This window comes from Lissotriton helveticus, chromosome 4_2, assembly GCF_964261635.1.
Source record: "Lissotriton helveticus chromosome 4_2, aLisHel1.1, whole genome shotgun sequence".
NCBI lineage: Eukaryota > Metazoa > Chordata > Amphibia > Caudata > Salamandridae > Lissotriton > Lissotriton helveticus.
This window is the reverse complement of record NC_136064.1, coordinates 54147452-54435809: the sequence shown is the minus strand read 5'-3', so window position 1 is coordinate 54435809 and position 288358 is coordinate 54147452. Positions and strand designations below refer to the sequence as shown.

Here is a 288358-nt window from a genome sequence, read left to right as displayed (position 1 = left end):
CAATTAGTGAACCGTCTCAATTGCCATGGTCTGTTTGTACCTATGTCTATAGTAAGTGTTTTCATAGTTTGTGGACAAGCCGCGCAGCTACCACAAGGATGGTGTCCAGTAACTGCGGGTAAGTCCCATAGAGTACCAACCGCTCGGGGAATCGAGGTTTTAGGGCTCGTATGAACCAACTGGTCTCTCAAGTTCTGGCCTCTCTTGAAGGCAAACAAAGGGGGAGGTATTGAATCAGTGCCCGTATTAAGGATCTTCCAGTGTTTGGTGACAATGTTTTTGATTTTACTGGAAAGTGTGCTATATGTATTCACACAGGTGATCCTCTCTTGTTGTTTTTTCGGGGGTAATAGTTCTAACAGGCTTTCCCTGTTGTTGTTAGAAGCCCGTTTTCTCGCATGTCTGATGAGATGTTTGGGGTATTTCTTGTCCCGTAGATTACTTTCAAGGGTTTGAGAGTGTTCTCGAAAAGCTGTTTTGGTGGAACAATTCCTCTGGATACGGAGGAATTGCCCAAAAGGTAAATTATCCCTCAATGATTTGGGATGGAAACTCTCATAGTTGAGCAAGGAATTCCTTGCCATTGGTTTCCGATATAATTCGGAATGTAGGCCCCCTCCTGATGCAGAAATTAACAAGTCCAGAAAAGGTAACTGATGTTTGTGAAACTCAATGGTGAATTTGAGGAATTGATTCCTTTCATTCAACCAAGTATGGAAGAGACGAAGATCGTCTACCGTTCCCCGCCATACGACAAAAATGTAATCAATATATCTTTTCCATACTTGCAGACACTGTAGATGTGGATTAGTGTCTGCGAGTACGTGTGTTTGTTCGAAGGTATGGACATACAGGTTAGCGAGACTGGGCGGAAAAACACTTCCCATGCTCGTCCCGCTAACCTGCAAGTAGATTGTTTCCTCATACTCGAAAAAATTCTCAGTCATGGCAATAGTTGCCAAAGTCATGATGAAACTAACCGGAGTAATTGAATTGAGATCTCTGTTAGTCAGGAGTCCTTCAATAGCTTCTAGTGTCTCTGCTTGTGGGATTGATGTGTACAGACTCTCTACATCAAAGGATACTAGAAGGTCAAGTTATACATTGAACTCAATGTCTGGCAAGATCCTTAGGACATCGTTGGTGTCCTTAAGGAAAGTTGGCATTTCCCGCACAATGGGCTGCAAGAAAACATCTACAAATATAGACAGTGGTTCCAACAGTGAACCAATACCCGATATGATGGGTCTACCGGGTGGGGGGCGTTGTGTTTTGTGTACTTTTGGCAACGTGTAAAAGTACGGCATCTTAGGATTGACAGTGCATAGGTATTGGGATTCCTTTTGCGTTATCCATCCTTCTGCTAGACCCTCCTCGACAATATGGCCAATGACCACAGTTAGCCTCTCAGTGGGGTCACAATCCAGTTTACGGTACGCCCTTGTGTTGTTCAATTGGCGCATACATTCCTCACGGTATGTGTCTACATCCATAAGGACAATTGCCCCGCCCTTGTCCGCTGGTTTGATTATCACTGACGTCAGATTGGCCAGTGTCGTTACAGCCTCCTGTTCCACTTTGGAAAGGTTCACGAAGCAGTTTTGAGGTTGAAGGTACAACTGTCTCAGATCATGGTCCACTGCCTCTTCAAATGTCTGTACCTTGGATGGTAACCCGACTAAACTGGGGTTGAAGGTAGAGGGTCTCTTGAGACCAGTGTTCTTTGTATCTGCTCCCTGTGTAGTAGTAGTTTTGTTAGCAAACAGGTAGTGGAGCCTGATTTTCCTAAAGAATTTACCCATTTCAGTTTGTATGAGAAACGGGTCACCCTTATTAGTTTTGACATATCCCAGTCCTTTATTAAGGACCAGTTCTTCAGTGTGTGATAAGGCGTGTTTGCTCAAATTTATCACAAGGCTGATGTTCCCGCCTGTTCCCGCGGGATCTTCTTGCCGTCCCTCAATTCCATAGTTGCTGGAGCAAGGTTCCAACGCACTTGGCCTTGTGGTTGGCTTCTCCGCCGGCCTCTCGGACGTCCAAAGCCCTGTCCTAAAAAAGGCTGCTGATTAAAGTCTGGATATGATTGTTGTGGTCCAAAGGGACCTGGCGGGGGAAATGTAGGTGGGCCCCATGGTGATGGTTGCCACCATGATGGAAAAGGGGGTTGGCTGTAATAGGGATTGTAACCTCTTTTGTTCCTCCTATTATTACCTCGTCCTCTCGCACCCCCTTTGTAACTACCCTGGTTAGAAGAATCGGAATTTCCCCCGCCAGGTCCCTTTGGACCACAACAATCATATCCAGACTTTAATCACCAGCCTTTTTTAGGACAGGGCTTTGGACGTCCGAGAGGCCGGCGGAGAAGCCAACCACAAGGCCAAGTGCGTTGGAACCTTGCTCCAGCAACTATGGAATTGAGGGACGGCAAGAAGATCCTGCGGGAACAGGCGGGAACATCAGCCTTGTGATAAATTTGAGCAAACACGCCTTATCACACACTGAAGAACTGGTCCTTAATAAAGGACTGGGATATGTCAAAACTAATAAGGGTGACCCGCTTCTCATACAAACTGAAATGGGTAAATTCTTTAGGAAAATCAGGCTCCACTACCTGTTTGCTAACAAAACTACTACTACACAGGGAGCAGATACAAAGAACACTGGTCTCAAGAGACCCTCTACCTTCAACCCCAGTTTAGTCGGGTTACCATCCAAGGTACAGACATTTGAAGAGACATCTGAGACAGTTGTACCTTCAACCTCAAAACTACTTCGTGAACCTTTCCAAAGTGGAACAGGAGGCTGTAACGACACTGGCCAATCTGACGTCAGTGATAATCAAACCAGCGGACAAGGGCGGGGCAATTGTCCTTATGGATGTAGACACATACCGTGAGGAATGTATGCGCCAATTGAACAACACAAGGGCGTACCGTAAACTGGATTGTGACCCCACTGAGAGGCTAACTGTGGTCATTGGCCATATTGTCGAGGAGGGTCTAGCAGAAGGATGGATAACACAAAAGGAATCCCAATACCTATGCACTGTCAATCCTAAAATGCCGTACTTTTACACGTTGCCAAAAGTACACAAAACACAACGCCCCCCACCCGGTAGACCCATCATATCGGGTATTGGTTCACTGTTGGAACCACTGTCTACATTTGTAGATGTTTTCTTGCAGCCCATTGTGCGGGAAATGCCAACTTTCCTTAAGGACACCAACGATGTCCTAAGGATCTTGCCAGACATTGAGTTCAATGTAGAACTTGACATTCTAGTATCCTTTGATGTAGAGAGTCTGTACACATCAATCCCACAAGCAGAGACACTAGAAGCTATTGAAGGACTCCTGACTAACAGAGATCTCAATTCAATTACTCCGGTTAGTTTCATCATGACTTTGGCAACTATTGCCATGACTGAGAATTTTTTCGAGTATGAGGAAACAATCTACTTGCAGGTTAGCGGGACGAGCATGGGAAGTGTTTTTGCTCCCAGTCTTGCTAACCTGTATGTCCATACCTTCGAACAAACACACGTACTCGCAGACACTAATCCACATCTACAGTGTCTGCGAGTATGGAAAAGATATATTGATGACATTTTTGTCATATGGCGGGGAACGGTAGACGATCTTCGTCTCTTCCATACTTGGTTGAATGAAAGGAATCAATTCCTCAAATTCACCATTGAGTTTCACAAACATCAGTTACCTTTTCTGGACTTGTTAATTTCTGCATCAGGAGGGGGCCTACATTCCGAATTATATCAGAAACCAATGGCAAGGAATTCCTTGCTCAACTATGAGAGTTTCCATCCCAAATCATTGAGGGATAATTTACCTTTTGGGCAATTCCTCCGTATCCAGAGGAATTGTTCCACCAAAACAGCTTTTCGAGAACACTCTCAAACCCTTGAAAGTAATCTACGGGACAAGAAATACCCCAAACATCTCATCAGACATGCGAGAAAACGGGCTTCTAACAACAACAGGGAAAGCCTGTTAGAACTATTACCCCCGAAAAAACAACAAGAGAGGATCACCTGTGTGAATACATATAGCACACTTTCCAATAAAATCAAAAACATTGTCACCAAACACTGGAAGATCCTTAATACGGGCACTGATTCAATACCTCCCCCTTTGTTTGCCTTCAAGAGAGGCCGGAACTTGAGAGACCAGTTGGTTCATACGAGCCCCAAAACCTCGATTCCCCGAGCGGTTGGTACTCTATGGGACTTACCCGCAGTTACTGGACACCATCCTTGTGGTAGCTGCGCGGCTTGTCCACAAACTATGAAAACACTTACTATAGACATAGGTACAAACAGACCATGGCAATTGAGACGGTTCACTAATTGTAACAGTTCGAACCTAATCTACCTGATAACATGCCCCTGCAAATTGAACTACGTGGGGATGACCACGAGAAAAATTAAAACTAGAATTTCTGAGCACAAAAGTTCAATTCGTTGTGGTAAACAAGCAACGAAATTGACGAATCACTTCCTACAAGTGGGTCACCAGCCCTCAGACATTTCTTGGACTGTATTGGACCAACCGTGGATTCCTCCTTCTGTAATTGACATCTCAAAATTTCTGTTCAAATGCGAACAGAAATGGGTTTACAGACTTCGGAGTGATGAATGTGGGTTAAATGACGAAATTCCTTGGATGTCGTTGTAAACACTGGGCATCCTCCCATGAACCACATTTTTTCATGAATTAAAGTGTTCTAGACCTGACATAGCATCTGTATAACTAGTGGCATGTTGGCTATGATTGTCAATGTCTTAGTAAACACTATTAGGCATATATCTCCTACTTGTCATTTCTATATTAGGCAACCTTGCCTGAAGTACATATATATATAAAAACATGTTGCCCTAATTCATTGGTTAATGTTGGTTCCGATCCGCCACTACATGATTTAACATTCACATAGCTAATGGCATGTTTGTTTTAACTGGTTGGGTAACGCCATGTAGCGTATTCACGCATACACTTCCAACAAAACGACATTGTGTATAGTGTGATTAATAATTTATCGAGTGGAGTGCCCGTTGTTTCGAGACAGGGGGTGAGAGCTTTAGATCACACGCTCCCGGCAATTTGCTCTGCATCATATCAAAGTAAGATTGAGCCAGGATCTAAGACCGTTTCTTTACGATGGTGATTGCTCTAATATAACATTTTGAGCAATATACAATTACACAATTTTTACCCCTTATGAGGATTAATTTACCATCGTTGCAGATTCGAATCACCCGTCGGGGATTCGAACCTGCTACCTAGCCTGTAAATGATCCCGGAAAACTACATTTCCCTGTTGCAACAGCGCGTCCTCGCGCTGTTTGTGACGTCATCGCGCGTTGTGCACGTCTGCACACGCCCCATGCCTGGCGCGGTAGCAGGCTTTAGACATATTCTCCCCCCGGTACACCGAGTCGGCTCCTCCCCAAGATTGAGCTTAGAGGGACGACCGGTGTACCGACGGAGAGGGGAGCTGCTTTTAGCTTTATGTTACTTCACGATACCAGTGTGTGTGCAGCAGCTGGGGCAACAGATGGGTGCCTGTTTAAGATGATAGCTTGCTAAACATGCTGGGGTCACTAACGAGTGGATGTTGAAGCTGATAGCTCCATAAACATACTCTCTGGAATAAGAGATGCACGCGGCCAGGTCGTGGTTTTTTGGCATGCGAGGTTTGGCGCTAGTTGTGGCGCATGCTGAGACTGGTTTGCTTAGGAATACATACAGGTGTAGCTTACATCGTTTTTCGTGTTATTTTCTTCATAGTGCGGTGCATCCACTACCTGAGCTCGCGCCAGGTGAGGTGGGGCTTCTCCTTCTCATCGAGTGGGTGAGTGAATTCAAATGTGTATACTCACGATTTGGTGAGTGGTGACTGACTTAGACGGTCCAATTGTCGGTCAATAACTTTATTTGACTGGCATCACATCACATTGTATGCATAATACTGCATGTTATCCTTAATGCTTTACATTGTACCCATATATATTTTACTTTCTTACATATACACTTTTCTTCTTATATTTAGGATGAGAAGATGATTGTACAGTAACCCACACTATCCAGGTGATATGGTTTATTTTTTTATCTTTTTGATCTTATTCAGCAGTAGCACTATGGTCCTGAGGAAGCAGCAGGAGATCTCGAGACTCTATTAGACTGCAGAAACATGTCGACCTTACATCTCTATTAAGTGGTTATTTGTTATGCCACTAATCTGCACTGTTTTTATTGATTTAGGAGTGTGACGGTGGTTATTAAAATTGTTGTCCCTGATCACGACCTAATTTTAGAACCCTTTTTCTTATTCTTTTCACAACACACTTTATTCTATGCACTGCTTTTCAGTACTCCACTAGACACGCCATTTCTCACATCTACATAATTGCTGTGGTTTTTCCTGGTACATGGTTTGTTAACAGCCAGTGCAGGTTTTTTCACCTTCAACAGCAATAGTTATATGTGTCAAAAGAGATCCCAGATGATGAAGGGCGGTCTCGATGGTGGACTGATGGGAACTCGTTTTTGTTAAACTTTTCCCTAGTATATTTGGGTACTCTGTGTGTGTAGACTCACTGTTGACTTATGTTGGTGTCATTTCTGTTCAGGGGATTCAACAGGAAGGGTCTTTAATATACCCCTGGGACCTTCTCATTGTGATTAGTACTGTTGGACATTCCACCTTATGTGGTCCAGTTGAAGTCAAATGTGCGCTTGCCACGTATACCTCAGTACCATATCTCTCTTGATGGTGAGCGAGCGCTTTTAGCGATCATTTATGACCTGATCAACAAGGATGTCATTGAAGAAACTAGGGGAAATGTGTGTAATAGTCCTGTGTTACCCATCCTAAAACGAACCGATCCATCTCAACCTCCTGTATATCGTTTCGTAATTGATTTGAGAGAAGTGAATAAAATTGTGGTCCCACAGTTTCCTGTGGTGCCTGACATCACGGCTTTGTTGACCCTGATTCCAGCTTCTGCCTCCTGGTTCACAGTGATCGACCTAAAGAATGCTTTCTTTAGTATTCCGATCGCTGAGGAAAGCAGGGATCTATTCGGATTCTCATTAGGTGGTCGTAGTTTTAGATTTAAACGCGCACCACAGGGCTACTGTGAGAGTCCATCGATCTACAGTCAAGCTCTTAAGAGTCAACTTGATGCATTTGGGTTACCGACGGGTGCGGCTTTGATTCAGTATGTTGACGACCTATTGGTAGCTGCTGATACTGAGGTCATTTGCAAAACTGCTACAGTATCGTTGTTGCATCATTTATGTGACTTACATCACAACGTGTCACCTTCTAAGTTGCAATATTGTTGTCAAGAAGTAACCTACTTAGGTCACTTACTGTCAAAAGAAGGGAGAAGGTTGACCCCAGAAAGAATTGCAGCGATTGCTCGAATGACTGTGCCAAAAACTCAGAGAGATGTACGTGCCTTTCTAGGTATTACGTCATACTGCAGACAGTGGATTCCAAATTTTTCATTGTTGGCGAAGCCATTGTTAGCTCTCACGTGCAAGGATGTTTTGACTCCTTTGCCCTGGACTGAGGAGTGTCAGAAAAGTTTTTCGGATTTACGTGATGCGTTGTGTTCGGCTCCTGTGTTATGCACTCCTGATTACAGTAAGCCGTTTACACTATACGTTCACGAGAGGGATGGTGGTGCGTTGAGTGTTTTGACGCAACAATTTGGTGACAAACAACGTCCATGTGCGTATTTTTCCTCGACCTTAGACCCAGTAGCTAGAGCTTTGCCGAGTTGTTTAAAAGCAACGGCGGCAGCTGCGGTGTCTATTTGACAGTCCGCAGGTCTGGTCATGGACAATATGCTTACGGTGATGGTTCCGCATGCAGTTGACACTCTTTTGAACCGAACAAAAACTCAACACCTGACAAGCGCAAGGTTGTCTGGGTATGAGCTGACACTTTTGGCAAGTCATATACGGATAAAGCGTTGTAATGTGTTGAACCCAGCAACATTGTTGCCGATCAACATGGAATCAGATGATGTAGCACCACATGATTGTTACTTGAGAACTGAAGAAGAGACGAAGGGTCGCATTGACCTGAAAAACACTCCATTGATAGATCCCGATGGTACTTTGTATGTTGATGGCTCGTGCTTCAAGTTGCCGAATGGTGATGTGACGACTGCGTATGCTGTAGTGACGTTGAGTACGGTTGTGGAAACTGCGAGATTGAGTCAGAATTCGGCCCAAGCAGCTGAATTGATCGCGTTGACGAGAGCGTGTGTGTTGTCTAGAGGAAAGCGGGTGAATGTGTTTACCGATAGTCAGTATGCATTTGGCGTAGCGCACAGTTTTGGTCGATTGTGGAGAGAACGAGGGTTTCTCACGTCGCATGGCACGAAGATACAGCATGGACAACTTGTGAATGACCTTTTGGATGCACTTACATTGCCTAAACAGGTGGCAATAATCAAATGCAGTGCGCATCGGAAAGTGACAGATGATGTTGGCCGCGGTAATGCGTTTGCGGATGAGATTGCTAAGGAGACAGCTAGAGATCTGACAAATCGAATGTACGTTACGAATTCAGTAAGATGGCCAGCGGAGACTGGTATGTGTGAAGACACAGTTGAGAGTGTGAAAGAGATACAGAATGAGGCTACCGAGATGGAAAAGACTCAGTGGAAAGAAAGCACGGGGAAGTTAGATGAGAATGGATGTTGGGTTGATTGGTCAGAAAGGCAGAGATGGATGTTACCGGATGCATATGTGCTTGCCGTTGTTACCATGGCTCATGGCACGTCACATATTAGCGCAAAAGGCATATGTAAGTTGTTGTCCCCAGTATGGAAGAATGAGGGGATTACTAAGTGTGCGGAGAGAGTGGTTAAGAATTGCATGGTATGTTTGATGTATAATCCTGGCAAGGGCACCCCCACTCCACCTGGTCACTTTGCTCCTCCTACATGTCCCTTTGAAATTATTCAGTTAGACTTCATCCATATGGAGAGATGCAATAATCTGAAGTATGTTTTGGTTGTAGTTTGTGCGTTCTCCAGATGAATTGAGGCTTACCCTCTCAAGGATAATACTGCCCTGTCCACGGCAAAAGTTTTGCTCAAAGAGTATTTCCCGAGGTATGGAATGCCGCGGATTGTATGGTCAGACAACGGAAGTGAGTTTGTGGGAAGTGTGATGAAGAATGTGTGTAGTGGTTTGGGAATAGTTCAAAAATACCACAGTGCCAATCATCCTCAGTCTGCGGGTTTGGTGGAAGGATATAATCGTACCCTGAAACTAAAGCTTGCCAAAATCCAGGCAACGACTGGTTTAGCATGGCCTGATGCCTTGCCTCTAGCTCTCTTATCGACCAGGGCGACTGTGCACTCTCGAGTAGGGCTTAGCCCATATGAGATTGTGTTCGGCCGTCCTGCAAACATTTGGGGAGTTCCGAGGCCTAAGGAGTTTAACAGACTTGAGTATCCAATGTTGATTGACTATCTTTATGATCTGACTGCTAAATTGAGTTTGATTCATCAACAGGTTTTTGAGACTTTACCGGCACGAACAGAGGGTCCTGGTCATCGGCTCCAACCAGGTGACTGGGTGGTCACCCGTAATTTTGGACGAAAACGGAATCTTGAGCCAAGATTCGTGGGACCCTACCAGGTTTTGCTGACGACGAGGACTGCAGTTCAACTGGAAGGAAGAAAGCACTGGGTGCATGCCACCCACACCAAGAAGGTTCCGCTTCCTTTGCCAGCAGATACATGGAGAAAGAAAGGAATCGCCTCGTCTGAAACCAGTACTCTCCCGTACTATGTGCCATTTGGTGATGCCCAGCTTATAAGGAACGATTTAGTCCAATCCGACAGACCTGTTGAAGGATCTAAAACCACACCTTTGTCATCGGCATTGGAGAGTTCAAATTCTGAACTATTACCTGATCAATCGAACACTGTTTTGCCATCTGAACCGTTATTTGAAGAGCAGACTCGACCTGGCAGACGTCGATATTTTCTTCGATCGCGCGATAGAGACTAATAAAATTGTTTTTATTTTATTTTTGAGTTCACATCAGCCCTTACTGTTGCTACGAATATTGTGGAGATTTATATTATATATGTACCTTTCTTTTTTCGTGCAGCTAGAAGAGTTACATTAAACTGAATGCTTTATTGATTAGAACCTTATCATCCGGGTTGACCGTAGGGCCGTGCGGGTACTTCCTTCTGTTTAGCAGGTATCTGACACTAGGTTGATTACTTTTTGTCGATTTCTGGGAACTCCTGGGAATTGATAATTGCTACTCAGAACGAAGTGCGTCAAGAACGTCACGGACGGTTTTTAGAGGATGGAGTTTTCTAAGCTGTCGGAAATGGAGAAAATGTCGGTGCAAAGATCAAAATTGCGTAAGATGTTTCGAACCAAATGTTTTTTGTTTCAGGTTTTTATGGTGTTCCTAACTGTTTCTATGCTACTGGTGGGTGGAGTATACCTTGGAATTCAATCATTGTTGCCTCCTACTTTACCTACTCCTCCTTCCCACAATCTGAATTCTGTTCCCACTATTTCTCCACATTCCTTTCATCTTCTGCCCCAACATGAACAGGTTAGACGTGCGGAATTTATGAACAATTCCTTTGTTCAACTCCTGCATCAGCATCAGTTGGTGATGAATACTACCAATTGTTGGGTGTGTGGGTTAATGCCACATACTATGGATAGGGGTATTCCGTATTTTGTCCTTCCTTATAGCTCCCAGGGGTCAGCTCGAGCATTCCAAACTATGTTCCGTAGTGCACCAGATTCCTACCCCCATCGAGAGCCTCGCTCTGTAGACCTTGGTCCTGGCCCGTACCACAAGTCTTTGGCGATAGCAATTGCTGATTTAAATAGAGATATTTTTGATGTATCGCTTATCTCAGAGGAAGAGGTGCGAGCTTACAAGGATCTGAGTGAGGTTGAGTATAGTATATCAGTGAGTGATAGGCAGCTTAGAAGCTCGTCTCCGATATGGATCGTACCATATCTTGGTCATTTCTGTCTGCAAGGTCTTGGTCGAAATCCGAGAGCTCAGCTTGGGAAGAGTGCTTGTACTGACACGTATGTCTTACCGATGCTCTCTTCCCCTGTCTTCCTGACTGCCAAGGGTACTTATTTTGTGTGTTACGATCGTGCTTATACATGGTTGCCCCGTGATTTCTCGGGCACATGTTATATCGCGAATCTTCTACCACCGACTTTTACAGTTGCCTCAGATTATCACAAAACCAGAGATGTGAGAGGTGTTATTAGTAAAGAGGACACTGCTGGTCAAGAGGCAGGAGATTTCTTTAAGGGTTTCCTGCCGTTTTGGGGTCCTATGGTTAATAGTAGGAATTTGAGGCAGTTAACTCGTGTGGTAGAATCGATTGCTAATATCACTGCAAGCACCCTTGGTAACCTGACAGCGGAGCTTCAAGCGGATAGACTCATGACATTACAGAACCGTATGGTTCTAGATGTTGTTCTTGCAGATAGAGGTGGTGTGTGTAAGGTAATCCATTCGAGTTGCTGCATTTTCATACCTGATAATGCTCCGACTGTTTATCAAGCCCTCTCGAAGTTGCATAAAATCTCAGAGTCCATACACGTGGACGAGGGAGATTGGACGCTACTATGATGGTTTTGGGGTTTGATGTCGACTTGGGGTTGGAAGATTCTGATGATTATAGGGGTCGTTGTGACGTTTCTGTTCACGTGTTGTCTTTGTGTACAGTGTGGTCCTGCCTTATGTGGCCTTTGTGCTGCAACGTGTATAAGAAGGCCACCTGTCACCAAGGAAGCATTGATGGATAGAATAATGTTCCAGCAACACCTGAATGATCTGATGAATATCGAAATTGATTTCGACTAGTGCTTGCCTACATAAGGGCAAAAGGAGCGTCTGAGGTTCCGTGAGAATCGTTACGATGTTTTGGGCGTGACCGAATATGGACAAGTTTGGTATCTATGAACCGTAAATGACGAATTTAGTAGGTGTACGCGTTTTCGCTACGCTACTTAGAAGGGTTCATCTTATTTACCGTTCTCTACATCTGAACCCTCGGGTTCCATTTTAGATACAGCATCCATTTTGTTTCTTGCCCTCACGTAGTCAGCGAACAGGCAAATGTCCGCCTCATGACCCTGTGATTCCCAAGCTTTGCGGAGGATGTATATTCCTTTTTGTGCGTCTTTTATGACTGGGGGATGACACGGCAGAGGCAGATGGCTCCGCTCGAGGGTAATCTTCCCACGTTGGCCTATTGTTTCAGCCTTGCATGCGCTCGGCTCGAATCCTTTGATCCTGGGATTGCGCTTCCGATATTACCCCCACACTCTTTCTTCTTCTGTTGTCTGACTTCCTTACACCTGTTCTTGTCTCTTACTCTCGTCCTTTTACAACTAGAGTGGAATGTGCCTAGCAGCATGATAATGTGCTTTTACCGTTGGGAACCGACAAATGTACTGTAATTATGTTCCGGGTTTCTGAAAACATCAATACAATTCTTTTTAGCGTTTATTATGGGAACTAAGTTGTAACCTTTTGTCTGTATGTTGTGCAATGTCGAAAACGTGTATAAAAGGAGCGATCCACATTTGCAATTTGAAGCAGACTCTCAGAACCTACACTATGTTGTACTTCTTGCGATTTCTGTATCCCTGCAGTAATAAACGCTGATCTTTGACGCCGAAGGAAGTGTCCCGTGTCTCTGTCACTTGTACGCCAGAGCAGGTAACCCACAAAGGTTTCAGGTGTTGTTCCCTGGCACCGCTGGGCCTTAAAGAACCCAGTCCTTCAGTAGGTGTTCCAGGGGTAGGGGGTCCTGTAGATATAGACAGGGCTCTTATAATAGATGTTTTTTAAGCCCTGGTGTAGGAGAAATTGCCCAGTTCATTCTCCCCATTGCATATCCTCAGCCACATAGGTTAATATGGCAAAAGTTATTAACTAATAATTCCTACCAGAAAAACCAAAGAAATATAATTCAAGAATGGTGATGATAAATCCAATAATATACTATTGTTGAATTTTTCCTAACATGTACTGACAAAAAGTTATAAGACTTTCTTGTCTGTAAACCACAATTCTGCCTTCCAATAATCTGCCTGGATTGGTCAGAGTTAAGTGGATTAGCCAGTCTGGTTTGATAAGGTGATAAGTTGCTCTTGGGATGAAAAGGCATTCTGGGAAGAGAGGGTTATTCTACATAGGAATGCCAGGGCGAGGGGGAGGGGGAGGGGTCATAAACAATGATCTACAAATGGAGGAGAATACAGGCTGGGTAAACCATTTTCATGTACGCCCCTACCCTTTGAACCCAGCCAGATGGTAGGCTTAAGTAAGGAATGTGTAGATGCCAGGAGGAGGGAGTCTATGGAGTTGAGCCATCCTGAAGGCTGGTTTAGCCAGCTCTTGCATCTCTGCTGGGACTTCAGCCATATTGAATTTTGGAGAAATAGTGTATTCTGGGAGACCATTGTGCCACACTTTGGAGGAAATGGTCATGCTCTGGCATGTTGTCCTGCACCTCATTGGACATGAGTGCCCTCCTGTGTGACCCCAGCGAACACTGAATAAGGATCTGAGAGGGGCAGTACCTCTCAGATCTGCTGCTTGAAACTAAAGGAAGAAGAGGGTCTATGCTGAAAGTTTGATTTGCACCAACCAGGCCCTGCACACTGACTGACTGTGCCTGCAGCACAACCTGGAACTACAGCCCTTTGGATCAAACCTGTTTCAAAAAGACTCAAGAGTGGACTCCCTGCAAGGTACAGGTTAAAGGTTCTTGCCTGTACCATCACCACCAAGACCCCCCCACCAGAAGTGCTACCAGTGGATTTGTAACAGTTTCGTCCAAGTGGATTGTGGGAATTGAATTCCCAAACTTTTAAGAACTATCTTGGAGCTTCCTGACCCTTCGAGTATGTTTTGGACACTTTGGAACCCTCAAAGGAACTTCAGGAAGAAGTTTTAGAAGTTTGAAGAATTTTGGAGCAACTTTGCAAAAATTCTCAAAAAGTGGATAACTAGACCTGGACAGTCCAGCCAGCAACCCTCAAGCACGAGCCAGCTTGCCCTTTAGATTCACCCCAGTAAAAAGCTCCAGAGGTCCAACTTCCAGAGTTGACCAGGAGCTGGTCGAAACCCAACCCGGCGAACCCTCACCGAATCTGGCCTGGTGAAGAGCATCGAGGGAACCTAGGAGAATAAGCTCTGTAAAGTTCTGAAGTCTGAACGTAGAAAAGGTGACCCGGACCAAGCACAAGAGTCAAGCCACCAACCTTTAACCATGAGCTTGCCCGGATCTCTTGTTTGTCATGCTGGAATGCTACGGAGATCTGACTTCTATAAGTTTGACCGGGAGTTCGCTGCAAGGCACGCCGGTGAACTCTCACCGAATCCGGAGTGGCTGAGAGTTTTGAGGGCCCCCGGGAAGAAAAGCTCCAGGAAACTTTCTAAGTCAGATGATAAAAAACTTTGACCGAAGCCTACTGCAAGGTGTAGCTGCACAGGGCTCCATTGCGATCAGCCTAAAACTTTGACTTTGTCCCGGTCTAGTACGACCAGATGTTCCAATAGGCGTTATAGGTTTCTATGCGCTATATAGTACTAAATCTTTAAAAATTCATATTTCTGGCTCCCTACATTGGATGTTTTTTGTTTTGGTGTACTTTAAAAGATAAAGGGCTATATGTTGGTAGCTAAATACCGGTTGGTAATGGCCGAAATTCGGTAAATTTGCCGTTACCAGATGGTATTTAGGTATTTGAGATGTAGAAGGCCAAAAGTAAGGATTCGGTAATTATGAATCGGTAAATAACGATTCATCATTACCCAATTCTAAATTACCGAATCGGTATTTATCAAATTTTTATTTACAAAATCGGTAAATAAGAAACGGTAAAAATGAGAATAGAGAAGTAGGTATCTTCGAAAATACCGAATTTAATGAAATTCTGTATTTAAGAGTCGGTAATTACCATGGATTGAAAGCAGGTGGTAACCAGGTGCAGGCCATAAAATAGGCCCCAAAATACAACAGTGTGATCAGAATGGCGGCTTTCTATGTGATAGCAAGGCGGCTACGGCTACAGGCAGCAGGAGAGAGGAACTAGAGACAGGAGGAGCAAGTCTACAGACAGCGGTTCACACTCTTCCAACTTACTGAGGCAGAGATCCATGAAAGGTACAGGCTACACCCCCACACCATCCTGGACTTGATAAGGGACCTGCACCCACTCCTGGAGTACCCAACACCAAGGGCACACGCCATACCACCACATGTGCAGGTGCTCTGTAGCCTACACCTGCTTGCATCTGGCAGTTAGCAGGGGGGGATAGCTGCGATAGGTGGGGTGTCCCAGAGTTGCCGGTCCCGTTTCTTCAGGAAGTTCCTGGAGGCCATGATGCAGAGAATGCATCATTACATCAGCTTCCCTGACACACATGTGGAATTGCTGAAGACCAAGACTGACTTTTAGCAAATGGCACAGTTCCCACATGTCATCAGCTGCATTGATGGCACACACATCCCAATCTGCCCACCTGCAGCCACTGAGTACATCTACAGGAACAGAAAGTCCACCCATTCCATTAATGTGCAGGTAATCTGTGATGCTGCCAACATAATCACAGACATCGTTGCCAAATTCCCAGGAAGCACAGACGACTCCTACATCTTCCAGAACAGTGGGATCTACACACGCCTGGCAGCGGGGGAATTCGGAGAAGGATACCTGCTAGGTAAAACACTGTGACACACCCTGATAGATATTACACATGTAGGTGTTGTTGTGCATGTGAGTAATGGCCCTCTCTTTTCCACATAGAGACGGCGCATATGCCGTCCGCTCATTCATCCTCACTCCCTACCTGAACCCATCAACCCCGAGTGAGAGACGTTACAACAAGGCACAAAAATCTACACACAACTTCGTGGAGCGCACCTTTGGGCTGTTAAAAAGCAGGTTCTGCTGCCTCCACAAAAGCGGAGGCGCACGTCAGTACTCACCCTTCATCTGCTGTAAAATCATTGCAACTTGCACAATGCTGCACAACCTTACCACTAGGAAAGGAACAGCAGTAGAATTAACAGATATTGAGGATAATGATGATGAATTTGCACAGTCTGAGCCCAACACAGCAGGAGTGGTACCAGCAACAGATGGGAGACAGAGACGGGCAGAGATCACACACAACTATTTCTAAGTAAGTAAGGAGACACAGCCAGGCATTGCATGTACATGACATAGTTTAATAACTGGGCACTATGACAATGAACAAATGGCACACCATGCCAGTCCAAATGGTGACAACCTCAATAGGTAGTAATGGGTTACTTCACCTTAAATATGTACATAAATGTGTGGGCAGCATTAACGTCTGCACCCACGCACAACAGTGCTGGATGCCTGCAGCAGGCTTTCCTCACTGTCTGCTGAGCCAAGGCCTGCAGCATGCCACTTGCTGCTCCTCCGGGTGTCTGGGACAGGGGGGGTAATGCTGCTCCAGTTGGTGGTCTCATCACTCTCCCCCACAACTAGTGCACCAGAGTTGGCTGACTGGGTGGTCAGCAGCACTTCCAGTGCGGATGTCACCTTCCCCATCCCCCTGGTGACATCAGTGCAGCAGTGCACAAGCCCCTCCTGCATTGCCAAGGAGCACCTGCAGAGCAGGGAAGTGGCATTTGCCAGGTGGTTTACTTCCCTGGTGTACTGTTCCATATACTGCCTCTCCCTGTGCCTTCTTGCCCTGTCCTCGTCCAGTTTGTCACACAGCACCAACACAGACTGGGACATGTGCCGCATGCCCTCAGCCATTTCCTTGATGCCTTCCGCCATAGAGCTGATGCCCCTGTCAATGTTAGCCATGTTCTGTTTTAGGTGCCGCATTGGTCTCTGAACTGACCGAATCGCCTTTCCCTGCAGGCGCTGCACCTTGACCATACTGGCCTCCAGCCCTCTGAAGACCCCATCACCCTGCTGAGTTGTGCTGTGCTCCCGGGCCCTACGGCATCTTGCACCTGTGTGCGCACCCTCGGAGGTGGACTGCAGCCCAGCATTTGTTTCCTCCAGTGGACGAGTTGGTGTGTCACCCCCCCTTGAGTCCTCAGAGGACAACTCCATGACATGGAGAGTGGCAACAGCATGCCTCCTGGGCCTTACCACTACAGGTGATGTTGCAGCTGGTGAGGCTGAGAGTTCTTGTGAGGCTTGCTGTGGTGGTGAGTCAATCAGCAGTGTCGAAGCTGGCTCTGCGGTTGTGGCTGTCTCTGTTGGTGCAGCTGCCTGTGGTGTTGGTGCCGGTGGTGGTGGAGTGCTGTGACCTGCATTTGTGCTGGCATCCTTAGTTCTTCCCTTACGGGGTGCCCTTCCCTCCTTCTCCTGCGCAGTCGTGCGTGATGACTCTCCTGTGGACAGATATGGACATTAGCTCATTGGTCCTGCAGCCCTGCATTTCAATATTAAAATACATTCCTGTCACACTATCTCAATGTCCTCTGCTGCTTCTGACTGATGTGTGTGGCATGCCTTGTTGTTTAGTGTGATGACTGTCATAATGGGTGTTTCTCCCATAATGCATTGCTGTTTATACTAACACCTGTACTGGAGTGTGAGTCACACAGCCACATTGGGGAATGGGGATAGGGAAGGGGGGATCGCTGTGCATGCTTCTTACCTTGTTTTGTGGCAGCTCTGGCTGAGCTGCCTGCATCCCCGATTCCAGACACACTCTCGGGCTCCAGGGGTGATTCAACGAGCTGCTCCAGGTCAGTGAGGGCAGGTGCCCTGCTCTTTCCTCCCCCTGTGAGACTGGCTTTTTACTCTGTGCAGCCAGCTTCCTCTTTGTTATGATCCGAAGGTCATATCACCTTTTCTTGAGGTCATCCATGTCCCGTGGGCTCACCCCAATGGCATTCACCTTTGCCTGGATTGCCAGCCAGATCTTTCTTTTTACAGCTTCTGCTACCTGCAGGGACTGCTTTCCGAAAAGCTGTGTGTGGTGTTTCACCACCTCCTCCACAAGGACCTGAAGCTCACTTGCACTGAACTTCATTTTCCTTTTCCTTTCTGCTCCTCCCCTCTCTGATTCATTGGATGCCATCCTGCAGTTTTCCTCAGCAATATTCAGCCAGTGGCTCAGTTCCTCCCAGCTCTCCAGAAGGTTCTGATTGTCTGCACCTGCATGGGTGTGGCCACTTCCTGGCTGTGGGGTGCGGTGGATGCACAGGATTGGTTGAATCCTCAATTGCTTGTTTTTTGAATCTCCGATTCAGTATTTACCGATTCGGTAAATACCGATTCGGTAAATACCGATTTGGTACACATTTTCCGAATCGGTAAATGTTACCTAAATTTTACCTACATCTCATTTACCGAATCCTGAATACCGAATCGGTAAAATTCGGTATTTAGGAATTGGTAAATATAATTTACCTACATATGTCCCAAAAATATTTCCTATTTATATAAATTGGTGTTGGATTCTTATTGTGAGTTGTGTCTCAATTATTTACTGAATTGATGTTTTTAAATGCTTTACATTACTGTCTTTGAAGTTAAGCCTGCCTGTTTGCAGCCAAGCCACCAATGGTTGAGCTTGGGAATAATTTTCTAAGACCCATTCTGAGTCCTGTATTGTGTTAGTGGTATTATTGCCAGGGGTAGATGCATATTTACCATTCCTAATAATCTACTTTCCAACAGTATGGAAAAACAGGAAGTTGGACAATGCACTAGGGGGAGATTAACAAGAGAAACCTTTTTTTGTCCATTTAATTGTGTGTACAAAATTGTAGCACACTCCCAACCTGTGATAGACTTCCCCTTTATGCACCGCTGGGCATCCCAGAACAGACGTTTGAGATTCAGATTATTAATAGTTCATTGCGTTAGTAACTCATCAATTCATACTCTTAAACTGTATGAGGTTCTCATAAATGCATTTGCTCAATGTAATGCATTTACTCTTGGAACCAAAAAGGATATCCACAACTTAATACATTAGGTCATGGAAATGAATGCATCCTCATCAGCAAATAACATTTATGAGAACCTCATCATATCTTAAGAGTATTTGTTGATAAGTTACTAACTCAACAAAGTATAGATGATCTGAATCTCTAACCCATGTTCTGAGACTCTCAATGGTATTTGAAGGGAACAGCATTCTCAGGTTGAGAAGGCGCTACAATTTTAGTAACATATCGAATCACATCACAGTAGATGCAAGTGCGTTTGGTCTGGGAGTTGTGCTGAATCAGTGGTCAGAGGTGAAAGAAGAAACTGTGGCCCTTAATTTTAATACTCTGAAGGCTTCGAAACACATTGGAAGAGACGGTCTTGCTTGTTAATGGGTAGTGGAGACTTACAAAATGTTCACATGGGGAGCTGTAGGATGCTGGCTCTGTATATACTATACCAAAGAAAGGTATAGTGTGCACAGAACCCAGGGAGTTCCCAGAGGTATAGCAGAGACTAAAGTAGACAAGTACTAACAGCCTTCTTTGTGGTAGAGTGGGCGAGCAGTTAGGCTCATCAGAAGGGTGTGTTTGGCATTTATTGTATTCACTCAATCGAGGCTGATGGCACACACTCAGAGACAGAATGCAGACCAATTAGGTAATTGTAAAAAGGTATACTTTAACTTTATTTTGTAGAACCAAGCAGGATTTGGCAGAGGCAAGTCAGAAATACTTTAAAATGCAAGCCTGTACACAGAAACGCAATTGTAAATTGCATTGGAATCAATAACAGGTTTGTATCACTCAGTTCACAGTACAATTAGATTACTTTTGATTACTCCTGGATTACTTTTCAGTGACTTTGAGTACTTAAGGTGACATGCAGAGGTATCGTACACTAGAGGTTGTCACTTACAGGTAAATATGACAATTCTTAAGTTAAAGCATAGGTACTTTCTTTTCATACAAAACAGTAGGTCAACATATTTATAGGAACACAACTTGTAACATTGGTCCAATGCAGAACAGAGTGTTAACCGTTCACAGGTAAATACATGACTTACAAGTATGGCTTTTGAGGGTTAGGACCAAGGTTCCCCAAGGTCTAGTTAAGCACTCAAATTATACCAGCTCCGGCACTTGGGTGGCTATATGTAGAGTGCAGGGGCCCAATGTTAGCAAATGGGGCTGGGGAGGCCTTCGGTCAGTGGCTGACTAACGAGCAGGCCACTTGGTTGTGGGAGCAAGGCTCCTGGGATTAGGATCAGCACTGCAGAGGCCAACAATCAGCACAGGAGCTGCACCACCAGCAGCACAAAGGCGGCCGGATACAGAGTGCCAAGGAGATGTCTGGAACCTGTGGATTGTTATGGACATCTTCGGTTTGGAAATAATGCTGCTGGCTCAGTCAGGGAGGCTTCCTGAAGGCGACAACTGGCTGGAGAGGTAAGTGGGATTCTTGGGGAATGCCTATACACTGTCGGTTGGGTCACCCAAGGCCGTGGGACATCAGGTGCAGGGGTGTCATTTGTCTTCAGGTCTTCTAACCAGCTCCGGTCGCGGTCAGGAGACCCATCATATTGAGGCTGCAGGCATCGGCTTGAAGCTTGAGGTAGTTTGAGGATCACCAGATCCCATGTCAGGATCACTGGGGAGACCTCCTTGTGGTTTTCGGCCAGTCAAACTCGGGTCGTGGGCATTGGGTGCAGAGTGGTGCAGAACGGCGGAGCCGCCTGGATCTGGGTTCTGCTCTTGGAGACTTTGTTGAGAAGATTCGGTGCTCACAGGTGACAGAGTTTTCAAGTTGAGTGCTGGGCAGGTCCTCAGAGCTCTAGGGGGCTGCTGGATATGCTGGGGTTTCCGCTGCAGTCAGGTCAGATTCGGGACAGGCCGATAAGAATAGGGCCAAAGTAGTTGGTGTCCTCTTCTTCCTGGGACAGCATGGCTTTCTTCTTTCTTCCTCGAATCTGAGGAGGCATGGTTCAGGGTCGCCCCTAAATACCAAATTTAGGGTAGTTTTCAGGGTTGTGCATGTCGGGAACCAGTAGCACCCTTCCCTAGGGTGAGTACACCCCCATATTATGCCACCCTTCAGTGGGGGGGGGAAAGGGGTGGCATGAGACTCTCTCTAACTGGCTGGGTCTCCTCATCTTCAACATGGAGCGGACTGAGATGTATGCTTCACCTCTTCCCCCACCTCATGGGTGGGGTTGGCAAAGGTGGGCACACCTCTCCTCCTAACTTGGTTTCCTACCGATTATCATGCCCAAAGTGGCAGTCAGGACCGGTTGGAGCTAGTTTCTGGGGAACTGCTTACAAAGGTAGCAGGCCTTTGAAGCTTTGCCTTTGCGGACCCAGCACATCCTGGGGGAGGAAGTAAGACCCCTTGCCCAGGATGGACTTTGTTTCAGGACCCAGAGAGTGGATGCCTTCTACCCAAGGGTCAAGAAAACTGTGATGGTGGTAAATGGCGAGCAACCATTTAAGAACTAAACCAGTGCTGGTCGTTATTCAGGGGGCATCTCTAAGATTCCCTCTGTGTGAATTTTACATTAAATCCCACACTGGCATCAGTGAAGGTTTAATGTGCAGAGAAGTTTGTTACCAAACTTCCCAGTGTTCAGAAAGCCATTATGGAGCTGTAGAGTTTGTAATGACCAACCTCCAGGTCATTTACTCTTTATGGCTTTTCTGCACTTACAATGCCTAAGACTGAACTTGGCTCATGCCACTGTACCCCCTACTGTACTTTGCTAGAGGGGTGCCTTACCTAGGCCCCAGGCAGTGGGTTGCAGACATGGCACACAATGCCATGTTAATGCTTTACTTTTTTCTCCTCACTGAAACACGCAGCCTGCAATGGTGGTGTGTGTGTGTGTTAGGGTGCAGGACCCCTAAGGGTGGCACAATACCTGCTGCAGCCCTTAGAGGCTTTCCCTGGTCACAGTGCCCTTGGTACCCATGGTACCTTTTATAAGGGGTTGACCTGTGGCCAGAGATGTGTCAATGGGGGATACAAAGGTACAGCTTTGGGAAATGTTAGACCTGGCACTGTTGGCGTGGGTCTCCCTTCCATTTTTTGCTGTTGCCTCATGTGTTTTTGCTGGTTATAGATGCTTTGAGCACTGTGCCACTGCTATTCAGTGCCACAGTGCTAGTGCTCCCTTTGGTAAATTGATGTATGGATTAGTGACTCCATGATTGGTTGGTTTGGTTTACTTGTCAGACCCTAGTATAGTGCACTGAGTATGCCCAGGGGTTGCAGCACTGGTTGTGCCACCCACAGAAGCAGTCTGTAAAAGTATGTCTCAGGTCTGCCATTGCAGAGCCTGTGTGCAGTCTGGTACTGCCATGTTGACTGGGCAAGTGCATCCACTTTCCAGTCCCTAAACCTTCCCTTTTCAGCATATTAGTCACCGCTATGGTAGGCCCATGGGCAGGGTACATTGTAGGTAAAAGGTAGGACATGCCCTGATGTGCGTGGCATGTCCTAATAGTGAATTACAGCCATTTTCATTTTTCACTATTGCAAGGCTACCTGTTCCCCATAGGCCAGAACGGGCAGTTTGATTATAACACCTTCTAATCCTAACTGACTCAGGGAACTAGATGGAAATTCGAGTTTAGTATGCCTGAACTCAGAATGATAAAATACATTTTTTAGTGAAGTTGGCTTTAACATTCTGTTGTACAGTGCACTGAGTGTGCCCAGGGCGTGTAAATCAAATGCTCCTGGTGGGCTTGCAGCACTGGTTGTGCCACCCACAGAAGCAGATTGTAAAAGTGTGTCTTAAGTCTGCCATTGCAGAGCCGGTGTGCAGTCTGGTACTGCCATTTTGACTGGGCAAGTGCACCCACTTTCCAGTCCCTAAACATTCCTTTTTCTGCATATTAGTCACCCTATGGTAGGCTCAAGGGCAGGGTGCATTGTGGGTAAAAGGTAGAACATGCCCTGATGTGTGAATTACAGCCATTTCTGTTTTTCAATATTGCAAGGCTACCTGTTCCCCATAGGCTAGAATGGGCAGTTTGATTATAACACCTTATAATCCTAACTGACTCAGGGAACTAGGTAGAAATTCGAGTTTAGTATGCTTGAACTCAGAATGATGAAATCCATCTTTTAGTGAAGTTGGTTTTAACATTCTGTGTTTGAAAATACCACTTTTAGAAAGTAGGTATTGTCTTGCCTAACTGTCCAAGCCTGCCTCTCCTTGGTTGTGTATTCCTTGTCTGGAGTTTAAGTGACAGAGCCTGGGGGATTCCAGGAGACAGAGTGAGTCAGCACAAGGCTGAATAGAGCTATCTGCATGTAGATGGGTGGGAGGAGTTGCACCTGGGATCTGAATAGGGCTGGGCCTGCCTTCCACAATTCTGGCTCCATCTCCTGTGGTGCGTCAGATTTCCCTGGCCCACACCATCAAAGGAAAGAAGGAGTCTTGTCAAGAAAGTGCTCCAAGACTGCACAGAACTGGTTTGGACTAGGCACAGACACTCTCTGCCTTCAGAGACAAAGGATTTTGGTGTAGAAAAGAGGGGACCCAGGCCCCAGAACTTTAGATCAATTTTGGGAAACAAGAAGAAGCTTTGCTGAGGAGAGGAACCAGAGAAACTCTGGAGGAGACTATCCATAAGCGGAGTGCTTTTTGGGGTATTGGCCTGCAGTGGTTGCCTGACTGCCAAAGAAAGGAGAAAGGACTTTGTCCTACTTTCAATTCAACTTAGTCTCAGGGACAACAGACTTCACCAACCAGCTCCCCTGTCTTTCTTTGCTGGGAATTGAAGTGCCTGCTGTTGAGCTGGGCCTTCTGAGAGACTGCATGTTGCTGGGCTCTGGAAGGGCGACTCAAGACGAAGAAGAGTGTTGCCGTCGCAGCCATTGTCATCGCATCACCGGAGAAGAGTGTCGCAGCAGATGCCGTGGCATGACCGGAGAGCTCTGCCGCCGCTGTCCCCATCGCATCACCCAAAGGGTCTTGCATCACCGGAGAAGAGTGTCGCTGTCACCGCAGACGCAGTCGCATCACCGGAGAAGCATGTCGCAGGGCATGTCGCTGCTCAGAAGAATCATTGGGTCGCCACAGGGCCATCGGGCGTGCACGCATCGTGTCACATCAAGAAGAAGAAGCCATTTTGTTTTATTGCACCTGAGCTTCATTGCATCACCAAGCTGCTGATAGCATCGCCACGGAAGCACAGTAAGAAACCAACGCTTCACCTCCCCATGCGGAAAAGAACCAATGCATCCCCTATGCAGAAGTGGGGACCCGACGCATCACTGTTCTTGCGTGTAAGAAACCGGTGCATCACCTTCCCTGCAACACTTTAGTTGTATAGCGTTATGCATCCAAAGGTACATTGAACTCAAAGTGTCGCATTTTACATCTAAAAAGAACTACGCTATTTCTACCATTTTTAAAGTACAGTATTGTGGATTTTTGTTGTTTGTGGTCTTGTGTTAGTCCGATATAAAAATACTTTTTTTTATACTACAACTTGTGTGGTGACCATCTGTGTATTGTCACTGGGTCACTTTATGTGTTCACAAATGCTTTACACACTGCCTCTGAGATAAGCCTGCCTGCTCGTGCCAAGCTACCAAGGGGGTGAGCAGCAGTTATTTTAGGAGTGTACCCCCTTACTCTGACTAGACGCATGGGTCCCTATTTGGTCAAAGGTACCTACCTCTGCCAACTAAAGACCCCCAAATCTAACAGGAAAGAACACAGGTTCTGTGATTCTGATTGGCAGGAACCCAGGGCACTGCAAGTCAAAGTGCATCATCTGACAGGCAAAAAGTGGGGGTAACCATGCAAAAATTGATACTTTCCTATAGGATCGAGGTTTGAAATGTATACAGACCACAAGCCTTTGATATCCATGTTATGCAACAATTATTCAAACAAAGCAACATGAAGATTGGTGAGGCTTATTTCTCACCATCAAGAATTCAATTTCAATATCAAATATGTTACTGGTGGGAAGGAGTTTAGGAGAGATTGACTTTCTTGTATGCTAATTGAGGACAATAAATCTAAGAAAGCATGTGAGAAGGAATATGATTGTGTTGATGCAGATTTTGTTATTAATACAGTGAGCTTTACAATTCCAGAGAAGGGTTGCCTAGAGTGTCAAAAAAGATCATACTTTGAAGTTGGCTGAAGAGTATATTACTAATGGTTGGCTATAAAAGTTTTAGGTTCAGAAATGAAGTTTCTATTACACTAATGATAGTTAAAGGGATGGCACATCATCAAGAATTGTTTGTGTCACCAGAAAATCTACAACACAAGCGGAGTGAGGTGGCTCATGAAGGGCATTTGGGGGTTGCTATTACCACTTGTCAACTGAGGCAATATTATTGGTGGCTTTTCATAGACGGCCAGGCTAGAAAGTGTGAATGGTCACAAATACATAAAACATAAAAAGAAATGTCTTCTATTAGAGAAACATTGAATGGCAGTTCAGATGTCCTTACATCCTCTATCTTATTCAGATGGTCTGTGAAAATTTTTTTGATTTCTGGCCCCTAAAAGTCTGCTGTACTATTTTATTTTTTTGTAGATTAATATAGCGCGAGTTTGACCCGTAGGAATCAGATTATTTTACATGAGCACCATATACTTCACTCCCCAGCACACGTCAAGTTTTCAAAACCAGGTTTCCCTATTTATGATTGAGAACAATGCATTATATCGTCATCATGCAAAATAAATTCTGAACAATTCCATCCGGTTCTTTCTTTCCGTTTTATTTCGGAGTTCTTATCTTTTAGTTGTCAAACGCAACAGCCCTGTGGCGTTTGACAACTAATTGTTGGAATTGTTCAGAATTTATTTTGCATGATGATGATATAATGCATTGTTCTCAATCATAAATAGGGAAACCTGGTTTTGAAAACTCGACGTGTGCTGGGGAGTGAAGTATATTGTGTATTGAGTTGAGGCTTAAAATTTGTGGAGTTTTGTGGTTCTTTACACCTTACAGCACGGTCCTATACAAATATTATAAATCTTTAAATAACTTGTGTAATTCTACCTAGAAGGCACTGTAATCCTAGTAACCATACCACGTTTCGAAGGTTTTTTACATGAGCACCAGTTGCATTACACAAGGACACATAGGCACGGGGAAATTTGGGGGCATATTATCAAGGGATTTATCTCCGCTTTTTTTGCTTTAAAAGCCAAGAAAGCGGAGATAAAATTATCTCCCTATCAGCAACAGGGTGCTAACACGCAAATTCACATGTTAGCACCCTTTTTCTCTACGCTTCTCCTTGCATCTCTAGTGAGATGCAAGGAGAAGCGTAGAGAAAAAGCATCTCTAATGAGATGCAAAGGGGGCGTTCCAGAGAAAAATAATAGGAGAAATGATGTTAAGCGACATTTCTCCTATTATCAAGGATTTCGCTAACCCTGTTAGTGATAAAAAAAAGCAGCGCTAACCGCGGTTGGCACTGCTTTTTTTACACCTGGTATTTTCCTGACTTAGCAATGATATCCTATGGAAGGTGGATATCATGGCTAAGTTTGTGAGCCCCTATCATCAAGCTAACGCCAAACTTCGAGAGATTATCATTGGTTTTCCAGCGATAATCTCTCATTTGGCAGTTAGCGCGAGGATTTTTATCACTTCTGAGATAAACCTTGCTAATAGCAAGTTATCTCTGCGATAATTTCCGGCGATGCTTAGCGTTAAAAAATCGTTGCTAAGCATCGGTAGCGATAAATATCGCTAATCGTTGGTAATATGCCCTTAAGTGATTTGCCCAGAATCACAGGATGTTAAGCGTCATTGCCAAGACTCAAACCCAGTTTTCCAGATTAGACATTCGCCGCCCTAGCAGTTAGGCTAGGTCCTCTTTTACTATTGAAATAATAGTATTGTAAATGGCATGTTGATTGTAACAAAAAATTTGAATGTGATGAGTGACCAGCGATTGGAGGATTGTAAAAAAACGACAAGATTAGTTAAAGGAGAATCAACACATAGTGCCCATGTTATCATAGTTAAAGTAATTAAGGACCCGATTAGTATCCCAGTCGTTCAATTGCTGGCCTCTATTGCGGAGGTCAGGAAACCAACTGCCCTATTGAAATGCGACCGCCGGATTGGTGGGTGGAAATGCTGGGGCATACTGCAGCCATGTCCTCCATGGTGCAGCATCTCCTGCATGTCCATGCACCATGTGCCACGCACCATGTCGTGCATGGCACACGGTGCACAGAGGTACGTGGGGGCACTACCTGTTTGGGGCCCCCAGATACCTTTCTGCCAACTTTTTCTTGGCGGGATTCCCACCTTGAAATGATTGTCCGAAAGGGAGATTGTACTCCCGACGGCAGTGCCTGCCTCAGCACCGCCACCCTTATGAGGCACTCCTCTGACAACCCACCCTGATGGGATCTATGATCCTGGCGGAGCAAGCGGTCTTGTGTCCGACAGCTATGGGTCCAACCACCAGTATCATAATACGGCTGTCGGACCACCACTAATGGCCTGTTGGTGGTCCCTCCACCACTATTATAATGAGGCCCAAAGTCTTCCGTTCTTGAAAGAGAAAGGGATGGTGGAAATTAAGTGCAGAGGTTAAAGTTTCTTCTGAGAAAGCTAGTCTTATGTTGAAGAACAATTGTCACACGCAGGTGGATATTACTGTGGTGTGATACCCCATCTACGTGTAGTGTTCCTGTGTAAATGGAAAATTGAAGTCAAACCTCAGTGTATTTGTTATTTGTGAACAACTTTCACCAGATATTGTTTCTCTAAAAGCTGTGAGTGCAGAGTCTCTGTTGACTTATGGCCAAACCGTATCAGAAACCAGAACTAGGAGTGGAGTACTTCAACTCAATCCTCTAATTGTAAAGATTTTGTTGTCTCTTGAGTTCTGGGAATGGTTTTTGCCTATTTGATTTAAAAGGGGAATGTGATGTAATTTCTATTAGACAGTTAGGGGCATATTTATGTAATTGTAACGCAGCTCAAAAGTCACCTTCCTACGCTGAGCTGCATTACAGGGAAAGGGTAGGAATGTGCCTTATTTATTACAAAACGATGCATTCCTGTCCTTTCCCCAGCACTAGCACCAATGCACCCTTACACAGTGATGCAAGGACCCACCGTTGCATGTAGGATTGTTTTTGTGCAGGAAGGGACATCTTCTGCAGACTGCAGCACACATAGAAAGAGGAAGTAACAAGGATAAATAAAGATATTCCCTCTCGGTGGGCCTTCCATGCAAAGACATATCTTTTCGGCACATGCCCAGGTCTTCCAGTGATGGTAAATCTGGGAATGTATCAAAATCCATGGGAGATGCATGGGAACACCCATACAATGCCCATGGAATGCCTTCCCAATTAGAGAAACGCAATGCAGTGAATTGTTCAGCATTGCCTGACTCCAGAATAATGAAGCCACTCAGGGCAAATCACAGTAGCTTTATGTGGCTTCATTAATCGCATTTTGGAGTCGCGTCACACATGCACCACATTGCATGATGCAAGTGTGACACAATTCCATTCATAAATATGTCCCATATTCTTCTCCTTTGTTGCAAGCAGTCATGTTTCTGCATGAATCCCACTAGTTAATTTTTCGTTGTGTACTGGAATGTGACATGGATACTTGATCCTCTGCAACATTCTGGATCGCCATGCTGAGGAATGATGTTGTGAGTCGGTTGACATGTATAAATCTTACGGCTTTGTAGAAAGCAGTTCTTCTGTGGTGGATACTTCCAATGGTCCCTATTGCTAATTTCAGGAAATGCTGAATATGACGTAGGGCATTTTACCTTTGGTTGAGGCGAGGTAAGTGAGGTTCGTATTGTCTCCATGCATCTTGTTTTTGATTGGCTACACTGTTTTATCATATATTCTAAAAAATAAAGGGCCTGATGAACAAGAAAATGATGCAGCTTGGCGCTGCAAGCCATTTAGCTGCGCAGTGCTGCGTCATTTTCAAAACACAAGTATGCATCATATTAACAACAATACTATGCATCCGTGTGCTTTAACAAGTGCTGGTGCGCAATTGGCTGGCACATGCCAGCGTAGGCACCCTTGCGTCATGTTGCAAGGGTGCCTTTGCTGCGGGGATGATCGTTTTTGTCCAGGAAGGGAGACCTTCCAGCACAAAAACAATCATTAATTGCATTTTCCTCTTTCTAAAGAGGAAAAAACAGCAATTCCTAAACCTCCTCAGGGGAGGCGTAGGATTCTGATGCTTGCCCAGTTTTACATAATGGTGTAAATCTGGGAATCCGTGAAGTTCCATGGAAATTGCGTTGGAACACCCACAGTAACACCCATGTGACGCCTCGTTCATGCAGAGTAATATTTCAACACCCTCCGCATGCTCTGCTAGATCTACAGATGGATCCCGACAAACACGAGGAAAACAGTCACCCAGGCCCGAGTCAGCAGCAGACTCGACTACAGAACCGCCCTCTACGCCGGAGCCTCGTCCAAGCTCATCAGCAGACTACAGAGAATCCAGAATGCCCCTGTATGCCTAATCCTCGACGTCCCGCGCTGCGACCACATCACCCCCCACCTGAGGAACCTGCACTGGCTCTCTGTCGACAAAAGAATCTCCTTCAAACTCCTGATCCACGCACACAAGGCACTCCACTAAACCGGCACAGCCTATCTCAACAGTCGACTCTCCTTCTACGTACCCAACAGGAAACTCCGCTCCGCCGACCACGCCCTGGCCACGGTCCCACGCATCCGGAGAACTACCTCTGGAGGCAGATCCTTCTCCCATCGCGCCGCCAGGACCTGGAACACCCTCCCCCTCTATCTGCGACGAACCGAAGAGCTGCTGACCCCCAGCACCTTGGAACCCTCACGGGTATGTAGTGCACTTTACAAGTTATATGATTGATTGATTGATTGAAAGGGAAACATATTTACAAGGGCATGAAAAGTCACACAGGGTGACTTTACATGGCCTTGTGAATATGGGCAGGCACACAGCACCGCCAGTGCATCTGAAATAGTGATGCACCAGCTGTGCAAGGGGCTTAAATGTGTTAAAAACGTAGTTGCTCAGAACGTCACTTCTTGGTGAATGAAGTTATATTAAGTATTTCATCAGCTGGGATTTTTATACAATGGATGATGGCATTTATGGCTGGCTGTAAGCGTCACTTACAAGCAACATGCTTCCAGTGTTTCTTATGTGCAGCACCATCACTTGCTGATCATACTCAACTGAAACACCGACTTATGCAGCGACTGCTAAAGTGTGTCATCACATGACACTCCATTGTTGCCTTTAACTTTTGGGCCATGACCCCCCGTCCACCCTCCCTTTCTGCTGTTGATAACACAAAGGGTGGCTACTGCAGAAGGGAAGAGCAGATCTATGGTAGATGTTATTAACAGCATCTAGTGAATTTCTGTTTAGAAAAGACTTTCCTTTATTGTGTATTTCTATTCTTCTCCTGCCAGCAGATACATTAGGCAGAGGTGCAATGGCTAAGTGCAGAAGAGGAGCACTGCCTGCATCCTGCCAAGTGATTACTAGAGTGTACAATTTGTGTTTTGTATTTGTGATGGAGAGCATGTGTAGTGGTAGGATACTGTGCTTTACCACACACAAATCTAATATGATAAATATGTGTAGATATTGAAGAAGAACTTTTGAATAATGACTATTTTATAAGAAGCACACGTTTGTAAGTGGAACACTGCATCATGCCACACTGCTCCTTTTAGATTTAATTTGGTATTTTATTGTCTTTGATTCTACACCAATATCTGTCTTTTAATGTTAAAAAGACAGCTAATACTCCTGGCCTTTTTGTAGAAGAGTAATTAAAAGAAAAATATTGTTTATGTGCAGGAAGGGACACCTTCGTGCATACAAACAATCAGTGGCGTTTTGCTGTTTCTATGTGTGCTCCACAATGTAGCACACATAGAAACAGCAAAAACGAGAGCTATAAAGCATTTCTCCTCATTTTGCCACAGTAAGAACAGGTTTTTTATATCTTAATTTTGGAGCTGACCTATATTTACGCCACCCTTGTAAATATGGGTCAGTGTCAAAATCAATGGGTGTTACGGTGGAACGCCCACCACGACACCCATTGCTCTCCCCTTTTACGCTAAGTATAGCGTGAAAGGGTGCCTTATTTACACCTTAAGTGGCTTAATGTTGTCTAGTAAATAAGGTGAAACCCGTATTACCACCAGAACGTCACTTAATGTAACATTCTGGTGGCAATAGGGGCTTGTAAATATGCCCCTCTGTTTTGCTGGGCTGTATCCTGGTGGTTCAACCCTTGAGGAGTTTATTCAAAAAGGGTATTAAGTATGATTGGATGGATAAAATGAATTAGGCATTTTTGAGAGTGACGAATTTAATGCTACCTAACCTTTCGTACATAATGTAAGATATGTGTTGCAAAGTAAAGTCTCCCCTAAGTGTTCCAGGGGTGGGGGGTCCTGTAGATATATGCAGGGTCCTTATAAAATATATTTTATAAGCCCTGGTGTAGTAGAAATTGCTCAGTTTATTCTCCCCATTGCATATCCCCAGCCACATATGTTAATATGGCAAGAGGTTATTAACTAATAACTCCCACCAGGAAAACCCGAACAATTTCATTCAAGGACTATAGAATGGTATTGATGAATCCAACAATATACTATTGTTGAGTTTATCCTAACATGCACAGACAAAAGGTTATAAGACTTTGTCTGTAAGCCAATTTCATCCTTCCAGTGATCTGCCCGGATTGTAAGAGTTAATTGGATTAACCAGTCTGCTTTGATAACGTGATAAGTAGCTCTTGGGGTGAAAAAGGCATTTTGGGAGGAGAGGGTTCTTCTACATATGAATCCCAGAGCAAGGGGGAGGGGTCATAAACAATGATCTTCAAATGGAGGAGAATACAGGCTGGATAAACCATTTTCATGCATGCCCCTACTCTTTGAACCCAGCCAGATGTCAGGCTTAAGTGAGGAATGTGCAGATGCCAGGGGGAGGGAGTCTATGGAGATGAGCCATCCTTGAGGTTGGTTTAGCCAGCTCTTGTGTCTCTGCTGGGAATTCAGCCATATTGAATTTTGGAGAAATAGTGCTTTCTGGGAGACCACTGTGCCACAGATGGTAATGCTCTGGGGTGTTGTCCTGCACCTCATTGGACAGGAGTGCCCTCCTGTGTGACTCCAGGGAACACTGAATAAGTATCTAAGAGGGGCACTGCCTCTCCGATCTGCTGCTTGAAACTAAAGGAAGAAGAAGGGTCCATGCTGTAAGTTTGATTTGCACCAACCAGGCCCTGCACTCTGACTGACTGCGCCTGCCGCACAATCTGGAACCACAGCCCTGTGGCTCAAACCTACTTCAAAAGGTCTAAAGCGTGGACTTCCTGCAAGCTACAGCTTAAAGGTTCTCACTGGACCATCACCACCAAGAATCCCCCGCCTAGAGTACCACCAGTGTATTTGTAAGGGTTTTGTAGAAGTGGAATGTGGGAATTGAAGTCCCAAACTATATTAGAGCTTCCAGATCCTTGGGAGTAAGTTTTCCACACTTTGGGACCCTCAAAGGAACTTCAGGAAGAAGTTCCAGAAGTTTGAAGAAGTTTGGAGCAACTTTGGAAAAAACATGGACCCACCTCAACCAGGCCAGCCCAGCCAGCGACCCACTACAGTGAGCCAGCCTGCCCTTCAGATTTCTCCTGGTGAAAAGCTCCAGAGGTCCGACTTCCAGAGTTGACCGGGAGCTGGTCGAAACCCAAGCTGGAAACCCTCACCAAATCTAGCCTGGTGATGACTATCGAGGGACCCCAGGAGAAAAAGCTCTGTGAATGTTTCTAAGTCCGAACGTTGACAAGGTACTGGGACCTACCACGAGAGTCAAGCCACCCAGCTTTAACTGCGAGCTGGTCTGGATCTCTGCTCAATCCTGCCGGATTGCTCCGGAGGTCTGACTTCCATAAGTTTGACTGAGAGCTCGTTGCAAGGCTAGCCAACAAACGCTCGCCGAATCCAGACTGGCTGAGAGCTTTGAGGGCACCTGGGAAGAAAAGCTCCAGAAATGTTTTCAAGTCAGGAGGTAAAAAATTTGACCGAGACCTACTGCGAGGGGTAGCCGTGCTGGGCTCCATCGTGGTCAGCCTAAAACTTTGACTTTGTCCCAGTTTAGTTCGACCAGATGACCCAATAGGTGCTTTAGGTTTCCATGTGCTATATAGAGCTAAGGGCCCGATGTAGGTAATTCTTATTTACCACTTCTTAAATACCGAATTTTACCGATTCGGTATTTAAGAAGTGGTAAATATGAAGGGGGGAGATGTAGGTATTTCCAGATGTGTAAATACCGAATCTTTAAGATTCGGTATTTACCGAATCTGGAAATACCGAATCGGTATTTCCTATTGATTCCTATGGGCTGTGAAGCCCATAGGAATCAATGGGCAATACCGATTCTGTAATTACAGAATCGGTAATTGCCGATTTTAGCAAGGGTGCAGGGGGTGTCACTTTGACACCCTCTGGCACCCCAAAAATAGGCTCGGGTGCCATGTGGCAGGCATACATGCCCCAAGGGCAGGTCTGCCTGTCATATGGCAGAGGTGTGCATGCACACATGTGCATGCACACCGGAATCGGTATTTTACCATCAAATTGGATTTGATGGTAAAATACCGATTCGGTAAGGCTTGTGGGACTCAGAAGAGTCCCACCTACATTTCAAATTTACCGAATCGGTAAAAATATCGATTCGGTATTTTACAGAATCGGTAAATTTACCGATCGGTAAATTTACCGATTCTGTAAAATTAAGGGCCCTACATACCATTTCTGACATACCGGTCGGTAACGGCCGAAAATACCGATTTTCGGCCGTTACCGACCGCCCTAAATCTGGCCCCTAATCTTTAAAATTCATATTTCTGGTTCCCTACATTGGATGTTTTTCATTTTGGTGTCATTTTAAAGATAAAAACATTTTCTATTTTTATAAATTATTGTTGGATTTTTATTGTGAGTTGTGTCTTAATTATTTCCTGAATTGGTGTTTTTAAATTCTTTACCTACCTGTCTTTGAAGTTAAGCCTGCCTTTACACAGCCAAGCTACCAGGGTTGAGCAAGGGAATCATTTTCTAAGACCTATCCTGAGCCCTATATTGTGTTAGTGGTATAATTGCCAGGGATAGATGCATATTTACCACTACAAATAATCCACTTTCCAACAATATGAAAAAGCAGGAAGTTGAACAATGCGGGAGATTAACAAGATAAACCTTGTTTTGTCAATTTAAATGTGTGCACAAGGGTATCACCTTCTGGTCACCGGTGTAAGTGAACTAAAATTGTAGCGGGCTCCCATCTTCGCAAAGATGTCCCCTTCATGAACCACTGGTCACCCCAGAACAGGGGTTTGAGTGTTCATTGATAAGTTACTAACTCAACAAACTATACATGATCTGAATCTCAAACCCCTGTTCTGGGACTACCAGTGATCCATGAAGGGGTCGCCATTCTCAGGGTGGGAAGGTACAACAATTTTAGTAAGGTATGGAATCACATCACAGTGGATGCAAGTGCATTTGGTCTGGGAGTTGTTCTGAATCAGCGGTCAGAGATGAAAGGAGCAACTCTGGCACTTGCTTTGAAGACTATGAAGGCTTTTAAACACATTGAAAGAGAAGCTCTTACTTGTTAATGGGGAGTGGAAACTTACAAAATGTTCTTACAGGTAGCTGTGGGAAGCTAGCTCTATAGATACTATACCAAAGTAAGGTATAGTGTGTACAGAGCTCAGGGAGTCCCTAGAGGTATAGCAGAGACTAAACTAGAAAAGTACTAACAGCCTTCTTTGTAGTAGTGTGGGCGAGCAGTTAGGCTTATCAGGAGGGTGTGTTAAGCATTTATTGTATTCATTCAATCAAGACTGATGGCACACACTCAGAGACAGAATGCAGACCAATTAGGTAATTATAAAAAAGTATACCTTTACTTTATTTTGTAGAACCAAGCATGACTTGGCACTGGCAAGTAAGAAATACTTTCAAATTCAAGCCTGTTTACAGGTTTGTATTACTTTTAAAAGAGTTCAAAGTACAGTAAGATTACTTTAATTACTCTTGGATTCGTTTTCAGTAACTTTGAGTACTTGAAGTGATAAGCAGAGATATCATACACTTGAATTTGTCATTTACAGGTAAGTATGATAATTCTTACGTTGAAGTGGGTTAACACATTTTTAAGAGCATAACTCGTAACATTGGTTCCTATGGGGAAAAGAGTGTTAACGGTTCACAGGTAAGTAAACAACTTACAAGCATGGCTTTTGGGGGTTAGGACCAAGGTGTCCCAAGGTCCAGTTAGGCACTCAAATTGCACCACCAGTGGCACTAGGACAGCCGGGTGCAGAGTGCAGGGGTCCAATGTTAGCAAATGGCGCTCTTGCTTGTGGGAGCAAGGCTCCTGGGATTAGGATTAGCACTGCATGGGCTAACAATCAGCACATGAGCTACACCACAAGCAGCATGGAGTAGGCCGGATGCAGAATCCCAAGGAGACGTCAGGGACCCTGTAGATTGCAATGGTTCGGAAAAGATGCTGCCGGCTCGGTCAGGGAGGATTCTTGAAGGTGACAACTGGCTGGAGAGATATAAGGGATTCTTGGGAGATGCCTCGACACCGTCGGCTGGGCCACCCAAGGCTGTGGGGCGTCAGATGCAGGGGTGTCACTTGGCATTGGGTCTTCTTACCAGCTCCAGTCACAGTCGGCGGGACCCTTCAGGTTGAGGCTGCAGGTGTCAGATTGAAGCTTGGGGTAGGTTGGGATCACCAGATCCCAGGTCAAGATCATGGGGGAGATCTTCTTTTGGTGTTGGGCCACTCAAACTCGGGCCTTGTGCATTGGGTGCACAGTGGTGCAGAACCATGTAGCCGTCTGGATCTGGGTTTTGGTCTAGGAGTCTTTGTTGAGCAAATCCAGTGCTCACAGGAGTAAGCGTTTTTAAGTTGAGTGCAGAGCAGATCCTCCTGGCTCTGGGGGACTGCTGGACACTCTGGGGATTCCGTTGTAGTCAGGTCGGAGTTGGGACAGGCCGGTAGGACTGGGGCCATAGCAGTTGGTGTCCTCTTCTTCCTGGTTAAGCATGGTTCTTTGTTCCTTATTCTTTCGTCCTTGAATCTGAGGAGGCAAGGTTCAGAGTCACCCCTAAATACTAAATTTAGTGGCATTTTTTAAGGGTGTGCAGGTCGGGAACCAATCGAATTTTTCCCTGCCGTGGGTACACCGCCTATTATGCCACCCTCCAGTGGGAGGTGGGGCATGAGCCTCTCTCTAACTGGCTTGGTCCCCCCAGCTTCAAGATGGAGGGGACTGAGATGCGTGCTCCACCTCTTCTCCCCGACCTTAGGGGTGGGGTTGGCAAAGGTGGGCACATCTCTCCTCCTAATTTGTTTTCCCGCCAATTCTCCTGCCCAAGGTGGAGGTCAAGACCGATGGGAGCCAGTTTCTTGGAGAAGAAAAAGGCAGGGACTGCTTACAAAGGCAACAGGACTTTAAAGCTACCCCTTTGTGGACCCAGTCAATCCCTGGGGGAGGAGGTAAGACACCTCTGCCCAGGATGGACATTGTTTCAGGACCCAGAGAGCGGAGGCCCTCTATCTAAGGGTCCAGAAACCTGTCTGGTGGTGGCAAATGATGGGTAGCTATTCAGGAACCAAATCAGAGCTGGTCGTTTTTTAGGAGGCATCTCTCAGATGCCCTCTGTGTGCATTTTATATGAAATCGCACACTATCATCAGTGTGGGTTTATTGTGCTGAGAAGTTTGCTACCAAACGTCCCAGTTTTCAGTAAATCCAATATGGAGCTGTAGAGTTTATAATGACCAATTACCAGACCATATATTCTTCATGGCTTTTCTGCACTTATAATGCCTAAGAATGGACTTAGACACTGTAGGGATACAGTGCTCATGCAACTGTACCCTTACCTGGGGCCTAGTGCACCAATGCTCGAGGGGCGACTTACTTAGGCCCCACGCAGTGGGTTGCAGACATGGTACACAGGGACGTGTACCACGTCGATGCTCCACTTTTCTCTGCACTAAAACACGCAGCCTGCAATGGCAGTGTGTGGGTGTTAGGTTGCAAGGCCCCTTACGGTGGCACAATAGGTGCTGTAGCCCTTAGAGACTTTCCCTGTTTACAGTGCACTTGGTAACCATGCTACCTTTTACAGGAGCTTACCTGTTGCAGGAGAGGTGCCGATTTGGGGTAACAAGATACAGCTTTGGGAAAGAGCAAAGACCCTGGGAACCTGAATGGCAGGGACCCAGGATACACCAAGTCACATGTGATATCCATGTTATGCAACAATTATTCAAACAAAGCATTATCCGTATTGGTGAGGCTTATTTCTCTCCATCACAAATTCAATTTCAATATCAAATATGTTAGTTTGGGAAGAATTTCAGGATAGATTTACTTTCTTTTATGCTAATTGAGGACAATAAAGATAGGAAAACGTGATAAGGATTATGATTGCGTTGATGCAGAGTTTGTTATTAATACAGCAAGTTTTACAATTTCAGGGAAGGGATGAATAGAGTGTCACAAAAATACCCTGCTTTAACATTGGTTAAGGAGTATATTACTAATGGTAAACTATTAGACAGAGTTTTTGGTTCAGAACAGAAGTTGCTGTTGCAAAAATGATAGTTAATGACATTGAACTTCATCAAGAATTGTTTGTATCACCAGAAAATCTACAACACAAGCGGAGTGAGGTGGCTCATGAAGGGCATTTGGGACTTTCTGTTACCACTTGTCAACTGATGCAATATCATTGGTGGCTTTTCATAGATGGCCACGCTTGAAAGTATTTGAATGGTTACAAATAAATAAAACATAAAAACTAATGTACTCTATCAGACAAACATAAAATGACAGTGCAGATACACTTACATCCTCTACCTTATCCAGATGGTCTGTGTAAAAAATGTGGATTTCTGGCCCCTAGACGTCTGCTGTACTATTGAAATAATAGTATTGTAAATGGCATGTTGATTGTAACAAAATATTTGAAGGAGATGAGTATGATGCCCAGGAATTGGGTGACTGTTAAAACCTACAAGATTAGTTAAAGGAGAGTCAAAACATACCACACATGTTAACATAGTTAAAGTAACTAAAGGCCCGATTAGGATGCCGGTCGGTCGAACAGCCGGACACTATTGCGGTGGTCAGGAGACCAACCTCTGTATTGCGATGTCTCCACCGTGCAGCACCTCCAGCATGCCCGTGCACCATGTGCCGCACACCATGTTGTGCATGGCACATGGTGCACAGAGGTAAGTGGGGGTACTACCTGTTTGAGCCTCCCAGATTCTTTTCCGACAACCTTTTCATGGTGAGGTTGCCACCTTGAAAAGGTTGCCAGGAAGATCAATGATTCTGGCAGAGCAAGCAGTCTTGCGTCCAACAGCTGTGGGTCCGACCCCCACGATCATAATACAGTGGTAGGACCACCACTGATGGCCTGTCTGTGGTCCAACTGCCACTATTGTAATGAGGCCCAAAGTCTTACGCTCTTGAAAGAGAAAGGGATGGTGGAAATTAAGTGTAGAGTTTAAAGTTTCTTCTGAGAAAGCTAGTCTTATGTTGAAGAACAATTGTCACACGCAGGTTGAGAGTTCTGATTGGGCCATGTGGTGTGGTACCCCATCTAAATGTGGTGTTCCTGTGTATATGTCAAATAGAAGTCAAACCTCAGTGTCTTTGTTATTTGTGAACAACTCTCTTGAGTTTGGAGATGGTTTTAGCTTATTTGATTTAAAAGGGGAATGCACAATATCTATTAGACATTTAGGGGCATATTTATTAAATTTTAACACAGCGCAAAAAGCCAAATCCCTATGCTGGGTTGTGTTCCAGAGAAAGGGCAGGAATGCCTCGTATTTATCACAAACCTGTGCATTCCTGTTCTTTCCTCAGCGCTGTCGCACAATGGGCTGCCTAGCACCAACGCACCCTTACACCGTGATGCAAGGTCCCACCTTTGCATGCAGGATTGTTTTTGTGCAGTAATGGGCACCTTCAATGTAATTAAGAAGGACTCCCTGCAGAAATGTGAAATTCCTAGGGCAGGGAAAATATGCAATCGAGGACAAAACCCTAGGCATTGAAGGTCTATAACAGTCAACAGACCATTTTAACTAGCAACAGTATATAGTGAACTCAGTGTAGAAAGGAATAATTTCAAAAGTTCATTTCTTTAAATCAAATTACTTAAAAATGTGTCAGGACATAAATCATAAAGATAATCAAATTGAAACATATTTTCATAGGGTATGAACAAACACCAATGACAGATAAACAAAATACAAACTACACAGAATATCTATATATACATTGATTACAAACAATACGTTTGTTCTAATTAATACAGATCTCAAAAGACATATATAACAATAATAGACAAACAGTGGCTGTTAGATGGATGTTCTACGCTCGTTTTGGCGCACACTGCGCCTTCATTAGGAAAGTCACACAATTTCCTAAAAAGTGAATTAACCCCTTCGCTGCTAGGCCTTTTCCCCTCCTGTGCTAAGCCTTTTTTTGGCGATTTGGGGTAGTGCGTGCTTAGTCCCCTGTAACTTTTTGACCACATAAGGTATCCACGCCAAATTTGCGTCCTTTTCTTCCAACATCATGTGGATTCTAAAGGTGCCCAGGCTTTGTGGATTCCCTTGGAGGGGTCCCAGAAATTAACAAAAATACAGTGACATTTTAGTTTTTTCAGAAAAATGGGAAAAACGGGCTGCAAATGAAAGCCTCTGGGTTTTTCCCTTCAATTGTTATCAAAAAAGGGTTTGTGGGGCTAAAATCTCCATTTTCCCAGCTTTTAGGGAATGTCAGTCTTTTGTCATAGAACCAACATTTTTCACACAGTTTTGGCATTTTTCTGGAACAAAGCCTATTTTTGCTATTTTTAGAGCTTTCAACCACCTTCCAGTTAATGGTAGAAATGAGTTTGAAAGCAATAATGGATCCTGGAAAGCTATACATTTTCGAAAAGTAGACAATATTCTGAATTCAGAAAGGGGTCATTTGTCTAAATCCATGAAGGTTTCTTTATTGAAACTAACAGTTAAATATTGAAATAATTGAAAATGTGTTGAAAAAAACAACTTTTTGTCTCAACGTTTTCACCTATAACTTCTTGTAATTTTGACAGCTCTTGGAAAGCAATATACCATTACATCCGTTAGACCTTTCTGGTTGTGGGGATATATAGGACTTGTAGTTTCACCAAGAACCCAACGAACCCAGATCCAAAAACTGAGCAGCAACTTCCAATGGTATTTTATTATTTACTGGGTATAGAGCACTTATTCTTGGAAAATGAATACATGGAAAAATCTGTATGAAAGACACCTATGTATTTCTGAATTGGGTACAAATTATAGAGTTTAGAAACAGTATATATTTGCACATTTTCAAAATTGGGAATACTCATACTAGCATGAGAATTATTGGTCATGTTTTAAAAAGATTTTTTTTTTACACAATGTCTTTCATTGGGAAGGGAGAAATGCATGAAAACTCAATTGGTAATAACAGTTGATTTACAAATCTGAATTACCCTAAGTCTCCTGATAAAAACGGTACCTCACTTGTGTGGGTCGGCCTTGTGCCTGCGAAAGGAAACGGTGCAAAATTCAACGTGGTCACACCTAAATTTTGCAGTTAAAACTTGACCCTTTTATGGCTGTAGTTTTTGCACCCAACTCTTCAGGCACCTAGGGAAACATAGCAAACCTATACATTTCTGAAAACTAGACACCCAGGGGAATTCAGGATGAGGTGATTCGACTGCCTACCACCAGGTTCTGTTACCCAGAATCCCTTGCAAAGCTAAGAAATTGACAAAGAAAATGCATTTTCCTCACAATTCTGTGGTGGAAAGTTCTAGAATCTGCGTGGATCAACAAATTTCCACCCACCCAGCGTTCCCCCGGGTCTCCCAAAAAACAATGGTACCTCACTTGCCTGGGTCTGCCTAGTGGCTGCGACAGGAAACAGCGCAAAACGCAACGTGGTCGCACCTCAATTTCGCAGTGAAATCGTGCCCTTTTTTGGTAAAGAGCCTACCTTTTGTTTTTGAACCCTAGCTCTGCCGGCACCTAGGGAAACCTAGCAAACCTATATATTTTTGAAAACTAGACACCCAGGGGAATTCAGGATGGGGTGACTCGACTGCCTACCACCAGGTTCCAATACCCAGAATCCTTTGCTAACCTTAGAAATTGTCAAAAAAACGCATTTCCCTCACATTTCTGTGGTGGAAAGTTCTGGAATCTGCATGGATCAACAAATTTCTACCCACCCAGCGTTCCCCCGGGTCTCCCAAAAAAAAATGGTACCTCACTTGCCTGGGTCTGCCTAGTGGCTACGACAGGAAACAGCGCAAAACGCAACGTGGTCGCACCTCAATTTCTCAGTGAAATCGTGCCCTTTTTTGGCAAAGAGCCTACCTTTTGTTTTTGAACCCTAGCTCTGCCGGCAACTAGGGAAACCTAGCAAACCTATACATTTTTGAAAAATAGACACCCAGGGGAATTCAGGATGGGGTGCCTCGACTGCCTACCACTAGGTTCTGTTACCCAGAATCCCTTGCAAAGCTAAGAAATTGACAAAAAAACGCATTTCCCTCACATTTCTGTGGTGGAAAGTTCTGGAATCTGCGTGGATCAACAAATTTCCACTTCAACAACGACGAAACAGAAATATAATGAGCGATTGCGCGCTGCGTTGGTACCTCCCACGACAGCCCAGAGGGACGCCCGGGGTACAGACGGACAGGTATGCGCAAGCACGACCTGTTAATCATTTGGGCTCGAGAGCTCTTGCTTTCCTCGTATGACTCAATAGGGTGCGAGAAATGCGTGTGAAAAATACCGGCTTTCATAGTTAATGGACACCTGTCTGTTTGTCGGCTCCGGTGTTATATAATGCGTCCTGGACGACCTTATTGTAAGGTCGAAGGCAGAAGGCTGATATGTGGTCATGAGTTATATATACGCTACCAACTGACCTCAAAATACAATCTTTGGGGTCGCTGTGCGAAAATAGTTCATGTTAGACATTACGAAGGGTTTCACTTAACAGATGCACGTGAATCCATGCACATCAGTGCCCACACATAAGATCTAGATAACGGTCTGATTTCTTTTGCCATTGGAGTAATGGTGTCAAACAATCACGATATGTTTTGAAGCAAAGTGGCAGCGCTGTATAAATATCAAACAGGGCATTTCTTGAAATGTTTTTTGGACTTGACAGCTGTGGTTTGAATGAAGTGACACCTTTTGTGTCCTAACTTTTTTTTTTATCTGCTTTTCGCTACTTAGAGCGGTGGCCCGTTTTACCTGCGCTGCAGCCAGGTGAGGTGGGACTTTTCTCTCCTACCAAATTGGTAAGTGAGCAGCTACAATATTTGTGCTGTTGACGGATATGTATGACTTCTATATTAAAGATATCACATATCTGTCACCAATTAGATCACTTTGTGTTAGAAAGATTTGTTTCAATACAGTGTTCTTAATTTTTTATGCACTTTGTTTCTTCTCTACATGTGTGTTTCGTCGGCAATGGATCTACATCCTGTTTTGAACTGTGAAGTCAGGGGAAGGATGTTATCACTATATCTCAGGTGATATTTTATCTTTTTCACTAAATGTTCTATAAGCAGTAGCGGTAATGGTCCTGAGGAAGCAGCTAGATACCACGTGGATCTAATTAGTCTGCAGAAACATGTCGACCTTTCATCTTTAATAGTGGTTATTTGTTTAGACCACTACGCACTCCTTTTATTTTAGGACCGAAGAGAATCTTATTAAAAAAAAAATTCTCTTCTCTACCTAATTTTATAGTTTTTTCACAACTTCACTTTGCACTTCACTTTTAGCACTGCTTTCAGTCACCCCATTATACATCATGTGTTCTCCTCACACTGGGCACCACATGTAGGATTAGGCTTTAAACATCTTCCAGTCCACAGTGGGTCTCACAATCTACCTTCGAGGGTGAAGGATACCAGATGATGAAGGGCGGATCCGAGTGGTGACTGATGGGAATCTTTTCACAGAGATGAGAGACCCTATGTGTGATTTTCACAACACATTATTAGTTCCACTTCATTTTCCTTTGATCACCACGTAGTAATTTAACTTAGGTTGCATTTGAGCTGACCCCTTGCTATTTGTTGTTGAAGTGACTGCTCTTAGGGATAGTAGCATTGCTGGGTCGTTAAACCGTCCCTCAGCCCTCTTTCTCCCTGTTTGTTAATGTTCTTGTGCAGCTGCTGAGCTGCGGGTCTTTTTTAATTTCCAGATCCTAGTTAGGACCTTGGTTTGATGATAAGGACGTTGTGTGACGTTTAAGGTTTGTTTCATTTCGAACATAGTATTCTTGTCTAAATATTTGTATAAAAGATGGCCACTATCCCCGGACTGGCGTTTGACGAAATGGAAATACAGTCAATTCTGTCAGAGAATCCTAGCGTGCTGGATATGTTACCACCGCTCAAGCTACTAGTGAAGAAGGTTGGGCAAAAATTTTGATATTGAAGAAAAGTCAGGCAAGGATCTGTGTCCATGGAATTTCCATGGCAGAATACCTGCGTGGCAATGGTGCCCCTAGTGGGTTAATTGTTACTAATGCCCCTCGCCTTTTTCTGGATGACAAGGACTTCCTACGCGATTGGTCCCTGATCGCTTGGACGTGCACTCGAGATTGGCTGGTTCTTATCATCAAAACAGCTAAAAAAGCAGCCGATAAGATCTTAGTAGAGATCCAGTTACTTGAGGGCCAGATTAAAACGACCCTTACAACGAAGGTATTTTCTAAAAATCAGGATGAGAGTAACAAAGCTAGCAAAGAGTTTAGAGATTTTATCTTGTTCACTAAACTCGAGAAATGCAAAAAAGATCTTGCAAAATTCTCCACGGAAAAAGTATATCCATATACTAGCGATAGTTACATACCCGCGCCTTTCAACAAGAAAGGTCGTAAAGGGGGTTCTACTTACGGCACCTCTGGCTCAGATACAGAGTCGAGCGACTCTGATACATCAAACTCCATTAATACACCTAACAATAAGAGAGGCAGAGGGTACAACAGGAGGAATTGGGGTGGCCACAATCAGGGCTACGGCCCACCACCTCCTCCACCTTGGTGTCAACCCATGCCGTGGGGCACTCCCACTTTTCCACCGCCAGGAGGACCTTTTGGTCCTCAACATTTCTATCCAGAATATAAATCAGCAGCCTTTTTTAGGCTACGGCCAAGGGAGAACGAGAGGCCGACGCACATCTCAACCGCAGGGACAGGTTCAATGGAATCTACCTCCTCAGACGATGGACCTGAGGAACGGAAAGAAGATCCCCCAAGAAATACCAGGGACATCAGCGGGGCCTCCCTCGTAATTAATCTTAGCTCCCATATTCTGACGGAGATTGAAGAACAAGTATTGAATAGAGGACTTGGGTTTGTCACTACTAACACCGCTGACCCCTTCCTCACTAACATCGAGATGAATAAGTTCTTCAGGAAAATCCGGTTGCACTATCTGTTCGCCAACAAAGGGGGACACGATGCAACTGATGAGACTCCTGACGACAACACTGGTTTAAGAAAACCTTCTAGATTCAACCCTACCACAATAGGTCTACCTGCGAAGGTTATGGCTTTCGAAGAAGCAGTGAATCATGATTTACAGATGCTACTTCAACAACACCATAAACCCTTTATCAATCTGAGCAGAAAAGAACAAGAAGCTCTGAATGGGTTGGCAGCCAATTCATCTGTCACAGTCAAGCCCGCAGACAAAGGGGGTGCTGTAGTCCTGTTGGATTCTAGCACCTACCGGGAAGAATGCTTACGACAACTGAGTGATAAGAAATTCTATCGTAAATTAACAACAGACCCTACATCCAGACTGACTACTATTATTGGCACTATTGTTGAAGAAGCTTCGGCCGAAGGATGGCTCATGGACAAAGAGGCACAATATCTATGTGCAAGCAATCCAGTGATGCCATACTTCTATGTATTGCCTAAGGTACATAAACCCCAGAGACCACCTCCAGGGCACCCCATAATATCGGGCATAGGCTCGTTGCTCGAGCCTTTATCCACCTTTGTGGATTGCTTTCTTCAACCGCTGGTATTAGAGATGCCTACTTATCTAAAAGACACTAAAGCAGTGCTTAGAACTTTACCAGATGTTGACTTCGACACTGAACAAGATCTCTCCTTTGATGTGAAGAGCCTGTATACTTCCATACCCCAAACTGAAACCTTGGAAGTGATAGAGAGTCTTCTTGAAGCCAGAGATCTCAATTCCATTACACCTGTGAGATTGATTATGACTCTAGCAACTCTGGCCATGACAGAGAACTTTTTCATGTTTGAAGAATCTGTGTACCTGCAGATTAGCGGGACCAGTATGGGTAGCGTTTTTGCCCCTAGTCTCGCTAATCTGTATGTGCACAGGTTCGAACAACACCAGGTGCTCAATGAGATCAATCCCTTCCTAGAATGTGTGAGTCTATGGAAACGGTACATTGACGACATCTTGGTGGTGTGGCGTGGCTCAGTCAATGACTTGAACAAGTTCCATAGTTGGCTAAATGATAGGAATACGTTCTTGAAATTTACCATGGAGTTTAGCAGACATCAGCTAGCTTTTCTAGATCTGTTGGTTACTTCTACTCCCACCGGTTTGCATACAGAAATATATCGAAAACCGATAGCAAGGAACTCATTACTGAGTTATGAAAGCTTTCACCCTATGGCACTCCTTGATAACTTGCCCTATGGGCAATTCCTCCGTATCCAACGGAATTGCTCAACTAAATCTGCGTTTGAGGAACACTCTCAGACTCTGGAGAAACATCTGATTGAGAAAAAGTATCCCAAAAGACTGATAAGGTCCTCAAAAAAACGAGCCTCTAATAACAACAGGGAAGGTTTATTAGAACTACTGCCTCCTAAGCCGGCACAAAAAAGGATAACATGTGTCAACACTTTTAGCACAAAGTCCAATCGAATTCAAAAAATTGTGAAGAAGCACTGGGCGATCCTGAACACTGGGGATGACACTGTCAATCTACCACCCCCGTTGTTCGCCTTCAAGCGCGGACGAAATGTGAAGGACCAGTTGGTCCACACTAGACCTAAAAACACAATTTCCCGCACTGTAGGGACTTTGTGGGATATGCCAGCAGTCACAGGCCACCATCCCTGTGGCAATTGTGTGGCCTGTCCACTAACAGCCAAATCTACACAGATTGATATTGGCACATGCCGTCCCTGGGAGCAACGACGCTTTACAAACTGTAACAGCCAAAATGTAATCTATCTCATCACATGCCCCTGCAATAAACAGTATGTAGGGATGACTACGCGCAAAGTCAAAACAAGAATTTCAGAGCACAAGAGTTCTATCAGATGTTGCAAACAGGCAACGAGACTGACTGCACATTTCATTGAGGTTGGTCATCTACCCACAGATCTCAAATGGACGGTTATCGAACAACCTTTGATCCCACGCCATGTAACTGACATCAGCAGTTTCTTATTTAAAAAAGAACAAAGATGGGTCTATAAACTCAAATCTGATAAGGTGGGCCTTAATGAGGACATCCCATGGATGTCACTCTAATGAATAATGATAATGATAATGCCTGTTGCTATTACTGTTATAAGAGCTATTCAGGTTCAAATGAATGAAAGTTCAATACTACTTTGATTCTGAATATTTTCTACTCTACAGGGCATTTACCCCTTTTATCAATTGAACCATTAGAAGGTCTATAAAAGAATAGACATGTGCTTTGGTCTGGCAGGACAGTGCATTACTAGACATACACTTTAGAGAGATCTCGATATGGTAGTGCGTTGTCTGCCCTGCCCATCTTCTGTGCAATTGAACAACTGAATACAATATTCGACATTTCCTGCTCAGGAGTTTTTACTACAGCGTATTTACTGTATAATTAATTCCTACATTAAATTAAGGCATATATACATGCATTCTGCTGTCTGGTATTTTGTTTCCTGGAGATAACAGTTTAATGGAATTAGCGGATTGAGGGTTATCAGAATGCCATAATCGCCCTCTAAATGTAGGTTATAAACAACTTTGTAATGTATGGAATATAGTGAGTTGCTCGTAGTTCCTTAAACAACTGACACACTGAGCGCATCTGACAATTGGCTGAATAGTGACACGAACGTGTAGTTTTTTCATTAAACTACTTTTCCCAAGATCCTACGCGCGTCGCGTGTGGACTGACATCATTCGGGCGCCTTTGGGCGTCGACGAAACGGAAATATAATGAGCGATTGGGCGCCGCGTCGGTACCTCCCACGACAGCCCAGAGGGACGCCCGGGGTACCGACGGACAGGTAAGCGCAAGCACGACCTGTTAATCATTTGGGCTCAAGAGCTCTTGCTTTCCTCGTATGACTGAATAGGGTGCGAGAAATGCGTGTGAAAAATACCGGCTTTCATAGTTAATGGACACCTGTCTGTTTGTCAGCTCCGGTGTTATATAATGCGTCCTGGACGCCCTTATTGTGAGTTCGAAGGCAGAAGGCTGATATGTGGTCATGAGTTATATATACGCTACCAACTGACCTCAAAATACAATCTTTGGGGTCGCTGTGCGAAAATAGTTCATGTTAGACATTACGAAGGGTTTCACTTAACAGATGCACGTGAATCCATGCACATCAGTGCCCACACATAAGATCTAGATAACGGTCTGATTTATTTTGCCATTGGAGTAATGGTGTCAAACAATCACGATATGTTTTGAAGCGAAGTGGCAGCACTGTATAAATATCAAACAGGGCATTTCTTGAAATGTTTTTTGGACTTGACAGCTATGGTTTGAATGAAGTGACACCTTTTGTGTCCTAACTTTCTTTTTATCTGCTTTTCGCTACTTAGAGCGGTGCCCCGTTTTACCTGCGCTGCAGCCAGGTGAGGTGGGACTTTTCTCTCTTGCCAAATTGGTAAGTGAGCAGCTACAATATTTGTGCTGTTGACGGATGTGTATGACTTCTATATTAAAGATATCACACATCTGTCACCAATTAGATCACTTTGTGTTAGAAAGATTTGTTTCAATACAGTGTTCTTAATTTTTTATGCACTTTGTTTCTTCTCTACATGTGTGTTTCGTCGGCAATGGATCTACATCCTGTTTTGAACTGTGAAGTCAGGGGAAGGATGTTATCACTATATCTCAGGTGATATTTTATCTTTTTCACTAAATTTTCTATAAGCAGTAGCGGTAATGGTCCTGAGGAAGCAGCTAGATACCACGTGGATCTAATTAGTCTGTAGAAACATGTCGACCTTTCATCTTTAATAGTGGTTATTTGTTTAGACCACTACGCACTCCTTTTATTTTAGGACCGAAGAGAATCTTATTAAAAAAAAAATTCTCTTCTCTACCTAATTTTATAGTTTTTTCACAACTTCACTTTGCACTTCACTTTTAGCACTGCTTTCAGTCACCCCATTATACATCATGTGTTCTCCTCACACTGGGCACCACATGTAGGATTAGGCTTCAAACATCTGCCAGTCCACAGTGGGTCTCACAATCTACCTTCGAGGGTGAAGGATCCCAGATGATGAAGGGCGGATCCGAGTGGTGACTGATGGGAATCTTTTCACAGAGATGAGAGACCTTATGTGTGATTTTCACAACACATTATTAGTTCCACTTCATTTTCCTTTGATCACCACGTAGGAATTTAACTTAGGTTGCATTTGAGCTGACCCCTTGCTATTTGTTTTTGAAGTGACTGCTCTTAGGGATAGTAGCATTGCTGGGTAGTTAAACCGTCCCTCAGACCCTCTTTCTCCCTGTTTGTTAATAATCAACAAATTTCCACCCACCCAGCGTTTCCCCGGGTCTCCTGAAAAAAATTGGTACCTCACTTGCCTGGGTCTGCCTAGTGGCAGCGACAGGAAACAGGATGGGGTGACTCGACTGCCTACCACCAGGTTCTGTTACCCAGAATCCCTTGCAAATCTTAGAAATTATTAAAAAAAACGCATTCCCCTTACATTTCTGTGGTGGAAAGTTCTGGAATCTGCGTGGATCAACAAATTTCTTCCCACCCAGCGTTCCCCCGGGTTTCCCGAAAAAAATGGTACCTCACTTGCCTGGGTCTGCCTAGTGGCTGTGACAGGAAACAGCGCAAAACGCAACGTGGTCGCACCTCAATTTCGCAGTGAAATCGTGCCCTTTTTTGGCAAAGAGCCTACCTTTTGTTTTTGAACCCTAGCTCTGCCGGCACCTAGAGAAACCTAGCAAACCTATACATTTTTGAAAACTAGACACCCAGGGGAATTCAGGTTGGGGTGACTCGACTGCCTACCACCAGGTTCTGTTACCCAGAATCCCTTGCAAAACTTAGAAATTGTCCAAAAAAACGCATTTCCCTCACATTTCTGTGGTGGAAAGTTTTGGAATCTGTGTGGATCAACAAATTTCCACTCACCCAGCGTTCCCCCGAGTCTCCCAAAAACAATGGTACCTCACTTGCCTGGGTCTGCCTAGTGGCTGCGACAGGAAACAGCGCAAAGCACAACGTGGTCGCACCTCAATTTCGCAGTGAAATCGTTCCCTTTTTTGGCAAAGAGCCTACCTTTTGTTTTTAAACCCTAGCTCTGCCGGCACCTAGAGAAACCTAGCAAACCTATACATTTTTGAAAACTAGACACCCAGGGAAATTCAGGATGGGGTGACTCGACTGCCTACCACCAGGTTCTGTTACCCAGAATCCCTTGCAAAGCTTAGAAATCGTCAAAAAAAACGCATTTCCCTCCCATTTCTGTGTTGGAAAGTTCTGGAATCTGCGTGGATCAACCAATTTCCACCCACCCAGCGTTCCCCCGGTTTTCCCGAAAAAAATGGTACCTCACTTGCCTGGGTCTGCCTGGGTCTGCCTAGTGGCTGCGACAGGAAACAGCGCAAAACGCAAAGTGGTCGCACCTCAATTTCGCAGTGAAATCGTGCCCTTTTTTGGCAAAGAGCCTACCTTTTGTTTTTGAACCCTAGCTCTGCCGGCACCTGGGGAAACCTAGCAAACCTATACATTTTTTATAACAAGACACCCAGGGGAATTCAGGATGGGGTGACTCGACTGCCTACCACCAGGTTCTGTTACCCAGAATCCCTTGAAAAGCTAAGAAATTGTGAAAAAAATGCATTTTCCTCATGTTTCTGTGGTGGAAAGTTCCGGAATCTGCGTGGATCAACACATTTCCACCCACCCAGCGTTCCCCCAGGTCTTCCAAAAAAATGGTACCTCACGTGCCTGGGTCTGCCTAGTGCCTGCAACAGGAAACCGCGCAAAACACAACGTGGTCGCAACTCAATTTCGCAGTGAAATCGTGCCCTTTTTTGGCAAAGTGCCTACCTTTTGTTTTTGAACCCTAGCTCTGCCGGCACCTAGGGAAACCCAGCAAACCTATACATTTTTGAAAACTAGACACCCAGGGAAATTCAGGATGGGGTGACTCGACTGCCTACCACCAGGTTCTGTTACCCAGAATCCCTTGCAAAGCTTAGAAATCGTCAATAAAACCGCATTTCCCTCCCATTTCTGTGTTGGAAAGTTCTGGAATCTGCGTGGATCAACCAATTTCCACCCACCCAGCGTTCCCATCGATTTTCTCGAAAAAATGGTACCTCACTTGCCTGAGTCTGCCTAGTGGCTGCGACAGGAAACAGCGCAAAACGCAAAGTGGTCGCACCTCAATTTCGCAGTGAAATCGTGCCCTTTTTTGGCAAAGAGCCTACCTTTTGTTTTTGAACCCTAGCTCTGCCGGCACCTAGGGAAACCTAGCAAACCTATACATTTTTGAAAACTAGACACCGAGTGGAATTCAGGATGGGGTGACTCGACTGCCTACCACCAGGTTCTGTTACCCAGAATCCCTTGCAAACTAAGAAATTGACAAAAAAATGCATTTAACTCACATTTCAGTGGTGGAAAGTTCTGGAATCTACGTGGGTCAACAAATTTCCACCCACCCAGCGTTTCCCCAGGTCTCCCGAAAAAAATGGTACCTCACTTGCCTTGGTCTGCCTAGTGGCTGCGACAGGAAACAGCACAAAACGCAACGTGGTCGCACCTCAATTTCGCAGTGAAATTGTGCCCTTTTTTGGCAAAGAGCCTACCTCTTGTTTTTGCACCCTAGCTCTGCCGGCACCTAGGGAAACCTAGCAAACCTATACATTTTTGATAACTAGACACCCAGTGGAATTCAGGATGGGGTGACTCGACTGCCTACCACCAGGTTCTGTTACCTAGAATCCCTTGAAAAGCTAAGAAATTGTGAAAAAAATGCATTTTCCTCATGTTTCTGTGGTGGAAAGTTCCGGAATCTGCGTGGATCAACACATTTCCACCCACCCAGCGTTCCCCCAGGTCTTCCAAAAAAAATGGTACCTCACGTGCCTGGGTCTGCCTAGTGCCTGCGACAGGAAACAGCGCAAAACACAACGTGGTCGCAACTCAATTTCGCAGTGAAATCGTGCCCTTTTTTGGCAAAGAGCCTACCTTTTGTTTTTTAACCCTAGCTCTGCCGGCACCTAGGGAAACCTAGCAAACCTATACATTTTTGAAAACTAGACACCCAGGGAAATTCAGGATGGGGTGACTCGACTGCCTACCACCAGGTTCTGTTACCCAGAATCCCTTGCAAAGCTTAGAAATCGTAAAAAAAAAACGCATTTCCCTCCCATTTCTGTGTTGGAAAGTTCTGGAATCTGCGTGGATCAACCAATTTCCACCCACCCAGCGTTCCCCCGGTTTTCCCGAAAAAAATGGTACCTCACTTGCCTGGGTCTGCCTGGGTCTGCCTAGTGGCTGCGACAGGAAACAGCGCAAAACGCAAAGTGGTCGCACCTCAATTTCGCAGTGAAATCGTGCCCTTTTTTGGCAAAGAGCCTACCTTTTGTTTTTGAACCCTAGCTCTGCCGGCACCTGGGGGAACCTAGCAAACCTATACATTTTTTATAACAAGACACCCAGGGGAATTCAGGATGGGGTGACTCGACTGCCTACCACCAGGTTCTGTTACCCAGAATCCCTTGAAAAGCTAAGAAATTGTGAAAAAAATGCATTTTCCTCATGTTTCTGTGGTGGAAAGTTCCGGAATCTGCGTGGATCAACACATTTCCACCCACCCAGCGTTCCCCCAGGTCTTCCAAAAAAAATGGTACCTCACGTGCCTGGGTCTGCCTAGTGCCTGCGACAGGAAACCGGGCAAAACACAACGTGGTCGCAACTCAATTTCGCAGTGAAATCGTGCCCTTTTTTGGCAAAGAGCCTACCTTTTGTTTTTGAACCCTAGCTCTGCCGGCACCTAGGGAAACCCAGCAAACCTATACATTTTTGAAAACTAGACACCCAGGGAAATTCAGGATGGGGTGACTCGACTGCCTACCACCAGGTTCTGTTAACCAGAATCCCTTGCAAAGCTTCGAAATCGTCAAAAAAAAACGCATTTCCCTCCCATTTCTGTGTTGGAAAGTTCTGGAATCTGCGTGGATCAACCAATTTCCACCCACCCAGCGTTCCCATCGATTTTCTCGAAAAAATGGTACCTCACTTGCCTGGGTCTGCCTAGTGGCTGCGACAGGAAACAGCGCAAAACGCAAAGTGGTCGCACCTCAATTTCGCAGTGAAATCGTGCCCTTTTTTGGCAAAGAGCCTACCTTTTGTTTTTGAACCGTAGCTCTGCCGGCACCTAGGGAAACCTAGCAAACCTATACATTTTTGAAAACTAGACACCCAGGGGAATTCAGGATGGGGTGACTCGACTGCCTACCACCAGGTTCTGGTACCCAGAATCCCTTGCAAACTAAGAAATTGACAAAAAAATGCATTTTCCTCACATTTCAGTGGTGGAAAGTTCTGGAATCTACGTGGGTCAACAAATTTCCACCCACCCAGCGTTTCCCCAGGTCTCCTGAAAAAAATGGTACCTCACTTGCCTTGGTCTGCCTAGTGGCTGCGACAGGAAACAGCACAAAACGCAACGTGGTCGCACCTCAATTTCGCAGTGAAATTGTGCCCTTTTTTGGCAAAGAGCCTACCTTTTGTTTTTTAACCCTAGCTCTGCCGGCACCTAGGGAAACCTAGCAAACCTATACATTTTTGATAACTAGACACCCAGTGGAATTCAGGATGGGGTGACTCGACTGCCTACCACCAGGTTCTGTTACCCAGAATCCCTTGAAAAGCTAAGAAATTGTGAAAAAAATGCATTTTCCTCATGTTTCTGTGGTGGAAAGTTCCGGAATCTGCGTGGATCAACACATTTCCACCCACCCAGCGTTCCCCCAGGTCTTCCAAAAAAAATGGTACCTCACGTGCCTGGGTCTGCCTAGTGCCTGCGACAGGAAACAGCGCAAAACACAACGTGGTCACAACTCAATTTCGCAGTGAAATCGTGCCCTTTTTGGCAAAGAGCCTACCTTTTGTTTTTGAACTCTAGCTCTGCCGGCACCTAGGGAAACCTAGCAAACCTATACATTTTTGAAAACTAGACACCCAGGGAAATTCAAGATGGGGTGACTCGACGGCCTACCACCAGGTTCTGTTACCCAGAATCCCTTGCAAAGCTTAGAAATTGTCAAAAAAAACGCATTTCCCTCCCATTTCTGTGTTGGAAAGTTCTGGAATCTGCGTGGATCAACCAATTTCCACCCACCCAGAGTTCCCCCGGTTTTCCCGAAAAAAATGGTACCTCACTTGCCTGGGTCTGCCTGGGTCTGCCTAGTGGCTGCGACAGGAAACAGCGCAAAACGCAAAGTGGTCGCACCTCAATTTCGCAGTGAAATCGTGCCCTTTTTTGGCAAAGAGCCTACCTTTTGTTTTTGAACCCTAGCTCTGCCGGCACCTGGGGAAACCTAGCAAACCTATACATTTTTTATAACAAGACACCCAGGGGAATTCAGGATGGCGTGACTCGACTGCCTACCACCAGGTTCTGTTACCCAGAATCCCTTGAAAAGCTAAGAAATTGTGAAAAAAATGCATTTTCCTCATGTTTCTGTGGTGGAAAGTTCCGGAATCTGCGTGGATCAACACATTTCCACCCACCCAGCGTTCCCCCAGGTCTTCCAAAAAAATGGTACCTCACGTGCCTGGGTCTGCCTAGTGCCTGCGACAGGAAACCGCGCAAAACACAACGTGGTCGCAACTCAATTTCGCAGTGAAATCGTGCCCTTTTTTGGCAAAGAGCCTACCTTTTGTTTTTGAACCCTAGCTCTGCCGGCACCTAGGGAAACCCAGCAAACCTATACATTTTTGAAAACTAGACACCCAGGGAAATTCAGGATGGGGTGACTCGACTCCCTACCACCAGGTTCTCTTACCCAGAATCCCTTGCAAAGCTTCGAAATCGTCCAAAAAAACGCATTTCCCTCCCATTTCTGTGTTGGAAAGTTCTGGAATCTGCGTGGATCAACCAATTTCCACCCACCCAGCGTTCCCATCGATTTTCTCGAAAAAATGGTACCTCACTTGCCTGGGTCTGCCTAGTGGCTGCGACAGGAAACAGCGCAAAACGCAAAGTGGTCGCACCTCAATTTCGCAGTGAAATCGTGCCCTTTTTTGGCAAAGAGCCTATCTTTTGTTTTTGAACCCTAGCTCTGCCGGCACCTAGGGAAACCTAGCAAACCTATACATTTTTGAAAACTAGACACCCAGGGGAATTCAGGATGGGGTGACTCGACTGCCTACCACCAGGTTCTGTTACCCAGAATCCCTTGCAAATCTAAAGAATTGTGAAAAAAATGCATTTTCCTCAAGTTTCTGTGGTGGAAGTTTCCGGAATCTGCGTGGATCAACAAATTTCCACCCACCAACGTTCCTCCAGGTCTTCTGAAAAAAATGGTACCTCACTTGCCTGGGTCTGCCTAGTGCCTGCGACAGGAAACAGCGCAAAACGCAACGTGGTCGCATCGCAATTTCGCAGTGAAAATTTGCCCTTTTTTGGCAAAGAGCCTACCTTTTGTTTTTGAACCCTAGCTCTGCTGGCACCTAGGGAAACCTAGCAAACCTATACATTTCTGAAAACTAGACACCCAGGGGAATTCAGGTTGGGGTGACTCGACTGCCTACCACCAGGTTCTGTTACCCAGAATCCCTTGCAAAACTTAGAAATTGTAAAAAAAAAACGCATTTCCCTCCCATTTCTGTGGTGGAGAGTTCTGGAATCTGCGTGGATCAACAAATTTCCACCCACCCAGCGTTCCCCCAGGTCTCCCAAAAAAAATGGTACCTCACTTGTGTGGGTAGGCATAGTGGCTGCAACAGGAAAAGGTCCAAATCGAACGGTGGAGAATTTAAAATTACCTATAGCAAAACTACCTTGATTTTTGGGGGGGCACCTGAGTTTTTGGCCCGGGGCTCGGCGGCCATCTTTGGAATCTACCAAACCCAAACAGTTCTGAAAACTAGACACCCGGGGGAAATTTAAGGTTTGCAGGGATTTTTGGGTATGAAAACATTGGGGGACCCACACATGCCATACCTCCCTGGACTCCCCCGGGTGTCTAGTTTTCAGAACTGTTTGGGTTTGGTAGTTTCCAAAGATGCCCGCCAAGCCCCGGGGCAAAAACTCATGGGAACCCCCTTGCAAAACCAAATTGTTTTGAATGAATTAAGTTTTCAATTTGAGAGCGTGCGATTCTTGGGACAATATTGCATGGAAATCGTGACAGACATTTTCAAGTTTGCAGGAGATTGTGGATAAAAAAAAACCCAATAGAATACACCCGAAGACATGACCATATACTCCCATGGTTTAACAATAATATCTAAATTTAGTAAGTTATTTATAGCTATAATGTACACCTTAACAGAGTTACTCAAAAGTCAAACATTCAAGCACGGCTCTCTATTCCTCAAAGACACACACATACAGGTTGGATTTGGCACGAGGGCGAGTGATGGTTCAGTACATAAAATTTTATTAACAAGATATTTCAACAAAATGAAATGCTCTGTCAATAAATAAATGCATAAAAACCGAACCAGTGACTCGCAACTCGTGAGCTGTAAAGCCACAACAAGGCACCAACCGTTTTACAAGCCATTCACGCACCTTTCATACCTGATACACACCAGACCATTGACACCATCCAGAAGGAAAAGCAACACATTACAACATTCACAAAAAGGGACATGGTACACCCTATTTCAGAAAGAGAAAAAAGACAAATATTACTGCACAGCCATCTAAACCGCAAGCACGCACACATACTGGTTGGATTTGGCACGAGGGTGAGTGATGATTCAGTACATACAATTGTATTCGCAAGTAATTTCACAAAAATGAAATACACTGCGTATAATTGAAAGTATGATAAACTGAACCACTGACTCACAGCTCTTGAGCTGTAAAGCCACGCCAAGGCACCAACCTCTTTACAGGCCATTCATACACCTTTTGTACGTGTGACACATACAAAACATTCACACCGCCAGCCGCGGACCCTTCACATTACAACACTCAAACCAGCAGACAGCGCCATTCAAAGGCCCATCACTTTCACACGCCCACATTTCTGACACTGCAACTACACAAAATGATGGACTGCGTGGAGTGTCACTCAACTAGCAGTGTGTGTAGTGACCAACAGAAAGTAACTACTCACACACCACCAGCCGAGCGCCAGTCCACCCACACCACCATCCAAGCACCAGACCATGCACACCGCCAGCCAAACACCACTCAGCGCACACCGACAACAAAGTACCACTCCACACACACCACCAGCCAAGCACCACTCCATGCACACCGCAAGCCAAGCACCACTCCACACACACTGCCAGCCAAGCACCACTCCGTGCACAGACAGCCAAGTACCACTCCACGCACACCATCCAGCCAAGCGCCACTCCACACACACCGCCAGCCAAGCACCACTCCGTGCACAGACAGCCAAGTACCACTCCACGCACACCACCAGCCAAGCGCCACTCCACACACACCACCAGCCAAGCGCCATTCCACACACACCACCAGCAAAGCGCCATTCCACACACATCACCAGCAAAGCGCCACTCCATGCACACCACCAGCCAAGCGCCACTCCACACACAACACCAGCCAAGCACCAGTCCACACACACCGCAAGCCAAGTGCCACTCCACACACACCGCCAGCCAAGCACCACTCCATGCACAGACAGCCAAGTACCACTCCACGCACACCACCAGCCAAACACCAGTCCAGGCATACCGCAAGCCAAGCGCCACTCCACACACAACACCAGCCAAGCACCACTCCGTGCACAGACAGCCAAGTACCTCTCCACGCATACCACCAGCCAAGCGCCACTCCACACACACCGCCAGCCAAGCACCACTCCGTGCACAGACAGCCAAGTACCACTCCACGCACACCATCCAGCCAAGCGCCACTCCACACACACCGCCAGCCAAGCACCACTCTGTGCACAGACAGCCAAGTACCACTCCACGCACAACACCAGCCAAGCGCCACTCCACACACACCACCAGCCAAGTGCCACTCCACACACACCACCAGCCAAGTGCCACTCCACACACACCACCAGCAAAGCACCACTCCACGCATACCACCAGCCAAGCGCCACACCACACACACCACCAGCCAAGCACCACTCCACACACACCACCAGCCAAGCACCACTCCACGCACACCATCCAGCCAAGCGCCACTCCACACACACCGCCAGCCAAGCACCACTCTGTGCACAGACAGCCAAGTACCACTCCACGCACACCACCAGCCAAGCGCCAGTCCACGCACACTGCAAGCCAAGCGCCACTCCACACACACCGCCAGCCAAGCACCACTCTGTGCACAGACAGCCAAGTACCACTCCACGCACACCACCAGCCAAGCGCCACTCCACACACACCGCCAGCGAAGCACCACTCCGTGCACAGACAGCCAAGTACAACTCCACGCACACCATCCAGCCAAGCGCCACTCCACACACTCCACCAGCCAAGCACCACTCCGTGCACAGACAGCCAAGTACAACTCCACGCACACCATACAGCCAAGCGCCACTCCACACACACCGCCAGCCAAGAACCAATCTGTGCACAGACAGCCAAGTACCACTCCACGCACACCATCCAGCCAAGCGCCACTCCACACACACCACCAGCCAAGCACCACTCTACACACACCACCAGCCAAGCGCCACTCCACACACACCACCAGCCAAGCGCCAGTCCACGCAGCCCGCCAGCCAACCACCAGTGCACGCACACCACCAGCCAAGCACCAATCCTTGCACTCCACCAGCCAAGCACCATCCACTCACACCGCCAGCCAAGCACCTAACCATGCACTCCGCCAGCCAAACAAAAATCCACACACACCACCCGCAAAACACCAATCCATGCACTCTGCCAGCCAGGCACCAGTCCACGCACACCACCAGCCAAGCGCCAGTCCACGCACACCGCCATCCAAGCACCAGCCTGCACACACCACAATCACATTTAGAATTCTTTTTTCAAAATAACGTTAAACAAATGGAAATACCTACAAATCAGCTAAGACAAATTCTAAAACTAAACACATTGCACTAATGCCAATCCTTGAAACAAACTAAAAATGTTTACAGAATACAGACCAGGCAATTCACTTTATAGCTCATTAAAACTCCCCAAACTTCTTTTGCGTGTGGTACGATTTAAAACAAGCTGACACACACAATCCAGGCTTAGAAGGACAGTCAGGGCAGTACATACGAGACTCCTTCCGCACGCCTCTTCGCCAACAGACTCTGCATCCTCTAGTCGGAAAGTCTCTTGCGGAAGTGGGAGGAATGTATTCAGGAAAGTGGCGATCTTTCAATCTAGCCACATCCTCCACCACTCCAAATCTAGGAACACTTGCCTGCTCCACTAGTACAAGGCTGCCTATTATAGACTCCTGGAACTTAACAAAAGGCATCTTCGACTCAGGACAAGACTTCTGGAACACAACAAATGCCAAGTGGAAAAGATGGATAGCCAACTTCTTGTTCCAAATGTAAGCCTTTTGAAGAGCAGCATAAGGTTCCAACCTCTGATCTACTCTGTCAACACCACCCATGTACTTATTGTAAGCTAAAAGGCACACAGGTTTGCGCACTTCAGCACCCTGACTCCAAACAGGCACAGGTACAGTACTTGTATCATGGATAGTAGTCAGCATGTACACATCTCTCTTGTCTGAAAACTTCACAGCTAGAAGCTCCCCACATGGCAATGCACTAGACTGTCCCCGCACAAGCCTTTTGCAAACAAGTTCCTTTGGGAAACCTTTACGGTTACAGCGCATTGTGCCACAAGCAACAGTGCCCACTTTGGCCAACTCCGTGAACAACTGCACACCAGTGTAGAAGTTATCTACATATAAATGGTGGCCTTTGTTAAATAATCCTCTACCTAGTTCCCACACAATTTTCTCAGTCACTCCAAAAGTGGAATGAAAATCGGGAGGGTTAATGCTGGACTCCTTACCAGTGTACACCCTGAAATTGTAGACATATCCAGTCTCACTGTCACACAGCATATACAGTTTGATTCCATAGCGTGCCCTCTTACCAGGAATGTATTGCCTAAAAACCAAGCGGCTCATCCACTGCAATTTTTTTACCAGGAGCAAAGATCTCAGAAAAACGACCAACAAAGTGATCAAGGACAGGCCGAATTTTAAACAGACGGTCACAATCAGGGTGATCCCGTGGCAATGCTAAACCATTATCAACGAAATGCATAATCCGAAGAAGAAGCATATACCGACCACGACTTATGACTGCTGGAAATATAGCTGTTGCCATCAAGGGACTTGTGGACCAATATGAAGACATTGATGGCTTCCTTAGCAAGCCCATCAAAAAAGTTAATCCCAAAAACTTCTTCATCTCTTCAACATTTGTGGGAGTCCACCGGGTAGCTCTAGAATGGGGCTTAAGGCTGGCACTGTTGTCCCTCAAAAACTGTTCTGCATACATATTAGTTTGCCCAACAATCTCTTGCAAAAACACATCATCAAAAAACAACTGAAAAAAATTTATTGGCAGACAATTCTCAGCATTCACTCTACACCCAGGAACACCAGTTAAATCTGGCAATGCCGGCTGCACCATGCCAGGGGGAACCCAGAGGCCATCCCTATCAATGGGAGGAGCAGCCACCCCAGCCTTCAGCCCAGAAGCCTCTTGCTGCTGTTCACCAACGGGAAGCCTAACAGCCACAGATACTTCTGGCTGCACAACACCAACAGAAAACATAGCATCCCCAGAGGGCTCTTGCTGCACTACACCAACAGGAAGCCTAGCAGCCTGAGATGCTTCTTGCTACACTACACCACCGGGAAACCAAGCAGGCCCAGATGCCTCTTGCCGCTCTACACCAATGGGAAGCCTAACAGCCCCAGATGCCTCTTGCTGCACTACACCAACAGGAAGACGAACAGCCCCAGATGCCTCTTGCTGCACTACACCAACAGGAAGACGAACAGCCCCAGATGCCTCTAGCTGCACTACACCAACAGGAAGACGAACAGCCCCAGATGCCTCTTGCTGCACTACACCAACAGGATGATGAACAGCACCAGATGCCTCTTGGCGCACCACAGCAATGTGAAGCCTTTTGGGCGCAGGCTGCAGCCCACATGCCTCTTGCCGACGTAAAAAAAAGGGAAACCTTGCGGCCCTAGGCAGCAGCCCAGATGCCTCTTGGCCCACTACCGGCACATCAATGTGATCCTCTACCATAGGCACTTCATCACCACTAGAAGAAGATTCATCATCCGATGATTCCATGCGAAGAGAAAACTCACTGCCTGAATCTTCTGCCCCTACCTCTGGGTCCGAATCGGAGTCAGTCTCTGAACCATGGTCAGAGGAAGACTCAAAAAGCAAACCAAGAACCTGCTGAGCAGTAATCCTGCGACTAGCCATTATCCTTACAAAGCAAGAAGACTGCACACACAAGTGAACAACAACCTACACTGTGCAAAGTAAGAAGTAAACAAGGTAAGGCTTTCACACAAAGATCTATACAATCCAAAACAATTACACTCTTACAAAATCTAGCTACACTCACCAGCACCTACTCTGCTGAAACACAGCAAAAAAAAATGATATCCCACTAGAAAGAGAAAAAAAATTACACATTAGAAAACAAAGTGCACATCAAGCACTAATGCAGAAAAAAAAAACACAGAGCCACACAAACTGCTATAAGTACACCTTTTTCAAAAAGACAATCATCTAGGGAAAGTAGTACAAAATACATTCACTTACCAAGCACATGCAACTACACAAGCTGCAAAACCAGCAGTAACAGAACCGCAACCTACAACAATCCAAACAGCAAAAGCCTGGAACAAGACAAAAATAGAGAAGAAAAAAAAAATACTACCACATTTCACAAACAATATAACAATTAAAAAAACAACACACAAATTTGCCCCCCAAATTTACATTCGCCCAGATGGGCCATCAAATAGGGCTTAGACCAATTGGGATTAGGTGAGGGTTTCCATCAAGACACTAATTAATTTTTTTAAAGTCTTTTACTGCCTGACCCCTTTGGTGCCAGTCGGTCTTTTGGTCCTAACAGTAGCCCCCTCACACGGGGGCAGTAAGAACAAAAAAAGACCAACTAGCACCAAGGGAGGCGGCCAGTAAAAAACAATCAAAAATATAACCAACATTGGAAGCAAGCCTTGCCCAAGGGCTCACTTCCACACCCTACAAAACTCAATTACTAGGGCCTAGTGGGCCAAAAAACAGAAAAGAAAAGGGCCAATTCGCCCCCAGGGGGGTGGGGGTGAAGCAGAAAAACAAACCTAAAACAATTTCCCTCTAAGGAGCAAACCTTGCCCAAGGGGTAGCCGCAATTACAAAAAAAACAGTCCCTGGTGCCTAGTGGCATTGTCTGCCCCCCCCCCCCCGAGGGCAGAAAAGGGCAAAAAAATGGGCCTATTTGCCCCCGGGGGGGGGGGGCACAAAATATACATAAAAAAGTTAGCCCCCTCCAGGAAGTGACCATTGCACAAGGGGTCAATACTAACCTTGCAAAAAAAATAACCCTGATGCTAGTGGCGATTTTCTGCCCCCCCCCCCCTGGAGGCAAAACGGCCAAAAAAAGGGCCGATTTGCCACAAGGGGGGGGGCAGAAAATCTAAACCATAAATATTTGCCACAAGGAAGCGACCCTTGCCCAAGGGGTCGCTTCCAAAACATAAACAATGCCCAAATACAAATCCCTGGTGCTAGTGGTGAATTTCTGCCCCCCGGGGGCAAAACGGCTGAAAAAACGGGCCGATTTGCCCCCAGGGGGGAGCAGAAAATCAAAAAGAAATTCACAGCCCACCTGGAAGCGACCCTTGCCCAAGGGGTCGCTTCCTAAAAACTAAATTTAAATTCCCTGGTGCTAGTGGGGATTTTCTGCCCCCCCTGGGGGCAAAACGGCCCCAAAAACGGGCCGATTTGCCCCCAGGGGGGACAGAAAATCATTAACATAATTTATGGCCACCAGGAAGCAACCCTTACCCAAGGGGTTGCTTCCAAAATAAAAACATTGCCCCCCAAAAAAAACGCTGGTGCTTGTGGGGAATTTCTGTCTCCCCCTGGGGGCAAAACGGCCGAAAAAATGGCCCGATTTGCCCCCAGGGGGGGCAGAAAAACGACAAGATATTCACAGGCCACCTGGAAGCGACCCTTGCCCAAGGGGTCGCTTCCTGTAAACTAAATTTAAATCCCTGGTGCTAGTGGTGGGCATTTCTGCCGCACGATCGCGACGCTGTGCGCGATCGTGAGGCAGAAATGCCCTGCAAAGAGACATCAGGGGAGAGGAAAATCTCTTTCCTCTCCCCTGATGCCTCTTTGCGGCCCCAAACCTCCCCCAGACACGAGAAACCCACCTTTCTCCTTGGCGCGCAGGAAGCAAATGGCTTCCCGAGCGCCTGGGAATCCCTGATGATGTCAGCGCGCGATGTGCGCGCTGACGTCATCAGGGATTCCCATGGGGGGGGGCGGGGGGGCAGCGGAAACTCTTCCGCTGCCATCCCCGAACTTGCAACCGAGATCGAAGACCCTCGGGGGGAGCGCCAGCGCTTCCCCCGAGGGTGGGGCTCATGACGAGCTGGGCTCGTCATCAGCGCACGACCAGTGTGCACCATGACGAGCCCAGCTCGTCATCAGCCTCGAAGGGGTTAAAAACCAAATAAAATACACTGAGATTCAGGATAGACATAAAAGACAATCAGCTACAAAAGAAGCCCATTCTTCAAGTTTAGTGTAAGCACTGGAAATCAAAGAAAAGGAGATGTAATGCCCATACCGTCACCTCAAGATCAGAAAATCTGTGTGGGATGTATAGTAGGATAAAGCACATGTGTATTTAAATTCTCATACAGATGACCAGATGAGAAAAAGGATATATTCCAGGTAGAGGAGTGCACTAAATGAAACCACGCAAGTGCGCGAGTCTTATTTCAAAGAGGGAGGTTTACTATGGGTAACATATCTGCTTACTTAGCGCTGGTCATGGACTTAATCCATATGTCAACTGAAAAAGAGAGTACTCAAAAAACAGATGAATGGGTACCTCACCCTATAGAAAAAAACACAGATTGTTTAATAAGTCTATAACATAAGACAGGGCATAGTCCTTGCCTTGTCATGTTAGCTGATGAAAATATTTACCCTTTGTATGGAATACGGATGTGAATGACTCAAAGGAAGTCTGTTCAAAGTAAGAAGCCTTGTGCGTCAATACATCGGATCTAAAAAGACGATAAACGCTACAAAGAACCAAGGTGATAAGAATAGGTCTAAAGTAAATTACATTTCCTATAGTGAATAGGTAAAAAGTTAATACCTGATAAAAAGAGATGTGATAGTCAGATTCAGATGATTTCAAATAGAAAATTAATCAAATTAATATCCAAAAGGTCATATAACGCTCTGAAGTCTTCTCGCTGCGGGCATATAGATTAATACAGACCTGAAAGTGACAAACAATTTGGGAAGATTAGCAACTATGTATCCCAAATGCTTAAAGGAAAAGCCCCCTAAAAGAAGGGAGGCACTATCAAGTCCTTTAAATAAAAATTAAGCGGTCACTGGAGTGTAGCTTAGACCTAACAGAGTCGTTTCCTGCTGTTTATTTTTGAAATGGGAAAGAGATCGGACTGCACATGTGTGCCGACGAACCGGGTAAAAAGAATGGTGGAATTCCTGGGTTTAAACGGACAATCGACGTTACTTAGAGGGGTCACCTGACCCTTATAAATGGTCAAACATCAGAATGACTAGAATGTAACTGATGGTAGGTCAAGTAAGCTGTTCAATGTGCGTGAGGTACCCGGGTCATCTGACATGACTGACAGAGAGGCGTCAGGAAACTGAGCTGTGGCTACGCAACAAAATACGCAAAGTGTGCTGATCCCAACAATAGAAAAAGAGGAAAGCTGATAAGAACTCATGAAAATGAAAAGACTGTGATATGACTTGACATAAATTTAATGACATTGATAAATAACCGGGGGAAGAGACATGAATGAATAAATGAAGAAGGAAAATAGAACCATAAATAAGAAATCCTATGTGAAAAATATAAACAGGCAAAACATTTTCTTTAAAGAATCAACTAATGCGAAAATAAATAAAATAAAGTGGACCACAGACTGAGAGATGGGATCATAATCCAATATTTACAGTAAATGTGGTAGATGTGATAAGAATACTACTGACACAAAAAATAGACAAAGCGGTAGGTCATCATTAATGATTATTGAACTGTATGGCATTTTCCCAAGGTAGTTCATTGTTTAAACCACACTTGTATGTAATCAAAGTAAAAATCCAAAAGACTTCTCAATTTTTACAGATTTCATTACCTCCATTTTCATCTGCAATCTCAAAACGATGTTCCGTAAGATTGGTAGTTACTGACCTGAAAGTCTCTCCTACGTAGCCCAGATTGCAAGGGCATAGGATCAGATAAATCCGTTTTTTGTCACAGTTCCATAATTTTTTGGCATGTATCGTGTATCCATTGTAGACAAAGGTCTCCCCTTCAATCACTTACACTTGGAGCATTTAAAAGTTCCTCGTACTGGTACAGTTCCATCAAGGGATTTCTGAACAAAGGAAGCACCTGTAGAGAATCGTGAATGGACAATAATATCCTTAATGTTTCTGTTGGGACCATGAGCAACCAGGCATATCCTCCCACCCGACCCCAACCAGCCATACCTCTAGGGCACTAGCCTCCCATGTGGCAAGTCTTGTCAGGCCTGTGACTGTCAGTAGTGTGGCATGGACTTTAGTTCAAAAAGCCTGCAGTGTAGGGCTGGTCCATAACATGTGGATGAATGTGGAGTCAGGTGCGTGGCATCAGTGGCAGTCAAACCACATCGCAGGGAAAAAACTTTTGAGCCGCTTCGGCATGAGATATGCGCGATGTAGTGTTAAATAGGATATTTTTAAACCGCTGATTGCGTGACAGTTTTTTGTGATGTTGCAGTGTTGTGAGCCATTCTTTATCATGCAGTGCTCGACCAAAGTGCTCCTCCCACTTTAGTCCAAGCCGCATTAGAGGCGTACGTGTGAGTCCCGAAACCAATTTATATATCCAGGTGATGAGGTATTTCCCTACTCCCATATTTAAGATCATATTCAGTACCGGGTGTGTTTTAGGTTCACCATTTGTGAGATCCCATGTCTTCCTACAGTCCGCTATCAGTTGCCTGTGTACTAGGAACTGTCTGGCGGGGAGCCTGTTCTCCTCCATCAAGCCCTCCAATGAAGTCACTGGCCTTCAGTGAACAAGGCGTCTATCTCAGTGAGCGGACAGTCTGTCCACACTCGCAATTCTCTAGTTGTATAGTGCTCACTTCCTTTAGGGAGGCCCGCCAGTCGTAGCAATGGGGAGTACAGAGGTGCCGCATTAGAGAGGCGATGGATTTGCAGCACACAGGATCTGGCCACCTTCACCAGCAGGGGGTGTGCTGGGTTGTGTTTGGTCCCTGGAAGGAGCATCCACATTACCTCAGGGATTGTCATAGTCCCCGCCTGTACCTCCGTCTCCTCCAGGTGTCGTCCAGCTGTCCATCGTGAGATCCACTGCAGCTGCGCCACGAGGAAGAAGGCCTCAAAGGATGGGGCACCCAACCCTCCCCGTCTTGTGGCAGCTGCAGTGTCATCAAAGCCACTCTACGGCGAGCCTTCCCCCAGATCAGCGAGATCAGTAAGGAATCCAGCTCTCGGAAGAAGGGGTCGCAGACAGCGTGGCATCTCTCACACTAACCTCCCAGTATGGTGTTTCAGAGGGCAGGGGGTAGATAGTGATTTTGGCCCAGTTCACTCTCAATCCAGATGCCTCCCCAAACTCATTAAGTGTGGCCCACAGAGAAGTGATGTCTGCTGTATTGTCCCGGACGTAGAATAGGAGGTCATCTGCGTAGAGGAACACACTGTGTGTACGTCCCTCAAACAGCATTCCCCACAGTTCGCCCCACTCTCGGAGTCTTAGCGCTAGCGGCTCCATTGCGAGGGCAAATAATACCAGGGAGAGAGGATATCTCTGGTGCATTCCGCGTGTTAATGATATGGGGGACGAGATGTGCCTGCCTATTTGGACCCGAGTGGTCAACCCAGTGCACAGCAACTGGATGTATGCCATGAGTTGGGGCCCTATACCCACCCCGCAGAACCTCAAACAAGTACTGCCATGCTAGGGTATTGAAGGCATTTTTCCAGTATAAGCACGCAGGAATCTTCCCCGCACACTGTCCTGGACCTGAAACAGTCTACATATGTTTTGGGTGGTGTCCCGCCCAGACACGAAACCACATTGGTCAGGATGCAGCAGGCGCTGGAGCACCTCTGTAATTCTGTCCACAAGGATTTTCTAGAGTATTTTGCAGTTCACAGTCAGCAAGGTAATAGGACGGTACGATGACCTGAGTAATGGATCCCGATCTGGCTTAGGAAACGTCACTAGAGTGGACTCTCGCATGGCCTTGGGGAGCAGTTTCATCTCTAGTGCTGCCTGAAAGACTGTGTCTATCTGTGGGGCAAGCTGTTGGCAGAACGTACAGTAGAATTCTATTGGGAAGCCTCCATGGCTGGGAGCCTTGATTTTGGCCAGGTGTCGGATCAAAGAGGCCCCCTCCTCGTCTCCCGCGGGGGTGCCTGTCTTGTCTGCCCCACACTTACAGTTGCTCTGGACTTCAGTTCGGGTGGTCGCGGTATGCCGGGGGCCTCCTCCCCTGCGTTCTCCCTTCCCGCCTCCGCGTTGATTACCGGCCTTGCAGTGAAGCCGCAGCTCCTGACTCCACTGATGCCCGCCCACAGCACTCCTTCTGTGGCGTCACTCGCTCTGTGTGGGCCCGCTTCCAGTCTGCCCACCGCTGGTCTTTGGGTGCTCATTCACTGGCTTGGAGTGTTGGTGGAGAATCCGGAGCTCACATGACAGGTGCCATTTTGGGGTTGGGCGCCCTGGCCTTGCCACGGTCTCGGAGTGGCAGCTTCTTGCTCTCTTATTTGCTTGTTCTGTATTTGCCAGAACCGACGACGTTCAATGACTCGTCTGAAAATTGTCTGGCTTCTTTTTGATCCCCACATCTGCGGGTAGTTGCAGCTTGTCGGGGCCCACACTCGGAGCCTCAGAACAGTGCGTCCGCCATCGCGGCCAGTTAAGCCAGGCCCCCCATCTTTATTTCTCCTTGGTACTTCCTCTTTCTATGTGTGATGCATTCTGCAGAAGGTGCCCCTTCCAATCGAAGACAAAACCCCTCGGCAATTGACGGTCTATAACAGTCGACAGACCATTTTAACGAGTAACATGATATAGTGAACTCAGTGTAGAAAGGAATCATTTTAAAAGTTCATTCCTTTAATTCAAATTAGTTAAAAATGTGTCAGGACATAATTCATAAAGAAAATCAGATTGAAACATACTTTCATAGGGTACGAATAAACACCAATGACAGATAAACAAAATACAAAATACACAAAATATCTATATATACATTGATTACAAACAAGTTTTTTCTAATTAATACAGATCGCAAAAGACATATAGAACAAGAACAGACAAACAGTGGCTGTTAGATGGATCTTCTACGCGTGTATTGGCACACACTGCGCCTTCATTAGGAAAGCCCAACAATTTCCTAAAAAGTGAATTAAAAACCAAATAAAATACACTGAGATTCAGGATAATCATAAAAGAAGATCAACTACATATCTTCACCAAAAGAAACATATTCTTCACAAAGTTTAGTGTAAGCACTGGAAAGCAAAGAAAAGGAGATGTAATGCCCATACTGCCACTTTCAGATCAGAAACTCTGTGTGGGAAGTATAGTAGGATAATACACATGCGTATTTAAATTATCATATAGATGAACAGATGAGAAAAAGAATATATTCCAGGTAGAGGAGTGCATTAAATGAAACCATGCAAGTGTGTGAGTCCTATTTCAACGAGGTAGGTTTACTATGGGTAACATATATGCTTACTTAATGCTGGTCATGGACCTAATCCATATGTCAACTGATTACGAGAGTACTCAAAAAACAGATGAATGCGTACCTCAATCTATAGAAAAAACATTGATTGTTTGATAAGTGCATAACATAAGACAGGGCACATTCCTTGTCGTGTTAGCTGATGAAAATATGCACCCATTGTATGGAATACGGATGTGTATGCCTCAAAGGAAGTCTGTTTAAAGTAAGGAGTCTTGTGCATCAATAGATCTGATCTAAAAAGACGATAAACGCTACAAAGAATGAAGGTAATAAGAATAGGTCTAAAGTAAATTGAATTACCTATAGTGAATAGATAAAATTGTAATACCTGATAAAAAAAAGTGGAGTGATAATCAGATTCAGATGATTCCAAACGGAAAATTAATAAAATTAACATCCAAATGGTCATATAACACTCTGAAGTCTTCTCGATGTAGGCATCTCGATAAATTCAGCCCTGAAAGTGACAAACAATTTGGGAAGATTAGCAACTATGTATCCCAAATCGTTCTACAGCCACTTGGTCAATCTTTGCCTTATTTCTCATAGGCGTTTGAGGGGCCTCGCTGTGAATGCTCCCTGTGACCACCGCGTGTGGCCGTCCTAAGCACCAAAAACAGCTCTGCAGTCATATCTTTTATTTCTTTGACCTTTACCTTCTCTCTAGTGTTTTTTTTTCTGTTGTCGTCATTTTTCCCTTTCTTCTTTTGTCAAAAATGGTTTGGGAAACCTGTTAGGCCTTGTTTGTTTGCAAAAAAAAAAAAAATAATAACCTTAAAATGGCTGATCATTGTAAATCTAACTACCCTTAGACTGAGACAAGTCACGCTGAATGTATCACCATGCAGAGTGTGGGTCCTGGGATGTATACAAAGCACACACTTGACGCTTCTATTTTTAAGACGTTAACCATCCTTTAACAATACTCTCTACCTTTTTTGGCCCATTTGCACAGTACCTAATGTTTAAGATATCCTTGTTATTAAGAAAAAGGTAGTCTTCAAAGCGTTCTGCGCTTCCAGGCACTCTTTCGGCAAACCATCAAATGGCAATAATAAATGCATAGAAAGCAAATTAGTCACACCGGTCTAGGGCCAATGTGAGATCGCGGAGTGTACACCAGTATAAAGTATTACATACGATTTTAAAGTGCCGTCTGCATATAGCGCCAAGAGGCCGAACGGCGAGCGCTGAGCTTCACTAACACCCGGGGAACTCGGAAAAAATGTTGAAATTATGTATACATTGAGCGGTTGCGACCCGATCCATACTCACTCCGGTGCTGTTGCGCCCTCACTCGTGCGCTTGGCAGCCTCTGGCAGGTATGTGTGAGCAGCCAACACACCGAGGTTCTCCCCGTCCCCTTCCCACAAACCCGGACCCTGGCACTGTCCCCCTCGCCGTGTGTGGGCAGGCAAGCCAGTTCAGGTGCTGCTCAAGCAGCCATAAAATTGCGATCCCCTTCATTGAGCACGATTACTTAATTTAATCAAGTTCCAGCGGAGCCCGGGCCCCCACCAGGTAGGCGGTGAGACTGGCGTATTGTGTGTGGGGAAAAAAGAGCCCCACTAATGTGATTGCGAAATAATTCGATGGCACTTCAAAGCAGATTAAAAGAGACATTTCAAAACATTTTAAACTATACGAAACATCCCTAGTCCGAAAGAGATGGGAAGACCGGCTAAAAACCTGGGCATCTGGTTTGCAGAGGACCTCAGATTTGAGGAGCATATAAAAAAACTGACAGGCACCTGCTTTGCCACACTGAAAATGCTCCGCAAGTTTTTCCCTCTGCTCCCTAATGAAGCTAAGGAGACGGTTGCCCGAGCTCTTATACTGGCAAGGCTGGACTACGCGAATGCTTTGTTCAGCGGTATTCCGGCCTACCTGGTGAAGCGCCTGCAAATCATCCAGTACGCGGCCGTCCGTCTGATTTTTAACATCCCCAGATGGAGGAGCGTACGTGCTGAGATGAGCACCATTCATTGGCTCCCGGTTGCGCAGCGCATTTTGTTTAAATCTCTGGTGCTGGCGTTTAGAGCCATTCACGACCAAGGCCCCGTTTATCTGAGAAAGAGATTTATTTGTTATGTGCCAACTCGCTCTCTTAGATCATCCACGCAGCTGAAACTGTACCTTCCCCGTTTCAAACGTGCCAGACTTGGTGGCCAGTCAATCTCTGTGATTGTGGCCAGGGCGTGGAACGCTCTACCTCTTTATCTGCGTTCCTCCCAAACTGTGGCGCTATTTAAGAAAAATTTAAAAACACACCTATTCAAGAGTTTAATATAAGTTGTTTTCTCTGCGGTTCTGTTTCCCGCCTTTCCCCTCGCGCCAGGATACTCTCAAGTAACGGAGCGCGCTACAAAATAGTTTATACATACATACATACATACATACAAATCCTAAAGAGAAACGCGAACAATATGTACTCGTATTTTTGTTTAAATTAATACTTATGTTAAATATATGAGCATGAGGAATATAAAGTGAATATTTTCAAAAAACAAAACAATTACAAATATTAAAACAGAATCCGTAGTACAGAGCTTCCAATTAAAAAATATAATTTAATATCAAATTTATTTTAGATAAATCGTGAAAAGAAAGCTGTTCTAGAGTATTGCACACAGAGACTTTTTAATGTTTTTTCGTAGGTTTACAAGTCACTACTGATATCTAGGCAACACAAGAATAGACAATTACAAAAGCAAAAAAAAAAAGTGTAGGTAAAATAATGTAAACACGCGACAGTACGTTTTCTCCCTTCAGCATTTATTATAAAAAAAACTGCAAACGGCACCAGCAACACATACTTTCTATCCAGAGATAAAGGTTAGTTCCACTCATAACACCAGTATGCAAAACGCATAATGCAAAAAGAAAACAAGCACAAATTATATGTAACGTTGTTGGTTCTAATTACTGCAAATTAGCTATCAACAAGAATATGAGTTAAAAAGTAATGCCGTGAATATATAAAAGCAATCCGCGGCGGACGTCAAAAGACCTGGACAGCCCAGCGCGACGGGTGCTCCTCTTTGAATGCCTGAAATGGCAGAAACCGGTCCCCGGAAGCTTGTTTCCTTCCCAGTATAAGAATTGGCTTGGTAGTTTGGTCTGCCCTGTTCCCATGATGCACTGGGCCAGGGACAGACTAATTTGCATATAGCCGGGTTCTGAGCTGGGATGGGGCAGTGAGTTAAATAACGGTGATGGATCAAGCCCTGATCTTTGGACTGGGTAAGAGTGGTCTGCTTAATTCAGACACTCTGTTCATCACCACCCCCTTTTTCTGAATCATTTTGTCCACCATAAGCATGGAAGGGTATACTCAGACATGAGTCCCTTGCTCACTGCTCCATCAGGATTCAAGCAATCCGGGCCGACGACGCCTGAAATGGCAGAAACCGGTCCCCGGAAGCTTGTCTCCTTTCTGGTGAAGAATTGGCTTGGTAGTTTGGTCTGCCCTGTTCCCATGATGCACTGGGCCAGGGACAGACTAATTTGCATATAGCCGGGTTCTGAGCTGGGATGGGGCAGTGAGTTAAATAACGGTGATGGATCAAGCCCTGATCTTTGGAGTGGGTAAGAGTGGTCTGCTTAATTCAGACACTCTGTTCATCACCACCCCCTTTTTCTGAACCTCTTTGAATGCAGACACCCCGGGCTGCGGGGGTTGGTCAGCAAACCGCGCTTCCAGCCCAGAGGTCCCAGACTGGAATATTCGTGCATGACATATACCGTCACAAGGTAGGGCTACACTGGCCGTGTATTCACAAGCAATATAGCGTATTATTTTTGAATAATCGATATCATTAAATCAATATTTTTTATACTGCTATCGTCAAATAGTTTTCCCTTTAAATTCAACTTTTCCCCTCCCAGTACAGCGTCTTCAGGCTCCACGCTTTGCGAACCAAGAACTCCTAACCCACAATAAAATAGAAAACCAAGCTGATGCCATCGAAAATAGAAACCCATCTCCCCTCAAACATATGCAACAAAAAAAAACAAACGAGTGGTGCGCGCACCTTTAGAAACCCGTCTCCCCTCAAAGATATGCAACAAAAAAAAAAACAAGTGGTGCGCGCGCCTTTCCTGCCATATGCTTTGAATTATCACGAATGAGTCTGGCCTGATATTTGAAAGCAATATGTCAGGAAATGCACGTAACAGACACCGATAGGCCAGGGGCGGAGCTATGCGCCCGCCTCTGACCAATGGTATGCTCGCTTTAAAACAAAAACACACGTGAAGGCCAATAGCAGACTGGAAAGGAAAAAACACACGCATGAGTGTGTGGAATTTGTGGATTTTACAGGTCCATTTTTAAAACACCAGTAAAAGGGCTTTTCACTTCGCTTCGCTCTGCGAGCCCTAAAAATATAAATGTAACTAGCACAGAGGATTAAGATGCCTGCTGCAAAGAACATGTCCTTGTGTGTTTAGATGTTTTCCGGCGACAAAAATATAAAGGTAACTTTGGTGATTAATTTTCCTGCTGGAGAGTGATGGGAGTTTTATCTAGAGGCTGTTTCCAGTGATACTAAAGTAGCGCAGAGGATTAAGATGCCTGCTACAAAGAATATGTCCTTGTGTGTTCAGTGGCTTTCAGGAGGCAACAATAAAAATCTAAACTTAACTTTGGCGATTAATGATCCTGCTGGAGAGAGATGGGAGTTTTATCTAGTGGCTGTTTCCACTCATGTTAAAGTAGCACAGAAGATTAAGGTACCTGCTGCAAAGAACATGTCCTTGTGTGTCTGTAGTTTTTTAGGCAACAATAAAAATGTAAAGGTAACTTTGGCGATTAATGTTCCGGCAGGAGACAGATCAGAGTTTTATCCAGTGGCTGTTTCCACTCAAGTTAAAGTTTAGCAGAGGATTAAGATGCCTGCTACAAAAAACATTTCCTTGTGTGTTCAGAGGTTTTCAGGTGACAATAAAAATGTAAAGTTAACCTTGGCAAATAATGTGTCTGCGGTAGAGAGATCAGAGTTTTTCTAGTGGCTGTTTCCACTCATGCAAAAGTAGTGCTGAGGATTAAGATGCCTGCTGCAAAGAACATGTCCTTGTGTGTCTGTTAGTTTTTAGGCAACAATAAAAATGTAAAGGTAACTTTGGTGGTAAATGTTCCTGCTGGAGATAGATGAGAGTTTTATCCAGTGGCTGTTTCCAATCAAGCTAAAGTTTTGCAGATGATTAAAATTAACCCTGGGTGAAGCACTACGCTACGCTCGCGTAGTTTGCGAAGTTTGGGCAACTTCGCACTACGCGAGTTGCACGTAGCACAGTGCGAACACGTGTAGCGTAGTGTAATGCAGCGGTCATTTTTTGCTTGCTGGCGGTCCTGAATGTCATGTTGGCGACCGCGAGCAAGCAAAATGACATCTCGGCGAGACTTTTTCCTCGTTCGCAATCAGCAACATCAAGTTGCAGATCGCGAGCGCGGAAAATAAACTTCCCAGTGAGATTCTCAACGCGGGGAGGTCAGGTTTCTCATTGCGAGTGGTCGCGCATGCTCGCGATGAGAAACTACCAGTCCGCGTTGAGAAAGCTGCCGCTCGAGTAAAAATCTACTTGAGCGGCAGGAAATTACAGCTCGCACTGTGCAAGATGCCGTTTTCAATGATTGCACAGTGCCGGATGCTTGCCCGCACTGTGCAATCATTGAAAACTCATCTTGCACAGTGCGAACATGCTACTACGCAGCTCGCGTAGAGCGAAGTGCACTACGCGAAGTGCACTTCGCGTAGCTTCGCGTAGCGCTACTTCGCAAACTACGCCCACCCCTAAGATGCCTGCTGCAAAGAACATTTCCTCGTGTATTCAGAGGTTTTCAGGCGACAATAAAAATGTAAAGTCAACCTTGGCAAATAAAGTGTCTGCGTGAAAGAGATTAAAGTTTTATCCAGTGGCTGTTTACACTCATGTTAAAGTAGCGCAGAGGATTAAGGTGACTGCTGCAAAGAACATGTCCTTGTGTGTCTGTAGTTTTTTAGGCAACAATAAAAATGTAAAGGTAACTTTGGCGATTAATGTTCCGGCAGGAGACAGATCAGAGTTTTATCCAGTGGCTGTTTCCACTCAAGTTAAAGTTTAGCAGAGGATTAAGATGCCTGCTACAAAAAACATTTCCTTGTGTGTTCAGAGGTTTTCAGGTGACAATAAAAATGTAAAGTTAACCTTGGCAAATAATGTGTCTGCGGTAGAGAGATCAGAGTTTTTCTAGTGGCTGTTTACACTCATGTTAAAGTAGCGCAGAGGATTAAGGTGCCTGCTGCAAAGAACAGGTCCTTGCGTGTCTGTAAGTGTTTAGGCAACAATAAAAATTTAAATGTAATTGTGGCGATTAATGTTCCTGCTGGAAAGAGATGGAGTTTAATTTAGTGGCTGTTTCCAGTGATGCTAAAGTAGCGCAGAGAATTAAGATGCATGCCTACAGCAAAGAACATGTCCTTGTGTGTTCAGAGGTTTTCAGGCAACAATAAAAATGTAAAGGTAACTTTGGCGATTAAAGTTCCTGCAGGAGACAGATCAGAGTTTTATCCAGTGGCTGGTTCCACTCATGTTAAAGTAGCGCAGAGGATTAAGATGCCTGCTGCAAAGAACATGTCCTTTTGTGTCCAGAGGTTTACAGGCAACAATAAAAATGTAAAGGTAACTTTTGTGATTAATATTCCTGCTGGAGAGAGATGGGAGTTTAATTTAGTGGCTGTTTCCAGTGATGCTAAAGTAGCGCAGAGAATTAAGATGCATGCCTACAGCAAAGAACATGTCCTTTTGTGTCCAGAGGTTTTCAGGCAACAATAAAAATGTAAAGGTAATTTTGGTGATTAAAGTTCCTACGGGAAAGAGATGGAAGTTGTATCTAGTGGCTGTTTCCACTCACGCTGAAGTAGAGCAGGGGATGAAGATGCCTGCTGCAAATAATACTTCCTTGTGTGTTCAGGGGTTTTCAGGCGACAATAAAAATGTAAAGTTAAACTTGGCAAATAATGTGTCTGCGGGAGAGAGATTATCCCAACAACACACACCTTCTAACAACACACCACACCATGCCACTGCCCCACGTCACTGCACTAGATACCAGGTTTGCAGTACGGAGCACAGCAGCCACACTGCTCGACAACATACCTTAAAAACATTGCTGTTAGAACTGGCTATTTCTGGTAGGCTAAGGCTGACGCCAAAGCCAGGCAGAAACCACCATTCTAGTCAGGGCAAGGGAGTCACCCGCCAAGATAACGCCTGCTCACCCCCTTGGTAGCTTGGCACGCGCAGTAAGGCTAAACTCGGAGGCAATGTGTAAAGCATTTGCGCCAGCACACAACAGCAACAACATCCAAGGCACACCACAAAAGGAACTCCACGCAAGGTTATATAAAAATAACTTCTGTATTGTAAAAACACATCAGATAGAAGTCACACATGTACATTGTGCCAACTGGCACGGGCAATATTCATAAGGGATTATGTACAAGACAGGGCCACATGGGCCACTGTCAGAATCAACACTTTTAGAAATAGCACGTCTAGAACTTAGAGTAAGTATAGCACAAAATAACAGTTGTAAATCACATTCAGTAACTACTGGGAACAGGTCAGTACCACCTACGCAACCCTAAACACCTTAGGAGAATGTCACGCAGGGGACCAGGATCTCACTAGGACCACCTGTACTGGAAAGAACAACCACCTAAGAATAAAATACATTTAGGGGTATCAGCAAGAACACATTACACATGATGCATCAAAAACACATTCAGAGGTGCGGGGAAGGAAAAACACATGATGCATAAAACATACATTCAGCGATGTAATAACAAGGCACATGATGCATCAAAAACACATTCAGAGGTGCAGGGAAAGAAAAACACATGATGCATCAACCAACACATTCAGAGGTGTAAAATCAAGGAAGACACATGATGCATTAAAAACATTCAGAGGTGCCAGGAAAGAAAACACAACTCAATAGCGCAAAGACACATGGTGCCTAAAACATTCAGAGGTGCAAGGAAAAACCACACAATTGCGCAAAACCTTACATAAGCCACCACCTGTGGCAGTCCCTAGGCCAACTGGCCTTGTTGGGGCTAGGACGCCCTGTGTCTCAATGTCAGGGGCCTAAACGTGGCAGCTGCCCACAAAGTGCTGGGCAGCTGGGAATCAACAAAAACTGCGACAGGGCCCTCACTGGCCCTAGGAGCAAACTGTGCCCACTGCTGGAGCCACACAGGCTGTGGGCATGTCACGTGCCCCAAACGTTGGAGCCACACAGGCTCTTAAACAAATATGCCCCAAGTCCCTCGGGGGACTCTAAAAACAATCATGTGGGCAGGGAGCCTCTCAGGCTCTGAAACTGCTAAATGCCCCCTAGAGCCCTCGTGGCTCTAAACAACTGTGGGGCCATGGAGCCGCTCAGGACTCAAACTACAAATGCCCCTTGAGCCTCACAGGGTCTGAAGAAACATGCGGCGTCGTGGGAGCCCCTCCTCGGGGGACTCGAGAATCAAATGCCCCCCGGGACCCTCGAGGGTCTCGCACAACTGCTCCCGATCGTTGGAGCCTCGCTGGGCTCAAAAACACAGAGCTGCCGCCTCGAGCCTTGCAGGCTCATAAATACAAATGCCCCCGGGAGCCTTTTCAGGCTCTACACACCGTTGGAGCGGCCCGCTGCCATCCAGGGCCGTTCTGACCAAGGGAACTGCCCAGGCAAAGCCCCACTCACCGGGACTCACGAGGCAGCTTCTCTGTCTCCCTGGGGCAGGCGCCAACAATGCGCCTCGGGCCCCCTTGCTCTCACCTTCTCGCTGGGCGGCGGCGGCTCCCCTCTCGGCAGCGCGGGGCTCTCCTCGTCTCATGGGAGCCCCGCGAGCACCGGCAGTCTTTCTCCTCTCCTCGCGCTGCAGTGCAGAGGGCGGGACTTCCGGTTCTTCTCCCGGTCGGCCTCAGGGATTGGCTGGCCGGGCATACACTTCCGGGTCGTCGCGGCCAGCGCGGCGGCCCGCTTCAGGCACTTGCAGGTGGGGTCTCATTATCCGAGGGGTAGGCTCCCGCAAGATAAATAAATAAAAAGTGAATACGCGGCGTGGGCAGCCGCGGAAAGCCATAACAGCGCTACCACGCGCTGAGGGGAAAATTACAGCGCTCCCAGCGCTATAAATGAAATAAAGCGCTCAAAAGCGCTAGCAGCCAAATAAAGCACTTCCCAAGCGCTACAGGCGAAATAGAGCACTCTTAAGCACTGGAAGCAGGACAAAAGCGCTCCCAGGAGCCAGGGGCAAGGAAAAGCGCTCCCAGGCGCTATAGGTCCAGTTCAGGGACAAGAGGTGGAGCACTGCAGCTCCCAACAAAGAAAAGTCCTCCAGTTCCCTCAGGAAAGTCCATCAGGTGTCCAGGGGCTGGGCAGGGCCCAGGGATTCCCCTGGGCCCAAGCAGCAGCACGCCCCTGGCAGGATTCAAGTCAAAAACAAGAACATTTTGGAAGGGGGCACAGCCCCTTCTTATACAGAGAAAAGTCTTTGAAGTATAAAGGGTGCAGGCAGTGTGAGAACCAGCTAGAACTGGTTATAGGGAAGTCCTTTCAGTATCAGGGACAGAGGTGACAGTCGCCCAGCGGGGAGGTGGAGCCAGCATTGTGACAGGCAGGCACAGCCTCATTCACTCCCAGGTGCTATCTCCTCCCACTTCCCTGCCAACAGATGCAACCTTTCATTCACGGGCTGACTCAGAAAACCTCCTGGGGGCTCCCCAGCCCCTGTCACCCTCAAACCAGACAGTCAATCCACAAGCAGGCCCAGGCACTCCTGGGCCAGGCTCACCAGCCAATCACACGCCAGGCACAAATTACACAAATATACCAACTTCTAAAAGTGGCACTTCTAGACTAGACACAATCATGCCGCATACACTATTACGCAGCATTCAATCTCACGAGTTCACACATATCAAACTCGACCCTGCACTCCCCACACATCAGGAACTACCATGGGCATACATATTCCCCATTCATTCCTATGGGAGGGCAGGTCACTCACCACACATACACAGAGAGCTCACGCACTTTACACTGTACCACAGTGAAAAAGTGCGCAAAGGCCTAAAACCATCAACATTAGGTTCCAGAAACAGGCTAGGAAAAAGCAAAAAGTTTCGGGGTGAACCTGCCAAAAAGGGCCAGGTCCAACACAACCCCCTTCCAGCCAAAACGCAGGGTAGACCAATCACTCCACTGATGGGCTTCCTTGCTTTGGGCGACAAAACACGGACACGGGCCCGCACGGCAGGGACACCTTCCGGTTCTACGCCACTCTGAACCCACCAGGTTACCTCCAAACCAGAACTCTCTGACCCAACTAGGATACCCCACTGGTACACACTAGTCATCCACAGCCAGGACCAGGCCCTAGGCCATCCAAATATCACAGGTCCTGTCCAAACCACAGAGTGGGGGGCAGTAACCCCTGGCACACAATAGCCAATCTCCACTCTCCCTCTCAGGGTAGCTACAACTACCACTGATCCAACAACCTAGGGTCCACACCCCCAGGCTGACCAGAGGTCACGGGCAAGAATGCCCCACCCTACCTCTGGGTTTCCGCACCCTCACAGGGAAGCACTCACCAGAACACAATTCTCCTATCAGATCAGGACCTCACTCCATCACTGGTCTACCACCTGGAAAAATTTTCACTCCTGAGGTACAAAGCACACAGCACAGTTCCTCTTCAAGCAGGTGGGGGGACACAGCAACAGCAAAGTCCCCTTTCCTCCACCTTCGTAGAAACAACAGACTGCATGTGGGCCCCAGAACACACAGCAAGGGCAGCCCCCTCAATCTCTTCAGCTGATCTACTTTGGCAGAGATTCCTTCTTGACCTGGAAGTTTCCCAATCTCCCAACCTAGGATCTAAACCCTGAGGTTGCACCGGGGTCAGAAGCACACCGTCCCTCTGCACCACCTTCCAGAGTTCTGCACCCTCCCACCTTGGAGCGGTACCTCGGGAAGCCAAACACCAGGACCGCCGGAGTTCTGGTTACAGACACTCCCCGTCCTCTAGACACAGGAAGATCCTCCTCAAATGACCTGTAAGTACAGCCTAGGCCCCTGACCTGGTGCTCCCTTAGGGAACCCTCCAGGCCCAGAGACAGGGTTTCGGGCCAACGTGGGACACACCGTCCCACACTCACTCCGCTTCCACTGAGACAGGACGTGAGCCCCTACACTCCTACCATCCTAATGGGACCTAGCTGGGCTACACATGAACCTCTTCACCTACACACGATCATCAGATACCTAAGCCACTACTTTTAGAATCACTCCCTAATGCCTCTGCAAGACATCTAGCACACCGCCAGACATCCACATTCTTGTCCAGTGCCTTTGCAGGACCTCCTGCACACCACCAGAGGTACACCTCACGTGCAAGCTCCTTTAAAAAAACTCACACCAACTCCTCCAGTTCAACACACCACTCATCCACACACTCCCCCTCCAGACTGGCGAGACAGTTCCTCACTGCCCCTGACTCTCAACCTGTACCCCTCTTACTGAGCACCAGGCACCATACTCTGGGAACTGGGAATGGGACTTCACGCACTGGACACATTTAAGCTGCCACCACTGGATCCTACCATACTGGGGAATCCAGACACACACACTACACTCAGGAGATAACCACCCTCCCGAGCAAGCCATTTCTCCTCCACACTCCCTTTCTTCCATCTACCCACACAGGGACAGGAAAAGGATTGGCCACTGGACCCAGCAAGGGATTCCTAATCTGTGGGAACCTCCCCCTCTACTGGCGTCCCGCCCTGTCTTTTTCTCTCATCTGCCACTGAACATAAAGCGCAGGAACACCATCTGAAAATGACACTCTTGAGGAAAACCAAAATCAACAACAATAATCCCAAACATGTGACTATCTGAAAAATGCAGAGTTTTGTAATGTAGCCAGTTGTCGCTGTGGCACTGCGCAAACACAAGTCCAAATCCGCACCGCTGACCAACAATGTTAGAACTGGCTATTTCTGGTAGGCTAAGGCTGACACCAAAGCCAGGCAGAAACCACCATTCTAGTCAGGGCAAGGGAGTCACACGCCAAGATAACCCCTGCTCACCCCTTTGGTAGCTTGGCACGAGCAGTAAGGCTAAACTCGGAGGCAATGTGTAAAGCATTTGCGCCAGCACACAACAGCAACAACATCCAAGGCACACCATAAAAGGAACTCCACACAAGGTTATATAAAAATAACTTCTGTATTGTAAAAACATATCAGATAGAAGTCACACATGTACATTGTGCCAACTGGCACGGGCAATATTCATAAGGGATTATGTACAAGACAGGGCCACATGGGCCACTGTCAGAATCAACACTTTTAGAAATAGCACTTCTAGAACTTAGAGTAAGTATAGCACAAAATAACAGTTGTAAATCGCATCCAGTAACTACTGGGAACAGGTCAGTACCACCTACGGAACCCTAAACACCTTAGGAGAATGTCACGCAGGGGACTAGGACCTCACTAGGACCACCTGTACTGGAAAGAACAACCACCCAAGAATAAAATACATTTAGGGGTATCAGCAAGAACACATTACACATGATGCATCAAAAACACATTCAGAGGTGCAGGGAAGGAAAAACACATGATGCATAAAACATACATTCAGCGGTGTAAAATCAAGGAAGACACATGATGCATTAAAAACATACAGAGGTGCCAGGAAACAAAACACAACTCAATAGCGCAAAGACACATGATGCCTAAAACATTCAGAGGTGCAAGGAAAAACCACAAAATTGCGCAAAACCTTACATAAGCCACCACCTGTGGCAGTCCCTAGGCCAACTGGCCTTGTTGGGGCTAGGACGCCCTGTGTCTCAATGTCAGGGGCCTAAACGTGGCAGCTGCCCACAAAGTGCTGGGCAGCTGTAGACAATCCCAAGCGCCTAAACGGTGCAGCTGCCCACTAATTGCTGGGCAGCTGGGAATCAACAAAAACTGCGACAGGGCCCTCACTGGCCCTAGGAGCAAACTGCGCCCACTGCTGGAGCCACACAGGCTCTGGGCATGTCACGTGCCCCAAACGTTGGAGCCACACAGGCTCTTAAACAAATATGCCCCAAGTCCCTCGGGGGGACTCTAAAAACAATCATGTGGGCAGGGAGCCTCTCAGGCTCTGAAACTGCTAAATGCCCCCTAGAGCCCTCGTGGCTCTAAACAACTGTGGGGCCATGGAGCCGCTCAGGACTCAAACTACAAATGCCCCTTGAGCCTCACAGGCTCTGAAGAAACATGCGGCGTCGTGGGAGCCCCTACTCGGGGGACTCGAGAATCAAATGCCCCCCGGGACCCTCGAGGGTCTCGCACAACTGCTCCCGATCGTTGGAGCCTCGCTGGGCTCAAAAACACAGAGCTGCCGCCTCGAGCCTTGCAGGCTCGTGAATACAAATGCCCCCGGGAGCCTTTTCAGGCTCTACACACCGTTGGAGCGGCCCGCTGCCATCCGGGGCCGCTCTGACCAAGGGAACTGCCCAGGCAAAGCCCCACGGGACTCACGAGGTAGCTCCTCGGTCTCCCTGGGGCAGGCGCCGACAATGCGCCTCGGGCCCCCTTGCTCTCACCTTCTCGCTGGGCGGCGGCGGCTCCCCTCTCGGCAGCGCAGGGCTCTCCTCGTCTGACGGGAGCCCCACGAGCACCGGCAGTCTTTCTCCTCTCCTCGCGCTGCAGTGCCGACTTCCGGTTCTTCTCCCAGGCGGCCTCAGGGATTGGCTGCCGGGCATACACTTTCGGGTCGTCGCGGGCAGCGCGGCGGCCCGCTTCAGGCACTTGCAGGCGGGGTCTCATTATCCGAGAGGTAGGCTCCCTCGAGGTAAATAAATAAAGAGTGAATATGCGGCGTGGGCAGCCGCGGAAGGCCATAACAGCGCTACCACGCGCTGAGGGGAAAATTACAAAAAACAACAAGTGATGGACTGAATGTGGATCAATGTCACACACTCCCCCAGTCAAAAGATCTGGGCCCAAATCCATCGTTTTTTTGCACTCCACACCACCCTGGGTCAGATAATGGCTTTATGCAAATCAGCTCTGACCCTGTTGCCCCATGGGAACAGTCCAGTCCGAACTACAACAGCCATATCTTTCCCAGACCGGAATCAAGCATCCGAGGACCGGACCGGTTTCGAGGTAACACCTCTCTTCAGCCCGGCTAGCTTGACTCCAAGTGGTGTGGAGTGCCTGGGACCCACGTCTGGGCATCCCCAGCGCACTTAGGGCGGCAATTGCAAAAAACAACAAGTGATGGACTGAATGTGGATCAATGTCACACACTCCCCCAGTCAAAAGATCTGGGCCCAAATCCATCGTTTTTTTGCACTCCACACCACCCTGGGTCAGATAATGGCTTTATGCAAATCAGCTCTGACCCTGTTGCCCCATGGGAACAGTCCAGTCCGAACTACAACAGCCATATCTTTCCCAGACCGGAATCAAGCATCCGAGGACCGGACCGGTTTCGAGGTAACACCTCTCTTCAGCCCGGCTAGCTTGACTCCAAGTGGTGTGGAGTGCCTGGGACCCACGTCTGGGCATCCCCAGCGCACTTAGGGCGGCAATTGCAAAAAACAACAAGTGATGGACTGAATGTGGATCAATGTCACACACTCCCCCAGTCAAAAGATCTGGGCCCAAATCCATCGTTTTTTTGCACTCCACACCACCCTGGGTCAGATAATGGCTTTATGCAAATCAGCTCTGACCCTGTTGCCCCATGGGAACAGTCCAGTCCGAACTACAACAGCCATATCTTTCCCAGACCGGAATCAAGCATCCGAGGACCGGACCGGTTTCGAGGTAACACCTCTCTTCAGCCCGGCTAGCTTGACTCCAAGTGGTGTGGAGTGCCTGGGACCCACGTCTGGGCATCCCCAGCGCACTTAGGGCGGCAATTGCAAAAAACAACAAGTGATGGACTGAATGTGGATCAATGTCACACACTCCCCCAGTCAAAAGATCTGGGCCCAAATCCATCGTTTTTTTGCACTCCACACCACCCTGGGTCAGATAATGGCTTTATGCAAATCAGCTCTGACCCTGTTGCCCCATGGGAACAGTCCAGTCCGAACTACAACAGCCATATCTTTCCCAGACCGGAATCAAGCATCCGAGGACCGGACCGGTTTCGAGGTAACACCTCTCTTCAGCCCGGCTAGCTTGACTCCAAGTGGTGTGGAGTGCCTGGGACCCACGTCTGGGCATCCCCAGCGCACTTAGGGCGGCAATTGCAAAAAACAACAAGTGATGGACTGAATGTGGATCAATGTCACACACTCCCCCAGTCAAAAGATCTGGGCCCAAATCCATCGTTTTTTTGCACTCCACACCACCCTGGGTCAGATAATGGCTTTATGCAAATCAGCTCTGACCCTGTTGCCCCATGGGAACAGTCCAGTCCGAACTACAACAGCCATATCTTTCCCAGACCGGAATCAAGCATCCGAGGACCGGACCGGTTTCGAGGTAACACCTCTCTTCAGCCCGGCTAGCTTGACTCCAAGTGGTGTGGAGTGCCTGGGACCCACGTCTGGGCATCCCCAGCGCACTTAGGGCGGCAATTGCAAAAAACAACAAGTGATGGACTGAATGTGGATCAATGTCACACACTCCCCCAGTCAAAAGATCTGGGCCCAAATCCATCGTTTTTTTGCACTCCACACCACCCTGGGTCAGATAATGGCTTTATGCAAATCAGCTCTGACCCTGTTGCCCCATGGGAACAGTCCAGTCCGAACTACAACAGCCATATCTTTCCCAGACCGGAATCAAGCATCCGAGGACCGGACCGGTTTCGAGGTAACACCTCTCTTCAGCCCGGCTAGCTTGACTCCAAGTGGTGTGGAGTGCCTGGGACCCACGTCTGGGCATCCCCAGCGCACTTAGGGCGGCAATTGCAAAAAACAACAAGTGATGGACTGAATGTGGATCAATGTCACACACTCCCCCAGTCAAAAGATCTGGGCCCAAATCCATCGTTTTTTTGCACTCCACACCACCCTGGGTCAGATAATGGCTTTATGCAAATCAGCTCTGACCCTGTTGCCCCATGGGAACAGTCCAGTCCGAACTACAACAGCCATATCTTTCCCAGACCGGAATCAAGCATCCGAGGACCGGACCGGTTTCGAGGTAACACCTCTCTTCAGCCCGGCTAGCTTGACTCCAAGTGGTGTGGAGTGCCTGGGACCCACGTCTGGGCATCCCCAGCGCACTTAGGGCGGCAATTGCAAAAAACAACAAGTGATGGACTGAATGTGGATCAATGTCACACACTCCCCCAGTCAAAAGATCTGGGCCCAAATCCATCGTTTTTTTGCACTCCACACCACCCTGGGTCAGATAATGGCTTTATGCAAATCAGCTCTGACCCTGTTGCCCCATGGGAACAGTCCAGTCCGAACTACAACAGCCATATCTTTCCCAGACCGGAATCAAGCATCCGAGGACCGGACCGGTTTCGAGGTAACACCTCTCTTCAGCCCGGCTAGCTTGACTCCAAGTGGTGTGGAGTGCCTGGGACCCACGTCTGGGCATCCCCAGCGCACTTAGGGCGGCAATTGCAAAAAACAACAAGTGATGGACTTGGGGCAACAGGGTCAGAGCTGATTTGCATATCGCCATTGTCTAACCCAGGGTGGTGTGGAGTGCAAAAAAACGATGGATTTGGGCCCAGATCTTTTGACTGGGGGAGTGTGTGACATTGATCCACATTCAGTCCATCACTTGTTGTTTTTGCAATTGCCGCCCTAAGTGCGCTGGGGATGCCCAGACGTGGGTCCCAGGCACTCCACACCACTTGGAGTCAAGCTAGCCGGGCTGAAGAGAGGTGTTACCTCGAAACCGGTCCGGTCCTCGGATGCTTGATTCCGTTCTGGGAAGGACATGGCTTTTGTAGTTCGGACTGGACTGTTCCCATGGGGCAACAGGGTCAGAGCTGATTTGCATATCGCCATTGTCTAACCCAGGGTGGTGTGGAGTGCAAAAAAACGATGGATTTGGGCCCAGATCTTTTGACTGGGGGAGTGTGTGACATTGATCCACATTCAGTCCATCACTTGTTGTTTTTGCAATTGCCGCCCTAAGTGCGCTGGGGATGCCCAGACGTGGGTCCCAGGCACTCCACACCACTTGGAGTCAAGCTAGCCGGGCTGAAGAGAGGTGTTACCTCGAAACCGGTCCGGTCCTCGGATGCTTGATTCCGTTCTGGGAAGGACATGGCTTTTGTAGTTCGGACTGGACTGTTCCCATGGGGCAACAGGGTCAGAGCTGATTTGCATATCGCCATTGTCTAACCCAGGGTGGTGTGGAGTGCAAAAAAACGATGGATTTGGGCCCAGATCTTTTGACTGGGGGAGTGTGTGACATTGATCCACATTCAGTCCATCACTTGTTGTTTTTGCGAGGGGAAAATTACAGCGCTCCCAGCGCTATAAATGAAATAAAGCGCTCGTAAGCGCTAGCAGCCAAATAAAGCGCTTCCCAAGCGCTACAGGCGAAATAGAGCGCTCTTAAGCACTGGAAGCAGGACAAAAGCGCTCCCAGGAGCCAGGGGCAAGGAAAAGCGCTCCCAGGCGCTATAGGTCTAGTTCAGGGACAAGAGGTGGAGCACTGCAGCTCCCAACAAAGAAAAGTCCTCCAGTTCCCTCAGGAAAGTCCATCAGGTGTCCAGAGGCTGGGCAGGGCCCAGGGATTCCCCTGGGCCCAAGCAGCAGCACACCCCTGGCAGGATTCAAGTCAAAAACAAGAACATTTTGGAAGGGGGCACAGCCCCTTCTTATACAGAGAAAAGTCTTTGAAGTCTAAAGGGTGCAGGCAGTGTGAGAACCAGCTAGAACTGGTTATAGGGAAGTCCTTTCAGTATCAGGGACAGAGGTGACAGTCGCCCAGCGGGGAGGTGGAGCCAGCATTGTGGCAGGCAGGCACAGCCTCATTCACTCCCAGGTGCTATCTCCTCCCACTTCCCTGGCAGCAGATGCAACCTTTCATCCACGGGCTGACTCAGACAACCTCCTGGGGGCTCCCCAGCCCCTGTCACCCTCTAACCAGACAGTCAATCCACAAGCAGGCCCAGGCACTCCTGGGCCAGGCTCACCAGCCAATCACACGCCAGGCACAAATTACACAAATATGCCAACTTCTAAAAGTGGCACTTCTAGACTAGACACAATCATGCCGCATACACCATTACGCAGCATTCAATCTCACGAGTTTGCACATATCAAACTCGACCCTGCACTCCCCACACATCAGGAACTACCATGGGCATACATATTCCCCATTCATTCCTATGGGAGGGCAGATCACTCACCACACATACCCAGAGAACTCACGCACTTTACACTGTACCACAGTGAAAAAGTGCGCAAAGGCCTAAAACCATCAACACTAGGTTCCAGAAACAGGCTAGGAAAAAGCAAAAAGTTTCGGGGTGAACCTGCCAAAAAGGGCCAGGTCCAACAATTGCCAAAGCCAATAGCTCTGGCTAAAGACTTATAAGGACCCAAAGGCGAGACCTATTGACTATGCCAGTGCTTGTTTAATTCTGCTGAGACTTTATCATGATACATGCTTTTTGGTGCATGATTCACATGGAAAACATTGTCTGCCCTTGTTTTTAAAATGTTCAAGGAAAAGCGATGCATAGTTTCACTGAGGCTTCTGGTTGTCATGAAAACAGATGAGAGGGTCATTGTGAAGAAGGTGCTTGGAATGTTGGTGTTTGAACCGTGGATGACAATTCAGGGGACTCACACCAGCCTCAGCTCTGCTCCTCCCCAGGGAACCCCGTAGAGACCGAAGATCGGGAAGAGCCTCTGTGTGAAGGGGGCCTGCGGGAAGGAGTAGAGAGGCTCCATGGAGTCAGCATTGTACAGGGACAGCCGCCCCCCCTCATAGTCCAGATACACCCCCAGCTTCAGGGGCTCCTCACGAGGGGACAGAGGGGTCGGAGGGCAGGTGAAAGCCACATACTTACCCCCCGCCCCCTGCACAGCCCAGACTCCCCCCTCAGGTGACCATGTGATCCCTCCCTTCCTGTTCACAGACTCTGCTGCGACCCCCACCTCCCACGCTCCTCCCTCCTGCAGCAGCTGCACCTCCCAGTAATGTCTGCCGGAGGTGAACCCCTCGCTCCCCAGCACACAGGGGTAGAGGGTGAATCTCTTGGGGGTGTCCGGCAGGGTCTGTGCTGTGCCCGTCCATCTCACTCGTCTCCCCCCCTCAGACAGGAGGAGGCGAGTCTGAGCCGTGTCAGGATCCAGAGTCACCATCACTGCAGAGAAGAGATTCACAATTAGAGATTTAATGACACAAAGAAAGGTTGTAATTACTGCTTCTGTTTTACATATGATTAATTTACACCTCATCTGGAAGGAGCATGCGGCGCTAGAGAGCGCAGCACTAGACTGATCACTACACTAAAGCACATGGCACTAGACTGCTCATTACACTAATGCGCGCAGCACTAGACCGCTCACTACACCAAAGCGTGCTTCACTAGACTGCTCACTACACTAAAGTGCGCAGCACTAGACCGCTCACTACACTAAAGCACGCTGAACTAGTCTGCTCACTACACTAAAGTGCGCAGCACTAGACCGCTCACTACACTAAAGCACGCTGCACTAGACTGCTCACTACACTAAAGCGCGCAGCACTAGACCGCTCACTACACTAAAGCGCCCGCAGAACTAGACTGCTCACTACACTAAAGCGAGCGGCACTATGACGCTCACTACACTAAAGCGAGTGGCACTAGAATGCTCACTACACTAAAGCACGTGGCACTAGTGAGCAGAGTCCAGGAAGTGGTAAGGAGACAGACTAGTGCTGTCTCTTCCCAAGACAAAAAGTTGTTTAAAAAACGATTTTCACTTTCTGTGTTTACTGTCTATGCCTGTGGTTGTTACAGTTAAAAATTGTAATTTTAGCCTGCCTGTAATTGCATATTTTATCACCTGTGTTGTGTTTTAAATGTGTGGTTTTCCCTGCCCATGATTGCCTTCATTTAGTGTGTTGAATTGTGGGATTTGCAGTCCAACCTCTGTAGTTTGTCCCTCTCATTCCTTGGTGACAAATCTGTTTTCCCTCCAAATTTCTCCTTTGCTCTGTGCTTAGGCCTGTGTGCTCAAACATTGCACCCCCCAATCTCCATTTTGTGTTCACAAGCCAGTGAGGCCAGCCCCCCTGCCTCCCCCCTCCCCCGCAGCAACAGGGATTTTCTACATCAGAGGGTGCTTCTGTGAGCTGTTGAAACTGTATTTACTGGGGCCTGTGCACTTCGTTTTTGGCCAGCAGGGGGAGTAAAGCTTTATTCAAACAGTATTGTTAGATTTCGAGTTAGTGAAGCCTTTACCTGCTGAAGTCCAAAGTTGTGGATTGAGCCTGTCTGTCTCCCAGGAGATTCTGAACAGGAGCAAGCAGCTGCCCAGACCCCACCCCCAGGCCAGCAGACCATTGGCTATTCAGCTACCAGGCAAGTCTGAGGCCTCCTCTCACACCTGCCCAGGCCCCTTAAGGCCTTGCTGGGTGCACCCCAAATCATTCTCCTCCATCTTGTGAGTTGCAGCCTACATGTGGCCCAGATTGCAGTGAGCAGAGTCCAGGAAGTGGTAAGGAGACAGACTAGTGCTGTCTCTTCCCAAGACAAAAAGTTGTTTAAAAAACGATTTTCACTTTCTGTGTTTACTGTCTATGCCTGTGGTTGTTACAGTTAAAATGTTTAATTTTAGCCTGCCCGTAATTGCATATTTTATCACCTGTGTTGTGTTTTAAATGTGTGGTTTTCCCTGCCCATGATTGCCTTCATTTAGTGTGTTGAATTGTGGGATTTGCAGTCCAGCAATTGTAGCATGAAAATAACAAATAGTGTTAAGGAATTATCTGCAGAAATCAATGCAGCAGTACGCAATTGTTGTCTTGTGTATGTGCGTGCATGGCATGAGTGCATATGTGCATGATGCGAGGGGCCTAACTGTGAGAGCATGGTGTGAGTGTAGACTGTGAGGAAAGATCTTATAAAGTAGGTGCATGCGCGAGGCCAGTGTAGGGTCACAAGCGAGGTCAGAGTAGGTTCATGTGTTAGGTCAGTTAGGTGCATGTGCTAGTCCAGTGTAGATGCAGGCGCTAGGTCAATGTAGGTTTATGCGCTGGGTCAATGTAGGTGCATGTCCTAGGTCAGTGTAGGGTCACAAGCGAGGTCAGAGTAGGTGCATGCGCTAGGTCAGTGTAGGTTCATGTGCTAGGTCAGTGCAGGTTCATGTCCCAGGTCAGTGTAGGTGCATGTGCTAGGTCAGTGTAGGTTCATGTGCTAGGTCAGTGTAGGTTCATGTGCTAGGTCACTGCAGGTTCATGTGCTAGGTCACTGCAGGTTCATGTGCTAGGTCAGTGTAGGTGCATGCACTAGGTTAGTGTAGATGTATGTACTAGGTCAGAGTAGGTGCATGCGCTAGGTCAGTGTAGGTGCATGTGCTAGGTCAGTGTAGGTGCATGCGCTAGGTCAGTGTAGGTGCATGCACTAGGTTAGTGTAGATTTATGTACTAGGTCAGAGTAGGTGCATGCGCTAGGTCAGTGTAGGTGCATGTGCTAGGTCAGTGTAGGTGCATGCGCTAGGTCAGTGTAGGTGCATGTGCTAGGTCAGTGTAGGTGCATGCGCTAGGTCAGTGTAGGTGCATGTGCTAGGTCAGTGCAGGTTCATGTGCTAGGTCAGTGTAGATGTATGTACTAGGTCAGAGTAGGTGCATGCGCTAGGTCAGTGTAGGTGCATGCGCTAGGTCAGTGTAGGTGCATGCGCTAGGTCAGTGTAGGTGCATGCGCTAGGTCAGTGTAGGTGCATGCGCTAGGTCAGTGTAGGTCCATGCGCTAGGTCAGTGGAGGTGCATGCGCTAGGTCAGTGTAGGGGCATGCGCTAGGTCAGTGTAGGGGCATGCGCTAGGTCAGTGTAGGTGCATGCGCTAGGTCAGTGTAGGTGCATGCGCTAGGTCAGTGTAGGTGCATGCGCTAGGTCAGTGTAGGTGCATGCTCTAGGTCAGTGCAGGTTCATGTGCTAGGTCAGTGCAGGTTCATGTGCTAGATCAGTGTAGGTGCATGCACTAGGTCAGTGTAGGTGCATGTGCTAGGTCAGTGCAGGTTCATGTGCTAGGTCAGTGCAGGTTCATGTGCTAGGTCAGTGCAGGTTCATGTGCTAGGTCAGTGTAGGTGCATGCACTAGGTTAGTGTAGATGTATGTACTAGGTCAGAGTAGGTGCATGCGCTAGGTCAGTGTAGGTGCATGCGCTAGGTCAGTGTAGGTGCATGCGCTAGGTCAGTGTAGGTGCATGCGCTAGGTCAGTGTAGGTGCAAGCGCTAGGTCAGTGTAGGTGCATGCGCTAGGTCAGTGTAGATTCATGTGCTAGGTCAGTGCAGGTTCATGTGCTAGGTCAGTGTAGGTGCATGCACTAGGTTAGTGTAGATGTATGCACTAGGTCAGAGTAGGTGCATGCTCTAGGTCAGTGTAGGTTCATGCGCTAGGTCAGTGTAGATTCATGTGCTAGGTCAGTGCAGGTTCATGTGCTAGGTCAGTTCAGGTTCATGTGCTAGGTCAGTGTAGGTTCATGTGCTAGGTCAGTGTAGGTGCATGCACTAGGTTAGTGTAGATGTATGCGCTAGGTCAGTGCAGGTTCATGTCCCAGGTCAGTGTAGGTCCATGTGTTAGGTCAGTGTGGGTCCATGTGCTAGGTTAGTGTAGGTGCATGTGCTAGGTCAGTGTAGATGCATGTGCTAGGTCAGTGTAGATGCATGAACTAGGTCAGCGTAGATGTATGCACTAGGTCAGTGTAGGTTTATGCACTAGGCCAGAGTAGATGCATGTGCTAGGTTAGTGTGAGTGAATGCATTAAGTAAGTGCAGGTGCATGCCCTAGATCACTGTAGATTCATGCGTTTTCTGCCCGTGTAGATGCATGTGCTATGTCCCTGTTGGTGCTGAAACTCTGGAAAATAGAATGTGTTGTGTGGTAAATACAAAATTCTGAGGTAATTTTCCATTCGATTGTCCCAGAATACTGCAGTAACTGAGTTACTCGCAGTTGTCAAGCCTAGCAGTATCAGAACAGTATCATCGTTCAACACGGTCTTTCACCAGATGCTGATTGGACTCAGAGGACCTGCTCTTCAGTGGATGACGAGCTTCCTTTCCTCCAGTTCTCAGACCATCAATTCAGGCCCTTTTCGTCAAAGACAATGGAACTGACCATGGGAGTTCCCCAGGACTCATGTTTAGGTCCCACCTTTAATCAACATCTATGTTGCTCCCTTGGCCAACCCCTCCGGGCCTGTGGCTTTACGCCTATTTCATCTGCATTGCTGACGAAACTCGGCTCCTCTTCTTATTTAATAAATCCACCCCCTTTGTTCAGGGAAGATGGAGATTATGCTTTGCGGAGAGGCATCTATGCTGTGGACACCAGACTGGTGGCCGATAGCACTCAGCACCACCCTGCCCCTAAGGTCCTTGTTAAAAACCTGGTTATTCACCTAGACCGGGCCTTGACCATGAAGGAGCATTCCGCTTATACTGCCGGCTCCTGCTTCTACGAGCTGGGTTTGTTAGGGCGAGTTTTTCCTTTCCTCCCAGATTCTACTCATAAAACCCTCATTCAGACAATGGTAGTGAGCCGCTTACACTATTTCAACGCTTGCCTGGTCTCAGCCAATGAGTCCTCGCTTACCAGATTGCAGGTGGTTCAGAACACCGCAGCGCGCCTTGTCTTGATTGCCCCCCAGAAAACTGCCTCCCTTTCTCTCCTTCAACAGCTTCATTGGCTTCCAGTGCGCAAGCGGGTTAAATTCTAAATCTGCTGCACCGTCCACAAGGCCTTGTATACCAATGGCCCCCTCTACATTGCCAAGAAACGTAATCATTATGTCCCTTCTAGGATCCTCCGGTCAGGAACCAAATCGCTTCTCTTGGTCCCACGGATCAACAAATCAAGGTTAGGTGGGAAAACCTTTTGCTACCTCGCTCCCCTTTATTGGAATCAACTCCCCATTTACCTGAGACAATGTCTTGACTATCTCCGATTTAGAAAGCTTCTTAAGACTGCTCTGTTCTAATAATGCTCATCAGCCTGTCCAGCAGCACGGTTCAAAGCGCAGAGATACCCCCTTGGGGGTGATTCAGGCGCTATATAAAACTCATAAATAAATAAACTAATTAATATGAGGTGTGAAATTACCGCATCTGAATTTCTGATAAACTTAGCATGAATGTCCAGGGGGAAGAATGATGTAAACAAAGGAAATGCGGCAGCACGTATACAGAATGGAGATTAGTAGAAATCTAGAAAAATCTTGAAAATACAAAGTTTAGGGACAAATCAAGTAACTGTACCCTGGCGTGAGTGCACGTTACCACTAAATACCATACAATACCATACCATTCCGTAGTACACCACACCACACTATAACATGATGAAATCCCATTCCATGCATTACCACCATACCAAACCATCCCATACCAATATACCATATTATACCATGATCTCACCCTATAGTACACCCACCATACCATCATAACATTCCATACCATACCAGTCCACACTAACCTATCTGATCCCATCCCACCATAACATCCCATAACATACCATACCATTCTGTAGCACACCACACCATACCATAGCACACCACACTGTTTCATAGCACACCACACCATACCCTACCATACCATACCATAGCACACAACACTATACCACACCATACCAGAGCCCACAACACCATACCATAGAACACCACACCATACCATACCAAAGCACACCACATCATACCATAGCCCACCACACCATACCATATCACACCATACCATAGTATTCCACATCATACCATACCACACCATCCCATGCCATACCACACCATACCATACCATACCATAGCCCACCACCCCATACCATATCACACCATACCAAACCATACCACACCACAACATACCATATCATTTTGATGAACAGTAGTATTCAGAGCTAATCATTGCAATGATATTTACCTTTATAACTCTTCACCGCTTCTGGGCTCCGAATCTTCACATTATTACACCTGTAATAACACATACATGATCTTTGTATTAAAGAGCAATGACAGCTACAGGATCAAAGGATGAACATCACATAAGACCTGTATTTGAAATAAGATTCAGTATTTAGAGCAGCACTTGCGGACCAGAGCTCAGTGTGAGTTACTGTTCATACGCTACTGTCAAAGCTCTAACGATACCCAGAAGTACCTTCAATATCTTATGATAGGAAGTGGGTGTTCGAAGGCAAATAGCTCAGTGAGACCAGTGCGCTTCTTGTGAGGCCACGGAGTGCCTCAGCGTGGGTCTTCTAGGAGCGTCCGTTGGATCAGTAAAAGGGCGGCTGACTAACAGGTTGCATCTGCTCCTGGTGGAGTCTCGTGTATATACTTAAAAATTCACAGAAAAAAACATAGGTTTCAGGCACGTTATAGTTAGTTGGACATTTCATTCATATAAAACAATAGAAATTCCGGTGTTATAGTTTAGTTCAGCTAACTATACCTCGCACCCCCGCAATGCACTGCTGATGACATCACATATTACATCATTCATGACATTACTGATGACATCATCCAGTGACTGTGTGCTTCTGTAAAGTTTAAATATGCTTTATATATATAAATTCCAAGGTGTATTGAGAAATGAATGGGTTTATGAGTGTCTGTATGGATGATTTTGTGGGTGTGCGAGTGACTGTATGAGTGAGTGATTAAACATGCGTTACTGAATGCATGGGTTAGTGACTAAACTGTGTGAATCTTTGTATCAGTGTGTTACTTGGTGTGTAAGTGTGTGCATGCGTTGGTGAGTAGCTACATGAATGTTTATATCAGTTATTGTTTGGTTACCTGAGTGTTTGTATGGGTGCCTCAGTGTATGTGTGGGTAGGAAGTGTGTGACTGCAGAGATGTGTGAGTGGTTAATACACTGGGTTTATGGGTTCAAGACTGAATTTCAAAGGTTTTTTAAATGCTAATCTCCAACTATAACTTGCCTGAAACCTATGTTTTTTTCAGTGAATTTCGACGTTTTTTAAATGCTAATTTCCAACTATAGCGTGCCTGAGATTAGTGTACCTGAATCCTACAACAAATACAATAAAATACTGTGCCAAAGTGGGGGCCTGTCTGGATTTGTGTGAGGTTAATAATTTTGTTACACATATTGTGGACATATTTTTTTTAGATGTTTTAAAAAGCGCTACACATTTCCAGACCACTTCAGAGCACTTCACTTTGCTCCCTTAACCATTTTCCCCACTCAGTTATTTGCAATTAGTAATGTATAAATGTGCCTCTATTTGTACATGAATTTAGTAATTGTGTTACCTAGACTTTTAACTTATTTGTTTATTACATGTTTATATTTTGGAGAATTTTATTAAGAACGTTATAGATTCAGCAACAATATAAAAAAATTAAAACTGAAAAAAGGCCATGCTGTTACAGGCATGTGTAACAGTTGTGAATTGAAATATAACAAGCATTTGCAATGCAATAGGTCTCGCATTAGGAAAGTTTGATGTTTTGGTATTGTAAATGATAATTTCTATTTATGTTTTTTAATAGTGAAAATATAGGAATTAATAGTTTTGTATTTTACAATGCCAATAGTTTACATTTTTTTAATGTGACACCTTTTGCAATTGTAATACAATATGTGTTGTTTGTATGTGAGTAATATGTATTGATATTACAAATAACAATTGCTTCTAATGAAATGTATGAATTAATTTTTAAATAAAAGCTATTGTAATGTATAATGGAAATTGGTAAAACTTTTGCAAATAACTTGGTGGACTTGTATTTGGAGGGTGGAGTTTGATTGTGGTTTTGTTTTTTGAGTCTGTTTGATGGTGGATTTGGAGGGTGGAGGGTGTAGTTGGTGTTGGAGGGTGGATTTGGAGGGTGGATTTGTAGGGTGGATTTGGAGGGTGGAGTACTGAGTGTTGCTGTGGTGGTGCTGAGTAGTTTTGTGGTGGTTCTGAGTTGTGCTGTGGTGGTACTGACTGATTCTGTGTGGTTCTTAGTGGTGCTGTGGTGGTGCTGAGTGATACTGTGGTAGTTCTGAGTGGTGCTGTGGTGGTGCTGGGTGATGCTGTGGTGCTTTAGGGTGAAGTTGTGGTGGTTATGAGTGATGCAGTGGTGGTGTTGTGGTGGTTCGGGGTGGTGAGTGGTGCTGGGCTTGTGCTGAGTGGTGCTGGGCTTGTGCTGAGTGGTGCTGTGGTATTGCAGAGTGATAATGTGGTGGTACAGAGTGGTGCTGTGGTGGTGCTGATTGATGCTGGGGTTGCGCCGAGTGATGCTGGGGTTGCGCCGAGTGATGCAGGGGTTGCGCCGAGTGATGCAGGGGTTGCGCCGAGTGATGCAGGGGTTGCGCCGAGTGATGCAGGGGTTGCGCCGAGTGATGCAGGGGTTGCGCCGAGTGATGCAGGGGTTGCGCCGAGTGATGCAGGGGTTGCGCCGAGTGATGCAGGGGTTGCGCCGAGTGATGCAGGGGTTGCGCCGAGTGATGCAGGGGTTGCGCCAAGTGATGCAGGGGTTGCGCCGAGTGATGCAGGGGTTGCGCCGAGTGATGCAGGGGTTGCGCCGAGTGATGCAGGGGTTGCGCCGAGTGATGCAGGGGTTGCGCCGAGTGATGCAGGGGTTGCGCCGAGTGATGCAGGGGTTGCGCCGAGTGATGCAGGGGTTGCGCCGAGTGATGCAGGGGTTGCGCCGAGTGATGCAGGGGTTGCGCCGAGTGATGCAGGGGTTGCGCCGAGTGATGCAGGGGTTGCACCGAGTGATGCAGGGGTTGCGCCGAGTGATGGAGGGGTTGCAAGGGGAAAAAAACAGGTCTAACAGAGGGCAGAAGGACACAAGAAGCGAGTCTAACAGAGGGCAGAAGGGCAGAAAAACAAGGGAAAAAACGAGTCTAATAGGGGCAGAAAGGCACAAAAAACGAGTCTAATAGGGGCAGAAGGGCACAAAAAACGGGTCTAACAGAGGGCAGAAGGGCAGAAAAACAAGGGAAAAAACAAGTCTAATAGGGGCAGTAAGGTACAAAAAACGAGTCTAACAGAGGGCAGAAGGCACAAAAAACGAGTCTAACAGGGGCAGAAAGGCACAAAAAACGGGTCTAACAAAGGGCAGAAGGGCAGAAAAACAAGTGAAAAAACGACGCTATCCTGAGCACGGAGCCTTTTTTATCTGCTAATTTGACCTGAAGTGGCATTTTCCAGGACACCAGCCCACAGCTCGCCGCACCCGCTTCGCGGGTGCCGCTTCGAACCTCCAGACAGCGGGGCATTGTTGACGGGCTGCATCCAGGGGACCGGGTGAGTGTGGTCAGCGGGGCTGCGAGCGTGCAGGGGACTCCAGTACCCAGGAGTCCCTGCAAGACCATTTTCGACCTTCCGGTCCGCTCTCCCTGCTGCCACGCCCCCCGCCCCTTACGACTTCCTATTTACTGTCCTAGCCTTCCCGCAGCGCGGGACGCAGCCCGGGCGAAGACAGGGCAAAGACTGGGCCGTTTGAGGCCGTTCGAGGACTAAGAGGACTGGGCTGGGCTACGCCCCCTGGTTGGTGCATTATACAGTTCTTACTGGTGTTATTTCTTAAATATTTAATTATTTATTGGGTTTTTATTAATCTGTATAATGTGCTCACGGGGCAGTCGAAGTAAAACCCTTATGGCCGCGAGTAACTCTAATCGAACATTAGACGATTTCCTAGTCAAAACCAACTTAGCCATTGATGAGGAAATTAACAAAATGCAGCACAGGGTCTCATTAGATCTTGAAGCTGCACGAAGGCTATCAGAGCACTTAGCTAGTACTAGAAAATCTTCCATGGGGAATATTGCTTCTGCACGTACCCCCGAGCATACAGCAGGTCCTCAGCCTTTGTTGATTACGGCTGCCATCCACCCAGTCCCTTCCACCACTTTTCCAATTTCCCCTTCGATCCCTTCACCCACCCTATTGGAACCATTTAAGGATCTTGCCACATTAACTTGCACTTCAGGCACTTTGTATCCCCCTAAAATTGACCAACCCACGAATTTAGGTAGGGCCAGGAAAGCAGCAATTTATAAAAAGAAATGTATTACTAGGGCCATACATGCACGGAAAAAAGCGAAAATAGCTAGATCACAATTCTTCAATAGTAGAAGGGCTCTAGGATCTTTGGGGTTAAAAGATGCCAGTATGAAAACTAACCCAGGTACTCTGGGTGGGACAGCCGCTCCGGATTTAAACATCTCAGCGGATGTTAGTATTTTGGTTGCCTCCCCAGAGTCGAATAGAACGGATGATCAGGTGGGGCAGGTGTGTGGATCATCAAATGATAGAGGGGGAGATGAAGAATTCCTAAAAATGGTCTGGGCCTCGTTAAAACAACTACTAACCCCTTTGGAACTGAGGCTTTCTCGCATAGAGAATAATCTGTTGGAAATGGACAGGACGATAGTTACCCTGGCCACTTTGAGCCTGAAGGATATGGAAGCTAAAAATCCACGCGAAATTAAATCATCCCCTCAGGTAAAGGAACCAGTATCCTTACCATTACCCTTACAAATACATCAAAATATTCATATGCCCTTACCAATAGTTAAACCCATACCGAAGCCCCGTACGACTACCACTGTAAACCAGACCGTTTCAACTCCTAGTTCTGTTGCACCAAAATGATGTCCTTTGCCTAATCCGGTCCATAGGCAGAACCCAAACCCACGAGCTGCCACACAAAATCCCACAAGGCAAAACTATAATTCTCAGCGGCCAGTTAATCGTCCCAACTTTCGTGGAGGTTTTATTGACCTTCCACCAGAAGCTGGGCCTTATGTCATCATACTAGCCGGAGTTCCCGAGTTGGACCAGCACTCCCAGGAGAACAACCATTCACTGAGAAATAAAGTCATCTATTGGCTTAATTCTAACACACAGCTTCCTGTCCAACAAAGAAGCAGTGTATTAATGGTTAGAAGAGTGCCTTGGATAGGTCCTACACCTAAGTCCCTGGCAGGTGACTGTATAGTGGTTACTTTTGCTGATCCTCAGACAGCACAGCACCTATGTGCACGGCCTTCGTATGAAGCTAATCCCACAATAGTCCTGAGACCCCTTACCTTCTTTTATCCCCCAAGAAATCACTATGTTAAGGAAAGTCCATGGACTATTGTCCATAACACCAGACGGACAACAAATAGGTCTGATGGGTATAGCCAGCATAACTGGTGGCAAGGGGCACCCAATACCAACATGTTTGGTTGCCCACAGGAGGTGGCGGGGTGGTTTCCAAATAATATTCCTTTGAGAAACCGCTTTGATCCACTTGTGGGCATGGATGAGCAAGACTGACCATCACAAAATTCCCCTGGTAATGCCCTGATAGTAGGAGAGCCCAGCCAGAGGGAGAAGGGAGAAAGTCGTAACGATAACTTATGGGAGAATGTTCCCATGAGTGACGATCGTGCTTCTAACTCCCAAGCCCCTGAGGCTGGTATTAATATAGAAAGCGCACCAAGCCCAACTTTCCTAGTGCAAAACCCGGAAATATTACTGAGTCAGTCAGAAAGAACCAAAGCGAATCAAGGATGTGCCTAATTTCATGGAACATTGCTGGGCTTGCCTCAAGATTGGAGGATGAGGCATGGTTAGATTTTGTGGGTGTCTGTGACATTTTGTGTCTCCAGGAAACATGGAGCCGTTCCACTCAGAATATTGAGGGCTTTTGTGCCCTTAACACACTAGCGGTACCTTCACAGGCGGGTAGGGCCAAGGGTGGTTTAATGACAGCAATTTCGTTAAAACTGTGTAAACTTGTAATCACTAAGATAGTTGACACCCCATGGTTTCAAGTGTTGATGTTGGTGAATTTGTTCCCTGAACCATTGTTACTAATTAACTGGTATTATAACATTTTTGATAACAATGAGATAACTGTTATGTTGAAGTTGGAGGAAGCCATAGCCAGGGCACGCCACGAGCAACCCCTACTCTTTGTCATCTGGGTGGGTGATTTCAACTGCTCGTTATGTACCCATGGGGACTCGAAGGTGTGTGGTTTGAGAGACTCTTATGACTTTCCCTTGACTCACTTTAAACATACACCCCAGGGGGACGCCTTAAATAATATCATTATTTTAAATGATTTATCCATAGTAGAACCCTGGGTCGGTCCAGATTTGGCTCCGATACCAACTTTCCAGGGAAGTAGAGGTACAATGAGTTTCATCGATTTTGCAATTATCTCCAGTGGGTATTCTCACTATGTTGACAAACTGGAAGTAATTGTTAATGCTGCCAGTGACCATAACCCCTTGATCTTATCCCTCTTGTGTCCTGTTAAACCCAAACATTCTGTCTGGGAACAACCAATAAAGTATAACAGAAATCAAGGTATCACTCTTAAGTGGGGAAAAATAGACGCAGCAGGTCTTGAGGACGAAATAATACACGGATATAGCACAGAATATGATGCATGTTTATCACTGACAGCTAACCCCGAAAAGGTTATAGGGAATTTTGAGTTACTATGTGGGCATGTAGCCGAACGGCTTACAAAACCAATTGGGAAAAATAAAAGGCTAGGGCCCAGATGGTTTGATGCTGCATGCTCGGCAACACACAGATCCCTGAAAGCGGCATTAAAACAAAAACCAAGAGATATAGATTTGGTTAGGGCATCTAGACTGGCCTATAAAGAAGCCATTAGAATAAGGAAGCTGGATTTAAAAAATAGAGCTTGGGAAGATTTAGAAAAGGCCTCAGAATTGAAGGACAATAGGCTTTTCTGGGAAGTAATTAATCGTCCCCTTTTTATAAGTAATGGCAAGGATAATATTGTGATGCAGATCGCATGTGAAACATGGGAATCACATTTTGGGGATATTTTTAATCCACATGGAATTTCACTTAATGAACCCCCAACAGGAGACTCTAGGGATTTGGTGGTTCCTGAATCCTCTTTGTCCCTAAGTCTATCACTTTCCCTGCAAGAAGTGGAAGATGCTCTATTGAAAGGCATATCACTAAAAGCTCCTGGTCCTGATCTAGTCCCTTTGGACTTTTTTAAGCATAACATTAAGATTTGGGCTCCTCTTTTGTTAAACGTATTTAGAGCAGTTATTATTTGCCGTATTCCAACTTCATGGAAGGAGGCAGTAGTGGTGCCGATTTTTAAGAAGGGCAACAGATCTGATCCCCGGTGCTATCGCCCAATTTCATTAATTGATGCATCATGTAAAATATTGGGCAGGGTCATATTAGCCAGATTAGAAACATGGGCTGACTCGGTGGGCCTTATTGTTGAATCCCAATATGGGTTCAGAAAAGGCAAAGGCACCGTCGAACAGTGCCTGAACCTGGCACTGATTATAGGGAAATACATGAAGGCAATGAATTCTTCCATCCATCTTGCCTTCATGGATCTCTCCAGTGCATTCGACACTGTGTGTCGAAGCAAGCTGTGGAAAATGATGGAGGCTATGGGTTTCGAGGAACCCTTGGTTCACTTGCTCCGTAGGCTCCATGAAGCAACAACTGTAGCCATAAGGTTCGGGCCAGGGGGAGAGAAAACTAAATCCATTCCCTCGACTGAGGGCGTCCGCCAAGGATGTATTTTAGCCCCCTTTTTGTTTTTAGTTTACACTAATGGGCTGGAAAAATATTTGTTGGACCACTGCCATGATTTTCCCAAGGTTAATGGTAGGAGCGTGCCGATGCTCTCTTATGCCGATGATACGGTATTAATGACACTTACAGGAAACAGTATGCAGCACTGTCTTGATGCCTTCCATAACTTCATGTTGGACCTAGACCTGAAGGTAAATTTCACCAAATCCTTCGCCATGGTTTGTGGCCCAAAGGGCACAAAAACCAGAAAGTTTGTAGTAAATAATGCCATTATTGAAAAGGTGGAAAACTTTAACTATTTGGGAAACCTTTTCAATAACAAACTAAGCTGGGCCCCGTTAATGAAGACTCGAGTCCAGAGTGCTAGTCGCTCTATTGAAGGTTTGTTCCGTTTCTGTGGGAAGCTGGGTCAAAAACCTGTCAAACATCTAAAAACTTTGTATAAAGCAAAATGTCTGTCGGTAGCTACCTATGGGGCAGGGGTTTGGGGAATCGAAAGCCCTGACATAATACAAACCACTGAGAACAAATTTTTAAAGCGTGTATTGGCCATTCCATTAAGTTCCTCAAATAAATTTGCCCACGAGGAGATGGGCCTGAGTTATGTGAGTGATACTATTCATCTTTCCCCCCTATTATTATGGGGTAAAATATGGCTATCAGAGGATCTACAGCTGTCTAGAGACATCCTCCGGGATTGTTTAAAATTGACAAATATGAATAAGATCCCGTGGCTACGCTATGTTAATGTAACACTCCATAAAATAGGTCTGGGTGACATTTTTGATAACCCCGAAAATAGTCAGGGAGATATTAAATCTGTTATCAAAACAAGTTATTGGAAATCCTCACTTGTGCATTCCTTGGCTAGCCCTCACGCTTTTAAGGTTACTTTACAGCATCAGTTTTATTTAACCTTTACAAATCATGTGCAATGGCGATTCTATTTGACAAGGTTTAGGTTACACATTTTGCATTTTCTTTTTGCGTTTCCTAAACAGGGGAGTTGGTGTGAGAGACTGCCCCCCTGTCCCTGTAACAACAGAGTTAGCCAAAGTACTATGCATCTTGTTCTTTTCTGTCCCTTATATAAGGATCCAAGAATTAGGTTTATCAAGCCGATCCTTAAGGAAAAGCAATCATGCCACTATAAAGAGGGTTATGACCATTTATTAACTTTGTCCACATCTGATGTTTGCTGTGCAATGCTAAATTTTATACATGTGTCATTTTCGATTAGGAAGCGGTACGGTTAAATTTGTTCCCATGAATTTGTTTGTGGCCCATGTATATTGTTGTTCATGACTTTTCTGTTCTAGATTTCTATGTAATATAGGTATTAGGAAATCATGATTAACTTAACCTAATATGATTGAAAAGCTATGGTCTACAACTGTGATTATATTAATCAATGTTTTCTACCACTAAAATAGTGGTATAGTGTTTAAATTGTTCTTTTAAAAATGAAATTTAAATCATGTATGTTTTGACTTTTATGATTCTTGCTTGAATCGAATAAAGTTTTTGAAACGAGTCTAATAGGGGCAGAAAGGCACAATAAGCGAGTCTAACTGAGAGCAGAAGGGCAGACAAGCAAACAGGGAGAACTGGAGAGTTTTTGTTTTAAAAAAAATGGAGAGTTTAAGGGGAAATAGGGGTTTGAGGGAAGAGAAAAGGTGCAGGACACAGGAGGATGTTATAGAAAGTGCTTTAAGTTGTGTGGAAAGATAGGGCCAGATTGGAAGGAAACATATGAGGAAAAAATCACTGACGGGAGAAACAAATGGTAGGAAAAGAGTAGTGGGTAAGATGTGTTGTGGCTGCCTGCTGTCCATATGGCATCGCTTGTCTTTCCTGTGAAGCTTTGTGACAACGACTTGTTAATTTATGTTAGTAGGAGCGCCCGAGGCCGTGATTACATTTGTAGGAAAGTTTGGCGTTTGGTGAAGTGAGGTTTATTGCAAGTGGGGGAAGTGTGCTGCATATGCCTGCAGGAACTGTAAAGGAGCTGGGTTGCAAAAGGAAATTTTAAAGGCAGGATGCTTTGTATATGTATTAGCCTTATTAGTTATGTGTAATTCTTAAAATAGAAAAAGAGGCCAAACAAACAGGTGTACAATGTTTCTAGAAAAAAGTGTAAATACAGTGTTAAGCGTACCGGAAGACCCCGCCCTAATTTAAGCTTTTTGCACGTGATAACAATACGGCACTAATTTGACTAAACCGGAACAGTTTTGCACAGAACATTGTCAAATAGGCACAAAACTGTTTGTAAAAATTTGATTGCAGAGGAGTAGGCACTGTTTATTAACGGCTCTGGCAGCCTCTTGGGGCTTGAGTGAAATGCGTGCTACGAAAGTCACCGATTAATTAGCCCTGAAACGGAAGATCCTCTACGGGCAGGGACGAATTGCGTGTTGGTGATAGGGAGAGAATTTTAATATTTGTATGGACTTTTATATAGCTCGAACTGGACCCGAAGCACCAGCTGCACATTCATTTGTGTTGTTGTTTGGCACAGGGATTTACTCAGAATCACAGGATGTGGAGCGTCCTCGCAGAGACTCAAAAACCGGTCCTCCAGCTTCAAGTTCGACTGCTCTAGCCGTTCGGCCACATCCTCTTCCCTACTGGACTGCTTACCGGATTTTAGACTGTCTCGCGGAAGGTAAATAGTAAAACATTGAGGCACAAAAAGCGGACAATGAATGAAAGAATGATTGTACAGACGCCGACTGGGGAGAAAGGGCGAGCAGGGAGTAGCAGAGAGTGGACAGTGAGGTGTGGTTGCTTCTGGTTTGTCTTCACAGAGGCCTGCGCGTGCTCGAGTGCAGTGATTCCTAGGGGGTGGGGGAGATGTCACTCTCCTCCCACCTCTGCTATCCCGACAGGGAGAAAGAGGTAAAAAAAAACACATTCTGCAAGAAGAACCCCAAGTGTGCAACGCGGCGCAGCATTACATGATAACAATAAAAGGGAGCAATGAATGAACGCAGGGAAGAAATAGGACTGGCGTGCGCATTTTGAAACTGCCGGGGGGGGGGGTGTAGGTGAGAAAGAAACTGAACAGGAGGCTGTGATGCTCCTGTATGGCCTAGTATGGTGTCACGTTAAATATCAAGGGACCCCTTGGAGCGCTGAAAGTGTGTGCTGGAGCACGGGCAAAAGCGATGTGTTGATGACCATTTACCCCATGTATGACGGTCCGTTGGGCAAAGATAGAAGCAGATCCTGTGTAAAACAGGAGCAGATAGACGCCTCGGGATAGTGAGGGTCCTGTAAGTAGGGATAGGAGGGTGGGGGAGTAAAAGTAAATAGCCTGCATGCTAGAGATGTGGCAGCGCCAGCTCCTGTATTACCGGCAGAAACATGTTTGGGGTCATTGTGCACAGCTTACCGTGGAGTCTTATGTGAATCTGTGTGATGCCGAGTACTGGTGGGATGAGGGCCAGTGGTGTCAGAAAATCTCTTGGCAGCTGCATACCTAGGCTGAAAGTTTGGATGATTGACAATGTACAGCATACCGTTGCTATAGTCGCCCTAAGTTGGCAGGGTATGTCCAGACGCGAGTCCCATGCTCACTGCGCCTATGGATTCAAGCTAGTCTGACTGATACGGGCGTTACCGCGAAACCGTCCCAGAATACTTGTTTACAATCCAGGGAGAACCTGGCTTGGTAGTTAGGGCTGCACTGCTCCCATGAAGAGGGTCACAACTGATTTCCATATGACTGAGTCCATATTGGGGTGGCATGGTGGGCAAAAAAAACGATGGATTTTACCCAGATCCGTGACTGGAGGTTTATGTTTGACAATGTTGAGCATTTCTGTTCATCTTTTTGTGAAAGGCTGGACAGCAGGCATTGGCCAATGTAGAGCATGAAAAGAGGTAATTACTAGGAGTAAGTAGATGCAGGTTTGTCTGCCTTCATTAAGATAGGACAATGAACTATGCGGCACTCGCCTGATCACTTCTATAAGTGATCCCTTTGGTTCACGGCCGTGAGGGATGTTAATTAGGGGGAGGAGAAGTAAGTGAGGCTGAGCCCACTGGGGGAAGCAACAGATGGCTTTGGTGTGGACGCGCTTCGCGCGCTGGATGGAAAGCGTGTGCAGCAGGGGGCGGAGCGGATCCCTTTGAAGTGACGGTTAGAGTTGCATCAGGAAAGCTAAACAAGCAGGCGGATGCGCGTTCACGATCACATGCACTTGTGGAAATCCGCCGGCTGGTTTAGCTTTGCTGATGCAACCCTATAATTCTCGCTATTCATTCCTTGCGGAATGGAATAGCGAGACCTAAAAAGTATAAACAGGTTGTGATACAAGGTTTTTGGTTAAGTTTTATAAAACACACAGTACACATTTGCGGGATAAATCTAGTTTCGGTGCTCACCAGATACAAAGGCGATACATGAATCTGCATTAAAAATGCTCTGTTTTTTCCAATCCAAAATGATTATTTCTGTAAATGTGTGGGTGCCGTAAAGGTGAAAATATTTACACATATTGCACAATCTGATGAAACACGCACCTTAGTTATATGTTGACATACACCCCGCTCCCGCGCACCGCCGCCCCTAACACCCCCGGACACCTTTCACTGACAGTATGTTTCCGGTACCTTCCGCAGGGCTTCGCTTTGGGTCAGCAGGGCGATGAACATGTCTGTGCTGGGCGAGCCCTTGGGGGCGCTCGGCTCCTTGAGGGCGTCCATCACGCATTGCTTTCCCCGCTCTGCCTGCCTCTCCCAGGCGGGGTTCAGGCCTCGGTCCTCCGGTCCGGTCCCACCAGGCCTGGCTCCGAGGAGGCTGGCGGCACAGGCAGGGTTTCAGGCCCCTGTGGAGGACGCAGGGAGGGAGGCTGGCGGCACAGGAAGGGTTTCAGGCCCCTGTGGAGGGCGCAGGGAGGGAGGCTGGCGGCACAGGCAGGGTTTCACGTCCCTGTGGAGGGCGGAGGGAGGCTGGCGGCACAGGCAGGGTTTCAGGTCCCTGTGGAGGGCGCAGGGAGGGAGGCTGGCGGCACAGGCAGGGTTTCAGGCCCCTGTGGAGGGCGCAGGGAGGGAGGCTGGCGGCACAGGCAGGGTTTCAGGTCCCTGTGGAGGGCGCAGGGAGGGAGGCTGGCTGCACAGGCAGGGTTTCAGGCCCCTGTGGAGGGCGCAGGGAGGGAGGCTGGCCGAACAGGCAGGGTTTCACGTCCCTGTGGAGGGCGCAGGGAGGGAGGCTGGCGGCACAGGCAGGGTTTCAGGTCCCTGTGGAGGGCGCAGGGAGGGAGGCTGGCGGCACAGGCAGGGTTTCAGGCCCCTGTGGAGGGCGCAGGGAGGGAGGCTGGCCGCACAGGCAGGGTTTCACGTCCCTGTGGAGGGCGCAGGGAGGGAGGCTGGCGGCACAGGCAGGGTTTCAGGCCCCTGTGGAGGGCGCAGGGAGGGAGGCTGGCGGCACAGGCAGGGTTTCAGGTCCCCGAGGAGGGCGCAGGGAGGGAGGCTGGCCGCACAGGCAGGGTTTCAGGCCCCTGTGGAGGGCGCAGGGAGGGAGGCTGGCAGCACAGGCAGGGTTTCACGTCCCTGTGGAGGGCGCAGGGAGGGAGGCTGGCGGCACAGGCAGGGTTTCAGGTCCCTGTGGAGGGCGCAGGGAGGGAGGCTGGCCGCACAGGCAGGGTTTCACGTCCCTGTGAAGGGCGCAGGGAGTGAGGCTGCACGCCGGCACACGCAGAGGGGGAGATGGTGGGAGAAGGCACGGAGCAGGCACAGCGGGTGGGAGTAGCTGTGGGGAATGAGGGCTTCACGCTGCACAGAGAGCAGGCTCACAGATAGGGGCTGCCTGGGATCAGGTACAGGTGAGGGGTGCAGGCAGCAGGCAGAGCAACGTGAAGTAACCCAGAAAATAGGATTTTCACAGGGAGCAGGCAGGGGTGCTGCGGGCATGCTTGAACCAGGCATGAATGGTCTAGATGGGAGTGATCCAGAGGGCAGGGTGTCCACAGGGAGCAGGTAGGTGTGCTGCGGAGATGCTGGGAACAGGCAAGTCTGAAGGAGAGTCATCCTGAGTGCAGTGTGTTCACAGGGAACAGGCAAGGATGCTAGAAACAGGCAGGTCTGGAAGGAAGTGACCCTGAGTACATGGTGTTCACAGGCAGCAGGCACCGACAGTGCGGGGAGGCTGGACGCAGGCAGGTATGGAGGAGACTTTTCTCGTGCCGGCTGTTCACAGAGAGCAGGCAGGGGTCATGCGGGGAAGCTGGAAGCAGGCAATCAAAGAGGAGTTTGTTCTTATGTAGGCTGTTCACAGGTAGCAGGCTAGGGTGCTGCGGGGATGCTGGAATCAGTCAGGTATGGTATGAGGAGACTGTTTTAGTGCAGGCTGTTCTCAGGGGGCAGGCAGGGGTGCTGAGGGCAAGCTGGAAGCAAGCAGGCATGGAAGGGAGTGATCCTGAGTGCAGGGAGCAGGCAGAGGCGCTGCAAACTGTCTGGGAGCAGTCAGGAATAGTAAGATCAGGCAGGAGAGGTTGGACTGCACCGTGTGGCTTTCAGATCTCATGGAGAGCAGACAGAGGCACTAGAGTCGGCTGAGTATGGGGGGGGGTCATGAGGGAGGTGCATAGGCATTAACATAATTAGTTTGGCTGTCCGGAACACAGACTCCCCCTGAGTACAAGAAGAAAGAGACCCTCAATCTTGTTACACATGTTAAGGCACCTCGGGCGCATGTGTCCCGTACAGAAGCAGGAAGTCACGAGAACTCACCATCAAGTGAAAGCGACGTGAAGTGCACGCGCCAGCGTGAAATACAGAGCCAAGAGACAGTTCTGTGCTGCAGATAGTAACAGTAGCGATAACACGATCTGTGTATTGTAGCTGTGTTTACATCTGTATAGCGCTTTATAAGCTTGACAACGCTCCTAAGCGCTTCGAGAAGGGGTATCCGCTACTCTGGTATTCACCCGGATGGAAATGTGTAGGTGGCCTGGTGTGTGAGGATCTGAGCTGGTAGAATGCAATAACAACAACACCACAACTGACGACAACAATAGCAACAACAACTACAGTAATAATAATGATGATATTAAAAAATAAGAGCAGGGGCTCAATTAAATTAAGCGCGGGAGCCCGCTCTTCATTTAAAAAAATAAAATTTGGCGGGATTTGCAGACCCAGCGCGAATTTCGCCTTAATAAAACGAAAAATGCTTTCTTTTGGCCCTGGGGGTCCTTGTGGGACCCCCTGAGCAGGCGTAGGGGGTCAGGGTGATTCTAACCTGCCCCCTTTTCTTCTTTCTCACCTTTGCTTCCCTGTTTTCTTGTGACTCGGTTCTATCGAGTCACAAGATGGCTGCCAACACTTCCTGGTTTGAAGTGTTGACAGCCTATTAGAATAAAGCTTGTGGTCGGGAGGGTCTGCAGATTCACCGTGCCTCTAGATATCAAAACTTTTACTTTTTTATTTTCTCAGCAGCTAGTGAATGGATTTACACCATTTGAAAAAAGGACGCTTTCTGAGCCAAGCACTACCTTTTTGCCGAATTTGGTGTAATTCTGTTCAGCAGTTCGAGCTGTAGCCATGTCTAAAGTTTCCTATGGGAAACTGATTTTCCAACCTCTATTTTTTGAATTTCGCAGGAACTACTGAACGGATGTACACCATTTAACAAAAAAGACTCTTTCTGAACCAAGGGCCACCTTTTTGTAAAATTTGGTGTAATTCCGTTCAGCAGTTCGAGCTGTAGCCGTGTCCAAAGTTTCCTATGGAAAATAACATGGAGAAAACACGTTTTGGGACCCCCCTTTTTTCTTGGTCCCCGCTTGGAATCACCCCGAAACTTTCAAGACAGGAGCTGACCAGAGCGCCCCACTAGTTTTTTAAATTTCGCAAAGATTTGTCAACCGGCGCCAAAGTTATTAGGAAAAGAAAAAACGCTTTTCCTATGGAAACTAGGTCCTAACTATAACTATCTACTGGCGACCGCAGGTAGATAATAAATACCTTCTTACCTGAGGTCCACTTGTATTCCTGCCCGTGCCCACAACACAACATTCTCGCATCTAATCCCTGCCAGTGTAAACCTTGTCACCATTCTCTACAGCTAAGACATTGACGAGCCTTAGTGGGATATATAAGGAAGATTTGAACCCAGACTGCTTAGTAATGAAAAACTGGTTGCAAAACAAAAACGCCCACGTCTTACGGAACAGCAGATTTTAGGCCGTAGGGGAAGGATCACAGATGGAGAGTTAAGGGAACAGGTTAGGAGGCTCAGTAAAAGGACAGCAGCAGGCCCAGACGTGATCACAGAGGGAGAGATAAGGGAGCAGGTTATGAGGCTCTGTAAAAGGAAAGCAGCAGGCTCAGACGGGATCACAGAGGGAGAGATAAGGGAACAGGTTAGGAGGCTCAGTAATTGGAAAGCAGCAGGCCCAGATGGGATCCCATCTGAATTCTATAAAAATTATTAAAGTCTTTGGTCTCTTTCTGGGTATCTTATTTCAATAAGATCTCTCTGGAAGGCTGTTAAATTTCAGCTTCCTAATATGAGGCAACTGTAGTTATGATCCTTAAACTGGGTAAAGATGCTAGGTTAGCAGATTCCTATAGACCTATATCTTAGTTGAACTGTGTTTACAAAATGATCACAGGAATCTTGGCTAAGAGGTTATCAGATGTCCTTCCATAGATGATCCATTTCGATCAAAAGTGGTTTGTGCCTGGAAGGATGCTGTATGAATTAACCCATTGACATATCGGTGCGAATGATATGGCAGAGGCCTCTTATCTCTTGTTGACAATGCAAGAATTGATGCTGCTAAAGCATTTCATAGCGTTAATTGGTTCTATCATTGAGAGGTATTGCAGAAGTATGGTTTCAACAGCAATGTTACTAGAGTTGTGCAAATGCTACACAAGGTGCCGGTAGCTAAGATTTTGGATAGCGAACTTACAGCTTTGTTTCAGATATCCAGGAGAACTAGGCAGCGGTATCCTTTTTAGCCAATTCTATTCTGTGTATATAAAGAGACCTTTTCCCAGATGATTCGGCAGGATTAGACCATTCTTTCCTTTGAAGCTGCAGGGTTCCCAACCAGCATAACACTGTATGCTGATGACATAGTACTGTATACACCAAACCAAGAGCTCTCGGTTCACATCTTGAGATGCATGCCAGAGATTTTGTGAGTCTGTCAGGATATCTATTCAACAAGAAGAATAAGAGATTATGACATGGGCTAAAGAGAAGGTAGGGCTTCAAACGAGAAACCAGATTAGGAATCTAGGGATCATCGTAACACAAGAGTTTGGAGGAAATTCCAGAAGTAAACTTGTAAATGTAAATGTAAATGTGTTGGACTTGTAAAGCGCACGGCTGCCCGTAAGCGTCCCGGCGCTGGAGACCGCTGGGCAACTCGTCCTGGCTTTCCCTGTGGGATGGTCCCTTCTGGGTATCTCCAAGGTGAAACCAGGCATCCCCAGCGTCTGTGGGTGGCCGTAGTAGAGATGAGGCAAGTTTAATGCCCAGAGTTGCCGAGTGTGATCCCTGGTTAGAGTAGGCACTGAGACGAGAATTGTTGAGTCCGCTGACCCTGGTCCACGACCCTGCCGCGTCGGGAATTGAACCCTGGTCCCGGGCCGTTCTCTGCTTCCGGGTCTGCCGCCTCTAACCAGTGAGCCACACCACTCCACTTAACTAAGGTATCCCATTTTTAATTAGGAAAAAATGGATGCTGATATGACAAATGATACATTCATTTATGTGAACAAGCTCTCGTCCTTATTCACAAATTCACCCATGGTGAACGCCACATCAACTCCGACTCGCAAATACTTAGACTGGCAAGCACTGAGACCTAGGCCCAAGGATACTGATTGACAGGCCACAGGTGGGGTGGCACGTAGCCGGAAGACAAATGCATGGACGGGAAACTCGAGATCAACCCCACAGATTAGTGAAGAGACACTACAATGGTTAAGGGAAATTTGCCCCAATTAAGCACGCATGGCTGGAGGGAGTAGGCGCACTCCAAAAACAGCTTAAAGTCAGATGCCACATGAGTAAGGAACATAGAGCAAATCAGATCACAGCACACGCAGCGATCACATGCTCCCCATGCCAGAAATCTGGACACTAACCACTGGCAGCATTGTGTCCATGCAATGTCGAGGCCCACCTGGATGATCCATTACAATTAATTCATGACTCGAGGCCCCAACTTTCATTCCTCACCATACAAGTATTGCCAGAAGCATTGTATTGCCTATAATGAACTGTATACAGGAATGCTACAGATCGATTGGTATTTGATACAGACCTCAGACCATGTACCTGTACTGTTCTCCCGGCCGCTAGGTTTAATTAAAAGAACTGTTCCTGTTTTGCCAAACGCCTCTTGTCTCTGGTTTTTCAAAGGTATTTCATGTTCAAGCAACACCGTGATATAGATGCTCTGCTTACAAGATGGTGGCAAAATCTACCCATCGGTATCAGTGGGACGGTGAACTTCATTAAGCTGCTGGCTCTTCCTAAGGTGATCTTCTTGTTTAACACTAAACCACTTCCTTTCCCCAACAAGCTTTATACAGGTATCCAGGGGAGCCCGGATCTCACAAAAGAAGCTCAGGAGGAGACTGAAGCAAGGGAGGGTCGGCAGCTTTATATGGGCATCCAGGGGAGCCGGGATCTCATGAAGGAAGCTACGGAAGAGACTGAACCAAGAGAGGGTCGGCAGCTTTATATGGGCATCCAGGGGAGCCAGGATCTCACAAAAGAAGCTCCGGAGGAGACTGAAGCAAGGGAGGGTCGGCAGCTTTATATGGGCATCCACAGGAGCCCGGGTCTCACAAAAGAAGCTCCGGAGGAGACTGAAGCAAGGGAGGGTCGGCAGCTTTATATGAGCATCCAGGGGAGCCAGGATCCCATGAAAGAAGCTCCAGAGGAGAGTGAAGCAAGGGAGGGTCGGCAGCTTTATATGGGCGTCCAGGGGAGCCAGGATCTCATGAAATAAGCTCCGGAGGCGACTGAATCAAGGGGGCCTGGCTCTTCCGGATTTTCACGCCTATTGTTATGCTTTCCTGTTCAAGAATTCCCGGCTCCTGCCTGGAGAGCTAGATAATTCTTACATGGGTTAATTGTATAGAGCTATGTTGAAGCATTTAGGCCTGAAAACGTTTTCTGTTTGAGTTTGGGGGACCCAAAGTTTTTAAACATGGTAGGCTAAAGGTACTCTTTTTTTTGTTTTCTTTTTTTTTTATTTGCAGACATACAGAAAGATATCAGCGAACTATCAGTATTCCAGCTATTCATCCGAAATAATGCACCGTACAGTCAATAGAGCGACACACGGCCATTTAGCCCACAACCCGGAGGTCGGGCGGCAATTATCGTTCGGGCGCCGAACAGTCAAGTGCATCAACAAGCATGAGCATCTAATGGACATTTCAGGTGTCTACATTTTCTTGTTTACCCCCTCCCTCCCTCTAATAAACCAATCAAACAGTACGAGAAAGAAAATAACAAACAATACAGCCTCAAAAGTAGCAGCAGTTACACTTCCGATTCCCCCCTCCACCCTCCTCACAGCCATTAGATTCTCTCATAAGTCGAAGCCTCAAAAGGTCTATGCCACACGGCACCCCTCAAGGTCATCTTGTCACATCCCATCCTTTGCAGTAGTATAAAGTATTCTCTGTGTGTTTGCCTACAGTCAATATACAACCCCCTCACAGCCCCTCGTCCAACCCGTGATAGTGGCGCCACTTGGACCAAACTTTCCGGAATTTTTTGGGACACCCCCTTGCCTTATAGGTAACTCTTTCGGCTGCCATATAGAGATCTAGCCCCCTCCTCCATTCTTCCACTCCCAGGGGTTCGGGAGCCCCCCAGTATTTTGCAATGTCTCTCTTGGCCACATCCAAAGCGAGGACCAGGAATGTAAGAAGTGGGCGAGCTAGGTCCACTTCAGTGGTCATGCCCAGCAGTGCCAGTTTAGGCTCCAGCTGGATCGGAACCCCCAAGACCTCCTCAAGTTCCCTGAATACCGGAGTCCAGTACGTTTGTATTGTGTCGCATGCCCAAATAGTATGATAAAAGTTACCTTCAGAGTGATGGCATCTAATACACAGTGAGTCTTCTATTTTCCCCATTTTACAGAGGCGTACTCTATCATAGTAGGTTCGATGGAGCACATTGAATTGGATGAGTTGCAATCTTGATTCGATTGCCACCTCCCGGGGGGTGCATCAGCACTATCTCCCAGTCTAGATCTTCCATGACCCCCACCTCTGCCTCCCATGTACCTCTGAGTTTCGCCAGGTCCCCCAGCATATTATTCGTCAGGGTTTTATAGGTTAAGGAGACCGCCTTACTCGTTATCTGCTCTTGGAGGAGGCGCCCTTCCAATGGCGCATATTCTGGGATATCAGAGAGTGTGAGATGTTGGGCTCGCCATGCGTGTCGTAATTGGATGTATTTGTACAGCTGTGTAGTATGTAAGCCGAACTCTGATTTAAGTACCTGAAAAGATTTTAGCTCTCCTTTGACTATCACATCTCCTATAGTGGAGATGCCGATATCGTCCCACCTCTGGAAACCTCGCAGCTTGGTGAGTTCTGTCAACCACTGGCAGTGCCACAATGGTGTCTGCTTTGTAAGCTTCTTTTCCCAACCCATGCGCCTCGTGGCCTTAGTCCAGGCAGTGAGTGCGAGCGACGTTGCCGGAAGGAGCATTGCCTTACTGGCATTTCCATAGAGATAACTCAAAAGGTTTTGGGGTGACATTTTAGCTCTTTCTAAAGCATACGTCGGGTGGTCCGCCGGGGCATGGATCCATTCGTTAATAGGTGTCAAATGTTCTGCCCAGTAGTAGGCCTCCAGATTGGGGAGCGAGATCCCCGCATTATATTGATGCCTCTGGAGCGTCGACAGGGCCACCCTAGCATGTTTACCCAGCCATAGAAAGGATCGCAGGTCAGCATGGATCTTGGAGAAGACCGCAATTGGCAGTGGGTAATATAAGTTTTGTAAGGCATAGAGGAATTTGGGCAGAGTGACCATTTTGTACATGGCCGCTCTGCCTAGGAGCGTGAGTGGGAGCAGTCTCCAGCGGTCCATATCCTTTCCCGCATTCAATATGATCCGCTCCAGGTTTCTTTGGAACGAGAGGGTCTTGCTCAAAGTTATGTATACCCCGAGGTATTGGAAGCCTTCAGTTGTTGTCTGTAGTCTCTCCGGTAACCTACCCCACCTATCCCGTCCTCCGGGGTCATAGAGGATAGACTTGTGCCAGTTTATTTTGTATCCAAACTGCCCGCCATATTGCTCTAATTCCCAAAATAACTCCGGGACGGTGATGTCCAGTTTAGTTATATACAGTAACACATCGTCTGCATACAGTGAGATCTTTTCTTGTGACGAGTTCGTGTCAGTGCACGTAAAACCCGAGATGTCTTTGTTTTGTCGGATCCTGGCGGCGAGTACCTCAATAGTGAGTGTAAAGAGGAGGGGAGACAGGGGACACCCTTGTCGGGTACCCCTCTGTATCCGGAACTCACGCGACGTTGTCCCGTTCACTCTCACCGTGGCCCGTGGGGAGTTGTAGAGAAGCCGGACCCATTGCACAAAGTTTGGTCCAAAACCGAACTTATGAAGTACTGCATAGAGAAATGGCCAGTGCACTGCGTCGAATGCTTTCTCGGCGTCCAGGGAGAGGAACCAGTGAGGTTCGCTCCGCCCACGCACTTCCTGCAGCCAGTTATGGGTTCTTCTGAGGTTCAATTTAGTAGCCCTATCCGGTAAAAAACCCGATTGATCTAGGTGAATAAGGCCCGGAATAACCGCCCGTAGGCGGGCCGCCAAAATGGTGGCCAACAGCTTCACTTCCGTATTGATTAATGAGATGGGGCGGTAGGAGGCAGTCATATCGCGGCTTGCCGTCCTTGTAGATTGGTACAATCGTCGCACTAGCAAGATCTGGGGGGAGGGCCCCTTCCCGGAGGGCACCGGTAAAGAGGCCTTGAAGATGGCGTGTCAAGAGGTCCACCGACCGCTTGAAGAACTCGGCCGCAAAACCTTTCGGGCCCGGGGTTTTGCCCGGCCGCAGCTTGGCAATGGCTTCCGCAATGTCATCAATCATAATGTCTGCCTGTAAGTCCACCTGTGCCTCGGGAGGGAGCACCGGTAGATCCATCTGTTCCATGTAAAGGAGCGCCTCCTCACAAGTTACAAGATCTCGGGTAGCATAGAAATGTTCATAGTGCGAAGCAAAGGCTTCAGCAATCTCACTGTCTGTATGAACACTAATCCCGTCGGTATTAGAGATACTCTCTACCCATCGCGACGCCCGCTCCCTTTTGCTGAGACACGCTAGAAGCTTGCCGGACTTGTCTCCCACGTCGTATAGACGGTGCAGGGTGGCGAGGGATTGGGTCTTCGCCTCATTAGTCACTAACTCTCTGTATTGTCGCTGGGCATCAAATAGCCTCCTAAGAGTCTTGTCATTCTTGTGAGCCTGATACTCCCTCTCCCATCGCAAGATAGTCTGTTCCAGGTCAGCCACCGCAGCCTGGAGTTTACGTCTTTCCTCTCCCAGTCTGCCTTGTATCCTATCCCGCAACACCGGCTTCAGGGCTTCCCAAAAGGTGACAGTTTACTCCCCCTTTCCCTCATTTTCTTCAATACATACTTTAATGTCCGCATGAATGCCTCTCACTATGTCTACATTCTGGAGATCCCAGGCCGCTAAGCGCCAGGAGCCTGTGCCCCTGCCCTGGTAGTGCCCCACCCTTACTAGCAGTGGCGAATGGTCCGATATGCCTCTGGCCTTATATTCTGCGGTATCCTTCACAGTCAAGTACTGTCGAGACATGAAAACATAGTCTAATCGTGAGAACACCCTGTGTGCACCAGAGTAATACGAGTAGGCTTGTCGTGTCGGGTGTATCCATCTCCAGACGTCCGTGAATCCAATAGTGGACATCTGATTGAACAGTGTGGTGTGGTGCTCTCCCCTCCCTGCGGTCCCGGAGCGGTCTTGTTCTATATTCATAACGTCATTGAAATCACCTCCCACCACTTGTATAGTGTCCGCTGTGTCTAAAAGAATATTCGCAAGCGCTGAAAGCGTACGGGTCTGTAATTTGGGCGGCGCATAAACCGAAATTAGCGTGTAAGTGCGTCTATTCCAGCTGCCCTGTACCCCTGCGTATGTCCCCTGTGGATCTATCCAAGTGCGAGTAGTGCAGAACGGTGTGGACTTTTTAATGAGGACCGCTACCCCTCTGGAGTCTGACGTGTAGCCCGCATGAGCCAGGACTCTATGCCGGCCCCTGGCGATGAAGGCACACTGTGTGCCCCGGAGGTGTGTTTCTTGTAGGAAGGTAACATCCGGGTACACCCTTTTGATGTAGGCATTCACTAGACCTCTCTTAACCCTGGAGCCCAACCCATTAACGTTCCACGTCAGGATGCTCATTCCCTTATCTCCCAGTGTTGGATTGCCTAGGGTATTCGCCATTTAAAGATGTGGTAGGTGTAAGTGAGAAGTCTCTGGCACTCATATGTGGTGTGGAGGTTCAAAGTTCCCTGCTGCATGCTCACCACTGTAATCCCCCCCCCCCCAACTCACCCCATCCGTCCCCCAACCTGGATTAACCAAATTAGATCCCCCTACTTCCCCCCCCACCCGCCTCCCTCCCCTTCCAGTGGCTAAAGGTACTCTTAACAGCCCCGAAGGTGTGGTAATCCTTAAGGAAAATTCCTGGGCTAGATTACTATGTAGACCTTGCACTAATTTGGGGCTCTCCTGGAACCCCAAAGTGACTTAAAGATAAACTTATTTCCCCTCTCCAGCATGGAAACCTTTCCACCTGGGGTGACATTACAGGAGCTCTGAGCTTTTCAAGGGGGCTTTAAAAATTGAAATGCTTGCAGCTTTGTTCTTGGTGGTCATCCCAAACGTAGTCAGAGGTGAGCGGTTCGGTGCAGGTGGACTTACTCAAGCGGGTGAAAGCTAAGCAACAACCTAAAAAAAGAGGTTTCACAGTGGTATTGGGTATTTATTTCCAAAACAAATCAGAAAATGAGAGTTCCATACCTGCACTGGGAAAAGGATCTTCTGGTGCTGGATAAAGAGCAATTATAGCGAGTATCTTTAATTCTGTTACATACTTTGGTCAAACCAGTGCCACTTAAAAATAATCATTTCTTTAGTCTCCATAGACCTTATTGGTCACCAACAAGGTTGGCTAAGGTCACATTGGAACTATCAAAATATAAGGAGTGCAGTGACACAGAGGCAAATGACATGCCATGTTTGTGGACTGCCCTTTATAGTCCTTCTTCTAGGGACATGTAAGTCAGGTGTTTCAAGAAATTACAGGCTGCGAAATAAAGGTAAGCCCCTGCCTGATCGTATTTGGGATGGACTTGTGCCTGTACAGGGATGAGTTAAACTCGGATCAGGCCTCATTGATATTTTTTCTGATATTTCTAGCAAGAAATGAAATCTGTAAGGAATGGATTACTGCCGACCCACCAAAGGTATCAGAAAGGCTCAGATCTGTAAGAGACTGGACTTGGACCGCAAGCCGGCCTCAGCAGAGGAAAGATGGCGTCCATTTGTGATATGGCAAAGTAAATCATAACGTCCTATGATTACACCTCTATCTTGCTAAGAAATGGGCAGTTCTCCTTCCTACAAAAGGGCAGTACAATAAGTAATATTCAGCAAACACATATGTTAGACACTCCGAGTGGAGGCGGCTTGGCTCACAGCTTCCTTAGCTGGATGGTGATGAAGACAAAAAATGTAAACCAGTCCTCTACAACCTTGGAAGGATTAGTACACAACACACAACCTCTGTTACTGCAAACTCCATTATTGCTGCTCTAGAACTTTAGAGCACAAACCCCCCTATAAATATATCCTGGGTTTACAAGAGGGCTCAGTGAGGGAAGTGCTGTCTGACCTGTAAGACACAACTGTGAATCCAGCAAGGCAAACTGATCCTTTCATCCTTCTCGGATTGTTTCCCTGCTCATCATCAGAGTGGAAAATACCTGTTTTATGAGCAGCAAAGATGAATGATCGAAAGCTACAGAACTTTGGGAGATCTCTGCCCACACACCCTCTCTACAGAGGGAGACAGGCACACAATCCCTGCCACTGTAACCACAGTCATCACTACTCTAGAACCTTGAAGGAATTAGAACACAACCGCGTACACTGTACGCACCATCATCACAGCTCTAGAACCTTGGTGGGATTACCACACAACTGTTAGCACTTTAATAACCATCATCACTGCTCTAGAACCTTGAAGGGATTAACATACAATACCTACAGCTTTAAACCACTTCATCGTTGCTCTAGAACCACGGACCAATAAACACAGAATAAAGTCTATGGAGAACTTGGGTTTTTTAGGAGTACAGGGAAATACTAGGCGCACAGCACACGTTAGTGTTGGGTATAGATAGGTCTGGGTGCAAGTAGGCGAGGGGAAAAGGCCCTAAACCCCTCAAAGAGTGTGCAAGGCACACGCTATATAACACAAGAACAAAAACCAAATGCACACCAAATTACAGTACAGAGAGAGATGTCTCAATGGGCATTAATAAGTACAAGTAACAATGTTCAGAACAAAGGGGAAGCGATGTAGTGCGATTCCTCTTTAATTGAATTGCATGGATGGCCAACCGACACGTGTTTTCGTCGTCAAGCGGTAACAATGCTTGCACGACTCATCAGGGCTGTGGCGCGAAGGGAATGGACCACAGGTCGCTAAGCCGGTGATACTTCCGACCCGGCCCCTGCTCGAGACCAGGTTGACGCTCGTTAGTGGATGTGGCTCCAGAATCAAAGGGTCATGCAGTGTAAACGATGCTTTATGTTGAGAAAACAGTGCTCCAAGCGACTCCAGTAAATGAATGCCACCAAATGAAATAAAGCATCCGCTTCGAGATACTAGAGTGTCTGAGTAGAAGGGTCAATGGTAAGTGTCAAGAGTCTTGTGATCACTCAATATCGCGGGATCGGTAGTTAGGGCAAGACCTGCGGGATGGGTACCTCCACGCAGCGGTTAGCGATGAGTCGTGCAAGCATTGTTACCGCTTGACGACGAAAACACGTGTCGGCTGGCCATCCATGCAATTAAAGAGGAATCGCACTACATCGCTTCCCCTTTGTTCTGAACATTGTTACTTGTACTTATTAATGCCCATTGAGACATCTCTCTCTGTACTGTAATTTGGTGTGCATTTGGTTTTTGTTCTTGAATAAACACAGAATCCCTGCCACCATAAACCCGTCTTCCCTGTCCTAGTCTTGGTGACTGCTTTGCCACGGAGAGACGCTCAACATGGCGGCTGCATTGATTTAACCCCTCCTCCTGGGCGAGAGGGACTGCAGCCACTGATCTGGACATTGCAGGCACTCCTACACGCTGTGGCAGAGATGAGCCGCGACAACGGCACGCCCTGGTTGATAGAAGGGGTCCTAGGTGAAATGCCAATCCAATCCAAACAAGCTTTATTCGACAATTTAGTCATAAAAGCATGGTACGAAAATATTTCATTATATAAAATGCCAAGCATGATTATAGAACCTGTTTGAGGAAATTAGATCAAATCATCATAACATACTAGATTTCGATAAAAACTTTAAAAGCAGAGACCTTCATGGAAGACTGGATCAAGATGGCACACACAAACTCACAAACGAGATGCTATTGTTTGTGGTGGAAAGGGCCCACAAGTTATTGTTCCCACCACCGGAACCAGGAGCTCCACCCAGAAGTATAATAGTATAATTTCTAAACTACAGAGACAGGGATGAACTCCTATGAGGGGTTCGGAGCCATGCAGACCCGATATTTGAAAATAGCAGTACATAAATATCCCCAGACTTTACAAGAGCTGTTCAATCGCAACGGCAGTCCTTTAGTAGTGTTGAACAAAAGCTAATAAGTATATATTGCCTTACCCTGCCATCCTGAAGGTGCTGCAGGATGGGTGTTCTCATTTTTTCATAATGCCAGAGAATATTGGCTGTGGTCCATAGAACTGAATTTCAGCCTTCGACATCCACGGGGCGGGCTTGGGATCCACTGTGTCACGGAGCTGGCCCCTCGGCTACTCCAAGGAGACAAAGCCGACGTAGACGCCATTCCAGATCTCCAATCTGATGGTACTCTGGACTTAGCAAAACAATGACAGGAGTGAGAAGCAGCCAGGGCCTTAGTAGAGGCAGTTACCTCTGCTGCTTTCTCAAGCACAGAATTAGATCTTTTGGGGCCTCACGAACACCCGAGCGAGTGGATGGTTGAATATGGACACATATTGATGGACCACACCGAAGGAAGGTGCTGTAGAATGATGTTGCACTTGCCCCTGGCGTGACAGGTATGAGGCGGACTGGAGGGGGAATGCCACCCAGTAGTACGACAGGATTGATAATTCTGTTTGTTGAGGCTTCCCCTGGAACACTCGGTCATTGCTGTACGGACTTTAAGTGAGGTGGGATGAGATGAGGTGGCGGCACTGACAGAGGGCCCGGGTCTTTCACTCATAAGGTGGGCAACCTTCCCTTTTTCTCTTTCTCTATTATACTTTACTTCTTGTTTTTCTCCCATACCTTCTCCTGTTTCTACTTTTCTGTGGTGTAGCTGATTACCTGACAACCAGTGTGAGAACCTCAGGGTATTAGGGTGCAGAACTGCTGATTAAGCCACCCCATGGGGTGAGATCTGACTGTTCTAAGAGAGAGGGATCATACACACACTGTAGTTCAATTGAGACTGTTATTGGGTGGGTGGGAGTAGCATTATGTGTGGGAGGACACTAGCTAAGTTGAAACGTGTTGATCCGGGGTGGGACAATGGGAGTCGCATATGGTTTGGGGTTATTATCGTTGTTGAAGCATTGATGTGTGTCTGATGGTGGCGGGGTTGGGAATGGTATGGGGAGGTGTGTGTTCGGAGGGGGAAATGAGGGGGGTGGGATGTTACGAGATGGGTGAAATTATAAATTTGCTCACATGGAATGTGAGGGGTCTAAGCTCCTTCGTGAAACAGTACAGAACACATATCTATCTTAGGAGGATTGAGTTCATATAGCCCTCCCCGAGAGAAACATCTGTTGGAGACAGAAGCCCCGAAACTCCCCAAAAAATGGAGGGGACAGCTTTACTCATCCACTTAATCATCCTATGTCAGAGAGGTATCCATATGGGTGCCTCGGGGCTCTTGTTTCAGCTGCGTGGCCAGGTTTCAGATGTGACAGTACATTACATACTCATACACAACCTATTGAATGGCCGGGATATCTGCTTGCTTGAAACAGTGACAAAAGTGACTTTTTCAAGACCCTAGAAATGGAATTATTATCCTATGTGGGTTCCCCATAATTTGGGCGGGCGATTTTAATTGAGTTCTGGATGGTAGTCTTGACTGACATCCACCACGGTTGGGTACAAAACCTCGAATCATGGGTAGATAAGGTGACACAATGTCTAGACTACTGCTGCTAGACATTGGGAGGGATCTCCACCCTCAGGTTGTGGAGTTCTCCTGTTATAACCCCACTCACGAGGTGCATAGCTGTCTGGATCATATTTTTAATAACCATTGAGGGGGAACTGAATGTCCAGAGGGCAAGTTACAAAGTACTCTTCTTGTGCGATCATGCCCCACTACTGTTGGAATGGGGCGCTCGGACCATAGACTCAGTATCCCACTATGGCGATTAAGCTCTGAGGTTTTGGAAGATCGGGAATTTTATATAGATAGAGCGGAAGCATTGAGTGTTTTTTTACCACAAATTGGAACTCTTCTCACACACGAGGTACGGACTGGGGACCGGTTAAGGTGATAGTCCGTGGCGAGTGCCTCGGCTAAGTATATAGTAGCAGAAGGAAATTAGAAAGGGAACCTCAGGTGGAGGAGTCACTCACAAGTCTGCAGCGATGGTGCACAAGACTTTGAAAAAGCCTTTGACACCTTATCCTGGGCATACTTGTGGGAAGTGCTTCGTCATATGGGCCTAAGCGGGGGTTTTCTGGCCTGGGTGAGACTCTTATATGTTAATCCAACTGCAAGGGTGAGTATGAGTAATGTAGTCTCCGAGTCGTTCTGCATTGAGAGGGGTACCTGACGGATGCTCGCTATCCCCTCTCCTATTAACACTTGCTGCGGAGCCACTCACAATCTACCCAAGGGCTGAAATGTGTGACTGGGGCCTGCCTGTGGTGGATACGGTACATATTGTGTCCCTATTCGCAGACAACGCATTGATCTATGCGATGAACCCGGAGTAAATGGTGCCTTGCCTCCATCGGCTGCTGACGAAGATTGAAGACATTTCAGGGATCTGTGTCAATAAACGAAAGACAGTGTTATTACCCTTGGCGATGTTAGCTGACAAACTCCAGCAGATGGGACTGAAGTGGGAGACAATGAGCTTTCATTATGTGGGAATGCAAGTGACTCAAGAACAAGAACAGCAATATGATTTGAATATTGGCAGAATAAGGACCTGACTCACAGCCTCAGTTCAATTTTGGACTACTCTGCCCTCGCTGTTTCAGTGTATCGATAGCCTATTGGTGACCCATGTATAGGCAAGTAAGAGAAGTAGAGTTTGTTTGAAATCCTTAAATTGAACCCCAGCCAGGGAGGCCTTGGCCTTCTAGACGTTAAATATTACCATCTGGCCGGCCCATCGCAATTTGGTGCGAAGAAGCCCCAGCTGGAAAAAGATACTCCTATCAGGCTCCGTTTAAGTAGCTGACCTCTCTGAGGAATATATGACGTTACAACGCATACCATTAAAACGCATACTTTGACATCATAGTTTTTACAACACAACTACCATTACATTGCATGATTTTACAAAGCGTACCATTATGTTGCATGTTCATAGAAATACCTTAAAACTACCATTACAACGCATTCCACTACAATGCTACGCATACTATTACAATGCATAATATTTTTTATTGCAACAGTAGGGAAAGTGCTGGATAGGGGAGGGGTACAAATTACTATCCCCACTCTAGTGAGTGCAACAGTATGGAAAGTGCTGGATATTGGAGGGGTAAAAATTACTGTTCCCACTCCAGTGAGTGCAACAGTAGGGGAATGTTTGGGATAGCGGAGGGGTAAAAATCACTATTCCCACTCCAGTGAGTGCAACCCTAAAACCCAAACACACCCTGAACCCTAAAACTAACCCTTGCACCCCAAAACTCAAACATACCCTGATCCCGAAAAATAACCTTTGCACCCCAAAAAACAAAATACACCCTGAACTCTAAAAATAATCCTGACACACCAAAACCCATACCCACCCTAAAACACAATATTACCCTTGCTACTCCAGAACCCATTCCCACCCTAAAATTCTCCCTTACTAACCTTACAATGCGTTGTTATGGCATGCGTTGTAATGGCATGCGTTGTAAAGGCACCTGTGTTGTAATGAGATGTGATGTAAAGGCACCTGCGTTGTAAAAGTTGCATTGTAAAGGCAATACGATGTGATGCCTACGTTGTAATGGACGCCTCCCTCCCTGAGTGACTCATGAGTGGTCGAGTGCTTTTGGTGGGCACCCCATTTTTAGTAATACAGATGATGTCCGCATGGGAGAGGTGATAAGTCGGGCACCATATGCCAAGCTCCTTCCAATCTGGTGGTTGCGCCCTTTTGTGCATATACGAGACTCCATTGATGTCTCGGATTGGCTGACTTGGGGCTGCCGGAGGGCGGGAGACCGCTTCCTAAACTGAGTCTTAATGTTGCAGGAGGAAATGGATAGGAGAGGGACAGTTTTTGGGACAGGAGAGGGACAGTTTTTACAATGCCCCAGCATCTTGCACACTACCCAAGACATTTGGAGTTCATTCCCAGGAAGAACCAGGAAAATCTCGGGTGCTTCAAGTGATACTGGACCCTGGGTCAACAAAAGGTATTACATCTCAACTGAATGTAGCACTGACTTCTGACAGACAGAATTATATAGATCTTAAGAACGCCTCCTCCGACGAAGAGTTAGAATCCCAACCCATGGACACCTGTTGGACTTGCCCCTTTTTGCAGGTCATCCCAGAACTTTTGCCTTCCTCCTGGTATTTTTTCTGACATGGTAATGGTATTTTTATGACTCTGGGCACTTTATCACTGCTGTTCAGTGCTAAAGCGCATGTGCTCTCTATGGTAAACTTGGAAAGATTGGTCTACACATGTTTGGCGTTTTTAATTCACCTATCAGTCCCTTGTAAAGTGGTATCTCGTATACCCGGGCCCATAAATTAAATGCTACTGGTGGGCTTGCAGCGTTGATTGCGCCACCCACCAAAGTAGCCTTTCAAACCTGTCTCGGGTCTCTGTCATTGCAGGGCCTGCGTGCGCAGTTTACTGACAATGTATCGTGGCACATTAAGTGGTTACCACGCTGTGACTCCCCTTTTACTACATATCAGTCACCCCTAAGGTAGGCCCTAGCTAGCCCTATGTGCCGGGTGCAATGTAGGTAAAAGGTAGGACATGTGCCTTAACTGTGTGGCATGTCCCGGTAGAGACAAACAGCCATTTTGGTTTCTCACTACTGTGAATCTGCCCTCTCATTGGAATGCATTGGGGATTCCCTGATACGAAGTTTCAGTGGTAATTAATGCTATGAGAGGGGTGGTGTGATCAAGTTTGTAATGTTTCGAATAGTGGTGATAAATGCTGCTTAGTGGCGATTGCAGATTTGTTATCACTATGCTAGAAATGCCACTTTTAGGAAAGGACATTTCTGTGTGCTATGTGTCTTTGTGTCTGCCTCTTGTGTAATGCATGTCTGGAGTGATAGGGACTGGGGAGGTGCAGTGGCTGATGAGAGCCTGGGCGAGTCAGAGCTAGGCTGAATAGTCCGGATCTGCATTTGGAGTAGTGGGAGGAGTAACACATGGACCTGAATAGGACTGTGCCTGCCTTCCACGATGCTGGCTCTGCCCCCCGTGGTGTGTCTGGGGCTAGGGCCTATACTAACAAAAGAGATGTTTTGTATGTACGTACCCCCAGAACTGGTCTGGACTGCGCACAGAGCCCTGGGCCAGGGGGAACAACAAAGGGGCATATTAACAAGCGGCAGCGATAATTATCGCTGGCCGCGCCTGGCGCGAGTTTCTCTATTGCTGGAATTCATCGCCAAGCTAGCGCTGTATTTACAACGCTTAGCGCATTGACGATGAAAATTCCAGAGATAGCAGGGAAATCTCCCAACATCGCTGGAAAAACAGCAATTACCCTGCTGATACGACCCTGTGGTCGTAACCCCACATTCCACCTCCCATGCAAAGTATGCTAACACTGGATTTTAGACATTACAATCCAGCGTTAATGCCCGGTTAGCGCGATTTGTTATTGTTATTGTTATTGTTAATATAATTTTATATCGCGCCTAATCACCTGCAGGTCTCTAAGCGCTAGGAAAGATGGCAACAGACAATAACATAACAGGGTGGAAGCAGAGACCGAAGCTGGATTATACTATGCTCAAACTTCTACTGAACAGTAGCGTTTTTAAGCTCTTTCTGAATTGTAACAGATTTCCTTCCCCGCGCAGCATCCCAGGCAGGCTGTTCCATAGCTGGGGAACTAACACTGAAAAGGCTCTCCCTCCCTTCGTCGCTAGCCTGTAGCGAGGACAGGTCAATAGCTGAGCGTCTGAGGACCGGAGTGTTCTCATAGGACAATACAGCTGTAGGCGATCTTTAATGTAGGCTGGGGCCTTGCCATAGATTGCCTTATGGGCTGTACATAAGCTCTTGAATTCCACTCTTTCTTTAATTGGAAGCCAGTGCAGGCTTTGTAATAGGGGGGTAGCTTTAGACCTCTTCGGGAGTCTAAAGATCAGCCGGGCAGCGTCATTCATTAAGACCTGAAGCCTACTGGTAAGCGTTTTGGGTAAGCCGAGGTAAAGGGCATTACCATAATCAATTCTGGAGATGATGGTGGCAGCCACTATTGATCGCATCATAGGCTGTGAGAGGATAGGAGATAGCTTCCGCAGTTGCCGAATGATGTTTGTACAACTGCCCACAACCGACGAGATCTGAGGGGCCATCGACAGATCACCATCCAGCTTGATCCCCAGGCTTTTTACAGACGGGCTTGGTTTTGGAGCAGGGCCTAACTCCATGGGCCAGTAGAGGTCACACCAAGGTGAAGTAGTGGATGGGATAACTAAGACCTCAGTCTTGTCTGGGTTAACTTTTAACAGGTTATCCGTCATCCATTGCACTGTGAACCTCAAGATGTTCTGGGCTTGGAGTTGTGCGGCCGTAGTATCGTTGACACTTAACAGCAATTGCGTGTCGTCCGCATAGTTAAAGATTTTACAGCCCATATTGGCCAACGAAGCGATCAGCGGTTGCAAGTAGAGGTTGAATAGAAGCGGGGACAGGGCAGACCCCTGCGGTACCCCACACTCTAAAGTCCCCGTCTCAGATGTTTCATCCCCCAGTTGTATCTTTTGGGTCCTTCTTGTAAGGAAGGATTGCAACCATTGAAAGGCCAAGCCCTTAATCCCAAAGTCCTTTAGTCTTTCCAAGAGCAAGGCATGGCTGACAGTATCGAACGCCGCTGATAGGTCTAACAAAATCAGGGCGCTCGATTTCTTACAGTCAGCCATGCCTCCTAATTCGTCCAGCACCGAGAGCATCACCAGCTCGGTGCTGTGATGCGCTCGGAAACCTGCCTGTCGATCATGGAGTAGATGGTGGGATTCCAGATAGAGGGACAGGGATTTTAAGACATGCTGCTTAAGGATTTTTGAGAGAAAGGGCAGCTGGGAAATAGGTCTGTAATTCTTTAACACCGCAGGATCCGACCCCGTTTTTTTCAGTAAGGGTCTTACCCGCGCCTCCTTAAGTTCAACCGGTAGATATCCTGTATCTAGCGATCTGTTGAGGAGGGAGATGATACATTCCTCTAATAGAGGGCGCGCAACACGGAAGATCTCAGGTGGGCATGGATCAGCTGGGGAGCCAGATTTGATTTTACCCATCAGCTGTTCCAAAATCAGTGCATCCATCTCCGGAAACACTTCAAGGGAGCAGTCGATCACGTTTTTAGATGCTGAAGCGATGGACGTCCCCATTACCACCCCGTTCTCTATCTCCTGGATAATGATCTTCACCTTCTCCAGGAAATAGGCCTGAAAGATGTTGCAGTCAAATGGAGCCTTGGAGTTATCGTTTTTTTTTTACTCAATTTGGTTTATTGCTACACCGGCCGGGGCATTGTTGTCAATATCATAAAGCTGCCTCCGCGATATTTCCCCATGCAGCTTATTGAGGCACGCCTACTTTGCATCTCATTAATGATGCGATGCAAAGCGGGTGTCTAATCACGGAAACACGCTAGCGTGTCCTTGCTAATATTGCGGTAAAATTATCGCCACGTTTTGGCAGAAAACAGATGCTAAAGCGGGGGATAATTTTATCGCGGCCCCCTGGTAATATGACCCAAAGACTTTATGTGATGCCTACGTTGTAATGGACGCCTCCGTCCCTGAGTTAATCATGAGTGGTTGAGTGCTTTCTGTGGGCACCCCGTTTTTAGTCATACAGTTGACGTCAGAATGGGAGAGGTGCATATACGAGACTCCATTGATGTGATATAAATGTGTCAGTATTTATGTGGTATAAATATTGGGGCTGTGGCACCATGTTTGGTTGTACACACTGAACTGGTGCTTACCGGAGGACTGCTGTGCGCCAGGAGAAACCGCCACAAAGGATTGCCCCTCTGCTGGAGGGCCCTGTGAGCTGGCTTGCCCAGCTCTGCCCCGTGTGACTTTGGGCTGGGGAGAGGACTGCCCCTGTGTTTTAGACCCAGTTGTGCTGGCCTGACTGTGCCTGGTGGTGGGTAGCCTCAAGAGTCCCCCAGGACTGAGTGGTTTGCCCTTGGTGAGTTAGGAATAGTGCGGCGAGCGCTCCAAGATTTCTGCACTCTGAGTTCGAGCCCATCATGTGGGATCCTGCTGACGTGTGCCGTTTTGGAGGCAGAGAGAGCAATTGCGCTGTGGCAAGAGTGGCGGATCATCTCCCACTGTGGTTGTGGAGAGGAGTGGGCCCTCGCTGCCGTGGCGCATGTGGAGCGCTTCACATTTCTATTTCTTGGTGCCAGAGATATTTGCTCCACTGCCGGAAGCCAGGCGGCTGTTGCCTGGTTGTGGGCGGGGCCCGACAGCAAGAGGAAGCCGAGCCTCATGGGCTCACATTAGCTGTTGGGACACCAGAGTGCGGCAGCATGATGAGTAACGCCGGGAGTCTACCCCGCAGTATTACGCCAGGAGGAGGATCGAAGGCCACGGGGTGTCACTAGGAAATTAGGCAGAGGACGCCTGACAGCCCCCAAAGAATGGTGAGTGGGGCTGAGCTTTTTTGTATTGAGCTCCGATTGCTGTGAGGTCGGAGGCCTTGGTGTTCCATGCTGTGTGTGTTGAAAATCATTACATAGCGGGCACAAGGCTGCGTTGTGTCCGGAGGTGCTCTGCTGAGGTGATTTCATTGCAAATGCCTCACTCTAATGAGCATATATGCGTGCTCTGACATTATGATGTGCTTTGGGGGCTCATAACGTGCAATTGTCAGGAAGGGGCACCTAGGTGTGCAGTAATGCTGTCTATACCTAATGTGCTTATGCTGTTGTGGTAATGTGTGCACCCTATGAGCAGTTACGTTTATGCCGGAGATGTGCTCGTGAAATGTGAATGGTGACTAGTGATTACTATGGTGCACGAAGGTTGTATATGTGTAATATGCTCTTCTATGAAATGGTATAATGTTCATGCTTCATGCTTAGTGCTAAGTGCGCCCTTAACAGTAGTTACTGGTTGCATTCGCTGACTGTGAATTATGATGTTATGACAGTGGCCCGATTGGACCTGTAGTGTATATAATCCCTGTAAAGTCATGCCAAGTGCCAGGTGGCACAGTGTATATATGTGATTACATTCTAATGTGTTTTATGAGTAATACAAAGGCTATTTTTGATATAACCTTGTGTGGAGTTTCTTTAGTGGTGTGCCTAGTGTGTCGCTGCTGTGTGTGTGTGTTATTATTATATTTATTTTTGTAGAGCGCGCAGCTACCCTGAGGTTTCCTGGCGCTAAGGACATAATGAGCGAAAATACAGAAGGAGACAGAGGTCTTATGGGAAGATTATTGGTTAAACAGCCATGTTTTTAAGTTCTTACGGAATTGGAGGTAGCATTCGTCCGTGCGAAGCTGAATTGGGAGAGAATTCCAAAGAGAGGGGGCCAGGTAAGAAAAAGAACGTCCTCCCAGTCTTACTCGGTTGATCCTGGGTATCTGGAACTTATGTTGGCTGGAGGAGCGTAAGGTTCTTGGGGGGCAATATTGATGGACAAGGGTGCTCAGATAGGAAGGAGCTTTGCGTGCCTTGATTCTGTGCATGAAACACAGAGCTTTAAATTTTGTGCGATTTTCAATACGAAGCCAGTGAAGACTCCGAAGACCAGAGGAAGTTGGAGATTTTTTAGGTAGCTTGCATAGCAGCCTAACTGCTTCGTTTTGCACTGTTTGAAGTTTCCTTGTGACTTCTTTACAGGCTCCCAGATATAAGATGTTGCCGTAGTCCAATCTAGATGTAATTAGAGCTTGGACTACGGTTTTTAGTGTGTTCTGGGGGAGCATCCACCTGATTTTCTTGAGCCACTTGAGGATGATGAAACAAGTGGCTGCCACTCTGGCCGCTTGTTGTTTCATAGACATTTGGTCATCAAAAATGTTGCCAAGATTGCGAGCGGTTTTGGAGGGGGTGGGTGTAGGTCCCATCTGAGGTGGCCAATGTTGAGGGCCCCATAGGGTAGTGTGTTTACCAAACAGAAGCAGTTCGGTCTTTCCTCCATTGAGTTTTAGTTTGTTATCATGCATTCATTTGGCAATGTTGTTAAGACCGGAGCAGAGGGAAGACGGGTTGGAATGTGCGTTAGCGGAGAGTGAATAAATGAGCTGGGTATCGTCAGCATATGAGTAGATCGTCAACCCAGATTTTTCGGCTAAAGTAGCAAGGGGACTGATGTACAAATTAAATAAGATGGGGCTGAGAGTCGAGCCTTGGGGAACCCCAAATAGTGAGTTATGAGGTTTTGAGGAGGCTGTGGAAGAGAAGACTTGGAAGGTTCTATCGGTAAGGAAACGTTTTAGCCATGCCAGGGCAGGTCCGGTTAAGCCACAGGTTTGCAAGGTGTTAAGGAGGATGGTGTGGGAGACCGTGTCAAATGCGGCACTGAGGTCGAGTAAGATGAGTGCCACGGTCTCCCCCTTGTCAACTTGCCGGCGTATAGTTTCGGAGACCCCTAAGAGGGTTGATTCGGTTGAGAAACCTGCCCTAAATCCCGACTGGGATGTGTGAAGGAGGTTATTGATTTCTGTAAAGTGAGTAAGTTGGGTAACAATATGTTTTATCAAACTTTTGGAGAATAGGGGTAGAAGCGAGATTGGGCGGAAGTTAGAGGGTTCATCTGGATCTGCGGTAGCTTTCTTCAATAGTGGTGATACCATGGCATGTTTCCATGCCTTAGGGACTTTGGCTTCTCTTAAGGAGGAATTAAGGAGCTCCAGAATGAGCGTGAGGGAAGGGGTGTCGAGTGTAAGAAGGATTTGTAGGGGAAAGGGGTCAAGGGGGGAGCCAGATTTGATAATTTTGATGATTTCACATAATGATGACAAGTTGAGCGAGTCCCAGTTGGCTAGATGCTGAGGGGAGCCACCTAAGGAAGGATCTGGTCTAGCATCGTCAGAGTTGGAAGTAATTTTGGGAGAATCCTGAACTATTGAAGAAGAAGTTGAGTCTTTGAAGTCTGCATAGATTTGATCTATTTTGTTTATGAAGAATTCTGCCAGAGCATTGCACTGTGAGGAGTCCAGACAAGGGGCTTTCGGTTGGCAGGTAGAGCCAGAGAGTTCCTGCACAATTTTGAAAAGTGCTTTGGGACGTTTTTGAGCATTCTCAATAGTTGCTTTGACATATTCAGCTCTAGCTGATGCACAATTAGCATGATATTTCGATAGGGCAGCTTTATATAATAGCTTTAGTGAGGGGTCGTAGTGAGCACGCCATCGACGCTCTAGATTTTTATAAGCCGTTTTTTCAAGTTTGAGTGCGTCTGTAAACCAAGGGGCCGGGGGATGATGTGAGCTTTGTTTTTTATTTCTTTGTGGAAGGCATACATTAATGGCAGAACTGAGCCAGTTATGAATAACTGCGGCTTCCTCGATGTTTGTTATATTAGTGAGGGGCCTGGTTTCGTTAAGATGTGCATTCAGCCGGGCAGTATCAAGATTTTTCCAATTTCTCATTACCCTTGGTCCGGTAGGAGCCTTCTGAGAGGTAACAGGTAGGGGCACGGTTATGGTAAATTCCACCAAGTAATGGTCGGACCAAGGGATAGGTATAGGTGGTTTACATACAATATTGTCAAGATTGAAGAAGATCGGATCAAGTAAATTGCCGGCCTTATGGGTTGGACCAGAGTTGCAGAGGGTAAGGTTTAAAGCAGCTAGATCCGCTATGAGATTAGTACTGGTGTGACAGGAGATATCATTGAAATGAATGTTTAGGTCTCCGACTATCAGAAAGTTAGTAGCATCTAACAAGAACGGGGCGATGAGCTCAGGAAAAGAGGATGCCCAGGTGCTGGCTGTGTCAGGAGTACGATAAATTAAAGCACCGGATACAGTGAAGTTTGGGGATAATAGGAGCTTGAAAGATCCGGCTTCACAGTTAGGAATGTCAAGATCTATCCATTTACAGGTGTAAATATTTTGAAAAATAATAGCGATTCCACCTCCCTCTTTATGGAGTCTGTTTTTGCTAATGTAGGTGTAGTTCGCGGGTAGCGCTGCTGCTATGTCTGGTCCCGAACTATTGTTCATCCAGGGCTCAGTGAGGAAAAGTGCAGCTGGTTGTGATATCGTGAGTAAATCAAAGATGTCCATTTTATGTTGTGGTAGTGACCTGCAATTCAGGCTGATGAAAGTTCATTTAGGGGTGGAGTAGGATTTTGTATGTGCCGTGACGGTGGAAAGTCGGCAGTTTCCAAATTAATTGCGGAGGATAAGGAAAGAAGGCTTAGATTGCAGTTGGTACATGAGAAAGGGGTGTACATGCAATTAAGGACCGTGCCTCGTGAGCATTGAGGGGGAATACAGGCAAGAAGATTCTCTCGGGAGTAGGTAATGGGGATGTTATTGGTTGTGGCATAGGTTATGGCCCCTGGTCCCGTATGGTCGCGGACGGGCGCAGACGGGCAGGACTTTGGCTTGACTTCGGCGCGACAGCGGCGCGTCCGCTGCGCGGCCGAGGACACATGGGATTATATGGATAGGGGCGGAGTCAGCTGCTAATCGCTGATTGGTTGGGGGTCAGGAAGTTGCAATCACCTCCTCCGTGGTGGGCGCGTCGCCGTCCCTCCACACAAACCAAACCTTTGGCGGTGGACCGGGGACACGAGCACTGTGCAAATAAGTCAAGTGAGTGCTTTTCAAAAGTTTAAAATCACATAAATTTCACAGTTAAAATCGTGTGAATTACGTTTTTACCAGCGCTCGAGATAGCGTCGTCTCCTTGCTTGTCTCTGCGCTCAAAGAGTCAACAGAGCGATGGTGGGAGCGGCTTATAAGCCTGTGGGGAGTCAGCTGCTAATCGCTGATTGGTTGGGGGTCAGGAAGTTGAAATCACTTCCTCCGTGGTGGGCGCGTCGCCGTCCCTCCACACAAACCAAACTTTTGGCGGTGGACCGGGGACACGAGCGCTGTGCAAATAAGTCAAGTGAGTGCTTTTCAAAAGTTTAAAATCACATAAATTTCATAGTTTCACAGTTAAAATCGTGTGCATTACGTTTTTACCAGCGCTCGAGATAGCGTCGTCTCCATGCTTGTCTCTGAGCTCAAAGAGTCAACAGAGCGATGGTGGGAGCGGCTTATAAGCCTGTGAGGAGTCAGCTGCTAATCGCTGATTGGTTGGGGGTCAGGAAGTTGCAATCACTTCCTCCGTGGTGGGCGCGTCGCCGTCCCTCCACACAAACCAAACTTTTGGCGGTGGACCGGGGACACGAGCGCTGTGCAAATAAGTCAAGTGAGTGCTTTTCAAAAGTTTAAAATCACATAAATTTCACAGTTTCACAGTTAGAACCGTGTGCATTACGTTTTTACCAGCGCTCGAGATAGCGTTGTCTCCTTGCTTGTCTCTGCGCTCAAAGAGTTGCGCAAACGCTTTACAAATTGCCTCAGGGACTGCTCGTGCCAAGCTACCAAGGGGTGAGCAGGGGTTATCTTTGATGTGTAACTCCTCTGCCCTGACTAGAAGGGTGGTTTCTGCCTCGCTTAGGCGCTTGCCCTAGCCAACCAGAAATCCCATTTCTAACAACACCGAAAGGAAGAGGACCCTGGCATAAGTACGGGAGGTGACTAATAAGGCCAGGTTTAAATTGACAATTCTATTACATATATAAAGCTAACCTGACACCACAGCACGACACCACAGTTCTACCCAGAGAGACCAGAAGGTGCTGTAATCCCGGCTGATTTCAGTTATGTTACTTGGAAATGTCCATTGTTCCACCCCTACTGAGACGCGGTTCTGTGTGAGGTCCGCCGAATAATGCATGTGAATGCATACCTAATGATCCGTCATTGTTTACTGGTGTTGGGGCCATTTCACAGAACTAACTTAAGACAAAATCCTAAACGTACTACTTTTGGTATTCACAGAAGGCATTTAGTAGTAGTAAAGTTAGGATTTTGTCTTAAGTTTTTCTTAAGACAGACTTAAGACAGACTTAAGACAGACTTAAGACAGACTTAAGACAGACTTAAGACAGACTTAAGACAGACTTAAGACAGACTTAACACAGACTTAACACAGACTTAACACAGACTTAACACAGACTTAACACAGACTTAACACAGACTTAAGACAAAATCCTAACTTTACTACTACTAAATGCCTTCTGTGAATACCAAAAGTAGTAAGTTTAGAAGTTAGTTCTGTGAATTGGACCAGTTGTTGCCACTGCACAGGAAGAGGGAAAAAATGCAGCACAAATTTTTGGGGTTTGTACAAGTCCATGGGTGTATAGCAATACACCAGGCGAGCCCGCACCCCTGAACATGGACTAAATGGGTATCTGTTCTCCTGGCGTGGTTGGTGGCTCAGGAGGGCAGACTCCAGAGAGTCCGCACAGACAATAACGCATAACGGGGCCTTGAGATATGGGGCAAGATGATTACAAAACTGTACAATCATGACATTGAAAGGAGAGTTACTCCAAGAACATGTAGTCGGAGAGGGGATCAACTGGCCTGCCCATGCTGATTGCTGCCCAATCGCTCCTGAACAGTTCACGGAGGCCACCGGCACACCCTCGTCCAGCGATCTCTGAAAAGATTGTATGTTTTACATTTGAATGGTTTGGTGTGATACTCCTCCTCCTTTCCGAGATTGCACCTTTGTCTCCAGTTTTCTCTCCCCACCTTCTGCAATGGCTATTATTATTAGTATTGCTGTAATGTTACCCGTACCCGACGAGGGCACATGATGACGCTGAAGTTGTATTGATTATACCTCTCTTTTTTCTCTCTGGGCAGGGACTGATGTGACACACTAACCCCTCGAAGGATTCCTGCTCCTATGTGTCAAATTCCTGTTTTGTCAGTATTGTATATGATTTATGTTGCCATAAAAAAAATTAAGAAACACATTTTCTAAACAATGATAGATAAGATTACTGTCTGGAATTCTTCTTTGAGTGTATAGTTCTGTAGAATGAGATGTGTTAAATAAGACCCACCACTGTGCTCTTTAATCCCCATGCGCACCAGGAATTGCATCTAAAACTATTTATTCAATTCCAGGGTTATGCTACACCTAAAATGCATCCATCGGATTAACTTTAATGGGTAAGAAATAGGATGTAATTCATTGAACTTTTAGCTGCATGGATTCTGCAATCAGAGACCCCCAGCTCCCACTGATTCTCCCTCAAAAACATGGTAACATTGGTTTAAACCTGATTGGTACATTTAATTTACCATTTAAACATGTCTCAGGCCTGCCACTGTGTTTGAAACTGACATTTCGACCTGGAAAAATGAACCCTGCACCAGGCCTAAATCTTTGCTTTTAAATCGAGCTTAAGCATACAACTTCTTGTATACTTTTGTATTCTTCTCTTGAAGTCTCAAAGCCATCCCCGTGCTTTTGATTTGTTGGTTTCTATGTCCCTTTAAAATTCCTTGCTTGCTTGTGATCAGCCCTGCCTCTCTGTCCCTCTTTTTCTCTTACATTCCTCCCACGGAGATGGGACTAAGTACTGTCTCATTCCTCTATGGTTCTTTATCCGTTCTTTGGGAGAATATATTTTTTTGGGTTTCCTACTTGGTTACTGTTTGCCTGTGTTTTAACATTGGAGCTATAGCTGCTTACATATAAATATAGCATTCCTTCTTTCCACCTTCACCTAATGCCACAGTTGGCAAACTGACATTTCGACCTGGAAAAAAAAAAAACCTTGCACGAGGCCTAAACCTTCCTTTTTAGGCTGAACTTAAGCATACGACCTCTGGTATACTTTAGTATACTTCTCTTGTGGCCTTAAAGCCATCCCACTGTGTTTGTTTCAGTGTCCTTTGAAAGTACTTGCTTGCTAATGGTCAGCCCTGCCTCTTTGTCCCCCCTTTTCCCTTCTGTTCTTCCCACGGAGCAGGGACGAAGTACTGTCTCATTCTGCTATGGTTCTTTATCTGTTCTTTTGGTGGACTATTGTTTTCTTGGTTTCCTACTCTGCTACTGTTTGCCTGTGTTCAGCTTTGGCGGCATAGCTGCTTACATTTAAATACAGATTCCCTTCCACCTTCTTTTAATGCCACAGTTGTTTTAGTGCTGCCTCCTGTGCCGTGCCTCCAGCGCCGGTGTTTGTATTTTTATGGCCTTTTTGATGTCCCCGGTCAGTTGGGCTTTTTTGGTAAGATAATCGTTTGGTTTGGGCTTCCTTTTGAAGAGGAGTTGTGTTTGTTGAAGTCTTATTTGTAAGAAGGCATGAGGCATTGCAGCCCCTCCCGCTCCTCCTTGTGCCTGGTGCACCCATCCTTACCCTGACCCCTCCCGCCATGTTACAAGAGCTGCAGCCTCTTAGGAGCCACCTGCATCCAGAGATTGTGCTCAGAAATGGTTCATTGATGTGCAGGCGTTTTGGCTTCTATCGTACTTTGAGGTAGACATGAAAACACTCACATTAACTAAATTCTACTTTTCTCACTTTAGTGATTGGCTGTAGACTGCGAGAGGTTAATGAGGAAATGACTCACCCAGCTTCACCTGGGACATCAGGAGGGCAGCTTGTTACCGGACCACACGCCCCAGGAACCAGCGGGGCTTAGCGTGCAGTGACCGCCACTCCCTTTACCTTCAGGCGCTTTAAAAACTGTTCATGCCTCCCGCTTCGCGGGAGACGCTTCACCTGGGACAGGAAGAGGGCAGCTTGTTACCGGACTACACGCCCCAGGAACCAGCAGGGTTTAGCATGCAGTGGCCGCCCCTCCCTCCACGCCACCGGGAGGATTTAAACAGTCAGCTTCTTCCGCTCGCGGAAAGCACGTGGGCGAACGCCGGGCAAAGCCCGGGGCAAGGGTGGGTCCGACTGAGCCCGTCCGAGACTGTCAGAGGCTAGGCTGGGCCACATCTCTAGGTTTTAAGTATTGGAGTCCTTCTAAAGATAAGCTGCAGAGACAGTGAGTAGGCGGTCTGCCCAATATATTAAAGCTTCTCCCTCTTGGCAAAGGAACATAATTTGAGTAGAACTTTGTTGAATTGTTCGATCGATACTTAATTTATTTAATAGGCTTTGCGTTTGCGGATCGTGGACTTGCATTGTTTAATAAGATATTTTAGAAAATGTCAAAGCGTAAAGGAAACAAAACTCCTGTTGAGTTTGCGGGTGTAACTATTGACAATTACCTTGTTAAAGCAGTGAGTGCTATTAACGTTGAAATCGACAGGGCAGAACGCCGATTATCATTAGGTCTGGGTAATCTGCCGCCCACACCCCCGTAGTTTTGACTGAACCTTCTACAGTGCTAAGCGATTCCCCTAGCCCAGGTACTACACCTATCATGGCTTGTGTTCAGGTAGTCTTAACACCACTATCTTTGGAGCCTGTAAACGCCCCCAGTTTGCCTGCCAGTGAGAGGCACCCACATCTAGAACGATAAGGAGATGTAGGAAGTCCCAGTCTACACAGGGGACGATTAGTGCTGGTAAGGGACCCAAACCTACTCCTGCTCCCAGTACAGGAGAGCGACTAGCTAACACTAATCCCGGGGATTTAAATGGGATGTATGACATTACAACGCATGCTTTTACAACGCATGCCTTTACAACACGGTTTTTACAACGCATGCCTTTACAACGCATAGTGCTGGATAGTGAATTGTTTAATTTACTATTCCAACTCCAGTCCCCGTGGATAGTAGGGAAGGTGTTGGATAGTAAATTAAACCTATTCCCCATCTTAGAGCGCCCCCCAGCGCAATGCGTTGTAATGGTTTGCGTTGTAAAAGTTGCGTCGTAAAGGCACTACGTGGTAAAAGTTGCGTTGTAAAGGATGTTTCCCCTTTAAATGATATCCAGGTCAATCAGATTGTTAACGCTCTGGTCGCCAAAATTGTCATATATGTTAAACCACTGTATGATAAAATAGACCTACTTAAAAGAGAAGTCACTAAGTTAGGTGGGGAATTAATACTCCATAACGAGTTGCTTAAAACAAGGAAAGATACACCTATGGAACGTCCCAACAATATTTGTAATGTATGTGCAGTAACATCATCTACAGAGGTTTCTGGGACAGTTAGGCGGCCGATGACCGACCCTGGGGGTGATAACAAACAAATTATTGGTAGAAAGGAGAATACACAGGAGACTAAAACCCAGCCAGAGAGAACATCTATGGAGGGGAAACGCAGCGACACAATAAATCTAACCCCAGATTGTTCACCATATGTGGCTGTTTTAACGAATGTACCCGTTTTTAATTCAACCCTAATGGAAACCCATGATTCACTTAAGAATAAAATGGTACACTTGCTTAATCGGCATTGTGGGTTCCCAGTGAGTCATGCTGATCAGATCCTTACTATGCAAGTACCTCCCTATTTAGAGCAGCAACTCTACCAACTAATGAACAGGGTGTCTCTCTACGTCCGTTGGGCTTTTTTTTATAGCCATCTAATGTATGCTCCTCCTAAAGGGACTACTTTGGACCAACAAATAACCAGAAGGGCTTTACCACTTCAACTCTTGTTTGAGGTACCTGTGCTCAATCGATTTCAAGCCCTTAGCGCCCTTGATGAGAACGATTGACGGGACCTGGACCGCCATATAACTGATAAGGTGGTTAATTACGGGTCTGATGTTACGGAGGGGGAAAATAGAGTGGGACAGGGAGTCGTGGTTTTGGAAAATTCACAGTATGTTATAACATCTGGAGGCGATAGTCATCCTAGCCAAGATAATGAGGAGCTCCCTGAAGGTAATACTGCCCAACTTATAGAGCCTGAAGTTGTACGTAATATCAAAGGGCTCTCTATAGCCAGCTGGAATATAGCCGGGCTGGCTTTCCATAGGGGAAAAGTTGGGTTGGGCGGACTTTCTTAAATCTCATGACATTATCTGTCTTCAAGAGACCTGGTGCACTGAATTGGTTAGCTATGAAGGGTTTGACACATTTAATCTACCAGCACAGGGTTCTGTTGCAGGCAGAGCAAAGGGGGGGCCTTTTAACCCTCATATTAATTAGCTTGCCATCCATACTAATATAATAAAGAGAGAGCCCAAACCTTTGAGGAGCCCAAACCTTTGGTTCTCAGGAACCAGAGCACCAATCACAACACCCGATACAGCGTTGGAAAGGGTAGTTGCAGCAGAAGGACATAGGCTATGCAGACGCCCACCATATACATTTAAAAGGTAAAAGAACCGTGCCAGCAAAGTAGTCCCTTGTGGGCGTGTCTGCGTTGTGCAGTGGGCGTGTGCTGGGGGCGTGATAAACACTGGGGGCGTGTGGTACGTTCTACCCTTCATGCTATGTCTCATGTCGTGTACTGTGGGCGTGTGTGGGGCGCGGGATTACGGCGAAAAAAAAGCGAGCCCAATATTTCATTGTTTTTCTTCCCAGGTTCTGTACATTCCAGCTCCGAGTGGCCACCCTGCTCCCTTTAAATACCCCTGCACCCCATAATCATAACCCAACCTTACTCCTTAAAATACCCCAACACCCTTAAACACTAACCCATCTTAACCCTATAAATATACCCTGTACCCCAAAACCCAAACCTACCCCAGAACCCTAAAAATACCACTGTACCCCATAACCCAAATCTAGCCCTGAACCCTAAAAATACCCCTATACCCCAAAACCCAAACCTAGCCCTAAATCCTAAAACTACCCCTGTACCCCATAACCCAAAACTATATCTGAACCCTTAAAATACCCAAACACCCCAAAACATATACCCCTATACCCATACTTACCTTATCCAAACATTTAAAACCATTCATGCATTTACAACAAATTTCGTTGTAAATGTATGCGTGGTAAAAGCATATAAAATGTAATGCCATGCGTTATAATGGCATTGCGGAGTCATGGTACTTTCGTAATGAAAGTATGCGGAGTGATGGTATGCGGAAAGAAAGTTGCGGAATAATGGGTGTTTACCCTCCCCCGGTAAGTACATTGGTGGCACAGCGGCCCACATCTCCAGCAACATACTCATATTTTTTCACCACCGATTTGAAAAATGCACAGGTCTCTCTCATTGATGGCCAGCACCGACATACACTTTTAGACACACCTCCCGCCACAAGTTCTAGAATTGCGAACTTTAGAGCTGGGGAGCTACGTTCGAATCTCGGCATCAGCTCAACATCCAGTGATTCCAGGCAAATCGCTTTGTCTCCCCGTGCCTACCACAAATGAATGTGTTCTTCTCTAATGTAAATTGTGCTCATGCCATGTTGTCGAGTTCGCGCTATATAATATTGCAAGGAAAAATAAAGTAGGGAACCTCGAGTTCACACACTACTGAACGCGCACTCTTAAGTGCATCAGCAGTGCACTGTGAATCGGAGCGTTTCACAGGCCTGTCACAGATAAGAAATGCAATCAAAACGAAATCCTACAAAACAATATACTACTGGCCGGCAGTAATTCATACCCGGACAACGTCGGGACGGGCTGCTAGTTAGAAGTAAAAAGGTACTTTAGCATCGGGTCCCACTTGCAGATTCTCTGGATTTACCAAAAACACGCCCGGGATGTTTTATTAATTAATTTTTATAATAACATCTTTGATAACACACGGTCTAAAGTTATTAAGGATCTAGAGAATGCGATTGATAAGTTAAGTATAGAGGAAAATGTTATTTTTGATCTTATTTGGGTTGGTGATTTTAATATCTCTACATGCCCTTTGTCAACCACAAGGGTCTGTGGGGTAAGAAGAGATACAATAGAAGATGGCATCCATTTCCCCCACAATCTATTCGGTGACTCACCCAGCCCACGAATGAACAATGCTTCAGAGCTGTGCGGTTTTTGTTTTGGGCAGTTTTATATAGCGAAACTCGACCAGAAGGTTTCAGAGAACTTTACATGAGCACCAGTTGCATTAAAGAGGGACACATTCATTTTTTAAATTTTTTTTAGGCACGGGAATATTAAGTGATTTGCCCAGAATCACAGGATGTTTGAGCCTCAAGCCAGACTCGATCCCGGTTCCACAGCTTCAAAGTCGGCCGCTCTTGCCCTCTTTCCTAAAGTAACCGTTCTGGTAACTTCTCTGTAAAATAATGTTTATGGAACAAGACCATTGTTACAGTAGAAAGGCATCCTACCGCTGCTGTAAGCAACATACATAACGATGCAAGAATGTATCAGATTCATTCTGCAAGTAAACTGCACGCAGTGCATTAACATACCGAAGAGATAGGAATATAACCAGGGGCGGAGCTGAAGAAGGTCCAGCACGGGCAGTGGCACCAAGCCCTGGGGCATAAGGAGCCCCCTGCTTCGATATTAGTTGTGTTATATATATTTTTACTAAAAGCCGGGGGAAAGGGCTGCAAATTTGATTGCTTGCATTAAGACCCAAAGCACCTTTGCTTCACCACTGTAAATATCCACACAACAAATAAAGTATCACTTTTAATTCGTTTTCGCAATTGTGATTTGAGAACCTGTAAATTTATGAAGAGAGCAGGTAGGAAGAATACCTGTATGGTATTGAAGTAATTAAAAATATACAAAACACGTTGTATAGTGACAGCTAAGAAGTAGTCTGGTTTCAGTGATAGACCTTAAGTCGCGCATTGAATATTAACCAACATCATTTTACATGGTGACTTCAGTCCACAGTACGTACCTAAACTTACTAAAACATTACAGGAAAAAATAAATAAAAAGTGGACGAATGCAAAGTGCTGCTTGATCAAAATCATAACTGGGTGATGTACGCTTGTCTTGAAGACATTTAGGGGCTTATTTACAAGCCCCTTACGCCGCTGGTGCGTCACTTTTAAAATGGGAAAAAGTGACGTACTGGCGGCGCAAGGGGCTTGTAAATAAGCCCCTTAGAATTTAAGCGGAAGAGAAAGGCAATGCAATATAGAAGTCTTGAAGATTGACATGTTATGTTATCTGCCATAAGGGTGGCTCTTGTTACTCTCCGTATGGATTACAGGAGGAGCCATATTATGGTTTGGAGAGGAGTATTATTGTTTCTATGCCTTTTGTAGGCATAGTTGGGTGTGGTACTGGCTCCAGGTATACTCACATCACAGCAAATCTGACACTGCTGGTCTGCATGCTTATGTGTAGAGGTTATGTGAGAAACATGATCGGTCACACTTTAGGTAGCTTGTTTACACTTAAAATTGTTGAGGTGTCACTTGGCAGATGTATTACCCTGTTGGTGTTATTTTCAGTTTAAATAATGTTCCCTTTGTAAAATGAGCGTTATTAATTTGAAATGACAATGCAGTGAAGAACAGAACTGTGTTTTCTTGACATATGCGAATTAGGCCTCAATTAGGCTCGGACTCCATCTTGGATTGGGAAAGAGCTATGTTTTTTTTTCTCAGTGACACTGCTCAAAGCAAAACGTACCCTATGCTTTGTGTGGATACGCTGCATTTTATTTGAATTGTTGCTTTTCAATGCCTCTTCCTGCTCACTCGCTGCTGTCCTATCCATTTCTAAGGCTGACATTGTTAATGTGGCCAGGTTTGTGCTAAAACGTCCGATGACTTCAGGTCAAAGGAGAGATAATTATTATCATCTTAGAGAGATAGTGCTAGGATGGTGGCATTGAATGACGTATTACATTTGTATTCTGATTGGACAATATGTCGTACATTGGCACACCCTTTGCTAACTGCGTGATTTAAGTTGCTGTTATGGTTAATTTTGTTATAAAAGGATGCATGTTTGCGGGTGTGCCAGAGATATTTTACGCTCTTTCCCGAGCCGCTTGGGATGTTGCCTGATATTCTATTGATTTGCTGCATACTTTTGACTTAGACCATTTTTTTTATTTTGTTCTTGCTGTTTTTTCCTAATGACTCATTTATTATGCAATTGAAACTATCTATTGTTTTACCTTCTTGTAGTGACCGATATTTTTGTAGATAATCGGTTAGATTATGACCGTACCACCATCTCAGCATATTTTAGCCTAATATACTGATGTTTAGGCTTTTTTTTACTTTACCTTGTTTTATGGCAGTGCGGACTATTGCCTTTGACATGCTTTCATGTTCTCTTGCTTTGCAATTCATATCATCACATAACATAGTGATGCGAAGGCCTGAAGCTACAAAGTAGCGATTGATTATGTCTCTTTCTGACTTTATCTTGCTTAATGGCAGGGCTTGCCTATTGGCTTTGGCATGATCTTATGCCTTCTTGCATACTAATTTTGCTCTTTTGCGGGAATAGAGGCCTATGCTTGAGCAACTCAATTTTCTAATCTGTCGCCATCTTCTGAGACTTTCTGGGTGAGGAGTCATGTTTTACTTCTCACTTGTTTTTCACACTTTCTAAACTAGAGAGGACCGGTTCTTGTCGGTGGAATGTGCTCACTCTATTCCATAGTCAAAGCAAAGGCTTGATCAACCGGAGCTGTGGCCTTGGTACGGAGTGGTACAGTCTGTGATGAGAAAAGGAGAGAGGCTTGCTAGAAGCTTCGAGAAGTGTTTCCACTGGTTACTAAAGGAGGTGTCTGAGCTCTGATCTCTGGTAGTCTGACAGTCTGGTGATACATCGCGTTGCAGACGTGCAGCTGTGATTGTGGAACAGAGAATCCTGACTGAACCGGAGAGACGGGCCCCCTCTGGAGTCAAGATGTTTAGAAACTCGGTGAGGTGTTCCACTAACTCTTATATTCTAACTGTCTTTGCCTAACTATCCCTTTTTATTTACAGGTTTTATATATATATATATATATATATATATATATATATATATATATATATATATATATATATATATCAGTTGTAGCAATGTAGCAATTGCTTAGATATCATTGTGAAGAAGGCTTGTTATGATGTTTAGTTATTTCTTTCTTTAGTCATTCTATCATTGTGTAATAAAGAGACCCCAAAGTGTATTATTATCATTTGTCTGTTTTCTCTGGAAGGGAGTGTGCGTTCTTCTTAGCCAGGTGCTGTCACACTGAAGGATGGTAAGTTTCCCTTCTTGCAGGTAACTGAAGTACTGGGGAGTTATTCTACTTCCAACTGGGGATGACTACAAGATGATTATTTGTTTGTGTTCCTTGTGAGGGAAGGTCGGGACCCTTTTTTACCAAGTGTTTACGGAAGGATGGGTAAGTTACCTTCCAATGGGTAGTTGTTGACACGGGAGGGAAATCGGCTCCCAGCTAGGAAGTATAAATTCTAATTATTCCACCCCAGCCTAGTGGAGGAGGTATGTGTCTGGTCGCACTGAGGTGCGTTGGTCGCACTGAGGTGTGTTGTTCGTGCTGAGGCACGTTGTTCGCCACAGGGCGTTGGTCGCACAGAGGTGCGTTGTTCGTGCAGAGGCACGTTGTTCGTCGCAAGGTGTTGGTCGCACAGAGGTGCGTTGTTCGTGCAGAGGCACGTTGTTCGCCACAGGGCGTTGGTCGCACAGAGGTGCGTTGTTCGTGCAGAGGCACGTTGTTCGTGCAGAGGCACGTTGTTCGCCACAGGGCGTTGGTCGCACAGAGGTGCGTTGTTCGTGCAGAGGCACGTTGTTCACCACAAGGCGTTGGTCGCACAGAGGTGCGTTGTTCGTGCAGAGGCATGTTGTTCGCCGCAAGGCGTTGTTCACACTGAGGTGTGTTGTTCGCACTGGGATGCTCGTGCCATCTTTGGCCTCCCCAGAAGAGCAAGGGCCAGTGAGCTTCTCAAGACTCTCCACTGGCTCCCTATGAAGAAGCGTATCATCTTTAAGGCCCTGACCATTGCATTCAAAGCTTTGCATGGTATAGGTGCCCGCTATCTTCAGAAATGGGTCTGCTTCTACTCTCCATCCAGATCCTTGTGCTCTTCTTCCCAGGCCAAGGCAGTTACTCCCATGATCCGTCGTGCTCGCTGTGGTGGGCGCTCTTTTAAATATCTCGCCCCGCAGCTACGGAATGATCTCCCATTCTCTCTGAGATCTAGCCCCAATCTTTTGGCTTTCAGGAAAGATCTGAAGACCTTCCTCTTCCTGCAATAACATCACCTGCTGAGCTAAGCTTCTGTCATTCGTCCGTCTTCACCCTCTCTGGACTTGCTGAGGCTCTGACGGCGCCGGGACACTTCTCGGAGTAGCCGTGCGCTATAGAAGCACCCCCTTAACATTAACAGTAACATTAACATTAACATTGTGTTGCTTTACATATCCTCCCAACTAAGGCTACAGACTTTTTAGTATTTCTAGTTGTTAGTATTATTCCTTTTTTAGGTAAGTATTCTGAAGTGTGGTGTCTTTCTGGGTCCTGAGAAGGGATGTGGAAAGTAATGGCCTGGTGACTGACCGAACCACAAAAATATACAGAAAAACAGGCCATTACACTTCTGTATTGCACTTTAATATTTTAATAAACCTTCACGGTTTCTAAATTACTGATCTTGAAACTTATTAAATTAGAGCTGACTCAAACATCAGCATTGACTTATACATTTATTGGGATTTGCTGGACACTTTTGGCCCGATTCACAAAGGTAAACTGAGACAAAGATCTAACTTTACGACTTTCGTAATTCACAAAGGGCATTTATGAGTAGTAAAGTTAGACTTTTGTCTCAGTTTTGGTCTCAGTTAAAGTTAAGACCAAAACTTAAGTTTAACTGAGACAAAAGTCTAACTTTACTACTCGTAAATGCCCTTTGTGAATATTAAAATGTGTAAAGTTAGACTTTCATCTCAGTTTACCTTTGTGAATCGGTCCCTTTATTTCCACTTCATCATATCGAGCTTATCATAGCTAAAGACAACATCATTCAACTTGATGACATTTTACCCTGTGACTGGTTGGATCATCACCAAATATCCTTCTGCATCCTGGAAAAAGGTAATGTGCAAACAGGGCCAACCAAGTAAAATCAAACAACTGTCTCGTAACCCGAGAGACATCAACATTAGTGATCTAACATCCATCAGCAAGAATAGTCTTAAGCCACCCCCTAACATGACCAATCTGGACGACCTAACTGATCACTACATCAACCATATGACTCTATTGCACCTAAGCAACTCAAAAGGATTCCAATCAAACATTCAAAACCCGGGTTCAATAGCTCCCTAAATGAAGAATGTTGCAAACGTAGGCTTTCAGAGAGACTTTGGAGAAACTCTCCCTCCACTTCCAGCCTCAATCAGTTAAGGAAGATGAGAAGCGCATACAACAAATGTATTCACAGTGCTAAAACTGATCACTTCAGGGCTCAGCTTGACAGCGCTAAAAACAGACCCAAGAAACTCTTCGAAATCATCAAACAGCAAGCTAACCACTGTAGTGTGTTTATCTAGGAACCTGCATCGATATTCCTATTTTATGCCCTTGTCCGGCTATAATCAATAATATCCATACAACGGCATAATAATCATATCCATAAATCAAGCGTAGCACATGCTGTCACATTAAGCAAGCCTAGTCCTCCAGCCCCCTAGAAAGCACACAGAGTTCTCTAAACAAAACCAAGCCTCCAGCAACCTGGGAAATCCCCCTTGCTATTGTTTTGATTTCGTCCTAGAACTCCAGCAAAGCACTGTAAGAACGGCCAGTTCTTAGTGAGATCTTAATTGACGTCTTATGTCCAGCCGTACGTCAAACCCGGCACCTTTCAGGTATAAATATACCAACGCTGCCTTAAGCAAACACACGGTGGTAATCCTGGAGCAGAGCAGCTATTTACTTCCGAAGAGCCCAGCTGATGCGAGAGCCCACGGACGCTGCCCCTCCCTTTTGACGCGCTGAGAAAGACGCTGTCTTTTCTCCTGCCGAGAAAATCCAGCTCCGGTGTTTCCAGCCTACCCTTGCGGGTTGCTGGGATATCGAGTCCTGAGAGAGAGAAACCAGACCTCCTGCTTTCTATTACCCAGGTACTGAGCTGACTAAACCCTTACAGAGAATTCTTGAGTCAGATTCTTGGCAAAACAAACTTAACTTAAACTGCTACTTACTTACTCCTTCCCACGTATTAGGCTTAGGTCAGGTACACCGGGGTAGGCGTAGTTAGAAGCACCAGTTGAGTACGATTAGTCAATGTATATATGTATGTATCTATTTTATCTATTTTAAAGTATCATATGGCTAAGAAACCATATCAATGCTTTTACAGTATTATTTTATAATCCTGCTTTTACTGTACGCACTTTACTATAAGTATTGCAATTGTAGCAATTCATTTCTCTTGCATGAGGAAGAAGACTGCTCAATAAATAATACCTTTTATTGAAAACGCCCGTCTCTCTTTTCTCTGCAATCTGGTGAAACTAAGTACGCACCTTTGACTGAGTGAAATAGCTGTCTTTTGTTTTCACACGACTCTAGAGATATACTCTTAATCAGGGAGAGCAAAGTTGTCATGTTTTATGGTTGTCAGAAGCTAATCCCTTCTTGTCTATCCAGGGAGGTTAAACACCTCCTCGCTTATTCGAGAAAGTTTCTAGTGACCTCTGAGCTAGCTGGCAAATACTTAAGTCTAATATAGTCAGTAGAGACCTAGTTAACCTCAGTCCTACGTCTACACTGCTGAATATATTATTCCAATGCGCAGAGCCTATTGGGACTATAGGAACTACACTACATGGCGCCCAACGTTTGGTAAGGCGATAAATCTAACACAAGACGTTAGAGTAACTCAGTGGTGCTTTTTCACACAGACCCTTTTTTCCCGTAAATACTCCAAAAGACGTCTGGAGTGGGTCAAAGGGTAAAATCCGCCGGAACTTAGTAGGAAGAGATTTCTATGTATAGTTTTTGGTTTATTCAACGTTGAAGGATACAGTGTTCCAAAATATTGTGCACCTAATCTTTGTTTTCCTTGAAACTTGATCTGCAAACAAAAACCTTTCTGCCAGTAAAATGGGGGAAAGTGAAGAAGAGAGGGAGACAGCTAGAATAGCAGCTCAACTCCAAGCGGGTGACACAAATCTCCTGCAGACCGACCCGGATGCAATACTCATTCCGGTCAACATAAGAAAAACTATAACTCTTAAACTTATAGAAAATGGACTGACATCGAGAGGTGGTACAGTCATATTCGTAATTGGGGCACATGAATATCGGCAGACAGAGGTATTCTATTCATGGATAAACTTTCCAGCAGCAAACGCTGTCACACATGAATTCCACTATTACAAAATAGAGGAACCTCTGGATGAGTACACTCCTTTCGAGGAGGTGGAAATCCCATTAAAATACCAAGAGCACCTGCTCTGGTTTAAAGGCGCCCTAAAACATAATAATCACATCACCAGGCTCGGTCCACTAGGTAGACCAGGAGCAACGTGGCCGGTTCTAGCCAGCTACACACCACATCCAGACATCGAAAAAATGTCAATACCAGAACTTTTAGTCCACCTAAAAGTACTAATTAAAATACATAGACAATTAGTCCAATATGTAATGCGGACTTCAACAGTCCAACCAACTGTTAACATTCCACAGCTGACCCCTCAACAGGGGAACACAAACAAAATTACACCACAGAACGTACAGTCATGTCTGGGTAAGGTACCCATAAAACGGGAACAAATTCCATTCTGGTTAGCACAAAAAATCACTCAAATTGAGGCGGTATTTCCGGATACTACCCCTACTGAGAAACACAGAATTCTGACTATCTGTCTTCCAATGGGGATCGCACCACATATGGAGGACTGTGACACTTGGGGCACGGTCTTTGCTTCCATTTACACAAAAACACATGGTGTTCCGTCCATGGCGGTTATACCAGTTGTGCTAAGACAGATTCAAAATGAATACGGTCCAGAACCTGCTTTAACTCTGGGTATGAAATTACTGAAAGACTTCAAGCAGGTCTCAGCTTTATTATTATCCAACATAAAAGGAGAAGCAGCATCTGTGGCGATCCGCCAGAAATTGAAAGAAACAGATATAGCAAAACAACCATTTGAACTTGCCAGAATCATACAAAAATCCTATGAAGAACTAGGAAGAGATAGTTTGGGTGGGAAACCAGTAAAACCCCAACTAACTGAAAATCCTGAAAAAATATTTATTAAAAATAATCTAAATACTCCAAAAAAGAGCTGGGATGGAAATAAACAATCCACTCCCAAAGAAAAAAATTTCCAGTCCAGAGGAAGGTCTCCTCGGCGGAGAGAAAGATCTCCGGACCAAGGACACAAGTCTCCCCAGAGGGAGCCCTCTGAGAAAAGATACAACCTAGAAATAGGGATAATTTGAAAAAACCTGATAGATATCAAGATATTGATACACGTCCCTCTCGATCTTTTCAGACTTCCTCGCAGAAATCGGAAAGAAGAGGACGGTCAGAACACAGGGAAGAGCATGTCAAGTCCAAAGACAAGGAACCTGCTCATCAAAGTAAAAAATTACAATTTCCAAAAAAGAAGGTAGCCAGCATTAAAGTAATCAAACATGCCGAGGATCCTGAGGACACAGCTGAAAAACGGAGAGTGGGCTCAGACAATGCTAGACAGCGCAGCAGAAGTGAGCATAGCTCGCAAGATCCTTATGAATCATCTGGAGACAGTGGACACGAATGAATACATTCAGGTGGAAATTGCAGATACCAGAGTTAGCAAACCTCATAAAATATATGAAATATGTTATGTTATTTGTTATGTTATTTTATTTTGTAAAGCGCACAGATGCCGCAGCCAAGAGGCGTCCCGGCGCTAAGGAGATGGTAAAAAACACAACACGAAAATTAATGAAAACTAGAACAAAGGACTAAACAGTGGAAAATAAGAAGGTCTTTAAGGCCTTTCTGAAGGGAAGCAGATCAGGGATAGAACGAAGAGGGGCAGGCAAGGAGTTCCAAAGAGCTGCCGCCATCACAGAGAAAGAGCGTCCGCCGATCCTTGCTTTTTTAAAACGTGGCACTACAGCAAGGTTTGTCCCTGAAGATCGAAGTGCTCTGGAGGGCACATAATGACAAATTGTTTGTGACAAAATGGGGGGAGAAGCTAGTTTCAAAATTTTAAAAGTAATACAAAGAGTTTTAAATTTAATTCTTTGCCCGACGGGCAGCCAGTGAAGATCTTGGATAGTACGGCGTACCGAAACAAACTTTGGAAGTCCAACCAACATCCTGGCGGCCGCGTTTTGCACCCGCTGCAGGCGAACTAATTCAGCTTGATTAGCGCCCAGGAGCAGGGAGCTGGCGTAATCAAGTCTAGCCAGGACCAAAGCCTGGACAATGATCTGTCTCGTGTCAGCATCGAAAAACTTAAAAATGGGGCGCAGACACCGCAGGGCGCCGAAACAAGTACCGGCAACCCGTTTAGTGTGGGTGGTGAATGAAAGTTTCTCGTCCAACCACACCCCAAGATTCCTGACTTCAGCCACTGGAGTGGGAACAGGGCCCAGTTCAGATGGCCACCACTGATCGCCCCAGAGCTCGCTCTCCCTACCAAAAATAATAACCTCGGTTTTTGAGGCATTCAATTGGAGGCGATTATTCGCCATCCAGCCCGCCACAGCTTTTAACGCGGACTGAAAAGTGGCAGCATCCATGTTGGACTCCCCATTAAGTGCCACCGCCAGCTGCGTGTCATCGGCGTATGACACCATGGAGAGACCGAAACTATGTGCAACCTCTGCCAACGGTTGAACATATAAATTAAATAAGGTAGGGCTTAGGGCCGATCCCTGCGGGACACCCTGCGAGATCGGTCGAGGAGCAGAAACAAAAGGGGGAATAGACACTTTGAAAGTTCGATCAGTGAGGAAAGATCGAAACCACTCGAGCGCTCTCTCTCCAACACCAACCTCCTCAAGGCGGCGTAGGAGGATCTGATGGGACACCGTGTCAAATGCGGCACTAAGATCCAAAAGGATCAGTGCCGCCGTTTGACCTTGGTCCAACATTTTCCTGATGTTTTCCACCACCGCTAGAAGAGCCGTTTCGGTACTGTGACCCGCACGGAACCCATTCTGCGAATTATCCAGTACCTTCGTTTCCTGCAGATGAAGTGACAGGATGCGATTGGCATGGGATTCTGCTAATTTCGCTAGCCAAGGAAGCAGGGAAATAGGCCGGTAATGTTCCGATTTAGTGGGATCAAGAGCCGTTTTTTTAAGGATAGGAATGATGGTAGCCTGCTTCCAAGCACTAGGCACACAGCCGGTGTTAAAGGACAGTTCAATAAGACTGTGCATGGCCGGTAAGCAGCACTCAGCAAGTTCCTGGAACTGGATGGGTCTCATGGGGTCATCAGGTGAACCGGATTTAACCTTCGTTGTCAAGGTTTTAAACTCCTCTAGAGTAGGACTGGGAATAGTCAGCAGTGGTATAGAGGCCCTAGGTACGATGTTATTCTCCTCGATGGCAAGCTGGGAGAATGACCTATAAATGGCCTCGACTTTTCCAATAAAGAATGACGCCAAGTCCTCACAATGCTCTAGGGAGGCAGCCAGCGTGGTAGATTGGTTTTGTTTACTTGTAAGGTCCTTACAGACCCTAAAAATAACTTTTGTGGGGTTCGAGCTGTTTATTATCTCCCGAGAGTAAAAGGCTGCCCTAGCGGAACAGATGGCCCGGTGGTACACTCTAGTACAGGCCCTATAGGCCGACTTGAGGTCCACGTCATACGTTTTGCGCCATGCCCGTTCAGCTTTTTTACAGGTAGACTTGAGCAGTCTAAGAGATTCATTGTACCAAGGGCTGGAGGGGCTCGATCTAGTCTTGCTCCACCTAGCTGGTATTAACACATCTAGGGAGTGATTGAGCCACTCACAGAAGTTGTCATAACCAAGAGAGACCTCAGAGGGAGGTTGGGGATGATGTTCCATCAACAACTGATGGAAATGTTCGAGATTAAGTTTACCCCAAGGGCGTTTAACAAGACCCGGAGTATTGTTACTACGGGGAGGAGTGGGGATGGAGACATGAGCTTCGATCAAATGATGGTCGGTCCAGGCCATAGGCCTAGGCGGAAGCACACAAATGCAGGTAGCAAGATTCGTCAAAACAGGATCTAACAAATGTCCGCCGATATGGGTCGGTAATGGCACCAGCTGTTTTATTTGGAATGCTTCGAGGTCAGCCAGCAAACTAAACACCGAATTGGAGAGAGGAGCATCCATATGTAGATTTAGATCGCCAATAATCGTGAAGTTGGCAGTTTTCAGGATCAAAGAGGAAACAACCTCTAATAGACTATGGCGGAAAGAGCCCTCAGGGCCCGGTGGCCTATAGATTAATAATCCCGATAAAGTAAAATGGGGATTAACTGAGATATTAAAATGCGCGCTCTCACACCCAGCTATGGTGATAGGCTTCCAAACACAAGGATAGCATGATTTTACCGCAAGTGCGATACCTCCACCTCTAGCAGTACGGTGAAGGGAGTGCATGATATATCCCGGGGGGAGGGCAAGATTTATAACAGCCATAGATTGGTCATGTAACCAAGTTTCGGAAAAGAAAAATATGTCCGGCTTATCGTCTGTAGCCAAAGTAAGTACATCTTGGTGATGACAAGTCAAAGATCTGACATTCAGATGGAATATTTTAAGACTTGTTTGTCTGGCGGCTTTAGGAGCACTGGGAGAGCTAGATAGAAGACTAAAAATGGGCTGCGGTTTAGGGATGCTAAAACAACAGGTGGGACACTGATAGGGCCCACATAGAGGGTCCCAAGAGCCATGTGAACAGTCTCTTACCTTAGAGCACAGCGAGCGCAGAGTTCCAGCTGATATCATCCTGCGGGGGCCAGAGTCCCCTGCCATAGCCCTGCCTTAGCGCTGACGGGCGCAGACGGGCAGGACTCTGGCTTGACTCAGGCGCGAATCAGGCGCCACCGCTGCGCGTCGCCGCTGCGCGACTGTAGTGAGCTTTAAATCTTGGCTCACCTGGCTCGAGAGGAGCGGTAGAGCGCTCTGACCAGTGGCTCGTCCTGTGCTCGCCACTCCCAAGATGGCGACCGGGTTGCCTGCTCTCAGGACAACCCGACAGGTCAGTTACAGTGCAAGGTGGGGGGCACAATTAGAGTGCAAGTGTGTGGGCACGGCGCAATATTAAAATCAGGGAAAAATAGTAAAGTTATAACCAAGATACAAAAACGGGGTATTTTTAAAATAAAATAGCGCTATGCAAATAACACAGCAGCAGCGTAGCGCGCGTGCGAGCTTCACCACTCCAAGGCTTGAGCAAGTAATCTGCTCGCCTTAAATCTTGGCTCACCTGGCTCGAGAGGAGCGCTAGAGCGCTCTGACCAGTGGCTCGTCCTGTGCTCGCCACTCCCAAGATGGCGACCGGGTTGCCTGCTCTCAGGACAACCCGACAGGTCGGTTACAGTGCAAGGTGGGGGGCACAATTAGAGTGCAAGTGTGTGGGCACGGCGCAATATTAAAATCAGGGAAAAATAGTAAAGTTATAACCAAGATACAAAAACGGGGTATTTTTAAAATAAAATAGCGCTATGCAAATAACACAGCAGCAGCGTAGCGCGCGTGCGAGCTTCACCACTCCAAGGCTTGAGCAAGTAATCTGCTCGCCTTAAATCTTGGCTCACCTGGCTCGAGAGGAGCGCTAGAGCGCTCTGACCAGTGGCTCGTCCTGTGCTCGCCACTCCCAAGATGGCGACCGGGTTGCCTGCTCTCAGGACAACCCGACAGGTCAGTTACAGTGCAAGGTGGGGGGCACAATTAGAGTGCAAGTGTGTGGGCACGGCGCAATATTAAAATCAGGGAAAAATAGTAAAGTTATAACCAAGATACAAAAACGGGGTATTTTTAAAATAAAATAAAGCTATGCAAATAACACAGCAGCAGCGTAGCGCGCGTGCGAGCTTCACCACTCCAACTCCCTCTATACGTAATAACATTACGTATAGAGGGAGATAAGACTAGGAAAATAAGGGGTCTATTTTGGGATAACCTTTCAAAACGCTAGGACAGCCTTTTAGCTGAAAAAGACTGGCCACCAGAGTTTGTCAGGGAGTGCCCTCATGGCGAAGAAATGGTTATGCCTGCCTTCTCAAATCATATTCCAATTCATAAAAAATATACACTTGCAAGAAAGTGGGCAGTAGCCCAAGCTCCTGCATCATATAAAAACCATGTTGGATGGGATGAGGACTCTCCTCCTCACAAAATCCAGTTAAAATGTCAACCAACTGCACAAAGGCAGTACCCAATTGAGCAGGAAGCTAAAAAAACAGGTCAGGGAGATCTTAGATCAACTTGAATACCAGGGGGTGATTGAAACATGCACCTCACAAATGAACAATCCTTTGTTTCCTGTCTCCAAGCCAGACGATTCATATCGTCTAGTTGTGGACTACAGACACCTAAACTCATGTTGCAAAACTTTGCAGTACAAAACTCACACAGTGCAGCACTAATGAATAACATCGTGCGCAAAAAATACAAAACAACATTAGACATCTCTAATGGATTCTTTTGTCAAAACATTGCACGTGAAAGCAGGTATTTAACCGCTTTCTCAATAATGGACTCGCAGGAAAAAATTCTGTCGACTCCCACAGGGGTTCAAGAATAGCCCAGGATTATTCTCAGCAAGAGTAACAGAGTTACTACAAATATATGATGATGAGGCATTATCTTATGTCGATGACATCTATCTAACAGATGATGACTTGGATACTCACTTGAAAAGAGTGAACACCCTAATACTTGGGTTTGCAGCAGAGGGTTACAAATTCCACTTTAAAAAGTCACGAATTGCCCATCTAACAGTCCTGTTTTTAGGATATGAATTATCAAGTGAAGGCAAAGGCCTAGCAGACAATTTCTTAGAGAAGTGCGCTGTAATCCAAGCACCAAAAACGCTGAAAAACTTACAATCAATACTAGGTTTCCTGAATTTCGGAAGAACTTACATGCTAAATTATGCCGAGAGGGTTAAACCTCTCTACGAACTAATAAAACCAGATTTTAAACCAATCAATTGGACTCAAAAACACACAGAAATTTTGAGATCATTACAAACAGACATGTTAGCAAAAACAAAATTGCAAACTCACGACAATACACGCAACCTTGTAATCCGAGTCATCCCAGGAAGAAGCGGATTCACGTACCTAACCTCTAATGAGGGAGAAACGGTACCAATAGCATACAAATCACATTTGTACACAAAAGCTAAAATTAAATTTAGTTCAACTGAAAAAATTCTAACCGCAGTTCAGACTGCTGTAGCAAAAGAGAGAGCCCTAGCACAAGGTAAACGAATAATAATCGTTACACCGGTACCGGCTCTAGAAGCAGTAACAAAGGCAAGCATTCCGAATGCTAAAGCACTACATCCGAGGTGGATACAATGGGTTAATTCTCTTGCTGCAACAGACGTGGTATACGAATTTCCGTAGCTGCTATCACCCGGTCAAAAACAAAAATAGACAGCGAGATACTGCAAGCTGTCAGTGCTACAGTGAAGAATGAGATAAAATCACTCCCGAAAGGCTTTCCAGTAAAGTACTCATACATAACTGATGCGAATAACGTTCCATTTGCTCGAATCCCTGGAGTGGGGGATAGGGCAATTCCAAACATGGAACATAGGTTAGGACTAATTACAGCGGCACACGAAGGGCTAGCGTCTGCACATGCTGGTGTTTCCGCAACAGTATCGTTATTAAAACAGAGATACTGGTGGCCGCGCATGAGAAAACAAACTAGGAACTATGTTCTAGAATGCGCAATATGCCAAAGGATTAAAGTTTCAACAGTGAAACGACCAGCACAGACGCCCCTTCTAATCTCAGATAAACCATTAGCGTGTATTTACCTGGACCACTGTGGACCCTTACAAAGGGATGGTAACTATAAATATATCATGGTCGCAGTGGATTCATGCACGAGATTCATTTGGATGTGGCCCCAGCGCTCGGCTGACGCCAGAACTGTTATAAAAGATTTGCGAGTCTATATCGGCACATACGCAATTGGCATGCTACATTCTGACCAGGGTCCTGCTTTTAGCTCTCGAGCTCATAAGGAGGCCATGACCAGCATGGGCATTGCATTGCGGTGCTCTTGTCACTTCCATCCTGAGGGAAACGGGATTGTGGAAAGAAAAAACCGAGACATAAAGCAATCTATAACGGCAAAGGTATTAGGTTCGGGTGATGGGTGGGTAGAACATTTAACAAGTGTCCAACGTAGTCTTAACAATCTGCCAAGAAATTCTCTAAAAGGTTTCAGTCCGTACGAACTATTGTTCGGGACTATAATGCATATCCAGGACCTTGATAGTCAGACTTCAGTGGTAGAAGGAAAATGCTTTGATATCAAAGATCGTTTGGCTATTTTACAGGACTTAAATGAAACAAGAAAAGACCTGAGCAACACAAAGTTGAAACAGCAGCCAACAGCCACTGAAGAGAAACCACCTGTCCCAGCAAGGCCTGTCTGGATTCCAAAGATTGGGGATCTGGTCAGAGAGAAGATCACGGTGAAGAAGGAATTTGGGCCTTCTTACAGAAAAGCAGTACCTGTCTTGGCTATCAACGGAACAAGATCAGTTGTACTACTGCCCCTTGCTGGTAAAAAGGAGAACCGAGTTGTATCCATCGACCTGTTTAAACCACAATCATGTGGCCAATAATAAGTAGTAGGCCCAGTGGACTCCCAAGAAATAGCAAAACACCAACGTTTGCTACAAAACAAGAGGTTCAAACGGAGAGACTAATCACATTTGATAAACCTGCAGTGAATGAACAAGGACTATGCAACAAAGCCATGGAACTTTTGCCTCTTAAAACCCAAATTGAAACAGTTCGTCAAGAAACACCTGTCTACAACGATGTAGCCACAGACTATGCTAATGAAACAAAGAGAATTCCAAAAGCAAATGAAAATCCAGAAGCGATTCCAACAATTGACAGAACTGCATCAGGCTACTTCATCAATTTCGATGACTTTTCTGAGGATCCAAGCGAACCTGAGGAACAGCCAACAGAAACAAAGACTTTTAAAGACAAAGCAAAAGAACTCTTTCATCAACTCAAAGAAACCTATCTGATTTCTCCATGGATTGAATTTTGGTTTGTGCTAGGTGTACTTTTCCTCCTGCTTTGGCTCATCATGGTACTGTGCTTGGGACATTTCATTGAGGGAAAATATAGCACAATGGACACAGCAAGTCAGAACATCAACTTGGTCCTAAAGCCACACAAGTCATCCCACATCGAGAAAAGAGAACTATCATCAGTAAACTTCACAGCCAATCCAATACCCGGTGGGGTAGCTTGGGACATTACGAAATGTATGGCCCGGTCGAGCTCTTGAAGTATCCACATCAATTCAAGGTTTCATTAAGTGACTTTGTAAAACCGAGCACATTCTCTGATGATTGGGACTTTGAAAGTATTAATGATATGATGTCAGATTTGGTTATGTCAGCAAAATTTACAGAACATGATTATTTACAGGGTTCATCAAATTATGAACAGATGTATTACTACAATCACTATGCTAACCATTATTTGCATAAATCTGCTCAACCACGGAAATGTTTTAAATTATAATCAATGGGAATTGTGCAACTCCACCAAAAGGTAGTTCAAAAACATTTTATGAGAAATTCCCATACTTCTTAGGGTTTAACACAAGTGATGCAGAAACGTTTTATTTCAAACTGTTAAATAAGACAGGAATGAAAACCATGCTGACAAACACTAAATTAATCTATTCAGAAACATTTTTTGAAAAAATGAATACATTTGGTTTTGATTTTTGGAAAAACAATATTGAAACAAAAACCATCTGGGGTACCAAAGATTGGCAGGTCCAAGGTATAGAATCATTATTTAGAGCCTGCATGATCCCAGAACAAATTATATTCTTGAATGATACCATTCAACAGACTACCTGTCTTGGCCTAGCCAAAATTAAAGACCTAAATAAACCGTCTATTCCAAAGCCAACACCTGACAGTAATAGCACTACAGATGTTGAGATAGACGTATCCCATATTTTTAACCAAAACAGAACACATCCTGATTGGAAGAAATAGTTGATCTGGCCCACAGACACAAATAACTGTCAAGATAGATTCCTGAACAAAATACAGGGGTTCAAACTGACCAGGCCAGAACCCTAGATACTCCCAGAGACAACATCCAGGGATAGTTACAACATACAGTGTAGGAAAACTCTGCCTCGAATGGCTACAGACATCCACACTGGCAGAAATTAAGCAACACTTGACTTTACTTAAAGATGGTGCTGACTTGCGTGATTTCATAATGGGACCACGCAAACAGCGTCAAAAACGTTTCATAGCGGCCGGTATATATGCAGCTTACAACGAAGCTTGGAAAATAATGCAAATTGAAACAGCAGAGAAAATACGGGAAATTGACCGTATTAATTTGGAAAAATCACTTTCTGTTCTGGACAATGGGTTAATGACTCTGTCTTCCAGAATATATTCACTGGACAGTATTGTATCATCTGCTATAGATATAATCGAACAGGACTTATTAATGTTACAACATGGTCAGTCCCAATTCTGTTCTATTGTATAGCTTGGCTGGACGTTACAAAATCTACGTTCAGGCTACGTGCCTTGGCGTTTAATCAACACAACGTCATTATTCTCTATCTTTAACCTTACTGATACACAAATCAGCTTGGCACAAAAAGGAGCAGAATATACAATTCTGAGCATTGAAAAACTTGAGAGATCATCATTGACAATGTCAGAACGACCTTTCATTGAATGGATAATACACGGAATAATAACTATTCCGATAACAACTTTCAAATTTAAATTCTGTCAAGAATATATACCAGCAGGCCAGTATGAAAGGTTGGGTAAAGGGTACATTAAGTCATCATGGAAATTACCTTACACACACACGTTATAGTGAAAAAGGACAGAATGTATTTCTTAGTGGTAATTTTTGTAAACGGTCACTAAGTGGTATACTTCTGTGTCAAGGTATTAATCTGCATAGGGCCTGTGAGGGGACTTCAAATAACCTTTCATGTCACCAGCATGGCACACCTGCAACTCGAATAGAGCCATTCTTTAGACGGCTTTCTAACGGGAGCTACATTCTAATAGTGGACCACAGATGTTGTGGCTTGGTGCCAGGAAAAGCTTATCTAGTAAGCATTTCTTCCATGGTCAATTGTTGTATGCAAGTATTGTTTCCGAACAACACTCCAGATAGGGAGGGAAAAATTTGGCCCATTTTGAATATCTCTTCTATTCGAATTGATACTTTAACCCCTTCGACGCTCATGACGAGCCCAGCTCGTCATGGAGCTTCCATTGACTTCAATGGAAATTACATTAAAAGCCATAAAACACCTTAGCATCCAAGTGGTTAAGCAGAATGAAGTCTGTTCTTCTACAGACGACTGTGCCCTTGACGTCATCAAAAGAAACGTATGATCTTCAAGTTGCAAGGACAACGGCAGAGATACATAAACTTTTATCAACAAAGTGCCCCTTACATTTCGCGGAAATGCTAAGCCAAATCCTAAACATGTCCGATACGAATGGTATCCCACATGTATTTAAGACAATTTGTTCGGGACTGTTAACACCCTTCAAAGCAGTCCTGGGCATCTTTCCTAATTTTGTCCATTCGGTCTTTGGCGGCCTACCACTCCTGTTGGGACTCGTAGCAGGCATTTTATTTTTGATTCTCCTGCTTCGTTATGGCAAGCCATGTCCCAGACAAGACTCCAGCAACAATGGAAGAAACGATTCTAGCTATACGCTATCGGGACAGCATAACTAAAGTCCTTGGATTAGCCCGGCTAAGAGATCTGAATATGACCTGGTTTCTTTCATTCAGACCCATCTGGCAGAATTGTATCTTACCTGTGTTAAGATGTATGCTGTGCGGAGAAGAATGCGTGTTAGACGTCTGTCTCACACTACAATCAGAAGTACCATTGGATACAGATACTTTGCTAAGTCCTGTAACGGCTCATGCATCGTGTTGTCCCCAGCGGTTACCAATCCTGATGACGGCATTCGTTGAGACTTCACCACTGCGATTAAAGGGTAGTGAAGTGCAAGATGAGACAGCATCAACCAGGTACGACCTTCTGTGAGCAATGCTGATCCTTTCATCGATGATAGCAACCATGCTCATGACTGCACAGTTGCGGCATTTTCCAATTTGGTCGAACTTTCACCTGAAGCGGTAAACTGCTTTTTTGAAAGTCTGTCTGAAATGATGTTTTCCCCCGAACAAAAAGAATAACTTTTAAGCAAACTAGTACACAGCGTTCCCTGAACTCGGAATTCGGCCTTCGGCTTTGATAAACAAAAGCTACTGAACATATTTGGAACGATATTTTTTTCTCTTTCCCCTGAAGACGAAATAATTTTTCTTCCCGATTCCAAAATATTTACCTTTTTATGGCACTTGTACTCTGCCTGAAGTAGAACTATTCTTAGAGAACAGAGCTTCTATTTTAGGAACTCTAGAGATAATATATTACCTCAGCCTCTAGCATATTTACAAATGACTGTATTTATATGTGATGGAATGGTCTCGCACCTTTTTTCTGTATTAAGAGCCATTTCATGTGTAAATTTCGCAAATCATTCATGCCGATATATATATGCATCCTTTTTTGAATGATTACACTGCTTGAAACGCGTACAGTACCTATATTCATTTTCATGTATTTCGCATACACCATTTCAAATGCAAAAATGTATTTTGGGGTGGGTTGGTATACACGTGCACCCTTTATGTTTACTATTGCTTAGTTTTTAGTAATGATGGACATTAATTCGTGGAGTGGGTGTAGTGTGTTTATCTAGGAACCTGAATCGATATTCCTATTTTATGCCCTTGTCCGGCTATAATCAATAATATCCATACAACGGCATAATAATCATATCCATAATTCAAGCGTAGCACATGCTGTCACATTAAGCAAGCCTACTCCTCCAGCCCCCTAGAAAGCACACCGAGTTCTCTAAACAAAACCAAGCCTCCAGCAACCTGGGAAATCCCCCTTGCTATTGTTTTGATTTCGTCCTAGAACTCCAGCAAAGCACTGTAAGAACGGCCAGTTCTTAGTGACATCTTTATTGACGTCTTATGTCCAGCCTTACGTCAAACCCGGCACCTTTCAGGTATAAATATACCAACGCTGCCTTAAGCAAACACACAGTGGTAATCCTGGAGCAGAGCAGCTATCTACTTCCGAAGAGCCCAGCTGATGCGAGAGCCCACGGACGCTGCCCCTCCCTTTTGACGCGCTGAGAAAGACGCTGTCTTTTCTCCTGCCGAGAAAATCCAGCTCCGGCGTTTCCAGCCTACCCTTGTGGGTTGCTGGGATATCGAGTCCTGAGAGAGAGATACCAGACCTCCTGCTTTCTATTACCCAGGTACTGAGCTGACTAAACCCTTACAGAGAATTCTTGAGTCAGATTCTTGGCAAAACAAACTTAACTTAAACTGCTACTTACTTACTCCTTCCCACGTATTAGGCTTAGGTCAGGTACACCGGGGTAGGCGTAGTTAGAAGCACCAGTTGAGTACGATTAGTCAATGTATATATGTATGTATCTATTTTATCTATTTTAAAGTATCATATGGCTAAGAAACCATATCAATGCTTTTACAGTATTATTTTATAATCCTGCTTTTACTGTACGCACTTTACTTTACTATAAGTATTGCAATTGTAGCAATTCATTTCTCTTGCATGAGGAAGAAGACTGCTCAATAAATAATACCTTTTATTGAAAACGCCCGTCTCTCTTTTCTCTGCAATCTGGTGAAACTAAGTACGCACCTTTGACTGAGTGAAATAGCTGTCTTTTGTTTTCACACGCCTCTAGAGATATACTCTTAATCAGGGAGAGCAAAGTTGTCTTGTTTTATGGTTGTCAGAAGCTAATCCCTTCTTGTCTATCCAGGGAGGTTAAACTCCTCCTCGCTTATTCGAGAAAGTTTCTAGTGACCTCTGAGCTAGCTGGCAAAAACTTAAGTCTAATATAGTCAGTAGAGACCTAGTTAACCGCAGTCCTACGTCTACAGTGCTGAATATATTATTCCAATGCGCAGAGCCTATTGGGACTATAGGAACTACACTACACCACTCTACTGACCATAGCTTGACACATGTGATCTCCTTTCCTAGTGGAGAGGACTTCTCAGCACACTTCTCTGAAAAGGCGACGAAAATTGAACTTGACCTGCAACCTACCACTCTACATTTGCTCCCTGTGAACTCCCTCACATCATCAGAGGAACCTACGGAACCCACTGCAGCGAGTGCACCTTCCTTCCACATAATTTGCGCTCCCAAAAACAACGCATCATGGAATACTTTTCTTCTTCCAGATGACACAAAGCTGCTCCAATCTATGGTGTCCTTAAAACCTTCTAATCCCTTCAGCCATCCACTACCAGCCAAGTTTTTTTAAAGATCTCAATTCAGCTATCCTCCCACTGTGGTCCCGATCATCCAAGAATCCCTCTTACATAGGAGGATTCCAGATTGCCTCAAGTCGGGTCAAGCCACTCCCATCCCAAAGTAGCCCAATGCCGACTTAGCTGATCCTAACTACTTCCGTCCGATCACCAGTATCATGACTCTAGCTAAACTGCTTGGGAAATGCGTCCACACACAGCTCTGCAACCATATTGAGAAATTTTAACTCTTTGACCTCTACCACTTGGGTTTCAGAGCAGGGCACAGTACTGAAACAGCACCAACTTACATCGTTGATGACCCCTGGAGATCCCTTGATCAAAATGTCCCTTGTCTTCTGATAATTCTTGAGCTGTCCTCAGCATTTGACACTATTAAACATGAAAACCTAATTGCTCTTCTTCAATATAAGATGGGATTTCCGGGCCCCATCTTAAACTGGTTTGCCTCTTTCGTAGAGAACCGCACCCAAACAATCAAAGTTAACCAATCCCTTGCAATCAATACCCTGGTCACCAATGGAGTACCTCAAGGCTCCACACTTTCGCCCAATCATTTCAACCATTTTATGGAACCTCTCTCCGATATTTTGAAACAGTCTAACATCCAGTACCATATGTATGCGGATGACACTGAACTATATTTGAAGATCGCCTCTCCAGATGACAGAAAAAACTCTAAATGATGCACTCCTAAAAACTCAACAATGGTTAATTCATAACCATCTATTGTTAAATACTCTCAAAACTGAATACCTTCTGATTGCCCCCCAAACACTCTGCACCTACCCATGACTGGCTAAAACAACTTTCTACTCTTAACTACACATCGCATGTTGTTGACTCCGCTAAATCTTTAGGTATAGCCTTGGACAAATACCTAAAAATGCTAAATCGCATCAGGGCTACTTTTAGGGGAGCCAATCTTCAGCTCAATATCCCTAGGACAATCAAGCCTTTCCTTCCTCCTGAGGACTTCCAGCCAGCTGTACAATCCCTAGTTATCTCACACTTGGAATATGGTTTGGTGATCTTGCTGGGCTACCTATAACTCCACTTAGAGCCACAGTGAACACTTCGACCAGACTCATCACTGGCTGTAGAAAACTTGACCACATTACGCCAGACCTAATTCAACTAAACTGGCTGACCATTGAAGTGAGGATCAGACTCAAGATAGCTTGCCTGATGCACAAAGCTATTCATCACAACACCCCTTTTACCTGGCAAAAAACTTGAGATATCTGGCTTGAGATGGAACTTCAGAAGCTCTAACACCCTGATATTGAATCCTCCCAAATTCAATAAGAAAAGAACTTACAATTGTGCTTTCTCTGGTCTATCTCTAAGAATATGTAAGGCTCTTCCCCCAGAGATCAGAACCAACCCATCTACTGCCTCTTTCAAAAAACATGTCAAATGGCTACTCCTGAATGACCTCCAATAGTATTGACACAGATATTATCTCAATCGACTTCTTTCTCCGACCTGGATACTTTCTTCTAACATGCGGTTTCAATTGGGTTTATCTTTCTTCTCTTCTGAAACCATTCTGGTCCCACTACTCTGGCTGACTCCCCATGTCCCCCTTTGACCTTGTGTTTTCCCCTCTTGACCTTTTCATTGTTAGGTTATCTCTTCTGATCCATTTTGTTGTTTTACTCATACTTAACGCCACGTTGTACAGCGCACTGCTACCCGTTTGGGTCATATTTACACTTTATAAAACTTTTCAAATAAATATAACCTGACAGAAAGATAACTCTGTATTACGTGCCTTGTGGGCCACTAGGTTTGTTTATTCTTCAAAAAGATACAGAGACAGGTTTTTACAGCTACCAGAAATCAGAAGATGCCTCCTTTCATGGTGTTTGCCAGACAGGACAGGAAAAGGCAAATGTATATTCTATTGTTTTATAGCCTCCGCAGCCGGGGAGGCAGCCATAGGAATCACATTTCAGTTATACACCACAGGTCCTCAGGCCTTGGGATGCCTCATAAATGTTTCCGGGGGCACACGTATATTCCTGAATCAGACTGCATGACCCAGTGTTTAGTAATTGTATAGTTATTTAGTCCCTGGCGGCACAGCACCCAGGATAATATACTGCCTTGCTAAACACTTATAAGGTCCCAAAGGCAACAGCACTGTAAAGCAAAGCACATGGGTAAATGATATTCTCATTTACACCGCAAATAGCTTTAACTCTCGGAAATGCGAGACCTATTGCATTGCAAATGCTTGTTAATGCTTACAAGGACAGGTTGCATTGTATTGAAAACGTAGGACATGTGTTTCAGTTGTACATATTCTAGCAGTGAAAAACAAATTTTTCACTGAGTAGGCCTATCTTTCCCATAGGCTAACACTGAGTTACTTTATTAAACTTAATAAGTGACAACATCCGTTTGGGGACAGATAGGGAAATATGTTTACACTCAAATTCATTTAAATTGAAAATCCTCTGTAATGGTGAAGTTGAATTTAAAGTTACACGTTTGAAAACGCCACTTTTAAAAAGTTATTTTTGCACTTTTATAGAAAGTTGGCATTTTTCTGCTCAAATCACTTGTGCCTGTATGCCAGTGTTCTCATTTACATGACTGTGATTGGCTCACCTATTGTGGGTTGTGTATTCCTTCCAGACACTGAGCAAAGCATGTGAGGGGAAAGGACCTTCCAGATTGAAGGGCCAGGGAAAAGCTGGACCCTACCTTAACTACATTTCTAAAGACTCTGCTTTCAGCACACACAAGGGAACCTAACATCAGGCCTGGCCTTGCCTTGGTCACCTTGGACAGTTCTGAAACAAGACCAGGGGATGGGGAAGAACTGACCAGAACTAGTTTTAGGGTTTGTTGGGGAATTTCCCCCACACAAAGCTGATACTAGTATGAAAATGGGACCTTCAAAGCATACCATCAGAACACTCCTAGTAGTTTGGAAGATTCAGAAGGACTGCCCTGCTGCTGGAAGGACCGCATTGCTGTCTGAAAAAAAAGGACGGACCTGCTTGCCTTGATCACAAGGGTTGGTCAGCTGATGCCCTGGGTGACCAGTACCAACTTGACTGGCCTGGACCTGTCTGAGCCTTTTGTTGACCTCTGTCTGAAGTGAGTCCTGATTCACAACAGGTAACCTCAGGTCCTGGACCGTTGGCTGGCATCAGTGGAAGCGCCTCCTGCAGAAAAAGGTGAAGAAACAGATGTTTTGGGCTCCTCTTGGCTGCAAAGTCATTTCTTTGCGCCAAAAATGGACCAGCAACGCAAAGCTCCAGCGAGACTTGATATTCACGACAACAATGACCGTTCATGATGACTGCCAATGGGCTCTGCCACCAAGAACAGGACTCGTTGCGAGGACTTGAGGAAGTAACTTCCTAGTGGGACTACCATAGTCCTTGAGTCCCATCCTCACTCCATTGCTATTATCCTGACCTTGTAACTATATCCCACTTCCCCGTGACCAGATACCTGAAATTGGGCTTTGTATTTCTTGGCGCTATTTCTACTAACAACTTTAAAAATGAATAACTTTAGTTCTATTTATTGGATTCATGTTCTTTTGGTATCATTTTATTTATTAAAATAAACTCTGTTTCTAAATTGCTTTGGGATTTTTATGGTTCACCCTCATAAGGATTGTGGTTGTTGCTTGAGTGGTGTTCTCACCCCATCAACTAATATCCCAATATCATACAGATACAATAGAGTGAGACCTAGTGAGACCACATGAGGAGGTGTAAAAGCACAAGACTTGGTAAAACCACAGGAGGCGGTATAACAGAGAGAGACCTTGAGAGCCCACAGGAAGCATAACTCAGCGAGACCTAGTGAGACGACTGGAGGAGGTACAAGAGAGCCAGGTCTTGTGAGGCCACAGGAGGGGGTATAACTGAGCGAGACCTAGTGTGACCACTGGAGGAGGTACAACAGAGCCAGGCTTTGTGAGGCCACAGGAGGGGGTCAGCAGAGCCAGGCCTGATGAGAGCACAGGAGGGTACAACAGAGTCACTGCTGATAGGAATTTTACAAGACATACAACAGATTCAGTCCTTGCGAGAGGACATGAGGGGAAAATAGAGCTAGGCATTGTGAGGCCACAGGAGGCTAAAACAGGGCCATACCCTGTAAGACAAGAGAAGAGTGCACCTGAGACAAGCCTGTAGAGAAGAACCAAGACAGGACTTGAGATCACACGAATAGACAGCAGAGCCAGGCCTCGTGAGACACCAGGAGGAATATGATGGAGCGAGACCAGTAAATCCACAACCAGGCCTTAAAATACCCAAGGGGGAGAGAGCAAAGCCAGGCCTCAAGGCTGGAGGAGGGTACAACAGAGACAAGGGCATGAGACTACAAGAGGGGGTACAACAGAGGAAGGACTCATGAGACCACATGAGGATAAAACAGGGCCATACCTTGTGAGGCCAGAGTCCGGTGCACCTGAGACAAGCCTGGTCAGACTACAGGGGAGTATAACCAAGACACTACCTGAGATCACAGGAAAGGACAGCAGAGCCAGGTCTCAAGAGACACCAGGAGGATTTAGATGGAGCGAGACCAGTGAGACATTAGCCAGGCCTTACAACACCACAGGCGGGGAGAGCATAGCCATGCCTCAAGACTAGAGGAGGGTACAACAGAGACAAGGGCACAAGACTACAAGTGGGGTACAGCAGAAACAGGACTCATGAGACCACAGGATGTCTACAAATATCAAGCAGAGTTCACAGGAACCTGTCCTTCTCTGGACGGGCCCTTACCCCCAAGTCTCTTTCCATGTAAAACCTCAATTAAATGATCTAGAGACATGTTTGTGTCCTACTGTTCTCATATAACAATTTCTCAATTGATGAATCCATGTTTCTAATAAAAAACAAGCTCCAAATATGTACTCTCCCCCTAGTTCAATCCCACCCTCTCTTTTGTTCACTGACGAGTCCAACAATCTTCAGCGCAGCAGCAGATGTCTGTTGTGCTTATGGAAGTGCGACTGTTACCCTGAAGCAAAGCAGGAATAAAAAAATAGGAACCCGTCTCCTTTTTGGTAAGACCTGGGCTCATTCTTCTTAATACTTTTAACTTTTGTTTTGTGTCTCGTTTATGTTATGTTATGTTACTTTAGCTTGTATAGCGCCAACTTACCCACAGGTCTCAAGACGCTTTCAGACCAAGAAACACAACAGATGTCCCATCAAGAAGAGGAGTAGAATACCATATGATTAAGAAGGGCCAAAGGCTTCCCTAAATAGTGTTGTTTTCAACTGTTTTCTAAACTGTAGAAGATTGGCCTCTTTACGAAGCACATCTGGCAACTTGTTCCACAACTGTGGGATTTGTGTGGAAAAGGATCTTCCACCCTTTGTTGCCAGTTTAAAACGAGGGCAAACCAGCAATTGAGCATCCGAGGATCTAAGCGATCGTTTCGGATTGTAAAGTATCAAACGATCCTTTATATAGACCGGTGCTTGTCCATATATTGCCTTGTGTGCAACGCACAAACTCTTGAATTCCACCCTCTGCTTCACGGGAAGCCAATGAAGCCTATGCAATAGGGGGAGGCATGAGCTCTTCTGGGAAGCTTAAAAATCAGGCGTGCTGCATCGTTCATAACCACCTGCAATCTCTTGATCAGACTATTTGGCAGGCCTAAATAGAGGGCGTTGCCGTAGTCCAACCGTGATATAATTGTGGCTGACACTACCGTGCGGAGCATCGACTGAGAGAGGAAAGGAACAAGCTTGCGTAATTGCCTGATTAGACCAATACATATGCCAACTACCGTAGAAATCTGGGCAGACATTGACAGATCACAGTCAATTTTTATGCCAAGGCTTTTTACATTTGCTGCTGGTATTGGAGTAGGACCAAGTTCTTGTGGCCAGTACACATCACCCCAGGGTGATGTTCCAGTAGATACCACCAGGACTTCTGTCTTTTCAGGGTTGATTTTCAATAGGTTAACAGTCATCCAACTGACTGTATACCTAAGAACTTCTAGCACATGCGCCTGAGCCATGGTAGAATTCTCAATGCTAAAAAGCAGCTGAGTGTCGTCAGCGTAATTAAACACTCGACCGCCCATGTGCACTAAAGACTCAATCAGGGGTTGTAGGTAGAGATTAAAAAGTAGTGGCGATAGTGCTGAGCCCTGCGGGACTCCACACTCCACCATACCTACATTTGAGAGGTCATCTCCCTGTTGAATCCTCTGTTGCCTCCCTGTTAGGAAGGATTCTAGCCACTTATAGGCTACCCCTTTTATTCCCGAGCTGGCCACTCTTTCCAGGAGCAGGTCATGGCTGACCGTATCAAACGCCGCTGATAGATCTAAGAGTATCAGGGCACTTGGTTTCGTACTGTCAGCCATGCCTCTGAGCTCATCCAGCACCGAGAGCATCATTAACTCGGTGCTATGGTGTGCACGAAAACCCGCCTGACGCCCATGCAGGAGGTTGTGAGACTCCAAGAAAGAGGAAAGGTCTTGCAGCACATGTTGTTCTAAAATTTTTGATAAAAATGGTAATTGGGAGATCGGTCGATAATTTTCAGGTTAGCTGAATCTGCTCCCGTTTTTTTTATCAAAGGTCTAACCCGGGCCTCCTTAAGGCTAGGTGGAAGGTATCCCTTCAACAGTGACATATTAAGGAAAGAGAGGATATGATTTTCCAGGATGGGACGCGCCGCCCGGAAAATCCTAGGGGGACAAGGGTCGGCAGGTGAACCAGATTTGATGTTGTTCCATCAGTTGTTCAAACTTAGTAGAATTAATTTCAGGAAAGCTTGAGATGATGCATTCTTGTGGGACAACAGTATTCTGCAATGGAATAAATCCACTAACCGTATTATTTTTGATCTCCGAGAGAAACGTTTGCACTTTCTCTGAGAAGTACTGTTGGAAGGTGTTACTATCAAATTTTATATCAGTTTTGACCGGTATCTTTGTCAATTCTCTCAAGATGTTAAACATTTCCTTCTGAACATTTTGCGCCTGCTTTATACGAGTCTCAAAGTATTCTGCTTTAACTGTCAGAATCATTTTCTTATAAGCATTTAATTTGGCTTTATAGTATTCACGATCAGTTTCCTCCTTTGTCTTCCTCCAATTCCTTTCCACACGGCGAAGCTCTTTCTTATGTTCTCTCAAAGGAGGAGTAAACCACGGCGCACCTTTCCCCAGCCCTCTAGCTTTTTGTAACTTTTCCGGGGCAATCTGATCGATCGCTTGAGTTAAATTTTGGGTTAAATTCATATAATCCTCGTCTAAATTACCACTGAGAGGATTAATACAATATGGAAGAGTGTCTGTCAAAGTTTGCAAATCAACCTTCTTCCATTGGCGAACTTTTTTCGTTTCTAGGATTTTGCTTATGGAATTCCCTTTAATGGAAATGCCAAAATTAATCAAGTAGTAGTCTGACCAAACGCAGGGTAGGATGTCTTGAATCATCACTTCAGGGTCCGAGGTCCAGACAAGGTCAAGCGTATGTCCCCTGTTATGCGTGGGACCTTCTACCAGCTGCTTCAGACCACTTGCGGACATAAAAAACTCCAGTTGTCGAGATATCGAGTCTTTAGGCGTTTTTTCCCAGTGTAGATTAAAGTCACCGGTTACTATTCCCTTTTGGTATCTAGTACTGATATCTGATAGAATAGGGGCAAAAAGATCATTAAAAGTTAAAGTAGTGTTTGGGGGCCGATATATTGTAAGAAGCGCAAAACACGAGTTGTTAGAAATCACCTTTATTCCCAGAAGGTCTGCCGAATCCACCGATTCCGCCATGAGATTTTCAACTCCCAAGTATTTTTTATATAAAATTGCAACTCCTCCCCCACGTGACCCATTAGCACGATTGTGCCATACCCGATCATACTCTTCCGGAAGTGCTGCTATGATGTCCGGTACTGAATTATCATCTAACTATGTTTCAGTTAGGGTTAAAATATCTATATCTCCCTCTTGCAGAAGGGTGAATATTTCTAGGTGGTGCTTATGGAGAGATCGTGTATTCAACCTTCAATTCAAATTGACCCAGATGAGGACTTGCCATAATGGGTTTCAAGATATATAGATCCTTTAACGTGCCAATAATATTTGGGCTCAACCTTAGCTTATTGGAATGTAAATCATGTAGAGTATCTGACGAATACCTAATGACAGGCAGCTGCCAATATTAGTGAGTCCGATGCGGCAAAGCAATGCTGCACTTTTATAGAATCTCACACCGCCTTAGTTGACAGATTTCGCTCAAACAGAAACACTAGAACTGTTCTCCTTGCAGTGCTAGATGATCTTAGAATGGCTGTGGTTGTCATCAACACAAGACAAGAAGAACATATGTTTGTTGACATGTTTTGTCACTTTTAACCCCTTAACTGGTGGGCTTCCCCTCCACCCCCAGTGCTGAGCACTTATTTGGGTATTTGGGGGAGTTCCCGCTTTTGTCCATATAAAGTATCCATATCAAATTTGCGTACTTTTCTTACAACATCGTGAGGATTCGAAAGGTACCCAGGGTTTGTGGGTTTCCCTGGAGGGGACCCAGAAATTAGCCAAAATACAACTACATTTGGATGTTGGGGAAAGAATGGGAAAAACATGCTGCAGATGAAAGCGTCTGGTTTTCCCTGCAAATGGTATCAACAAATGGTTTGTGTTGCTGATATCACCATCTTCCCAGCTTTGAGGGACTGACAGACTTTCGCCAGAAAACCAAATTTATTTACAAAGTTTTGGCATTTTACTGGGACATAGCCCATTTTTGCTATTTTTTGTGCTTTCAACTTCCTTTCAGTTATTGGTAAAAATGGATATGAAAGCAATAATGGATCCTGGAAAGCTATACATTTTTGAAAAGTAGACAAAACTCTGAGTTCAGTAAGGGGTCATTTGTGTAGAACCTTCAAGGTTTTCTTGTAGAAACCAAAAGTTAAAAATATGGAACAATGAAAATGAGTTGAAAATTCAGCCATTTGTGCCAACGTTGTCACCTGTAAATTCTTTTAAGTATGACAGATTTTTTTAAAGCAATATACCGTTACATCCATAGGACCCTTCTGGTTGTGGATATATAGGAGACTTGTAGGTTCACCAAGAATCCGATGTGCCCAGAGCCAATGCTGAGCAGCGCCTTGCTATGGTTTTTCATTGTGTACCGGGTATACAGCAACTCACTTGGTAAAATATAAAGAATGAAAAATAGGTATTGAGGAAAACTATGTATTTCCGAAATGGGAACAACATATGGAGTTTAGAAGCAGTGGTTAATTGCACAACTACATATATGTGGGTACCTATACCAGCATGAGAATTAGAGGGCTTTTTTGAAAATGATACTTTTTTACACACTGTCCTACATTTGGAAGGGATAAATGCATAGGAAGTCAATTGGTAAAACACTTCTTCTACTATTCTGTTTCCCGATGTCTCCAAGTAAAAATGACACCTCGCTTGTGTGAGTAGGCCTAGTGCCAGTGACAGGAAACGGCCCGAAACTCAATGTGAACACACCATATTTTTACAGTGAAAACTGACCCTTTCTTTGTGAAGTGCCTAGATGTAGATTTGCCGGCACCTAGGGAAACCTAGCAAACCTATACATTTTTTTAAACTAGACACCTAAGGGAATCCAGGATGACTTGTGTGGCTTTTACCAGGTTCTCTTACCCAGAATTCCTTGCAAATCTCAAACTTTGTAAAAAACAAAACATTTTCCTCAAACTTCTGTGATGGAAAGTTCTGGAATCTGCGTGGATCCACAAAATTCCACCCACCCTGCATTCCCCAAAATCTACTGATAAAAATGATACCTCACTCGTGTGGGTGAGTCAAGTACCCGGGACAGGCAAGGGCTCAAAACGTATTATGGAGACATTAAAATCACCTATCACAAAAATATCTGGTTTTGCAAGGGGAGGGCACCTGGGTTTTTGGCCCCGGACTCAGAGGCCATCTAGGGAACCCTACCAAGCCCAAGCCCATACATTTCTGTAAAGTAGAAGCCCTGGGGAGTCCAGTGAGGTATGGCTTGCATGGATCCCAGCGCTTTCTTATCCATAATCCCTAGCAAACATCAAATTTAGCTGTAAAAAGCAACTTTTCCAAATATTTCTGTGTGGATCACTGTGCCGGCACAAATGTACTACCACTCTTGGTCTGCCGGGTAAAATGATACTTCACTTGTGTGGCTGTCTAATGCAGAATCAGCAAAAACATATTCGTGTTTTTAATGTAGCGCTTAGAATTTGTGGTGCTACTCCTTTAAGCCCTATGTTTTTGGCTCTTCCCAGTCACAGGCCTTTGGCCCACCCACATAAGTGAGGTATCATTTTTTTCTGGAGAACGTTTGGTGGTAGGACATTTGTGGTGGCACGATGATCCCACGCAAAAAAGTATGGAGAAAGTAATTTCTTTAGTTTAATTTGAAGTTTGCAGGTGATTCTGGGTAAGAAAACGCTGAGGGATCCACGCAAGCCATACCTCACTGGACTCGCCAAGGTGTCTAGTTTGCAGAAATGTGTGGGTTTGGTAGGTTCCCCTAGATGGCCGTGAGCCCGGTGGCAAAAACCCAGGTGCCCCCTCCCTGCAAAACCAGGTTGTTTTATGATGGGTAGCTTTGAAGTCTCCACAATATTTTTTGGGCCCTTGCCTGTCGTGGGTACTTGACCCACCCACATGAGTGAGGTATCATTTTTATCGGGAGACCTGGGGGAGAACTGAGTGTTAGGAAATTTGTGTCAGTCCAGTGAACCTACAACTTCTCACATAGAAATTTGAGAAATTTGATTTTTTCAGCAAAATTTGAAGTTTGCCGGGTATTCTGGCTAGGGAAACGTTGGGTGATCCACACAAGCCATACCTCCCTGTACTCTCCCGGGTCTCTAGGTTTCAGAAATGTGTGGGTTTTGTAGGATTCCCTAGGTGGCCTCTTTTGGTATTGTACTGACCAATCACCACCGGTCAGTCATAAAATACTTCTTGCTCATTTCCCACTCCACTAGGAAATTCACAAGACAAATATTAATACATTTGCCCTTTTCATTGTATTGCACTACACATGGAATCACTTCCTTCGTTTCACCTAGGTGACCAGTCTCCATTCTGAACTGGTCTACTTTTATATGCCTGTTATTTGCACTTCCCTTTCTATTACTCAGGAGACTTTGCTCTCCTTGTGGTGAACTAATGTTTACTTTTCCGCACAATACTATATTTTCCTTAGCATGGTCACATATACATTGAATTGTATATATATTTTAAATTGATTCTGACAAGATCTTCTCTGTACCTCTTGACCTACTTTTGGACATTGTCCTTACTGCAGGGCCCTCAGGTATTCTATATTCTTATTAAATCTCACTACTCATGTTTATTCTATTCTTGCATGCAAAATGGACCGTACTGTTTCCCACAGAAGCGGTCGCTCCCCACGCTGCTCCCCGATATGCCTGCCTCCACTGGTATCGTAGCGCCAGACTGCTGTCTGCTGCCTCGCCTCGCTCACACAGCTGCTACTGCCTAATTGAACATCGCATTAGAATCGTAGCGCTAGATTGCATAATTTAAATTAATTTAATCATCGTTTTTGTATCGGAGCGCTGGTTTGCCTAAGTGCATAATTAATATTTAATTTAACCATCGTTTTTGTAACGGAGCGCTGGTTTGCCTAAGTACGCTTACACTATATTCACAAGTGTTCTGCGCTGCCTGTGAAACTGATTTGTATCCTGCCTCGCTCTTGGCTTGCTGCCATTTTGTTTTTGTTGTTGTTGGTGTTGTGCCTTCCTGCCCGGATCTCCACCCCGCGCCCGCCTCCCAGCTGATCCTCCCTCCCACTGATACAGTAAGCCCAGCTCTCGTGTGATAGCGCCGTGACCGTCCTGTTTTCCACAGAAGCGGTCGCTCCTCACGCTGCTCCCCGATCTGCCTGCCTCCACTGGTATCGTAGCGCCAGACTGCTGTCTGCTGCCTCGCCTCGCTCACACAGCTGCTACTGCCTAATTGAACATCGCATTAGAATCGTAGCGCTAGATTGCATAATTTAAATTATTTTTCATCGTTTTTGTATCGGAGTGCTGGTTTGCCTAAGTGCATAATTAATATTTAATTTAACCATCGTTTTTGTAACGGAGCGCTGGTTTGCCTAAGTGCGCTTACACTATATTCACAAGTGTTCTGCGCTGCCTGTGAAACTGATTTGTATCCTGCCTCGCTCTTGGCTTGCTGCCATTTTGTTTTTGTTGTTGTTGGTGGTGGGCCTTCCTGCCCGGATCTTCACCCCGCGCCCGCCTCTCAGCTGATCCTCCCTCGCCCCTCCCCCCCACTATCAATATACGACAGATGCCTCTGCGCGCAGCGTTCACACGCAGCGATCGCGCCGAAGGTGCGCCAAAGGTAAGCCCGTCTACACCCGTCCGTGCCTGGACCGCGCCCAGCGCCAGACCTCCTGGCCCCCACAAAACACATCCCGTTCGCATTACATACGACGCAGCAATCCTCTCAGCTCTAAACCCCGGCCGGTCACCACAATGCTACCAAGCCGCCCCAGGACACACCCATGGACCCTTCACCTGCCACTCCTGCAAATTCAACTGTATCAGAACCCACACCAAACCCCCTAACTCCAAACAGTGCCCCGACAACAACTACCTGAAATGCATCCTCCTCAACACCCGATCGATCCACAAACACTCCATTGAACTCTGGAATCTCCTCGACACCACATCTCCGGACGTCGCCTTCCTCACAGAAACCTGGATGAACGCCTCTTCAGCTCCAGACATCGCCATAGCCATACCGGACGGCTACAAGATCATCCGGAAGGACCGCACCAACCAAACAGGAGGAGGCATCGCCATCGTCCATAAGAACACCATCCGCATCACGACCAGTTCCGACGATCACCTCGCAGCTACCGAACACCTTCATTTCCAGATCCACACCGACCCCAAGACCACACTCAGAGGCTCCCTCATCTACAGACCACCAGGACCACGCACACAATTTAGCGAAGATATCTCTGACTTTATCAGCCCACATGCCCTCCCCTCTGAAAACTACATCCTACTGGGAGACCTGAACTTCCACCTGGAAAAGAAGAACGATAGCAACACCGCCAACCTTCTAGACAACCTGGGCAATCTCGGCATCAAACAACTTGTTGACACCCCCACCCATCTTGCTGGACACACGCTCGACCCAATCTTCACCTCAAGCAAGCACATCTCCTTCGATCACACCACTACTCTCCATTGGACAGACCACAGCTGCGTTCACTTCAACTACAAAAAGACCTCGACCCACAACCACCCACAACCTATCCCCCGAAGAAACTGGAACAAAATTACCACCAACCAACTTCTCACATCGCTTCACCAAAACCCCCCTGCCAAATCATCGGACCCAAACCAAGCAGCCACCAACCTCACACATTGGATCACCCACAGCGCTGACGAACTAGCACCCCTGAAAAACCATCAAATCAAGCAAGGCAACAAAAAAGCCCCCTGGTTCAACGACGACCTTAAGAAATCCAAGAAGCTCTGTCGCACCCTCGAGAAAGCCTGGAGAAAAAAAAACCACCATCGACAACATGGCCTCCCTCAAGAACGCCACCCGCAAACACCACCAACTCATCCAATCCTCCAAGAAATCAGCATTCAAGGATCGACTTAACAACAACGCCCAAAACAGCAAGGAACTATTCAACATCGTCAAAGAATTTACCAACCCCAACTCCAACGACATCACCCCCTCCCAAGAGCTCTGCAACTCTCTATCCTCATTTTTCTACAACAAAATCGCCGACATACATAACAGCTTCAAAAACCAATCCAAAGACCAGCCCACTTCACCCACCCCCGAACCAAAACCGCACTCTAACAATCTCTACGCCTGGAACACAATCACCACCGAAGACACCATCCGCCTGATGAACTCCATCCACTCAGGTTCGCCAACCGACCCTTGTCCCCACCACATTTTCAACAAAGCAGACTCCATCATCGCACCCCATCTCCCATGTTAATAATATGAATAATACATATATTCAAGGCTGCATGAGTAATACATGACGGCCGTAGTTGCAATGCCCCCGGCCAATGGTAGTAGTATTGATATTACGATGCTCCAAAGCTGCATGTTTAATACATGACGGCCATAGGTGCAATGCCCCTGACCCACGGTAATAATATTAATAATACGTCTCTCCAAAGCTGCATGAGTAATACATGACAGCTAAGGTGCAATGCCCCCGACCCATGGTAATAACATTAATAACACATCTCTCCAAAGCTGCAGGATTTATCACTCAAATAACAGCTTTAAATATATATTGAAATCCATTTTCCTTCTAAACATCGGTTCATGAGTTCTGAAACCAAATACATGTTCATCTCAAATACACACTTCAGAATTTTAGTACTTATATATTAATTCAACCAAGCAAAAACGTCTAATTTAGTAGGCTGGCTACACACGAGAGCTACGTACAGGTAGCTGGAGGGACGCCTTTAGCTCACAAGCTACTCGTTGGTGAAGTCTGGTCTATTGAAATTTTAAGTCAGTAGAGTGACTGCCTTAGTGGGTGGTGCAAGCAGGGGACCACCATTGTCAGATAACCAAACGCATAGGACCCTTTGAGGTTCATCAACAAGCCATGGGCCATCGTCCATGACTGACACAAGAGGTTCATAAACATGTCGGGAGTCATCTTCCTGTAATTACAAGAGAGGGTAATCCACAAGGTCATGGGAGAGCATCCCAAAAGGAGTTGTGAGGTCATATCAACGGGTCGGGTCCATCATTCAAGCAGGAGGCTAGAGTGGTCCTCTCTTGTAAGAAGGATGAGCCTCCCTTGGACTGTGGGTCTTACAGGTCCCATTTTATATCTCAACACTGACACAAAACTATGGGCCAAACCTTATCTACATTGGTGATGGTGGGCTTGCGCCCCATGCGCGCCGAAGGTGCGCCAAAGGTAAGCCCGTCTACACCCGTCCGTGCCTGGACGGCGCCCAGCGCCAGACCCCCTGGCCCCCACAAAACACATCCCGTTCGCATTACATACGACGCAGCAATCCTCTCAGCTCTAAACCCCGGCCGGTCACCACAATGCTACCAAGCCGCCCCAGGACACACCCATGGACCCTTCACCTGCCACTCCTGCAAATTCAACTGTATCAGAACCCACACCAAACCCCCTAACTCCAAACAGTGCCCCGACAACAACTACCTGAAATGCATCCTCCTCAACACCCGATCGATCCACAAACACTCCATTGAACTCTGGAATCTCCTCGACACCACATCTCCGGACGTCGCCTTCCTCACAGAAACCTGGATGAACGCCTCTTCAGCTCCAGACATCGCCATAGCCATACCGGACGGCTACAAGATCATCCGGAAGGACCGCACCAACCAAACAGGAGGAGGCATCGCCATCGTCCATAAGAACACCATCCGCATCACGACCAGTTCCGACGATCACCTCGCAGCTACCGAACACCTTCATTTCCAGATCCACACCGACCCCAAGACCACACTCAGAGGCTCCCTCATCTACAGACCACCAGGACCACGCACACAATTTAGCGAAGATATCTCTGACTTTATCAGCCCACATGCCCTCCCCTCTGAAAACTACATCCTACTGGGAGACCTGAACTTCCACCTGGAAAAGAAGAACGATAGTAACACCGCCAACCTTCTAGACAACCTGGGCAATCTCGGCATCAAACAACTTGTTGACACCCCCACCCATCTTGCTGGACACACGCTCGACCCAATCTTCACCTCAAGCAAGCACATCTCCTTCGATCACACCACTACTCTCCATTGGACAGACCACAGCTGCGTTCACTTCAACTACAAAAAGACCTCGACCCACAACCACCCACAACCTATCCCCCGAAGAAACTGGAACAAAATTACCACCAACCAACTTCTCACATCGCTTCACCAAAACCCCCCTGCCAAATCATCGGACCCAAACCAAGCAGCCACCAACCTCACACATTGGATCACCCACAGCGCTGACGAACTAGCACCCCTGAAAAACCATCAAATCAAGCAAGGCAACAAAAAAGCCCCCTGGTTCAACGATGACCTTAAGAAATCCAAGAAGCTCTGTCGCACCCTCGAGAAAGCCTGGAGAAAAAAAAACCACCATCGACAACATGGCCTCCCTCAAGAACGCCACCCGCAAACACCACCAACTCATCCAATCCTCCAAGAAATCAGCATTCAAGGATCGACTTAACAACAACGCCCAAAACAGCAAGGAACTATTCAACATCGTCAAAGAATTTACCAACCCCAACTCCAACGACATCACCCCCTCCCAAGAGCTCTGCAACTCTCTATCCTCATTTTTCTACAACAAAATCGCCGACATACATAACAGCTTCAAAAACCAATCCAAAGACCAGCCCACTTCACCCACCCCCGAACCAAAACCGCACTCTAACAATCTCTACGCCTGGAACACAATCACCACCGAAGACACCATCCGCCTGATGAACTCCATCCACTCAGGTTCGCCAACCGACCCTTGTCCCCACCACATTTTCAACAAAGCAGACTCCATCATCGCACCCCATCTCCGCGATGTCATCAACTGCTCCTTCAACTCCGCTACCTTCCCGGAAAGCTGGAAACATGCCGAACTCAGCGCCCTTCTGAAGAAACCCACAGCTGACCCCACTGAACTTAACTACCGCCCCATCTCGCTCCTCCCATTCCCCGCCAAAGTCATAGAGAAAGCCGTCAACAGTCAGCTCGCCGCCTTCCTTGAATCCAACAAATCCCTTGATGCCTCACAGTCCGGCTTCCGAACCAAACAGCACCGAAACAGCCCTCATCGCAGCAACAGACGACATTAGAACACTACTGGACAACGGAGAAACGGTTGCCCTCATCCTACTTGACCTCTCCGCAGCCTTCGACACAGTCTGCCACAGCACCCTCATACAACGTCTCAACAATGTCAGAATACAAGGAAAAGCATTGGAATGGATCATCTCGTTCCTCGCCGGAAGAACGCAGAGAGTCCGCCTTCCCCCTTTCAGATCAGAGGCCACCGAAGTCATCTGCGGCGTACCCCAAGGATCATCACTCAGCCCCACCCTCTTCAACGTATACATGAGCCCCCTAGCATCCATCGCACGCCAACACAACCTCAACATTATCTCGAACGCAGACGACACCCAGCTAATCCTCTCCCTCACCAAAGACCCAAACACCGCCAAAACCAACCTTCATGAAGGAATGAAAGATGTAGCCGAGTGGATGAAGAACAGCTATTTAAAACTAAACTCGGACAAAACGGAAGTCCTCATCTTAGGCTCATCCCCCTCTGCCTGGGACAACTCTTGGTGGCCACCTGCCCTGGGAACCTCACCTACATCTACGGATCACGCACACAACCTGGGCTTCATCCTAGACTCCTCTCTCTCGATGTCCAGACAAGTCAACGCCATATCGTCATCCTGCTTCAACATCCTACGCATGTTCAAAAAAGTCTTCCGTTGGATCCCCACCGAAACTAGAAAGACGGTCACCCACGCCCTGGTCACCAACCGTCTAGATTACGGAAACACCCTTTACGCCGGAACCACAGCCAAACTACAGAAAAAACTCCAACGCATCCAAAATGCTTCAGCCAGAATCATACTGGACATTCCTCGTCAGGCTCACATTTCCGGTCACCTGAAAGACCTCCACTGGCTCCCCGTCAACAAGAGAATAACGTTTCGTCTCCTCACCCGCGCACACAAAGCCCTCTACGACCTTGGACCCGAATGCCTCAACACACGACTAGCCTTCTACACCCCCACCCGCCAACTACGATCATCCAATCAAGCCCTCGTCGCTATCCCACGCATCAGTAAATCCACCATGGGGGGCAGATCCTTCTCCTACCTAGCGGCCAAGACCTGGAATTCTCTCCCCACCCACCTCCGCCTTACTCAGAACCACCTCTCCTTCAGAAAACAACTAAAAACTTGGATATTCGATAAGTAAATTCACCCCCCTCCCCCAAGCGCCTTGAGACCCTCTGGGTGAGTAGTGTGCTATATAAATCTCTGAACTTGAACTTGAACACAAAACATGCATATTTCTTCATATCTTAGAGAGCACAATGTATGCAAAATCTAGTTTTTCGCTTGTTTTATAATATATCCTGGCATTCCCTATAGCCCCCTTCCTTGGGTTCGCATCTTTCGGTCAACATCACCTATCATGGGTAAAACTTTTTATGGCTTTGGGTGAGCTGACGCTATAATGCATTTTTACACAATATCCTCAGTGCGTTGTGACCGGCATATATGATTTCATGTCACTATTTTCCAATGCCTCTTCACTGCTATAGGAGGTTGACACGTAAGAATTTTACTTAAAAGATTTCATGAGAGATGAGGTTCCATTCCAACGTATGTATTTTTTCTGAAGCCTTGACAAAGCCCAATGGACGAAACACGTGTCAGCTGCTTTTGCTCGTATAGACCAGATATTGGCCATTCCTGCTTATATATAAACCGAACATTGTGGAAACTACAAATGGAATAAAATATCTTCACAAATAAAGAACAAAAATTTGATGGACTTCATACTAATTTCTTTATTAAATGGAATTTCTATGTGGGCTCTAGTACTTATTATTTTGTATATTTTTTGCCAAGGACATTGTCCTAAGCAGGTGAACACCCTAGGTGGCAGGGTGTCTGTAGTACCATGGTGGCACCTCTACCCCACATGAAGATATATGTGTATGTTCTAACATCCCTAACAATAGTGCTGAAAATTGGCTCTGCAATTGTTGTGAGCATAGCCACCATTTGTGTCTGTATAGGTAGGAAAATATGACTTGGTGTAAATGTAAGAGAGTTTCCTGATGTTGCAGGGGAGGTTTATGAGGGCTTAAGATTTGTTTTGAGAATTTAAAGTGAATTTATGAGGATCTGAAAGTTTCCTAACACTTTGTGTGAGTTCAGAGTGGCATTTACACACAGCAGCATTGAGACCTGCTCCTTACACACTGACAGGAGAATAATAAACCAGCCTTACCTGCTTAGGGTGCTTCTGACATCCTGCAAAACAGAGAAACAAACACAGTGAAATCAGTTTCCACAGGAGATGTCAAAGTTATGGCAGAATGTTTAGGAGTGAAACACTTAACTATCTATGGTTAGAAAACAGTGACTGGGGTCACATGACATAGCACATTCTCGGGTATCGCATGACTAAGCACAAAATGTGATATTCTGAATGAGATCACAGGATATAAGAGAAACTGATACTCGGAATGGTAATGACAGAGCACAGTGTCATTCTGAATGGAGTCACAAAACACAGCACATTCTGATATTCAGAATGAGGTCACTTGGCACATTGTATGATGTTCTCAACAGGGTCACATGCATGGGCATCATTTAGGGATTGCCAGGGGTCACAGCTGTGACTCCAGGCTTGCCCCTTGTGACCCCTGACACTGCTTGTGCGACCTCTGGCTTCAGAGGTAGCAAAATGAGTACCAAGTACACAGAGGAAGCTCGCCGTTATGAGAGCCGTGCTCCACCTCTGTTTTCAGCCAGTTTTATATTAAACTAATAGTGAATAATAGATTATTATTCACTGTTAGTGTAATAAAAAATGGGGCACGAGGGTCTAGAATGAGAACTTCTCTGGCAGATGTCAAATTTAAAAAAAATGCTTTTAAATGTATTTAGGGTATGTGCTTGGGGATCGGAGTGTGGTTGTGTGTTTGTGAGTGTGTTTGTACGTGTGAGCATGAGTGTGTGTAGTAAAAGTGAGTGTCAATGAAAGGTAGTGCGTGAGAGCCATTAAAAGGGAGTGAGTGAGAATGAGTGGCAGTGAGCATGAGTGAGTTAGAAGGAGCGACAATAGGAGTGAGTGCACAAGTGAAAAAGTATGAGTGAGTAAGAGTTGGAGTGAGTGTCAGTGTGAATGAAGTAGAGAGAATGAGTGATACCAAGTGTGTGAGAATTACGGAGTTAGAGCAAGCGAGTATGAGTAAGTATGTTGGAGTCAGAGTAAGAATGAGTGTGAGTGAGGTAGACTGAGTGAGAATGAATGAATGATTGAGTGAGTGTGGTTGAGTAAATGTGAGTGAGGATATGATGTAATGCTAGTCTGCCATTGGCCCTTACCTACTGAATATAATTTGTGGCTTATAGAGGGACCCTTGTAAACATTCACCTGCTGGAATACTGAAGGCAATTGTTAGCATGGGCAAGCACCTGTGAAAACTACTGCTACTGGCACACAGGAGGCAATTTTTGGCGTGGGGTAACTGTGGCAAAATACTGGCACTAGCTCATTGGAGATGCTTCTTGGGATAAGGGAGGAAAACCATAACATACGGGGGCAACAATCACAAAATTCTAGTCCTGATGTACTAGATTTAATTCCACCCAGCTGCAGTTTCTCAATTAGGGCGTTGCCCCCGTAGACCCTAAAATGCATTTAGTAAGTTTATATTACCGCCCGCGATGCTTATATTACAGCCGTGGGCTGGCTGCAGATTGCAAGCAGCAGACATTCAATTTATGAGTGAGCGGGGGGTGGGGCATCATTATAGACAGCACGGGAAGAGTGTCTGGGTCTAAAGATGTGTAAGTGCGCATGTCAGGGTTGGACAGGTGTCTTACTATGACCAACCCGACATGCGCACATAAGGCCTCCCTTGCCGCTTTACAGAAGAGCATGGCCAATGACTGTATGGCTTTATAATGAAGCCATGCAGTGATAGGTCCTTTTCTATCCCTTGCTGCCTTTCCTTTAGTCGCTCTACTGTTACTGCCTCATCATGCCCAGCACAGGGAGTAGCAAAGAAAAGGGTGAGAAGCGCTGCGAGTAAGTAACGGTTATGGTAATAGACTATTTTACAGGATTAATGTTTTCTTAAGATGTTTTAAAATACAGAAAATGAACCTAGTAAACAGACATAAGAGATACATGAGAAGATGTTCAGAATATGGTAAAAAAAAATTATGAAAACGGGCCATGAAATTAAAGGGTGTAGAAAGATAAACAAAGTAGCAAAAAATTAAATCACAAGGGGAAGCCAGATGAGTGAGGCACAAAAATATACATTTTCTGATTGGTAAAGTGTAGTCTTCATCATTTAAGATCCCTTTTGTCTGCATGTTTGTGCTGTTGAGTTTCCGTCAGTGTAGTGTGCCATTCTCTTTAGAGTCAAGTGACATGATGGGGGTTCCTCTTCAGCACACTGCAGCATGACCTTCTGGGTGCTATCCAAAATGAATAACCAACAACAGTACCCGTTAGCTAATAGCTTTTATATTGGATGGCATTTGCACAACCTTGGAACCAGATTCAGCTTCCACATCTTAAACTATAGTGGCAGGTTCACAATTCCGGTGTGTGATATAATTAGGGAACCGGCTTGTGGCCTAACGGCTAGAGCGGTCAACCTCGAAGATGGGGAACCGGGTTTGAGTCTCGGCAGAGATGCTCAACATGCTGTGATTCTGGGCAAATCAGTTAATCTCTCCATGCCTAACAAAATGAATGTGCCCGTGTGTAACGTAACCAGTGCTCATGTAAAGAGATCTGATACCTCAGCTTGTCATGAGGGCAGCTCTGCTGTGCCTCCAGCACAGTGGCGCCGTGCGCGTCTCCCTCCCCCCCACACAGCGGGTGGGAAACACCCCGCAGCGAAGGGGTTAATAATACGTTTCTCCAAAGCTGCATCAGTAATACATGACAGCCAGAGGTGCAATGCTCCTGGCCCATGTTAATAATATGAATAATACATATATTCAAGGCTGCATGAGTAATACATGACGGCCGTAGTTGCAATGCCCCCGGCCAATGGTAGTAGTATTGATATTACGATGCTTCAAAGCTGCATGTTTAATACATGACGGCCATAGGTGCAATGCCCCTGACCCACGGTAATAATATTAATAATACGTCTCTCCAAAGCTGCATGAGTAATACATGACAGCTAAGGTGCAATGCCCCCGACCCATGGTAATAACATTAATAACACATCTCTCCAAAGCTGCAGGATTTATCACTCAAATAACAGCTTTAAATATATATTGAAATCCATTTTCCTTCTAAACATCGGTTCATGAGTTCTGAAACCAAATACATGTTCATCTCAAATACACACTTCAGAATTTTAGTACTTATATATTAATTCAACCAAGCAAAAACGTCTAATTTAGTAGGCTGGCTACACACGAGAGCTACGTACAGGTAGCTGGAGGGACGCCTTTAGCTCACAAGCTACTCGTTGGTGAAGTCTGGTCTATTGAAATTTTAAGTCAGTAGAGTGACTGCCTTAGTGGGTGGTGCAAGCAGGGGACCACCATTGTCAGATAACCAAACGCATAGGACCCTTTGAGGTTCATCAACAAGCCATGGGCCATCGTCCATGACTGACACAAGAGGTTCATAAACATGTCGGGAGTCATCTTCCTGTAATTACAAGAGAGGGTAATCCACAAGGTCATGGGAGAGCATCCCAAAAGGAGTTGCGAGGTCATATCAACGGGTCGGGTCCATCATTCAAGCAGGAGGCTAGAGTGGTCCTCTCTTGTAAGAAGGATGAGCCTCCCTTGGACTGTGGGTCTTACAGGTCCCATTTTATATCTCAACACTGACACAAAACTATGGGCCAAACCTTATCTACATTGGTGATGGTGGGCTTGATTCCCACATTCGTCACCCTGGATACATATGTTTACTATCTATTATTCTCCTAGAAGCAGAAATGGCATTTGAGCATGTGTTTAGATTGACTGGTAAATTACATGTTTGTACCAACATTGACAGGTCATGGTCATTATAAACTACTTCAACTTCACTCTTCCAGAACAGGCTGTGGAACCAGAGAGGGATGCTCTCTGCCACCCTCGGAGGGATAATGTCCGTCACCCTCGGAGGGATGTTCTCCGTCACCATCGGAGGGATGTTCTCCGTCACCCTCGGAGGGATGCTCTCCGTCACCATCGGAGGGACGCTCTTGATCACCCTGGGAGGGATGCTCTCTGTCGCTCTCAGAGGGACGCTCTTGATCACCCTGGGAGGGATGCTCTCTGTCACTCTCAGAGGGATGCTCTCTGTCTCCCTCGAAGGGACGCTCTTGATCACCCTGGGAGGGATGCTCTCTGTCACTCTCCGAGGGATTCTCTCCGTTCCACCTAGGAGGAATGTTCTCTGTCACCCTCGGAGGAATGTTCTCTGTCATCCTCCGAGGGATTCTCTTTGTTGCCCTCAGAGAAATGCTCTCTGTCACCCTAAAAGGGATACTTTCGGTCACCCTAAAAGTGATGCATTCTGTCACCCTAAAAGGGATGCTCTCTGCCACCCTCGGAGGGATGCTATCTGTCACCATCGGAGGGATGCTCTCTGCCACCCTCGGAGGAATGTTCTCTGTCATCCTCCGAGGGATTCTCTCTGTCAACCTTGGAGGACTGTGTCACCCTGGAAGGGACACTCTCTGTCACCCTCAGAAGGATGCTCCCTGTCACCCTCCGAGGGATTCTCTGTGTTGCCCTCAGAGAAATGCTCTCTGTCACCCTAAAAGTTATACTTTGGCACCCTAAAAGGGATGCCTTCTGCCACTCTTGAAGGGATGCTCTCTGTCACCCTGGGAGGGATGCTCTCTTTTGCCCTCAAAGGGATGCTCTCTGTCACCCTCAGAGGGATTCTCTCTGTCACCCTCAGAGGGATGCTCTCTGTCACCCTCAGAGGGATGCTCTCTGTCACCCTCAGAGGGATGCTCTCTGTCACCCTCAGAGGGATGCTCTCTGTCACCCTCAGAGGGATGCTCTCTGTCACCCTCAGAGGGATGCTCTCTGTCACCCTCAGAGGGATGCTCTCTGTCACCCTCAGAGGGATGCTCTCTGTCAGCCTCAGAGGGATGCTCTCTGTCAGCCTCAGAGGGATGCTCTCTGTCACCCTCAGAGGGATGCTCTCTGTCACCCTCAGAGGGATGCTCTCTGTCAGCCTCAGAGGGATGCTCTCTGTCAGCCTCAGAGGAATTCTCTCTGTCACCCTCAGAGGAATTCTCTCTGTCACCCTCAGAGGAATTCTCTCTGTTGCCCTTAGAGGGATGCTTCCTGTCACCCTCGGAGGAATGTTCTCTGTCATCCTCCGAGGGATTCTCTCTGTCAACCTTGGAGGACTGTGTCACCCTGGAAGGGGCACTCTCTGTCACCCTCAGAAGGATGCTCCCTGTCACCCTCCGAGGGATTCTCTGTGTTGCCCTCAGAGAAATGCTCTCTGTCACCCTAAAAGTTATACTTTATCACCCTAAAAGTTATACTTTATCACCCTAAAAGGGATGCCTTCTGCCACTCTTGAAGGGATGCTCTCTGTCACCCTGGGAGGGATGCTCTATTTTGCCCTCGGAGAGATGCTCTCTGTCACCCTCCGAGGGATGATCTCTGTCACCTTCAGAGGGATGCTCCCTGTCACCCTTGGAGGTTTGTATCACCCTGGAAGGGATACTCTCTGTCATCCTCCGAGGGATGCTCTCTGTCACCATCAGAGGAATTCTCTCTGTCACCCTCAGAGGGATGCTCTCTGTCACCCTCAGAGGGATGCTCCCTGTCACCCTCAGAGGGATGCTCCCTGTCGCCCTCAGAGGGATGCTCCCTGTCGCCCTCAGAGGGATGCTCCCTGTCGCCCTCAGAGGGATGCTCCCTGTCGCCCTCAGAGGGATGCTCCCTGTCGCCCTCAGAGGGATGCTCTGTCGTCCACGGAGGATGTCCTGAATGTTTTCTGTCACCCTCATCCAGTGCTCTCTACATGGAGCTACTTCTCATGAAGCTTCTTGGCAGTAAACTAATCAACCAATTTGATCAAAACATCACTGTTAAAGTGACAGCATATGACCACAATAAGGAGGTTTACACCTCTAACTCCACCCTAAGCCAAATTAGAGAGGAATTTGGTTGCCGTTTAAGGTGCCAAGAAAATCTAGTTTTAAATTAAATTTCTAATGCTGCCGGGCATTCATTTTGCACACTCTGTAATATAATCAAGGGTTACTCATATAAGCTCAGTGAGGAGTCAGGAGACCATAGCGGCTGGCTAAGCAGCTTGGCAGCTCCGTCAGAATGAGGTGTGCAATGCAGGAGTAGTCACCCTGAAGACTTGAAAAATGTTAAATCAGTAAACTCAGTAATGCGGGAGTGGGGACTATACATCAGCAGCAGTAAAAGTTTAAAATTCCTACCCCAGTTTGAAAGAAAGAGGAGGCTCGGCATGAGGGAAGACTCCAACGCTCCAATGCTCTGTCGCTGTGGGAAAAACGGTGTCACACTCAGAGCTGGAGGCGGGGCCCGGTGCGATATGTGGTGTGAAGCCGCCAAGGAGCTCACAAGGGAGAGTGATGGGAGCAGAAACAGGAGGAGTGGATGTGTTTGGATGGAGGCTGTGCTCTGCTTGAGCACACAGTAAAGGCTTGATTAGGACGGATTTTAGAGGGCCACCCAACAGCTGCTCCCTTCTCAGCGTGGGAGCTGATCTCAAAGATGATGGTTTAAAGGACTGTTTAAACTGCAAGGAGGGGTGTGAACAGAGGAAAAGCTGCAGGTACAGTGTTCGCGCTTGCACGAATCTGACTAAGACCGGGAGGGGTGACCTCAGAAAATTTAATAATTAATTCTTCTCCGGAGAACCCCCCCCCCACACACACACAGACAATACAATATTACAAGCCCAAACCCATTTACAAGCTCAAACTCAAGTGCAGATTTCGGCATCAGAGGCTGAATTGTAAGAGGAAGAGGGTTTACAGAACCACACAAATATACAAGAGGCAATAAAAGTGGATACAAAAAATCATACAAAAAAATCATACTCAAAATATAAGCTATCCTTTACGCAACAGAAGATTACCCCCGTCACCCCCCTGAAAAGTTTAAGTCATACTGTACTTGAAGGGGGACTGGAAAACTCCCCGGAGTTTAATAAAATAAAACTCACTAACAGAAAACAAAAAGCATTGGGATAGCCAATAGGTCTCGCTTTTGGGACCTTATAAGTATTTAGTTTTGCAGCACGATATCCTTGGTGCAACAACATCAGCTGTTGCATGGCTAAACCTTGTACCTTATAAGTGTTTAGCCAAGCAACAGTTGATGTTGTTGCACCAAGGATTGTAGCAGGTATTCCGTTCTCCTACAGAACTGTGCATAGAGATTTGGAACCTCCATGAATTAGGGTGACCCAAAACTCACCTCAGTACCCAAAATCCCCTTACCGAGCTAGCTACAGTGTCTCATTGGTCATAACAAACTCCCAATGTTTAGACAAACCAGAACATGAACTTAGAATACCTCAGGTATCGTGGAACACATGAACACTCTTTCGTTATACAATCATTTCAAACCAGAATGTGGAGTAAAAGAGGACACGTGCACATTTGAAATATTAATTTACTAATGCAGTGTTCTCAAACGCAGTATCTTATATAATACAAGCAAACATATTATAAGAAGCAAAGTTTTCAGCATAGTTACTAGTCCATAAAAGGCAAAAGGTGACAGCATGCTAAAATGAATAGGAATTAACAACACCTAATTCTCACCCTCCCTAACTAGCATAGTATATTATATCTATGAAGGTCTCTTTGGGTTTTAGCAGGGCGGGCCCATACCTCAAGATCTCAGTGGCAGAGGATCACATCATATTCCACCAGCTCTCTGCATGCGAAGCACCATCAAGTGTGTAACGTGTGCTCTAAGCAAAGCAATATAAAACGTGCGTAAAGCCAGATTTTGGCAGCAGCTGCATTCATGTTATGTCTAGGAAGGTGCGAAGATCAGACCTCACAACAACACTGTGTCGAGTTATCCTTGAAGGCGTCAGCACTCACTGTGCAGACATATTTTACCAAGCAAAGCTGATATCAGAGCAATAACATATTATTCTCTTGTAAATCACAATGCTCTTCTAGGTTGAAATCTAAAATAACAATTATGTGTCATGTGCAGAAGCAGCAAAAGGAAAAATGGCGTTTAAACATTTAATAAGCTCATGCTAACTTAACACGGTATATAGGTAAGCAGTAACTATATGACACCCCCCCCAATGATCCGAGCACGGACAAGATAAGGTAAGATAAGATCAGATTAGAGGCACATCATGAAAGCAGAGTTCAATAATGATGAGCTCGGTCAAATTTCAAAATCCGGTGAAAAGCCGTTACAGAAGTCAAGTAAAAAGTTCCCAACTTGCCAATCCATGGCTCACTTTTACTCAAGTTAATAGGTCTGGGTTTGTAAAAAATTTGTACGCATAATTTTCAAAAAAAAATTGTAATTAAGAACAGGTTATTATCAAAAGATTTGAAGGCTTTCAGGACAGGACTGAATATGCAAAATATGCAGCAACAGCCTCCAGCATGAAGTCACTGTCATCATCCGAAAACAGTTCAGCCATCCAATTCATTAGTGGGAAAGAACATACGTGCTCCTCCAGCACCGGAACCTCTAGCATCATCAGAGGACAACTCGGCGGGTTCTCAATATAGCTCTGTGCCAAGAAATCTTGCGCTGCTGCGAGTATGTTCCAATGACCCATTAGTCCATGCATCGCTGCCAAGGCCATAATCCTTTCGCCAGAACAAACCAACTCGTGAGTAACTACGGGACTCATCAGATGATTAAAATCAACGTCAGGAGACACCGTCTTGCAGAGACACAAATCAAGGGCCCAGTCGAAATCGCAGCTCAGGCAATGAAACACAGGCTGGACACATGTGAAATAGGAAAATCGAAACGATAATCCATATGCCGTGCTTAAGGTCGCAAGCGGCAGTGTGCCTTAGTATTCAAGCATCCTGTTGCGAAACAGTGCCAGGTGGGGCTGTGCGGCGTGTACCACAGGATGGGCATCCATTTTTAATAAAACAAAATATCACCAGAACGCCTGCAGCCAGCGCCAGCAAAACAGGAAAACCACCAAATAGGCTCAAAAATATAGAATGAAAGAAAGCAGGGATTAAGGAAGTCACAACACCACTGCTAACTATTTTAAAAAAGTGTGCGAGGCCAGAAGTGGAGAATGCATTAAAGATTGAATGAATCAGCTCGCTGAAATGCAATGGCAAATCAGTATTCAATAGCGCCTGCACCTCTGTGCGCGTGTTAGCTATGTGAAGGACAAATGTTTCACGAGCCGAACTCAGGGCCACCTCTTTTTGAGACAAAAGGGCTCTTATTCTACTCATACCATTGAACTCTGCCTTAAGGTTGGGATTCGCGGCCAGATGGAAACATCTGAATTCCCATGAGTAGGAGGATACAGAACGTTTTTGCAACACACAACACGTTCCGATACTGTTACCACATAAGCGATACCTCTAATTAACCCACAACAGTCTTCGTTATTCAAAAGTAAATAACTGCCGTTTGCCAGTAATGTGAAAGTATTATTATTATTATTATTAGTATATAAATTTGTATAGCGCTACTAAGCCCCAGGGGCATCAAGGCGCCTAACCAAAAAAACTAGCTGGAGCAAATATGCGTTATTACAGGTAGGCCTTGATGAACAGCCAAGTTTTGAGCGCTTTTTTAAAAAGCGACAAGGATGGTTGGGCTTTAATCTTCAGTGGGAGAGAGTTCCACAGTCTCGGGCCACACTAGAGAATGCTCTACTGCCCCAGCGGACCTTCCTAATCCTAGGGACCACCAGCAAATCCAGTTCAGATGATCTAAGGGTTCTACAGGGTACATGACCGGTTAGCAGGGAGTCCAGAGGGCTTGAAGAATCAGCCGAAAGAGCTCTAAAAGCCAAGCACAAGATCTTAAAAGAGATCCTTTGTTGTATCGGAAGCCAATGCAGGTTGTTTCTGGCCATCGTGGTAGAGGATGCATTAGGTAGGGCTAAAACAAAGCGCGCGGCAGCGTTCTAGACAACCTGAAGGTGCTGAGTGAGTCCCTTGTTGGCATCTGCATAAAGAGTGTTGCAGTAATCCAACCTGGCACCCACTTACGCGACCACTATCTGCTTACGTGCTTGAGGAGAAAGATAGTGCAGGATTTTTTTCAGAATCTTAATAACTCTCCAGCAAGTGGCCACTGTTCGATTGACCTGTAGAGTCATGGACAGAGATGTGTCAAACATGATGCAGAGATTTCTGGCCGATTGGGAGGGAGATGGACACATTCCCAAAGATGGAGGCCACCACTCACTCGACCAGATATCCCGGTCCTTGCCAAAGACCAGGATCTCAGTTTTGTCGCCGTTCAACTTTAGGGAGTTCTGAATCATCCACTCCGAGACTGTCTGCATACAAGTCCTAAAATTGACGGCAGAAGTGGTAGCAGAGTGGGCCAGAGACACCATGATTTGCGTGTCATCGGCGTACGAAACAACCTCCATCCCCTGCGATTTTTCTAGCCTGGCTAGGGGAGCCACGTAGATGTTGAATAGGGTCGGACTCAATGCCGACCCCTGTGGCACCCCATACTGCAAGGATTAGCAGGGGAGAGGAACTCTCCAAGCGTGACTCTCTGCTCTCTCAGATGTAAGAAAGAGTGCAGAAGGCTCAAGGCCGACCCCGCAATCCCCGCCTCCCTCAAACGAGATGTTAACGTAGAGGGAGACAGGGTGTCAAACGCTGCTGTGCGGTCAAGCAATACCAGCACAGTGGTTTGTCCCGAATCCACCTTCATCCTGATGTTATTCACAACCATAGTCAGTGCAGATTCCGTGCTATGGGCCTTTCTGAATCCGTGCTGGGAACTATCCAGGAACCCAGAGGAATCTAAAAAGGGAGATAGATGTGCGTTCAGGTGCGACTCGAGCATTTTTGCGGGGGCAGGCAACAGGGATATGGGCCTGAAATTCTTGAGCTGTTCTGGGTCCAGGGTGGGTTTCTTCAGGAGGGGCTTCACTATTGCCCTTTTCCACACCAAGGGAAAAGTGCCTTGGGCCATGGCCCCATTCATCACTTCAAGAAGAGGCGGCAAAAGCGTGTGCCTACAATCTTTCAGAGTCTTCAGGGGGCATGGGTCCGAGGGTGAGGCCGATTTTGTTCGATCCAACAAAAGATCTAGCCCCTCAAGAGAGAGTGGCAGAAACTGAGAGAAGATCCGGGTCGGATCTCTGGACCAAGCTTCTAGGTTGGCTAGGGTTTGGGCGGTAGAGTCCCCCAAAGTGTTCCTCTGTGCCTCCAAGGCAACATAGATATCCTCGATATTTTTGTGGAAAAACTCGGAGATATTGTTGCACAGCTCCTGCGAGCCCACAACCGGTTCAGGCATTTGGAGGGAACAGAGAGAATCCACGATTTTAAAAAGTTCTCTAGACGAGGATAGGGAGGTGGTGAGGTTTGAGAAAACCCCCTGTTTTTCCTTAATTACACTAGCCTTATATTCTTTCAACAGGCGCTTATGTGTATCTCTTTCTAAGGGGTCCCATGTCTTCCTCCATCTCCTCTCCTGTCTTCTGCACCTCTGTCTCACGAGTCTCAGCGGCTCTGAGAACCAGGGGGCAGAGGGTTTACGCCTTGCTGAATACCTAAAGGATAGAGGAGCTAGTTCATCAACGGCCTTGGCGATGGAGTGACCAAGCTCTTGGGCGGCGTCATTAACTTCACTCAAAGGAGAGTAATCGCAGGACTTTATATATGGGGCAAGGGCTTCATTAGTGATATTCTTATAGCACCTTTTTGGGCCTCCAATGTGAGCCGTCCGACTCTGCAGCTCAGCAGCACCAGATGCCAGTTCAAGGGGTACTGCCAGATGGTCTGACCAAACTAAGGGCACCGGAGGACCCGATGAGAGTCTTGAATCATTAGAGAACACGCCATCTAGGATGTGACCTGCCCGATGGGTGGGACTATTGACCAATTGGATACAACCGCATGCTCCAAATGCATCAACCAGCGCAACGGTGTCAGAATCCCCCAAGTTATCCAAATGAAAATTCATGTCCCCTAATATGGTAAGATGGGATTTACCAAAATAAGGTTCAAGAATCCTCAACAGGTCACCACTAAAATTGGCCCTTGGGCCAGGTGGCCGGTAAATGAGGATACCCGTAAAGGAGGCCGAGGGCGCACATAGAATAGAAAAGTACAATGCCTCGAAGGGATCCGAAGCGGCTTTGATAGTACAGGGCAGCGAAGCTTTACATAAAATAGCTACCCCCCCCCCTCTGCATTTAAATCTATCCTGCCTCAACAATTTAAAGCCCTCAGGAATGGCAAGAAGCAGATCGTGACCTGACGAGGAGGCCCACGTTTCCGTCACGAACACCCAATCGGGTTGTCTGTTCGCCACGAACTAGTGAAAGGCGATCTTATTTTTAACAAGGGACCTAGCATTGATCAGGAAACCCTTCCTAACGGGAGAGGCCATGAGTAGAGTCGACAAGTTCTGAGAGCTACTCTCACTAGTAGATGGTAGCAAAAGAGCCAATTTGCAGGTATGACAAATTGAAGAATGTAATATTCCCTCCGGAGAGAATCTATGATGACAAGGCAACGAAAGTAGGGACGATTGCGGGAACTGGAGTACCTTTCAAAACACAGGCTAAATTTGGCCGGTCCTGGTTACAAGAACCGTGCAATTGAATGTGTCTACAGAAACATCTGGTGTTTCTGTGCACTCCTCCCCTTTAAGATAAACTTCCTTCCCGTCTTTTAGGTATCGATAAGTGAATGGAAGCGACCACGCCTCATGGAGAAACGAACTACCTAGCGGTTCATATCTGCCTATCACGATATATCGCATACAATTTGTAAATTTGTACAAAGCAAATGGTAATGTGATTAACCCATGGATAAGCCACGTCGCAGCAGTGGCTTCTGCCACAGAGAACGGTAAAGACTCTAATCTTTCAATGTGTAACATGGAAAAAGATGCATCCCGCATTGAAAGCATGCGATGCTTGTCAGTCAAATTAAAAGGGGCAAAGAGGGAGGACACGTTCATGTAAGTCCAAGGCACCTTACCAGACTTAAGCGTCTGCAGGGTCCACGCAAATTGCATAATGGAACGCAATTGATTCTGACCATGATATAACACAGACACTTCATCTTGCACAATATCAACAACAGAAGACACAATATTATTTAACGTGTAAATGCGGGAAGAAAGCATGTTAATACTATTATCTACAACTGCAAGCACATTTTCTAAATAAGCTTGATCAATAGCTCTAAGGCGTGTAGCAGCCTCAATTTGTGACGTCTTCCAGATTTCATTGTAAATCGCATATATCCATCTTTTAGATCTACCACTAGCCGGGCCCTTTATGAAATTGTTTAAATCTACATCATCAGTGAGCTTGGATAGATGCAGTTTAACCGCAGCCAAGGTAGAATGTTTCAGCCAATCCTGACATACTTTTCCTACTGAATAAGTGGTGACAGAATGGCCAGTATCAAAGCAGGGATCAGGCCTGACTCGTGTAAACCCATCAGCTAAACCCAGAAAACGACGTTGGCATGAATCAGAACTTATGTGCCACATCAGCCAACCTTTTGGATTCAAACTGGAAATGTTAAAGGACGCATTTTGCAATAGAGCTTGCAATTCCGTAATGAAAAACAGTGTAATATTATTCCAACCAGAATATTCTTCTAAATCAGGTACGGTAGGTGTATTTAATTTTTTAGAAGTAGCCAATCCAAAGCATGTTGTTTGCGAAATGCTAGAATTCAAAAACAACATATGATTCGGAATGAGACATGCTTGGTGCAAAGCCTCAGTGCCTTGTACCTGCCAACTTTTAGAACCCCAAACTGATTTAAGGTCAATGGTTTCCTTCCATAGCTCGTAGCCCTCTACAGCCAACTTGTCTAGAAAGGACTTCGAATACAATAATTTAGTATCGGTAAGTCTAACCTTGGACATGCACTTCTGTGTCATTTTAAAATAAAAAGACTCAGGATTGGACTGATTAAAGTCGGTAAAATAAGTGTACTTTTTCAAAAAAGTACTCGAACTGCCTTGTAAAGGAGCTGGGCAATGTACCCACTGTGTGTAATTTACAGTACCCCTTCTGGAACTTGTTTTATGCAGATAGTGGTTGCCAAAATGTTGGAAGCAAAATAATTCACCATAATTAGCAGAATCTAAGTATAAATCTTCAGCATCAAAGGCAGCATAATATTTCAAATCAGAAAACAATGCTTCTACGGCCTGAACATCCCAATCATCAGAACGTATGTTTTGTTTCACCACATCTCCCATGTTTACCCTGAGCACATTAACAACCTCAGTAGGGCCATGTATTTGAAATTTAACTGCATCCCACACGATCCCATCAAGAACAGGCCAAGCAGTGATGTTAACAAAATTCAAGTCTCTCTTCAGTCTGTGTGCCGAATGTGACGAGGAAAGGGGGTCCAAAGTTCCATTAAGATGCCGAATGCATGTTCTCTCCTCGACATAGTGTCCATCGACAAGACGAAAAAAATAAAACACAAAACCAATTGACATAAAAAGGTAAATTGAAAAAAGTACCAGCCAAATATATGTCCAAAGGGGGATCAAAAAATGTTTTTTAAATAAAGTGGCATAAATTGCAAAACGCGAGGGCGTTTTTGAAATTTTTTTGAAACAGTGTCAAAAGAGAATCTGGATTCTGTGGCCAAACGTGTTTGCAAATCAGGCATCGATAAGTCAGTTGGGTAAGTGTAATCAAGTTCATCAACGTTATCAACAGGTAAAGTATTTAATAAAGGACTGGAAACAGCAGGCATCTCGAGGGCCACCTCAGGCACCGGATTAGAAGCAGTGGTCAAAACAGAATTTCTCACAATCGAAGGACAGGAGACCGCCGGAGTCATACTAAGAAGAATCGGCCACTCTGTATCTTGAAATTTTCAATAGAGATAAACCTGTTTTCCTTACGACCTGGAAGTGGTGGTAATATGATTGTTCTTGTGCCCTTCACGCCAAGCACAGGAACCGGAGCTCGATAGGAAGGACCAAATTCTTTCTCGTTATCGATCTTCTCTCGAACCAGTTCTCCAACTTGAGGTAGCCAGCCTACTACCGGGATCTGCAACGCATCATCCGAAGTGGAGGGGAAATGTTCCTTTGCAAGACTGTCTCTGGTCTTTTGTAGATCCTGTAAAACATTGAAATGTTCATCTACATCAAAGGTTGTGGCTCGGGCCATGCCGTCTAGACCGTCGTTTTAGGATTTCTAAAATCACTCCTCGGTTTTTCTTGCACATATTGTCAACTTGCCTGATGACTTTAAGGAATTTCGGGATCTCGTGGTAAAGTTAGATCATAGATTAGGAGAACGAAGAAATGAGAAACCGAGGAGTGATTTTAGAAATCCTCAACATCGAGTAGATAAGAAAGAGTCAGATGAAAACCATTCTTTGGTTGAAACAACTCAAATAGGTGGAATCAAGGGACCCTTAACTACAGAAGAAAAAGGACGAAGACGTAAGGGAAACCTGTGTTTGTATTGTGGAAAACTAGGGCATTTCGCTAAAGATTGCACAATCAAACCAATCAAGAAGAAGGCCTTAGTGATTGAAACCATTTCTCAAACTCAGTCGGAAAACAAGGATTCTCGAAGAAAGTAGAGATCGTTTCTTCGAGTGATTCTTTTTCTAAGATCTCTCAGTATGCTACAAATGTAACCACACACATTCCTAAACATTTTACTATTCGGATGGTTTTTATTTTAACTACATTACAAAGACATAGAATACCTGTACTATTGGATTCAGGAGCCACCGGGAACTTTTTTGATTTGGAATTGGCTCGTAAATTAAATTTGAAATTTGTTCCAAAGAAAGAACCAGAGCCAGTGAGAGCTGTCGATGGATCAGTTTTAACTTCTGGTCTAATTCGATTTAATACTGAACCATTGACCATAGTAACTGACAATGGGCATACTGAGAAAACGATCTTTGATTTAATTGACACACCTACCTTTGGAGTTATTTTAGGAATTCCTTGGATGGAGTTACATAATCCAAAGATTGATTGGATTAAAAGAACAGTTACTTTGGAGTCCTCTTATTGTAAATTACATTGCTATCAAGAATCGAAAGACCCAGTAATGCCACTTTTTTGTGCAACTTTGAAATCTGAAACTAGTAGTCTTCCTAAAGCTGGCGGGTGGGAGTGTAGAAGTTAAGGCGGTTGTTGAGGTATCTTGGGCCTTGGTTGTGCAGGGCTTTGTGTGCGTGGGTGAGGAGTCGGAACGTGATTCTCTTGTTGATTGGGAGCCAGTGCAGGTCTCTCAGGTGTCCGGAGATGTGGTTGTGTCGGGGGATGTCCAGGATGAGTCTTGCTGAGGCGTTCTGGATCCGCTGGAGTCTCTTCTGGAGTTTGGCAGTGGTTCCAGCGTAGAGGGAGTTGCCGTAGTCCAGTCGGCTGGTGACGAGGGCCTGGGTGACCGTCTTCCAAGTCTCGGTGGGGATCCACCGGAAGATCTTGCGTAGCATGCGCAGGATGTTGAAGCATGACGAGGAGACGGTGTTGACTTGTCTGGCCATGGAGAGGGAGGAGTCCAGGATGAAGCCCAGGTTTCGTGCGTAGTCCGTTGGTTTGGGTGCGCTGCCCAGGACAGGGGGCCACCAGGAGTCGTCCCAGGCGGAGGGCGACGATCCCAGGATGAGGACTTCCGTCTTGTCAGCGTTCAGTTTCAGGCGGCTGTTCATCATCCACTCGGCTACGTCTTTTATCCCTTCGTGTAGGTTGGCTCTAGCGGTGGCGGGGTCGTTGGTGAGGGAGAGGATCAGCTGGGTGTCGTCGGCGTAAGAGATGATGTTGAGGTTGTGCTGGCGTGCGATGGCCGCAAGGGGGCTCATGTAGACATTGAAGAGGGTGGGGCTGAGCGATGAACCTAGGGGGACTCCGCAGATGACTTCGGTGGCCTCTGATTTGAACGGGGGGAGGCGGACCCTCGGTGTCCTTCCGGCGAGGAAGGAGGTGATCCATTCTAGCGCCTTCTCTTGGATTCCGACATTGCTGAGGCGCTGTTCTAGGGTGCGGTGGCAGACCGTGTCGAATGCTGCGGAGAGGTCCAGGAGGATGAGGGCCACTGTTTCCCCGTTGTCGAGCAGGGCTCGGATGTCGTCAGTGGCGGCAATGAGGGCGGTCTCGGTGCTGTGGTTGGCCCGGAAGTCAGACTGCGAGGGGTCGAGGGATCCATTTGTCTCAAGGAAGGCGGCCAGCTGTTTGTTGACGGTCTTCTCGATGACTTTGGCCGGAAACGGGAGGAGCGAGATGGGGCGGTAGTTTTTGAGTTCAGTGGGGTCCGCTGATGGTTTCTTCAGTAGAGCGCTGAGTTCGGCGTGCTTCCAGCTCTCCGGGAAGGTTGCGGTGGCGAAGGAGGTGTTGATGATGTCTCGTAGGTGGGGCGCGATGATGGAGTCGGCCTTGTTGAAGACGTGGTGAGGGCAGGGGTCGGTTGGAGATCCGGAGTGAATGGAGTTCATCGTGCGTAGGGTTTCTTCGGTGTTGATCAGGGTCCAGGCGTGGAGGGTGGTGGTGGGGGGGCGCCGGTGTGGTCGTGGGGAGCGTTGACTGTGTGCTGAAGCTGTTGTGTATATCTGCGATCTTGTTGTGGAAGTAGGAGGCGAGGGAGTTGCAGAGGTCTTGCGATGGGGTGATGTCGTTGTTTCCGGCGCTGGGGTTGGAGAGCTCTTTGACGATTTTGAAGAGTTCCTTGCTGTTGTGTGCGTTGTTGTCTAGTCGCTCCTTGAATGCTGTTTTCTTGGTGGTGTGGATCAGTTGGTGGTGTTTTCGGGTGGCGAGCTTGAGGGTGGTCATGTTGTCTGGTGTTGGGTCTCTGCGCCAGGCTCTCTCGAGGGCTCGGCAGTTCTTCTTGGAGCTCTTGAGTTCGTCGGTGAACCATGGTGCTTTCTTACTGCCGGGTCTGCTGGGCGGGGTCCTCAGTGGGGCGAGGTAGTCTGCGCAGTTCCTGATCCACCTCGTGAGGTTGTTGGCGGCCTGGCTGGGGTTCGCTGCGTTGGCGGGGGGGTCCTGGCTCAGGGATGCGACGAGCTGGTCGGCTGTGATCTTGTTCCAGCTTCTGCGTGCAACCTGTTGGTGGTGGTGGTGGATCGTGTTCTTTTTGAAGCTGAAGTGGACGCAGCTGTGGTCCGTCCAGTGGAGTCCGGTGGCGTGGCTGAAGGCGATGTCCTTGCTGGAGGAGAAGACGGGGTCGAGCGTGTGTCTGGCGTAGTGGGTGGGGGTGGTCATCAGCTGCTTGAGACCGAGGTTGGCGAGGTTGTCCAGTAGGGTGGTGGTGTTGCAGTCGTTGTTGTTCTCCAGGTGGAAGTTGAGGTCCCCGAGGAGGATGTAGTCGACGGAGGGGAGGGCGTGCGGGCTGATGAAGTCGGCGATGTCTTCGCTGAATTGTGTGCGTGGTCCCGGGGGTCTGTAGATGAGGGTGCCTCTGAGGGTGGTCTTGGGGTCGGTGTGGATCTGGAAGTGCAGGTGCTCGGCGGCTCTGAAGGTGTCGTCGGTGTTGGTCGAGATGCGGATGGTGTTCCTGTGGATGATGGCGATGCCTCCTCCGGTCTGATTGGCGCGGTCCCTCCGGGTGATCTTGTATCCGTCCGGGATGGCGATGGAGATGTCGGGTGCTGAGGAGGCGTTCATCCAGGTTTCCGTGAGGAAGGCGACGTCTGGTGATGTTGTGTCGAGCAGGTTCCAGAGTTCCACGGCGTGTCTGTTGACGGAGCGGGGTGTTGAGCAGGATGCACTTTAGGTGGTTGCTGCTGGTTTTCGGCTTGGCGGGTGCGGGTGCGTGCAGGTCCGGATGCAGGTGAACTTGCAGGAGTGGCAGCTGAAGGGTCCGTGTGTGCGTCTCGGGGTGGCTCGGTAGCATCCAGGGATCCGGCCGGTGTTGAGTGCGTTGAGGGCGGCGGCATCGTAGGTCTGTCGGGTCGCCTTGATCGGCGGGGGCCAGGGGTTGTGGCACTGGGCACGGTCCAGGCGCGGACGGGCGCAGACGGGCTTGCCTTTGGCGCGCCGTCGGCGCACAATCGTCAATGCTGCGCGTGCGTGGGGGCGTCATAAGAAGGGAGCCGGGAGGGAGGGTCCGCTGGGTGGCGGGAGCGGGGGGGCCAATCGGCTGGCGGGGGGGCGGGCCGCAGGTAGGCAGCGGCGGGAAAGGCGAGTGCGGGCGGCTCAGCGGCGGCTGGGTCGCCTGCAGCGGCAGGTAGGCAGGCAGTGGTGACAGGCAGTCAGGCAGTAGCAGGAGGAGCGTGGGGGCAACCCGGCCAGAAGGCTGGATGTTTGTTGCATAGTATATATTGATGACATTTTGATTTATTCAAAGAATACCGAAGAGCATGTGCAGCATGTCCGGTCAGTTCTACAGAGGTTGAGGGATCATTCTTTATTTGCTAAATTGGAAAAATGTGTATTTCATGCCACCAGGGTGGAATTTCTGGGTTATTGTTCGACTCCTGAGGGAATTCATATGGATCCCAAGAAGGTAGAAGCAATTTTAACTTGGTCAATTCCAACTTCCATTAAAGACACTCAAAGGATTCTAGGGTTTGCCAATTTTTACAGACGTTTTATCTCAAAATTTTCTGAAATAGTTACACCAATTACTCAGTTGTTAAAGAAAGGAATTTTTTTTCCTGGAATGAGGAAGCAGATAAAGCCTTTTCTTTATTGAAAAAGGCATTTACCACTGCACCCATTTTGGTTCATCCTGATAGACCATTTTAGGTGGAAGCAGATGCTTTGCAAACAGCGATAGGAGGATTTTTGCTTCAGAAAGATCCTGAAAATGGTCATTTAATCCGATAGCTTTTTTTTCAAGGAAGTTATTGTTAGCAGAACAGAATTATACAATTGCAAAGCGAGAACTTTTAGCTAATTAATATGTGTTTCAGGAATGGAGACATCATCTCCTGGGGGCTAAACATACTATCACTGTATACTCTGATCATAAAAACTTGCAATTTTATTCTACAGTAAAAGCTTTCACTCCAAGACAAATGAGGTGGTTACAATTTGTTAGTGAATTTGATTTTTTTATTCACTTATCGTCCTGGGAACAAGCAGTTGTTGTCTGACACACTCTCGCGATTAGTTTGTGAAAGAAATTTCAATTTAATTAGTGAACCACCAAGTATTCTTCCTAAGGAGAGAATTGCAGCTGAAATTCATTCCGAAAGTTTCTTAGATTCAGTTAAGGAGGAATTAAAGACTTGTAGTACTCAAGAGTGGTTATCTAGGGAAGAGAATTCAATCAGAGAGGGTCTTTTCTTTCATAACAAGAAATTGTTCATTCCTACAAGAGCTTTACAAGACAAGGTGATGCAATGGAATCATGATTTGGCAATTGCTGCACACCCAGGAATTAACAAGACTTTGGAGTTGTGCCAGCGCTATTTTTGGTGGAACAAGATGATTCTTGCTATCCAATAGTTCGTTAAAGCTTTTCCAGTTTGTTCTTGACAGAAGGCCTTGCACACGGCTCCAATGGGGTTACTTTATCCAATGGCAATACCCCCACAGCCTTGGCATACAATCAGTCTAGATTTTATTACTGATCTTCCCAAATCCAATGGGTACACAACTGTTATGGTAGTGGTGGATTTGTTATCTAAGATGGGACATTTTATTCCTTTGCAAAAGATTCCAACCGCAGCAGAATTTAGTACAGTATTTTTATCTACCATTGTCAAGCTTCATGGTCTGCCCACTAAGATAATTTCTGATAGAGGTCCTCAATTTATATCAAAGTTTTGGTCACAGCTTAGTAAGCAACTTGGAATTGAATTGGCTTTATCTTCCTCTTTTCATCCGCAGACAGATGGGCAAACAGAAACGGTTAATCAACATGTTGAACAGGGTTTGCAATGTCTATTGGCTACTACATCAAGTCACTGGGATGAAGTTTTGCCGTGGGCACAGTTTTCTTATAATAACACCACACATTCAGCTTTAGGTTGTTCTCCCTTTTATTTTCTTACTGGGCAACATCCTAGATCTCTTCCTATTCTTCTACCTGATGAGCAACAGACCATGCCTGCAGTTTCTGATAGATTAACATCACTGTTAGATATTCAGGAAAAGGCTAGAAAACAGTGGATTAACAATGAAGAGGACTGCAGATTCTCATCGAAAACCTTCACCTTTATAACAGAAGGGTCAGATGGTTTGGCGATCCACAAGAAATATTCAGTTAGAAGGTCCTAGAAAGTTAAAACCAAGATATTTAGGCCCTTTCGAAATTGAGAAAATTCTGAATCCAGTGTCTGTAAAATTAATTCTGCCTGATGAATATGCCATTCACCCAGTATTTCATGCATCTCTTTTGAAACCCTTTGAACCCACTACCCGACTTCATAACCCACCACCTCCCGTGATAATTGGTGATCATCTTGAATATGAGGTTAAAGCTATCTTAGATTCAAAAAGAGTTTGGGGAACCATGTTCTATTTGGTTAATTGGAAAGGTTAGGATCCATCGGAGCGATCTTGGGAACCTGAAAAGAATGTTCATGCCCCTAGACTCATTAGGTCTTTTTATGCTTTACACCCAGACAAACCCAGACCTGTGAGACGACCTTTGGGGGGGAGAACTGTTAGGGGTGTTCTCAGTGCTACTGGTCAGCCCGCGTAATCCTGAGGTGCATTGGCTCACTTAAGTTTCTAGTTGACTATTATAATTGTGTTTAACTATTTAATCTCTGTAAATAGTTCTTTACTGGAAACTAGAAGAGACAACAAGAGCCAATTTAGTTCTCTGTACAGTTTTATTAATTTGCTCCAGCCAATGCTTGTTTGTCATTTGCTTGGCGACAATCTTAATTCAGCGCGTGAGGAAGTGGAGCATGTGACACGCGCAGCTTCACGCGGGTGAAGTCTATATTAGGAACCTTCGCTAACGGCTCAGCGCTTCATCTGTTGTTGACGTGACGAAGAGCGCTTCTGACCCGCAGAGCCGTCCGTGATCTCGAGTCCGTTAAAAACCCTTTTCTTCCCTAAGATTGAGCAAGACTTTTTGAAACACAGTCCCTCATCCTAATCCAGTCTCTTGTCCTAATCGAATCCCCGTTCTGAAACTCCCCACCTCCCGTTTGATAAGAAGAAAAGCACGAGACTTTCATTGAAGTGAAATGAGCGACGTTGACTGAGACAGCGTTTCCTTCACGACGCTTGACTGAGCGGAATTCTTCATATCTGCCGACCCGGGTCTTAGAAGTGAAAAGGACCGTAAGACTTTATAAATAATTAATTCAATGTTAATAACTTTCAAAGACTGAGCGGAAACAATTTAGCGATCGAGTTGTTTGGATTCGCTTCTCAGAACTAGTATAAGGTCAAAAGATAGAAAGCAGAGTTTAAACAACACTTGGCAAAAGCAACTGATTTTGCCTGCTCATGTAACTTTGTATATATATTTTAGGAGGGTAATTTACTCAAATGTTTCTTAGTTTGGAAGCATTAGTGATTTAACTCAGTGACAGAAACCTGTTCTTTTAAAGTGCAAGTAATTTTAGGAATAGGTTGCAGTCTGTTTCTTTCTGCTTTCTCAAACTACAGAACTCCTTTGAACAGAAGATAACTGGAATCTTCAGGTATGAGCATTTGCATGGGTTTTGAATTGAGTTAGTCTAATCTAATTAATCTACTAACCTACAAGTTACTAAAGAGTAGTATTTAATGTTTTTGAACTTAATTAAAAGGAGTCAGTTAAATCAATCAGCTACATTTGACTCAAGATCCAGAAAAGTGTGAACAAGGGCCGTTAATTCTAATGATCAGTATTTCTTTAAGTTTTTAAAAAACATTTCTGAGATTTAATTGCTTGAAGAAGTAGAATTGTTAATTTAGTGTATTGCACAACAGGTTTATGTGAGTCCAGATTTGCGCTGAAAAGAAATTACGGCCTGGAACACTTTAAGAGAGACAACGGCAGGAAGCAGTGTTGTTTTTGTTGTTTGTTTCTCTCTCCACTTCCCCTTTCCCTTGGGGACTAGTTAACATAGTCAGAGTATCTTTCCTGATTGTGTTTGTTGATCCTTGAGGGAGCTGGGAGTTTGCGACTGCAAGTGAAAACTTCAGGAGTGACTTTCGTTACTACTCAACAGTCTAGACCGTCAAGGTCCGGGACGTACATCTTGATACCAAAGAGCATTTTGTATTGGGTCCGCCCACCCAGATACCTTATAGGGAGATTATTAAGAGCACGCTGCACGCCATTGAGAAGGGCCAACCAGTTTCTGCCAGTGCCTATAACTCGTGCTGTCAAAGATTGCTTTAAGTCACGGTTCATTCGTTCCACTACACTATTACCCTCAGGTCTGTATGGAGACGAAAACTTGACTTGGACCCCCAACAACATCATAGCATCCTTATACGCCTTAGAGGCGAAAGCAGGACCCTGATCTGAATGGAAGGTGCCACAGGCAAAAATCCCTACAAAGACACGCAAATCTTTTATGACAGTCCGTGAATCAGCGCTGCGATGGGGCCATCCATACAAAGCGTGTGCATGAATCAACTGCTACTAAGATGTACTTATACGCAGTATCAGAAGAAAAATGTTTCAATCACTCCTTGATATTCCAATTGTTCAAGGATCATCGCGACGGAAGCTTTGGCTTCACGCCGAATGGGATATTGAGGTTGAGGCTGCGGCTGAGACCATAAAGGAATCTCGTGGTTTGGGGAAAGTTTATCCCAACCACAATGTGTACGGTACAGAGCCGGCGCCAGAGCCTTAGCCCACTCTTCTGCAAAATTCAGCGCATGCTCTTTCCAGACTGTGTGCGCGAAACTGGGGAGGATTACCTCCTCCCCTCGTGGAGCTGCGAGAACAAAAGGTGGGGGCCAGTCAGCCTCCGAAAGCAAAATGTCATACGTAGACGAAAGATTTTCCCAAAATACCCCTTTTATGGTACGTTGTATGTCACCTTTGATTAACAGGACAATTTCATAAAGTCTATCAGGAGGAACAACTCTAGTATCAGCTGTTTCTATCACAACATAACGGTCAGTCGCTGTCACCTTCAGTAGTGGACGCAGGGCCTCTCACAATGGTAATCTCCGCCGCGCTGTCGAGCAAGGTCAGAGTCCATGTCAGATTCCGAAGCCGCGTTCTCACTATCTGTGGCATATCTGTGTGCTGTTAAAGTGGCGACTTTCTTCTTTTGAAACTGGGGTCTCTTCGGAGTCGAGCCGTCCTGCTTTCCTGCACCGTCTTTCGGGCGGGGCTGGTCACGTCCTTGCTGGCCTCCCCGACCCCTTCCGCCTCCTCCACCACCGGTCGCTGAGGCCGATGATTCCTGAAAGGAACGAGGAGAGCGTTGTTCAGAAACCTGAAATCGACCAGGTGATTTAATCTTCGCGCGATCGCGCAAGTCATAAACACGTTCTGTCTGCGCAGGCAATGGAGACGCAGGACGAGACTCCTGTTTCTGTTGTTGTTGCTGTTGCTTTCCCTGTTTCTGTTTTTAGGCCAATTTTGTTTCTTGGACTTGGGCTGAACGTCCGTTGCCCTTGAGGTTGCGTTTTCTCTTTAGTAGAAAAAGGCTTGAGACCCTTGCTATTGCGACCCACGGTTTTATAAGCCGCAACTATTATCCTCGCTAACTGTCGGGGTTTCTCGATATCGGGAAGCGCCGCCAAAGCATTGGCTACCTGAAAGTTCACTGCATCCCCCTTGACATTAGCAAGAATGAGATCGCAAACTGCATCAAAGGTGCCACACAGGCGCATACCCAATTCAACAGCAGCCTCAGGTCCGTGCTCGTTCTGAACACGTTTAAGGACCATAGGCAAGACAGCCATAGACGGAGTGCCGTAACACCTCGCAAAGACCGCCGCAAATGTTTTACCCCAGGTCTCACAGTCACCGATTTCAGGGGCCAAGTCTTTGGGCAAACTAATTGTCAGAATCCTGTGTTTCTCACCAGGAGACGTGTTAGGAAATACAGCTTCCAGCTGGTCAAACTTCTCGGCAAGCCAGAAAGGAAAATCATCCTTATCCTGGGGACGCCTGCCCATTACAGCGTTGACCATCACGGGACTGAGCTTCAAACCACCCTGTCCGGCCGGAAGCGCCCCACCCCCCGGGGGCCCACCCGGAAGATTACGGGTTATGTATTGCACTAACGCGCGGATAACGGGAATAGAGACTACATGTAGTCTACAGATTTCAGCAAGGGTACAATTGCTGTGCTGAGGATGAGGAGTAAATCCAGCCAAACCAGGCCAATTAGCGCCTGGAATGGACAAAGGACCTAACCTCGGAGCGGTTAAAGAATGGGGTAGGGCGCCATCAAACCAAACGCGATGCTGCCAAGTATCAATAGATACTTCCTGTGCCCTAAACGGTGTATAGACAGCTGGCACAGGGGAGGGAGTGTACGTGTGGAACACACCCGAAGTTCCGTTCACCGCTGGAAATGTCACCCACGAATAAAATATTTCGTACGGGTAAGCAGTTTCCGCACTCACCACCATGCCATCAACTGGGACATTATAATTCTGCAAATGATTGTGCACCGCAATGCGACTATGCTGCGGAATGTCCATGGCAACGGCCATGACGTCAGTGAAAGGAAAAGAGACAAATTAAACTTTGTAGCACAACTGGGTAGTAATTCAAGGAAACCTTTTAGAAAGATTCAAGCTTGAAAAGACCCATTTCAAAAATAGGTAGGTTTTTTCCGACACCACCGTTTTCCGGAAACGATAGTGAAGGGGTTAAGGATTGAATGATATACTACTCGTGTGTCATGATATAAGACCACCAACGTATGGGCGCCATGTAGCAGGGATTCCGTTCTCCTATAGCAGGGATTCCGTTCTCCTACAGAACTGTGCATAGAGATTTGGAACCTCAGTGAATTAGGGTGACCCAAAACTCACCTCAGTACCTAAAATCCCCTTACCGAGCTAGCTACAGTGTCTCATTGGTCATAACAAACTCCCAATGTTTAGACAAACCAGAACATGAACTTAGAATACCTCAGGTATCGTGGAACACATGAACACTCTTTCGTTATACAATCATTTCAAACCAGAACGTGGAGTAAAAGAGGACACATGCACATTTGAAATATTTATTTACTAATGCAGTGTTCTCAAACACAGTATCTTATATAATACAAGCAAACATATTATAAGAAGCAAAGTGATCAGCATAGTTACTAGTCCATAAAAGGCAAAAGGTGACAGCATGCTAAAATGCTCAGATGAATAGGAATTAACACCACCTAATTCTCACCCTCACTAACTGGCATAGTATATTATATCTATGAAGGTCTCTTTGGGTTTTAGCAGGGCGGGCCCATACCTCAAGATCTCAGTGGCAGAGGATCACATCATCTTCCACCAGCTCTCTGCATGCGAAGCACCATCAAGTGTGTAATGTGTGCTCTAAGCAAAACAATATAAAACGCGCGTAAAGCCAGATTTTGGCAGCAGCTGCATTCTTGTTATGTCTAGGAAGGTGCGAAGATCAGACCTCACAACAACACTGTGTCGAGTTATCCTTGAAGGCTTCAGCACTCACTGTGCAGACATATTTTACCAAGCAAAGCTGATATCATAGCAATAACATATTATTCTCAAGTAAATCATAACGCTCTTCTAGGTTGAAAGCTAAAATAACAATTATGTGTTGTGTGCAGAAGCAGCAAAAGGAAAAATGGCGTTTAAACATTTAATAAGCTCATGCTAACTTAATACAGTATATAGGTAAGCAGTAACTATATGACAGGATATTGTGCTGCATAACTAAATACTTATAAGGTCCCAAAAGCGAGACCTATTGGCAATGCCAATGCTTGTTTACAAAAGCAGTGACTCACATGCATCGATGGATTTATGACTCAGATTAGCCAATGCTTGAAACTTCGCTGAAGGCCTTCACTCTGTGCCTCAGTCTCATGGACAACTTTGCGTGCAGAGCAATGCCGAGACTGGCAGAGGCCATTGTGTTTTTTCTCAATGAGCAGACTCTTTTTCCATTTCTCCACACCCAATGTGAAGGTCATTCATAAGCTAATCATAAGCCTCTGCCAGCAATTATATATAGACTGAAAATGAATGCGATCTCTGCCAATATAAAATGGACAATAACAAAAATCACCCACAGCCCTTGGTATACAAGAACCAAAGTAACCATGTAATACCATTTGCCAAACAAGTAAGATGGATATCTATCTACCCAATCTAAAATGGCCGCCAAAACTTTAACGATGAGAAGAGGGTCCGATTCCCGCAACCGATAAATAAATAAATAAATAAATAAAAATTAAAAATGTTCACATATCAAATTCCATCAATATGGTATATTTAATCTAGCGCCCGCAAGTCGTAAGAAAAACACGCAACAGTCGAAAGAAAGACACACAACAACCGATTACAGTAATGGAGTCCGCAATGTGCCACCATTTGACACTAACTCGCTCTAGCCTTTCTTTGCATCACGTGGCAATCGCGAATGACAAACAATAATACTTAAAATGCCCACCCCCCCCCCCCCCGGCACCGACACGCTAAGATGCGGTCGCGCCTGGGGCTAACAGGTTGAAAGGACAGAGGCCTGCCGAGCTAAGTAACTGTTACTTGAACTTTACAAAAAATACTGGGTTCAACGATCTTACAAAGGGCAGACACCGAACCAAATACTGCCATGACATACGCATTGGCGAACACTAGCTAAAATGCTGTCTTAGCATGTTTTTTTCGCATTTAACAACATAGGCGAGGCAGATAATATGTTTAAACCAACCGCTAACGGACACAGACAAGCATCCCTATTTTCCTATTTTCGTATATAAAAACATTGCATATTTTCTAGCATAATCTGAACCTCTTGACTCCAGGCATCGAAACCACTGTTTAACAATTCCCCACCGGAACCAGACTGACATCACTGACTTTATCACCCCACACGCCCTCCCCTCGGAAGAATACATTCTACTTGGAGACCTCAATTTCCATCTGGAAAAGAGCAACGACAATAACACCACCACCCTTCTGAACAACCTCGCCAATCTCGGACTCAAACAACTTGTTGACACCCCCACCCACTATGCAGGACACACACTCGACCCGATCTTCACTTCCAGCAAGCATATCTCCTTCACTCATACCACACCCCTCCACTGGACGGACCACAGCTGCATCCACTTTATTTACAAAAAGACCTCGATCCACAACCACCCTCAACCGACTCTGCGAAGAAATTGGAACAAAATCACCATCGACCAGATCTCAACATCGCTTCTTCAAAAACCCCCTGCCTATTCAACGAACCCTAACGAAGCCGCCATCAACCTCACACAATGGTTAACCCAAACCGCCGATAAATTAGCACCCTTGAAAAAACATCAAATCAAGCAAGGAAGCAAGAACGCCCCCTGGTTCAACGACGACCTTACTTAAGAAATCCAAGAAGCTCTGTCGTTCTCTTGAGAAAACTTGGAAAAAAGACCCAAACACTATCACCCTAGCCGCCTTCAAAAACGCCACCCGCAAACACCACCAACTAATCCGGACAGCCAAGAAATCAGCACTCAAAGACCGACTAGACAACAACGCCCACAACAGCAAGGAACTTTTCAACATCATCAAAGAATTCACCAACCCCACCGCCAGCTCTAACGACATCACCCCCTCTCAAATCCTCTGCGACTCCCTTGCCTCATTCTTTCATGACAAAATCGCCGACATCCACAACAGCTTTGACAACCAACCTGTAAACCAGTCCACCCCACTCACCTCCGAACAGTTACCTCCTCCGAATATCCTTTTAGAATGGAACCCAATCACCACAGAAGAGACCATTCGCCTGATGAACTCCATCCACTCAGGATCCCCTACAGACCCATGTCCCCATCACATCTTCAACAAAGCAGACTCCATTATCGCACCCCATCTCCGAGATGTCATCAACTACTCCCTTAACTCCACCACATTCCCAGAAAGCTGGAAACACGCCGAACTCAGCGCCCTTCTGAAAAAACCCACAGCTGACCCCACCGAACTCAAAAACTACCGCCCCATCTCGCTCCTCCCATTCCCTGCCAAAGTCATTGAGAAAGCCATCAACAATCAGCTCGCCACCTTCCTCGAAACCAACAAATCACTCGACTCCTCACAGTCTGGCTTCCGAGCCTAACACAGCACCGAGACCGCCCTCATCGCAGCAACAGACGACATTCGAACACTACTGGACAACGGAGACACAGTCGCCCTTATCCTCCTTGACCTCTCCGCAGCCTTCGACACAGTCTGCCATAGCACCCTGATACAACGTCTCAGAAACATCGGAATTCAAGGAAAAGCATTGGACTGGATCATTTCGTTCCTCGCTGGAAGAACTCAGAGAGTCCGCCTCCCCCCTTTTAAGTCAGAGGCCACCGAAGTCATCTGCGGCATCCCGCAAGGATCATCTCTCAGCCCCACCCTCTTCAACGTCTACATGAGCCCTCTCGCAAGCATTGCCCATCAACACAACCTCAACATCATCTCCTACGCTGATGACACTCAGCTGATCCTCTCACTCACCAAAGACCCAACCACCGCCAAAACCAACCTACAAGAAGGGATGAAAGAAGTAGCCGAGTGGATGAAGCACAGCCGTCTGAAACTGAACTCGGACAAAACGGAAGTCCTCATCCTAGGCTCATCCCCTTCCGCCTGGGACGACTCTTGGTGGCCAACGGCCCTAGGAAAAGCTCCCATACCGACGGACCACGCACGGAACCTGGGCATCATCCTGGACTCCTCACTCTCGATGACCAGACAAGTCAACGCCGTCTCATCTTCATGCTTCAACATCCTACGCATGCTCAAAAAAACATTTCACTGGATCCCCACCGAAACAAGAAAAACGGTCACCCACGCACTGGTTACAAGCCGTCTGGACTATGGAAACACCCTTTACGCCGGCTCCACCGCGAAACTACAGAAAAAACTCCAACGCATCCAAAATGCTTCAGCCAGACTCATACTAGACATCCCTCGCACTGACCACATCTCCGCTCACCTGAAAGACCTTCACTGGCTCCCCGTCAACAAGAGAATAACGTTCCGTCTCCTCACCCACGCACACAAAGCCCTATACGAACTTGGACCTGATTGCCTCAACACGCGCCTTTCCTTTTACACCCCCACCCGCCAGCTGCGTTCGTCCAACCAAGCCCTCGCCGCTGTTCCGCGCATCCACAAAGCCACCATGGGAGGAAGATCCTTCTCCTACCCAGCGGCCAAGACCTGGAATTCCCTTCCCATCCACCTCCGCCTCACTCAAAACCACCTAGCCTTCAGAAAACAACTTAAAACATGGATATTCGATAAGTAAACCTCCCCCCCCTTCTTTAAGCGCCTTGAGACCCTATGGGTATGTAGTGCGCTATATAAATTCTGACTTGACTTGACTGAACTCCTATGTTCTCAAGTTTTACAAAATATAGTATTACTATCTGTATAATCCTAGCATCATCGCAACTCCTTTTTCAGGCATAATAACTACTACACCTTTTGGCAGAGGTACAGCGAGGGAGATTAGATTTGAACAAACACTTATTGACACGACCTCAAGCGCCCAAGTCTTGATTTTTAAATCATTTTAAAATCATATCTTTTTACACGTCTTGCATATCATTGTTTTTGACCCAACAGAGTCTACAGGCCCCTCCACCCAGACGGACCATGGGACATATTACTGCTAATAAATAAGTACGTTCTTTTTTTCTCACAACGACCGGGACAATATTATATGTTGCATGTTGTGTTTGTCATTGTAAGCGTACAGCAAAAATGAGTGTATACTCTGCATGTGTGTATATATATGTATATATTTTAATCCTTTGAACAGGAACACCCATTACAGACGTAGATGGAGTACCACCCACCGTTTGTTTTGTTCACCGGATTAAGCACCAAATGTCAGGTTTTCACTTCATAGGCACAAAACCACAAGGATCAACTATTGTATTTTAGCTTGACCTGCCCTTATGGGCAGGCACTATGTACTAACCTACAAATCTATTTTTCTCTCCCAATATACAGATACTACAGATACAACACTAACCTTATGTATACCTGATAGATACACACATTAGGTGTGCCTACTTTATTTAATTCTCTACCTTAATCTACGTTTAATTACAGGAATGGCATACATGGGGCTGGCCCTCATGTAGTCCTGAGGAAAAGGTGTAGGGGACACCTTGAAACATGTCGACAAGATATTAGGGACTATGACCACATAATTGTTATATTTCCTATATCTAACCCCTTTTTTACGATACCAACTAGAGGCAGGAATAAAGATGTTGGCTTACTAGCTAGGTATTTTTAATGTACACAAATCACCACTCCACCACACACTGCACCACACATAGTCTCACAAAAACAGTGCTCCTATGTATCCTTCACAAGTCGCAGCACGCCCCAAGAAGTAGATGCTTGGGATGGCCCCAATGATGAAGCATGTCACCTGAGGGCAACTTTTGGTGAGTGAGGGGACTAAAGAAAATAATTTTCTTTTCCAACAAGGCGTACCCAAATTTGGGAAAACCTACTACTTTTTCACAGGCTAGGTTATCACGATCCATTATATATGGGTTATAGTGTTGTACTTTACAATTCACGAGGAAGAACCTAGCCACAGCCTCTTTCTCCCTCCTTCTTTGATAACGTTGTGTTTTGTGGTCATCAAGGTGCTTCCTGTTCGTCCTGTACTCTGAGATCCTCTCAGCCTGCTCCTTCTAGTTCTCACCGGTTTGCGTCAAAAGTACTATTGGTGCTGGTGCGGAGTAAATAAAAAAGTAAACAAAATACGCTCCCGTTTAGTTTTAAAAAGGTAATGGTTTTGCTCCTAACACATGAAGCCTATACCTTTAAAAAATAAAAACAGCACAGCGGCAGAGGATATGGCGCCACAGCCTATGCTGCAGACTAAAATAATTCTTCAGAGAATGCTAATAAAAAAATCTAATAAAAAAAGAAACAAACAGCATGGGGTCAATCTAACACTTACAGTATGGATTCCGGAGTTCCTGCCACCGACACAACTCGTTCTGGTGTTGTAGTTTGCTGATAAGATGCGGCAGGGGAGGAGGCGAGGCGTGCAGGTCGGAGCCCGGCTCAGCAGCTAATTACCTGCAGCTGTAGAGCTGAACTAGAAGAGGCTTTTGGATTGTCAAATAGGCAGGTTGTTTGTGGTGGCTGGAGGGGGAGCAGATGCAGCTTTGAAGCTGCAAATAAAATTAAAGCACGGTACCTGTAAAATGGGCGTCGCGCAGATTTAAAGTTGAGCATTATTAAAAATGGAGATGAGCAAGCATTGCAATCCTGAGAAAAAGCACAGCACCTGGTATATGCGTGACTGCGAATGAAACAGGCATAATGACATGAAGCGCGGGGCCCAGTATATGCGTGGCTGCGAGTCAGGCAGGTGCCATGGTAAACAAGCATTAGCCGCGCAGCGATGAAAGTGACGCGTCTGCAAGGCAGCGAAAGTGAAAGTGATCGTGATGCATTTAATGACCCATGACAGAGGAAAGACAGATGGCGACTGCGCGCGTACACGCGTGTGTAACCGTGAGCTGGAGGCCAGCAAAAGCGTGTAGTAGCACTTTCAAAACCCACTTACTAAATGTCTCGCGGATCAGCGCATGCGCTGGCTCAGGCAAGACCTAAAAAGCTCACAAAAGAAAGAGGGGACCCTAGTGGTGGTATCTACAAGAGCTATTAGGCGGCCAAAAGTAAACGTTCCAAGAAGGGAGCTAATCCAAATATAACGCCATCCCTCTGTACCTTCTTTAAAGTGCAAGACAAACAGGCAAAGGAGGGGACCCCATTAAGCGAAGGGAAATCAATTGCTGCTATCTATAAAATGCAAGAAACAAAATCTCCTTCAAAAATTGGAAAAACAGAGTTCCCAAACCGTTTTCAAATATTGATGACAAATGGGGCGGAAGACGACTGTTTGGTAGATGTAGGTGAGGTAGGGGATGGCCCGCAGACAGATAAGAAACTTAATACACGACATGGCTTCAAATTATCAAGACGAAGATTCGGAATCGCTCTCACAAGGGGAGATAGGCGGATTGATAGCTTCCTTGCTACTGAAAGAAATGAAACTAGGCTTTGCTAAGTCGGAAAGAAACCATGAAAAAATACAAGCATCTTGTGAAGCGTTGGAGTCCAAAGTTAATGCTCTGTTTGATAGGGTTGCTGATATGGAGACAGTTGTGGACAGAACAAAGGAAGAAGTAAAAAGATGCCAGGCTGATATCAGCAAACTGAGAACCAGTGAGAAAGAACTTAGGGACAAGGTTGAAATCTTAGAGAATAACTCTTGAAGGAACAATTTACGAATTTTAAATATCCTGAGGGCTCAGAGGGACAGAATATTAAAAGTTTCTTGGTATCCTTGTTGAAGGATTGTTTTCCGGAACTAGAGATGAAAGCACTGGATGAAGCTATCCAAAGAGCGCACAGAGATCCTTTTAGACGAAGCGCACAAAGGAAAAATCCTCGGAAAATACTTGTAAATTTCAGAACCTACTCCCTCAAAGAGAACATACTTAATATGGCATTGAAAGCAGGTACCATCAATACGAAGGATTACAACTTCAGAATTCGATTTGATATATCGAAAACCACATTAGATTGACAATGGGCACTTGGGTTCTATATGCAAGAACTAAGATCAGCAGGTGCTACTGTTCAGAGGAAATTTGCAGCATTACTGAGAATTATGTGGGATAACAAAACTTACAATATTAAAGAACAAAGAGAAGTCGAGACATTACTTGAGCAAATTAAAGTAAAAAAATAAGGGCCAGGTATGTTAAACGGATGACCTCATGAAGACGGAACATAAATAGGGCTATAATATTTGTCCAAAGACAGACGGGAGGGTTCTCCAGGGGAGGGTGACAGGGGTTACATTAGGTTCTTTTATTTTTGGTTTATCGGGTGGGGAGCATTAGGGAAAAACAAAACAAAAAATATCTCATATGCAAGAGACAGGGAATACAAGGTCCTGAAAGTAGAACCTTTTACCGAACACAATCAGAGCTTGGGGATAGAGCGAAAAAGGAAGTGAACAGAAAATATAGATGGTAGCATTAGAGGGTAAAATTAAAATTATAACATGGAACGTAAATGGCCTGAGGGTGTGGAGAAGGCGCCAAAAAATCTTTGAATACTTGAAGCTCTATAAATGTCACCTTATAATTTTACAGGAAACCCACTTGTTAAAATCGGAATGGCTTGAAATTATAAAACATGAAAAATGGGTGGAAAAATGTATCTGTACTAATCAGTCCTGCTGTATTAAATGTGTCGCAAAGATAACATTTGTAGAAGAGTTTGCTGATTCAAATGGCAGATGGGCTGCAGCTAAGATCAACATAGAGGGCAAACATGTTTTTGTAGTTGGATACAACGGCCCAAATTCAGATGACCCAGCCCCTCTGTTATCCCTGTATGCTCAGTTAATTAATATATCGGTCCCAACAATTATAGGGGGAGACTTTAATCTGTTATTAGACCCAAGAAAAGACAGACACCCGCCTGGGAGAGCCTTAAATCTTCCCAAAATGAGGAAATGGATTAATAGGTTTAAAGAAGACTTGGGACTAGTAGATATATGGAAGAGTAAAGGGGATCAGAATAACAGATTTACATATGTAAACCATAAGTATGGGCATTCATCAAGAATTGATTATTTCTTGATAGATATATCATTAAGCAAACATGGTTTTAAAGTAAATCATGTACCAGCCCATCTATCCGATCACTCCCTAGTCCAAATCAAATTCAACCAAAGCTATACACAGGGTGAGGTTAGGTGGACCTTAGACCACACACTCTTAATACATGAAGACATTATAGAGAAGTTAAAACTTATAACAGAGGAATACTTTCAAATTAACGCTAACTGTGAAGTTTCATTGCAAGGAGTGTGGCATGCATACAAAGCCGTAGTCAGAGGAGCTCCGATTGGAATAGCTGCAAAAAGAAATAAGGAAACTAGACATATTATAAGTCAATTAGAATCAGATATTCTAGACCAACACAGCAATTATGAAGCAGCGACCTCTGCAACAGAACAAGAAAAAGTAAAAGAGGAAGTTATTAAAAATAAAATTGAATTGTCTAGCTATTTGGAAGGAAGGATAATGAAAAGATGGGTGGCGGGTTGATTGTCAAATTATGAATACGGTGAGAATAGTGGGAAACTCTAAGCATGGAAAACCAAAATTGACAACAGTAGGAATAGAATAAATGCAATACATAGCGACTTGGTAGATGCAAAGGTAGAGAGCAGGACAGAACCAGAAGAGGCATTCGAAGATTTTTTTCAGACATTGTATAAGGAGGATCAGACCCACTCAGTCAATGTGGTAGATTTGTACCGGAGTGAAATCTGCAGGCCCAGATGCTATCCCAGTAGAATTATATGTACTCTTAAGGAAAATACTAATTCCAAGATTGACGGCCCTCTTCAATAACATTTACTTGAAAGATCTTGAGCTCCCTAAATCGTGGAATGATGCCACCATCAGCTTAATTTTAAAATCAGGAAAAGATCCACTCAGATGTGAGTCATACAGACCCATTTCACTTTTAAATTGTGATTGTAAATTTTTTACCCAAATATTAGCAGTACGGATAGGGAATTTCACCGGTAAACTCATACATACTGACCAATTTTTACCCAAATATTAGCAGTACGGATAGGGAATTTCACCGGTAAACTCATACATACTGACCAAAAAGGGTTTATAAGAGGGAGACAACTACATGATCTTAATCATCAACTAATCCGGTCCATTGACAAAGCCACCAAAGTAAAATTACCACTAGCAGTCTTAACCTTTGATGCTGCTAAAGCATTTGATCATGTAAATTGGATATACTTGCATGAAGTTATAAAACACTTTGGTCTGGGAACACATTTTTTAAGAGTAATAAGAAATATATATGCTATGCCAGTTGCAAAAGTACTCATAAATGGTAGCTCGTCTTAACAAATTCAGATTGGAAGGGGGACGACATAAGGTTGTCCCTTGTCTCCTCATCTTTTTAATTTGTATATAGAACCACTGGCCAATATGATAAAGAGAGTCGAGAAAATTATCCCATTCCAATTCAACGGCTGGGTAAATAAAGTGCCATTGTATGCTGATGATTTAATTGTTTATACAAGCGATCTTAATAAAACTCTCCCATTCATCACAAAACTGCTAGTTGACTTTGGCAAAATTTCAGGCTACCAAGTGAATATTCAGAAAACTGAAATAATGCACTGGAACATAGTAACACCGTTAGTAGAATCAAAAAATAGCATCAAGTATCTGGGAATAGAGGTTACGAAAAAATTGAAGAAGTTGCTCAGGTTAACCTAAGCTCAAAGATTAAGGAAATTAAGTAATTATTAAAATCTTGAGTTTTCTATCTCTGTATTTTTTGGGGTGTTCAAATGTAATTAAAATGCCCATTTTGCCAAAGTTTACTTTCTTATTTAACGCTATACCGTTAGAATTTAAGATCCCTTGGCTAAAAAAGATACAGAGTGAAATTAATAGCTTTATTTGGGCCTCAAAGGGAGTGAGGATATCATGGAGAAAACTGTGTTGCTAGCCCTGACCTGCTTTCTTACTATAGAGCCTTTCATTTTAAACATACAAGAAATCTTCTTAGACCTCATGCCGACTATTCTTCTTACTGGAAAGCTGTAACAGAGGAAGATCATTGTTGATACAAGTTTGGACATCCAAAATATTATACTTTAAAAAGATCAAACTAAAGGTACTTAACACTGCATATAAGTTATGGTACGATAGTAGAAGAATTTGGAAGATTCCGTTCTACAGCCAGCCTACACCAATTTGGTGGTTTCCAGGAACCCCATAGTGCCTAAAAGACACATTAGCAACCCCACTTAGGGAAGCAGGAATAACAAGATGGGGACAATTGATTGACCATGGATCATTAATAAGTTGGGACTCATTATTGGATTTAACACAGGGCAAGATCTCCAAGTTTAAATACTATCAACTACAGAATTAGTCGAAAATCTGAAAATAAGTTAAAAAATCACAGCCGATCTGGAAAACGAACTAATAAGCGATGTACGGGAAAAAAGAAGTATCAAAATGGTATTGCCACTTGATACAATCCCCTGACAATGAATTCACTGTCCCGGATGAAGTATGGAGAAAGACCTTCCCTACTCATGACTTGAAACATCTTTGGCAAGTATCCTGCACTCTTTTATGGCAAACTATAGTCTCTGCACCACTTAGGAGAAATCATCTTTTCACAGGTCATGCTGGACGCCGGAAAGTCTCTCCAAACTGAACAACCAGGTGGTAAGAAAATGTCCAAAATGCGGGGATCCCACGGCGAATGATATCCACACGTTCCCCAGTGTCCACACCTGGGAATCTTTTGGGAAGAAGTGGGTAAGTCCATTGATAAAGTTCTAAAAACAAATATTTAGGTAAGCCCACTAATTGTTATATTTGTTATTTTGATAGTAAAAGTCAAAAGTGTTTATTGTTTACCCTAATAATATTAGCTAGGCGGGAGGGATGTGTGAATCGGATCCTTACCACCCCTCTCAGGGCAATAGAGTGGATTGGCTCAGTAAGGAAATTCAGGCTATTGGATAAACAAAGAGGGAACAGCAACAAAACAAGGTTTTGGGATCTATGGACAAAAACATGAGGTAGGGTTGGGAGGAATGTCCAATGATACATATAATACGATCTTTCAGATTCAAATGGTCGGCGCGTGCTTTCTGTGACCGACTTCAACTAATCTAAAGGTTCGAGGATAAGTCCCAATCCTTGGCACATTAATAAAGGGTGGTCTCCAGCCATACCAATCAGAACCAAGACAAGGGACCTTGTCCGACATAACCATAAAAATCGCATAAATGAGGGGAAAACAAAAGGGTTACTCGAAATATAGAATTGTCACTATTCTTCAAACTAAAGAGTTTTCTGTGGAAATCTCTACCTTTATCTGGGGCAACATGCCATCACCTACTCCAAATGCCTAGTTACATAGCTGGTTACAAAAAAAATTTACAACCCAGTTAAGCCACCGGGACCTGGGTGATTAACATTACAGAGGATAGGTGGTCTGAGTGGGACGATTTGGAAGAGCACACATATTTATGTAGCAGCATCTATTAAATTACTCATACTATAAAATTCTGCTCAATACTATTTATTCATATTGAACATCAGTCTGAATGTTCAAAATCCAGCAAAACATCTGGAACATACATATACAAAAGTGCCCCGAATGTGTAGAAGGGAGAAAGGAAGGGCTTGTGTGCAAAGTGAGGGTTAAATGAGGGTGGAAAGGGAATGAAAATATACACAGACCATGATACTGGTATGTCCTACATGACAAATATATACAAGCAAAATAATTAGCAGCCATTATGCCACTGAATAGGCACAATGAAAAAAGCACTGTTGCCCGCATTGGCATATATACAACAATTCGACCACTGACAGACTTAGGTGACCTTGATTCTTACAATGGGGTCTTCCTCAGGACTGTAAAGGGGCACCTGAGAACTTAATGAAGGGAAATACTTAGAATGTGTCATAATTTGTAATGCAAAGTCTAAATATAAAAGGGAAACTAAACTACTGTAAACCACAATTGGCTAAGTGGTTGAAATTATAGTAGTGGGCCTGTGGGCTCCTAGGTCAGAGAAAAGACAGACAGCAACCTAATCAGCAAACCTAATCAGTCTGACCCTGTGCCTCATGGGAACAGTCCAGCCCGAACTGCCAAGCCATGTCTTCCCTGGACCGGAAACAAGCATCCTGGGACCAGTTTCGGATTCATAATCCTCATCAGCCAGGCTATCTTGAATCCAGTGGCCAAGTGAGCAAGGGACTCACATCTGAGCATACCCTGCCACACTTAGGGCGAACAAAGCGGTCCAGATGCTCCGTCCATCACCACCCCCTTTTGTACCGATTTCGGCCGCCATAAGTGTGGCAGGGTATGCTCAGACGTGAGTCCCTTGCTCACTTTGCCACTGGATTCAAGCAAGCCGGGCTGAAGACGGCTGTAATGCCAGAAACTGGTCCTCGGAAGCTTGTTTCCGGTCCAGGGAAGGCATGGCTTGGCAGTTCGGGCTGGACTGTTCCCATGAGGCACAGGGTCAGACTGAGTTGCATATAGCTTTGTCTGAACTGGGGTGGCAGAGTGGGCTAAAGAACGGTGATGGATCAAACCCAGATCTTTTGACTGGGTGTGAGTGTTTGATTGGTTCAGATGCTCCGTCCTTCACCACCTCCTTTTGTACCGCTTTTGGCCGCCATAAGTGTGGCAGGGTATGCTCGACGTGAATCCCTTGCTCACTTTGCCACTGGATTCAAGCAAGCCGGGCTGAAGACTGCTGTAATGCCAGAAACCGGTCCTCGGAAGCTTGTTTCCAGTCCAGGGAAGGCATGGCTTGGCAGTTCGGACTGGACTGTTCCCATGAGGCACAGGGTCAGACTGATTTGCATATAGCCATGTCTGAACTGGGGTGGCAGAGTGGGCTAAAGAACGGTGATGGATCAAACCCAGATCTTTTGACTGGGTGTGTTTGATTGGTTCAGATGCTCCGTCCATCACCACCCCCTTTTGTACCGCTTTTGGCCGCCATAAGTGGGGCAGGGTATGCTCAGACGTGAGTCCCTTGCTCACTTTGCCACTGGATTCAAGCAAGATGGGCTGAAGACGGCTGTAATGCCAGAAACCGGTCCTCGGAAGCTTGTTTCCGGTCCAGGGAAGGCATGGCTTGGCAGTTCGGGCTGGACTGTTCCCATGAGGCACAGGGTCAGACTGATTTGCATATAGCCATGTCTGAACTGGGGTGGCAGAGTGGGCTAAAGAATGGTGATGAATCAAACCCAGATCTTTTGACTGGGTGTGAGTGTTTGATTGGTTCAGATGCTCCGTCCATCACCACCCCCTTTTGTACCATTACATTTTTATCCAGCTTTTTTCACATTTTGCTCCTTTGTATCCTTGTTAATTACGGTCACTGGAATTGCTTGGTGTGTCGCATTAGGTTGTATGTGACACTGTAAGAGGTCACTGCACATTCCACTGCTTGTATATTGAATCGGGCTCTCAGCATCAAGTAGGACAGTGTAAATAATCCATGACTGTATATTTTGTGCGGCGGTCAGAGTGTGTGGGGTCACTGTACATTGATCCTGCCAAGAGATCATGTGTGTCCCACTCATACATTTACACTCATACATTTAATAATGCACACAAAATAGGAATATTTCACTTCCTTCTTTTGTTGTATTTCCCTAACAGTATCTCACCTTCAGGAGTTCCCACGCTGGCGCCTCACACTTTTTTCCTATCTCCGTTATCATTGCATTGAGAGAGGTGATTTGATTGGAAAGTTTGGTGATATTTGCATTTTCCACCATGGTGATTTTCTTATCCATCTCCTTCAGTCTCCCGTGCAGTGTTTGCTCGTTTTCTTTCAGGAGTTGCCGCAGTTTTTCAATTTCAGATTCAAGTTTCTTCTTCTCAGTTCTTAGCTTGTTCTGTCAGAAGCAAAGAAAAGCTGGTTAGATTTTATAAAGCTTCCTATAGGCCTTCCCGAGAGTAGGGGTCCAGGAGGAGGGTGGAGGGGTTGCCTATTCTGATTGACATCACCTTGCACAAAGGCTTTGTCTGAGAGACATCCAGAAAATGACATTTGAAAGAGAATTTAGATTTTTCACAGCCTGGTGGGCAGAAATGTTGTATTTAAAGATACGGGGACTAAGATCATGCAAATCTCCTTTATTGCCAGCTCACAGCACCAACAATCGAAGAATATAGAACTTCAATACCATTCTAATAGGCTATAAAGTTCCCCTGCATGCAGTGTTCTCCCTTTTTTGGCTTACGAACAAGATAGTTTCTAAGATCCATAACTTTCAAACGGAAAACTTAATCAGTGAAAACTTCTTACACTGGAAAAGAAAAACCCAATACAAAATCAATAACTTTTCTCCATCAGGGAGGGTTCCAATTTGGAGGGATAGTCTAAGCCTCTGTGTCTTTAACAAAATCCAGATTTTCTGCCCTCCAGGCTGTGATACAGAGGCTAACATTAAGCAAGTTTAAAGTGCATTTAATACATTGTCAATAAAGCTTGTAACAGGTCAAAAATAGCAACTTTTAAACATATTTTCATTGGACCAATCCACAGCCCCGAGGATATCTATCGGGAAGAGATGTTTAGAGGCTGAGGCACCCCTAAGGGAGTGTACACCAAGCATAGTAATGTCTACACCTGCTTCTTTCATTACTTCTGTCACCCATGGTGCTATGGTTGGGGAGGAAACTGATCTATGAAGCAATTTATAGGATATTAGCAATAGTTCTGTATTTCCTCTCATACTCACAGTCCTCTCATATTCCATCAAACATTGTGCTACACAAAGTCTTTCATTCTCTGTAAATAAGGGGTAGAAAACAGTTGACTCTGTTCGCCTTTTACATAAAAGCTACCCCTTTTTGATTGGTAGACTCTGCTGGTGATGTCTAATGCTTTTATGTCTGAAGTCCATCTAAAAGACACCAGGCATAGCAAGACAGTGAGTTTATAAGAGATACGTTTTGGGGATAATCCAGAATTCTCTCCCCAACTTATTAAGACCTGTAGGACATCTCTAATGTCCCATAATGCAGGATATTTTGCAAAAGGTGGGTTTAGTACCCACATACTTTGCATGAATTTTTTAGTCAATAGGTTTTGGCTCACAGAGACTCTGTCTACAAGGCAGTGACATGCTGCAAAAGCCGATCTGCAAACTTTAACTGTTCTATAAGAAAGAGAGTCCTAATGTGAATAAATCAGATAAGTAATTAACAACATGTACTAAATCAGTTGAAACAGGATTGTAGTTCCTTCAAAGGAACACAGCCATTTCTCCCAAGTCAGTCAAAAAGCTTACCTTGTGCCAGGCACTCGTGACTCCGATATGAGTATACAAGCATCTGCCGAAAGGCCTGGATCTGCCATTGTCTCCTGAAATCCTCCAGGCCATCAGCGTCAGATGTCCATGCTCTACAAGAGGATGTGACTCTCCGTCTGTCTGGGCCTGTAATTACTTCCCTGAAAGTTGGAATTCAGATTGGTAAGCCTATGCTCATTTCTAGTAGAATTGAGAACCATGCCTGTGACCTCCAAAGTGGTATTTTCACTACTGTGACCTCCATGTTCCTGCAAGCACGCAACAGTAGTAGTAGTAGTGGGTTTTGGTAGCATGACAAAAGGAGCGAAAGCATAAGGTGCTAGGCCCTTCCAATTCTGAAGGAAGGCATCCACCCCGAGGCCTGAGGGTCCGGCATCCAGCTGAAAGATTTTGACAGTTGAGTGTTCAATCTGCCCGCAAAGAGGTCCACACGAAGGGTCCCCATATCGACTGGCAACTGAGGAAAATGTCCATGATCAACCTCCTATTGATAGAATCTCTGAAATTCCGGGAGAACAAATCTAACACCATTGCTCTATCCTGGGATATGCTCTGCTGCTACCAACATGGCCTTGCTCAGAAAGTAACTCCAGAAGGCCATGGCTAAATCTGAGGGCCCCCCTTTGTTGACGTATCGGACCACAGATACGTTGTCCATGCACAATGTTACAGAACACTTCATTAAGTCTTTGTTGAAGCAGAGAATTGCAAATGAACCTGCCAATAATTCCAAGCAGTTGATGAGCAACTCCTTCTCCTGATCTCTCCAGCGTCCCCCTGCTGATGAGTCGCCACATCTTGCAACCCACCCCTCAAAACTAGCATCTGATTCTATCACTATCTCCTGGTATTCCCCAAAAATGGCGCCTCCATTCAATGCTTCTTCATTCCTCGGCCACCAAAGTAGTTCCTTCTTTGAATCCAGGTCCAGAGACAGCATTTGAGAATACGATTGACATGTTCTTGATGCTTTGGCTTTGAGTCTTTGGAGCGCACAGTAGATTGCTCTGCTTCTTGACGACAGAAGGCCTAGGATCCTTGCTAGAGCCCACAAGGGGAATTTCTTTCTTCCTAAGAGATTCCTCAATTCGTTATGAAGTTTCCTTAACTTTTCCACTGGCAATTTCTATTCTGCCCTTGTTCTGTTCATGACAAAATCCAAGAACTGCATTTACTGGTTTGGTACCATGCTTGATTTTTTCCCGTTTATGACAAAACCCAGGTGTTCTATTAGGCTCATGGTAAGTTCTGTGTGGGGCGAGACCACTTATCTGGACTGTGCCATTATCAGGATATCATATAAGTAAACTATTAGTCTCACCCATCTCGCATCCCGTGAACCTTGGTGAAACACCAAGGGGATGAGGAAAGTCCGAAAGGGAGACTGCACAATTGCTATAGTCTGCCCATTCAGGTGAATTGGAGAAACTTTTGGTGTGGAGTCCAAATTGGGATGGTCAGGTACCCATCCTTTAGATCTAACCGAGTTAGTCAATCCCCTTTCCTTAGCACATCTCTAAGGAGGTGCACCCCTTCCATTAGTTGTGGTAGACAACCCATTCGTACAACTCTTTTAGATTTATCACTGGTCTCATTCCTTTGTCCTTCTTCTCCACTGGAAAGATATTGCTGATAAAAACCTGTTTCCATTCCCTCTTGTATTGCCCCTTTGGTCAATAATTCCACTACCTCTTGTGTTACTAAGATAGAATCTTCTTGTGAGAATATCAATTCTGGGGGAATTTTCCTTTGTAATGGTGAATCTGAAAATTCGATCTTGTGTCCCACCACTGTGTCTAGGACCAAAGGGTCCTGATTCACCAAGTTCCAGTTTCCACTAAATTGGGCTAGTCTGCCTCCCACCTTTATAGGGGTATCTGAAAGTTGAGCACTGGTACCGACATCGGAAGGCGAGGGTTAGAGACGCGCAACACTTTCACCGGAAGGGTAACTGATCCTCAGCTGAACATTTATACCATCGTTCACTATGGCGTATCTACAGCGATAAAGGGCCCCGTTATATTTGACACCGGACCACGATACTCGAACCCGATGTAGTTTCACGAATTAGAAGCGTTACCAGTTACATCCTTAACGGTTGCAGACTCTACAGATTTAACGTCCTGACCAACGTTTTTCACTAACAGCACTACGGAAGCAATTCCCGATCAGCGTAGTGGTGAAACACAGCCCCTGAGGAAGGAACCAACGTTCCGAAATGCATTGGGCCAGAGACTAAATATGGTTCTGGAGTTATGATGGAATCAAAGTAGAAATTTGAATCTTCATGTTTTGAAAGTAGAATTTATATTTGTTGCTGGTTAAAAAGACGGACAATTATTAATTGTGATGAAATTACATATGAATGATTTATGAATATGTACAGAAAAAAGTTAGAAATTTATGTTATGTTATGATACTATGAGTAAACACTGATATTTAATACCTAAATTTCATGAAGTAATGAGTATGTTTGACAATCAGTAAAAGTTGAAAAAGGGTGAACATTTAGTTCAATAGGCACAGTGCACACTAGAGCAGGTTGATCCTGTTCATGGTCTAATAGTAACATTAATGTGGAGCCAACACATGATTATAGTGTAGCACCCTTGTCCAAACAGGTCAAGTAAATATAGAGTATTAAGTTTGAGGGACTCCTCCCTCTCCATGACCAGACAAGTCAACGCCGTCTCCTCGTCGTGCTTCCACATCCTGCGAATGCTACGCAAGATCTTCCGATGGATCCCCACCGAGACCAGGAAGACGGTCACCCAGGCCCTCGTCACCAGCCGTCTGGACTACGGCAACTCCCTCTACGCCGGAACCACCGCCAAACTCCAGAAGAGACTCCAGCGGATCCAGAACACCTCGGCACGACTCATCCTGGACATCCCCCGCCGCAGCCACATCTCCGGACACCTGAGAGACCTGCACTGGCTCCCGGTCAACAAGAGAATCACCTTCCGGCTCCTCACCCACGCACACAAAGCCTTACACAACCAAGGACCAGGATACCTCAACAGCCGCCTCAACTTCTACGCTCCCACGCGCCAGCTTCGATCGACCAGCCACGCCCTCGCCGCCGTCCCCCGCATCCGAACAGCCACCACAGGAGGAAGGTCCTTCTCCTACCTGGCCGCCAAGACTTGGAACTCCCTTCCGACCCACCTCCGCCTGACCCAGGACCACCTCGCCTTCAGGAAGCAGCTCAAGACATGGCTATTCGAGCAGTAGCGAACCCCCCCCCCCCCCAGCGCCTTGAGACCCTCCGGGTGAGTAGTGCGCTATACAAATGCTCTGATTGATTGATTGATTGAGGGCGCCTCTCACCCCTCTGTGGGTATTTATTTTGAGTATCTGAAAGGTCTTTCATACTTCTTAACTACTGAAAAGCCTCTTTGTCTCCGCTCACTTCTGAAGCCTCTCCTGTGAGTTATTGGTTTCTGTGGGCATAAATGACAAATGTGGAGCAAAGTGTGGGTGCGCAAATCTTGCGCCATGTCCCAGGTAGGGTCTTGAAGAGCTTTGGCCACGGCCGAGGAACTGACCACCTGTTCTCCCAGCCCAGCCAAAAACCCTATCATGGAAAACGTTCTTGATGTCTTTCTAGGACTTCTGAATCGAGCTAAATGCTCCCATGTACTTAGCCATGTCCCTGATAAAATTGTCCCCAGAAACGTAGACCCTGGGAGGCAGCTACTCCTTCTCTAGTGGCCAGTTTGACCAATTTTGGATCTATTTTTAGCAATATGCCTTTTCTTCTCTCATTTGAGAGTGCAGTATTTGTATTCCCCAGGAGGCTGATTGCTCTTTGTGCCCATTGGCACAATTCCTTGGAGTCAAGGAGGGTGTCTTCAAGATATGCCACTTCAGCCATCTCCAACGTCTTTGTGAGTGGGCCAGTAATATTAAATAGACAGTCTTGGCAGGGCTTGAGGCCTTTATCGATACCTTTCCTAGCGCCTTTTCCTCCCTTGGCACTAAGAGCTACCACCTTTGCGTCTAACTCTGAGGTAGACCCAACTTTAACCGGGAGGGAGGGGTGTGGGCTTTCGGATCGAAGACGGGACCTGACCTCTTTTGGTATTTCCTTCCTAAGCCAAAAGGAGAGGTACTCAGCAAAATGCAGCAATGGAGCCAACTCTGGAGACAAGGGGTGTTTGATGAACAGCGGGTCAAACATATTCTCCCCGAATGGGTCAACAATGCGCATTTTTGACCCAGATGCCCTTGATGCCTCCTTAGTTGTACCCATATTCTACACCTCTATCTCCTCAATACCTGAATCAAAGTCGGAGGAACAGGATAGGTTAATTGCATCCCACAATGTTTCATCGCAATCTATGGGAATAGGAACCTCTGGGCCTTTTTCTTGCCCATCTGCAGTGCTAGAGGCACCATCCTTGTCACCGCTAAAGCGTGAAGTAATTTGTTTTGAGGGTTTGGCTTTTTAACTCCCTTAGGCAGGATTTCCCCTGCAGCCCCTACCTCTGGGCCTTAATCGCCCCATCTCTCCCTTCAGGGTGTCCTGGGACAGCAACTGGCCAACCCTTCTTGGAGAGAACCTCTACTTTTTTATTAATTATGTCATCCAGTGTCCCATTACCTTATCTAGTGCCTTATTTAGAAGTTCTTCCAGTCTATCCTTCATAGTATTTTCTGAAGGTTCAAGGGACATGGCAGAAGGTAAATAATATTTAAGATTACTGGGCTCAGTATAGGGAAACAGCTGCTCTGACAGTTCGTTGGACTGCAACTGCCAGAATTCAAGCAGTTTGCCCAATCAGTTAAAATGGCCACTGTAGTGTCTTTACTAAGGTGTCCCAATCTCCTAAAATGGCCCGGCACATACAGAGTTTGGCTGACCATCTCTTAAGGGTCTTTCTTCTAATTGTGTGGTCCTTTCTTTATTGTTGTGCCTCGGATTAGCTCTTTTTTTGGTGTTATTTATAAAACTGTACGATAATTGCGTATCGCACCGTTGCCTTTATTTACATGGGCCAGCAGTCGCTGAGGGGAAAGGAGGGCTGCTGGCATCTTTGTTAAGTAGACAGACTTTCTTCTGTTGCCACGCCAGTGAGATGACTCTACTGGACTGCTGCCGATGGGTGAGCCCCGCTTGCGTAGCTCGACGGCCTCAGTGGGTGGTGACCTTCGTGACTGTCTTTATTTTTGTTTTTTAAGAAGCTCCCGCTACTATGGCAGTGGGGTACGGGCTAACACTTTTCAAAGAAATCTGGCCTGCAGCAATAAGTGGCGTGGGGTCAGTCTTAGAAAAAAAAGATCGGCCCACAGCAAGGGAGTATTTTTCAGCCTTAAGGAGCCGAAAGAAATGCTGAAAAGTTGTGTCGGGTACGGGGAAGTAGGACCTCTGACCCGACGCTGTAAAAGAGGGGAAGTTAAATATAAAAATACAACCACCCTCCTTTCTAGGGTTAGGAAAAGACATTGGGAGACAAGGGATGTTACACATTAAACTGGTTGAGCGTGTTAGTACAAGGGTAGGAGGGGGATATTATTCTTATTTTCTATAGGGAAGGTGGGATATCTCTAGGTGAAAAAACACAGTAAGGCGCTGATTATGATACAGCCTGTACAGGCTCCGACCTTAGGGCAGAGCCTTTAGGGCCGTGTAGAAAGGTGGAATCAGACTATATGGTTACCCCCACTTTTTGCCTGCTGTTTTAATGGTTTTTTACTTAGTTGGACTGGGATCCTGCTATTCAGGGCCCCAGTCTATCTGCTTTCTCTATAAAATGGATTCCATGTACTGTACAGATTGGCTACTAGGTCACCCTTGTGAGCCCCTGTATATGGTACCTTAGGTACCCGGGGCATAGGGACCCCAGAGGCCTACCAGGGGCTGTAGCATGTCTTGTGCCATCCCTGGTTAGCCTTCCAAACTGACACCACAGGTCTTTAATTACAGCTTGGGTAAGGTGGTGTAAGCACCCCTTACTTAGATATAGTATACCTATATCTACCGTATATATAGACACATAGTAACCTATAAGTCACTCCTATGGCAGGCCTTGACAATCCTGAAGGCAGAGAGCTTGGTTTTGTGTAGAGGGTGCCCTAGCATGAGCTGAACCCCTCTGCAGCTTTCAGAACTATCTGCTTATGGCTGTTCTAGGATATATTCTTATGTGCATTATAATCCTTGCGGTTAATGCTAACTTTGGTTTGGCTTTATCAAAACATGTCGTGTAAGGTGTCAAGCACTTTGGAATATTACCCCGCCGCCAGTTAAACAGAGCCCCAGCATCAAAAAATGGATGCTGCTGCCACAGACACGAGTCTGCCCTCCTGCTGCTGGACGACACTCTGGCAGGGGAGGCCTGGAGCTGGATAATAGGTTTCCTGTCTAGGGAGGTACTGGCACCTCCCCAGACAGTTCTGGCGGCAGGGGTAGCATTCCACCTTTCTAGAGGGAGAAGATATGTAGTTACTGGTAAACCCGGTTAAAGTTAAATAGAGCCCCAGCATCACAAAATGGATGCTGGTGCCACAGGCACAAGTCTGCCCTCCTGCTGCTGGACGAAACTCCGGCAGGGGAGGCCTGGACAATAGGTTTCCTATCTAGGGAGGTGCTGGCACCTCCCCAGACAGGCTTCAGTGTATTGGGGCAAGGTGGGATGCATTCAGTGAATGCTTTTCAGACACTGCCTGGGGCACACAAGGTGCTCCATGCATTTCCCAGTTCAAACCGGTTGCTGGGGCGCTCAGCCCCAGCTCTAGCGTGAAACTGGACAAAGGGGAAGGGGTCTAACCACCCCCTGCCCAGGTCCACCCATAGGAGGGACCTTAGAGTTAGTCCAACCCCTAAACTTACTGTAAGTATAGAACCCCAGTCCCTAGGAATTTAGATTACCCTGGACAAAACTCTGCAACATATATCTTGGACCTTTGACATTCCATTTCGACCGGAAGACGGAAGAAATCTCCCTTGTGGTCAAGGAGTGACCACCCTGTTCAAACAGGCACTAACTGCATCTTTGCCCCGGTCTGCATTTTCAAAGCTCCCGCCGGATCCCGAAGAATCTGCGACACAGGACACAGACTTCCAGACATCTCTGATGCTGACCTGCACTCCCAGCAAAGCTGAGACCTGTAGCGGACACGAGAGACGTGGGACCGTAATTCCTGGACATCCTGCACCTTTGCAACTGCACCTACTTCCCGAGGTATCCTGAAGTTGTGCATTGGGTATTTGAAGCCCCTGCCCAAGCACCTTTTGCACCGAAGCTCAGAGGCCTACACTCCACGAGTGTCCCGTGGGCCCGCTTTGTGCATTTCTGCTCGAGGCCCCTTTGCGGTTCCTAGTCCGTTGGCTAGCGAGCCCCCACGATTTTGATTTAGTGAGCTTTCCTGGTTGCTCCAGACATGCTCCCACTCCTCTTCAAAGGAGGAGTCCCTCAGACCTTGTTGGTCTGCACCGAAGCCAATCTTGTCATCTTGCGTGGGTTGCTGTTGTCAAGGCTTGTTGGGTCCAATCCGGAATCCGACACCGCAGTCAACTAGATCCTTCATGGGACAGCTCGAATCCAGGTCCTGGTCGTCATCAGCCTCCTGGTCCTCTTGGCTGAAGAGTCAAGCTTCACCTCTTTCACCTGAAATCACCCGACATCGGATGGCATCTTCTCCTCGCCATCCTGGTCACTGGCTAGTGACCCAGACTCTGTCTCCTCTGCTTCCAGGTTCTTCACATCTCTGATCCACCCGGACACTTTTCCTCTGGTCGCCTGCAGCATTTCTTCGCAGCTCTCCATAGGAATCGACGACCAAACCCGACCCCAAAAGACACCTACGCACCCAGCTTCCCTGGACGAGGTAACACAAGTAGTCTGGTGCTCCCGTGGGTCTTGACTCTCAAAGTGTCCTAGTCTAAAAGGCTTCCATCGTTGTTCACCTAGAAGTGCCCTTAATCTTTAAAATTGTAACTTGTTCGTTCTCCATAGAAAGTCAATGGTGATCTGCGGCTGTGTTTAGACACTGCACGCGTCTCCAGTGGGCCTCCTGCATTCTAACCGTAGGTGGTTATAGCGGTTCTACAGGCCCTTGGCCTACTTTATAACTCTCACGTGGTTCTTATACCACTATTTATTTATTTATTTATTTATTTTATTCGATTTATATAGCGCATTATAACCCAGGGGTCTCTAAGCGCTTGGCAGGTAAGCACAACAGAGTTCCTAAGAGGCCGTACTAGGAGTTATAGCCCATCCCAGGCCTTCTGGAAGAGAACAGTTTTCAACTTCTTCCGAAAAGTCATCAAATTGGATTCCTTCCGCAGATCCACCGGTAGATTATTCCAAACTGCTGGGAGGGATTATTCCAAACTGCTGTGGCCAATCTGAAACGTGGTTGGGTAAGGAGGGTTGCTTCAGCAGATCTTAGCGACCTACCCGGTTTGTATGGAATCAGGCGGGTCTTAATATAACTTGGCGCCTTTCCATAGAGCGATTTGTGAGCAATACAAAGCCCTTTAAAGAGCACCCTCTGCCTTACTGGCAGCCAATGTAACGCGCGCATAAATGGGGATGCATGCGAACTCCTTGGCTTCTTAAAAATGAGCCTGGCAGCAACATTCATCACTACTTGAAGTTTGTCCAAAAGTTTTTGGGGCAATCCTAAATAAAGCGAATTGCCATAGTCCAACCTTGATAATATCATTGCGGACACAGCCCGACTCAAGGTGGAAAAGGACAGTAGTGGCGCGATTTTCCTAAGTTGTCGAAGAAGACCGACACATGTTCCTACCACCATGGTGACTTGCTTCCGCATGGATAGTTTATCATCCACATGAATGCCTAGGCTTTTTACAACCACTGCAGGTTCTGGGGGCGGCCCAAGTTCTCTTGGCCAGAACCCGTCGTGCCAAGGATTACCAGCAATGGTGATCGGTAGGACCTCCGTCTTATCGGGGTTGATTTTTAAGGAGTTCAGAGACATCCAGTCTCTGTATGCTTGAGAATATTTTGCAGCCTTGCTAACGACCCAGGAGCATCATCCATTTGGATAATAATTTGGGTGTCGTCAGCGTAATTATACACCTGACAATCCAATTGATTGAGGAGTGCAATCAGCGGTTGAAGGTATATATTGAATAGAAGGGGCGACAGGGCAGACCCCTGCGGCACTCCACAAGAAATTGGTGTTGCGGTAGAGAGCAGCTCTCCCAGCTGTACTCTTTGCGTTCTCCCTTGTAGGAAAGAGGCAAACCAGGCATGGGCTGTGCCCTGAATGCCGAAATCCCTCAACCGCGACAGGAGTTGTTTATGACACACAGTGTCAAACGCCGCGGAGAGGTCTAACAACACCAGGGCACCAGGTATCTTCCTATCTGTCCTATTCCTAAGCTCATCCAAGATAGACAGCATGACCAGCTCCGTGCCGTGATTCGCACGAAAGCCCGATTGGTTTGGTTCCAACAAACCATTCCTTTCCAGATGATCGGAAAGATCGGACAAAACATGCTGTTCAAGCACTTTGGCGAGGAAAGGAATCTGGGAGATAGGTTTGAAATTTTTCAGGCATTTCACGTCTGCCCCTGTTTTTTTTAACAGAGGAATCAGTTGTGCTTCCTTAAAAGCTAACGGAACCTTGCCTGATGCTAGGGATGAATTCAGGAGGGCCAAAAACTCATCTTCTATTCCTGGCATGGCCAGTTTAAATATTTCTGGAGGGCAGGGGTCAGCCTGCGAGCCAGACTTAACTCGCCCTAAAAGCAATGCCAGTCCATCCTTCGCAATCAAGGGTAGAGTATCCAAAGGACTGTCCACCTGCTTCCTGGCCAAGGTGGTCTGTAGGGAGCAGGCAATTTTGTTGGTAAAAAATCCTGAAATCTCTGACAGTCCTCAAGAGTGAATTCCGGCCTCTGTTCTTTTATCTTCCTGAGTTCATTTAGAACTCCAAAGATTTCTTTTTGTGGATCTTTGGCTGTAGTGATCCTTTCCTCATAGAACTCGGCCTTCCTAGCTATTATTGCCCGTTTATAAGTCGCTAATTCTAGCAAATACAGACTTCGCGCATTAGAATCATAGGCTCTGCGCCAAGATCTCTCCGCCTTACGTAGAATCCTCTTCTTCTCCCTGAGAGAGTCATTATACCAAGGGGATCCAGCACCTCTATTTACTAGGTTGACCCTTCGTGCTGGCGCCACGTGATCGACCGCCCTTCGAAGTCTATCATCCAAATTACTACAAAGAGCATCCGGATTAATCGTCAGAGAATGCTGGGGTGGATTCGCTAGGAGCTGTGCTACCATTTTGTCTCCATTGATGTTCTTCCATTTCCTCACCACCCTCTGCCCTTCCACCGGTTTTGTCTTTTGTAGGTTCATTTGTAGGTACTATTTTAGTATATGGTTTGTGAGGCCCCTAGGGCATAACGTATACTGTGCAACTTATCGTATGCTAATTAAGTTCCTTGTATTGTACTTTTACCTCTGACCTCATAAAGAGTTCAGAGGGGTTGTGTTAAGAATAAATAAATATATATTTGATATATACCTTGTGTGGTGTGCTTTCATTTGGCACTCAAGGGATTATAATTGGTAAAACAACTAGCTTAACTCGCCTACTGAGGTCTTAGCCTGATGACTGCTGGTCCACGCTACCACTAGGATAGCTTACTATAAGGTTGACTTTACAACCTACCATCAATAAGGGTTGTTTGGACTGGCGCAAGGTGCCCACTAGAATAGTGGACATCATATACCAGGCCAACTTTTCACAGGCCGCATCATAATCAGCTGGTTGGTTTACTTTCCGACCACCTAATCAAGATGAGATATAAAAATGGGCGGTCGGAAAGTAAACCGGCCGGTCATTACGGCTGGCTTCCGACGGGCTTGGAAAGCCCATCCGCCAGTTAGCAACTGGCCTGTAATCCCAAGGGCCGGTCTGTCCGACATGGAAACCATGTCAAAAGCATGTTTGGGAGCCCCCAGCAAGGCCTCCTTTGATGCACGGTCTCTAGTTGGAGGCAGAGGGGGCATCTATGGTGCCCCCATGTTGATCCCTGCACGGGGTGCAGGGTGCATGGATGAACCGCACTTTCAATTTCACTATTGGAGCATGCATTACAGTCGATTTACAGACAGAATGCAGGCTCCCATAGTGTTATATAGGCATGCGACTTAACAGTGTTCAGTCGCATCCTAATGAGCCAGTTTGGACCGGCAACATCGAAATCAGCCCTAAGTATTAGTATTATAAAGGCTGTACTTATCGTGTGAGCAGAAGCAACACCGAAAGGGAGAACACTGCATGCGGTGGGACTTTATAGCCTATTAAATGTTTTTGAAGTTCTATATTCTTCAATTGTTGCTGCTGTGAGTTGGAAATAAAGGAGATTTGCATAATGTAAGCTTCCGGGTCATGCCATAAAATCTAACTCAATCAGTTAAAAAGCTTTAGAGCTTTAGTCGCAACTGCCAATGATGACCATTTGCTGAAGACTCGACCATGAGGTTGTCGTAAATTGGCAGCAATTAGGTTAGCATTCGCTGAAGCTACGCGAGTTTTCGTTATGTTGACCGGTTTTCGGAGGCCATTTTGTATTCACGGTCTCCATTTTGAGTGTCTATATTGCCTCGTGGTCACCATGCTCTTTGTCCTACCTCCTTGCTAGTTGACCACATGGTCTGCCCAGCAACAGGCTATAATTAGCTCGTGGTCAAGGTTCGCGCATGCGCAATCAAATCACATCTGTTACTAATCGATCACTGTTGAAAGAGGTTTCCCCAACTGGTCAAGTTGCTAAACTCCTCCCACATGTTGGATGTGTTCCAAAAATGTCCTTATATGTACATGAAATCGTATTGTGTGTGCCGCCTACTTTTTAAACCCATGCATGGGTATAAAAGGGCCATGTGCCTTCTGTTCGGGGTGATACTTCTTGCATTACCGAAGAGTGCTGTTCGAATGTACCACCACCCCATGGGGTCCTAATAAACTTGTCTTTTGTATTCCAATTTCCGTGCCAACTTCTATTCTAAGGTGTCGAGAGTTATTTGCGGTGTATGTAGGCTCGTTAAAACTCTATACCACAAATTGGCGCCCGAATCTGCATCATCAGCGTCTCGGATTGGTCGAGGCGAAGGATTGGAAACTCGCCCTGGACGTGATCGCTGCCAGAAAGAGACCAGAGTCCTGGCATCTATGGCGTTTTCCCTTTCTTTCCGATCTGACCTTCCAGGTGGTGTCAGTCCTCCATTGAGATCTTGATCGTTGGGTTGCCGTGCAGTGGCTGTTTGGTCGATTCGGGAACTTGGCAGTTGGAATCTGGATGGTTGAAACGATTGGTAAGCTTTGGATTGGTAAGGTAGTCTACTGACACTAACTGTGGCTTTTTGAAATTGTATACGTTAGCTAACATTTGGACCTATGTTTTGTATCATATGTGGAGTGCACCTCACATAGACAAGTAATGTGGAGATATTTCTCTGATCTTATATTTATTTGAACGGCACAACTTATGTGAAATACTTTGAGTGCTACTCTACGTATAGTTTACGATCAGAAGAATCACAGCCGGCTCCCAAGACAACTAATAGGAAAATGTATGTTAAATTTGGACTTCCTCCCATAATGTATAGTACGTTATGGCATCGCTACACCAGTAAGGATCCTGAGTTACGCTGGCCAATGCATGGGTCATTTGATTTACGAAAGGTTCAGTATGTGGAGCAGTATTTGTTTCAGCGCAGGTCTAGACAGGATATGTTTGATTGTGTGCGTATGTGGGAGAAAGTGGTGCGTGAGCGAATGAAGCGTGAGCAGGCCTTGGCTGAAAAAGAGCAACGGAAGGCTGTCCAAGTCAAAGCTTTACAGCTACAGGATAAGGAAATAAAGGAGCAAAAAGAGAGGGAGGACAGGGAGCATAATTTGCTGATTAATGGTCAATTCCCTGTTCGAAGCCCTCTTTACCCTGTCCTTAATAATCTACCCGATGATTTTTCATTATTAGATCATTCTCCACCACCATATGCAATGCCTACGGCCCCGGACGTGGACGACGACGAATCCTCTGATGATCGGGATGAAGGGCGGGGTACTCGTTCCATGCTTCCTGCCCCTCGTGCATCAGATTTACGATCTCTCGCTCGTAAAATTAGTCTTAATACTGCGTCTACTCTTGATGTTTTAGCGGGTATGGAGGGGTGGTTGGACAAGGAGCGGTCATATTTTTTGGAACATTTGGCAGCAGAAATTATCGAACGATTTAGGAAATATTTGCCTGAGTTAGGACCTAAAGATGTAGCAGATGATTATCAGAGATTTCGTAATGCTGTTTTTGTTCTCGCAGAGACAGATGATTTTCTTCACCGTCTGATCAAAGTACGAGATTCTGCAACACGACTGCGAGAGGAGAAAAGGGCAGCGAATCCGGCTGCGCTTCAGTCCCCAACCGTGGAAAAGGAAGCCGCTATCTTCGGATCAGATAAGGGTCACGTAATCCTATGCGGGAAGCCGCACCTTTGTATGTCCCTCCTAAAGGTCAAGGTACAGATGATAATAAACTGTCTGTTGATGCAAAGGGTTATTTTATTTACAATTGGGTTTATACCCTGTGGTATAGAACGGATGTTATGGACCTTAAAAATGCATTGCCTGATCCGAGGAAAACCCCAGTGGCTTTCTATGAAGAAGTAGAGAGGGCTATTAGTTCCTGCGTTATGACGTTAGTCGATATTGATCTATTTTTTGGATTGATTTTACACCCTGATATGTGGAGGACTATTCGTAAAACTAATGATAGGGCAAATTTGGGGGCAGAATGGAATGATTTGGAACGATTAGATAGAGAAAGGGAACCCGCATGTAAACCGTGTGCATTAATTTTGGATCTTCCAGTAGCTATTTTGAATAAATTAAAATTGCTCATCCCTCCTAAAAAGATTGATTGGACTAGGTTAGCCTCGTGTAAGCAAAAGGCAGATGAGTCAGTGTCTGATTTCTTTACGCGCTTCGAGGAAGCTTTTCATGACTTTAGCGGTCAATCGTTAACAGATGATACGGTGGGCATCTGTTTGTCGATAAGTATGTAGCAAACCTCTTGCCAGAAATTGCTAAACGATTGAAAGCTAGGGAAAGCTCGTGGACCACTTCAACTCCCGCTTCTCTTTTGACTATGGCTCAATATTATGAGAGGCAGGAGTTGGAGGCCAAAGAAAGTGATGATAAAAAGACGAAAGATTTGAAAACAAAAGGGATGTTGGCTCAGGTTTATGCCCCGCCTGCTAGAGGAAATGATAGAGGTAGACGTGGGTCTCATGGCTCGTCTCATTCTCGTCCTGGTCTCTCTGTAGATCAGTGTGCATACTGCAAACAGTTTGGGCATTGGCTTTCAGATTGTCCAGTGTTGCGTGCCCAGCAGAATCAACGTGGCCGAGGCCAAGTTAGAACCAGAAACGGATATTCAGGCCCTTGAGGGAGTACAAATGATCGTGCTAGGTTTGAATCCAGTGGGCGTAGACAGGATGGGTACAATACTTTTGATAGGCGAAATCAGTACCAAATATCTGAGTGTGGGTCTCCTGAATTCCAAGATGCTATTCATGCATAGGATTGCCTAGGATGGGGTATGGAATCGGTTGAAGTTCCAGTAGATCAGAGGGGTCCATATATTACAGCACATGTTTTGGGTTCCACTGATCAGTTTCTGGTCGATACAGGAGCTACTCGTAGCGCCTTGTCAAAACAATTGGTTCCGAGGGCTCCCCTGTCTGGCACAACGATTACATCGAAAGTGTTCGATGGAACACCTTCCCTTAGCCCATTGTCACAACCACTTCCATTCCACATTGATAAGTTCATTGCTCCCTGTCCATTTTTGTGGTCTCCAAATACACCAGATAATATTGTGGGCCTTGATATGTTAAAACACTTTAGAGCTACAATACGCTGCTCCCCCGAAGGGGTGCGTGTTATTTTGAATGAGAATTATCCAGTGGTTGAGAGATTGTGTCTTGTTAAGGAAGATGCTGCATTAGCTTCCCTCCAGAGTGTTTTGTGGGCCACTTCTGATACTGATGTAGGACAAATGGTTATTCCTCCTGTCCATGTTGCCCCGGGTGCCACAATATAAGATTTTACGAGAAGGAGAAGAAGCACTGACGCATATTATTAGGGATTTGATTGAGGTTGGTGTTGTGGAAGAAGTCCCCTAAAATGTTTGCAATAGTCCTATTCTCCATATTTTGAAAAAAGACACTGATACTAGGATTTATCGTTTCATTATTGATCTGAGGGAGGTGAATAAAATTGTAGTGCCCAATATCCAGTGGTTTCGGATATCACTACTCAGCTTACTTTGGTTCCTCCCAAAGCTACTACGTTTTCTGTTATTGACTTGAAGAACGCTTTCTTTTTGATCCCTATTCACCCTGATAGCCGATATCTATTCGGGTTCACTTTGAATAATCGATCGTACAGATTTTGTAGAGTTCCTCAAGGCTATACGGAAAGCCCAAGTATTTATAGTCGGGCATTGAAGAGGCAGCTCGATTCTTTCGGGTTACCGCCAGGAGTGGCTCTCATTCAATATGTCAATGACTTATTGTTGGCAGCCGACACCCCTAAACAATGTGAGAAGAGTACTTTATCTTTGCTCTCTTTTCTTGCCATGCACCATCATAAAGTGTCACGAAAGAAATTACAATATTGTAGACCGAATGTGACCTATTTAGGTCATCTTCTGTCTAAGGAGGGGTGTGCACTCACACCAGATCGTATTCAAGCAATCTTAGACACACCAGTGCCTTCCACTCAGAAAGATGTTTGTGCCTTCATTGGGTTGACTTCATTTTGTAGACAATGGATATTAGGATTTTCACATATTGTAAAACCCTTGTTAGCACTGTTGTCAAAAGACACTCCGATTCCCCTTTCATGGACAGATGAATGTCAGAATGCTTTCCATCAGTTAAGACAAGCTCTTTGCTCTGCACTAGTGTTAGGTACACCAGATTATACAAAGACCTTTACACTTTATGTACAATAGAAAGATGGGTGCGCATTGTCAGTTTTAGTGCAGACACACGGTGATAAACAGCGTCCTTGTGCATACTTTTCAGCAGTACTTGATCCTGTTGCACGAGGGTTACCTGGGTGTTTTCGATCAGTTGCAGCAACAGCTGTATCTATAATGCAAAGTGAAGGAATAGTTTTGTCGCACAAATTGTTGGTGCTAGTACCCCATGCAGTAGATGCTTTGTTGAATCAAACAAAAACACATCATTTAACTAGTGCCTGTCTGACAGGATATGAATTACCTTGCTGGTGCCTCATATTACTTTGAGGAGGTGCGCGACCTTAAATCCAGCTACTTTGCTGCCATATCCTGCATCCGAGTCTCAGTCGAAAGAATCACACGATTGTATTTTTCTTACTGAGGAACAAACAAAGAGTTGCATTGATTTGCAAGATACGCCCCTTGCAGATGTTGAGGGAGAACTGTGGGTTGATGGATCATGTTTGAAATGGCCAGATGATAAAATAGGGCAAAGTAATGCTTTCGCTGACCAAACAGCTCACGAAACTGCGATGCGACAAAATGTTGCCCCATGTATGTGGTAAAATCTCAGGCTGAGAGATGGCATGATGCTAGAGAGGAAGTGTTAGACATACAGAAGTCTGCTTCTGAAGCAGAACTCGAGCAGTGGTCTACAGAAGGAGTACTGGATGATGAAGGTTGACTTTTATTTCCAATTTTCTAAACACACGAAGAACAACAGCAGCCGACGCGTGTTTCGCCCACTGGGCTTTTTCAAGGCCCTGAATTGAATATGTATTGTTTTAGTGGGCGAAAAGCGCGTCGGCTGCTGTTGTTCTTCTTCGTGTGTTTGGAAAATTGGAAATAAAAGTAAAAACGGATAAGACCTGATTCAGGATTGTGCTTGAAACTTTATTGAAAGGACACTTGACAAGGACAATTTGAACGCATCTTGTGAAAGAATCTCCACCATTTTTTGTCTCACTATCTTATTGGATCATAGATATAGTGAGCAGGTGTGCTCTGATGTACTGTGGTTGATCATTGTTTTATTACTTAGATGAACTCTTTTGGATGTTCTGTGGTTTGTTGATGTATATACAATACCATAGCATGATTACACTGATAAAACCTTTGTTTAGGAAGAGGCTTACACCAGGCTTGCTCAGTCTGATGGAAGTATAGATCATTACCGATCCCAGCATGCACAACCCACAGAGCTACACACCCACACAGAAGCACGCATACATTTCCCGACTCACACACAAACCTTGTACAAACTCACAGGTGAATATCCTCAGTCCATGCATGCACAGACTCACAGCACAGAGGCACACATCCATGCATATATATACTCCCACACAGATGCATATAAAGTCACACAGATCTAGAACCCCAGATCCATGCATACACACTCTCAGAGGTGCACACTCATACAAATGCACACATGAATGTGCACACACACACACACCTTGTAAAGACTCACAGATGGATATCTTCAGTCCATACAGGCACAAAATTACACATCCATACATATATATACTCACACAAAAATGCATATAAAATCTCATGGTTGTGTAACTCCAGACTTATGCATATATAAACACCTTGTGATACGCAAACTCATAGAAGCATCCACATTCGTAAGTACAAACCCACAGACTAAAGCATAAACAACCCTCAACCACACATGCACATAGACACACACATGTATTTGCATACTCTGTGTCTCAAAACCTATATATGCATACACAAGCACTAATCCAAGCCCAAAAAACAGACAGATATAGAGATGCTCAGACATGCATGCACTCCATCAGATAACTCCAAGGCCATCCATACTTGAACAAATACTTAGACACGTGTCTAAGTGTGAACATGCACGCACACACATATGCACGCACACACACACATACACACACACACACACACACACACTGGCACGTACTCACAGTCAGATAATGCCACACCTGCGCACATACTCTAACACACACAGTGAGAGTGTGTAAGTACTACCTTAGTATCAGAAGAGTAATTCTTGATTTTATGATTTTTAGGATGAATCCTTGGCCGATTGCATTCCCAATATCCAAGTGCAGTTACTCCTGTCAGTATATTCATTTGCTGGGGACCATGACACAGTTTGTAGGGTGACTCATCAGCCTCTGTGTTCTTGAACTCTAAGAGGTCACAAAAAGACATGGCAGGTACATACACAGACACACAGAGACACAGCACTCACTGCAGCCACCCACCCTCATGGTTTGATACTGTTCTTCTTCCTTGATTTTAGACTCCTGAAAATATTTGTCCTCTTTCTTCAGAAGACGCAGCCACTCTTGAAGTTTTACCTGCAGAGATGAAAGTGCAAGAAATAAGTGTAGATATATGGAGTGCAGTCTTTTTTTTATTATGAATACATTTTATTGACTTTAACGGTACAAAGCGGGCAGAGCTCGAAGCATACATTTTGGATACAGTTTATATAAGATGGTACCAATTATATTCAAACAACATTGCCTGTGAACATACAGGCCCAATAACTAAACTTGGCACAGGTTACTATATGTTTCACTATCAGTAAAATGTTCAGGTGTACATGTTTAGATGACAGAGCGACTCATCTTACCTAAATATTGGTCCAGTTTGATTTGATTGCCTCGTTTAGGGAGGGTCTGATGGGAGGCAAGTCTATGCTGCGGTATGTTGCCCAGTGAGACCATATTTTTGTGGACAACCACGCGCCTGATACACTGCGATTTCAGCCTCCATGCATTTGTCCACGCCTTTCTCCACCCACCCATTGATGGAGGGGGGGTACCCTTTCACGTTTGGGCAATGCCCTGCTTGGCAAGTGTGAGGCCCAAAAATATAGTGGCAACTCGTGACTAGTTAGAGCCTCAGTCCAGGCATCGTCTGTAAAGTCGTGGATGTCGGCTTTCAATGCATCCCGGGTTTTTTGTACTGTGGTTTGGGTATGGGTAGTCAATGTCTGGTAGATTTGCCGGATCTTATGCGTGCCAAGATCCCCCATTAGTAAACCTCCCTCTAGGGTGTGAAATTCTGGTAGACCTCCAGCAAACAGATTAGGGAGTCAGTGCGTGTCTCAGCTGCAGATATTTGTAAAACTGAGTCCAGTGCAAGTGGTATTCTATCTGCAGATGCTGAAACGATTTGAGAGTGGGTCCCAGCAGAATGTCACTCAGGGTAGAGATTCCAATAAAGTTCGGCGACAGGTCGCAGGTAGGTACCCTTCCACAGAGGGGCTGTCTGCGTCATGCGCCCATCCCAGCCCATATTTTTCATGATATAACGCCAGAGCTGGATGACAGTTCTGCAGGTGGGGGTTGAGTGGCCAAGGTTTTTACGACTGTGGAGGAGGCTCAAGGGGAGTACCCTTTATTTCATGCCACTCCACAGCAAACGATGGATCGGTGTATGAGCTGTACCACCACTCATTGATATTCAACAGATGAGATGCCACATCTTAGATTTTATATATATATATATATATATATATATATATATATATATATATATATATATATATTCACTGAAAAAACCATAGGTTATAGACCATATATAGTTAGGAATTAGCATTTAGAAAACCTTATTTTACTCACACAAAACCATTGAAATTCCATATATAGTTAGTTGCACTAACTATATATCGCGCACCCGCAATCCACTGCTGATGATGTCACATATTACATCATTCATGACATGGTCAGTGACATCACTGATGACATCACTGATGACATCTCAAATGACATCACTGATGACATCACTGATAACAACATCCAGTGATTTTTTGTTTCTATAAAGTTTAAATATGTCTTACATATTGAAGAATGAGTGGATGTGTAAGTGTCTGGACGAAGGATTTAGTAGGTGCATGACTGACTGTATGAGTGAGTGATTAAATGTGTCTCACTGACTGCATGGGTTAGTGACTAAACTGTCTTAATTTGTGCATCATTATGTCTGTTGTTCTGTAAACTGCTGCATGTGTTGATCAGTAGCTATATGAGTAACTATATGGGTTATTGATTGATTGCCCAAGTATTTGTATGGGAGACTGAGTGTGTGTGTGGCTAGCTGGGAGGTGTGTGACTCTGTGCAGATCAATCTGTACTTGTATCAATGATTGTATAAGAAGGTAAGTATGTGTTAGTATATGTTTGAAAATGTAAGGTGCTCTATGTTTAACTGTATAGACAAGAAAATGGAAGTGTCATTGATTCTTTACAGGACTGACTAGGTGTGTGAGTAACTCCATGGATGAGTGGCAGACTGTGAGTGTCTGTATAGGTGTATGAGTGCATATGATAGTGTTGTAAAGATGAGTGATTGTATGTATGAATGATTGTATGGGTGAATGAGTGAAGGTGTGTGTAGACGTAGCAATCAGTGAGTGCGTATGTAGTAACTAGTATTGGTGTGTCAATGGTTTCAAAAATTATACTCTCTTTTTAACACTGGGTGAAACAGAGGTTATATTAAAATGTGAGGAGATGCATTGTATTGTCACATGAATGATATCATCAGTGATGTGGTCATTGATGTCAAATGAGATGTCATCAGTGATGTCATCAGTGATGTCATTTGAGATGTCATCAGTGATGTCATCAGTGATGTCACTGACCATGTCATGAATGATGTAATATGTGACATCATCAGCAGTGGATTGCGGGTGCGCGATATATAGTTAGTGCAACTAACTATATATGGAATTTCAATGGTTTTGTGTGAGTAAAATAAGGTTTTCTAAATGCTAATTCCTAACTATATATGGTCTATAACCTATGGTTTTTTCAGTGAATTTTCAAGGTTTTGTAAATGCTAATTCCTAACTATATATGGTCTATAACCTATGGTTTTTTCTGTGAATTTCATTGGTTTTTTAACAGCTAATATCTGTAGCTGTAAAATGTATTCTTCTTTAAATCCAAAAATATATTTTACATGTTTATGAATAATTTTTTTTTTAAATATTTTTTTTTCTTCGTTCCCGCTTCGCGAATCGGGAAGCTTCCCGTTAGCTGACCTTGATGCCGCGAAATAGACCGCGAGCCGGTAAACGTTTCTTTACCGCAAGTGCCGCGTTAGAAAACAACATCGTGACGCCTCCCGTCCGCATGACGTTTCACGTTGTCGCGTGATACGTCATATGACGTGCTACGTTAGCGAACTGGTACGCGAAGCGAGTCGCAAAGCGCAGGTTTCTGGAAGCAAACCGGGAGGCCCTGCAAAGCGCTTAACGTAAACACAGCAAGTCATGTGACTTGGTAATAACACTTTTCATTGGTTCATTTCACTTTTGGTTTCCTAATGATGTAAGACTAGGTCATATAATCTAAAATGAACACTTTTGATTGGTTGAGAACTCTTGTTTTTCCCAAATGATGAAAATCCCTCCTTCTTTCCTCACTCTGACTTTCATCATTGTGAGAGAAAGACCCTTTGTGATCACTGAGCAATGGCTTCTTTAGTAGCTTCAGCTGGTGCTTCCCCACCACCTCCACCACATCCAAGGAAGAGTGGACCACCTGCTCAAGTTATAATTCAACAAGAAGAAGAAGAAGAGGAACAGGACGACGAGCACGAAGAGAGGCAGTTTTTGCCTGAGCAGCCCAGGACGTCTCACCGGAAAGAAAACTTCATTTGGCAATTTTTTAAAATTCCCAAAGGTCAGAAAAAAGTAAATGCAAGATACGTAACTTGCCTTATATGTCAAGATAGACTGTCCAGAGGAACCGAGAAAAAATACAGTTTCGGAAACTACACAATGCATCGCCATATGACTAGGTGGCATCCTAACAACTACAGTGCTGCACAGTTTCGGAACGACCTAGATAATCTCCCTATTATGGCCAGAAGATCTGTTGTACCGGAAGTAACGGGACCAGAGGGCAGGGAGATGGTGCCAAATATACAAATGAAATTTGGTGAAGTAAAACACATCTGCGTATTTTGCGATGGATTCATTTCCTACGGAGAAAAAAGCATCACTCTGATCAACAGAGCTATTGACTATCATATGCAAGTTTGTACGAAACGCCCAAAATAATAAATACTTCTTTTTTTGTTTTGTTGCTCCTGTTGAGCCCTTTACAATGAATCGTTTTCATTGCCCCCTCCAAGAAAACCCAAAAAAATATAAAACTGTTCAGAAAAATTCAAAAAAAGTAAAAAAAAATTCCGAAAAATAATAAAAAAAATATAAAACAACAAAAACAATAAAAAAAAAAGTTCTTTTCAGAACTACCTCCCCGTTATTAAAAAATTGGTACAATATTTGGAACTGTGCCAACCTCTATTTCTCTTAGTTCGCTTCCCAGTTCGCTCGCCGGTACGCGAACCAGAAGCGAACCAAAAACAGTAAGTATAAGGGAAGGAAACAGACACTTATGTTAAAAGAAAGACAGCTATAGGGGAGTAAACTAGAGATACTATTACCCGTAATCCACTGCTGATGATGTCACATATTACATCATTCATGACATGCTCAGTGACATCATCAGCAGAGGATTGCGGGTTTTTTGGCAACGTGCCTTATCCACGGTTTAATAACGCTGCCTTTTGCTTTATATAAGTTTTCAAATTGTATGAAATATATACCAATAGGTCGTTATGAACCTTTAGGTAGTGCTTTTCTTCATGAGGTCTGGTCGCTTCCATACACATACAGATGTTTCAAAGATGATCAAGAAGTTTATCTGAATGGAGAGGAATGCACTGAGACGCCAGATCATTCACTAATGTGTAGGCACATACAGTTACACGGTTCATGCAACAAACACCGACCAAATATGGCTTGCGTGTTGCAAGGCACGCCAGTTCCTGCTATCATCCCCACGTTCAAGTTGTTGGAAAATGGTAGTTATTTGATGCTCAATAATGAAGATTGTTCTGAGTTAATTAAAAGTATTCCTTTTATCGTAACAGTAAGTGAACGGGTTATTTGCTGCAGAAATGTTCTATTTCCTCCCACACATGAACATAGGGAGTTTTCAATCTGGCCACAAATACCAACCGTGGGACAGATTTCAACGGCATGGCAAGAATAAGAGCTCTTTTGTCTCAGAGAGAGGTGGCCTTGAGTTCGGCCCGTGAAACTTTCGTGCTTCACATAGCGAACACCCGTACAGAGGTGCAGACCCTTTTCAATTCAGATTTGCCTTTCAATTTCAGCAAGATGGTTCCGACTATCTTTAACGCATCCTCCACAAAGACCCTGGCGCACTTTTTTAAAGTTGTTACCAGTGGTCTCGTGACTTCATTTGAGAAAATCTTTGGAGTCATCCCTGCTTCCTTTCATTCTATTTTCTCCACTCTGGTTCGTGGATTGGCATTTTTACTTGCATTACCAGCGGACGCTCTTGTGCTTTTTTACATTTTTAAATATGGATGTCCCTCCTATGCAACCTCCCACCCTGCAGCTGCTGACACTGTTCCGCAATCGCATGCTAGAATATTATGGCACAATGCCGTTGGCGATATTAAGCACGGCATATGGATTATCTTTTCGATTCTCCTACTTCACCTGTGTCCAGCCTGTATTTCACTGCCTGACCTGTGATTTCGATTGGGCCATTGATTTGTGTCTCTGCGGACCGGTTTCTCCTGACGTCGACTTTAATCAGCTGATGACTCCTATCATTACTCACGAGTTGGTTTGTCCTGGCGAAAGGATTATGGCTGTGGCATTGATGCATGGACTACTTGGTCCCTGGAATTTACTGGCGGCAGCACAGTCTTTCTTGGAACAGAGCTTTCTTGAAAACCCACCGAGCTGTCCTCTGATGGTGATAGAGGATCCGGTGCTGGGAGAGCACGTATGTTCTTTTCCGCTTTTAAATTGGATGGCTGAACTGTTTTCGGATGAAGACGGTGACTTCCTATTGGAGGCTGTTGCAGCTTATTTTGCATACACAGTTATGTCATAGACCTTTTTCATGTTTGATATGCTGAGTACTAGCATTTCATTGACAATTCATTGACTTATTTGTCAAGTTTTTATTATTTACCTTGCCTATTGGCTTAAGACTCGATAAAGTACTTGGCTGTTTTATTTTTCTTTAGCATTAAATTTTCCTAGTTTTTAATGCTTTACCTTGCGGACCGTCCACATATAAACTTGCAATCTGCTCTCATGAGATGGCACTTCTATTATCTTATTCAGTTCGTTTCCGGATCATGGGGAGGTGTCATCTAGGTCCTGGATATCTTTACAGCGTGTTAAGTTAGCATGGGCTCATTACCGGTTTAAACGCCATTTTTCCTTTTTTGCAACTTCTGCACACGACACTTAGTTGTTGCTTTAGCTTTCCACCTAGTAGTTCATCGTGGTTTACATGAGAATAATATGTTATTGCTCTACTATCTGCTTTGCTTGTTAAACTATATCTGTACAGCGAGTGCTAAAGTTTCAAGAACAACACGATACAGAATTGTTATGAGGTCTGATCTCCACGACTTCATACTCATAACATAAGTGCAACTTCTGCCAATTCTGGGCATGAGGCGGGTTTTATATTGCTTTGCCGAACACACATACACAACAGTTGATGCGGTTCACATGAAGAGAGAGCTGGTGTATGCTGATGTGATTCCTTCAAATCTAAGACACTAAAGTATGGGCACGCCCTAAACCAACACAAAGAGACCTTCTTAGCAAATAATATAATATGTGTATTAGGGAGGGTGAGATATAAGCAGCCGCGGGCCGTGGAGGGAGTTACGGTGAGGCAGGGAGGCGGGGAGGGGGAGAAGCAGGGTGGAGCCCTCTCTACCTTGCCCCTCCCCCTCCCCGCCTCCCTGCCCCACCGTAACTCCCTCCACGGCCCGCGGCTGCTTATAAGTGTTGCTAACTCTTATTCATTTACAGCATGTTAACATACTGTCACCATTTGCTTTTTATGTACTAGTAACTATGCTGGTAATTTTGCTACTGATAATATGTGTACTTGTATTCTCCACCCTGCTTCTCCCCCTCCCCGCCTCCCTGCCCCACCGTAACTCCCTCCACGGCCCGCGGCTGCTTATAAGTGTTGCTAACTCTTATTCATTTACAGCATGTTAACATACTGTCACCATTTGCTTTTTATGTACTAGTAACTATGCTGGTAATTTTGCTACTGATAATATGTGTACTTGTATTCTCCACCCTGCTTCTCCCCCTCCCCGCCTCCCTGCCCCACCGTAACTCCCTCCACGGCCCGCGGCTGCTTATAAGTGTTGCTAACTCTTATTCATTTACAGCATGTTAACATACTGTCACCATTCGCTTTTTATGTACTAGTAACTATGCTGGTAATTTTGCTACTGATAATATGTGTACTTCTATTATCTAAGATACTACGCCTGAGAAGACGGCATTAGTAAATAAACATTTCAAATACACATGTGTTCTTCTTAACTCCATGTTCTGGTTTCTAAGAAATATATAACGACCGACTGTTCATGAGTTCCACGTATCCTGAGGTACTATAAGTTCATATTCTGGATTGTCTAAACATTGAGAGTTTGTTATATCCAATGTGACACTGTACCTAGCTTGCTAAGGAGTTTTTGATTACTAACGTGAGTTTTGGGACACCCTAATTCGCCGAGGTTCCAATCCTCTGTCCACAGTTCTGTGTGAGAACAGAAACCCTGCGACAGGGGCACCCCCGACCCTTGCTGGAGCTTCATCACACTTGCGATACAACTCCAGCAATGCGCCACCTTTACGGCACAGATACATCACGCATCTGTGCTGTTTTTGCCCCATGATGCGCCGCATTGTAAATGCAGCACACCATAGGTAACGGAACAGCGGCACAGAATGACTAACACATCCCTGGTGATGCACCAGTCATCATAAATGTATCCCTATGCTTCTTATCTTGTTAGAGATGAACCGCCATATGTATCATCAAAGTTTTTTGCATTTCCTAAATAGCGAACTTTAAGGAATAAATAGCGATTCTTTACCATTCCTAGTTTGCGATTAGCTATTTGCTAATTACAAATTACCCATTCATTTCCTTCATTTCCATAGGGCGGTTGGACTCACTTTTAGCTCGAACGGCTGAATGGATTTCCACGAAACTTGGCAAAATTGTAGGGACTGGTAGCCCGATGTGCCTTTGCTATGTCTCAAGATATATGCTCCAGTGGTTTTTACGAAAATTATATATATATATATATATATATATATATATTACCTACTATTATATATATATATATATATTACCTACTGGCGGTCGCCAGTAGGTATATATAGTTAGGATTTTTTCTCTATGGGTTTTTTGAAAATTCTATGTCTAATAACTTTGGCGTTTGTGGACGGAATTGGCTGAAATTTTCAGGAAAATGGCACATTTTGTTTCTGAGCAGCCCTTGAAAATTTGGGGGGGGTTCGTCAAGGGGGGGCCGAGAAAAAAGGGGGGTCCCAAAACGTGTTTTTAACATTGAGTTTTCCATAGGGCGGTTGGCCTCACTTTTAGCCCGAACGGCTGAATGGATTTGCACGAAACTTGGCAAAATTGTAGGGACTGGTAGCCCGATGTGCCTTTTGTAGGTCTCAATATATGTGCTCCAGTGGATTTTGAGAAATTAACGTTTAAAAAAAGATATATATCTGTAACAGCGGACCTGGCAGCGTCCCAGGACGCGTACTTTACGCGCAACGGAGCTTTGTGAAGCGAAGCTGATTGGTTCTCCGGCGTCTGTCAACATTCCAAAAAGTCCGTAGCGGCCGCCATCTTGTCTCTCGGTAGGATCGAGAGACAAGAGGAGGTCAAAACAAAGGGGGAAATAACTATAAGGGGGCATAGTAGATCCTCGCTGACCCCCTAGGTTTGATGTGGAGGTTTTAAAAGGGCCCCGCGGGGCAAAAAAAAAAAATAATAATAATAATAATAATCGAACGGCTGAATGGATTTGCACGAAACTTGGCAAAATATTAGGGACTGGTAGCCCGATGTGCCTTTGCTAGGTCTCAATATATGTGCTCCAGTGGATTTTGAGAAATTAACGTTAAAAAAAAGATATATATCTGTAACAGCGCTCCGCTTCGCGTAACGGAGGTTTGCGAAGCTGATTGGTCATTCTGTCACTGGGCTATAGTTGGGCTACATCTGGCTGATATTTGGGCTACATTTGTTTTTTTGTGTGTCTGGCGGCCATCTTTGGGCTACATTGGGCTACATTGGGCTTCATTGGGCTACATTGGGCTACATTTGGGCTCCAACATATATATAGGCCAATGTAGCCCAATATATATTTTTCAAAGTTAATTTTCGTAAAAACCACTGGAGCATATATCTTGAGACATAGCAAAGGCACATCGGGCTACCAGTCCCTACAATTTTGCCAAGTTTCGTGGAAATCCATTCAGGCGTTCGAGCTAAAAGTGAGTCCAACCGCCCTATGGAAATGAAGGAAATGAATGGGTAATTTGTAATTAGCAAATAGCTAATCTCAAACTAGGAATGGTAAAGAATCGCTATTTATTCCTTAAAGTTCGCTATTTAGGAAATGCAAAAAACTTTGATGATACATATGGCGGTTCATCTCTAACAAGATAAGAAGCATAGGGATACATTTATGATGACTGGCGCATCACCAGGGATGTGTTAGTCATTCTGTGCCGCTGTTCCGTCACCTATGGTGTGCTGCATTTACAATGCGGCGCATCATGGGGCAAAAACAGCACAGATGCGTGATGTATCTGTGCCGTAAAGGTGGCGCATTGCTGGAGTTGTATCGCAAGTGTGATGAAGCTCCAGCAAGGGTCGGGGGTGCCCCTGTCGCAGGGTTTCTGTTCTCACACAGAACTGTGGACAGAGGATTGGAACCTCGGCGAATTAGGGTGTCCCAAAACTCACGTTAGTAATTAAAAACTCCTTAGCAAGCTAGGTACAGTGTCACATTGGATATAACAAACTCTCAATGTTTAGACAATCCAGAATATGAACTTATAGTACCTCAGGATACGTGGAACTCATGAACAGTCGGTCGTTATATATTTCTTAGAAACCAGAACATGGAGTTAAGAAGAACACATGTGTATTTGAAATGTTTATTTACTAATGCCGTCTTCTCAGGCGTAGTATCTTAGATAATAGAAGTACACATATTATCAGTAGCAAAATTACCAGCATAGTTACTAGTACATAAAAAGCGAATGGTGACAGTATGTTAACATGCTGTAAATGAATAAGAGTTAGCAACACTTATAAGCAGCCGCGGGCCGTGGAGGGAGTTACGGTGAGGCAGGGAGGCGGGGAGGGGGAGGGGCAAGGTAGAGAGGGCTCCACCCTGCTTCTCCCCCTCCCCGCCTCCCTGCCTCACCGTAACTCCCTCCACGGCCCGCGGCTGCTTATATCTCACCCTCCCTAATACACATATTATATTATTTGCTAAGAAGGTCTCTTTGTGTTGGTTTAGGGCGTGCCCATACTTTAGTGTCTTAGATTTGAAGGAATCACATCAGCATACACCAGCTCTCTCTTCATGTGAACCGCATCAACTGTTGTGTATGTGTGTTCGGCAAAGCAATATAAAACCCGCCTCATGCCCAGAATTGGCAGAAGTTGCACTTATGTTATGAGTATAAAGTCGTGGAGATCAGACCTCATAACAATTCTGTATCGTGTTGTTCTTGAAACTTTAGCACTCGCTGTACAGATATAGTTTAACAAGCAAAGCAGATAGTAGAGCAATAACATATTATTCTCATGTAAACCACGATGAACTACTAGGTGGAAAGCTAAAGCAACAACTAAGTGTCGTGTGCAGAAGTTGCAAAAAAGGAAAAATGGCGTTTAAACCGGTAATAAGCCCATGCTAACTTAACACGGTGTAAAGATATCCAGGACCTAGATGACACCTCCCCATGATCCGGAAACGAACTGAATAAGATAATAGAAGTGCCATCTCATGAGAGCAGATTGCAAGTTTATATGTGGACGGTCCGCAAGGTAAAGCATTAAAAACTAGGAAAATTTAATGCTAAAGAAAAATAAAACAGCCAAGTACTTTATCGAGTCTTAAGCCAATAGGCAAGGTAAATAATAAAAACTTGACAAATAAGTCAATGAATTGTCAATGAAATGCTAGTACTCAGCATATCAAACATGAAAAAGGTCTATGACATAACTGTGTATGCAAAATAAGCTGCAACAGCCTCCAATAGGAAGTCACCGTCTTCATCCGAAAACAGTTCAGCCATCCAATTTAAAAGCGGAAAAGAACATACGTGCTCTCCCAGCACCGGATCCTCTATCACCATCAGAGGACAGCTCGGTGGGTTTTCAAGAAAGCTCTGTTCCAAGAAAGACTGTGCTGCCGCCAGTAAATTCCAGGGACCAAGTAGTCCATGCATCAATGCCACAGCCATAATCCTTTCGCCAGGACAAACTAACTCGTGAGTAATGATAGGAGTCATCAGCTGATTAAAGTCGACGTCAGGAGAAACCGGTCCGCAGAGACACAAATCAATGGCCCAATCGAAATCACAGGTCAGGCAGTGAAATACAGGCTGGACACAGGTGAAGTAGGAGAATCGAAAAGATAATCCATATGCCGTGCTTAATATCGCCAACGGCATTGTGCCATAATATTCTAGCATGCGATTGCGGAACAGTGTCAGCAGCTGCAGGGTGGGAGGTTGCATAGGAGGGACATCCATATTTAAAAATGTAAAAAAGCACAAGAGCGTCCGCTGGTAATGCAAGTAAAAATGCCAATCCACGAACCAGAGTGGAGAAAATAGAATGAAAGGAAGCAGGGATGACTCCAAAGATTTTCTCAAATGAAGTCACGAGACCACTGGTAACAACTTTAAAAAAGTGCGCCAGGGTCTTTGTGGAGGATGCGTTAAAGATAGTCGGAACCATCTTGCTGAAATTGAAAGGCAAATCTGAATTAAAAGTATTCCTTTTATCGTAACAGTAAGTGAACGGGTTATTTGCTGCAGAAATGTTCTATTTCCTCCCACACATGAACATAGGGAGTTTTCAATCTGGCCACAAATACCAACCTTGGGACAGATTTCAACGGCATGGCAAGAATAAGAGCTCTTTTGTCTCAGAGAGAGGTGGCCTTGAGTTCGGCCCGTGAAACTTTCGTGCTTCACATAGCGAACACCCGTACAGAGGTGCAGACCCTTTTCAATTAACTCAGAACAATCTTCATTATTGAGCATCAAATAACTACCATTTTCCAACAACTTGAACGTGGGGATGATAGCAGGAACTGGCGTGCCTTGCAACACGCAAGCCATATTTGGTCGGTGTTTGTTGCATGAACCGTGTAACTGTATGTGCCTACACATTAGTGAATGATCTGGCGTCTCAGTGCATTCCTCTCCATTCAGATAAACTTCTTGATCATCTTTGAAACATCTGTATGTGTATGGAAGCGACCAGACCTCATGAAGAAAAGCACTACCTAAAGGTTCATAACGACCTATTGGTATATATTTCATACAATTTGAAAACTTATATAAAGCAAAAGGCAGCGTTATTAAACCGTGGATAAGGCACGTTGCCAAAAAACCCGCAATCCTCTGCTGATGATGTCACTGAGCATGTCATGAATGATGTAATATGTGACATCATCAGCAGTGGATTACGGGTAATAGTATCTCTAGTTTACTCCCCTATAGCTGTCTTTCTTTTAACATAAGTGTCTGTTTCCTTCCCTTATACTTACTGTTTTTGGTTCGCTTCTAGTTCGCGTACCGGCGAGCGAACTGGGAAGCGAACTAAGAGAAATAGAGGTTGGCACAGTTCCAAATATTGTACCAATTTTTTAATAACGGGGAGGTAGTTCTGAAAAGAACTTTTTTTTTTTATTGTTTTTGTTGTTTTATATTTTTTTATTATTTTTCGGAACATTTTTTTACTTTTTTTGAATTTTTCTGAAGTTTTATATTTTTTGGGGTTTTTCTTGGAGGGGGCAATGAAAACGATTCATTGTAAAGGGCTCAACAGGAGCAACAAAACAAAAAAAGAAGTATTTATTATTTTGGGCGTTTCGTACAAACTTGCATATGATAGTCAATAGCTCTGTTGATCAGAGTGATGCTTTTTTCTCCGTAGGAAATGAATCCATCGCAAAATACGCAGGTGTGTTTTACTTCACCAAATTTCATTTGTATATTTGGCACCATCTCCCTGCCCTCTGGTCCCGTTACTTCCGGTACAACAGATCTTCTGGCCATAATAGGGAGATTATCTAGGTCGTTCCGAAACTGTGCAGCACTGTAGTTGTTAGGATGCCACCTAGTCATATGGCGATGCATTGTGTAGTTTCCGAAACTGTATTTTTTCTCGGTTCCTCTGGACAGTCTATCTTGACATATAAGGCAAGTTACGTATCTTGCATTTACTTTTTTCTGACCTTTGGGAATTTAAAAAAATTGCCAAATGAAGTTTTCTTTCCGGTGAGACGTCCTGGGCTGCTCAGGCAAAAACTGCCTCTCTTCGTGCTCGTCGTCCTGTTCCTCTTCTTCTTCTTCTTGTTGAATTATAACTTGAGCAGGTGGTCCACTCTTCCTTGGATGTGGTGGAGGTGGTGGGGAAGCACCAGCTGAAGCTACTAAAGAAGCCATTGCTCAGTGATCACAAAGGGTCTTTCTCTCACAATGATGAAAGTCAGAGTGAGGAAAGAAGGAGGGATTTTCATCATTTGGGAAAAACAAGAGTTCTCAACCAATCAAAAGTGTTCATTTTAGATTATATGACCTAGTCTTACATCATTAGGAAACCAAAAGTGAAATGAACCAATGAAAAGTGTTATTACCAAGTCACATGACTTGCTGTGTTTACGTTAAGCGCTTTGCAGGGCCTCCCGGTTTGCTTCCAGAAACCTGCGCTTTGCGACTCGCTTCGCGTACCAGTTCGCTAACGTAGCACGTCATATGACGTATCACGCGACAACGTGAAACGTCATGCGGACGGGAGGCGTCACGATGTTGTTTTCTAACGCGGCACTTGCGGTAAAGAAACGTTTACCGGCTCGCGGTCTATTTCGCGGCATCAAGGTCAGCTAACGGGAAGCTTCCCGATTCGCGAAGCGGGAACGAAGAAAAAAAAATATTTAAAATAAAAATTATTCATAAACATATAAAATATATTTTTGGATTTAAAGAAGAATACATTTTATAGCTACAGATATTAGCTGTTAAAAAACCAATGAAATTCACAGAAAAAACCATAGGTTATAGACCATATATAGTTAGGAATTAGCATTTACAAAACCTTGAAAATTCACTGAAAAAACCATAGGTTATAGACCATATATAGTTAGGAATTAGCATTTAGAAAACCTTATTTTACTCACACAAAACCATTGAAATTCCATATATAGTTAGTTGCACTAACTATATATCGTGCACCCGCAATCCACTGCTGATGATGTCACATATTACATCATTCATGACATGGTCAGTGACATCACTGATGACATCACTGATGACATCTCAAATGACATCACTGATGACATCACTGATGACATCTCATTTGACATCAATGACCACATCACTGATGATATCATTCATGTGACAATACAATGCATCTCCTCACATTTTAATATAACCTCTGTTTCACCCAGTGTTAAAAAGAGAGTATAATTTTTGAAACCATTGACACACCAATACTAGTTACTACATACGCACTCACTGATTGCTACGTCTACACACACCTTCACTCATTCACCCATACAATCATTCATACATACAATCACTCATCTTTACAACACTATCATATGCACTCATACACCTATACAGACACTCACAGTCTGCCACTCATCCATGGAGTTACTCACACACCTAGTCAGTCCTGTAAAGAATCAATGACACTTCCATTTTCTTGTCTATACAGTTAAACATAGAGCACCTTACATTTTCAAACATATACTAACACATACTTACCTTCTTATACAATCATTGATACAAGTACAGATTGATCTGCACAGAGTCACACACCTCCCAGCTAGCCACACACACACTCAGTCTCCCATACAAATACTTGGGCAATCAATCAATAACCCATATAGTTACTCATATAGCTACTGATCAACACATGCAGCAGTTTACAGAACAACAGACATAATGATGCACAAATTAAGACAGTTTAGTCACTAACCCATGCAGTCAGTGAGACACATTTAATCACTCACTCATACAGTCAGTCATGCACCTACTAAATCCTTCGTCCAGACACTTACACATCCACTCATTCTTCAATATGTAAGACATATTTAAACTTTATAGAAACAAAAAATCACTGGATGTTGTTATCAGTGATGTCATCAGTGATGTCATTTGAGATGTCATCAGTGATGTCATCAGTGATGTCACTGACCATGTCATGAATGATGTAATATGTGACATCATCAGCAGTGGATTGCGGGTGCACGATATATAGTTAGTGCAACTAACTATATATGGAATTTCAATGGTTTTGTGTGAGTAAAATAAGGTTTTCTAAATGCTAATTCCTAACTATATATGGTCTATAACCTATGGTTTTTTCAGTGAATTTTCAAGGTTTTGTAAATGCTAATTCCTAACTATATATGGTCTATAACCTATGGTTTTTTCTGTGAATATATATATAGATATATAGATATATATCCCAAAAGAGTTGCCTGTGTATGCCGAGAGCCACAGAAACAGGTAGGTATTGGCCACAATATTTATTGCAAGAAGCATCAGAGACCATCAGCTAGGCTTTCACAATAGGAGTCCAGCAAGTCGACGCGTTTCGTGTTCTCGCACACTTCTTCATGGACACTGGACACGTAGTAGAATCACGGCGATTTCGAGGCACAACTTGGTATATATGAACCACCGCCCCAGTGGGTGTGGCCTCAGCGAAGCCTGATGGTCATTGTAGTGCACTCTCTTCCTTCAGTGAGAGCCATGATTTTACCCGCAGTTTCTAAAAATTAAGCCACAGTGGGTCGTGAAGCCGGGCTCCAGTCAATTGTGCTTTTCCTCATCTGGCAACAACCGGCTCCTGTCTCCCAAAACGGCGGCGTCATGTGGCGTCGTCGCTGGAGTGCTGGCGGCACCGGGCCTCTCAGCCCGGCTCAGGCAAGCCGCAAGTAATCCCAAAAGAGTTGCCTGTGTATGCTGAGAGCCACAGAAACAGGTAGGTATTGGCCACAATATTTATTGCAAGAAGCATCAGAGACCATCAGCTAGGCTTTCACAATAGGAGTCCAGCAAGTCGACGCGTTTCGTGTTCTCGCACACTTCTTCATGGACACTGGACACGTAGTAGAATCACGGCGATTTCGAGGCACAACTTGGTATATATGAACCACCGCCCCAGTGGGTGTGGCCTCAGCGAAGCCTGATGGTCATTGTAGTGCACTCTCTTCCTTCAGTGAGAGCCATGATTTTACCTGCAGTTTCTAAAAATTAGGCGCTGAGAGTCCCGGTGCCGCCAGCACTCCAGCGACGACGCCACATGACGCCGCCGTTTTGGGAGACAGGAGCCGGTTGTTGCCAGATGAGGAAAAGCACAATTGACTGGAGCCCGGCTTCACGACCCACTGTGGCTTAATTTTTAGGAACTGCGGGTAAAATCATGGCTCTCACTGAAGGAAGAGAGTGCACTACAATGACCATCAGGCTTCGCTGAGGCCACACCCACTGGGGCGGTGGTTCATATATACCAAGTTGTGCCTCGAAATCGCCGTGATTCTACTACGTGTCCAGTGTCCATGAAGAAGTGTGCGAGAACACGAAACGCGTCGACTTGCTGGACTCCTATTGTGAAAGCCTAGCTGATGGTCTCTGATGCTTCTTGCAATAAATATTGTGGCCAATACCTACCTGTGGCTCTCGGCATACACAGGCAACTCTTTTGGGATATATATCGGCCACCGCAATCCCGCCACAGTACGTCGACTGGGTGCAGGTTCGTAGCGCAACACGGACGATGCCCCCTCCCCATAGGAAATTGTTAAGGAGTGCATTAACCTGGACGAACCACGTGCGCGGATTGATATAAGGTGCCCAAAATATCGTGGCACAAGGCGAGATGAAGATCCCCGGATATTTGAAGCCCTTGGTTGCGTGAGAGTACTGCGAAGCCCAGGAGACGCGCCCATGGTGACCGCATACTGGAACTAACACTGACTTCGCTGGATTGTCTCCAAGGCTGGAGGTCTCCTAAAACACTCAAAATATCTGGAGAATCCGGGGGCGGGAAAATCCGGGATCGGTTAAAAAGAATAACACCTTGTCTGCATATAGCGCAATACTGTCGGACCGGTCTTGTGACCATTCATACCCACAAATTAATGGGTCGCGCTGCACCCATGTAGCTAAGGGCTCTATGGCGAGCGCAAATAGCAATGTATGCAGGGGCCAACCCTGCCTAGTACCCCGATGTATTGGGAAGGGTGTTGACCGGAAGCCTGCTCCACGCACAGAGGCTGAGAGCTGAGAGCTCTGTGTGTAATCATTGTATGTAAGACTAAAAGCGTAGGCCAAAGTTGAGAGATCGGAGGAGCTGAAAAAAATATGTCCAACTCAGGGAATCAAACGCCTTATCTATATCGGCCAAAAGAATGGCCGCAGGGCAGCCCAGCTCTGCGGCCTTCGCAACGGCATTGTGAACCGGTCTAATATTGTGCTGGGTAGACCGATGCGGCATGAAGCTGGCCTGGTCGGGGTGGATCAGTTTGTGGATACATGTGTGGAGGTGGTCAGCAAGGACCTTATCCAACAGTTTGGGTTCAAATTGTAGGAGGAGGATGTGGTGGTAAGAAGATGGTTCTTCTGGGGGTTGGCCTGGTTTAAGGAACACCACTATCTCAGCATGGAACCAATCAGGAAGTAAGATGTGCTGCTCCAGAGTCTCATGGAGTACATCCAACAGATCTGGCTGAGCTGCGCCATGTGTCACTAGGAAGTCACTAAGGAAGCCATTGGGGCCAGGCGCGCGACCGGCGTGCATGTTGGATAAAGCTGCACCGAGTTCCTCTGCGCTAATGGTGGCATCTAGCTGGTCGCGCAGGTGGTCTGGGAGATTTTTGGGTGATCTGTCTATTGGAAATTCCCCTATTGTCACGCATGATTTGAGTTACTTCTGCTCGTATACGAAGGCATAGTTGGCCCTTGAACCCTTGGGCAACTGTGTCCGGGTAGTACAAAGGACTCTGTCCGCATTTCGCAGTGCCGGCACCGAGGCGGGGGTCATCGCCACCTGACACAAACGATGAAGCATTTTGTTTGATTTTTCACCCCATTGATAAATTCTATGTTGGGTCGCTAACCAGATCTCATACATCTCATTAGTGAGATGCTGATGGGTTTGTTGTTGTACTTGAAGGAGGCTGCATTGCGGTATTGGGCCTGAGGTCTCTGCAGCTTTGGATTTTCTAAGTCTACTATTTGTGCAAGGCGCATGCGTTTTTCCCTGCGCGAAAGCTGATGTCCACCCCATGAACAGTGGGTTTAAGAGCTTCCCACAGTTTAACACTGGAGGGGGCAGTGCCCAAATTTGACATTAGATAGTCGGTAATTGCCTGTCGGAGAACGTCTTGGTAACCCAGGTCGCCGAGGTGCCAGGGTGACATGCATCCTCCGAAGGGGGGAGGTTGTTTCCCCAATGTGGAGTCTAAGTGGATGCGGGGGTGGTCGGAGAGGCCTCTGGGCAGGATAGACATGTGAGGCCCTATGTATGTGGCTGCATAGTAAGAAGTAGTCAAATCTGGATAGGGAGCCATGTACTGCTGAAAGGAACATGGCAGGCATTTGACCCAGGTGTGGTGGTAGCTGGTGGAGTTTGGATTCTCTTGATTGGGGCCTATGTCCTGACTCACGTCGGCGGTCCAAGGTTGACATGGCTTCAATCCAGTCGACGCCCAGTTTTATTAGGCCATCCAGGGAGTTCTCCCCACAGTGGTGTGATTTTGTCAATTAAAGTGTGTCCTAAAGGGGGAGAGACGTAAACGCTGCCTATGGTTATTGTTTTGCTGTATAATGTACCTGTCGCTATGGTGTATCGTTCCCCTGGATCTGACCAGAGTTTGGACAGAGTGAAGGGGATACTGCGGTGCACCAGAATGGCTGTTCCGTGACAGCCGCTCGGAACCCTGAGTGACATACTGTGTCATAACCAAAGCGGGCAAGATATGGGCCTTTATTGCCTAGTAATGGGTGTCTTTCAGTAGGAGTATATAAGTCTGTGGCGCACTCCTGAATTTCCCTAGTGATGGCACTAAATGTAGCTGCCTAGCGCCACAAGGGTGCCTGCGTTGCAGGGAATGATTGTTCATTTGCACATAAACAATCACTAATGGCGATTTGTAATTGCTATGTGTGCTTAAGACTGCAGCACATATAAAAGTTGGAAAACTTACGTTTTTAATGATTGTTTATGTGCCGGAAGGGACCCCTTTCTGCACATGAACAATCACTAATGGCGATGTGCTGTTTCTGTCTGTGCTGCAGAATGCAGCAAACATGGAAACAGCAAAAACGAGGAGAAATTAATCATTTCTCCTCGTTGCACCTGTTTAAGACCAGGTTTTCCCTGGTCTTATTTTTGGTGCTTTCCCATGATTACGCCACCCTTGTAAATAAGGGGCAGCGTCAAAAAGCAATGGGTTTTGTGGTGGAACACCCACAGCAACACCCATAGCCCCTCCCTTTGCTGCGAACTGCTGCGGTAAGGGGCATATTTACAAGGTGACGTTAAGCCACGTTAAGTAAATATGGAGCAGGGCATTGAGCCACATGATTTTCATTAAAAGTGATGTTCCTGTGGTGCAAAGCCCTTGTAAATATGCCCCCAAGTCTTCTAACACCGACAAATGTGAGAGCCCAGGCGCTACACACTGCTTTAACCAATAAACCCTTTCAGTATATCATGGTATCCCAAAACACCCACATACATAGGACTTCTGATTATCTGCAGCTGCTTATGTGGTGCGAGGTGAAAACCTCGGGGCTCTGACAGACGCCCAGTGCGATCTTCTGCAGTTTCTTACACGGGTCACACTTTGAAACTCACTTACAACTAACAAACTTACCTAATGCGCATGGGCAACCTTCACCAGGGACCCGCGGAGACCCACAGAGTGAACGGTGATCCCTGAATGATCACAGAGGTCCCTTCAGGGACCCGCGGAGACCCACAGAGTGAACGGTGATCCCTGAATGATCACAGAGGTCCCTTCAGGGACCCGCGGAGACCCACAGAGTGAACGGTGATCCCTGAATGATCACAGAGGTCCCTCCAGGGACCCGCGGAGACCCACAGAATGAACGGTGATCCCTGAATGATCACAGAGGTCCCTTCAGGGACCCGCGGAGACCCACAGAGTGAACGGTGATCCCTGAATGATCACAGAGGTCCCTCCAGGGACCCGCGGAGACCCACAGAGTGAACGGTGATCCCTGAATGATCACAGAGGTCCCTCCAGGGACCCGCGGAGACCCACAGAATGAACGGTGATCCCTGAATGATCACAGAGGTCCCTTCAGGGACCCGCGGAGACCCACAGAGTGAACGGTGATCCCTGAATGATCACAGAGGTCCCTCCAGGGACCCGCGGAGACCCACAGAATGAACGGTGATCCCTGAATGATCACAGAGGTCCCTTCAGGGACCCGCGGAGACCCACAGAGTGAACGGTGATCCCTGAATGATCACAGAGGTCCCTCCAGGGACCCGCGGAGACCCACAGAATGAACGGTGATCCCTGAATGATCACAGAGGTCCCTTCAGGGACCCGCGGAGACCCACAGAGTGAACGGTGATCCCTGAATGATCACAGAGGTCCCTTCAGGGACCCGGGGAGACCCACAGAATGAACGGTGATCCCTGAATGATCACAGAGGTCCCTTCAGGGACCCGCGGAGACCCACAGAATGAACGGTGATCCCTGAATGATCACAGAGGTCCCTTCAGGGACCCGCGGAGACCCACAGAGTGAATGGTGATCCCTGAGTGATCACAGAGGTCCCTTCAGGGACTCACAGAGACCCACAGAGTGAACGGTGATCCCTGAGTAACCACAGAGGTCCCTTCAGGGACCCACGGAGACCCACAGAGTGAACGGTGATCCCTGAGTAACCTCAGAGGTCCCTTGCCCTCTTCTAGGAGGTGCGACTAACCTGTGATCCCTAAAAGCTGATTTAAATGCCGTGTATTCCTCTGAAATCCAACTCACATACCTTGTGCTCTTGGACAACCATTTCACTTTGCTGAGAAATCCTTTGAGCTGCTGTCGCAGGGTTTGAATGGGAAGAGTATTCCTTAATCATCAATAACCTTCTGAAACCCATCTCTGTGGAAGGCGCTCTAGGAAAGCGAGTCGTTATGCATGTGGTGACTTCTTGCTCGTCTTCTTCAGTTTCACTCTTCCCTCCAGCTGGTGTCCTCTCTGGTCTACGTTTCTCAACCACTCAGCCGTGTTGCCCTTTTACCCTTTCCTCCTGTTTTACTTAAACTCCAGGACTGTTTTTGCTTCTTTGAAATCTGTTGTCTGCTTGTCTGTCTGAAAATGCCCTGGCCATCACAAAGCGTCTGCTCAGAGTTCGTGGCTTAGCTCGTTTCTGTGGCCAGGGGTAGGGGCAACATGCATGTTCTTCATAGTGGCGACCGTCAGCTCTTGACTGTGTTTGGATTTGTGGGCATAGAAAAGGCCTTTTTACCTGTTTGCCACAGTGATGTCTTGGCCTTCTGGTCTTGCCGGTGTGACATGTCTGACCAGTCTTCTGGGTTCTTCGTTGCATCCAGCGGATTTGGACACTATGTGGTCATAGTAGAATGGACCAAGTGTGCGCGCCACGGATGGCTGTAGGGACGGGGGCGCCATCTTGAATCTCTACTGTAAGTATGATAGAGGTCGGGGTTAGCCTGCCAGATGTACAGTGTTTATTGCAGATGTTCATGAATCTTATGGGAGTCCCTGTGTGGGATGACTTGGGACCCCTCTATCCTTAGAAGTGCAGCTGCGGCCTTTGTATTCCTTCGGGTATCTCCTCTAGCAGGTCATGGGTGATGTAGTTAGTAGGAGACAGCTGCCTCTTGAGAAGGGAAGGGAAAGTCTTTGAGCATGACCTGCCCTTCTCTTCACCTAAGGTGTCACTCACTAAAGACTGAGACATGCACAGCTGAAAGACTTCTCTCCCCTTTCTTCTCCATTGTGGGATTCTCTGAATAAAATACTCCTGTCACCATCCATCCTTCCTGCTGAGACTTGGAAGGAGAGTGTGACTTGAGTGTCTGTAGATTGACACACAAGGTGTCAGAACACCCTCGAGCCAGGCACAGCGCTGTGCTGAGGGAATAGATACACCAGCATCTAATGTGGACTGAGCTCCTGAGTCACTGCTCCAGGGCTTCCTATGAGCTCTGAGAGGTTCTCTCCAGGTCAGGTGTGCTGAGGGAATACATACACCAGCATCTAATGTGGACTGAGCTCCTGAGTCACTGCTCCAGGGCTTCCTACTGAGATCTGAGGGGTTCTCTCCAGGTCAGGTGTGCTGAGGGAATACATAAACCAGCATCTAATGTGGACTGAGCTCCTGAGACACTGCTCCAGGGCTTCCTACTGAGATCTGAGGGGTTCTCTCCAGGTCAGGTGTGCTGAGGGAATACATAAACCAGCATCTAATGTGGACTGAGCTCCTGAGACACTGCTCCAGGGCTTCCTACTGAGATCTGAGGGGTTCTCTCCAGGTCAGGTGTGCTGAGGGAATACATAAACCAGCATCTAATGTGGACTGAGCTCCTGAGACACTGCTCCAGGGCTTCCTGCTGAGATCTGAAGGGCTTGTCTCCAGGTCAGGTGTGCTGAGGGAATACACAAACCAGCATCTAATGTGGACTGAGCTCCTGAGTCACTGCTCCAGGGCTTCCTACTGAGATCTGAGGGGTTCTCTCCAGGTCAGGTGTGCTGAGGGAATACATAAACCAGCATCTAATGTGGACTGAGCTCCTGAGACACTGCTCCAGGGCTTCCTGCTGAGATCTGAAGGGCTTGTCTCCAGGTCAGGTGTGCTGAGGGAATACACAAACCAGCATCTAATGTGGACTGAGCTCCTGAGTCACTGCTCCAGGGCTTCCTATGAGCCCTGAGGGGTTCTCTCCAGGTCAGGTGAGGGGCACCCCTTGAAATGCATGAAGCTCTCTGTTCATGGTCGGCTTTGTTTGAAGGTGAGAGTGGGACTGCAAGTGGTCGTGGCGAGCCCATGTCTGCTTTATGTCCGCTGCAGCCCATATCTGGGTCTTGAGGCGACTCACTCACACAGGCCCCCAGGACATAAACGTGCCAGCGTGGGGCTAGTGACCCGGAAGTGACGTGGGTGACTGTTGACCTGCCTTTCATCTTCTCGTACTAAAGAAAGGCACAGTTTGGCGAAAGGAAACTGAGCGGACAGGCCTCTTGGACCAGGGCTGGATCACTCCATCACCGATACTGGCTTTCTTATTTTCCCAGAACAATTTACAGTATTTTTGTATTATTAACCCCGCGTTTGTGTAGCACATGATGTTGATATGGATTATAGTGTGTTTCCTGACACAAAGCACTGTCTGAGCAGTTGATTTATTGAGGCGTGTTTGGTTAGACTCTGGTTGGAGTCTCTCCCTCCACCACCTCCCTGGTAAGCCTTGGAGTCTCTCTCCCTCCTCCACCTCCCTGGTGGAGTCTCTCTCCCTCCTCCACCTCCCTGGTAAGCCTTGGAGTCTCTCTCCCTCCTCCACCTCCCTGGTAAGCCTTGGAGTCTCTCTCCCTCCTCCACCTCCCTGGTAAGCCTTGGAGTCTCTCTCCCTCCTCCACCTCCCTGGTAAGCCTTGGAGTCTCTCTCCCTTCCCCTCCCTGGTAAGCCTTGGAGTCTCTCTCCCTCCTCCACCTCCCTGGTAAGCCTCTCTCCCTCCTCCACCTCCCTGGTAAGCCTTGGAGTCTCTCTCCCTCCTCCACCTCCCTGGTAAGCCTTGGAGTCTCTCTCCCTCCTCCACCTCCCTGGTAAGCCTTGGAGTCTCTCTCCCTCCTCCACCTCCCTGGTAAGCCTTGGGCTGCTTGACCTGCTGCCCTGCGAGGCAAGTGCCAAAGGGGTGCCCTAATGTTCGCTCTCCCAAGTCTTGATAGGTCAGCCCCAGGACACAAGAGGGAACAGACTCAACCCCCCTCAACTGAGGTCCATTGAGCCTGTGTCCCGCGGCTCCAATGGAGCCTGACAGCTGCTTTTAATCACTTAAAACATACTCCTTCCTTCTTCACTTTGGCTTCGCCTTGGCCATCTCCTCTCATCACTTTTTCCATTTTTTCCTCATTCTTATTGTGATTTATTCCTTTTCTTCCTTCTCCAATCCGCACACAACAAATCAACCCCTTTTCGACTAAGTTAAAGATGCTTCATTCTTCTATACTTCATCTCTCTTCTCTGTATTCATGCAATGCCATGTTTTCTCCACACGTTCTGCACGTCTGATGAGTGTTTCCTTTTTATATTCCTTTTTTCTTTGGGAGCATACAAACTAAATGTATTTTTCCCCAATTTCTTAATATGGTTTCAAAATCGTGCTACTCGTCAAAAAAGCGCTTCAACACCCCATCAGGGGTGGCAAAAACCTTTTTCCCTTTTCTATCCCTCCGCTATCCTTCTGAGTCCAAATAACTGTCTAACCTACCCACCACTCAAACTACTTTTCATATTTCACTATACTAATTCAACACTAATCCTTTATGGGATCCTGGAATAGAGTGCTACCGGTAAAAAAGCGCTTTGACGCCTCGTCAGAGATAGTAAGCGCTATACAAATGCAATTGCAATTAAATACAATACAATTTATGTGGGACCCGCAGGGTGCCTTTGAACCCTGAATACCCAGACACACTGCATCTTCTATGAGACTCCAGTAATGCATTCACTTGTGAATCCTGAACACCCACACACACACCTTGTGCTCTTCTGCAGCTTCCTATATGGGGTACACTGCATGACTTGTCACCTCTGAACACTGTCACACAGAGCTCCCGCTCTCAGGCTGCCTCCTTGATGGGGGTCACAGAGGGACTTTGTGATCCCTGAATTTCCATAGACAAACCCTGTGACCTTCACTTGTCGTTCCAGAACACCCCCCCACAGACACCCCCCCACAGACACCCCCCCCCCACACACACCCACATACACGCACCCCCCCCCCCACACACACACACACACACACAGACCCACACCCACACCCCTTGTGCTCCTCTGCAGGTTCCTCAACGGAGCTCACAGCGGGACTTTGGAATCCATGAATGCCCACGCACATACCTTGTGCTCCTCTGCAGCCTCCTCTATGGGACTTGCTGCGTGAGTTTTATGCTCCTTTGACTCCCGGCACACCAAACAGATCACCCTCTGATCCTCTGCACAGAACAGCAGCAGTGCCTGGTTATGTTTCTCGCACAGATTCTCCCCCGGGGGCTTCACGGGGGGCAGATGAAACTCTTTTAACATTTCCACCATGTTCCCCAGCTGCCTGTTGGGCCGGAGGTTTTTCCCAGATATTTCCCTGCACTGTGGACAGGGGAAGTTTCCATCTCTTCCCTTCCAGCAATGACTGATGCAGGAGCGGCAGAAGTTGTGTCCACACTCTATGGACACCGGATCAGTGAAATATTCCAAACAGATGGAACAAATGGCCTCTTCCTGGAGGTTCCCGAGCTGAGCTGCCGCCGCCATGATTCAGAAACGCAGGAATTGAAGGTAAGTTTGGTTTCTCTCTTTATGGAGTAGGTGTGTCTGTGCGTCTGTCCCTCTCTGTGTGCAGTGGGTGTGTCTGTGCGTCTGACCCTCTCTGTGTGCAGTGGGCGTGTCTGTGCGTCTGTCCCTCCCTGTGTGCAGTGGGTGTGCCTGTGCGTCTGTCCCTCTCTGTGTGCAGGGGTGTGTCTGTGCGTCTGTCCCTCTCTGTGTGCAGTGGGTGTGTCTGTGCGTCTGTCCCTCCCTGTGTGCAGTGGGTGTGTCTGTGTGTCTGTCCCACTCTCTGTGCAGTGGGTGTGTCTGTGCGTCTGCCCATCTCTGTGTGCAGTGGGTGTGTCTGTGCGTCTGTCCCTCCCTGTGTGCAGTGGGCGTGTCTGTGCGTCTGTCCCTCTCTGTGTGCAGTGGGTGTGTCTGTGCGTCTGTCCCTCTCTGTGTGCAGTGGGTGTGTCTGTGCGTCTGTCCCTCCCTGTGTGCAGTGGGTGTGTCTGTGTGTCTGCCCCACTCTCTGTGCAGTGGGTGTGTCTGTGCGTCTGTCCCTCCCTGTGTGCAGTGAGTGTGTCTGTGCGTCTGTCCCTCCCTGTGTGCAGTGGGTGTGTCTGTGCGTCTGTCCCTCCCTGTGTGCAGTGGGTGTCTGTGCGTCTGTCCCTCTCTGGCGGCGCTGGGACTTCCGGGTTCATGTTACAGGCACAGAGCAGAGAACTGCCTCCTCTGCTGCTTGTGATTTACCTCTGGGGTTGACGTCATGTACGCGTCATGTGGTTATATTTCCAGAATCTGTAGGTGCAGAAACTGAAGCGTGTAGATGAGTTTCTGTAAAATCCTCTGTGTTATTTTTGCCAATTCCGCAAGTTCGCTTTTTAAAATCTTCCAGGAATCTCATAAACGTTTCTAAAATACTTTCTAAAGTGCTTTCTTCCTGTATTTGTATTTTAATGTTTGTTTCAAAGACTGAAAAATAACAACTTTTGATCGTTTCTCAATGTTTTTACTGGCCTTACCGTAGCATTGCTGATCAGGCCAGTAAACTAGTAGTTTTGTGTGTAACTGAAGAATATATGTCAGTGTCTGTTCTGTATGTAAAGGACACTTACAATACTATTGCCTGCGCTGTATCTGTTCTGAGAGCCAGGGAAGCTTGCACTGCTGATGCCCTGATGTACCTGTTCAATGAGTGAGGGAAGCTTGCACTTCTGATGCCCCGATGTACCTGTTCTGTGAGTGAGGGAAGCTTGCACTGCTGATGCCCCGATGTACCTGTTCTGTGAGTGAGGGAAGCTTGCACTGCTGATGCCCCAATGTACCTGTTCTGTGAGTGAGGGAAGCTTGCACTGCTGATGCCCCGATGTACCTGTTCAGTGAGTGAGGGAAGCTTGCACTTCTGATGCCCCGATGTACCTGTTCTGTGAGTGAGGGAAGCTTGCACTGCTGATGCCCCGATGTACCTGTTCTGTGAGTGAGGGAAGCTTGCACTGCTGATGCCCCAATGTACCTGTTCAGTGAGTGAGGGAAGCTTGCACTGCCGACCACGGCCAACTCTCCCCCGGATAGGCACAAACACTGCGCCATTCCTTCAGTATGTCTAATTTGACCTATGTCTATTATTAGAAATGTTTTCTATTTTGAATTAAGGATACCAGAGTACGCCCGTTTATACCGCTCGCGGATATTTTGCCTATTACATGGTTAGACCACTCTCGGGCACTTGCCCAGATAAACTGTTATTCAAAATGTTTTTATGACACCCTTTCACAATAAGCATTGTTATACCTTGTCACAACTTTCCACTGCCATTACCTTTCCGCCACAAATGTTAATTCTATTCAATTGATCGTCTGAATGTGAATAATGTGTGCCGGCAATATACACGCGTTGACCCCTTTTAAATTTCTAAAATGGTATAAGTGTTCCTATTGGTCACTTCCGTCTCCCTTTTTTTGTCTCCCTGTTTTTCCCTTAACAGGCCTTAACTGTACATACCAGGCAAAAGTTATGTTCTAGTCCTGATGATGATCCCGTAAAATTCTGAGCAAGGGATCGAAATGTCAACTTTCTATAATAGTGTCACATTTGACCATTGTGCCTAACCCTTGTGATTACTATTTTGGCTATACTTGTTGAAACCCTTGTGTATACTGAAATGCAAGTGGCCAATTTGCTCATTCTTTGCCTGTATTTCTTCAATTATTGTTTGTCCTAAATTGTTTGATTTGTCCTTCCACTTCTGCACACCTTCCCCTCAATGTACGGTACAGGACTGTGCCCTACTTGATATGTTGTTGTCCCTGTACCCTTTACTTTATCTCTAGAATATCATAAAAATAAAAATCCATGTCCGTCTGGACATTGGAACCATATAGTAACCTAATACGGTCTATATCTTATTCTTTATACATTCCTAAATGTCTACTAAGGACCTTTGTCTTTTTGAAATATAATTGATACCCGTGGTCCTCAGCCAATTTTTGGGTTCCCTTGTTTATATAGAATGAACATGCTTGAATGCCACCAGTTCCTGGGCGTCCGCGGGCGCATCGTGGCGGCTGGTGTTAAGGTGTCTCCAGGAGTTAGCACGTATTTGACCCATGATGGCCTGGATGGTAGGATCTTCGGCTGAGGCTGTTTGAATGGCTTCTAGGGGCACAGCTGGAGGGCGTACACTGTCGATGACGAAATGAATGTACTCCTCCGCCACCGAGCCTCGTTCACGCGAGTGAGATTGCGGATGCCTTGACATGTAGTCTGCTGGGTTTTCGGCCTTCCCAGGCTTATGGATGATAGTGTAGATGTAGTCTTGTAGTCGGAGACCCCATCTCTCTATCCGTGGAGGCATCTTTGCTCGCGGGTTGCCAAAAATGGTCATGAGCGCTTGGTGGTCCGTGATGAGCGTGAAGTGCTTGCTGTATACGAACAGGTGGAAATGTTCACAAGCCCAGACAACCGCAAGGCTTTCTTTCTCTGGCTGAGAGTATGCCTTCTCTGTGTCCGTAAGACTACGGCTGGCGTAGGCGACCACGTGACATTGATTTGCGTCGCTGTCATACTGAGCCAGGATGGCGCCTAGCCCCACGGGGCTGGTGTCCACTGTGATCTCGGTTTTCCGTTTGGTGTCAAAATAGGCAAGGTTGATGGCGGTGCTCACAGCGTCCTTGATTGTGCTGAAAGCTTGTTCGCATGCGGATGACCACAGAAATTGTTGCCCTTGACGAGTGAGTTCCCGGACTGGATAGCTGATGGTAGAATTGTCTTTAATGTAGCGGGCACATTGCCATTCCCAGAAAGGAGCGGAGGTCACTGACGTCTTGTGGTTGTGGGGTGTCTGCGAGGGCAGACACTTTTTCGGGATCTGGTTTCATGCCATCTTTGGAGAAAATGTGCCCGTAGAATTTGAGTGTGGACTTGTGGAATTCACACTTGTCCAGATTGAATGTGAGGTTGGCATTAAGTAGGGCGTGTCACACGCGGTCTAGGGCCTTGTCGTGTTTCACCCGGTTCTCTCCAAACACTAGGATATCGTCGCTGTAGTTAAAGGCATTTGGGATGCCCTGGATGATTTTCCGAATGGCCTCTTGAAAGATCTCTGCTGCGGAGGAGATTCCAAAGTTGAGGCGTTTATATCGGAACAGGACTTGATGCATGGTGAAGGTGGGGATATACCGGGATTGTTCTTGGAGTTCCAATTGGTGGCATCCCTTATTGAGGTCCAGCTTTGAGAACACAGTGGCTCCTTTAAGGCGGGCGATCATATCACTGATATGAGGTCCAGTATGTCTCTCCCTCTGGATGGCGGTGTTCAGGGCGCACATGTCCACACAGAGGCGCACTTTGTTCTTTTGACCTTTCTTAGGTACGACTACCACTGGAGACACCCATGGGGTGGGACCTGTAGATCTTTCAATGATGTCCGTCCGTAGTAAGTCTTGGAGCTCCTCGTCTACTGCCTGTTGTAGATGAAATGGTACCTTCCAAATGTGTTGTGCTACTGGGGGCACCCGCTCATTAATGTGCAGTTTTGTTGAGTTTCCCGAGACCCTTGAATAAGTTTGGGAATTTGTTGACAATGTCCGGGGAATCATCCACAGTGTATAATAGTTCGACAAGTTTGAGGCGTTCCGCGGTCGGCAAACTGAGGAGGCAGTCTGCTGCATCGGGACCTTCAATTACATGGATGTGGGCTTGGATCTGTCGGTTTTTGTAAATAGAGTCGTGCGGAATTGTCCTAGGCAGGGCAGGGGTTTCCTGGACATCCATGTGTAGACTCGAACAGCAGCTGGTTCCAGTTTTGGCTGAGGCTTCATGCTGTTATATTCCATGGCGCAGATGTAATTTAGAGATGCTCCTGAGTCTAGGACAAATTTTGCCGGATGGCTTCCTATATGAATGTTCAGCCTTGGATATTTCTTTAGTCTGTCGGGGTCTGACACCATGAGGACATACTTGTCATTATCTTGTGACACAGGCGTGGGAGAGGACAATTCTCGAGACGTTGACCTCAGAGATTTTCGTGATACAGTCGAGTGAGTGCTCGACCTCGACGAGCTGGAAGAGCGACTTTCCCTCCCCTTTACCGCGCTGGCGTGGTGTCGGGTTTCTGAGTTCGACTTGGCTGACCTTGTTTCTGACCGGCGTGTTTGGCAGGTTGCTTCGAAGTGATTTTCTCTCCCACAACGATGGCATCGTTGTCCTATAGCAGGACATTGTCCCGAGTGCGGGTAGTCTTGACCGCATTTGTAACATTTTGAGGCGGGCCTCCTCGTATGATGACTTCGGGCTCCTTGGCGCGATGGGGTTGCTCGGGTCTTCTGCGTATGTCTGTCCGACTTACGGTGGTCTGAGTAACGTTTTGAGTCTACGTGTGACTGCATCCGAAAGGCTTGCTCCTTTTTCTCTGACTTGCTGGCTTCCATTCTCTTAGCGTGGTCTTCGGCCTGATCATTGATGCGCGTGAGTTCTTCGATCTCTTCCAATGTGTAGTGTTTCTTCAGTAGTCTGTGACGCAGTGATTCCGATTGTCATCCCTCGATGATACGCAGTCGTTGAGGGTCTTCTGTGTTGAATGCGTCGAACTCGCAATACCGTGCTAGGCGCCGAATGCGAGCAATGAAGTCACACATTGGTTTGTCTTTTTCTTGGGAGGCAAGGTTGAATGTGTACCGTTCGTAGTCCAGGTTTCGTTTGTGTAGGAACTTCCGATCTAGAGCTCCTATCACCTCCTCATATGACATGGTCGTGGCGGCGGGTAATTCTTTGATAATCTTTGCAACGTCCTTTCCTATCAGGTTTCGCAACGCTATGAGCTTCTGCTTGGAGTCTTGCACCTGGGACCCTGTCATAAAGTCCTCGAAGTCCTCTTCCCTGCTCTTCCACTTTGGCCCCATGCTGTTTCCAGACGTTAGTTCTAGGGGCTCCAGCATGACACTCCCATCATCATCGGGTGCGGTTGCGGGACTTGCTGGGTGGACCCTGTAGCTTCTGGGCACGAAGTATATGGTTCACCAGGCATCTCGAGGGCCTATTCAGGTTCACTTGGCCTCGTATCGCCTTATTTCTGTAAATTTCAGAGTTTCTTATGAGGTTTTCTGTATTCGCCTGACCTCAAGATGGCCGCCGCAGCAGGGGCCAATGCAATCCTATGGCCAGCGCCTGACTTCAAAATGGCCACTGGTAGAGACACAGGTCTCCTTCTGCTCACAGGCTGCTTTCACTTCTTACAATCATTTTTAGCCAAGGTAGTCACTTCTCCGACTCACCATTGTGGGCCCAGCTGCTCGTGCTGCTGGACCTGCTGTGGCTGGCCGTTGTAGCACGATCGTGATCGCGTCTATTTTTGCGCCTTTTGCGCTTTCGGGCAGGTTCCTGGCATGGGCAGGCACACGATGTAATCACCGTGAGAGGGGGCGAGTGGTGGGTCAGGGCATCCCACCCTCGTCGCCAGTGTTAGATATTTGGTCCCCCAATTAGACGCGGACCTGGAGCTGGGTGTAACTGCCACTTTATTCTTCGTTCCCCGATCCCAACTACCTCCTGTTTCCCCGGTCCCTCCCTATCCTGTTCCGCCTGCCCTGTATGCAGACAGGGTCAGGCAAACAACACTACACTACAGATGCCCTGATGTACCTGTTCTGAGAGAGGGAAGCTTGCACTGCTGATGCCCTAATATACATATTTTGTAAGTGAGGGAAGCCTGCACTGCTGATGAACTGCTATAACTGTATTGAGATAGGAAAACTTGTACTGCTGCTACCATGTTGCAACGTTTTGTGAGGGGGAAACTTGCACTGCTGATGTCCCTCTGTAACTGTTCTTTAAGTGAGGGAAGCTTGCACTGATGATGACATGATTTATCTCTTCTGTGAGAGACAAGCTTAGACGCTGATCACCAGATGTACCTACTCTGTGAGTGAGGGAAGCCATCACTGCTGATGCCTAATATGCCTGCTCTGAGAGGGTCAGGCTTATACTGCTGATGAGCTGATGTACCTGTTCTGTGAGTGAGGAAAGCTTGCAGTGCTGATGCCCTGAGGTACCTATTCTACTAATAAGGGAAGCTTGCACTGTTCATGCCCTCATGTACATGTTCCATGAGAGGCAAGCTTAAACTGCTGATGGCCTGATGTACCTATTTTGTGAGTAAGGTAAGCTTGCACTGCTGATGCACTGCTGTACCTGTTCTGAGAGAGAGAAGCATTTACCTCTGGTACCATGATGTACCTGTTCTGTGAGAGGGAAGCATTCTCTGCGGGCGCCCTGATGTGCATGATCCTTAAGTGAGGGAAGCTTGTACTGATGGTGCTGTGATGTACCTGTTCTGTGAGTGAGGGAAGCTTGCACTGCTGATGACTGCATTTACCTATTCTATGATTCAGGGATGCCTTCACTGCTGATGCCCCGAATTACCTGCTCATTGACGGGCAGACTTAGACACTGATCCCCTGATGTACCAATTCTGTAAGTGAAGGAAGCCTGCACTGCTGATGCCCTAATGTACCTCTTCTGTGAGTCATGAAAGCTTGCTCAGTTGATGCCATGATGACCTGTTCCATAAGGGGCAAGCTTATACTGCGGATTTCCTGATATATCTATACTGTGAGTGAAGGAAGCTTGCTCTGCTGATGGCCTGATGTACCTGTTCCTTGAGTGAGGGAAGCTTGCACTGTTGATGTACCCGTTCTGTGTACAAAGGAACCTTGCACTGCTGAAGGCCCGGTGTACCTGTTCTGTGAATGCAGGTAGCTTGCACTGTGGATGCCCTGATGAACCTGTCCTGTGAGGTAAGCTTGCACTGCCGATGTTCCGAAGTTCTTGATCTGTGAGTGAGGGAAACTTGCACTGTGGATGCCCTGATGAACCTGTCCTGTGAGGTAAGCGCGCACTGCTGATGTTCTGAAGTTCTTGATCTGTGAGTGAGGGAAGCTTGCTCTGCTTTTATTTTTGCTCTCTAATACTGCTGCTCTCTACTGAAGACGGGCTCAACCCAGAAACATGTGTCTAGAGATATACAGCAATGTCTGCACCAACTTTGGTGAAACACTCAGGCTAATTTTGAAGTAAGTTTGAACTGTGTACTGCATTTACCAGAATGCAAAGGGGCGAACTGTGATGGGACTGTGAGGCGTGTGCTCCCAACCCCCTTTCTGTTTAAAAGGCTCCCTTGAGCCAGCAAGCTGACGAGCTTTGGAGATGCACCTGTGTGCCTGTGAGTGGTACTGTGACCTGAGAGGAACTTGCATTTCCAGCAACCCCAGATGATTTATTTTTGCTCTCTAATACTGCTGCTCTCTACTGAAGACGGGCTCAACCCAGAAACACGTGTCTAGAGATATACAGGAATGTCTGCACCAACTTTGGTGAAACACTCCAGCTAATTTTGAAGTATGTTTGAACTGTGTACTGCATTTACCAAGATGCAAGGGGGTGAACTGTGCTGGGACTGTGAGTGAGTGTGCTCCCAACCCCCTTTCTGTTTAAAAGGCTCCCTTGAGCCAGCAAGCTGACGAGCTTTGGAGATGCACCTGTGTGCCTGTGAGTGGTACTGTGACCTGAGAGGAACTTGCATTTCCAGCAACCCCAGATGATTTATTTTTGCTCTCTAATACTGCTGCTCTCTACTGAAGACGGGCTCAACCCAGAAACACGTGTCTAGAGATATACAGGAATGTCTGCACCAACTTTGGTGAAACACTCCAGCTAATTTTGAAGTATGTTTGAACTGTGTACTGCATTTACCAAGATGCAAGGGGGTGAACTGTGCTGGGACTGTGAGTGAGTGTGCTCCCAACCCCCTTTCTGTTTAAAAGGCTCCCTTGAGCCAGCAAGCTGACGAGCTTTGGAGATGCACCTGTGTGCCTGTGAGTGGTACTGTGACCTGAGAGGAACTTGCATTTCAAGCAACCCCAGATGATTTATTTGTGCTCTCTAATACTGCTTCTCTCTACTGAAGACGGGCTCAACCCAGAAACATGTGTCTAGAGATATACAGCAATGTCTGCACCAACTTTGGTGAAGTAAGTTTGAACTGTGTACTGCATTTACCAGGATGCAAAGGGGCGAACTGTGCTGGGACTGTGAGGCAGTGTGCTCCCAACCCCCTTTCTGCTGATGCCCTGATTTACCTGTTCTGTGAGAGACATGGTTAGACTCTGATCCCCTGATGTACCTTTTCTGTGAGTAAGGGCAGCCTGCACTGCTTATGCCCTGATGTACCTGCGCTGTAAGTGGTAAGCTTAGACTGGTGATGTCCTTATGTACCTGTTCTGTGAGTGAGGAAAGCTTGCACTGTTGATACCTCGATGTACCTGTTATGCATATTAGCGAATCTTGCACTGCTGAAATCCTGATGTACCTATCCGTGATTGAGGGAAGCCTGTAATGTTGATGCCCTGATGTACCTATTCTGTGATTAAGGGAAACTTGCATCGCTGATGCCTCAATGTACTTGTTCTGTGTGAGGAAAGCTGGAAGTGCTGATGTACCTATTCTGAGAGTGAGGTAACCTTACTTGTGAGGCCCTGAGGTAACTGTTCTACGAGTGAGGGAAGCTTGCACTGCTGATGCCCTGATATACCTCCTCTATGTGTGAGGGAAGGTTGCAATGCTGGTGCCCTGATATACTTGTTCTGTGACAGGCCATCTTGTCCTTCTGATGCCCTGTTTTCCCTGTTCTGTGAGAGAGAAGCTTGCACTGCTGATGCACTGATGTACCTATTCTGTGAATAAGGGAAGTCTGCATCGCTGATGTGTGGAGAGGATCACTGAAATAATATCGACTACCAAAATATCGACTACCCAAAATATCGAGGAAAAAATATCTACAACCAAAATATCGAGTTTGTATGTACAAACAGGTAAGTACAAAAATATCGAGTACAAAATATCGTTTACAAAAATATAGTTGTAAAAAATATCGACTTTAATAAAAACAATGTTTAATTACATTAATATAAAAAATTAATTACTAAAATATAATTAACAATACTTAAATTAACTTTTAATAATTAAATAATTAATGAAAGTAAAAAAATTATATATTTTTAATCATATTTCTTAAAACATATATATATAGTAACAAAATTTAATTAAATAATAGCCAATATTATTAACGTACAAATACAAAAGAGTAAAAATTACTATTCCCACTGCAAAGAGTGCAACAGTGGATATATGACGTTACAACGCAACTTTTACAACGCACTACCATTACAACGTAAGTATTGGTAAGTATATAATAATTTTTTTAAATTTAAATTATTTAAAATTATTTAAATATAATTTAATTTAATTTAATTTCATTAAATTAAATTAATGTAAATGTAATTTTACTTTATTTTTACACTGTACCCCTGTACCCCTGTACCCCAAAACTGACCCTGAACCCTAAAAAAACCCTTTACCCAAAAACCCAAAACTGACCCTGAACCCTAAAAATACCCCTTTACCCAAAAACTAAAAACTGACCCTGAACCCTAAAAATACCCCTTTACCCAAAAATTAAAAACTGACCCTGAATCCTAAAAATACCCCTTTACCCAAAAACCCAAAACTGACCCTGAACCCTAAAAATACCCCTTTACCCAAAAACTAAAAACTGACCCTGAACCCTAAAAATACCCCTTTACCCAAAAACTAAAAACTGACCCTGAACCCTAAAAATACCCCTTTACCCAAAAACTAAAAACTGAACCTGAACCCTAAAAATACCCCTTTACCCAAAAACTAAAAACTGACCCTGAACCCTAAAAATACCCCTTTACCCAAAAACTAAAAACTGACCCTGAACCCTAAAAATACCCCTTTACCCAAAAACTAAAAACTGACCCTGAACCCTAAAAATACCCCTTTAATTTAACATAATTAGCAATTAATCAATTAAATTAAAATAATTACCAATTACATTTTAATTAATTAACAAACATTATTTAATTACCAATTAATTAAATATTACTACCAATTAATACATTTACATATTTAATAAATAATAATTAAATTACTTCCCACCCTATTCCCCTATAAACCCACAACCCGCTACAGGAAATACATTATTTTTATTTACATAATTAGCAATTAATAAATTAAATTAAATTAATTACCAATTAAATTTTAAATAATTAACATATATAATTTAATTACAAATTAATTATTACTACCAATTAATAAATTTACATATTTAATTAATTATAATTAAATTACTTCCCACCCTATTCCCCTATAAACCCACAACCCGCTACAGAATAAAATTACACAATAATTTAAAAAAAATCATTAATTAAAAATAATTATAACATAAAATGACACTTTTCACACATATTATAACATAAAAACACTATAAATAATTACATATTATATAAAAAACGATATTTTTTACTTTCGATATTATATTCAGTCGATATTACTTCACTTACCTTAAAAACGATATTTTGGCTGTCGATATTCTGTCCTGTCGATATTTTCTCCAAACGATATTTAAAACGCGATATTCTGTCCAAACGATATTTTGGAGTCGATATTATGTCTGTGTACCGTGTGGAGAAGTGTGGCTCAATGGTTAGAGCGGCAGACCCTGATGCAGAGGTCTGGCCCGGACCAAGGTTCAATTCCCGCCTCGGCGGGTCTTGAGCGCAATTTCCCCGGACCTGATAATTCTCGCCTCGGTGCCTATTCTAATCATGGGTCCCACTCTGCAACTCTAGGCAATGGATTGCTTAACCTCCACACCGGCCCCAACAGCGCTAGGATGCCTGACTTCACCTTGGGTTGCCCAGGAGTGGGCACTTCACAGGGAAAGGCCAGAAAGAGTTCCACAGCGGTATGTCTACTGCGCCTTGAGACCCTTTCGGGGGTGATTTGTCCGCTATATAAGCACTATATTTACATTTTTATTTATGACCCGATGTCCTTGTTCTGTGTGAGGGAAGCTGGAAGTGCTGATGCACCTGTTCTGTGAGTGAGGGACGCTTGCACTGCTGATGCCCTGATGTACCTTCTCTGTGAAAGGGAAGCATGCACAGCTGTTGGATGTGATGATACTGTTCGGCATGTGAGGGAGCTTGAACCGCTGATGCCCTGATGTGCCTATTTTGTGAGGTAAGCTTGCACTGCTGATGCCATGATATACCTTCTCTGTGAAAGGGAAGCATGCACAGCTGTTGGAAGTGATGATACTGTTGTGCATGTGAGGAAGCTTGCACTGCTGATGCCATGATGTACCTGTTCTGTGACTGAGGGAAGCTTGAACAGCTGTTGCATGTGCTGATACTGTTCTGCATGTGAGGAAGCTTGAACCGCTGATGCCCTGATGTACCTGTTCGGCATGTGTGGGAAGCCTGCACTGCTAGTGCCCTGATGTTCCTGTTCTGTGAGAGGGAAGCTTACACTGCCTATGCGTTGATGGACCGGGAACAAAACAATTAGATCGTTGGGAGCCACTTCTTTTCTTTCTTGTCGAGACTACGATATTTCGAGTCACTTATACAGGTCTCCTTTACCAGAGCTATCCATTGTCTATGGTCTGGGGGCGATGGATCATTCCATTTTCTACAGATCACATGTTTGGCAAATAGTTCCAAACAGAACCTAAGCTTCCGCTACATTTCTTCCATCCAGTGCCTGGCCTGGCTGGAAGCTTATATAGTTTATATGGAGTCCAATAACCCTGGAAGGAAGGCTGCCTGATGTAAGTCCAGAGGAAACCTGCAGGCACCCTTTAGTATGCTACATGATATTGTGCAACCGGCTGCATTTAAAAGGAATTATCTCTAAACGTTATGCCATTTATATTAAATCAGAAACGAAAAACAGTTATTCCCTTGAACAAAAATAAATAGAACAAACAAGCATTTGCAATGCAATCGGTCTTGCCTTTGGGATCTTATAAGTGTTTACATACGCATTACATGACCCTATATTATTTTATCGAAGCATTATGCATGTTTTTTTTATATAAGGCCCGCTAGTACATACCCGCGGTCCGCGAATAAACATGGTCTTAGTCTGCATCATTTCTTATAACTGGACGATTAAAAAGTCATACAGTTACTTGGCGTTTCTTTCTTTGCCTATCTGTTGTAGCATTTTTTTATACACATAATACTTGGCTTCCTTATCGAAGACATAACACAAGCTTTCTACCTTTGCCCCTCCCACATTCCAAACTCCCAAATCTCACTGACTGAGCTCCCCCTGGGACCAGAGCCTCATTTGCGCTCCATGCCAAAGCTTCCATAACACGTTCAATTGGCAGCAAAATGTAGACTGTTGTTGATGCTAGTGGAGGGTTCTTCGTTCTGCAGACATGCAAAGGCGTCACTAAAGAAGGAATGGATTGTTTTTCAATGAAAAAGACACTTGCTCCACTAGCAGAAGATGGATGATCAGTGCCTCTGTGGCTGACCGCTTTAAATGAGCACTTGGCGCCAATGTGCACGAGGACCGCTTTCATTTTTTTCCTCTTTAACTTAATATTAAAATCAACTGCAGTTGAAGGATGGCATCCACAGAAGGATCACCCTCCCATCCTTCTTTCTACTTCTGCCTTCATGGCTATCAGTGTCCCCTTGTATAATGAGGTGGCTATGCAGGTTATGTACCAAGGCAGGCGCCGAATCTTAAATGTAGTTACCCGGATCATGGATCATAATGTGATCCATTTACAAACTGTCCCAAATTGAGACACTCGAGAGCTAGCAGGCTATCTTACTCCGGTTGTTGCTGCGCATGGTGGATGGCTGCTCGGCGCCTGTAATGAGCACTGCAGCTATACATTTAATGGGAGTCTATTGGAACTTCTCAGGAGCAAACAAGTTCTTTTAATAGTGAGTCCTTGAACTTCTCTGTTCCTATTTAAAGCACTGTGCAATACTTCACAAAGATGTCCAAATCTCATTCCAACGAAAACTGCCTGCTAATCCTTGTCATACCTCCTACGACATGGCTAGCGAAGGTAGGACTCATTCGTCTTTATATTTTTTTTGTACTTTAAATGTGTGTTTTGAAAAGACGTGTTGCATTTTACACTTTCTGTAAACATAATAACACTTTTGAAAGAGGGCAGCTGACTCTGAAAATGTACCAGTCTGCATGTTCCGTCTTGCGCCTTTGTCGCTCTACGCCTGCCTGGTTGAAGGCAGCTCCTCTGGCCGCCTCTTTACTTTCTGCTCTGTCACTCTGCATGGACAGCTGCCATGGCAACCAGTAACAACGCGCCCGCCTACTCAGGAAACATTTGATTTCAAGATGCCGCAAAGTTCATCGACTTTAACCAGAAGAAAATAAATACATTGATATAATGAAATAAAGACCTGGAGATGAAAAAATATGCAGTTTCTGTCTTTTACTTTCTAAACGGATGGGAAAGAGAACTTGCAGCAGAGATCACTCTTAGCAGCCGTGATTGAACGTAACCTCGCCTCGGTCTGAAACCTGGGCGAGGAGGAAAGGAAAAACACCTGAGGGAGGAGAGGTGTTCAGTGCGCATGCTAAAATAGCCATCAGCAGAGTGCGAGACCAAAAAAGAGTGCTATCACCCAGCCAATCCCACAACAAGCAAGCATTTCTAATCCAATAGGACTCGTATTTACGGGAGATATATTGCATTGGAAACAGGAGTGCGGGCCTCCATGAAGGCAGAAACGGGAGTGAGAGGAGGTGAGGGGGGGGCGAAAAGCCAGAGACTGCGGGAGGGGGCGGGGGGAACAGGTAAAGGTGCCAATAGCCAGGTAAGGCTACAAATCACAACATGGCCATCAGGAGAAGGGACTAACAAGCCAAAAAACAATCAGAATGCAGTATTTAGGATGTAAGGCAATCCAAAAGATGGGCGGAGAGTGGGCAGAGCTTAAACAAAGCTTCCCCAATATAGTGTATACTGCATGGCTCGCAAAGCGAGCAGAGCTATGCTCTGCAACGCTAGGCGAGACCTAAAAACAAGGCAAAAGCAGGAGAAAGCACTCAGAACAAGCATTTGCAATGCAAATTGGTCTCGCATTTGTAGGAGTTAGAGGTATTGGTGCTGTAAATGAGAATGAGAATGTCATTTAGCCATGTGTTTTGGATTAGAGTGGATTTATGTGGTGTGGAGCGGAATTATGTGGCGTGGAATAGAAATATGTGGTTTAAAATTGTTAATTGTGGAATAATCTTGTGAAATTGTCTGGAGTGGATTTTGGCAGTTGAATCATGTATCATGGTGTGTAATGGAAATATATGGATAGTAATTACGTGGTATGAGTGTACTAGAATTATGTGGAGTGGGATTGTGTGTCAGAGTGTAATTATGTGGAATGGCATTTTGTGTGGTGGTGTGGTATTTATGTTGTGAGGTTTAACTATGTAGCATGCTGTTGAACTTGTGGCATGTGGTATGTGGTATGTTGATACTTTGCAAATACCGCTGAAACCAGACCCATGAAAGTAATTGAAAGGATAGATGCCATGAGTTTGGCAAAACTGTTGCCACCACATAAGGGAAAGGCCACATGAATTACCCCATCTGAACGAAATCCAAAGTGCTTGAAATACGGTCTGATTTAGCTTTCTTTTTTAACTGTTTTGAAGAGAATTGTTGTTCTAAAAATAAAACTATTTCGTCAAAGAAACAATAGTTTCCAACATAAAAACATTTACCAAGTAAACATATTTGTTTTTGTATTGTTTAGATAAAAAAAACCACGCATTTCTAACAATGATTGTAAAGAAGCTGATAACGAATGGCCCCCAATGGCCTTTTGCAAAAAAGTGTAACTGTAACAGCATGTGGTTAAAAATACTTTTGTGTGTGGGTGTTGACTCCCCAGCGTCAGAAGATGGGAGTGTAGAGAATGAGCAAGAGCTTCTGACAAGACAGCCACATGCAGGGGAGGCTCTAGGATCATGGTGGCCCTGGGCAGGGAGCGTAGATAATGACAAGACAGCCACATGCAGGGGCGGCTCTAGGCTCATGGCCGCCCTGGGCAGGGAGCGTAGATAATGACAAGACAGCCACATGCAGGGGCGGCTCTAGGCGCATGGCGACCCTGGCAGGGAGCGTAGATAATGACAAGACAGCCACATACAGGGGCGCCTCTAGGCTCATGGCGGCCCCGGGCAGGGAGCGTAGATAATGACAAGACAGCCACATGCAGGGGCGGCTCTAGGCGCATGGCGACCCTGGGCAGGGAGCGTAGATAATGACAAGACAGCCACATGCAGGGGCGGCTCTAGGCTCATGGCGGCCCTGGCAGGGAGCGTAGATAATGACAAGACAGCCACATGCAGGGGCGCCTCTAGGCTCATGGCGGCCTCGGGCAGGGAGCGTAGATAATGACAAGACAGCCACATGCAGGGGCGGCTCTAGGATCATGGCGGCCCTGGGCAGGGAGCGTAGATAATGACAAGACAGCCACATGCAGGGGCGGCTCTAGGCTCATGGTGGCCCTGGGCAGGGAGCGTAGATAATGAGCAAGAGCTTCTGACAAGACAGCCACATGCAGGGGCGGCTCTAGGCTCATGGTGGCCCTGGGCAGGGAGCGTAGATAATGAAAAGACAGCCACATGCAGGGGCGGCCCTAGGCTCATGGCGGCCCTGGGCAGGGAGCGTAGATAATGACAAGACAGCCACATGCAGGGGCGGCTCTAGGCTCATGGTGGCCCTGGGCAGGGAGCGTGGATAATGAGCAAGAGCTTCTGACAAGACAGCCACATGCAGGGGCGGCTCTAGGCTCATGGCGGCCCCGGGCAGGGAGCGTAGATAATGACAAGACAGCCACATGCAGGGGTGGCTCTAGGCTCATGGTGGCCCCGGGAAGGGAGCGTAGATAATGAGCAAGACCTTCTGACAAGACAGCCACATGCAGGGGCGGCTGTAGGCTCATGGAGGCCCTGGGCAGGGAGCGTAGATAATGACAAGACAGCCACATGCAGGGGCGGCTCTAGGCTCATGGCGGCCCTGGGCAGGGAGCGTAGATAATGACAAGACAGCCACATGCAGGGGTGGCTATAAGCTCATGGCGGCCCTGGGCAGGGAGCGTAGATAATGACAAGACAGCCACATGCAGGGGCGGCTCTAGGCTCATGGCGGCCCTGGCAGGGAGCGTAGATAATGACAAGACAGCCACATGCAGGGGCGCCTCTAGGCTCATGGCGGCCCCGGGCAGGGAGCGTAGATAATGACAAGACAGCCACATGCAGGGGCGGCGCTAGGCTCATGGTGGCCCTTGGCAGGGAGCGTAGATAATGACAAGACAGCCACATGCAGGGGCAGCTCTAGGCTCATGGTGGCCCTGGGCAGGGAGCGTAGATAATGAGCAAGAGCTTCTGACAAGACAGCCACATGCAGGGGCGGCTCTAGGCTCATGGCGGCCCTGGGCAGGGAGCGTAGATAATGACAAGACAGCCACATGCAGGGGTGGCTCTAGGCTCATGGCGGCCCTGGGCAGGGAGCGTAGATAATGACAAGACAGCCACCTGCAGGGGCGGCTCTAGGCTCATGGTGGCCCTGGGCAGGGAGCGTAGATAATGAGCAAGAGCTTCTGACAAGACAGCCACATGCAGGGGCGGCTCTAGGCTCATGGTGGTCCCGGGCAGAGAGCGTAGATAATGAGCAAGACCTTCTGACAAGACAGGCACATGCAGGGGCGGCTCTAGGCTCATGGAGGCCCTGGGCAGGGAGCATAGATAATGACAAGACAGCCACATGCAGGGGCGGCTCTAGGCTCATGGTGGCCCCGGGCAGGGAGCGTAGATAATGAGCAAGAGCTTCTGACAACACAGCCACATGCAGGGGCGGCTCTAGGCTCATGGCGGCCCTGGGCAGGGAGCGTAGATAATGACAAGACAGCCACATGCAGGGGCGGCACTAGGCTCATGGCGGCCCTGGGCAGGGATCGTAGATAATGACAAGACAGCCACATGCAGGGGCGGCTCTAGGCTCATTGCGGCCCTGGGCAGGGAGCGTAGATAATGACAAGACAGCCACATGCAGGGGCGGCTCTAGGCTCATGGTGGCTCTGGGCAGGGAGCGTAGGTTAATGAGCAAGAGCTTCTGACATGACAGCCACATGCTGGGGCGGCTCTAGGCTCATGGCGGCCCCGGGCAGGGAGCGTAGATAATGACAAGACAGCCACATGCAGGGGCGGCTCTAGGCTCATGGTGGCCCTGGTCAGGGAGCGTAGATAATGACAAGACAGCCACATGCAGGGGCGGCTCTAGGCTCATGGTGGCCCCGGGCAGGGAGCGTAGATAATGAGCAAGACCTTCTGACAAGACAGCCACATTCGGGGGCTGCTCTAGGCTCATGGAGGCTCATGGAGGCCCTGGGCAGGGAGCGTAGATAATGACAAGACAGCCACATGCAGGGGCGGCTCTAGGCTCATAGTGGCCCCGGGCAGGGAGCGTAGATAATGAGCAAGAGCTTCTGACAAGACAGCCACATACAGGGGCGGCTCTAGGCTCATAGCGGACCTGGGCAGGGAGCGTAGATAATGACAAGACAGCCACATGCAGGGGCGGCTCTAGGCTCATGGAGGCCCTGGGCAGGGAGCGTAGATAATGACAAGACAGCCACATGCAGGGGCGGCTCTAGGCTCATGGCGGCCCTGGGCAGGGAGCGTAGATAATGACAAGACAGCCACATGCAGGGGCGGCTCTAGGCTCATGGCGGCCCTGGGCAGGGAGCGTAGATAATGAGCAAGAGGTTCTGACATGACAGCCACATGCAGGGGCGGCTCTAGGCTCATGGCGGCCCCGGGCAGGGAGCGTAGATAATGACAAGACAGCCACATGCAGGGGCGGCTCTAGGCTCATGGCGGCCCTGGGCAGGGAGCGTAGATAATGACAAGACAGCCACATGCAGGGGCGGCTCTAGGCTCATGGCAGCCCTGGGCAGGGAGCGTAGATAATGAGCAAGAGCTTCTGACATGACAGCCACATGCAGGGGCGGCTCTAGGCTCATGGCGGCCCCGGGCAGGGAGCGTAGATAATGACAAGACAGCCACATGCAGGGGCGGCTCTAGGCTCATGGTGGCCCCGGGCAGGGAGCGTAGATAATGAGCAAGAGCTTCTGACAAGACAGCCACATGCAGGGGCGGCTCTAGGCTCATGGAGGCCCTGGGCAGGGAGCGTAGATAATGACAAGACAGCCACATGCAGGGGCGGCTCTAGGCTCATGGAGGCCCTGGGCAGGGAGCATAGATAATGACAGGACAGCCACATGCAGGGGCGGCTCTAGGCTCATGGTGGCCCCGGGCACGGAGCGTAGATAATGAGCAAGAGCTTCTGACAAGACAGCCACATGCAGGTGCGGCTCTAGGCTCATGGCGGCCCTCGGCAGGGAGCGTAGATAATGACAAGACAGCCACATGCAGGGGCGGCTCTAGGCTCATGGTGGTCCTGGGCAGGGAGTGTAGGTAGGGGGCCCCGGAAGAGGGGGTCCGGGCGGGGCGGAGCGCAGAGGCCAGTGAAGAGGGGGGAAGGTCAGGGTGTTTGGAAGTGGATCAGAGCCGGAGGCCGCCAAATCCCTGCCAGGGGCCGCCCGCAAATATGTATCCATCCTCAGAGGATTATTATATTAACCCCTTCAGCGCTGCACGAATTCCGCTGCAGTGCTGAAGGTTCTAATTATCCAATGGGCTCATATGAGCACAGGACCACCGACGCTCATGACGGAACCGTTCCGTCTTGAGCATCGAAGAGGTTAAGGATATATTGGTATGGTGGCCCTGCTTGCACATGTCTAAGGTCGCCCCTGCCATATGTTTTGAGTGAAGGCGGGGTTTTTCAGAAGCAATGTTAGCATCTGTCTGCTGCTACCCATCCAGCTTCTTGAGGGAGCACCACCGATTAAATTAGTGCGTTAGGCAAAAACACTGAGGATTGATCCACTGAAGCACGAAAGTCAAAGCTAAATCCAAAGTACGCAATGCAAATGAATACTTTACCCGCATGTTTAAAGTGTGCAAATGGCACAATTTAAGCGGGCCGTTCTTTTGCTTTAGGTAAATGTTTTTCTCATTAAAGAGAATGTGATTGAAAAACACGCCCTTGGGCACTGCAAGTAAATTAACTTATTGTCGCTTCCAAAAGTTGACATGCCAGCACAGAAGCCCCAAAGTGCCAACTAAATACAGTATAGAGTAACCCAACCGTGCTGCACATAAATATTCACTCCAATATTGCGTGCTCAGCTTTGCTGCACGCATGCAAACACGTTACAGGAGCAATGTTTTCCTTTACATGTGTTCCTGTAATGTGCGTTGTTGCCCTTACTACGTCTGCTAAATAAACAAATAACTGGGCCACAACATGAACACGCATTTACAATGCAATAGGTCTTGCAACTGCAAATTTTGGAGTCATTGGCATTGTAAATGACAATGCCTTATAAAAAATTAAAAGCCATTGTTATTTACAATACCAAAAGCAACATCTTTTGCATTGCATAGCGCGTGTCCCGTTACTGACCATATCTCGTAAGTAGGGATGGTGCTATGCAGGTGAGAGCTGCAGGCTTAAAATTTAAAATTTCAGAGATCATTAAAAATCTAGGATTTAATATAAATTAAATGTTCATCAGTAAAGCACTCAATAAGATGTGCAAGAAACATGCTAATGTTTAATTAGGATATTGCATTTGACTATCTGCACTTCTACTGAAACACACACATCTAGTGAACTGAAAAGAAGACGCAAGTCACAGAGAGGGAGAGACAGAGAAAAGTAAGAGAGAGACGGAGAGAGTTATAGAGAGAAAACCAGACAGTAAAACATAGAGTGTGGAAGAGAGAGAAAAAGACAGAGAAAGCGAAAAGAGAGACAGACAGAGAGAGAAAGGCAGATATAGTGAGGGAGATACAAACAGAAAGACAGAGAGAGATAAAGAGAGACAAAGAGAAAAAAAGCTGAGAGAAAAAGACAGCGAGAGAGAAGGAGAACGGAAAACAGATAGAGACGTAGTGAGCAAGCGAGAGGCTGTGATAAAACGAGAGGGGGAGAAGAAGATATAGAAAAAAGAGTGAAAAGACAGAAACGAATTGGGAGAGAGAAAAAGTGAAGGGTAGCGAGATGTAAGACGAGAAAGAGTATCAGCAGCCGATAATTGATAAAGACGTAGACGGAAGTAGATCTGAAGAAACTGGAAAGGATAGCGCACCGTCTGCTAAGTCATACAAAGGTGATTACATAGCGCCCATTCCAAATAAACACCCCAATGATTATTAAAGCTTTAATAACATGAGCCTCAAGCCCAGACTTCAGCAGAGCCCACCAGCCTCCCCTCCTCGGATGCCTTGGCCCAGGGGACATGTAAAATGTCGTCAATGTCGGCGTGTCCCAGAGGGACGCGCGGGAGATGGCTGGCTGACAGAAGCGTCCCTGCCACTGACAGCGCCACCATCCGGCGGGTCCTCGGATGCACATATGCACATGCATGCTACAAGCTGTCTGTGAGCGCTCCATCTATTGACAGCGCCACCATCCGGCGGGTCCTCGGATGCACATATGCACATGCTACAAGCTGTCTGCGAGCGCGCCATCTAAGCAGCATGGGTAGACAGTCATATTGACATGGGTAACTGCCTGATATATTCCTTGGATCGCACTATTTGCTCAAGCGGTAAAAGCTAGGAATT

The 288358-nt window shown here is 46.0% G+C and overlaps 1 protein-coding gene across 1 annotated transcript; it reads right to left on the bottom strand.

Annotated features, from left to right (window-relative positions):
- Positions 1-87479: 87479 nt before the first annotated feature.
- LOC144752036 (E3 ubiquitin-protein ligase TRIM39-like) lies at positions 87480-267247 on the bottom strand. The gene is made up of 6 exons (XM_078639988.1): positions 266837-267247; positions 241803-241898; positions 221893-222123; positions 181644-181666; positions 93749-93798; positions 87480-88003 (listed from the first exon to the last, which is right to left on the bottom strand). Exons 1-6 carry the CDS (start codon positions 267245-267247, stop codon positions 87480-87482), a joined length of 1335 nt encoding a protein of 444 aa, XP_078496114.1.
- Positions 267248-288358: the final 21111 nt, after the last annotated feature.

Coding starts and splice junctions, on each gene's coding strand:
- LOC144752036 (XM_078639988.1), bottom strand. CDS start 267,247: ATGGCGGCGGCAGCTCAGCTCGGGAACCTCCAGGAAGAGGCCATTTGT. Junction 241,899..266,836: donor AGGCTGCAGAGGAGCACAAG/GTATGTGCGTGG, acceptor TCATCTCTGCAG/GTAAAACTTCAAGAGTGGCT. Junction 93,799..181,643: donor GTCAGAAGCACCCTAAGCAG/GTAAGGCTGGTT, acceptor GTGTTATTACAG/GTGTAATAATGTGAAGATTC.